Genomic DNA, 243,793 nt, shown 5'->3' on the forward strand with positions numbered 1-243,793 from the left:
ATAATATGGATGAAATAATGAGCGGATTGTGACCCCCAATCTGACTGATGGTTCCCTCATTCTGTAGCGATTGCAGGGACAGCAAAACTTCAACATTATCTCCGTCCTGTCTTTATAAAATGTTTAGAGAAACATAAATGTTATTCTACAAACATGATCCAGTCTGGTTATCAGTGGTTAGTTCACATTATACAATACTGTATTCATATATATAGATCTCTTCTAGCATTGGTCTTGTCAGACCATATCATCTGCTTGTACTTGGTCTGAGGTTTTCTCAGAGATACTTTCATTTGAGTTGGAGACTCCACCCTCATCATCATCACCATTTATTTATATAGCGCCACTGATTCCGCAGCGCTGTACAGAGAACTCACTCACATCAGTCCCTGCCCCATTGGAACTTACAGTCTAAATTTCCTAACACACACACACAGACAGACACACAGACTAAGGTCAATTTGTTAGCAGCCAATTAACCTACTAGTATGTTTTTGGATTGTGGGAGGAAACCGGAGCACCCGGAGGAAACCCACGCAAACACGGGGAGAACATACAAACTCCACACAGATAAGGCCATGGTCAGGAATTGAACTCATGACCTCAGTGCTGTGAGGCAGAAGTGCTAACCACTGAGCCACCATGCTGTACCCTCCCATAAAGCGCAGATTTGTGAATTCTCCAGACCACTATTACCCCATGGGCAGCTCCTCTAACAGGTGCACTTCTCACTCGGATGCTCAGTTTCAGTGCACACCCCATTGCAAATTTTCAGTTGTGCCGTATTCTCTCCATTTCCTTTTGATGGGCTCATCAGTGCTCCAGGGGAGTATTAACAGTTTTGTTTTGTTTTTCTCTTGTTCCTTCTCTGTGAATGTTATTTGATCTTCATGATGAAGCTCTTGTTTGGAAATGAACTAATCAATTGTGGGATTTCTAACAGATCGGTGCATTTATTTTTAAATCTGTTGACACATTAATTGTACACAGTTGGATGACAATCAATGAATTATATCGGAAGACGTCTGATTATACCAGGATTTATATAGGTGTATTTTAGCAAAAGGAGTAAATACTTCTGTAATCGATTACACATTTCACTTGCGGATGAACAAGAATAAAATAGAATCTCCAAATGTTCCCTTTGGGGAATAAGAAGACCTCCTGTGACAGATATGTTTGCAGACATCGGATTTAATGATTATTTATGTATCTTTCTGTTTATAACCTTTCCTATACACAGACAAAACAGCCATCTACGTATTGTGCAAATTATTAATTATTCTGACACAAATCAGAGACATAAAGCTGAACTAGATGAACGATCTGACAGATGGCTGGAATTATCCTGTCCCAGCAGAATAAATATCTCATTGAATAAACAAATTGATGCTTTCATCTCCGGAGCATCTTGTGGTCTGTTTATTACTTGATAAGTTTGTGATTACACTGCAATCTGACAATAGTATTGGATATAATAAATATATATATATATATATATATATATATATATATATATATATATATATATATAAGTATTGGGTTTATACTGGATCTCTATAGCTTCCCCCAGTGTCCGTCATCCAGGTCAGAACATTGCACAATATCCATTTTTGTTACATTTATACATTTCGAAAATAAAATGTAACCAAGAATCCGATCTCTTCCTCTTCTAAATTCTCTGCAGTAATCACGGATGATTTGTAACTAAGTCGCAACATTGTAACATACACATTTATGTCAGTGTTTGAAATACGCATTCACTGGGAGTTTAGTTTAAAATCAACTTTCTGTGGGTGGTCTGAGACTGGGAGAAGTGATTGGAGTTTTATGTGGGCATTTCCTTGTATAGTTGGATTTTTATCTCTTCTGCCATCCTGAGTCATTGCCAAGCACTTTACAGACGAAGCTTTCTATGTGTATGTGTAGTCAGTATTGTTCATCTATCGGCACAGTATGGAAGGAGGAAGAAAACATTACTGTGTAACTAAGCGGAGCATTTAAATGCTGTGTGTATAGAGGTCTGTTTGATAATATAGAGAGTGTGTGTATATATATATATATATATATATATATATCTATATTAGTTATGTCCCATCTGTATTTGTACAATTTTCCAGCGCTATGAAATCTGTGGAGCTTTATAAGTAAATTAATAATAATTATATATAATATTTAACGGCGAGTTCTATCCAATGGGGCCTCTAACATTAGTGGACACATTGGAAACGGATACGATTTTTAAGTAATCAGACCAAACAGCCAGATCTATATGGGTGTAGTTCATCTTAATCTATTTTTATACAGATTATTCTATAGGGACAAGGTTTGTAAATTGAGAAAGTTGCGTTATGAAGTATATATATAGACGTGAAACGAGAACCAAGAACAAATAATAATGATATAATGCAGGGTTTCCCAAACCCAGTCCTCAGGGCTCCCCAACAGTGCAGGTTTTCTGGATCACATGTGACATAATTAGGACCACCTGTGCATCTGTTACAATGTGTCAGTCAGTAATGAATACAGCTGTGCTCCAGCAAGGAGATATGGAAATCCTGCCCTGTTGGGGAGCCCTGAGGACTGGGTTTGGGAAACCCTGATATAATGTACAGTTCTGGGTGCTAATCCTCCCACCAGTTCACTGTCATGATTTTGCCGATTCCATTTTTCCTTCTTATATATTGATTATAATGTACCAACCGTGATATTGCAAAGTTCAACCACGGTACTGTAAAATATTACTAAATAACTATTAGACAACATTTCTTAGAAGACATTTTAATTGCATAAATGTTGCAGAAACCATAGTAACTAATGTAATATCACCTAGTTTGTATGAGGTTGGTGAAAGCTATTAAACGACTGGTTCCTTGCACCAAATTATAAAATAATATATATATTTGGCATTTACATGATAAAGGGTTTAAGTTTTCCTAATTTATCAATTCAGTGTTCTTCTGTTCTACTGATTGGGAATGGCTGTTTGCTGGTCCTCGGGAACAGCGGCCGCTCTCACTTACTGATATCAATGATACTTAGATTGTAAGCTCTCGTGGACAGGGTCAGGTTTGGTTTTATAGAATGTGATGTCTGTGCACAGTGCTGGTGCTTTGGGAGTGCGGGGTGCAGTGTGCACTGTGGAAGTGTCACAGAATTAGCAGAATTTGTGGCTCAGAGTCATCAGAGCTTAATATTTGATCTAAATCAAGGCAACCAATCACAAACAGCGTTACATGTCACGAGAATGAAAGCATGAAGTCTGATTGGTTGGTGCTGTATTTGGGAACAAACTGAGTAATAAACAATACTGGGTAATACAGACAGACTGAGAGGTAAGAGGGGCTGCTCACAATCTAGGTCACTGCTCTGCTCCTGAATGTTGCCACTTTATGGTGAGATCATCCGTAATTAATCGAGGAGAAGGATGTTTTTTAAAACATCAAAGATTAATGCCGCCAAAACTGAAATATTCTAAATAATATCTGTTCCCAAAACATTACTTAGCTATAGCCACTTCCCCGATATCTTGCCCGCGCCCGCTGTTCCGTGGCAGTAGGTTGTCGGTGGATATTACGATGCCTGACAGGGTTTTGGGAGCACGGAGAGTGCGTCACATATTGCGCTCTCCTGCGGACCTGGTGTTTTTCCATACTCCGTGCACAAGGCGCTGCCAGCAGGGGGCGTGCAGGAGCGAGGGGGGCAGTGTGGTGAGCTATGGACCTCAGCTAAGTGATCGTCAGAGATGAGGTTTCACTTATAATAATGCATTCAGCACCAGTGTCCGTAATAACAGATTTAGTAGGAAGTTCAAGGGTGGAGCAGTTTGTACCAGGTAGAAGAGGTCATATCATCACCATTTACTTCTATAGCGCCACCAATTCTGTAGCACTGTACACAGAATATTTACCACAGCGCCCGGCAGGACCCACGCAAACACGGGGAGAACATACAAACTCCTCACAGATAAGGCCATGGTCGGGAATTAAACTCATGACCCCGACACTGTGAGGCAGAAGTGCTAACCACTGAGCCACCGTGCTGGCGGACGCTCTGGTGTATGAGCCTGTGTTTGCTGGAACTTGTAGTGCCGTATTAGGTGGAGAACCACAGGCTGCCTCCCTCTAACACTACAAAGTCAGTCTAACATTGTAGACGTACTATTAGTTTGTGCCATATTGGTCACATTAATCACAGTTGAGGGGTCTTCAGACTTACAGTCTCCCTCTTATCATGTACACGCCGTAACCCCAGACATGATTATTGGAGATATAATTACTGTTTGTGTCTGGCTTCGGCTGTGTGTGGCCTGGATGCTCTATGGGTCCTCACTGCAGCCGTCTGCACACCTGGTACTCTGAGTCATCTGCCCCCAGATATAGGGATGTCTGCAGGGTACTGGCTGAGCTACCTGTGTGTCCGGCTCAGGCAGCCCAGAGATATTAATAAGTACAGGAGGGAAGCAGGAAATATGTCATAGGATTATAATCCCGAAATCAGGCCGAGCCCCGTCCTAGTGCAGACTGCAGGCAAAGATCTCAGGAAGTAATTATTTGCTGATAGGGCCGAGTTGTTTAATAAGATGTTGGAGAGAAGATCATGATGGAGACTTATTAGCCAATCAGATCTCTGATAGTGGCCAATAGAGAAGCAGCATTGTGTATTAAATACAAATCTGATTAATATGTGCATTAGTGGATGGACTGAGATCCCAGTTAGCCAACCTGACACTATGAAGACATAAAAGTCTGACATTGTACCTAGTGTACATTAATAGTACTTACAGTGTAATAATACTGTCCTGTAACACAGCCCCCATCTCTGTCTATGGATTAGTTATATAAGACTGGGTGGTGATTAGTGTCCGGCTCTTAAAAAATATTTATATTTATTTGAACCCATTCCTGGCCCATAGTATGATCAGCTGATCCAGTAACTCTTCTAATGGATCCCTATAGTGCTATAACAGAGGCCGTAAAATGGAATTATGGACATGTCATCCATGTGACCCCCCCATGGTGACCGGTATATAATACAGATCCTGTCCTGATGGTAGTTAAATAAAGAAATACCATTTTATGGAGTTAGTATACAATACCCCTGGGGCTATATAATGGGCCCTGGGTTAGAACCAACCCGAATGTCAAATTGTGGACTTACATGATGTAATTCAGGCCAATAAATAAATTGATGAAACCGAGAGCTCACGAACCACCTACGGTCAGACACCAGGGGACCTGGCGTCTCTTCATTCTGTATCCCCCCAACCACACATATATTACCAGGGGCACATATATACCTATAGTGGACTACCTTGGGCTGGGTCACCTGCGTTTTTTCCTTTAAAATAGGCTGCTGAGTTGAGTCTTGCCCCCCCCCCCCCTGTATATTGCCAGCCCTCCCCTGTATATTACGGTTCCTTCACACACAATTCACAGGTTGTGGCCGCAATTCAGAACCACACGACACATTTTACATTTTCTAAACATGTTTTAATATCCTTGTATATTACTGAGTGTTTGTAAAGCAGCTGAAATAAATGTTATTTATAATGAGGAATAAAATAAATACAAAACAACCCAAATTTTACCCAAAGAGCTGACACACCGCGGCTTGGGGATCAACGCTGCGTATAAAACCAGTGATAACTCGCTGTTGAAAGATGGAACGGGAGATATATACCAAATTATCTGCCCGCAAAACCCCTTAATTGTGATGTCTGCAAGCTGACATTACTGATGATTAAAGCATCACCTGTGTTAAAATAAAAAGAGGTGGGACTTAGCTGTAGAGGCGGGGCCTAGGGGAAGAGGCGGGACTGAAGGGTAGAGGGTCATGGTGCTGAGCAATTGCCCTTCTGCATAGCTAGCTCTGAATACCCCGTACGTCTGTGTGATAAATGCAGTAACACAGTTATATCATCCTGGTCCTGCAGACGTCCCAGCAGCTGAATAAAAGGAAATGACTCAATACAAAATAAAATGTGCCGGTTTCCTACGCCCTATGGAGGGAGACATTTTGTGCTTTGCACCAATAATAAGAATTCAGTCTATCAATCCACTAGGAACAGGTGATGTCACTGTGGCATTGGGTCCAAAGTGGGGTCTCTGGTTCCTAATGAGCTGATTGGCTGCATTCGCAGACATTTTGCTATAGCCCACACTATGGATGCCTCCACCGTGTACTTTACAGATTTCCAGGGGCCAAAATAAAATAAATCTGGACACATGTGGTATAAACCATTTCTCAGTGTCTGGCTCCCTCTGCTGGTGAGACGCTGCATGTACATATACACGCAGCTCACAGGAAGAATTACATGGAAATGTTTTCCATATGTGACGTTTATACTCCAAACAGGAGGAGACTTAACCTGGGGAAAGTCTCAGAGGCCGAATCCATAAAGACAATAACAAATGTTCTTACAAGTTGATGTTTCAAAGGGTCATTTTTCCATCCATGATTTATTACAAATAATTAACCAATCAGGATAATTACAGATCCGGACACTTGGTTGCCATCGATCTGCGACGAATCTCCCCAAAAACGTGCAGGACCAAATATCCGGCCGTTAGGTGATCGCAAAAGTAAACGCTCTTAAAGTTAAAGCTGCGCTAAGCTGATGACCCCACATGGATTCCTATCAGACTTTATCATGACCGTTGATTATACACAGAAAACAACGTCATGTGGTAGAATTACACAGAATAGACAGTGATCCAAGGTCTCATCAGTCGGTGACAGAACGGATCTGACGCTATCGCTGCACGTTTCTGGATATCGTTCTACCAAGTACTTAAATATCCCTTAGCCTGGTTACCCACCGCCGTCCAGCAAACACCAGGGACACTGAATGTGAAAGGTGATCAAGTTTACTAGGTTGTAGACAGGGAGGATACAGGACAAAGCCAGTAATAGATCAGGCAGCGTCCAAAAAAAGAGCCGCTACCGCGCTCCCGACCACAAGTGCGAATATGAGGTCACTGGAAACAATTGGCGCCATTCTCAGACCGGTTTCCAGGCCTTTACAGGAGATTTTGGCACCAGTGGGTTTCATGTTATTGAGCCAACTAAAGAATGAATCATTCCGGACCTATAATCCGCTATATCGCTGGCTCCATCTTCTGGGCGCGGTTACTGACCCCGTCTGGTCTCTCTGGGTCTGAGCGGCAGCGTGCTGCCAACATTATAATCATTGTAGAGGGGGTACAGTGACTATGGGGGGCCGTATTACTAGTATGATCCTCATATCTATATGTGATATACTGATCATATATATATTAATAACCAGTAAGCTGCAGCAGCGATGTCCGGATTGATGAAACGGGGGGGTGCCGAGAACTGTAGGTCGGTGGGGAGACCAACCTGCGAGCCCCCCGCGGCTGCCACCCATCATTCAGTCAGTAAATACCTCCACCACAAGCCGCTATATACAGTTCTTCTATTTCAAGTATTGGAGCCACATAAAATCATAATAACATTAACCGTCTATACAGCAAACGTGATGCAGACTCTGGTCTTCCTGCGCTGGACGCAGCGTTCATAGAGGAGGCCGCAAAATAATGATTCAGGGTGAAAGATCCTCATTCCTCCCAGGGACTCATGTCTGTGTCTATGGCCACGCAGTTGTACGCAGCGTAGCGCAGCTTCTCCTCGCAGATCTTGGCGCTAGAAGACAGAATACCAATCACATGGCAGCGGGATTAATAAACACGAGCAGATGATAGAGTCATGCGGGGGCGTCGGAGACACTTACCTGGGGTAGTTTGGCAGGTACAAGGTGCTAGAGCAGGTTGATGACTCCGGGAGGGAATCTGTGGTGTCGGAGCTGCAGACAAGAAGAAATGTTATTGGGGGAAGGGAGACGGGATCCCGGGACACACAGATACCGGAGCCGCTCTGGGATTATAGAGCTCATCACTCACCACAGCTGGTTCAACAAGGATTGTGCTACATTATTAATACAATATAACGTGACCCCGTTCCAAGGCGTGTACTCACCCCGATTTATCTGGATAGATGCAGATCGGCGCTGGGAGACGACTGCGCCCTGTGACAAATCTCAGGAAGCGGCTGCGATCCTCTGCAGGGTGAGACGTGTTATTAGTGAGACCCTAAGTGTGACCCCCCCCCCCCGCCTGCTCCCCACCCCCCATATCCCCCTGACCTCCCCCCCATATCCCCCTGACCTCCCCCCCTCCCCCCATATCCCCCTGATCTCCCCCCCCGCCTGCTCCCCACCCCCCATATCCCCCTGATCTCCCCGCCCCCCCCGCTCCCCACCCCCCTGATCCCCCCGCCGCCTGCTCCCCACCCCCCATATCCCCCTGATCTCCCCACCCCCCATATCCCCCCGCCCCCCATATCCCCCTGATCTCCCCGCCCCTCCGAACAGGATCAATATCTCCTGTAGATGTAACATAATGAATCACAGCCGAGGGTAAAATTATATGATTTATATCAGCTGAGAAAAACATTTATTACATCACATTGTACCAGTCAGTGACGGTGAGTATAACCCATAGATCTGTCCTGTAGTACAGGGAACGTGTGTGTACTGTGTGTACTGTGTGTACTGTGTGTACTGTGTGTACTGTGACCGAGGCAAACATAGATGTCATAATAAATAAGTAAATTTATATATATATACATACACACACACACAAATACACACACACACACACATATATATATATATATATAAACCACACACACACACACACACACACACATATATACACATATATACACATACATACATATATATACACATACATACATATATATATATATATATATATATATATATATATATATATATATATATATACATATATATATATATATATATATACACACATACACACACACACACATATATATATATATACACACATACACACATACACACACACATACATACACACACACACACACACACACATATATATATATATATATATACACACACACACACACACACACACACATATATATACACATACATACATATATATATATATATATACACACATACACACATACACACACACATACATACACACACACACACACACACACACACATACACACACGGAGGCCGCTCACCATTTGTGAAGTTGTTCAGGGCCTCCCAGAAATATTGAACTCGGACGTCCGTTGCTTCCAAATCCTCGAACCTGGCTGTAGAGGAAATGCCGCCCGTTAGAGGGGGAGGAGCAGGGTGAGGGGTGTCAGGATTGGGGAGGAGCAGGTAGAACAGAATATATACATGAATTTGTGGCTGTAGAAGAAATATTAATATATATATTACTGATAACGCCTCCTTGTACTTACTGAGTTTTTTCAGGGCTGCCACAGAGATCTCGGGGTCCCCAGACACCCTCTTCTCCAGCTCCTGCCAGGTGAGAAGATCCAGCACGGCCTGAGGGATAACCTTCAGCAGCCCAGCCTGGATCGCTTCCACCTGAGAGACAAACCAAGATGGGCGCCCGTGAGATGGGGAGAGGTGGAGCCACAGTAAGGTGAGGAGAGGCGGAGCCAAGGTGAGGTGGGGAGAGGCGGAGCCAAAGTGGGGAGAGGCGGAGCCAAAGTGGGGAGAGGCGGAGCCAAAGTGAGGTGTGGGAAGAGGCGGAGCCAAGGTAAGGTGGGGAGAGGCAGGACCAATATTACACAATACAATTCATACATTCGATCCTCTTTCAGTATTTCCCCCGTGAGGACCCCTGTCCCTGTCTGTGGTTGCAACATAACCTCACAGGTTTGTTACCATGCAATTTTGTAGAACTACAAGTCTCAGCAGGCTGGAATAACATGCTGGGATCTGTAGTTCCATAATATCCTTAGAGGGAAGTCTACCAATATCTTATATAGTGTATACATAAAGCTACATACTCCCAGCGTCCCACCTGCTCCTTGCTCTCCTCCAGACGCGCTTTCTGCACCATGCGGATGAATTCCAGCCGCTCCTCGTAGCGCACAGAGATCGCGCTGCCGCCCGGCACCAGCTCCACCATCCGCTGGTCGCTCAGCACCGTCGTGTACGTCAGCTCTTCGCCAAACTTAAACTGAAACGTGTCCTTATCCATCAGCTCCATCATCTCCAACAGCTTCACCTGGTGATAGAGACAGAGCGGCGTCAGCAGGACAGGGACTGGGGAGATCCCTGTCTGAGCTCACACAACAGGGAGATCCGGAAATATAGATGGGGATTTATACACAACACTACATGGAAGACACATAATATATATACACAATGTACACACGACACGCACAATATATACACAATGTACACACGACACGCACAATATATACACAATGTACACAAGACACACACAATATATACACAATGTACACAAGACACACACAATATATACACAAGACTTGCACCTAGTTATACTCAGAATAAAACAGGGAACTCACTAGCAGAGAATCTACAGCCAGGAAATCTTTACTCCAACTGATTTCCTCTCCGGTCAGCTGTTTCCACACCAGGCCGGGTAACGCCAGGACCTGCGGGCACAGTGGGGTCAGTATAGATGGCGGCAGCGAGAGGAGACAGACGCTGCCCACTGGGGGCGAGATGTGGTTGTTTATCTTACATTTAGAATTTAAGTCATGTCAGTCAGGAGTGAGTAAGGGACTGAGTAGAGAGTAAGGGGCGAGTGGGGAGTGAGTAAGGGACTGAGTAGAGAGTAAGGGGCGAGTGGGGAGTGAGTAAGGGACTGAGTAGAGAGTAAGGGGCGAGTGAGGAGTGAGTAAGGGACTGAGTAGAGAGTAAGGGGCGAGTGAGGAGTGAGTAAGGGACTGAGTAGAGAGTAAGGGGCGAGTGAGGAGTGAGTAAGGGACTGAGTAGAGAGTAAGGGGCGAGTGAGGAGTGAGTAAGGGACTGAGTAGAGAGTAAGGGGCGAGTGAGGAGTGAGTAAGGGACTGAGTAGAGAGTAAGGGGCGAGTGGGGAGTGAGTAAGGGACTGAGTAGAGAGTAAGGGGCGAGTGAGGAGTGAGTAAGGGACTGAGTAGAGAGTAAGGGGCGAGTGGGGAGTGAGTAGAGTAGATGAGGTGAGGGCAGGAGGCCGCCTTAGATCAGGACAGATCTACAGTAAGTGAATAAAGTGATGAGACAACAGAGATTAATACCAGGAACTCCTTCCCCCTCAGCGCTGCGCCCATCAGCTGCCCGATCCACTCGTACTTGGCCAGGTCCCTGCAGGACGGGTTTGGGACGTACATATCTCGCGCTTCTCCGGTGCCGTTTCCCTGTAGCAGAGAGAGAGAGAGAAACACATTCACACCTGGACCGGTGAGAAAGGCGACATTTACTGGTCTATTCGGTATCACCATTATTAGTACATAGAGGCCTCTCACACCTCTTCTAATGAGCAACGTTACTTATTATCTGTGGCCTGATCTCTGCTGCACAGAGCGCTGCAACATTGTATCACCGCTAGAACAGACCTGGACTCATATATAAGGGATATGTGTGGAACAGGGATAGGAGGGCAACACAAGAGACCACTATCTCTTCAAACTCACTTCATTCATGTCATATTAATTCTCCAGCTCACATGTAGATAGGTTATAAACAACTTTAACATCTGCTTGTTTTTCTACCAGATGGCAGCAGTTAGTAACAATCATTTGCAAATCTTATTATCAACAGGGAAAACATATTTTATTTTATTTATAGGCATTTTGTTTGAACATAGTGCTGGAAAGTACGGACTCACCTGGTTGGATGTGCGCACAAAGAATGGTAGCGGCACGGGAGTGTCAGCCGAACTTGGGCACAGCTCCTCCGACATATCGGCCAGACTCTCTCGGAAACCTCCGCCTAAGCGCAAGAATCACGCAAAGCGTTGAAAGAGAGAAAGAATGGTAAATCCCGGTCATTATAACGCGGACTGCGCTGTTCCCGCTAATCGCTCCCAGCTCCGGGGAAAACAGCCAGATAACCTGGAGAATGGATCTATCCGACCGCTGATCGCTCTGTGTACTGTACATTACACATAGAAAGATTTCCATGTACCTTGATCAATGATTCCCTCAGCGATGAATTTACACTCCCACCACTGGTCGTATCGTACCGGCCACCTAGGAAGTCAAACGTCAACACAACCAGGTTACAAAACACGACAAAGAATAGTCATAATCCTCTAATTAGCAGATTTACGAGACAAGATATTTATAACACTCCGTACCCCCCGGATACAACTTTATTACAGCATGGACATTAAACTGTCGTTTCCCAGAATCCCTAGCTGCAGAAGCGTATGATGTCATATTAAATCATGTCTGTGAATGTAATCACGTATGTTTTCGCCGTGTTTTTTACACTTTCCTGGACTAAGAACATCATTTAGACCCACCTGTAGTCCAGGGGCTTCTCTGCTTTATCGGTGGGTTTCAGACCTTCGTACACCTAAAGGCAGAGAACAAAGACATCAACCGTTTACTGACAAACATTATTGTTGCTGCCGAGCGCTTGTGAGGACAATGGGGGACATTAGGATAAAAGGGGGTTTTGTCTTCATGAGAATATTAAAGCAGATATCTGATTGGCTGCTAGAAGTAAACACAACCCTTTTCTTTTTGTGCCAATTTTCATAAATGTCCCCCAATGTATTATGCAGAATATAGACAGCAGCGGCTGTAGTGTAATATTAATTATATGGAACTCAGATATATAGAACTGTCACTTATACATCTCACTAGTAACTTTGTTACAAATATTTTTAGACTGCTTGAAACAACCAATCAGATATAGGCTTTCATTAATCTAATTTGCATACATCAATAAGAGTTTTACGGGATTGGCAGCTAATGGTTGAGTGATTTGCATCTTGTTATACAACAAACTTTATTACTTCTATACGTTAACGCTTCGCTGACGGCATCTGCTGCTCTGTGTACGATATTTTCCTGTATTAACTGCCCCAGTCGGGGGTCTCCCAGGTACCTGGCTGAAGACGGTCTTCTTGTAGGTAGGGTCTAGAGTCGGGTTGTCCCGATGCTCCACAGCCAGACGCCGGTTAATGTACAGACGGGGCATGAAGTTGGGTTTAATGGTCTCCGAGTCCTTCAGACACTGAGTGATGAGTGGAGAGCGACGTTTGGACAACAGCAGGAACTGTTTAATGTACTATAAAGGGCGACAAACTCCCGAACATTAATATCAATTATAATATACTATATCGGACCTGTACATTATCTGATGAAGCCACCCGGGCACCAATCTCTCACCTTAAGTTGGTTGAACGTACCAACGCTGTGGTCCCAGGCTGGAACCAGGTGATGGAGGGTGCTATCTAGCAGCTTGACAAATCTGTAAGTAAGAGGACGATTGTCAAACACGGCGGCCGCACGAAAACAGAACCCCAGACAGAGGATTGTATAAAACGCTTCATCTTCCACTTCCAAGGAAAACATCTGAGCAACAATTACAGAGGATGAAACGATTCTGCTTTGGTTATTTATGACCACCTGATCGCCTCCATCTGTCAGGAGACGGGAAGGCGTGTCCTAGCTAAAGGGACAGAGGCACACAGGCCACAAATTTATATCATATTACCCCCAACCAGATTCGGTGATTGGAGTCTTGGGGGCATGCGGTGGTTACTGACCTCTGGATCACCATAGCTCTCCGGTAAAGGACGTCTGGATCGATAGCTTCTAGACGCGGATATCGAACCAGGTTGGGGGGATGAAACATTTCTGCTGTGAGCCCCAAATCTCTCTCCCTGGAGGATTTAATCTTTATCCCCCGTATTCTGACATCGATTCCTTCATCTACAGGAGCAGGGAGGGAAGCACAAGTTAGTGGAGGTGCTTAGGACACAAAGCCGCATCCTGACGCTGAAATGAGGAATTAAATCCGTACTGAGATATTGGAGAAGCAATTTGTCCTTTTGCATTAAATTTATGGAAACCATTATAGAACAACAGACACAGACTCCACATTACAACATGATACCACGGAGAGTCCACTATTACAGAATTATTACTTTGATGCTCCTCCCTGTGTCTTTCAGTAACATTAAACAGTGGCGACAGGACATATAGCTATGAAATAAATAGCCCTTAATAACGAGGGTACTCCCAAAAAACAGCAGTACCACTGATTCTCTCAGTGAACAACAAAAAAAAGTTTTTTAAAAAAGCAAAGAAAAAAAAACAATATTCTCATTCTTGGGTATAAGAACAGACACAATGTATCTGGTGTCAAAGTTAAATGGTCACTGGACATGAAAACTATTTTTTACAATTATATAAATCTGTGAAAATCTTTTTGCTGAAAAAAACAATTTGAATTCCAGAATCTGAGAGATGTGATTGTATCTTTCAACAATTGTTTCTGACAATTTGGTCGCTAGGTGGCGCTATTTAGTGAACTATATGAACTCGCTTATACAAACGTTGAATTGTTACTTGATTTTCACATTCTAGAGGCTGTTTGGATACATCCAGTGAGGGGACTGGATGGACTCATATCCCCCCTCCCCCCCACCTCCTCCAATCTAGTCCTCAGATTCAGCTAACTATGGAGGAGAGGTGACATTGTCCGGCCACTCACCAAAACACTCTGTGATCCGGATCTCGATGAGCGGATGGGGAGAGGTCATATCTTCCAGGACACAAACGTCTCCGATCAGATTACTGCCGGGAGGAGAGGACGGATCACAATCATCTGTATTATTATTATGGTAACGCTCAGACATGGAGGAGAAACATTCTCACAGTCTGTGGTATAAGTGATCCACATACAGGGATGGGATTGTTTTTGATTTAATATAAGATAGTTAGCGAGACATTAAATTGTTATGTTACTTTTATGGTGCTCTCCAACTGCGCAACGATCCTCACTCCCCCGCTGCCATCCTCACTCCCTGACCCCCACACTCACTCCCCCGCCCCCCATACTCCCCCCACTGCGCTGCCATACTTACTCCTCCGCCACTACCCATACTCACTCCCCCTCCCCCCCACTGCGCTGCCATACTCACTCCCCCATACTCACTCCTCTATGAGGACATCGTTAAGTTTCTTCAGGTTGTCTCTTTCGCCCCCGTACACCATGACCCTCTTGGGCATGTAGTTCTCGTCTGTAGAGTCCACTGTCAATAGCAGCTTCCTGTGGGCACCAGGGGAGACGGAGAGCTTACACTCTAAAGGTATCATAATCTACATTGTAACATCTAATATCACAAACCAACACAGCTCAGTCCGACAGTAATGAAATTGTCTGTGGAACTACAGAGCCCAACATGCCCCGTCAGCATGCTGGGATTTGTAGTTACACAGACAATGGAGATCCCTCCCTCTAGTCTGTAATTTCCAGTGATAATCTATCTCAGCTGGGAGCAGAGAGGGGATAATCTGGGGGGCGACTGTCTAATAATAAAAGTGATGGGACAATGAGGTCAGTATCGGGGACTGAAGGTCACAGTGTGGACTGTACCACTGGCTGTCAGTGAGGGGAGGAACAGATAGACTGATCACAGGGATCCCCTACTTGACGATGGTGCCTTCCTTCATGTGCAGCTGGATCCAGTGCTGTCCGTGGGACCCGTCGCTCTCCCAGTAAGTGTCATGGTAGCCGTCAGTCAGACAGGAGAGGTTATTTTCTTCCTGTGATGACAAAATGCATCATTCAGCCTCTGATCCAACCAATAAAACTCACAAACCGTTTTATTTACAGCAACGGACGTGCAAAATCTAACTCGCCCCCCCCTACCCTCCAGACACACAATGGTGCAAGATGGTGGCATTAGCGGAGAGGTCGGCACATAGGCGCAAGCGCAATACGATCAATGTAACAAAAAGCTTATCGCTTAACTAATAAGTGTTTAAAGTAATGAAAGGGAGCTGCTAAAGTTGTAGGAAGGTGGAATTCTCTCCACACACCTGGGGGAAACTTCCACCCGACAATCCCAGCACTGACTGTATGACGCTGAGGTCCCACTGCACCCACAGTAAATGCAATCTATTGAAATTTGTGCATTTTATTTGTTTTGTTTAGATTTCGATTTTGTGACTACAACATTAAACATTGTCACACAGGCCGTTCTATGGGTCATTACGGAGGCGTCGGAGCTACAAGCGATCTGTAAAGAACCAGATGCATCTAAACACGTTTGTCCATCTTTCTTTCGCTATGCTACGTGGGAGCACTGACAGCTCATACAAACACACTTAACCGATAATAAGATTAAGTTCCACAAAGCCTAAAAACGTTATTAATGGACTGTTCTTTCAGACTGTTTCTATAATTACAGCCATCACTATCAGATGTGGTTTCCTGGGAATAATTCTGGATATATCACATGTAGGGAGCAGCTCCAGACTGTTAAATTAAATCCACACGACTCGGTTTTTCCCGCTGTTCGCTACATGTGGACGGTTTAGTTTGGATAATCTGTTTTTGGGATATAATTGGGAGATTTCCCAGCAGAGATACAATATAGTGAGAGACAAAGGTCAATTCATGGTCTCCCATGTAACCCAACAGTTCATAGAGCAATAATAACTTATAAAGTGCAGCTTATATGCGACACGTTGACGATCAGATTAACACCCCCGTTCCATCCCACGTCATACCGTGGCCGAGGACACATTAATACTCTCCACAAACTGCTTCATGTTCCCCAAACTCTCGTCCTCTTTCCCCAGGTGTTCATACAGGAAGTGAACCAAATCTTCGTCGCACTCGTAGGTCCAGGCGGGAGGGACAAACCTGCGGACAGGGAAACAGCTTTATCACGTGCCCTGGGATCCGTCTGCAGTATTGTGGTTATAACGATATCTCCTAATATACAGGGTGTCATTCAGGAGAAACTGGGGGGTACCAGTATTCTCTATAGTGGGTCATATATCTGGCTATTATTCTGGAAGAACTATAGAGGTAAAATGTAAAGTAAAGCTATTGTCCCATTCAGAGCGGAGATACATGGAAAGTGAGCATACAGGTGGCTACGACAAAATGGAGGATGTCAGAAAGGTGGGTGTCCCTAACTGAAGGTGTCTCTTTATAAAAAGAAGAGCAACGGGTATTTCTTATTCAGCATTAAGTGCTCCTCGGGTGGGGGCGATTGGCGTCCATAACCACAGGTCAAAGGTCACTGAATTATTACCGTAGTTTCTGTACAGCCTCCGCGTCCGGAACGGTACTTCTGGGTTTCCTGCCCAAACGCATGGAGTACGTGGCGTCCACAACCTCCTCCCACCTGCAGGCGGTAAGTGAAAGTCAGCAGCAGCTCAGTAATTGTCTGTGTGATAAAAGTGCTCTTCCCAGGGATGTGCAGACGGCTGGGGATAATGGTTTACTCCTCCCAGGCCCCCTGTCGTCATCACGGATAACAAATACCTGCTGACTGGCTTGTAATCAACCCCAAATAACTGCTGTTGTCTGGTGGTCTTATCGGGGGACTCCACAGGAACCAGCTTGTCACCCCCCTCTTCTTGTCTGCAGAGTAGTACCCATCCCTCCGCCAGGTCACAGCTGCTTCTGTATTCATCCATCTGCTCCTGCGTAGAAGACAATCACACAGAACATGGCGGCAGCTTAGAAATTATTTAATTACAACGTTATTATTCTGCAGAAGAGCCGTCCAGCTGGAGGCCCCTGGGCCGGGTAAACCTGTCACACTACAGAATGACATAATATTTAAAGTTTACCTGTCACATTAATAGTACAAAATGTTATTAACACAGACACATCATTCTGGAGAATATCAGTCATATACCTGCCTCTCCATATCACTTTCACACTTCCTGCACAGTATTTAAATGAGTGTGTAGTGTGGGCTATCCTGTGGGCTGAATATCTCATGTGATCAGTCGGAGACAATCTGCTGCAAGCTCTTAGACTTCCTATAACATGATGGTAAAGGGGACTGATGGAGGGGCTGCAAAGGAGCAACGTGCAGAGAAATGGGAACAAGGTTCAGGTCCCAAGGAGCAATTCCAGTGTGAGCAGGAGACCAAACACGGCCCCAACGTCTGCATCAAGAGGGTAGAAATACATTGAGCTTAAGGCCAGTCCTGACCCCATCCCTGGAGGACTCGGATCTGACAAGGTCGACAAACTTTCTGTTATCTAGGTTCTTCTAAACCCCCTGTGGGGGTGCGTGGTCTGGATCCCCAGGTCACCTGTCTGACACATTATATAAACAAATGTCTGTACTTAGTACATGTTGCTGGAGGGCAGGTTCAAGGCACCTAAATCATTAATAAAGGATAATCCCTTGAAAACATACAAGCGCCATTAGTCAGATACCTCTAGATCCTGGTGGTGACAACGGTCCAACACAACAATCTTCCCCAGTACGCCCCTACCTCATAAACTTCCCATTCATGTTAATGGTGTGTGGGGGAGGGGCACCTGCTCGACAAGAACACCCGCAGGGGGGGTGTTTTCGCTCTATCTCCTGTAAGTGCAAGTTGTCATCAGTTCTCACCTTACTCAGCTTCACCCAGAGGCCGTTGGCGTTTCCGTACTCCTCCCCCGTCGCCCTGATACAGCTTCCTTTTCGGACTTCGACAGTGGCGCGGGAAAGCTTTTTAAGGTTCTGTTTCGAGTACCCTGGGGCCTCCCACACGGTCAGGAGGGAGCGGGGGGAGGACGAGGAGCTGAGGTCCTTGCAGATCTTGTACTGCACTTCTCCGGGAACATAACACAGCGCTTCAGGGAGCGGCTGAGCGCGGCGCAAGCAGTCAATAGACTCCAGAACGCAGCGGATCTGGCCCAGGAGCCGGCGCGGGTTACTGGGGTCTTGCATTTCGGGGGTCGGCATCGGGGTTGAGGCAGGGGGCTCCGAATCCTTCACTGAAATGACTGGAGACAATAATACAGTTATTATAAAACAACTCTGTATATACCAATGTAATGTCAGATATTTACCTTCTAGTGTGGTAGAAATCACACAGTAACTATTACTGGACTGCAGGAGGCTGAGAGTACAGCACCGTGATCTGATGAGCTAGCGGGAGCCCCCTTATAACCTGACCTATAGGCTACATGTACATTAACGTGGAGCCTGATGATGGTGTTTGCAGCATGTTTTACCCTCCGTGGCTGCGCGATACTCTGCGGCACACAGGACAGAGCATCAATGTGAACACAGTATAGGTGTACAGCTATTGTAGGGGTGATTTACTGACATGATGCAATGTGCAGTAACCCATGGCAACCAGCCAGCACTAAGCGTCCATCAGCCTGAAGGAGGACTAATATAAGCAAAGCTCTGATTGGCTGTTGTGGTTACAGCGCACTGTGAACGTTCAGCACCGATTACACCATAGAACAATCTGATAAAACTAGTGACTCATATAATCATTTATTGATATATCACCAGCGAGGATGAATCATGGATCAGACAGTTATGTGATACGTGGACATCGCGCTGCGCACGTTGCCGGCAGGTAGATGGGAATCTGCTCATTCTGCCTCGTGCCCTGAGTGGAGTTTTCTGTCAAATCTCCGCCGTGAGGCGTCTCGTGGATGTTCCGGAGACGTCTAATCTCCCCAATAGTCTGTATATGTCTGTGTATTGTAATTATATACAGTATCTATGGGCTGTCCTTATATAAGCAGTACATATAGAGGCAGTAGGTGTGTACACTGTACATATATCTATAGGGATCTGTCAGTGTACACATACTGCATACATCTATACAGGTTGTCAGTGTATATAATACATACATATCTATAGGGGCTTACACTGTATACACAAAGTACATCTGTATCTATATAGGGGGCTGTGAATGTGTATACAGTGTGTGTATATATATATATATATATATATATATATATATATATATATATATATATAATCTGTGTATATATGGGACATATAGATATATAGGGGGCAGTGCATGTATATATACAGTACGTCTATCTCTATACAGGGGCTGTCAGTACCCACATTATATATACAGTTATACAATATAGGTCATAATATCAGTGTATAGACTGTACACACACACACACACATATATATATATATATATATATATATATATATATATATATATATATATATATATATCTCTATCTCTATATAAGGGTTGTCATGTACACACATTGTTATATACTGTATGGGGGCAGTGTGTGTATGTGGAGATATATATATATATATGGCTGTCAGTGCACACAAATTATTATATACAGATTGGGGGGGAGGGCAGTGTATACACTGGGAGAGGTAGAGAGAGAGAGGGAGAGAAAAAAATACAGGAGCTGTCACTATATACACAGTATATATAATGATATATACATGGGCGGGGGGGGGCAGTGTGTGTATGTGGAGGGTGAGGGATATATATATATATATATATATATATATATATATATATATATATATATACAGAGCTGTCAGTGTACACACATTATTATATACAGTACGGGGGGGGCGGTGTATGTCTGTCAGTGTATACACAGTATATATATATAATGATATATACATGGGGGGGTCAGTGTGTGTATGTGGAGGGAGAGGGAGAGGGATAAATATATATATAAATATATATATATATATATATATATATATATATATATACACAGAGCTGTCAGTGTATACACAGTGTATATATATATAATGATATATACATGGGGGGGTCAGTGTGTGTATGTGGAGGGAGAGGGATTATTATTATATACTGTATGGGGGCAGTGTGTGTATGTGGAGATATATATATATATATATACAGAGCTGTCAGTGTATACACAGTGTATATATATATATATATATATATATATATATATATATATGATATACACATGAACGGGCAGTTACCTGCTGGGGTGATCCGGGCACCGGGCTCTGGCTCCTCCTCCCGGGGTCTCCGGACATTACGGTGCAGACGGAAGACTCAGCAGTGATCCCGGAACTCCGAGTACCGTATGTATCTGTGTAGCCGCGCAGCTCCAGGCTCCCCGGGTACCGTATGTCGCTGTGTAGCAGAGACCATGGATGAGCTGAGTCATTCCTGGGGCTGATGACATTATTACACTATAATACACAGTAATATAACACTGATGAGTCATTATCAGTTCATGTAACACTCTGGCTGTAAAGTGATCTCCACCTTCAGGTAACTTTGCTGTCTGGTGTATATTCTCCTCCAAGTTTTTCTAAATACATTGATCTTTCCAGACTCTGTGCTTCTTATCCCGGTATTTATATCACCAGGGCTGTTTATCATTGTTTCCATGGATATAGCACAAAGCTGCGCTCTGGATACAATTCATCGGCAGCATCTCTGGGACAGTCCGCGGAGACTCATCGGGGCGATGTTCAGGCTGAAATCTCTGATCATTTTTCGTTGTACCCCATAGAGGTGCGAAACTTAGGGGCATATTCAATTAGGGTTCCGGTCCGCGGTAATGCACGTTACCCTGAAAACTGCGATGTATTGACAGTAATATGTATCGAAATAACGTGGACTACGATGTGCGCACAAAAATTCACTTTATTACGGTACTGTGAATTGCTTTTGCGGCCTGTTCCAACACATTATCACGGACCGGAAACCTAATTGAATATGGCCCTGAGCATTAATTTTTACTGTACTACCAGTAAAAAATGCACGGCCGCGATGATCTGAGGAACATAACAGTCAACTGAATCTGTGCACTATTACCGTTATTACAACGCCAGCTTTTTGCTTGCTGGCTCCCTGAGCAGAAAGTCGGTTTAACTTTTCCGTAATAACAGTAGTACATTTATCGGGGTGCTATTCTGGGGGGGATTGAATCATCAACTATTTATATAGCGCCACTAATTCCGCTGCGCTGTACAGAGAACTCACTCACATCAGTCCCTGCCCCATTGGAGCTTACAGTCTAAATTCCCTAACATTCCCTGCAATGTAACATCGCAGTACTTTCGTAACAGTGCTGGAAGCACTCCACAGCTAATTGAATATACCCCATAATATATACAGACATATAGGGGCATATTCAATTGTTAGTTTTCCGCGCCGCGGAAAAACTAGTACAGTTAATACGGTAATATGTAGCTGGATTTCAGCTCGCGGCTCAGGGAGCTGCAAGCTCAAATCCAGCGAGTAAATTACCGTATTAACTGTTTTTCCGCGCACGATTACCGTAATGATGGTAATCGACCGCAAGATTTTTGGCGTTTCCGCCGAGAATTGCATATGCCCCATAATATACATACTATGTAAATACAGACATTATGTAATATATATAGACATAATATATAGACATATACAGTCACATACTATATAAATACAGACATTATGCAATATATAAACATAATATATACATATACTATATAGACATATACTATATACAGAGATTATAATATAAACATAATATATACAGACATAATATACAGTATAATATATAGATAGACATATACTATATAAATAGACATTATAATATAAACATATAATATATACAGACATAATATATAGAGACAGACATTATATAATATAAGCAGAAATATAATATATAGATAGATAGATACAGACATTATATAATATATACTGAGCAGCACAGTGACAGCTGCGCGCATACTACACGCAGTACGGTAAGGTCACTGACAGCCGCGCGACTCCTTCCTGGTCGTTGTTACTCAGCAACGCCGGAAGTGTTCTTCGATTCTGGTTGGTTAGGTGAGAGACCACTGACCAATGGATGGAGTAATGAGCTGTGACGTCACAGCCCCGCCTTTCCCCAGACCACATTGGAGTAGAGCGGAGGGGCGTGGCTATGGAGTAGGTTAGAGGACCCGGTGCAGGGACTGGTTACTGACACTTTACTGACACACAGCAGCATGGAGCAGTCACTGTGAGTATACAGCACAGGGTGCAGGGACTGGTTACTGACACACAGCAGCATGGAGCAGCCACTGTGAGTATACAGCACAGGGTGCAGGGACTGGTTACTAACACTTTACTGACACTCAGCAGCATGGATCAGACACTGTGAGTATACAGCACATGGTGCAGGGACTGGTTACTGACACTTTACTGACACACAGCAGCATGGAGCAGACACTGAGTATACAGCACAGGGTGCAGGGACTGGTTACTGACACTTTACTGACACACAGCAGCATGGAGCAGACACTGAGTATACAGCACAGGGTGCAGGGACTGGTTACTGACACTTTACTGACACACAGCAGCATGGAGCAGTCACTGTGAGTATACAGCACAGGGTGCAGGGACTGGTTACTGACACTTACTGACATGGAGCAGACACTGAGTATACAGCACATGGTGCAGGGACTGGTTACTGACACTTTACTGACACACAGCAGCATGGAGCAGTCACTGTGAGTATACAGCACATGGTGCAGGGACTGGTTACTGACACTTTACTGACACACAGCAGCATGGAGCAGTCACTGTGAGTATACAGCACAGGGGTGCAGGGACTGGTTACTGACACTTTACTGACACACAGCAGCATGGATCAGACACTGTGAGTATACAGCACAGGGTGCAGGGACTGGTTACTGACACTTACTGACATGGAGCAGACACTGAGTATACAGCACATGGTGCAGGGACTGGTTACTGACACTTTACTGACACACAGCAGCATGGAGCAGTCACTGTGAGTATACAGCACATGGTGCAGGGACTGGTTACTGACACTTTACTGACACACAGCAGCATGGAGCAGTCACTGTGAGTATACAGCACAGGGGTGCAGGGACTGGTTACTGACACTTACTGACATGGAGCAGACACTGAGTATACAGCACAGGGTGCAGGGACTGGTTACTGACATGGAGCAGCCACTGTGAGTATACAGCACAGGGGTGCAGGGACTGGTTACTGACACTTACTGACATGGAGCAGACACTGAGTATACAGCACAGGGTGCAGGGACTGGTTACTGACATGGAGCAGACACTGTGAGTATACAGCACAGGGGTGCAGGGACTGGTTACTGACACTTACTGACATGGAGCATACACTGTGAGTATACAGCACAGGGGTGCAGGGACTGGTTACTGACACTTACTGACATGGAGCAGACACTGTGAGTATACAGCACAGGGTGCAGGGACTGGTTACTGACATGGATCAGACACTGTGAGTATACAGCACAGGGGTGCAGGGACTGGTTACTGACACTTACTGACATGGAGCAGACACTGTGAGTATACAGCACAGGGGTGCAGGGACTGGTTACTGACATGGAGCAGACACTGAGTATACAGCACAGGGTGCAGGGACTGGTTACTGACATGGATCAGACACTGTGAGTATACAGCACAGGGGTGCAGGGACTGGTTACTGACACTTACTGACATGGAGCAGACACTGTGAGTATACAGCACAGGGTGCAGGGACTGGTTACTGACATGGAGCAGACACTGTGAGTATACAGCACAGGGGTGCAGGGACTGGTTACTGACACTTACTGACATGGAGCAGACACTGTGAGTATACAGCACAGGGTGCAGGGACCGGTTCCAGCTCCTGTCTCCAGTCATGTGATGTATGAGACCCGTTGTATAATCCGCTGCCGCGTGGATTACTATACAGAGAGTCAGGGTCTTATCGGGAAAGCAGAATTAGATAGTAACTGCCAGTCTAGATGGTGCTATTATTCTAGATGTCTGTAGATTATGATGAGGAAAGTAATATAGTCCCAATCATCCTATATATAATTATAAGTGGCATACCCCAAAGCTACACCACCTGTACTACTGTAGTGAATTTAATAGCACTGCCTTCCTATCATTAGGTAGTCCTTTTCTCTCAGCTATTGTAGAACTACAAGTCCCAGGAAGTTCAGATGTACTTTTAGGGCAGCTGGGGGGCCCACAGATCACACACACACTGAGAGGGCCGCTGTGTCAGATGATTACGAGTCCAATCTGTCAGCATCTTGTCAGGGTGGGGTGTCTGCTCCCCACCCTCTGTACATCCACTTTGAAGGCTCTATCTGCAGACTCCAGATATGGGATCTGTCCTGAAACTTGCAGACATGACACTTGTGGGGGAGCAGTTGTGGTTTCTGCGCTGGAGACAACGTGCAGGAATAATTATAGAGCATTTCAGGGCTGCTGGGCTCCAAGTGGCAATTAAAAGCTCTAGAATTCTGACTGTTCAGACTTCCTGGAGATTTCCTGACTGGGGGATTGGAGTGGGCACATTTACGGTTAAGTTGGGCGTCCTCTATCTTCAGTTGCAGCATTTATCTTTCTTTTTTAAACCACAAGAATGGATGCTGAATCTGCTTCCTCCGTGTTATAATGCCAGGGTTATTAGTGAGGTATGTAGAGATTAATAACAACTCGATAACATGATGCAGCTCAAACATCACATTCATTATGGTCACTAAAACGTCCATCAAAAATAGCTTCAAAATAAACCAGACTAGACCCAGGATACAGGAGACAGATGACCACAGAACTCGGAGGTCTGGTGACCGGACGATTACTTGATACTAAGTAACCCTACAGAACACTATATACATCGGAAGGTTACATGAATGTATTGTATCGTCTAGTGGGAGCTGCCATGTTTGCTGTACAATTTTATAAACCACAAAGGGTTTTCAAGCACCATGACGGTTGTTTGCACTTTGTATATGTTTCAAATGTGAAGATATTTCATTGTACCTGTCATCTACACACACTGGAGGCAGCCATTATGAGATCTGAACCATTAGGTCTATACGTTTGGCAGGATCCAGTGATATCGCTCAGCCGGTGAACTATAGTACATGCTTATTACATGTACTATATCTGTGGGGTGGAGGTTCCTCTATACTGTACACAGCTGATTTCCTGGCTTTAGTAAAGGACACTGCAGCTGGCTGATAACAGAGAGCAGAAGCTCACACATACAGCAGTTCCTGTTCTGCCTCCATATTGGACCTCTTACACGTGGGTGTCTCAGGGTCAGTCTGACTCGTAAAGCTTCATATCAGTTTATTGTAATAGTGACTGTTACAGAAAATGAGGGTAGAGGCTTATAATTGTTTCTCTCTCCGCAGCCCTGAGGGTTTCCCGGCTCTGCAGAATGACACGTTCCTGCGCGCTGCTCGCGGGGAGGAGTGCCGCCATGTTCCCGTGTGGTGTATGAGACAGGCGGGCAGATATCTGCCAGGTGCGTGGCCTCCAGGACAGATGTAATATGGGGATTATAACCTGTCATCTAGGACGTCACAATGCAGTTTATTCTTTATGTAGAATTGTCACCTACACAGAGGAGGCAGAAATTATGTGGGATCAGTAAGCATACAACCCATCACCTTATTAGGAACCAGTGACAGCAACGAGGCATGAGGCACTTTGTATATATCCTGCCAGTGTCTAGTATAGCGGTAGGGGGCAGGTTCAGTAGTATTTCTGCAATAAACTTGCTCTGTCCCGTCTTCTACACACAGTCATTTGGACAAATGATTACAGTGTTACAACTCCAGGATTATCGTAGAGTTGTCCCAGTTGTCTGATTAGATACTTTGTGCAGTTCTTTGGAAGGAGACATTGACTTCTGCCTCTGACAAGGTGTCGTGTGATCCTGGCACCGGATTCGATGACCATTATTATTATTAATTTTTATTTGTAAGACGCCACAAAGTGTCCGCAGCTCCGCACAGAAACAAAGAGTAGGACAGTGCAGGGTAAACATTACGGTACAATAAACAAGTAGCACTTCTACTCAGGTAGTTCAGCGCTCAGCTAATAAGAAAGGGTGGGGGGAGTCAGCATGACACCTACGTTTCTTCTCCAAAACCAGTTGATATGCTCAATCATCCCGAGAGCTGCGTAATGCTACATGGGAAGGGGTGAGGATAATACCTATATAGGAGTTTATTCTGAATTGCAAACCCTCTAGTAACTCCCTAATCCCCCCTATTCTGTCATATGCAACGCTGCCCTCTTGTGGCTAGACTTTGAAATACATTTCTTGCAGAGTTTCGGGAGACCCGCGCTGGCCAGGATTTCTTTGCTTCGTGTCGCAGTCCTGAAATATGCTGTGAGCTCACCTTGCAGGTAATGCCGGGGGGGAGGTAATATCACAGATACTTTGTTACCATATTTACAGGAGTATCAGGTGCCTTCAATATGGGATTACTAATGTACCTGAAAACTCTATTTGTGTATATATTTTGTGGGTTTACAGGTAGTCTGATGCATACAGGATTTATTTACAAGCAGGAGAATATACACAAATGCTTCATGGTGCTGGGGAGGGAACTATCACTTCAATATTATAGAGCTGACACATTGTTTCTCCGCTCACAGCCGCTGCGGAGGTTTCCTTTGGATGCTGCCATCATCTTTTCTGACATCCTCGTTATACCGCAGGTAAGTTCTGTGTAACTATATATAACTGCTATTACATTCCAGCCCCGAGTTCAGGAAATCTTATCCCACAATAAAGAACTGTAGGCAGCTTTCGGAAGGAACAATTTAACAGCATTAATTACTTGATTTAAAATAGGTTAACCAGGATCTCTGCAATCAGCCAGGTACTGAAACCTCTCCTAATAACTGGAGCTTAATTACATTTATGTAGCTTATAGTAAATCTTATTGACAACCACCTCCCCTCAGCTAGTAGATATTGGGGATCCCATGCTGTGGACTCCCCCCAGCCCTACATCACCTGTCCATTGTGACAACCTGGGAGATTTGTCATTGATACGGTGACATGTCGCTTTCTAACACTGGTGCTGATTGGATTAATGGCTCTGAGTGTACATCCCTATCACACTGTTACTGACATGGAGACCAGATGCAGATCTCCTGGACTGTGGGAGGGTCCCTGACAGTCACTCTATTTGGGGGAAGGGGTGGATTAGAGTCTACTATTTGACTGGAACTATCCTTTTATCTATGAAGGAAGTGGCTCCTAACAGTACTAAGTACATAGATAAATAATTGCAACTAAGGTTGATACTGTATTGTGTGTTGAATTTTTTGTGTTTTTAAATATTGTAATGTCCATTTTTGTAGGAAGATACTGGGTGTGTTATACATGTATAGGGTGATATTGCCAATAGCTCATACAGAAATATTATCATTTATTTATAAGGTGCCACAGGATTTCCGCAGCACTGTATGTAATACAAACAATAGACCATAGAGTGAAACCGTACAGACCATTAAACTAGTAATACCATGGATTCAGAGGCTCCAGGCAAAGCAATTCTAGTGAAGTTGGAGCAGTAGAGTCGGTAGAGAGACAGGAGGGAAGAGGGCCCTGCTCATAAGAGCTTACATCCTAAATGGTATGACTTAACTTGTCCGCTAGATGGTGCCAGTCCCCTACAGACTAAATGCAAGGAAGGCATAACAGTAATGTATCTGAATCAGAGCCTGATTAAGACCCCATGGGGCCCCTATGTAAGATAATGGTTTGGGCTACTGTTTCTTGCTCATCCAGAGATGTAACCCATCCGCCGCTGCACACTTACAGTACGACACCAGTCACTGACTCCTGTACATCGGCTGCTGGGATAGATAAACCTTGTAAGAAACACGCAGAAGGTTTGATACATGAGACGTTGAGCGTAATGTGAATCCTGATCAGTTATGTACTGAACGCAGAGAAGTATCCTCTCATTCCTGGACTGTCTGCAGTCATGTCCTCCTCTGATTAACAGTAAATTAATAAACCATATACTAAATATATAACAGTTTGCATTTCTGAATATGATGGACAAAACCTATATAATGTGAAGACCTGGTGATCTTATTGCTCCGGAGTTTATGATTGTGGTGTTGTATTGCGGTAGATTCTATCCCACTAAAGTCTGTTATAATTTCCCTATAATACCCCTACTGTGCCCGTTCACCCCTTTGCAGATAGTCTTCATACTTGGGGGGGGGGGGGAGGAGCTTCTAACATATCGGGCACTGTGTGACTGATGGCTTGGAAGACTTGCTGTGTGGATTGGTTGATACTTACTCAGGGGTGGGGCCGTTGATGTCATATTGGGGGGGGGGTGATGCTTTCTCACAGAGCTGCAGTGACCTATCATTGCATAATGTATTTTACTTCCCGGGTTGATATCTTAAAATGAGAGTCTTGGAACTGAACTAGCAGCTGACTGGTCTACACACAAATCATTACATTGTTGTTCCCAGGCGTTGGGAATGGAGATCGTTATGGAGCCAGGAAGAGGACCTGTGTTCCCCAATCCTCTCCAGAGTCCGGAGGATCTACAGAAGCTGAAACCTGCAGTGGACGTTTCCCAGGATCTGGGCTATGTGTTCCAGGCCATCACCCTGACTCGTCATAAAATAGCCGGCAAAGTTCCCCTAATCGGATTCACGGGCGCTCCGGTGAGTGGGAGGGGCATTGGTGCCCAGGGGACGGGTCATACGACAATCTACATGTTCTGTGACCTCTGTATCTTCTGACTCTTACAGTGGACCTTGATGACCTATATGATAGAAGGTGGAGGTTCTGCAACAATGTCCAAGGCAAAGCGCTGGCTCTATCAGCACCCAGCTGCCAGCCACCAGCTACTGCAGCAGCTGACGGATGTCATCGTGGACTATCTGGTGGGACAGGTGGCAGCCGGAGCCCAGGTACGATGGAAGAGATTGTTCCCCAGCACTGAGACAACAATCCGGGTTCTCATTCTCCCGTACACCGCTGTGTATTTGTGTTCCAGGCTCTGCAGGTGTTTGAGTCTCACGCCGGATGCCTCGGCCCCCAGCAGTTTGCAGACTTCTCTCTGCCGTATCTCCGGGACATCTCGCGCAGAGTGAAAGAGAAGCTAAAGACTGAAGGACGGGAAGAAGTGCCGATGGTGAGTTCATGTTTGTGCGGGAAAGGTGATCATCCTTTGAGATGTAACATCTAACTCCTGCCGGCGCTGCAGAGCGCGGTGGTGCCTTACGGATAAAGGATGTTCGCATGGATAGTTATTTTACATTCACTACTAGATGGAGATGAATAATGAGCTCTCTTGTAGATCGTCTTTGCGAAGGACGCTCACTACGCACTGGAGGATCTCTCCCATTCCGGGTACGAGGTCGTTGGGTTGGACTGGACAATTCGACCGCAGGAAGCCAGGTGAGAAGTGGTCGCTCTGGTCAATGGACAGGATTCCTTGGTAAAAGCCAAAGGTGTTAACTAATGGGGCACATCCCATGTGGGTATATGACACGTATCTCCAGATGCGCTCAATAAAGTTGCACCTTCCTCAATAAATTAGTAAATCTTATTTTTCCTGCCTTCGGGAAGGCCGGGATGTCATAGGCAACAAATGTTGCAGAGGATTCTATACTACATTATGGCATTTTATCCAATAAAATATGTTTCCCAATAGTCCGGTGCTTCTCATCAGACCACCTGGTTCTGTCCTACTGACGGTTAGAGCCAATCCACTATCGTCTCAAGATCCAGATCCCAGCGTTTGTATTATAACATAAGATTCATCCATCCGTTTCCTCCTGTAACTTGGACGAGATCAAACCATTGTCATACACAGACCTGGATGTATTATCCAATAGTTTCTTTTATTGTTTAGTCTAATACTCCCCATCATGTACCTCAATTCTACAATACAGACCTCGCTCTCTAATACACAGACCGGGGCACTTGTGACACTGAACATTTTACACTAATTTGAATCTTTCTTTCAGGGAGAAAACGGGGCGGAGGGTGACCCTGCAGGGTAACATGGATCCGTGCGCTCTGTACTCCAGTAAGGTGCGTCCTACAAACACGATGATCTGCTGATGTTTTCAGTAGCTGAGAATTAGTTTGTTACATGTTTGGATTTTTCATAATGCTGTTGAAGCAGAAATTGGGTGAATATAATCAGAATTTAGCTCACGTGAGTAACATAGACCATGGTCTATCAGTGAGGAACCCCCAGTAAGGATTGAAAATTTCTGATTTTAGGAAACACTGTGGCAGCCTGTGACATGTTTTATATAGAGACCGGTTTCTCAAATCTCTTTAAAAAAGGCCATGTCAGTCTTTCCCTACTTGTAATTATAGGTTGATTTCTCTAATTACTGCGTCTTGTATAAACATAATCCTGAAAACCTGGCCGGGCCGGGCACTACTTGGGGAAACGCTGATGTAGATAATGGTGATATATGGTACAGGGAGCTATAGGGTTGTACGTGATCCTCGCTTCAATCTCGGCCCTTTCCTGCAGGAGAACATTGAGCAAGTGGTGAAGAATATGCTGGACGCCTTCGGCCGTAAGGCGTATATCGCTAACCTGGGCCACGGCTTGTATCCAGACATGGACCCGGAGCACGTGGGAGCCTTCATCGCTGCTGTACACAAATATTCATAGGACCAAGAGCGGAGCCTCTATTTCCGGAGTTACTGTACAATGGATTATAGCAGAACTGACTTGGTCATATCTGGACTTGCAGAAACCGACTAAGAAATCTGATTTATATCTGTGTAAAAATCCTTTTGAAGATCAGTAGGAAATGTTACATTAGACCCAGTGAATATTTGTTATATATTAAAGACAGGTTTAAAACCATCATGTGAAAGTGACTTCATACCTCAGAAGTAATTACCATGCACAGGTATTACTGAGTCCCAGCTCACACTCACACAATCACTGGAGGGAAATAAAGTTTGTGATCCACAATTTATTCATAAAAAAGCACTGAAATTTTCAACACAATTCATATAAAATGGTTTCAGCAATACATAAATAGGGTTAATTTTCTTATTAATATTAACAAACATTAAGAGGTTGCACGAATATAACAAAAGAGCATAGAAATGAAACCGGTAGAAACGAGACCAATGATACGTCTGTGGCGGGAATACTGAGGGCAGAATGCGCTTACTTTGGGAAGTGTAGAAGCGATACAAAAAGACAGACGCATGTTAGCAGTCAGCGACGATCCACTATCACCCCTGCCCAAGATCTTGCCCGTTCAAAACCCAAAAATGATTGACAGGTAGCAGAAGGCAGATGACGAGGGTACAAATAAATAAGAGGGACAGAAATTGGTGTGAGGGAGAGTTCACAGGATGTTGTTCATTTTGGGTTCACCCCCCTGCTACACCGCGTTTATTGCTAAACCTCAGTCTTTTCTGATCCCCGGCGCTGCCCGCAGAGTGGAATCCACCATCACAAATACACAGTTGCTTCTATACACCCTCGTTTCTCCTACATCCCAATATCTGACACTATTGGGTTTAAAGGGATCACAAAATATCCTCAAGAGCAGGTTAAGGTGTCATTTCCACAGAACTTTATTGCAATATCCACTTTGCAACGGCCTGTACCACTATTCATGTGAATGGGGGGGCGCGCGTCAATGAGCTAAGATTCTTGGCACCGTCTCAATATGTTCTTGTATTACTGTGGGGGGGGGGGAATGACCCCTCTCCCCCCATTATAGCCAAACCTCATTGCACGCTATATGATCCCAAAAACCAACTCCCTCCTCCCACCTGAGAAAGCACTTAAAGCACCACCCGAGCCAAAGCATTCAAGTATACCGTCGCCCTCCGCAGAAGGACAGAACCATCATAAATAATTAGTACTTTACATTTCGTAATCCACATATATTATCATATTTACAGGTAGATAAATGCTTTGTGTAAAGTGTTCCCTGAGTTTGGATTGCAGTCTGTTCAGCGATGAGGGGGAGACACTTCTCATCGGGGGTAGGATGAAGGAGGTAAAAGTGGACGAGATGAGGGCGGTTTATGAAGAGGAAACGGCTTCAGCATGTAGAAATGTCAACATTTGTAGCGTCTTCCAAATGTTTATTTTTGGACTATCAATGAGCTGGAATGGATCTCAGAATAAAATCATATGTTCTAGACTAGTGTAAGTGAACCTGTGAGGTGTAAGAGCAGCCTGAGGGGGGAGAAACAGCGACCGTACAGTCTTGTTGCGTATAGTAAACCTGGAGTTAAACTTCACTGGCTCCAAGTATTAACTAAGTAAAATGTGTATATATATTAGGCCAGATTAAAGCTAAGTCTCTGCATTCCAGCCTGTGCTCGTGCCTGCCTCTAGTGGTCATTGTAATGCACTGCATTCACACAAGCCCTTAGATGCTTTTTACCTAATTCAGCAGTCAATTGGCTGGACACAAAATTATAAAAGAAACGTTCTGGCATCTCTTACAGTCCCCTGGTCAATTCATTTACAAACAAACCATATCCCCCCCACCAGCACTGAAATCAGTGATGTTACTGAACGGCATTAAATCAAGATATCTTTATCTTCTGTCACGCACCTTAATTGCTCAGAATTTGGTCATTTAAAGAGGTTTCTCTCATTTTTAGAACACGTTTTCTTGTTTGTAAGCCTGCAGTGCATTGTGGGAAAGGCTACAGTCTATGCTGTATACAAGAGGTAGGCAAACGGTGGCTCCACAAACTGGCAGGACATGCTGAGACTATTAGTCCCACACTTGGAGAGCCACTGGTTGTTTAATCCTGCTATACACACACACTGCAGGATCTAACTCCTTAGTGGCTGATCAATGCCAGGCGTTAGGAATCCCTGAACTCGTTACATAGGTGACCGAAGCTGCTGGGAGGGGACATTTACCAGCAAACGGCTGTTTCAAGGGGTTTTATTTCTGGTATATAGAGATCAGCATTTCCTCTATACACAGATGTATGGATGCTTTCAGTGACCATTTATCATCTGAGAGCAGCATCAGAGCGTTGCTGTTGAGTAAGCAGTGTTACACATTCTCTGGCAGGGAACGGGACTAGTGATGCAAAATCAGAAGCAGAGCGAGCGTTTGGATCCTCCCGGATCTGGCTGCATTATAAATTCCTGGCTCCGCTGCTTTGCAAGCACCTGGGAATGACAGGAATTTTGCACACAGAGACCCCCTGCAGGATGCTGCTCTGTGTGCATTGCACTGCCCCCTGGTGGAGAGACCTAGACCTACACCCTCATCAATTGCAATACCAAACTTCATTATCACAGCTTGCTCACCCTCACGACAGGTCAGTTACTATCCACATACAGCATGTTCACTTCTAACCGTACGACAGACACAACTGGGTTACTTAACTCCTCCTTGTCGCCCCTAACTGGCTTCACGTATGACAGGAAGATGGTATATTTTGACACGGTGCCTCCCCCCAGAGAAATAATGAAATGTTTGGCAGGTGTGATGAAAGGCTCCTGCTGACACAGTCCTGGATTGGGCCCTGAGATATTAGGGCCCAGATATACAAGGAAGCAGAACAGTTGAGCTCTTCATAACTGTGTGTTAGAAATATGAGCGGCCTCAACCAAACCTCTCCCTCACCAACATCATCAGCTTTTTCTTGCCTTTATAGATCTGTTTTAAATTGTCTATAAATTGGGCAAACTGCAGCAAACCGTCCTGCCCGAGTAGAAACGTCTCCCTGGCTTTGCTAAGGAACTCGATGAACTCGCCGTAGTGTCGAGGGCTGATGTGTGTGAGACGCGAATGGGTGGTGTTAATGTAGGCGCCAACCGCTGCGTCCAGCAACTGGCGAAGAGGTGGTTTGTCTGTTGACATCAGTTTACCAGAGTTCCGCCTGCCAGGAATCCCAGCCAATCCTGGAGCCGTGAGCGTGCATCGTCTAAGGATGTCTGACAATACAGTAGCGCAGTGCACACTTTTCACCACCAGAGGCACTAATGCTGCCAATTCATTTTTACCAAGTGAGTGGCTGAGAGAGCAAGCCCACAGGACGTCATTAATGGCAGGGTGCGTGTCCTGGTTGTAGGCTAGGTTGAGGTGGCTCATTGCTAATGAGCAGAGTTTGAAAGCCCGTAGCGGGTAACCGCGGTGCTCCATGTAGCGGGCGATTGTGAAGAGCTGAGAGTAGGTCATTCCCCCCGATGCGGCATCCACTGCGATCTGATACGCTGTCTCGAAAGCGGTGTGGTCTTTTTCACATAAGGTGAGAGCCGACAGGGCACAGTTCTGAGGGTCCTTCATGGCGCACTGCAAGGCCAAGGTCCGCGCGCAGCTGGCTAGTTCCTCCCGCTGGGCATAGTCCAGGTTGAGTCGCAACACGGTGCTGTGAGACGTGGCTGCGGCGGCCACAATACTGGTGGCTTCTGTAGGGGTGAAGAGCGTGTACCAGCTCTGGAGGATGCTTACAAGGGCGCGGACACCTGGAGGGATAAAGACGGGGGTTTTACATTAGGCAGCACGATACAGCGTATATACATCTACAAACTACGCCTCTGTCGGATCAGCGACACTAATGAGGGGATGACTGAGCCGCTACAATAAGCTGTTGTAAGATACATTCATTTACTACCTATTCTATTAATAATGATCTATTTTTCCCATTAGAATCTTGGGCAACTACTTGAAATACCAATTACATCCTAGAGGGGGCATCACATACAGTGGGAGAATGATCTTATCAGGTGTCGCCTATATTGTTCATACAGTCGCCTCAGCCTCTAACCTCCCTGCAACACGATAAACGCCATCAGTAACACGTACCAACTTCCGTAGCGCATGTGACAAGCCACCGAACCATCTCCCTACGCCGCCAGTTGAGGGTGCTGAGCGTCATTCGCATCACCTAGAGAGAGAAAGAAAAGGGTTAAGCATTTTTCGGGAGTTAGACACTGGATTATGATGGAAGAATATACCAGATTCTCACTTGAAGTCCGAGCTCCAGGGCAACATTGAGCAGGGTGGTGTCAGAGCTGTTGTCGGCCGGGGTGGCGATCTTAAAAGCATCCTGCGCCAGCTTGAAGATGAGCGAGGAGGAATGGATGTTCCGCTGTATGGCTTCCAGCACGGTGCGGAGGCGCAGCATGTCGCCTGTAAACAAAAGGTTACTGCATGGTGGTGGGAAGGGGGCTTACTGTACTTTTTTCAAGATAACTTAATAGTGACAACACCCACAAGTACAATGTATTGGGTATTTATTCAATGACAGTCATTTTATTGACGTAGAAGCATGGGGTAAGTACCAGATCTGGTAACTGTAAATGAACACACACGTATGTAGTACCCAGATTATGCCCATGGATATAGTTGGATACGGGATGTCACAGGTCTTATGGTTTATGAATAGCACAGATACTCGGAAGGTAGAACTGGGAGTTATAACGTAGGTCACATTTTCCACCACTAGGGGCAGCAGAATACACACAGCGGTTACAATGTCCTCACCTTTGGCAGCGGTCAGCATGGTAGAAGCCAGCTCACACTGCTGTGACTCCAAGTGTCCCAGAGTGAACCAACGGGGATAGCGGCTGGGCACCACAGACACAATGTGATGGGGGTGAGACACGTCGCCGGAAGGGATACTGCTCTCCAACACCGGGAGCCTGGGGGCAGAAGTGAGATGGATGGTTTATATGAGGAGGGACCTACCCCCCCACCCCCAGGAGCACCGAACAGCCTTCTCCAATGTGATCTCTAACACAAATTATCTGTATACACAACTTTACACTATAAACACAGATGCCCATCCATCATCCAGAGGTTTCATTGACCCCAATTCAGGTAACACAGTGCTCTCACTTGTAAATGTAGTTAGTAAAGACAAAAAACCCAAACAGGCACCTACTCACATTTCCCATATACACACAGACACACAAAACTACACAAACATTCACGCATCCATTCACCTACACATACCGTGTCACACAGACACACACAACCCATACACACGCACACAACCCGTACACACACTGTCTCACACAGACACACACAACCCATATACACACACACACACACACACACACCCGCGCACACAGTCTCACGTCTACACAGACACACACATCGTCTCTCACACAGACACACACAATCCGTACACACACCGTCTCACACCTACAGACACACAGAACCCGCACACACCTACACACACACACACACACACACACACCTGCACACACAGACACACACACACCGTCTCACACCTACAGACACACAGAACCCGCACACACAGACACACACACACCGTCTCACACAACCTGCACACACCTACGCACCTCATCGCCCGGAGAGACAGTTTATAGGCCAGGTCTGCGTCATGGGGCAGCAATGCAGAGAAGAGGTATTTGGCAAAGGTGTGCATAGGTACACTCTCCCGGTGTATGATCTCCCCAAGACCGCTGAACGGACCTCCTGAAACACACAATTCTGTATTAGGCACAGTGTGTACTGCTCTCCTACCCTCTGTCATAGGGACATACATAATGTGTCTATGGTGGGCTCCTATAGCCCCTAATCCTTTCCCTCAGACACCAGAGGACCAGTGTATGTATATATGTGCACCGTCTACTGCATCACAGCGGGATTCTAATGTGGGAACAGATCCCGTTATACACGGTAATGGGAGAGACATACGTGTGGCCAGTCCTGTTCTCTGTGTAATCTTACTGTTGTCCGACGGTATCAGGATATAAAGACAACATTATCCCCGCTTTTATTTCAGGGATTCCTTGAAAGCATCTTTCAAAGTCCTATTGGCTGAACAGAACTTGAAATTCTCCACTGATTACTGTCCCAGACAACTGTGATTTCAGCCTCCAGTCTGTTTAGTTAGAAAGTGATTTGGTAACAACATGTATGAAACCAATTTACACCTCCCCATGTTTAATATCTGCTTGGATAAAGCATTCTGTTGTCGTGGAAACGGCTTCGCTCTCACTACATTACACTCAATCAGCTAAACGGTTACATAGAGTCTCATGGTGATAAATATTTCATTCCTTCTCTCTAACTGAATGTCCCTATTACTACTGATATATATGTAACAAGTGGTGTAATATGACGAGTAAAGTGGATTGTACAGTGCTCTCTAGTCCCAGCGGGTGGCGCTCTCTCACCTTCCAGCAGCAGGATGCACTGTTTGCGCAGGGTCTGGACAAGCACCGCGTCCAGCTCCAGCTCCTGCAGGCGGGCGATGATCTGCTCCTCGTTGCGACACACTTTGTCCTGTGCGTACAACCCTTCAGGCATCAGTCGCTGCTGCCCCATACCCATCAAAGCCACCTCCAGCGCTAGCGACAGGTAGGATTCCCCGCTATCCAGGGAGCCACTTAACACGCACACGTGTTGGTAGTTCGGGTGCTGAGACTCGCTGCTTTCTGTGAGGGGGAGAGAAGGAACACGCATGTAGCACAAAGTGCAAACCTATGAATCACAAGTCCCTGAGTTCATCTTCTCCAGATATCTGAAGACAAGATCCGTCTCAGCCAATCACATTGTGTGTGGAGAGGATCCTGTCTACGCCTCTCCCCGCTTTGTGGGTGCCCAGCACAATGTGGCGCCTTCTCGCTACAGCTGACAGTGTTGTGACCTCCTACCTGTCCCTTCCATGGCATTCTCCTCGTCCACACGACACGCCTCCGTCAGAGTGGTAAATAAACAACCAATTGGGTCCAGCGGGTGCCCCACCCATCCCTCCAGGTTGGTGATTGTGGTCGTATTTCTCTGAATCAACTCTGCAAGAATGAAAGAAAAAACAAAGTGATTCTTTTACAACCAGTAAAGAGATCAGTAATGCAGACAGTACAAGGCCTGAGGTCACCACCATTCATTGCACTACATGTGACACAGGATCCCGCTACGTGCAGCCCCCAGTGCCCCTCATACACTCCCATAACACAGACGCCTGGCGCGGGACTCTACCTTTCTTCTGCTGCTTGTAGATTTCCAGCTGCCGTTGTTGCTGTAATCGGAGGGTGCTTATGATGGCTACTGCCAGCCGTAATGCTTCTTTGGGGTAACCGTGGGATCGCAGGGCATCCACTCGTGCACATGCTGTGGGAACATGTTCTAAAATACAAAATATTAATATTAGGTAACAGGACACCACAGAGCCCCACTCCGCTTCTTCCATCTGATCCTTAACCTGCAGTCGCCTCTGTTCCACACAAGTATTTTCTTCCTCCTGGCCCAGGATTGTAGTCTTCTAAAGCCCCTGATCTCCCTCCCGCGGTGCTTCCCAGTCTAAACAGCCCTCCACGAAAGTCAGACCTGTAACCTGACACACGGTATGGGAAGCACTGACTACCTCTGCATATCAGCCAAAGGCATGCTGGGAAACCCCACAAATTCTGCAACCAACCCCCCCTCCCCCTGGCTAATCTCTTCTATCCGCATCTCCCTCCCACTCACCCCTTTCATGCCAAGTCACACTGAGGATTCTCAATAGATTATGTGAGACACAAGTGTAACAGGTACAATATGTACTATGAGAACGGTGCACGTTTCCATTTCTCTGCAGGAACTGATCTCTAGGCACTCACCCAGCCACAGCGGTTGTCCCTGGGAGTTGAAGATCAGGCTCTCTCCATCTCTCTGGCAGGATGGGGACAGGTAGAAGTCACTGCTGATTATTCTCTGCAAGTGGCTGTCTTGCCAGTGTAAGTCGCAGCCTTCGATTGCACGGGTGAAAACAGTTCTTCGTGGCCGTACTAAGGAGTCTAACAGCAAAGGGAGGAAAATAAACTTCAGACTGTACATCTCTACTCACAATATAATATTACAGACTCAAATCTGACTTTCCTGGGACCCAGATTGTATCCCACCCTTTACTAACAATACAAAGGTAGGAGAGAGATTTTACCTCCAGATGATTTTACATGTTTAGATCACTCCAGAATGAGGTTCACACTGAACCAACCACAGTTATTAATAACCTGAGTGAAGGGAATCGGGGACACAGAGAGCTGTGAATCATGAGTAGGAGGAAGACTCCATACGGTGCATCTAGTTACATTAACAAGTATTGTCTGAGTGGAAGAGCTGCACAGACAGAAACTCTACAGGGAGGTAAATACGGAGCCTCAATCAACCTCCTGTCCTCCTGGCAAGAGCGTAGCACGCAGGGCAATCAGGACAAGAGCACCTGCAGGAGCCGCAGACTGTGATTTGTGCTGCTCATCAGATGGTCGGGGGACAAGGGGGGGTACATGTTGCTCTGGTCACAGAACGACACTCAGAGAAACGCTCTGTGGGTTTAATGAGCAGCACAAGGGACGTTTAACATTAAGAAAACACATCAGGTGGTCACAAGAAGAGGTTACACTACAAACACTTGGTTCAGGTCACCTATTTTGCCGTGCACAATATTTACTTACATACTTAAAGGAAATCCAGCACCTACCCGCTGTGGGCTGAACCAATATTCAAAGAGAGTATAGCTTTCTCTGCTGAGTGTAGCATGCAGGACCTCGGAAAGCAGATGTAATAACATGGAAGCCATAAGTGGATGTGATTGGCTGTGTACTTACCGTGACCGTTACTTTGAGGAAGGGCGTTGGTGATGTTAGGGAGGTCGTTGCCGTAATTCCCATCCTCCAGCGGACACACGTCCATGTCGCTCCACTTCCTGAGCTGCCGCAGCCAACAGGCTTTTTCCTCCGGCTTGCAGTGGGGGTTCAGCACGATGCAGACCCACAATGCCCCTAGAGAGACCGCCAAACAGACCAATTGCAGCACTTCCAAAATAATAGTTTAAAAATAACGAAATAAGCATGAAAGCGATTTAACAACAATTCATCTTGAGAATTACAGACGTCAGATGGTGGAATTCCCAACCAAGGGGGTCTGGCAGCACCGATTCATGACCAGGAATGGTCTCAAACTATAATTAGTCAATTAAACAACGGTGGTAATTGGTTCTGAGAATTGATCTGATTGACATTAAGGGGCCCGAGGTTATAATGTCAGGTATCCTGCTTGGGGGGGGAGGGGGTTTATCTTCATCACAATTAGAATTTAGAAACCGTTGAGCCTCACTGACCATGTGACATCTATAACCCCCATCACTATACGTTAACCATGGCAGCCCGGGATGAGATCACTGCATCACACACTTACCGAGCTCGTCCCACAGCTGCCTGCACTTATCCGTCATGCCAGTTCCCTGCTGCCTCCAGAGAGCCAGCCGGGGGTCCGCCATGAACTGCTCCGTAATGAGGGTCAGCATGCGGGCGCCATTAGAGTCTCTCATCCGCAGCATCTCTCTCACCTGAGGGGACAAGAGACATAATGTAACAGCCGCTAATAGCGGGTGACCTCGCAGTAGCAGGATGGTAATTATATTCATATAATTACTATGGGCCTTGATTCTTTATTAGTGTGATTAAAGTGATTTAAACTGTAAGCACCAGGACATATACTGTAATGATGGCTGTATCTGCTGGTGAATATTTAAGCATGTGTAGGCAAGTCCGCTGTGTACTATGATTGCTTTCAGGAAGTGTGGTGTGCACAATATAATTGCGTTCTCCTCTTAATGGAGTTGCATACTATAACCTACAACTATAACCAAACTCTAGCCATCAATTTCAGACATAGGCAATCAATGACTTAACATGTGGATGAGCAAATGTAACAGGTAGGTTCCCATTGTTACATGCAATAACCTAATGCACTGAATATAGTTATACCTTGGCAAACATGGAGTTCAACTGCTTTCCAGAGCTGTAATATCCTCCCTGAGACAGGAAGAGCTTCACCTGCTCCCTGACCTGCTCCTCGTCCAAATGCCAGCAGTTCTCATCATTGATGCTGGCTCCAGCGGTGGGATCGGGGGCGCCTGAAAGAAGGGAGAGGTCAACCTGAGAAGAGATTTGGGATTCCAGGACAGGTCAGGGTACAGTAATATAAACTCATTACCATGCACTTGGTTAATTTCAGAATTGGAGGACAAGATCTCGTCAGCCAGCTTCTGCGCGGTGGGAAGCACTTCTGTGTGGTGGGCCGTGATCAGGTACTGGACAAACTTTTGCAGCTGATCTCTGTTCATTTGGAAGAGTGTCTCTGAGATGGGAAGACGCAGTTTGACCTGGTCCGGCTTGCGGATGCGGTAAAGCGAGAGCGCCACTACGTGAGCGCAGTAGAAAATGTCCCTGTTGCCGCAACCACAGGTCACTGAGGTGATCTTGCAGCGGTCGAAGCTTATGGCCACTTTGTAGGTGGCTTCGGTTTCAGACTGTGTAGCCGGTTCCGTCACTGTGCCACTTAAATGGAAACCTATAAGCAGGGAGAAAACAGGAGATTTATTAGCCAGATGCTTCTTTTACAGAATGCGTTCAGAGAATATATAGGACATACCCAGATGAACATTAGCTTCATAGGCAAACCGAGAGGGGGTTTACTAGTGCCTGGAAACCCCCCTCCAAGCCTGAGGCACTGTATAATTGAGGTGTCTGGACCCTGCTCCCGCTTCACACTGCTCTGCTCGAAAAGAGAGAGCTGCGTGCACCTAACAGTACTACACGCAGCATTGCCCATGTATATTATGGGGATAGGAAGAGTTGGAGAGCAGCCAAGCACTGTCTAATTTTATAGCCATGCCCCCATGCATGCTGGTCACGCCTACTGATGGTGTGGTGTGGAAACCCCCCTCTACAAATCCTGCGTTTGCCCCTGAGCTTTTACACAAGTCTTACCATTGAGCTGCCGTGGTCAGTGCAGGAGAGATCAATGCTCAGCTATTGTTAACTAGGTCTGGCCCACAAGTCTCCCCAACATAGGTGGGAGACCCACACACACAATGTAACACAACACCTCTTTATATCAGTGACATCCTGCGAGGTCATCCAATCATCAGTCATCCTGCAGGGTGAATGTAGCCAGAAATATGTTCCATTACGGAGATAGGAGGGGGCGGAGGACCATGGCTTAAACCTGAGGGACTCCAAACGGAAACTGGGAGAGGTGGGAAACTCAGCTTAGCTATATATGTTAATCAGTCGACCATGAATTTGCAGTGAGACCTTGGTTTACAGATGATCGCAGGTCGGTACATAACATGTGCAGGATACAGGGATAGCAGACTGGTATAGATGGGTATTAGGATATCTAGGGAGAGGCGACTTGTGTGAAAGCAAAGAAAATAAAACACTTTAATATTTGTTGACACTGCTTGGAAGCATTTGTTGAAATCAATTAAGATGGTCACATTTTGCGGCATTAGCAGCAATATCACCCCCAATACTGCAGTGCTTGTGGTCCCTAAACAGGCCCAGGGCCTAATAATAGTCAGATTGAAACTGATAAGAAATTTATCAGTGATTTTCCAACAGGCATCAGTGAAACTAGAAGAGATCTAGTCTGTGCACAGAACCGTATCACTATATAACCAAACTGAATGCAGATCTGGTGCAAGCAAAAGTACTGACCAGCATTAAGCTTTTTTGGGGATAATTAGAGATCATCTGTTTGAGACAGGGGCATCTCCATTTTGTTTCATCACTAAATACTTGTTATTCGTTCCCTGCATGTGTAAATATTTATCTCCATTACGTGTACAGACATTCCTAAAATGGCGGTTTAGTGACCTTCCCGTTTCACGGTCCGGCAGCAGGATAAACACGTTCTTGCCAACTGTATTATTATATGGAATTCTTTAATTCAGACAAGGTGACAAGTAAAACAGAGGCCCTATACACATGATGTACAGGAGGAGCTCATTGCAGATAACACTCCAGGGTCCGGGGAAAAAACAATCGTACAGACGGTACAGGAGCCCCCGAAAGAGGTACAATAATGTGTACACGGCTTCTTTCCAGTTCATTTAGAGTTTTTTGGAATGACAGGGCATGTAAACCGGCTGCGGTGGTGATTGAGGAGTTTACAAGGGTTATATTTAGAAGCTGCCTAGAGGCTTAATCCTGCCACAAATTTCTATACACAACTCCTAAATGTATAAATACGTCTCCAAGATGCTAAAGTTGGTTATTAACTCCTCGGCAATCTGTGGCCATTAGTTTAGCCCCGTGGTGAGGAGTTCTCTAGCTGTATAAAGTTACACTGTCCTCGTGGAATGTAATTGCATCGTTTCCACATAGAAAACATGTAGGACTTCTAAGTCGATGAGCCTGGATTTCAGCTGGACTCTGGCTAATAAGTTAGCTACAGATTGAACGTAGATAAAAAAACCTGTTTCTATCCTTTATCAACACAGCACAAAGCTATCCCTCAGTACATAGCATCAGAACATTACATTTACATACCCAGGGGAGTGAAATATATATTTTATTCACCATGAAAGATGATGATAAACCAGGTACAAAAGGTGCACTGAGTACAGGATAGGACAATGCAGGTGAAACTCAGATTAAGCAGAGAGAAGAGAGTCACATAACTGGAGTCATCGCCTGATGCCTATTTGGTTTGTCGTCCTGGTGGATTCACAAATTATAAAGACAAATACTTGTAGGAGGTCTCAGCACCAGAAACTCCAATGAGAGATTAATGAACTCATAAGATTTAGGGTAGGATGGCTCTAGGGATATTTAAACATCCCCTGCACAGTTCTGACACTTCTAAATTGTCATGTTCATGTCTGTGATTCTACTTTCTCTAATATATTGACAGTATGTATCAGTATCAATCAACCTGGAGAAGGGACAAAACTCCACTCACTCCACCCACCTTCACCTACACTCCCCAATCCACCCTTAATTCATTCTCTCCAGTAACTGAAGATGAATTATCTGCACTCATCTTATCATCTCACCCTACAACCTGTCCACTCAACCCTATTCCCTCCCAACGTCTCCGCTCCCTCTCCTCCACTGATGCCTCCCGCTAACTCTCCTCTTCAACCTGTCTCTCCCTCCACTGGATCATTTCTATCCTCTTTTAAACATCTCACCTATTCTAAAGAATCTATCTCTCGATCCAGCCTCGCTCTCCAACTACCGTCCTATTTCTCTCCTCCCCTTTGACTCAAAACTACTTGAGCAATTAGTGTACAAACACCTGTCTCACTTTCTCTCCTCTCGTTCCATTCTCGACTCTCTACAATCAGACTTCTGCCCCCTACATTCCACTGAAACTGCTCTCACAAAAGTGACCAATGATCTACTTACTGCAAAATCTAATGGTAATTTCTCCATATTGATTCTCCTGGACCTCTCTGCTGCTTTTGATCACCCTCTTCTTCTACACACGCTTCACTCCATTGGCGTTTGTGACACAGTTCTTTCCTGGTTCACTTCCTATCGAATCGCTCCTTTAGTGTTTCTACCTCTGGCACATCCTTCCCTCCACTCCCACCATCTGTTGGGGTCCCACAAAGCTCTGTTTTGGCCCTTGACTTTTTTCACTGTACGCCTCTTCTCTTGGGCCACTAATTCGCTCATTCGGTCTCCAATACCACCTTTACGCTGATGACACCCAAATCTATATCTCATCTCCTGACCTCACTCCTTAAGTACTATCTCATATAACCAACTGTCTTTCTGCTATCTCCACATGGATGTCCCAATGCTACCTAAAGCTCAACATGTCCAAAACAGAGCTTATTATCTTCCCTCCTGCCAGAGTCACCACCTGCCCTCAAATCTCCCTCACTGTCAATAAAACCATAATTTCCTCAGTCTCCCAAACCCGCTGCCTTGGTGTCACACTTGACTTCGCCCTCTGCTTTATTCCTCACATCCAAACTCTCTCCCAATCCTGTTGACTCCACCTTAAAAACATTACCAGAATACGCCCTTTTCTTACTCAACATACTAACAAAACTCTTATCCATTCTCTCATCATCTCCCATCTTGACTATTGCAACCTCCTGCTATCTGGCATTCCTGACACCCATATATCCACACTTCAATCCATCCTAAATGCTGCTGCAAGACTGATCTTCCTCTCTCACCGCTCCACATCTGCTGCACCACTTTGCAAATCTCTACACTGGCTCCCTGTGTCTTCCAGAATCAAAGTCAAATTACTCACCCTTACCTACAAAGCCCTCAACAACACTATCCCTGCATACATCTCAAATCTCATATCAAAATACTCTCCCTCCCGTCCTCTTAAATCTACCACTGACCTGCGCCTTGTCTCATCTCTGGTAACCACCTCTCACTCCCGCCTACCAGACTTCTCCAGTGCTGCTCCCCACTTATGGAATTCCCTACCACGCTCAATCAGACTTTTCCATATCCTTCAAATCTTTAGATGCTCTTTGAAAACCCATCTCGAGGATAAGAAGTGACCTTATCCCTGATAACACTACTCACACTAATGCACTCTCACAACTATCCCAATCTCTACTCTGAAACACATTTACTTCTCTTGTTTCAGCTGTGACCTCTTCCACTTAGATTGTTAGCTCCCTAATGAGTAGGGTCCTCCATACCCTGTTTTCATGTCTGTATTTATTTTGTCTACCTTGTATGTCCCTGTTTTATGTATGTCCTGTTTTCCCTTCTGTACGGCGCTCCGGAGCACTGTGGCGCCTTACAGATCTACGATAATAATAATACAGACCCTGTATGTATAATGTATATGTGATGGCTTGAGGGGCTACACACACACACACAGCCTACCATACTGATTAGATATACACGCTCAGTTCACATTGCGGTCACTGCCTAATTAACTGTGTTTAAACAAGCACTAGGAAAACATATTAGTTTCTGAACTTTTGGAGAGTCATGTGAACAATGGGGCTGGGTTTGTTCCAATAATCTCCCTCTGCGGGGTGAAGAATTCACCCTTTCAGTTCCATCTAGCTGCACAATGCAGGGTCTCTCTTCTGAGTGAGGGGGAGACGGGTCCTGGAGAACGTTCTCTGTGACATTTGCTAAACAGTTTGGAATGGTCAATAATTAATTCAGAAAATAGGATAATTAGAAGAGAATATGAGGAATGATCAAATGTGACTGGAATGTGCATGGAAATTAATCTATGGATGAGGGGAAATAGATTGTGGTGGAAAGGGGGGAGGTTGGAAACCCAATAAAACAGGAAATTATTTAATCAGCTAAGACATGTTATATTGTACAGGAAACAATTTGGGTTCTGTATTAATTCTGCTCAAAAGATGCAAATCCGCACTTCAAGCTCAGCAGCCAATCAGATGGCACGACAGCCAGTTGCTGATTGGTTACTGTGGTTGTAGTGCATATCTCTACCTATCTCTACCTTTGAATAATGTCAGTAGATAATTATCTATTATTGTTAATACTGATAGGAGAAGAGTAAGACTTTCATCAGGAAGATGAACACATATCTGCATCTGTCGCCTACAAACAGGGAGTAACCACTTTGTGGGTTAATCAATAGACCTGAGAATTCAGAAGCAGAAGAATTTCACAAGGAACCAGCGACATCTCTGAGTCAATGACCACTTACTGGTGTCACTAGTTCCTACTGTATCGATGGGCAGGATATTGGCACAGCCCATAAAATGGCTGCTACCACAGTGGGCAGATGACGTTTTCACTTTAAGGGTGGGAGCTGGTTCACAGCGTCGTTGGTTATATGCCAGTGGGCCAGACTTTAAAATTCTTCCATTTGAAATGAATGAATAATTAATGAAACTTGATAAATCTAAAATCCCCCAAGACACCGAGCCCTTGAAAGGCTGCAATTTGCCTTCTTGCCTTCGGGCAAGCTCAGACAGAACTGTTCTGTGCCGTAGCTGGAGTGGCTGCTGATAAATCAATCTATCCCATTCAGTCCTCTCTCAGCAGCTCAGCATTACCTTGCATGGATCTCATTACGTTTACACCCATGAATCTATGTATTTTCCTCTGTGAGCAATGCCTGCTGACAGAGCTAGGAAATAGCTAGGTCAAAGGTTATAGATGTGGGTCTCCCGGAGGTCAGATCTCAGCACAGTCCCCGTTTCTGCAGATAGGATTTAGGGGTATCGGACTTCTACAGGATTGGTTTCAGAGACGCTCCGGAACAAACACAAATAGTTGATGGTGTTTTTCTGTAGGAGGCATAATAAGAATAGATTTGACATTATGTTCTGATGTACAGGAGAGCCAGAGCCACTGCTGAGTGGATGGAAAGCACAGTATAAATAGGGCAGGGGGCCTATGAGCGTATACTGGGACAGGATTCAGAACGCATGCATGATCTTTTGCATTAAATCCACAAGATGTTTGTGGAATTGTTTATGCCGGAGGTGGCCTCTAAGCTTCCCTGAGCAGCTGAGTAAGCTGGAGAGACGCTTCTCCTCACCATCTGCTCCTCGCCCGGGACATCTCATGCACAAGGCAGGGGCTCCTTTCCAGTCCTGTTAACCTCTAATCAGCCATGAGGGCCCCTGTCCAGCTCTTAATCCCATGCAGCTAGGGCCCTTCACTTCCCATCTGTTCTGGCAGAGGTAGAGTTAAGGAACAATACATCCTTTTATCCCCTCCTGTGCTATGCAGATGCCATGGCATGCTGCATGCAGACTCCTGCTGCCAGCTCCCTGGTGCCCTCTACGTTGGACAATCTACTCACCTTAAACAGCCTCATCTCTAGATCCATATTCTCAGTTGTAGATTTTCTGCTTTTATTGTATGGAGTTATTTATAGATGAGAACAATAAAAGGAGTGAAATATCCGCAGCTCGTGTGGTGTCACCGAGTGTTTGGGATTAATGGAAATATGGGGTCCCCTAACATCTCCCCATGCCTGGGACTAAGCAGAGCATCACAGTTGAAGCAGACAATTAACTAGGCTACAAAAATCAGGACATAAAGCCCAATACAACCCAAACAGATTTCAGAAACCCAGGAGAAAATTTTACAAGTTTGTGCGTATATCAGAATTCTTACAGTTCATGGTTAGAACATATTCCAGCAACTGTTATAGAACGTTTCTATTTGTCACAGAGACCTTTAAGCTGCGAACAAAATGAGCACAAACTACTCCATTTACAAATCACTTTGGTTTTACAACTAAATGTTCCGTCCAGGTCACACCTACCCTCCGCTCACAGGAAACACCTCTGCAAAGTACAAGCGCAGATAAATCTATGGAGGTGGCTGTACAGAAGTGGAAATGTCACATGAAAATCCACCCTCCTACAACTTTACATCCACTCCTTAAATTAGATAAAACATTTCTATTCTCTCCTAAACTACTGCTCGGTCTTGTTTATCGTATTGATTGATATTTTGATAATACATGAATCCATGTAGCTGTACACGTGATACATGGTGTCTGTCTGCAGAGGGAGGGGGGTATTTACATATCCTGTAGGTACATAAAGTTCTGCTTGAAGGGGAGCAGCCATTTGTGTAGTTATATTTTTTGCTCCCGTTGTAGCTGATGTATTAGTTCTGTAGTTTCGCTTTGAAGCATCATGGTTTGCAGAATGACCGTTCCCCCCATAAACTACTCTCTTTCTGTATAGAGAAATGAGCGCTGGGAGTGTGATCCTGTTAGCCACCCATAGCCCCCACATTCCATCCACACTCTTTTGTTGTATTGCTGTGCTAGAAAAGATTAAATGCCCTCGAATAATAGACCGATTTGGTGTCTGAGTGTTGAAGATAAAATATAGAATAAGATCAATGTATAATAGCAGAAGCTTCACATTTAAATGTGACATTAAAGGGAGCACATGGAGGTGGTATCAGCACTGGTCGGGAGGCCCAAAACAAGCTGCAGGTGACCCTTACGCGCTTGGTCAGTACCATTAATAGACCCTTGTGTGATCCGAAGGGATCTGTCCAGTGTGGCCACATTAAAAACAGATCCTGTAGGGCTCACATATGTCCAAAATAAGCCACACAAGGGACACATTATAAACTGTCACATGTTCCAAATTCCATTTAGTTGCAGTAACTAAAGCAATGTGTGAAACATGTTCCCGCAGCTGAGAGTGGGACTACTTGTGCCCCTATTAGCAGCAGGTGGCAGGAATGTGTCATTATTAGGATATCTTTATGCCCAGGCACCTAAAATCTCACCAATAACTGTGCCTGGAGCAGGACATGTGCTGGACACACTGAGAATACAGCAGGGAGAACCACACACAGGACATGTGCTGGACACACTTAGGATACAGCAGGGAGAACCACACACAGGACATGTGCTGGACACACTGAGAATACAGCAGGGAGAACCACACACAGGACATGTGCTGGACACACTTAGGATGTAGCAGGGAGAACCACACACAGGACATGTGCTGGACACACTTAGGATGTAGCAGGGAGAACCACAAACAGGACATGTGCTGGACACCCTGTGGATACAGCAGGGAGAACCACACACAGGACATGTGCTGGACACACTGAGAATACAGCAGGGAGAACCACACACAGGACATGTGCTGGACACACTTAGGATGTAGCAGGGAGAACCACAAACAGGACATGTGCTGGACACCCTGTGGATACAGCAGGGAGAACCACACACAGGACATGTGCTGGACACACTGAGGATACAGCAGGGAGAACCATGCACAGGACATGTGCTGGACACACTGAGGATACAGCAGGGAGAACCACGCACAGGACATGTGCTGGACACCCTGTGGATACAGCAGGGAGAACCACACACAGGACATGTGCTGGACACACTTAGGATGTAGCAGGGAGAACCACAAACAGGACATGTGCTGGACACCCTGAGGATACAGCATGGAGAACCACGCACAGGACATGTGCTGGACACTCTGAGGATACAGCATGGAGAACCACGCACAGGACATGTGCTGGACACTCTGAGGATACAGCATGGAGAACCACGCACAGGACATGTGCTGGACACACTGAGGATACAGCATGGAGAACCATGCACAGGACATGTGCTGGACACACTGAGGATACAGCATGGAGAACCACACACAGGACATGTGCTGGACACCCTGTGGATACAGCAGGGAGAACCACACACAGGACATGTGCTGGACACCCTGTGGATACAGCATGGAGAACCACGCACAGGACATGTGCTGGACACACTGAGGATACAGCAGGGAGAACCATGCACAGGACATGTGCTGGACACACTGAGGATACAGCAGGGAGAACCACACACAGGACATGTGCTGGACACACTGAGGATACAGCAGGGAGAACCACACACAGGACATGTGCTGGACACCCTGTGGATACAGCAGGGAGAACCACACACAGGACATGTGCTGGACACCCTGTGGATACAGCAGGGAGAACCACACACAGGACATGTGCTGGACACTCTGAGGATACAGCAGGGAGAACCACACACAGGACATGTGCTGGACACACTGTAGATACAGCAGGAAGAACCACGCACAGGACATGTGCTGGACACACTGAGGATGTAGCAGGGAGAACCACACACAGCACATGTGCTGGACACTCTAAGGATACAGCAGGGAGAACCACACACAGGACATGTGCTGGACACCCTGTGGATACAGCAGGGAGAACCACACACAGGACATGTGCTGGACACCCTGAGGATACAGCAGGGAGAACCACACACAGGACATGTGCTGGACACCCTGTGGATACAGCAGGGAGAACCACACACAGGACATGTGCTGGACACCCTGTGGATACAGCAGGGAAACCACACACAGGACATGTGCTGGACACACTGAGGATACAGCAGGGAGAACCACGCACAGGACATGTGCTGGACACCCTGTGGATACAGCATGGAGAACCACACACAGGACATGTGCTGGACACCCTGAGGATACAGCAGGGAGAACCACGCACAGGACATGTGCTGGACACCCTGAGGATACAGCATGGAGAACCACGCACAGGACATGTGCTGGACACCCTGTGGATACAGCAGGGAAACCACACACAGGACATGTGCTGGACACTCTGAGGATACAGCAGGGAGAACCACACACAGGACATGTGCTGGACACTCTGAGGATACAGCATGGAGAACCACACACAGGACATGTGCTGGACACCCTGTGGATACAGCAGGGAGAACCACACACAGGACATGTGCTGGACACCCTGTGGATACAGCAGGGAGAACCACACACAGGACATGTGCTGGACACTCTGAGGATACAGCATGGAGAACCACACACAGGACATGTGCTGGACACCCTGAGGATACAGCAGGGAGAACCACGCACAGGACATGTGCTGGACACCCTGAGGATACAGCATGGAGAACCACGCACAGGACATGTGCTGGACACCCTGTGGATACAGCAGGGAGAACCACCACAGGACATTTGGCTCCTGTCATCTGGCTGACATTATCTATTTCCATTTCTTGCATCAGCTCAGCAGAAACCAATCAGGGTGGAAGGCTCTGAGCGATGCAGCGCTGATTCCGCTGGGGCTGATATTCTGAGTCCCAACGCTCATTGTCACATCGCCCACAACAGTAAGTTAGGCAATTAGAATGGCCTCTTAGAACCTCCTCCTTCACGTAATGTTAATTAAACAGTAGGAATACACTGCAGACTGGCAGTTCCCAACCGAACCACCGGGGATAAACACACAGAAATCAGTGGGGAGTTAAATCACTTTACCATCGGTAGCTTCACGTTAACTCGTTATTGTGTAACCAGAGGAGGAATACCTGAAGGTAGAAAGATTTACTGCCCCGTATTATCATTTATTTATATAGCGCCAACAATTCCGCAGCGCTGTGTCACTCACATCAGTCCCTGCCCCATCGGAGCTTACAGTCTAAATTCCCCAACACATCCACAGACTAGTGTTAATTTTGTTAGAAGCCAATACCTACTAGTATATTTTTGGAGTGTGGGAAGAAACCAGTGCACCCAGAGGAAACCCACGCAAACACGGGGATAACATACAAACTCCACACAGATAGGCCCCTGTTCAGGAATCGCACTCATGACCCCAGTGCTGTGAGGCAGAAGAGTCTTTTATGTGTAGGCATCTTCTTCTGCACTGTAGGGGTGCCCATAAAGAGAGGAGGGTCTGTCTTCGAGCAGATCCTATGTCAGACTCACCACCCCAATCTGTGTCGCAGACACGCTTGTGTTAAGGACAAAACACATGAAATTGGCCACAGACAATGTCCTGTATTTGCAATTGGCAGCTGGAAATGCCACCTTTACATTTGGGGAGGTGGTGAAACAGCTCCTCAAAACAGGGGCTACAAACACCTCTCCATGTAGGTAAAAGGCGCTGTGTGCAGACTCTATGGCGGATGTTTGCGGATTGCTCTGTATGGCATCATGATACTTATACCCATGAAAACAAGAACATAGACTTGTATCAGACTTTACGGAAACGCTACTATTATCAAAGTAAAACACAGCAGTGATTAGCTGCTATCTTTCTAGTGCACGTTAGACAATGACAGTAAGAGTCTGACTGGTTGCAACTTTCAGCGATGTCAGTAAACGACCCTCACTGTGTTTTGAGTTGAAAACCACAAGATCGTCATTATTACATTTAGCAGTATTACTGTGCGGAGTATCCGACCTTGCTGCACCTCTGAGTACAGTCATATGTGAGTGTACATAACTTGTGTACTCATCCTGATGACAAACAAGTCCCATCTTATAACCATAGAGATACACAGTAACACTGGGACATTAAAATCCCCAAATGTGCTGCAAAATACTCCGAGCAGGAAAGCACAGGCAGGTCTGGAACTTGTCTGGGACATATGTATTTAGGAAGGGGGCAATAGGAGACATTCATTCTACAGTACAGAGTAATGAAGCCATAATTCAGTGTTTAAATGTAAACCCCCCAATCTCCAGCAAACACGCGTCTCTTACAATGACACCCCAGGACTTCGGCTGCAGCGATCTGCCCCATAGGAATGCTGGATGTACATTCCTCGCTCTCTGGACAGATATTCCCATGGCAACAACAGGGCCCCCGGCAAGGAAGTGAATGACAGGCTTTCTGCCAAATCCCTGCACGGCTACATAATCTGCGCTGGTCGTCTGGCTGTCACGTAAACGGATATTGAAGAGGAGACATCGGCCTCCGATATTACATGACCCCCACATGAAATCACTCACGTACCAGTCACATTATATAGGTCATAAGAAAAAAACAACAGTACCACGTAGGAGAGATTTGATTCCAAGTGTCACAGAATTTAGTAATAATTTGGCCACTAGGAGGCAGTCACATTCCAATAAAGCGTGTAATATGGCAGCTTCTGCTCATGTCAATAGAAACTTAAAAAGAAATACATAAAACCTTATTTACATGGGTGAATTTAAGGAAATGTTTTAGTAGATGGGGATAAAACTCCATTTAATATGATATACATCCCACTCCATGCACACGGATGAGGTCTAGATCTACTATATTCCACAGACCATATCTCCAGTAGATGATGGTCACATGCAAACCACGGCCTGCACTATCCGCACAGAGCGTTGGACCGACAAACGCTGATATGTCCGCAGTGTATATTTAATGCACTCTCGGCTCTACTGACCTTGAAAGAAGGAAGGAATTAGTGACCCGTTCAGTTGCCATGCAAACAAGCATTCAACCTGGAGAAATATGTCAAATCCATACAAGCAGATGGATAGTAAATTGTCCTGTAGAGGACGGATTACGCTCTGGTGTAGTGACATGGCAACATTACATTACAGGGACTCCTCCGCTCATAGTAACAGCAGGTAATCAGGCTCCTGAACTGGGGATCAGTGCCGTGCCCTCAATCCCTTTGATGGGAATAAACCGAATGACGAGTTACATTATGACAGGAACTCAATGTATCAACCTAGCAAATTCATACATCCTCCTTAGTGTGTTTGCTTTGTTGCTTATAATAACAAGTTGCAGATCTCACTAGGGTTCTGCAGAGCATCACCCAGCTCCAAGTATTTCTTGATTGATAACTGTTGATTTATTCAGCAGAACATCTTATACTAGGAGTAGCCCAAAAACGTTGTTTGTTTTTATTCAATCTGCAGCTTATAAGTAAAGTCTCTTGTTTCATATAATTCCTAATGGGGACAGTGATTATAGTCCCTCAGCCTGTAAGGTTTAGCCAACAGGAAACTAAAAACCATATGAAATCATCATCATTTAATTATATAGCGCCAGCATGTTCCGTAGCGCTTTACAATTCGGGACAAACATAGTAATAGACAATACTGGGTAATACAGACAGACAGAGAGGTAAGAGGACCTTGCTCACAAGCTTACAATCTATGGGCCAATAGGTGTCAGACACACGAGGTTAAGTCTACATACCGCATTTAGGTCCATCTAGATTACAAAGGTAAAAAGAATGAACGACATCTACCTACAATACCAGAGGAAAAACTGTGGCCCTGTTTTTATACATATGGACTGGGGAGCATTGATCTCACTTCATATAAAGTACAGAGATTGTCCGATAGAAAACGCCAGCGTGTCCTTACTGTAGTTTCCTTTCATAAACATAGCAATGGAGACATCACTTCTTTAACTGACAGGTTAATTTCAGACTTAAATAGATAAACAAAAATGAGAAGTAAAATATCTAGGACCATAAATTAGCTCATTATAATATACCAATGACATCTCATGGTCTCATTAAACGCTTTAATGAAATCTATGCACATAACTTAGCACGTAACAAATTAGCATGACAAAAATAAAGAAATGATGGACAGATCCTATATCACTGCAATAAATATCACCATTCACAATGTGATCTTACAATAAAGCAATAATATAATATATTATGTAAATCTAGGCGGTGTACAGCTGCAGACGCTTCAGAGACGAGAGCAGTGAGGTGCAAGTGTGTAACTAATATAATAGATCATATACGTCTAAAGGCATCTATGTTGGGTTATTGATTATTTATACTCTTCTCCTCTCCTTTATGTGCCGCTTACTAATAAAGGAATTGAAGCGTCCATCTAGATGAACTTCCATGTTGCTCCTAAATTGTAAATATCCGTGAAAGCCCATTGAGAAAGACTGAAAAAACATTGTGTGTTGAATTGACACATTGCCATTTTGCAATAAGTTGGTGTATACCAGCTTGAAAGTTCCCCCCATGTGTGATGAAAGTCTAAGTAGGGGGTCACTATCTTTATTAGGGAATACTTATGTCTAATGTTATCCATACACACTGTGATATCACAAAACTGATGTCTGATTAAATCGGACATTACAGGAATCTTGGTTCATGCAGTCCGAAGGTGACCACAGATGACCACTATATGAGATTATCTTCTGGCCGGACAGACACATCGGAAGAGATCTATCTGAATGGCCGGCGTTAGGTGATATTTAGCTGCCCGGATTTCTCCAGGCTGCGGTCGGCTTTATCTGTATAAAAGCTGTAAAATAAAACTTTGCGATGCAGAGTAAGACGCCTGATAGTCTGACAGGCAGCTACGCTAAGCAGACACCTTACCTTCACAAACACCCACAAGAGAAGGCTCATCTATCTTAATTGGAAGATGCTTCATTAATACTGCAACCTAAGGAGTCTTTCACTAGGAATATAAATAGCCCAAACTGATGCAACAAATGTACGTGTATTGAGACTGTATTCCTGAGTTCAGGGCTGATCTAGAAGCATCAATACACCAGGAACGGCCAGTATCTCAGATCTCCTTCTGTCCTGAGGTTTACAGCTGGTAATATGGAAGTGATGAGTTGATAACAGATAAAGCTGAACGATCACATCACACATACACAGACTATAACACCAGACTGATACAACATATCTATGAAGGCTTTCTACACAGGCCCCAGTTACACAACGAGGTAACACATGAAAATAATACCAGCATCTCTGTAAGGTAATCACTGTATGACCTGTGCAGGGGTCCAGTGAATACATCACACTGTCCCACATTTGGAATATGATGAAAGCTGAACATTGAGCCTCTTTCTACACACATTGCTCAGCAGACCTATATAACTAGTAACAAGTATCCTGTACTAAGGAATGTATATGCTTTACTGTGTGACGATGTTACAGGTCGGTCGGTGTATTGTCAGGCGGTAATAATAGTGGGTTTCAAGTTATCAATTATTCAAAGGAAATTTTTAAAAACATTGCGTAACTCATAATTACTGTTGCTTAGTAACCACTGACATGTAATAACATATAAAATATCTTTATATGTGAAAAGATGGGTTATGGACTCAGCACAGGCCAATGTATGTTTGTAAGTCCCCCCCCCATGATCAGTATAACGTTCCACTTCAATGAGCGTCTTTACATCAATGATGGAACGGGACGACGAGCCCTTGATGTGTAGCACAGGTGGACGCAGAGTTAATGGGGAGTCTGCTCACTGCTCACAACAGCTTTTTTACATTAGCAATCCCTGGAAAATTGCAACTTGATTCCCCATGACTGCACTCCGCACACATCCCATGGCTGCTCTTCCGAGACCTACTGGCAAGCATTAATAAAGGCTGCCCGCATGTCACAGGCTGTAACCCAAGAAGAGCCACCCGAAAAGGCAGCAGCGCTAAAAGGATAAAAGGAAAAAGAAAGAAAACACCATGAAATCTTATATGTGGCTTCTGGTCGGATGGGGAGACCAGTTGGATTTCACTCATTCAGCATCTGGAGGTTTGTGTGTGAGCAATTATCTTAATAAAGATCGCAATGCATATGGAAAGCAGAGGTAGCGGAGAGACGCTTCTAACCGTTGGATACACGCCTGTGTCCTGTATCCAACTCAGTCACAATCCAACTGGATTTTCTTCCATTTCCACAAAATATCCACTAACAAAACATTCAAATCAGATTTAAAATTCCATCTAGGAAGAGGATTGTGGATGTGAAACTGTGTAACAAGAAGGAGATATAGTCAATTTAGCCTTCGCTATAGTCAGCTGTACTAGGGAGCATTTATCAAGCAACAGAATATAAATGAACACAGCCCATGTTAAGAAGAGTCCGGGAAATATTTATCAATGGAAATACTGTCCTTATACATGGGATTAGTATCTGTTTTATATTGTCGTAAGAGAAGGATGCAGACATGCATAATATTTTGTTTGTTTATTATTTTATTGTAATCTAAAATAAATACAGACTAAAAACAATACAACAAAGAAGTTAGTCCAGTATAGCACATAGCAAATCCTTGAACAGCTTGACCAGGGTTTTATTAAATTGCTCACCTAGATCTCTTCTGTGGAGCTGCCTGGAATGCCCCCAAGTGCAATTCACGTAAAAGAAATAAGTGTATTCAACCGGTAATTAAAGAGGATCATGAGGACAACTAATATGCCTGGAGACACAGGCTTCTTCACCCCCAGCAGTACAGATGCAAATATAATAAAATAAAGGCTGGCATCTCTACAATTCTGCTGTTGTAGGCCGAGGCCTAGCTATCTAGCATGCAAATCTAACGGACTAAGGTGAAATTACCCAGCAGACATCAGAGAGGCAGCAGAGGAGCACACACACCCCTGGATTAAACCATGGAACCCTGGCCCAGAGCCCAAATCTCTATGGGACACATCCCGTTAATGTGATGTATTAACACAGTATCAGGAGACGCCAGGGGACCTCCTGCATTAAGGGGGAGCTGACGGACCACAATCATAGGAAACATATACACAAGGAGAGCAGGTACCGGGACCTCATTATCAGCCAGTCCATCGGGGAGAGCTTCCTGTATTGAGGTCACTGTACAAGCTCTTCCATCACCGGCTGATAGTAATGAAAAAGGAACAGACCTACGGCTAAGTGAACATTTCCAGAACTGGGTTAATGCTGTTTCATTAGAAATATACATGACACAGTACACTGTCCTCCCTGTTAACAAGCAGAAAACAGCTAAAGATCATATGAATGTAGAAAAAGACTGAAGCACAAATAATTTAGATGCATGTACTGAGATAAACCTGGATTTCTCCATCTCTGTCCTACAAAACACCTAAAAAATGGTACAATACTCAGGATAATATCACCCTTTTTTAAGGGGATGAACTGCACAAGTGTGATACAACCCTGAAATTACTAAATTCTATGACCCAAAAGCACAATAAACATATCTGATATACAGGAATTATCTATATGGTCACACCCTGTGGTCGTACTGGACATTTAGAAGTGCCAGTATGGATAATGTAAGTGAGTGGACTGTGATAATGTTACAGTTTGAGAAGTGGCGATATGACATACCCTGTATGCCTCCTGTTGCAATTTTAAAGAAACCTATGTCAGTCCCAGTTGGCACTGGCAGACCAGAGGCGCAGAGTCTAACGAGTTCCCTGGATTTCACCAAGAACCGCCGCAGGACAAGATTTGCTCTGCTGCAGAGTACTCACAAGTTGTGGCCCCATGAACTGTCCTAGGATGTAACAGGCTCAAAAATAAGAGAGAAGTACCTTGGAGGTGCTGTGAAAACGAGCACACAGTAGCCATAGCGGAATGGTAAACAGGCCAGGATGTGGTGCACGGAGAATCAGACGGAGGATCGTCAGACAGGCTAGGATCTGGTACACGGTAAGTCAGGCAAGGAATAGTCAGACAGGCAGAGTTCGGTATACAGGAGATCAGTAGATAGGAACACTGACAGCTCAGAGGTCAGCAGCACGGACAACAAGCTGCACTGACACTGTGCAAGTGGCGGTGTGTCATGCCCCCATATACCCCCCCCCTCCCACTTCCCCTACTGGTCACACCTGATATCCTGTCCGGTAGGGGGTTTACTCAGGGTAAGACTGATAAGAGCTACATGGACAGATGATAACATACAATCATGAATATTTACTATATAACATCCACTGAGGGCTATATGAGGCCATATGATTGGGCGGTGCGATTGTCACATTGTTGCAACTTTTCAGTGACAAAAACCTCTTGACATCACACAGTTATTTGCAACAGATAAACTAGGATCATATAATGCCCGGTGGACGTAGAATTCGCCTTCCTCAGTTCACTCTCTTATGAAACCACCGAGTACCAGATGGATAAAACCTGCGCTTTTGTTTGCAAAGTTTCTTTTTCCCTTCTGCATTATACAGATGAGTGAGCTATCTGCCAGGCTAGAAGTGTAACTCTCATTAAACTGATCCGTCCTTGACATAACTGAGCAGTATGAATTCCTGCGGGCCCAGCAACATTGTAGTCACGCAGATGTCACTCTCACACCTACCAGCATTGTGCTATCTGCTGAGAAAGTCTTTGTTGAGAAAAAAAAAAACCCCTATGTGCTTTCTACCCAGACTGCAAAGTGCTGTTGTCAGCTAAAGGGTTACCTGGCCGCGCAGCCAGCCTAATACTCCTCCTTCCTCGGCATTCATCAGTACTCACATGGAAAGCTTCCAATCTGCACAATTGTTCTTCAAGTGGTCTGAGCAGGCAGAAACAAGGGGACAAATCAGAGAAACATAATGCACAGGGGGACGGATGGAGGGGGACAGTGTGATGAATGAGGCCCCCAACCTTGTGCACACAAGCAGAAACCACAACAAACACTTAGGCGCCTCTCGTGCATGTAAATGCCACTGATGAACGAGACTGCAGTCTTTTCACATGACAAGTAGGACAGGAAAATGGGGACATGGAAACTAAATGAGAGGGGGGGGGAGAGAGAGAGAGAGAGAGAGAGAGAGAGAGAGAGAGAGAGAGAGAGAGAGAGAGAGAGAGAGAGAGACAGAGAGACAGAAAGAGAGCGCACACTTCTCCATCCAAGCTTGGGGTAACTTACCACCAGGTATTGGAGGAGCTGTCACCCTACACAGTCACTGATCTCTATTTGTCATTTCAATGTGTTCCAGGCTTTTAGCAGCATCAGACGGAATTCAAAGAGGGGTAAAACAAATGATTGATGATCTAGGTAGACTAGAGGAATGGTCAAGAGCGTGGAAACCATTACGCCTTGATAGACAACTGCCAATCCGTGACAAGTATTGTACACTTTTACCTGAACATGACCATAGTGGCAAACAGAATATGTGCCCTGATAAGAGTAACCATAATTGACATTTATATTTGCAGCCTACTGTTCTCCATTCATCCATTCAAGACTTGTGGCAATGCCTGTCAATGGTCCAGCAGGAAGTCTGCTGTGCAGACATTAAACTGTTCCCCATGGTCACACTCAAATAGCTTCAGTTCTCATTAGCTCCCAAATATTTTACACACACACACTTTATATATATTTTATAAATAAATTGTGTGTGTAGGTTATTAATAGCTATTTTGCTTAAAGTAACATCCATTTCCAGAGATTTGAAAGGGAAAATAAACCCCAGTGTTTATTTAACTGTATTCTTTTATACATTTAATAAAATCTTTGTGGCGAGCTCAGTGGGAAAGTGGTTAGCATTGCAATCTCACAGTGTGGAGTTTGTAGATTCTCCCCATGTTTGCGGTTCCCTCAGTCCAAAAACATACAGAAGGCTATTTAGCTTCTGACAAAAATGGACCCTATTGTGTATGTGTGTGTGTATGGGAGGTAATTTAGATGGTTAGCTCCAATGGGGCAGGTACTGATGTGAATGATTCAACATTCTCTGTACAGCGATTTGTAATATGATTGGCACTATATAAATGAATAATAATAAATTGGGTACCACGGAGATCAGTGATGGGCACCAGACGGCCCTCTGAGCCTCCATGTGTGGCCCCCGGCCCCTCCCTGCTTTATTGTCAGATTTGCTTCTTACCTTGTAACCCTTGAATAATATGCCTGCTGATATATTATTACAGATAGGTGTCTCTTTCTTTGATTAAATGTATTGTTTTACCTTATTACTGAGATTAAGGATAATGTGAGGCTCTTTTGAAGGTTAGAGGGTCACACCATGGGGTCCCCGAAGTGTCTCTGGTTTCCCATCATTGACCTAGATGGCCAACAGCATATAAAAAGCAAGCTCAAGTTTATAAACCGTTTTAAGAGAAGGTAGAAGTAGCCTTATACCCTAGTGGCTGGAAACAGCCAATAGCGGGTCACCAGTACAGTTATTAACACAAACAAAGAGTTAGTGCAAAGTGTAATAGCTTGTACCAGCCTTTTAGCAATTAACAATGATCGATCAACTGCAAGTTAGACAATAAAAGGAATGTTTGTCTGGTTGCTCCCTGTTATCGCTCTCACACATTAGAGTTTATTTACTAAAAGTGCAAAATCTCTTAACTACTTATGTTGGACCATCCAGCCTGCTGAAATATCTTGCAGTGCTATCTACAGAACAAAAGGTAGAGGACGTGATAATGAAAAGTATACAGTACACAGGAATAGCAGTGATAAACAGCAGGAAGTGTCTGAGCCATGAACACAGCACAAGGCCTGAGGAATGTGACCAGATGACTGAGCTGCTTATGTGATATGTATTTGCATTGGGAGGCTGCGGAAAGTGTGAGAAGTGGGCAGGAAAAGCTGAGAGAAGTGAGATAAAAATGTGTAAAGAAAGACTAACAAAAGTCTAATGGTAAGAAAATGAAGCAATCATTCATGAAAGAAGATCAGGGAGAGGAGCAGCCTCTGACCAAAGGTTGGGGGGGTGGAGACAAAATCAAGCCTAGAGTTTAAACAAACACAGAATGTAATGAAACTAAGAGAAGCGGAAAGGGGAGGGGAAAGAGATTGTAATCAAATGGAATTATTCCGGACCTCTTCAATCATTCAGGGGGAGAGCAGCCTGTCATTTCATACAAATTACAGCCAAAGTCATTTATGAATATTCACTTGAGTTGTAATTACGTTAATTAGCAGGAGAAAGAGGATTTGCAGAGCCATGATGGGGCTGGTGTTCTTTGTTCTCAGACTCTGGGAACCAGTCAATGGCTGAAGCCGCATGTATCCGATATATAGGTAGAGGGACACTGGATAAACCGGCAACGCCAACGGTGTCTTTATGGGAGAACTGGGAAATTTGTAGACAAAACCAAGATCTGAAAGTTAGATATTGCCCCTTTATGCCACTAACTGCTGAACGTTTATAATAAATAAAAGCCGGTTTATAATACATAGATATCCTGTACTCCTGCGGCAGCGAGTCGGGGATTTAACAAGTGAGGTCGGTGACTTAGTTCCAGTGCTCACAATGGTTTCCATCCACAGCTGAAGGTAGATATGAGAACAATGTAGACTTTCTTTTGATCTTTGGGAACATTATCAAGAAAGAAAGAGGGTTTAGGACCCATGCTGTTCTATCCTATTTAAGAAAATCATCTTTACTGGTTTGTTCACCTCGGAGGTGCCAGGGGCACCAGGCGAATCACATGCCCGGGACATGTTCAACCAGACAGTAAACAAGTCTGAATGGATCACAGTATAATGCTAATGAAGGCGATGTGTGTGAATCACTCTGATGATTGGGGATGCGTTAACCCTAATATGCTGGGGCCCACAAAAGCTTTTTCAGATACTGAAGAGAGAGATCCTCTCGGGATTTGTCTGACACTCATTGCCTCACAATGGCCGTCTCTCATTTCCAAGGCCGGCAGATATTGTTCTCACTGTAATGCAGAATATCCAAGCTCTCATCTTCCCATTCACAGCTCATAGGAGGTGTAATACCCAGATGAGATCAGCACAGAGAGAACACTCCAGCACTGAGCTTTCTACAGGAACAGGGGCAGACGGGTGAATATACCAGCTCATTGTCCATGCTAGTTGACCTATAAACAGTCCTTTAACAATAAAGGCCACAAACTTCTCAGGAAAGCCTCCTTGTGCCATATCCTTCCTATATGAGGTCTCGTCAGCCAGAGATCAATGCCATTCCTTACTAATTTACCCCCAAAAAATCGGTACACCACAGGCAAGCAACGTATATATGCAAACCAATATTCAGACAAGACGTATATACTATATAGTGTAACATAAGACGCAAGCACTGTATACAACGTGCAGCCCATCGGGGATAGTACATACGGCCTTAGGTCTGGATCTTCCCGTATTGTAGATAACACTGTCTGGGAAATTGCCAGAACTAATGAAAACAGACAGGAATTCTTATCCTGTCCTCAGTGCTGGCTCCCCAGGGCACTCGTCCTTCTTCATCTGCCTCAAACAACCCCCAACCATCCTGACTGATTGGAAAAACAGTTTATTACAAATCTCTATCAGCAAACCACCATTTCTCTGTCTCCGACAGTTGCTGCTACTGGGCCAGAAAATTCAACATATAAATTGAGTCAACATGAAAGGGCATCTTAAGTTGTCTGAAAATAAAATTCTTATCATTACATCTACTACACTGCAAGCTATTGTCCACTGTTATCAGTCATTTCAGGCTCAGAGGGGCTACTGCCGTGTTACCAGCAGCAAAATAGCTTCCCCAGTGACTTACACTCAAATTGAAGTTTCCCCCCTATCACCGAGCAGAATGGGGGTCTGAATGGGTCGCCTTGGCCTAATATCCTGCTGCTCTCAGCTCCGGCCTCCGTGCTTACAAGTGTGTCCATCTTACCCTGACATTACCCCAGTGTGGTTTAGGAATGGGGTATCTCCCTACACTCCCTCCCGTTACCTGCGATTGGCCAATGACCGTCGCCTCTCCTCCACTAAGATCACCACATCCCACTCCCAAATACAACATTTCTCCCGGGCTGCTCCCTCGTTCTATCTGACTGTCCTCTAGTTTGTGCACCTTTAAACGGGTACTTATAACTCACCTGTTCTTTAAAGCCTATCAGCCATCCACCTAACCATCTCTCTATGCTTGATCTCCTCACCTCTCTCTTCCCCCGTCCCTCATACGGACTCCTCTTGCCATAGACCCCTCCACTGTCGCCCTTATGTGCCTGCTGTCTGTTTGCCCTCCCTGTAAGATGTAAGTTCTTACAAGCAGAGCTCTCTTCCCTCCTGTCTCTATACCTATTCTTCTGCTCCAGCTACACTGTACCATGCTTGGAGCTATTGGAGTCTTGGTATTACTTGTTTATTGTTCTGAACCGTTATACCCTGTATGGTCTATGATTTGTACTCTGTACGGCGCTGCGGAAATCTTGTGGCGCCATATAAATAAAGGATAATAATAATAATATAATAATACCTGGAGAATGGCTCACATTTCCAGAGGAAAGAAACCCCATTGATAAATTATTTGTGTTTCCTTTAGGTACAGAAGAAATGGACAGAATGAAAGAGATAAAAGAATGAATGTAGTATGACAGGACCTGACATGTATCTCTGTCACACTGATCTATGCCCCCCCCCCCCTCATTCCCCTCCTGTGGTACAATGCTTAGAGTGTACACAGTTTTGCCAAATTTCCAGAAGAAAAGTTCATTCTCTTCACAAAGTTTGCATGTTAGAATACATTTTCCATGATGGATGTCATAGGGAATTGTTTGTGTAACTTTCTGCAAACACAATGGATCCCGCCACACTGGAAGCGCTCAATAAATCAGATTGCAATGTTTGTAAAAGTACAATTTTCCATTATTTTCTTAGCAGGTTGAAGTCTTTGTAGCTGAGTGGTTTGTATGTGAGAAGAGATGCTAAAAATGGCAACATTTAAAACCACTCTTCACGCAGCTCGCTCACGCTGCTCACGCAGCTCGCTCACGCTACTCACGCAGCTCGCTCACTCAGCTCGCTCACGCTGCTCACGCAGCTCGCTCACGCTACTCACGCAGCTCGCTCACGCTACTCACGCAGCTTGCTCACGCTACTCACGCAGCTTGCTCACGCTACTCACGCAGCTTGCTCACACAGCTCGCTCACGCTACTCACGCAGCTCGCTCACGCTACTCACGCAGCTCGCTCACTCAGCTCGCTCACGCTGCTCACGCAGCTCGCTCACGCTGCTCGCTCTCACGCTACTCACGCTGCTCGCTCTCACGCTACTCACGCAGCTCGCTCACGCTGCTCGCTCTCACGCTACTCACGCAGCTCGCTCACGCTGCTCGCTCTCACGCTACTCACGCAGCTCGCTCTCACGCTACTCACGCAGCTCGCTCTCACGCTACTCACGCAGCTCGCTCTCACGCTACTCACGCAGCTCGCTCTCACGCTACTCACGCAGCTCGCTTTCACGCTACTCACGCAGCTCGCTCTCACGCTACTCACGCAGCTCGCTCACACAGCTCGCTGACGCTGCTCACGCAGCTCGCTCACGCTGCTCACGCAGCTCGCTCTCACGCTACTCACGCAGCTCGCTCTCACGCTACTCACGCAGCTCGCTCTCACGCTACTCACGCAGCTCGCTCACACAGCTCGCTGACGCTGCTCACGCAGCTCGCTCACGCAGCTCGCTCACGCAGCTCGCTCACGCTACTCACGCAGCTCGCTCACGCTACTCACGCAGCTCGCTCACACTGCTCACGCAGCTCGCTCAAGCAGCTCACACAGCTCGCTCAAGCAGCTCACACAGCTCACTCAAGCAGCTCACTCATGCATTATCTCACCTATTCCGATTATTAAATTATAAAATGAGGCAATGATCGCCCACCTTCCATTTGAGAACACATTTATTTATACCTAGACTCAGAATACAATGTGTAGAACTCATGACTATCCTGTTCATCCCCTCACGGTGGGACAATCACACCCTCATCGTGCTCGGGTTATCTCTGGGCACATTGTACTTGTATGAGCTGCCACATAAACCAGTCACACTGCTGTACAAATTCTCAGGAATGTTTTGTACACACAGAAGAGGCAGCCATATTGTGGGCTGAACTACCATTCAACCAATCAGTTCACTAGGAACTAAAGACATCACAAAGCGCCTCATGTCACAGTGATAACACTGGTTCCTGCTGACTATAGGGGCCGCTACCTCAGGAATATTGGTTCAGCCCATGAAACGGCTGCCTCCACGGTGTGCAGGTGACAGGAGACTCTGATGCTCTGGAGCATTGATCCCATACAAAGAGAATTAACCTAAAGAAAGCGTATTACACAAAGCCACAACCCATAGGTACCCTGATACAGTACAGCGAGTCCCTAAAGCGCACTGGACAGATCTGCAATTAAGGTTGTCCAAGCAGAACAAAATGTGATTATTTCACTCTATGCATCATGATCATTTGTGATGAGAGTCATTATCCCCCGCAGAGGACATACACAATACACCAGGCTTCCTGATATATCCTACCTCTGCAGGTGGTGAGCACACAGAACATACGGAAATCACACACGCTTACACATGAAATTCTGCATGTGGGCATCCATCTGTTCTACCTTCACTGGCTGCAGACAGCAGACGTCCGCCATTTAAACATACAATATCAGGAGCCTTAGTCCCAAAACTCTTTATTTATGTATGTGGCTGTCATGTGCTTAGAATGTAGGCCTGGCTGAGTTCATACATGATCTCTGCTTAATGTACCAAATAGCTGGGCAGCCTCCGATATAGAAGTGTTAGGGAAGTGGGTCAGAGGGGCTACTCTCCCCCACAGCTCTCACTGGCTGTTGCCATGACACATTAGGATAGGTATGAGAGTAGAGTGAAGGAGAAGGGTCCTAGGGGGGAATGGAAAGGTCTGCACTCTTTACCAGGGGGTAGATAGGAACCAGCATTCATTAGTGACAGCGATTGCACCCATCCTCCCTGCTTAACGTACATTCACAAACACTTCCATCAAGGAAACACATTTGCTGCCCGATATCAGACTGACAACTTCATTCCAATCTTTTCAATTTCATTTCACAGAACAGCAAATAAGAGAATCTGCAAGTAGAGAAACTGTGTTTACTCCGAAAAAGAATAATAATCAATCCTCTGTCTCCATCTCTCAAAGCCGAAGACTGTTGGTATTTTCTAAACAAGACACAAGAAAACCATAACAGTACAGTCATCATATTCCTAATGCGAGACACAGCTGGAAAGTATAAAGATATAAAGATGACAGACAGCTCCCGTACTGACAAATACTACAGTTCTCATGAAAGCGAATATAAATTTATGTTTATAAACGGCGTTCAGAGAACCACGAGGAAGGATTCCGGGGATAAAACAACAAAAATCAGGACAAACTGGCTCTCAGCAATTCCGGCTATGGCCAGACACCACTTAAACCGGTAAAGACAGTTAATGCTTCAGATTAAAGATCTGTTCCAGCCACTTCATTCCATTCCAACCGTCTGAGACTGTAGTATCCCAAAGTTCATCCATATTCATAATCTCTGGCCGTTTAATTAAATCCAACATCACACTTTCTTCCTCACATCCCCCCCCCTGAGTCCATTCCCTAAACACTGGTAATCCATCTTTCATAGATAAGGAGAGACACAAATTATTCCTTACGCTCAAGATAACAGCAATTTTCTGTGATTAGGTTCACCGATTAATTACCAGCTACCCATGAACAGAGGCTGTCGGTGGACACACACATTTTAATCACCGACACATCAATACTTTGTCAACTAGTAAACAGGTCTTGAGGCAATGACATCTGTTACTTGCTATTACATTGTATATCTTTAAAGTAAAAAAAGAGATCGTAAAATCATATCTAAATATTTTGTCTTTTTGTATTTCTGGTAAAAAAAAAAACCTGAAGAAATTCAGACGATACCAACTTAAAGCCTCACCACAACATCCAGCCCCAGCCAACACACAGGGGAGGGCGGGGGGAGTTCTCTTGATTGTGGCTTGTGATTGGTTCTCCTGCTTACATCACCCTCTGCTGCCATTTAAAGTTGGTGTCCTAAATTGATATGTCAATATTACATGGAGAAATGGCTGCTTCTAGTAGCCTCGGGTCTCTAGCTAGGGACATGGGTACATTAGTAAAATCATTTACCTAGGGGTTAGTGCAGCTTTAATTGATTGGTTCTGAGAAAATTGCCCTGATGTTGAAGCAACCCCAACACACGGGATTTTAATATGTGTTCCTGAGGTCAATCTTCTCTAGTGACACCTACGGTGCCCATATGGAATTACAAACCTGTGAAAGAAGGATAGAAAACCTTTGCAACAAAATATCATGCTGAAAAAAATACTGTGGCCCGTACAATTGTACACAGGTCTGTTATATTCCAGGGCCCCAGGTATCACTTTCCAGGTAACTGCTAATATTCTTAAAGTATACACCTACAGCATAATCATCAACTAACCAGGCATGGTGCACACTTTAAGTTAAATCTATATACACTTTACTGGCACATCACAGCTCTGTGCTGCTCCTTCCACTGTCTGTCAGTCAGTTGCATTCTGCTTGCTTCCATACCACCCCCTCACATACCTGACCTCACTAGACTTAATCATCAAGGTCACTGCCATCTACAAGATCAGTAAATGTATTTACTCTGAACGTTGCCACGATCTGATTGGCTACATGTTGTTCTATTCTGGCTCAATTTAAAACATAAACATTTTGAATTTCTAATAGATAATGAAGAGACACAAGTCATTTTAAATTGATGAATCTTATTTTCATGTGGTAGCGTAAGATGCACTGTCTGACTCTCCACGCCAGAAAAACATTCATTAGTTGCTGTGTTTTTATAATTCTGTCCCACACTCACAGTCCTCTAATTTGAGTAAATACAGAACGTGTGGTAACACAGGCTCCCGTCCTCATTACAAGGCAGTTTCTATTTTCAATAAACAATCAGAAAAGAATCTGCCCACAGAAGTGGATCATCATAGCAGTTCTGAGTCAGCAAAGTTTGACATTGACCGGCTGATATAAGTCAGAATATAATTATATTACTGGTTTCCAGCACGAATGTGCATTGTACATTCCTACTGCGGATAACTTCACGTCCCTGGCAGAATGTGGACAAATATGTGGAAAACATATAAAATAATGATAAGATAGACAGATAGACATCTCTGGCCTGAGTCATTAGTGATAGTACGGAGTAAATGTTCTCCAGGACAAACCATGTAACAGTGCAAGGGGTGCAAATTAGTTTATTATTTTGCACATAAGCTAAATACTGGCAGTTTTTTTCATGTTGGACACAAATACTTTGCTCTCCCCTTAATGACTCAGGCCCCTGTTGTCTATATCTCATATCTATCTATCTGGTGCCCTCTCAGATCTGTATCCATGTATTATTAAAAATTATCTAGTCTTCACGCCTCCTAAAATTAGAAAACTGTGATCCCTTGTGACATATAACCCAAAACAGATTTTACTCTGTCATTATTTATTTACAAAAATAAGCCAACATGAAAAAACTTTGTGAGAAAAAGTAAGTACGCCCCATGACTCAGTAGACTACAGAAGTATCTTTAGCGGTCATTATTTTCTGTGTTCGCTAACAGTCCCGTAACATTGTATGTGAGGGGTTCTGGCTCCTTCCCACACTGCTTCAGTCCTGCCATATTGTATGCAACGCCCTCTTAAGGTCCCGCTACCTCAATGGGGTTGAGGTCTGGATTTTGGCTTGGTCATTCAAAAACTTTGGTTATCAATATCTCAGTAATTCATTTGTGGATCTGCCAGTGTCTCTGTATCTTATATCTCTCTGTTTATCGCGTATCTAGTTTTAGGACATGGTGACAACAAGATGGTTGTAAACACTGTCCTGAGATGTAACAGGCAGATATAAGAAAGGATGTACAGCGCAGATCTCTCAGCGCTGGGTCAATAAATTGTATTCCGACCAGCTATTATTATCACTGTTTGTATAGCGCCACCACATCAAGTGGCGTTTTCCAGAGAACATTGAATCATTCAGTATCTACAGTCTAAATTCCCTGATAGACAAACACACACTAAGGTCTATTTTATCAGAACAATTTGACCAAACAGTATGGTTTTTTAACTGTAGAGAGGAAACTCCCACAGACACGGGGAGAACATACAAATTCCACACAGATAGTGCCCTGGTTGAACCCACGGCCTAAGTGCTCAGCAATGCTAACCTCCGTGCCACCATACTGCCTAAAAACCTTAAAATTCCACCTGGGTGATATCCTAAATGCTAAGTTCCCCCAGTGTTTGCATGGGTTTCCTTCTACAGACAAAAAAAACCCAAAACATACCATAAGCGTAAGGTCTGCTAGGACAGAGAATGTAAATGATTAAACAATCGTCTTTGTAAAAAGATTTGCAACATGTTGGCGCTAAAAAATAAAGAAGCATCATTCAATACAAATTAGCAGGAGAGCAGCGATTATCCTGGCAATCTAGTGTTCTGTACTGAAAAATATGGCACCAGCTAGTCTGGTTGTGGGAGGGAGACAGACTCTTCTATATATAAGTGCATATCAGTGAGTGCTACAGTAGTAACCAGCACAGAATGGAAATTAAGGTTTAACAATGCATTAAGGTGCAACCAACCAGCAATTAGCTTCCATCTGTCTGGAACAAGTTAGACACTGAAAGCAAATATCGGATTGGTTTATCTGGTTTAGTGTAAAATTATTAACACTCATTGGGTACTGGCTGCTTATAGAGAAAAGTCACATCCTGCAAACCAGCAGTTTGGGTAACAACCCGCAGATTAAATACTTGTAACAAACCTGCTGTGTTGTGTATATTGCAGAATCTGTGAGACACACACTGACGGGACATAGGAAGGAATATCACTGAGTGACTACTGTGCAAGGCTCTTGTAGAGGTGCTGCTGTTACAACTCAATAGAGGAGAGAGAACTAGAACTTGGGGAGTATTGTTACTAAGCAGTAATTCTCTGCAGTTTGACGTTATTTTCTTAAAACAGCAATTTTATTTTAAGACAAAACCCAAAGGCCTTTGTTGGTAATAAAATTGCCATTTTAGATATGACGACAAACCGCCGAGAATCACCTCTTAGTAAATATACCATGAATTGTAAGCTTGTGAGCAGGGCCCTCTTACCTCTCTGTCTGTCTCTATCACCCAGTATTGTTTTATTAATGTCTGTTCCCAATTGTAAAGCGGAATTTGCTGGCGCTATATAAATAAATGTTGTTGATGATGTTGAAATGTACTCCTTGATGTTTTGAGGACATTTATAAAACCTCTATACATAACATAATTCTGCTCTTACTTTGTAAACTATAAACACTCTTCTACAGGTATCTGGGGGTGGCTGCAATGGGCAATTTCATGTAGAAGACTTTTCACTAATGTCTTTATATTTTTTCATGTATTAGATGTGAATTCATGCAACACAAAAACATTTTTTAAAAGACGCAAATGCTGTTTTATGTGAGGTAACTGGTTCATGTGTCAGGTTTAGCATCATGTGAGCTTTATAAAGAGAACTCTAACAATTCAGCCTGATAATCCAATCTATACACAGGCCCTCTGTGCAGTAATAGATTATAACATTACAATGGCCAGTGATTGCTGCGTATCCAGCCTGATGTGTGTCTGTGCCATCTACCAGCAGCTCTTGGGGAGGAAATCAATTGGTTTTTCTGGCTTTGGATATTCTGGTTGTCTTTCCTGTGGGTGGTTTGTATTAAAGTCATTTAATACACTAAATGTATCTATCTCTCATCTCTCTCTTATAGCTATATATACAGTGTTCTCCCCAGCCCCTAGTTCCCAGTTAGTCCACCCGGCTGTTGGAGCCCAACAGAGTCCTATAATAATAGAATAAACCATTGTTTCTTCTATTATAACATGCACTATGTGAACACTACAGATAGGTGTTAGACCACTCACCACCAGTCTGACCAGTCCTAGCAGCTGTGGGCAATAATCTCCAACATTTTTCATTATTATTACAAAGAATTACAATGGCTCCCACTGGCTGCTTCTTAATGCCACCCGGCTGGCAACGTTTTCTGGGGAGAGCACTGATATAACTTATCAACCTAGCTACTATCTATCACATATTCATCATCATCAGCAGCAGCAGCTATTTATATAGCGCCATTAATTCCGCAGCGCTGTACAGAGAACTCGCTCACATCAGTCCCTGGCCCAGTGGAGCTTACGGCCTAAATTCCCTAATACACACACACACACACACACACACACACACACACACACACACACACTAGGGTCAGTTTAATAGCAGCCAATTAACCTACCAGAATGTTTTTGGAGTGTGGGAGGAAACCGGAGCACCCAGAGGAAACCCACGCAAGCACAGGGAGAACATACATACATATTTATCTGTCTATCCAATATCTAATATCTATCTCATATCTAACAATCTCTATCTCTTATATCTCTCTCTATCTCACATCTATACATAACATATCAACCTATCTATTACATATTTATCCGATATCTAATATCTACCTCATATCTAGCTATCTCATATTTATCTATCTATATCATCATCACCATTTATTTATATAGCACCACTGATTCCACAGCGCTGTACAGAGAACTCATTGACATCAGTCCCTGCCCCATTGGAGCTTACAGTCTAAATTCCCTAACACACACACACACACACACACAAACACGGGGAGAACATACAAACTCCACACAGATAAGGCCATGGTCGGGAATTGAACTCGTGACCCCAGCACTGTGAGGCAGAAGTGCTAACAACTTAGCCACCGTGCTGCTATATATATAATATAGATCTCACATCTCATATCTCTCTCATTAACTTTTATTTCTATAGTGCAAACATATTACATGTGAAAGTTTAATAATTCACATCAATCCCCGTTGAGTGTACAGTCTAAATTCTCTATCACACACTAACATTAAGCTGCCAGTATGTTTATTTTTGGTCTCAGAGGAAACCAGAGCAAACACAGGGAGAACAAACTCCACCTGTGCACTGGTCGGAATAGAACCAGCAATGCTGACTGTGGTGCCACTGATGCTTGCATTACAAAGGGCCTCCAGCTTAACTGGAGAAACAGATAACAAACTTGTGTTGACAGGTCCGCTGTAAAAGCAGAACGATGCCGTATAACATCCTGGATCTGGACACTGCGAGTATAAAGAAGAGTCGTCGGAGGGCAGCATTGCTGGTTCCGCACAGTCAGGGTAAGCCGTACATCTGCTACATGGCATTACTCCACCACAATCAGGATGTCTAATCATCCATGCAGATAAAAAGGACATCTTGCCAAACGGATGCTGCATGAAAGGGGTTAATCTCCTAATAGAAGCGGCTCACAAACTAATTAGTTCAAAAGGAATTACTAAACACATTAAATTAACAAAAATAATTGTTTGGGTGCATTTGGAGTCAGACTTTTAATGCCCTAATTGGGCGCTTAAACTCATTTTGTGCTGATGTCGATTCATGTGAAAAGAAACAAAAATCTGTACCCCGGCCCTCTACCAGCAACCAAAGCACTGACAGATACCAGTGTAGGAGTGCGGGATCTCTTACTGAACGCTTCAACCGTACAAGCTGTGGGACCAGGTCTGTTTCAGGAATGCCCCAGGGGAGCCTCTGTATATACCATTCATGTAACCTCTGCGTCACAATCTTCCACTTCTAATAGGAGGTGATACCAGTTTCATAACGTCTGACTCAGCTGAGACATTCCGCCATCGCACTGCTGGTTGTGATCAGACTATACAAAGATGACTAGTGCAATCTGCCAGGTCCTCCTACTACTGTGATATGATGCATTATTTGTCATTTCCAATTCTATTATACTACAAAATGAACTCAGGGGTGAGCTTTTTTTAACTAAAGTTTGCTGACTACGTAAACGTGTATATTCAGACACTAACGTATGCCGTGGGCCGCTACTGATGTCCGGGACAAGTTTGCAAATTCTGTGGCTACTTTGAAGATTTGCAGTTAAACGTGGGCTGGCCACATAGACCATGTTCAAAGCTTGTTCCACACACTGTAATGCTTTGTACACACACATATCTTAGTGACATGTCTGCCAGTGTGCTCTGTACAATATCTGCCCGGAGGAATCTGGCTTATTCTCTACAGTGACCTTCTACCACAGAACCTTATGCAGATTCCCCAGGGTCAAAACACTGCCAAATCTAAGTGGTACTTTCTGAGAAACCAGTCACAGCAAGCGGAATATTAATTCTTGTCTTTATTCTTTCATTCCACTCCTCAAAGTCACAAAGAAACAAATAGTAAGACTGCTGAATGTGTCTCATCTCTCTGCATAGTGTGACACTGTCATTAGGGGACTCAAATAAAGTAAATTATAAAATAACTAGTGTGTGCTGCAATACTAAATGAGAAACTGTTCATTCACTGCAATAAATAGAAATAAAAAGAATTTTAAATGTCGATCATCTGAGAAGCAGCCGGAACCATCAATTCACTAGGAGCAAGTAAACCCACTGAGGCGTGAGGCACGGTGACACGGTGAGAGGTTGGCCATTTTTAGGAAGCTGCATTGATTTAACACACATATAAATCTATGTTCCGGTTTGTAGAATTCTGCAGGGACAGTAACAAGCTGTCAGTTCTTCCTCTAATAACATACACGCCGGAGTTACTATTTACACAGAGGCTCTGAAATACCAGGGGTGGTCTAATAACAATCCCTGTGCAGCGCTGAGATTGGCTCAGATGTTACACATTACAATTAGATGCAATATCCAACAATGTGGAAACCAAGATATAAAATGTGTTTCTTATTTTAGACCACAAAGAAATATGAAAGAACCACTCCTAATCCTGAGCCATGTGCAGCAATTAAACTCCTACTTATGAGATAAAGGTGAATATTTTGGATACAAAGTAATAAGAAACTATGTTTATTCTGTTCTAGCAGATTCCTTCAACACAAAACTCTGTGTGTGAAACTCTAAACCTGGGAGAGCGAGAGAAGAAGAGCGAGAGGGGAGGAGCGAGAGAGAGAGAGGGGAGGAGCGAGAGAGAGAGAGGGGAGGAGCGAGAGAGAGAGGGAAGGAGCGAGCGAGAGAGGGGAGGAGCGAGCGAGAGTGGGGAGGAGCGAGCGAGAGAGGGGGGAGGGGAGGAGCAAGAGAGAGAGAGGGGAGGAGCGAGAGAGAGAGAGGGGAGGAGCGAGAGAGAGAGGGAAGGAGCGAGCGAGAGAGGGGAGGAGCGAGTGAGAGTGGGGAGGAGCGAGTGAGAGTGGGGAGGAGCGAGAGAGAGAGAGGGGGGAGGAGCAAGAGAGAGAGAGGGGGGGAGCGAGAGAGAGAGAGGGGGGGAGGGGAGGAGTGAGAGAGAGAGAGAGGGGAGGAGCGAGAGAGAGAGAGAGAAGGGAGGAGCGAGAGAGAGAGAGAGAGAGAGAGGGGAGGAGCGAGAGAGAGAGAGAGAGAGAGAGAGGGGAGGAGCGAGAGAGAGAGAGAGGGGAGGAGAGAGAGAGAGGGGAGGAGCGAGAGAGAGAGGGGAGGAGCGAGAGAGAGAGGGGAGGAGCGAGAGAGAGAGGGGAGGAGCGAGAGAGAGAGGGGAGGAGCGAGAGAGAGAGAGAGGGGAGGAGCGAGAGAGAGAGAGAGGGGAGGAGCGAGAGAGAGAGAGAGGGGAGGAGCGAGAGAGAGAGAGGGGGGAAGAATGGGAGGGGAGATAGAGAACGAGAGAGGAGGAGGAGTGAGAGGACAGAAAGAAGGGAGATAGAAAGCGAGAGAGAGATGAGGAGCGAGATCGGAGAGAGAGGGGAGATAGAGAGCAAGCAAGAGATAGGAGGGAGAAAGAGCGAGAGAGGAGGGAGACTGGAGAGAGGAGACAGAAAGAGAGAGAGAAGGTAAATGGAAAGGGAGGGGAAGAGAGAGAGAGAAAGGATATAGGGCGAAGGAGAGAAAGGAGGGAGAGAAGGGGGCTGGAAAGAGAGAGTGCAGAAAGAGAGAAAGGAAGGAGAAGAGAGACTGAGAAGTGCGGAGAGGAGAAAGAGAAAAGAAGAGAGAGAGATCAGCCCAAACTATGCAACTTACACAAAGTGTGGGGAACAGTTCATTAGCCTCCCTCTCTCACTCAGCTTGGGACAGCATAGGGGTTAAGTTATGAAAAGTATGCTCTACAAGCATGTTCTAGCAGCTTAAACAAACAACGTGTGTCCTCCTTTAGAGCAGAGGTGAGAAGCTACAGTCCCTAGGGGCTTGTCACAACCACATTTTAAAGGGATCCTTCCATCGAAGTGTGCGTGTTCATAAGTGCATATCTCATGAAAGGAAAATATATACTCATTTTAAAATATATTTACACATAAGCAATAGCATATTAGTTCCATTGGAAGAACAATAACAGATCACCTGTGCTGCTTTCTGTCCAGACCTCCATCTAGTACAAGGTGTGACATCGAGCACTCCCCTGCTAAATTAACATTCTGTTCACAAAACAAGTAACTCTTCCACATGTGGCAATTTCATCTGCCTATTTGGTCTTCATAGACCAGATTGACACAAGATTACCATGTTATTGCCAATTACCAATTTTTGATTGCTCAGTGGGAAAATTCTGGCAGCAGGGCCACCAAACAGCCACGGTGCTTAGTGGTTCGCACTTACGCCTCTGAGCGCTGGGTTTACAAATTTGATTCCCAACGAAGGCCTTTATCTGTGCGGAGTTTGTATGGTCTCCTTGTGTTTGAGTGGGTTTCCTCCCACATACTGGTAGGTTAGTTGTTTGCTATAGAATTGACTCTAGTCTTTGTATGCTAGGGAATTTAGACTGTAAGCTCTAACGGGGCAGGGACTGATGTGAGTGACAAATATTCTCTGTACAGCGCTGCAGAATTAGTGGCGCTATATAAATGATGATGATCTTTGGCAATAACATTTACTAATCACTGATATTATGTAAAACAAAAATAAAGCTGTAAACAAACATTGAGAGATGTGTTTTTTACGTAAAATCCCAAAAATATATTTGACAACAGAATGTTGGGTATATTATTACTCTCATTTTGAAATGGGTTCAGTTCAGTTTTGACAACTACCCAACACCCCACCCAGGGGGGGATCTCCAAGATGCCTGGGAGGAGAAAAGAGTATTTGTGTATTCTGTCCAGACAATTTCATTGGCCAACACTGGTATAGAGGGGTCACATTAATGTATATACAGGCACCCCTTATGCCTCACAAAACTCTGGCACTCCCCCAAATCAGTCTCATGTATCATTGTAAGCATGAGACTGATCAACTCAACTGTGTGAGAAAAAAATAACATTAAAAACGGTGCTCCGGAGCTGCGTTTCTAAGGTCACTAATGGAAGCTACGAGAAGAGCATGACTGTGACTCTCTGATGCACAGCCGCTGACATCTACTGCCGATTCCAGGTTAGGGGATGGCTCTGGAAAAATGCTACCGGCTGTGAGGCTGACAAGTGACAATACTCTGTGACAGTAATGAAGGCAGGGTACTAGTGCCCCAACTTACGGAGGCCGAGTACAAAAATTTTATACATCTGGGGACACTAAGACGCAGCAATAGGGGCATGTTTTGGCTACAGGGTGCTACATAAAATGGGAGACAAACAAGCCTGCAAAAAATAAAACGATCATGGTGTTGCGCAATTTGTGGGGGCAAGAGTGCGCTGTATTCCTGATACACTATTATGTTCAATTACCCATACAGGCTTCATTTACAGCTAGGAGTAAATACAGATGGCAAGTGCAATTTTGCACCTTGGCAACACCATGTTACGCTGCAGGGGAGGGGGGGGGGGGGGGGGACAAGTTTGTGCGGACAGATTTATAGTTGGGAAGAAGACGCATCCGAGTTCAACTCTAAATTACAGTGTAAAAATAAACCAGTATTTGTGAGATACATGCAAAAGCAGCCACTATTTTCCTTGCATGCAAACAAAAAAATGGTCTTTACACCATTTGGGTAGCATGGTGGCGTAGTGGTTAGCACATCTGCCTTACAGCACTGGGGTCATGAGTTTAATTCCCGACCATGGCCTTATCTGTGAGGAGTTTGTATGTTCTCCCCGTGTTTGCGTGGGTTTCCTCCGGGTGCTCCAGTTTCCTCCCACACTCCAAAAACATACTGGTAGGTTAATTGGCTGCTAACAAAATTGACCCTAGTCTGTGTCTGTCTGTCTATTTCTGTCTGTCTCTGTCAGTGTGTGTGTGTTAGGGAATTTAGACTGTAAGCCCCAATGGGGCAGGGACTGATGTGAGTGAGTTCTCTGTACAGCGCTGCGGAATTAGTGGCGCTTTATAAATAAATGATGATGATGATGATGATGGGTCACCTTGTTGTTTGTCTACGTACAAATTTGCATCCTTTAGCTGCATTTGCTCATAAAACTAAGAAATGTGCATAACGTCCTCTGTTAATAAAAATAACCCCTAAAGATGTTAAGAGGAGTCACTTTACCTATAGAACAAAATGTAGTGCGACTACTGGGTATCATAATTCAACCTGTTATTCCGTTATATCCAGTTAAATATGAAATTCAAAATCACAAGTCATATAGTTTGGTAAAAAAAAAACAAAAACAATTGAACAGGTTAAAAATAAAAATAAAACAATAATAATAATTCTAATAATAATAATAATAATAATAATATCCTAGCTTGAATGACACCTGTCTATGTAAATGTGGTGGGTTTCTGGCATATATTTCTCACCATGGAACCTGTTTTGTGTGCAATCTGCGTTCACTAGGGTTTAATCACAAGTTGTCTCACACAGGTGCAATCCAGTGTGTCATAAATGGAAACATCTTTGCAGAGGTACGTCCGGGTATGGTATGACCTAGAAATATCTAGTCATACTAAGCAGAAATTAGGAACTGCTCATACTGATCGCATGGGCTGCAACATTACAACTAGAAGAAATCGAGAATATCAGTGCCGCTGGTTTCTTGGAGCAATAGCCTTTGATGTACTATGACAACATACTACCAGAACACCAATTAGCAAAATCATGCAGGCGCTGATGCTTCCAAGGAGAAATTCAATAAGGAATTAAAAGACCTTCTGCCGATTCACTGTGTTTGACGAATGACCGCTCAGGCTGCTGGTTCTGACCAATCAAATCTGATCATTATTTATTTGAATAGATATGATCCATGTGTGACCCTCATGTGTCCAAAACAACCACATTGGTCGACCATATCAGCATGTGTGTGGCCAGCGTTTAAAAGTCAACCCCCCAGAAGGTGAACGGGTGGATGCTTTTACAATTTCAGACACCATTTACAGAAAAATAACTGGTGACACAAGCAGAGGGAAAACGCATGCCCTGCACACTACAAACGCTGATGGCCTCTTTCTGAGCGGCTTTGTTCTTTTTTTTCCCGAAATGCCTAATTAAATCCCTTTGAATTTAGTACTGGGAATTAAAAAAAAGCCTCTTTGAGGGATGAAAGAAACTGCATTTAAAAGTTTTCAGCAGCTGGAGGAAGGCTTCGGAGTCTTTCTATCCCACCTCCCCCCTTGGAAACTTGCATGCCAAATGTTGTATTTTAGGGGCTTTTGGGTTGTGGAAGAAGTTAACTTAATTCCATCACCCTGGAAAAAATATCCTGTTTTACAAAGAGTGCCTGCTTATAAACAAGCGATCCTTTCATGACTGCTGGGGTGTCCGGAATCACACGAGTGGAAACTTAGAGGGGGTGTCCTGCCCATGACAAGTGGAATATATTGTCTATCAGATATTAACACAAAGGTTCTCTGAAAGCAGGACCTCACTGTGCATCACAATGAAGAACACCTCACACATTGTACTACAAAGTACAAGAGCAGGAGTGAAATGTCCTAATGATTCAGATGGAATTGCACTGTAAATGCAACTTGTTTACTTCTATTATTAGTCAAATTAAGTGCTTAATTATCTTGTAGGCCCCCACATCAAGGTAAACCAAATGCAAACTTGATAGATATTGGTGATAATCTCAGATCCAAGAGTTGAGCCCAGCCCTGAAGACACCAAACATTGTCCTGTATCCTAATCTTACACTTTATACACCAAACTGCCATATAATGACTGGAGTCACTGGATGAATTATGCACCATTTCTGACCTTTTCCCTACTAGTACATTTAGGACAGGAGCTGACAAACGAAGCTACAGAAATGTTCACCGACGTTAGCTGATATATTATCATATTATACTACTGTACTCACTAACCTATCTGCATCGTTCAGCTTTTTGACCCATGATTTAAGATCAGATGCACAAATTTCATGGAGCAATCAGCTTGGTGGATGGATTTGCTGCATAACATAAAATAACCCAGAAATGCTGCATTGTGAAGAGATAAATAGTTTCTATCCATCAGTGAAAAACAATAACACCAGTTAAATTAGATTTTTGCACCCCCGCCCCCCAGGAAAAGGGCTAGATAGAAATACCTTGCCCTCTGACACTGCAGGAAGGGCAGGCACTGCTTTCAGGCTGACAGCCTTCTGATTGTCTGGCCTAAGGATTTCACCCTACAAAGCCTGTTATACTCAATCCACTGCTGATAAGAGGATGGGTGGGTGTATAATCTGCCCCCCCCCCCCCCCCCCCCCTCTCTCTTGTCTGGGGAATGTCACTTATTAGTAAAGCTTCCTTGGAAACAAAAATAATTACAAAATGCTCAGAGGCTTACTATCTACTTACTCTGTAGTTAAGGAACGATTTTTAGTTTCCAGCAGATTAACCAGCAGTACATGTTCAAACTCTATACTCACATAAATATCAAATACTGCACACAATGGAAAATAAATGCCAGAACTGGGGGCTACTGAGTCACGACTAATGAATATGCTGTGATCCATAGTAGACCTTTCTGGGATAGAAGAGATTTCTACAACCTCACACACAATACACTGAAAGGAACAAGACAGCAATAATGGTTCACTGATGCTGTCATCTATGGATCAGCAACAGAACCCATTAGTGTAAAGTAATTGTTCTGATCCTTTTCTAACAAACAGGGACATTATAGTAAAGGTCTTACTGAGGAATGTGGAAAACTATATCTGCAAAGGTCAGAGTATCTTGAAGTAATGACATTATCAAAATAAACACAAAACTGCAAAATATAGAAAATAATATAGAAAACGCAATGTCACAGCTCATATAAGGAGCTTACACAGGAGGTTTGATGACAGTGGTCTCATAGGAAACATGCTGTGTTTATGATAGTAAGCGATAACAGAGACCCAGTCACCAGCCTAAGTTCCATAACTCATTCATGGAAATGACTTGTAAACTGGTAACACTAGAATCCATTCTTCAACCCTTGTCTCATAACTTATCCATGGTCTAAATGTTTAATCGCTCCCTTATGTCATTTGTCTGAGTATTATCACTGCACCATCATCCTAAATTGGTCCATCACTCAGTATCTAAATCTGCTGCTCTACTCATACATGTTCCTGATCTGGTCCCGTCCTCACTCATTCAAAGTCTTAATCTGGTCCAGTCATCACTCAGTCCAGAGTGCCGACCTGGTCCCATCACTCGACCATGGCCCTGATGTGGTCCCATCACTCGACCATGGCCCTGATGTGGTCCCATCACTCGACCATGGCCCTGATGTGGTCCCATCACTCGACCAAGGCCCTGATGTGGTCCCATCACTCGACCAAGGCCCTGATGTGGTCCCATCACTCGACCATGGTCCTGATGTGGTCCCATCACTCAATAATGGTCCTGATGTGGTCCCATCACTCGATAATGGTCCTGATGTGGTCCCATCACTCGACCATGGTCCTGATGTATTCCCATCATTCATCCATGGTCCTGATGTATTCCCATCATTCATCCATGGTCCTGGTCCGATCCCATTAGGACTGGGAGCACTCACCCCATCACTCATCCCATGTTTGTCCCCATCACTTACCCCATGTCCGTTCCCACTCAGTTCCTGTCTCCATCACTCATCCATGGTCCCATCACCACTCACCCCTGGACCGGTGCCATCACTCACCCCTGCTCCTGTCCCACTCGGTCCCTGTCTCCATCACTCACCCCTGGACCGGTGCCATCACTCACCCCTGGACCGGTCCCACTCGGTCCCTGTCTCCATCACTCACCCCTGGACCGGTGCCATCACTCACCCCTGGACCGGTCCCACTTGGTCTGCCTCCATCACTCACCCCTGGACCGGTGCCATCACTCACCCCTGGACCGGTCCCACTTGGTCCCTGTCTCCATCACTCGGACCCCGCTGGCCCCCAGCAGAGGGGCCCCCACCCCGCACAGTCCCAGGGTCACTCACCGACTTGCAGGACGTTCTCCACACAGCCGCTCTCCAGGAGCCGTATGCCCCGGCGGAAGGGCAGCCCCTCTCCTCCTCCTGTCCCCGGGGCCCCTGGCCCACCGATGCCGGGGAGGGCAGTACTCTGACCGGGCCCCAGCGCTCCCCCTATGGAGACCCCGGCAGGGGCCCCGGGCTCCTCGTTGCGGTACTGGAAGGACGAGTACATGCAGATCTCCCGCTCGTTGCGAGGGAAGGACCAGTAGACGATGCGGCGCTGGACGGGCTCCGGGATCCGCTCGAACCGTTCTTCCACCCGCTCAAAGGCCCATTTCTCCGCCACCGCTTTGGCGGCGCAGTCCAGCAGGGACTCAGGCTGGTGCTGGGAGCGGGCGCAGGGTCCTCGCTGCTGGGGACATTGCTGTGAGGGAGGAGGGGGCCGGGAACACAGCCGCTTGGCCGGAGGGAGCGGGAGCGGCGGCGGCGGAGATCTCTCACCCTCCGCCATGTCCGCTCTGCGCTCTCTGACTGACTGACTGGGCTGCGGGACCGCGCCGCGCGTCCGCGCCGCTGCCCGCACTACTGCCGCTGATTGGCCGGTGCCCGAGTGCGCGCAAGGGAGAAGGACTCTGATTGGCCGCAACACGGGTGCGCGCAAGAGAGTAGGCCGCTGATTGGACGGTGACAAGAAAGGCCAGGAAGCGAGGAGGAATGTGAGACTCAGCAGCTGTCAAACCCCACAGATCAGTGTACAGTATAGAGATGTACAGCTCAGAGTATACTATGGGTATATACAGATCAGTGTACAGTATAGAGATGTACAGCTCAGAGTATACTATGGGTATATACAGATCAGTGTACAGTATAGAGATGTACAGCTCAGAGTATACTATGGGTATATACAGATCAGTGTACAGTATAGAGATGTACAGCTCAGAGTATACTATGGGTATATACAGATCAGTGTACAGTATAGAGATGTACAGCTCAGAGTATACTATGGGTATATACAGATCAGTGTACAGTACAGAGATGTACAGCTCAGAGTATACTATGGGTATATACAGATCAGTGTACAGTATAGAGATGTACAGCTCAGAGTATACTATGGGTATATACAGATCAGTGTACAGTATAGAGATGTACAGCTCAGAGTATACTATGGGTATATACAGATCAGTGTACAGTACAGAGATGTACAGCTCAGAGTATACTATGGGTATATACAGATCAGTGTACAGTATAGAGATGTACAGCTCAGAGTATACTATGGGTATATACAGATCAGTGTACAGTATAGAGATGTACAGCTCAGAGTATACTATGGGTATATACAGATCAGTGTACACTATGTGTATATACAGATCAGTGTACAGTATAGAGATGTACAGCTCAGAGTATACTATGGGTATATACAGATCAGTGTACAGTATAGAGATGTACAGCTCAGAGTATACTATGGGTATATACAGATCAGTGTACAGTATAGAGATGTACAGCTCAGAGTATACTATGTGTATATACAGACAGGCCCGGCGCTCCCATTAGGCAAGGTTAGGCACTTGCCTAGGGCGCCGGGCTCTGGAGGGCGCCACAGTATTCTAAAATACTTTAAAACTGTGCGGCGACCGCTGACCATACCTGTCATGGCCGCCACACAGCATTCAGATGGACGGGGAGGGGGGGAAGAGGCTATTTTGTCACCACCGCCGCCTCTCTGCTCCATCTCCTCCCCTCCACCTACTAGTGTCAGTGAGTGGAGGGGAGGAGACGGAGCAGAGAGGCGGCGGTGGTGAGACAAGGTAAGGAGAGGAGGGAGGAGTGAGGAGGGCGGCGATTTTTGCGGGGGGGGGGGCGGCGATTTTTGCGGGGGGGGGGGGCGCTTTTTTAAAAATGCCTAGGGAGCCGTGGACCCTAGCACCGGCCCTGTATACAGATCAGTGTACACTATGGGTATATACAGATCAGTGTACACTATGGGTATATACAGATCAGTGTACAGTATAGAGATGTACAGCTCAGAGTATACTATGGGTATTTACAGATCAGTGTACACTATGGGTATATACAGATCAGTGTACAGTATAGAGATGTACAGCTCAGTGTACACTATGGGTATATACAGATCAGTGTACAGTATAGAGATGTACAGCTCAGAGTATACTATGGGTATATACAGATCAGTGTACACTATGGGTACATACAGCTCAGTGTACACTATGGGTATATACAGATCAGTGTAGACTATGGGTATATACAGATCAGTGTACAGTATGGGTATATACAGATCAGTGTACACTATGGGTATATACAGATCAGTGTAGACTATGGGTATATACAGATCAGTGTACAGTATAGAGATGTACAGCTCAGTGTACACTATGGGTATATACAGATCAGTGTACAGTATGGAGATGTACAGCTAAGTGTACACTATGGGTATATACTGATCAGTGTACAGTATGGAGATGTACAGCTCAGTGTACACTATGGGTATATACAGATCAGTGTACAGTATAGAGATGTACAGCTCAGTGTACACTATAGGTATATACAGATCAGTGTACAGTATGGAGATGTACAGCTCAGTGTACACTATGGGTATATAGTGATCAGTGTACAGTATGGAGATGTACAGCTCAGTGTACACTATGGGTATATACTGATCAGTGTACAGTATGGAGATGTACAGCTAAGTGTACACTATGGGTATATACTGATCATTGTACAGTATGGGTATATACTGATCTGTGTACACTATGGGTATATACAGATCAGTGTACAGTATGGAGATGTACAGCTCAGTGTACACTATTGGTATATACTGATCTGTGTACACTATGGGTATATACTGCTCAGTGTAGACTATGGGTATATACAGATCAGTGTACAGTATGGGTATATACAGATCAGTGTACAGTATGGAGATGTGCAGCTCAGTGTACACTATGGGTATATACAAATCGGTGTACAGTATGGAGATGTACAGCTCAGTGTACACTATTGGTATATACTGATCTGTGTACACTATGGGTATATACTGCTCAGTGTACACTATGGGTATATACAGATCAGTGTACAGTATGGGTATATACAGATCAGTGTACAGTATGGAGATGTACAGCTCAGTGTACACTATGGGTATATACTGATCTTTGTACAGTATGGGTATATACTGATCTGTGTACACTATGGGTATATACTGATCTGTGTACACTATGGGTATATACAGTTCAGTGTATAGTATGGAGATGTACAGCTCAGTGTACACTATGGGTATATACAGATCAGTGTACAGTATGGATATGTACAGATCAGTGTACAGTATGGAGATGTACAGCTCAGTATACACTATTGGTATATACTGATCTGTGTACACTATGGGTATATACTGCTCAGTGTAGACTATGGGTATATACAGATCAGTGTACAGTATGGGTATATACAGATCAGTGTACAGTATGGAGATGTACAGCTCAGTGTACACTATTGGTATATACTGATCTGTGTACACTATGGGTATATACTGCTCAGTGTAGACTATGGGTATATACAGATCAGTGTACAGTATGGGTATATACAAATCGGTGTACAGTATGGAGATGTACAGCTCAGTGTACACTATTGGTATATACTGATCTGTGTACACTATGGGTATATACTGCTCAGTGTACACTATGGGTATATACATATCAGTGTACAGTATGGGTATATACAGATCAGTGTACAGTATGGAGATGTACAGCTCAGTGTACACTATTGGTATATACTGCTCAGTGTACACTATGGGTATATACAAATCGGTGTACAGTATGGAGATGTACATCTCAGTGTACACTATTGGTATATACTGATCTGTGTACACTATGGGTATATACTGCTCAGTGTACACTATGGGTATATACATATCAGTGTACAGTATGGGTATATACAGATCAGTGTACAGTATGGAGATGTACAGCTCAGTGTACACTATTGGTATATACTGCTCAGTGTACACTATGGGTATATACAAATCGGTCTACAGCATGGAGATGTACAGCTCAGTGTACACTATTGGTATATACTGATCTGTGTACACTATGGGTATATACAGATCAGTGTACAGTATGGAGATGTACAGCTCAGTGAACACTATTGGTATATACTGATCTGTGTACACTATGGGTATATACTGCTCAGTGTACACTATTGGTATATACTGATCAGTGTACGCTATGGGTATATACAAATCAGTGTACACTATGGGTATATACAAATCAGTGTATAGTATGGAGATGTACAGCTCAGTGCACACTATAGGTATATACAAATCAGTGTACAGTATGGAGATGTACAGCTCAGTGTACACTATGGGTATATACTGATCAGTGTACGCTATGGGTATATACAGATCAGTGTACAGTATGGAGATGTACAGCTCAATGTACACTATGGGTATATACTGGTCAGTGTACGCTATGGGTATATACAGATCAGTGTACAGTATGGAGATGTACAGCTCAGTGCACACTATAGGTGTATAGGGATCAGTGTACGCTATGGGTATATACAGATCAGTGTACAGTATGGAGATGTACAGCTCAGTGTACACTATTGGTATGTACTGATCTGTGTACACGATGGGTACATACAGCTCAGAGTACACTATGGGTGTACATAGATCAGTTATGTGATAACTCTATGCAGAGAGAGGCTCCCGGCAGCTGTGATGTAATAACGCTGTATACAGAGGCCCTTGGCACCCGGGCCCCTCTCTCTCTCTGCACACAGCAGTCACATCTGAGAACAGGTGCTGTCAGGGCTGTAATGTCTGCAGCTTCTAACTGCACCAGCAGCTTCTAACTGCACCGGCTGTGCCTGATCCTGGATATGAGCTGCCCCCTGCCACCCCCTTAATCTGTGTCTGCTTGTAACTCACCAAGAACTGACACTGTCACTGTCATGGATGCATCTTGGCCACAGTATTTATTGATTACATGAATGGAGGAAACAGATAGAAACACATATATCAACAAGTATATATCTGTGTAACCATAACGCTAATTTCCATAACCCATTTTATCTAATTCTTTCCTGACTTAAGTATTTCCCTCACATCACTAACTTCCCCAAGTGTGTGCAAGTCCTGGAGGTCTGTCTGTCATGAACAGTGGCCTGTCCGTTCTCACTCCGGACATCCCGCACCTCACCTGTTAGGGCGAGTCACTTCTTATGGCTAGACCACCAATGCATCTCTCAGCATCTCCAATGGACCCAGCCTGGGTTGCCTAGCAACATCTTCTAGCGTCCTACGCAGGTGCAGATCCCCCAAATTCTACGTGGAAACCGTTGATATCAAACAGTTGTGGTTCTATAAAAGGGACTGATCGTCATTACAGCAATTGTCAGGTGATTGTGTGAACTTTATCCAGCTCCTTGAACCCTGTGCTTGGATACTGGCCACTACCCTCTGTGTACTGACCTGGCTTTGACCACTGGACCAGAGCCATAACTAGGGCTGTGTGACGCGCGGACCGCCCAGGGCGCAACGCTGAAGGGGAGTGCAATTTAGGGATATTTTAGGTTAATTTGGTTAAAATTGAGGGTTAGGGGGGCGGCATTTGTCTTTTTCGCCCCAGGCGCTAGAATTCTAAGTTACGGCTCTGCACTGGACTTGTCACTGCTTAATCCTTGGAGCCCTGCTTGTACCATATTGCTGCTCTGTGTACTGCCCCGGCTTCACTTGTGGATTACGTTGCTCTATAATCCTTGAAACTTTGTTACAATTCTTTGTCTTCCGGTGCATTATACTCGGCTTGATCAAGGACCACGTTTTTGTACCTCCTTAAAACAACACCCACAGCAGTATCACCTTGGTACAACGCCTGGTCCGACATCTGGTCTTCCTGCCGTGGTGTCTGGTGAAGGTCAAGCTCCATCCTGCTACCAGCCACTGGGATCCAGTAACTAAGTTACTGTGACACTGTCTTTACCAACCACTGCCAACTGCTGCCACCTGATAGACAGGACGGGGCGCTGCTTTAAATTAATGAAATGTGTACAAGTCAATAAAATCATTTGAAAAAGTGCAGCCCATCCATGGGTGTTCTGGGTGGGTCATGGGTGGGGTTTTGGTGAATCAAGGGCGGGACTTATTTTGCCCCAATTTAGCAAGTATAAATGTTGGCACGTATGGAGTAGTACATGTTAAAACAGGGAATTAACTTAGAATTCTAGCGCCCGGGACGAGAAAGACAAATGCCGCCCCCCCTAGCCCTCAATTTTAACCAAATTAACCTAAAATATTCCTAAATTGCGCCCCCCTTCAGGATTGCGCCCTGGGCGGCCGACCCTGTCGCACAGCTCTAGTTACGGCGCTGTCCTAAAACAATGATGTAATTGAATTTATACTGATGTCACCAATCTGTACAGAAAAGACGGGGATGTGGTCTGTGTCTGCTGTCCGTGTCCTCTCTCTATGTTCCTCCTTGTGTGGATTCCAGTACCACGTGCTCCGTTACATATGAAGAACACGCGTCTCACAGCTTGGTGCAATGTCTGGGCACATTATGTAGTGGAAAATTGTTTTCTTCTGTGTCTGTGAAGTTTAGGCTGCTCCCTAACAGATCTCCAACAAGTGTTGTACAGTCATGTTCAGAAATGGTTCCGGTGACATCTAAGACGTCTAAGACGTTTGTCTGAACTATGGTTACAGTCAGCCATGCTGGGAATCTATATCATACATGCCAACTCTCCCGGAATGTCTGGGAGACTCCCGAATTCCGGGTAGGTCTCCCGGGAATCCCGGGAGAGCTGGCCATTCTCCCGCATCTGCCGGAATGGAGGGGTGAATGGGCGGAAGGGGGGCGATTTGCACCATTTTGGCCCTAACCGCAGAGACATAATGCCTGCTGTGGGTCTTTTTACCACTGTAAAAAGACCCCAGACAGGCATACATCACTGGGGGCGGGGGCAAAATGGCGCAAATCGAGAAGCCCCACCCCCTTCCAACCTCCCTTCACACCCCTCTTCAGAGAGACGGTCAAAAGTAGGTAAGTATGATCTATAGCGAACGTAGAATCCAGCGCTTCCCCCTTGAAATGTTTCTAAACTAATGTTACCAGATCGGCCATGTGAAACCAGACACATATCATTATCATCATCAACATTTATTTATATACCGCCAGCAAATTCCGTAGCGCTTAATGAGACACATGTCTGCTTTCATTACTATACAAAACTACCACATCGACTGCTTCACAACCTTGCAGCATCTTAAAAATCAATGAAAATAATAATAATAATAATAATAATAATAATAATGATTTTAATAAGTATTGGTGAGTCTTTCAAAGTTAAATTTCCACCTCAGCTGTGAGCTCTGCCCCATTAGCTGACACTTTCCTGTGGGTAAAATATAACAGGAGGCCAGTCACTAATTACTCATAATGACGATAGACCTGGAGGCATCAGTTGATTCATAATATTGAGTTAGATCAAGAACCAAATTATCCAATAGGCTGACAAGGCTGCATCCTAGGGCGTAAGGCTTTTGGAGGGGCACTAAAAAATGTATGGGGCTGCAGAATTGTGACAGAGAGAGGTATAAACTGAACTTCATTTAAATATAAGAGAATTGTTCTCCAAAGTTAAAATGAAACCTGACAGAAATAGGTAGTAAGGTTTTAATCTTGATGTATTCCCATGGTAGAGGCTGAAGTCATGTCTTGACTTATATGGGTAATGGCTTATATTTCTTTATATCATGAACTGAGTTTACAGTCCATGCAGAGCGCTTATATTTCTTGCTGAACTGCTGAGCACACGGGTCCGGGGTAGAGTCAGTGCCAGCGCTGAAAAGAAAGACGGGAAAACAGGATAAACTGGAAGAGAGACTGTGTCAGCCTGGAGGACCCACTTCCTGCTCAACTAAATAGTCCATTGTCTGAAGAGATCACATCCAAATATCCGAAGTGTACAGAGGACTGATACATAACAATGGTCCTGATGATTGCACCTCTCAGGCTACAGCCATACCACGTTACTATAACAACCAGCTGTCCGTCAAGTGTCACTTACATTCATTTACCTGTCTGCAGGTGGATTTATTGTTCCTAGATGTTGGCAGCTTTGCCACAGGCTAAGGCGGGCACCCGAGCCGCCGTCTTGCATTCCGATGCCGCCTGAGCCGCTCTACAGAATATGTCACTTTATAAACAAAGGCAGAATGACTGTCTTTTATTGCAACTGTCACCACGAATTAAGTCATTTGTTTAAAAAATTACTGACTTGTCTGGTCATTTCATCTGTTTGCTTCATCTCTTTTTGCCTCTGGCATTATATGGAAATGAGACGGAGAAGCCAGATTCTGTAGATAGGCGACCTTTGGCCAGTCAGTTTGTGCCCCATTAAACCAGGCACCAGAATCAGAATGTAAGAATTGCTGGGCAAGGAAACTACTTATTATTATGATCTATTTCTTATAGTTTATTTAGCCCCAATCATACTGTACAGCCCTGCATAAATTTGTATACAGCATTTAAAAACACATATGTCATCATCATCATTTATTTATATAGCGCCACTATTTCCGCAGCGCTGTACAGAGAACGTTCTCACATCAGTCTCTGCCCCAATTAAGCTTGTAGTCTAAATTCCTTAACACACACACATAGACAAGGGTCAATTTGATAGTAGCCAATGAACCTTCTAGTATGCTTTGGAGTGTGGGAGGAAACTGGAGCCCATAGAACATACAAACTCCACACAGATAAGGCCATGGTCAGGAATTGAACTCATGACCCCAGTTCTGTGAGGCAGAAGTACTAACCACTGAGCCACCGTGCTGTCCAATCATTTGATTCTATTCTCGAACTTTGATAAGAAAAATGTCACGTTCCGTTGAAAACCAAATACACATTTTTTGGGGTGATTTAGAGTTGGGCAGAAGTGCATTTACCGTCATAAGTTTGTAAACTTTAGCGCGCTGCACGTGCATCCAATTTACACCGTTATGTTCAGTTACATGTTTCTACCACTAGGGCTGCCAAGAGAAATTCAGGGCCCCGATACAACAACTTAATGGGGGCCCCTTTATAGTTGAGCATGTAAAAAAAATACAGCTCTAAGGGGGGCCCCATGAAGGGGCCTGTGGTAGCGCAAAAGTTGATGTGGGTCTGGTAATACTATTTGGGGCGTGGCTATGCATCATTGGGGCGTGGCTAGCAGGTGAAAAGTGCTAGGCCACCGTCCTACACAAAAAAAAACCCCTGCATTGTTGTGTAAACCCCTGACACAAGGGTGCAGTGCCCTCTTGCTGGAGCGTGACATATGTCCCAGCACTCCTGACTTTCAGGACATCTAGCACCATAGTGTAGTATAGAAAGAATGCAGTGTGTACAGAAAGAGTTCACAGTCTTGACCTGTCCCTTAGATTGGGCAGAACAGTCACCAGAAATCGGGATTGTCTCACTAGAATCATTTGACAGACTGTCCTACCTGTTCTTCTCACTTTCACCACCTGTGGCTGCTGCTTTCTTTAGTTGCGGCTTGTCTGGATCCTGGAATGTTGGGGGCCCTATTTAGAAAACAAAATGGGTACATTTAGAAAATTACAACCAGCCCTGTTGTTAAATCAATAGCACCCACAAGTAATAATTAGGCCTTCGTCCAGCCCCATTAAAATAATAGTATTCCCATTTAATAAATAAACCTATTTCCCTCCCTGCAAACAGCCCCAGCAATACCTATTTCCAGCAGCCATCACTGACATTAAATAATTCATACTCACATTTAATAAAGAGACCTCATTCTCCGCAAACTCACCCCCACATTCAATAGCCCACCCTTCTTTATCACTCTGTGCCTCTCTCTCCCCCCCTTCTTTATCACTCTGTGCCTCTCTCTCCCCCCCTTCTTTATCACTCTGTGCCTCTCTCCCCCCCCCCTTCTTTATCACCCTGTGCCTCTCTCCCCCTTCTTTATCACTCTGTGCCTCTCTCCCCCCCCCTTATTTATCACTCTGTGCCTCTCTCCCCCCTTCTTTATCACCCTGTCCCTCCCCCCCCCTTCTTTATCACCCTGTGCCTCTCTCCCCCTTCTTTATCACTCTGTGCCTCTCTCCCCCTTCTTTATCACTCTGTGCCTCTCTCCCCCCTCTCTTTATCACTCTGTGCCTCTCTCTCCCCTTCTTTATCACTCTGTGCCTCTCTCTCCCCCCCCCTTCTTTATCACTCTGTGCCTCTCTCTTCCCCCCTTCTTTATCACTCTATGCCTCTCTCTCCCACTTCTTTATCACCCTGTGCCTCTCTCTCCCCCCCTTCTTTATCACTCTGTGCCTCTCTCTCCCCCCATTCTTTATCACTCTGTGCCTCTCTCTCCCCCCCTTCTTTATCACTCTGTGCCTCTCTCCCCCCCTTCTTTATCACCCTGTGCCTCTCTCCCCCTTCTTTATCACTCTGTGCCTCTCTCTCCCCCCCCTTATTTATCACTCTGTGCCTCTCTCCCCCCTTCTTTATCACCCTGTGCCTCTCTCCCCCCCTTCTTTATCACCCTGTGCCTCTCCCCCCCTTCTTTATCACTCTGTGCCTCTCTCCCCCCTTCTTTATCACTCTGTGCCTCTCTCCCCCCTCTTTATCACTCTGTGCCTCTCTCTCCCCTTCTTTATCACTCTGTGCCTCTCTCTCCCCCCCTTCTTTATCACTATGTGCCTCTCTCTCCCCCCCTTCTTTATCACTCTATGCCTCTCTCTCCCCCTTCTTTATCACCCTGTGCCTCTCTCTCCCCCCCTTCTTTATCACTCTGTGCCTCTCTCCCCCCCCTTCTTTATCACTCTGTGCCTCTCTCTCCCCCCTTCTTTATCACTCTGTGCCTCTCTCCCCCCCTTCTTTATCACTCTGTGCCTCTCTCTCCCCCCCTTCTTTATCACTCTGTGCCTCTCTCTCCCCTTCTTTATCACTCTGTGCCTCTCTCTCCCCCCTTCTTTATCACCCTGTGCCTCTCTCTCCCCCCCTTCTTTATCACCCTGTGCCTCTCTCCCCCTTCTTTATCACTCTGTGCCTCTCTCCCCCCCTTCTCTATCACTCTGTGCCTCTCTCCCCCCTTCTTTATCACTCTGTGCCTCTCTCTCCCCCCCTTCTTTATCACCCTGTGCCTCTCTCTCCCCCCTTCTTTATCACCCTGTGCCTCTCTCCCCCTTCTTTATCACCATGTGCCTCTCTCCCCTTCTCTATCACTCTGTGCCTCTCCCCCCCTTTCTTTATAACTCTGTGCCTCTCTCCCCCCCTTCTTTATCACTCTGTTTCTCTCTCTCTCCCCCTTCTTTATCACTCTGTGCCTCTCCCCCCCTTTCTTTATCACTCTGTGCCTCTCCCCCCCTTCTTTATCACTCTGTGCCTCTCCCCCCCTTCTTTATCACTCTGTGCCTCTCTCCCCCCTTCTTTATCACTCTGTGCCTCTCTCCCCCCCTTCTTTATCACTCTGTGCCTCTCTCTCCCCCCCTTCTTTATCACTCTGTGCCTCTCTCCCCCCCTTCTTTATCACTCTGTGCCTCTCTCTCCCCCCCTTCTTTATCACTCTGTGCCTCTCCCCCCCCTTTCTTTATCACTCTGTGCCTCTCTCCCCCCCTTCTTTATCACTCTGTGCCTCTCTCTCCCCCCCTTTCTTTATCACTCTGTGCCTCTCCCCCCCTTCTTTATCACTCTCTACCTCTCCCACTCTCTCTTTATCACTCTGTGCCTCTCTCCCACTCTCTCTTTATCACTCTGTGCCTCACTTCCCCTTCTTTATCACCCTGTGCCTCTCTCTCCCCCCCTTCTTTATCACTCTGTACCTCTCTCCCCCCTTCTTTATCACTCTGTCCCTCTCTCCCCCCTTCTTTATCACTCTGTGCCTCTCTCCCTCCCTTTCTTTATCACTCTCTACCTCTCTCCCCCCTTCTTTATCACTCTGTCCCTCTCTGCTCTTCTCCTCTTGCCTCTCCGCTCATTTACTTACGGTAGTGGCTAAATCTCCTTCAGTTTAGGTACCTTCACACGTCACTGTGACATCACAGGGTCATGTGACCGCAGCGGCACATGGTACACAGCGCAGGCTGATGGAATTCCATGGTATTCAGTGCAGGAGCCGCAGCATTTCTGTCTGTTCCTGGAGTCAGTGGTGTAGAAAAAAGTAAGAGGAAGAGGTACTGTGACGGGGAGCTAGTGGGTGTGAGATTGAAGCTGCAGTGCAAGAGGGGGCATGTGTGAAGGTGTTGGGCAGAGAGGGGGCATGTGTGAAGGTGTTGGGCAGAGAGGGGGCATGTGTGAAGGTGCTGGGCAGAGAGGGGGCATGTGTGAAGGTGCTGGGCAGAGAGGGGGGCATGTGTGAAGGTGCTGGGCAGAGAGGGGACATGTGTGAAGGTGTTGGGCAGAGAGGGGGGCATGTGTGAAGGTGCTGGGCAGAGAGGGGGGCATGTGTGAAGATGTTGGGCAGAGAGGGGGGCATGTGTGAAGGTGTTGGGCAGAGAGGGGGGCATGTGTGAAGGTGCTGGGCAGAGAGGGGGGCATGTGTGAAGGTGTTGGGCAGAGTGGGGGGCATGTGTGAAGGTGCTGGGCAGAGAGGGGGCATGTGTGAAGGTGCTGGGCAGAGAGGGGGGCATGTGTGAAGGTGTTGGGCAGAGATGGGGCCATGTGTGAAGGTGCTGGGCAGAGAGGGGGGCATGTGTGAAGGTGCTGGGCAGAGAGGGGGGCATGTGTGAAGGTGTTGGGCAGAGTGGGGGGCATGTGTGAAGGTGCTGGGCAGAGAGGGGGCATGTGTGAAGGTGCTGGGCAGAGAGGGGGGCATGTGTGAAGGTGTTGGGCAGAGAGGGGGCCATGTGTGAAGGTGTTGGGCAGAGAGGGGGCCATGTGTGAAGGTGCTGGGCAGAGAGGGGGCCATGTGTGAAGGTGCTGGGCAGAAAGGGGGGCATGTGTGAAGGTGCTGGGCAAAGGGGCATGTGTGAAGGTGCTGGGCAGAGAGGGGGCATGTGTGAAGGTGTTGGGCAGAGAGGGGGCATGTGTGAAGGTGTTGGGCAGAGAGGGGGCCATGTGTGAAGGTGCTGGGCAGAAAGGGGGGCATGTGTGAAGGTGCTGGGCAAAGGGGCATGTGTGAAGGTGTTGGGCAGAGAGGGGGCATGTGTGAAGGTGCTGGGAAGAGGGGGGCATGTGTGAAGGTGTTGGGCACAGAGAGGGGCCATGTGTGAAGGTGCTGGGAAGAGGGGGGCATGTGTGAAGGTGCTGGGCAGAGAGGGGGGCATGTGTGAAGGTGTTGGGCACAGAGAGGGGCCATGTGTGAAGATGCTGGGAAGAGGGGGGCATGTGTGAAGGTGTTGGGCAGAGAGGGGGACATGTGTTAAGGTGTTGGGCAGAGAGGGGGCATGTGTGAAGGTGCTGTGCAGAGAGGGGCCATGTGTGAAGGTGCTGGGTAGAGAGGGGGGCATGTGTGAAGGTGTTGGGCACAGAGAGGGGCCATGTGTGAAGGTGCTGGGAAGAGGGGGGCATGTGTGAAGGTGTTGGGCAGAGAGGGGGACATGTGTTAAGGTGTTGGGCAGAGAGGGGGCATGTGTGAAGGTGCTGTGCAGAGAGGGGCCATGTGTGAAGGTGCTGGGTAGAGAGGGGGGCATGTGTGAAGGTGCTGTGCAGAGAGGGGGCATGTGTGAAGGTGCTGTGCAGAGAGGGGCCATGTGTGAAGGTGTTGGGCAGAGAGGGGGCATGTGTTAAGGTGCTGGGCAGAGGGGGGGCCATGTGTGAAGGTGCTGGGCAGAGAGGGGCCATGTGTGAAGGTGTTGGGCAGAGAGGGGCCATGTGTGAAGGTGCTGTGCAGAGAGGGGCCATGTGTGAAGGTGTTGGGCAGAGAGGGGGCATGTGTGAAGGTGTTGGGCAGAGAGGGGCCATGTGTGAAGGTGCTGTGCAGAGAGGGGCCATGTGTGAAGGTGTTGGGCAGAGAGGGGGCATGTGTTAAGGTGCTGGGCAGAGGGGGGCATGTGTGAAGGTGCTGGGCAGAGGGGGGCATGTGTGAAGGTGCTGGGCAGAGGGGGCATGTGTGAAGGTGTTGGGCAGAGAGGGGGCATGTGTTAAGGTGCTGGGCAGAGGGGGGCATGTGTTAAGGTGCTGGGCAGAGGGGGGCATGTGTTAAGGTGCTGGGAAGAGGGGGGCATGTGTGAAGGTGTTGGGCAGAGGGGGGCATGTGTGAAGGTGTTGGGCAGAGAGGGGGCATGTGTGAAGGTGCTGGGAAGAGGGGGGCATGTGTGAAGGTGTTGGGCAGAGGGGGGCATGTGTGAAGGTGCTGGGAAGAGGGGGGCATGTGTGAGTAAAGGATGTGGGCAGAAGGGGCATGTGAGGGCCTCACATGGCCATTCCTCAACCAATAATACCCTGACAATACTCGACAGCTTTTCTCTGATATTCCCCATGACAGGTGCTCATTATCTTTTCCCTCACAGACCTCCTGCCCACAATCGTGTCTCACTGCCACCCACTAGGGTTTCCCTCACGTGACCCGCTGCCTCAATCCCGACACCTCTTACTTCAAAATGAAATGAGGCACCTTTCATTAGAAAGAGGAGCAGAGCCTTACCAGCAAATTCGATAATAATATAGAGACCGTTATTACCATAGATGTTGTGGTTTTGTTTTTTAAAAATACTGTATGTAGTCACAATATACTCAGATGATATTATCATTACAGCCCATGAGTATAATTGGTTTTGTCACAACACCGTACATAAAAGATTATCTCACAAAAATAACAACACATACAGTTTTCTACGCACTTTTTTTAGGTGTCGTACTTCTATCTTCTCACTTATTCATAACTTTTACATTTTAATATTTTTCAGGCAGTCATTGCGGGACACCAGGAACCATTGGAGGATAGTGCTGGGACCAGGCGAAAGGGCAATTTAAGATATCCTAGAAGTTCACTAACACTCCTCCTGCTCTGTACCCCTCTCCTGTTAGGCCTTCAGTTTAGTTTAATTGCCCAGCTTGGCAGGTGATATTTTTTATTACTGGGATATTCTTCAGGACGGCAGGAGTGACTGTTAACCTTTCCCACCGCAGTGCTGGAAGATAGGTTTAGCAGGTTGCTGTGGGCCACAAGAATGGGTACCTCTTGGTGTTTGGTCAGGCTTCATGTTTCCTTAAGGGGCCTGGGTCAGATGGGGTTACTGGGTATATGCTAGCCATTACTAGGCACTGGACGGGTGGAGGGTGCGTGCTTTTGAACAGCTACCAATGCATTTTTGGAGGGGGGGTTTCTTTCCTTTCCCTGCACTCTCTCTCCGGTGGTCTATCACTCCACGTCTGCAGTCACTAGAACAGCAGCCTTCTTGGATCACCAGAACTACTTTTCTCTGTTCCTCTTAAGGTAATATTTTTTTGGGTTTTACTAAATGGTTAGTGACAAAGATTTATTGGGCTCTAGGGCTGCCTTGCAGGCTCACTTGTTTTGTGATTCTGTCTGTTCTTGTATTTTTTCTTCTATCTGTGCTCATGTCAGATTGGGGGTTGATCCTCGAGGGCTATGGCTGGGGTAACTTATATGACGACGTTTACCTGTTCCAGCTGAAGATCTAAATGCCTGGGATAGGTCAGTAGCCAACTCTATGGCTTAGATTGTTCAGCTAGTCAGTTCCCTTGGGCTCATCAGGTAGTCTGGCTTGTTCGGTGTCTGTATTGTTGGGCCAATGTCCTGTGGGTCCTGTGGCGCAGCCTGGTTTTGGTTTCCTCCATTTTGGAGATGATGTTGGAATCCGCTAAGTGTAAGTGCAGGAGGGTGGTGACACCCCAACCTGAGAATGAGCCAGACTCTGACTGTTCTCCCCATAGGGAGGGCAAAGTGCTAGATATGTAGGACTCCTGCTTTGGGCAGGAAGACACCACGTACCTTCAGGGGGTAGAGGAGCTGACTCATGCAGCCATGCTGAAGGATGGTGCGAACCATAAAGTTGAGGTAACCTTAAGTTCTTTTTTGGGGACAGAAGCAGCCTCCTTAAGGTCCTCTGCTTGGGTGACCAATGTTGTAAATTGCTGGTCCGAGCAGCTTATTGAGGGCTTCTTAGCTGGCAATCCGTGGTCTGAATTGCTGTTGGTGGATCAGATCTCGACAGCTACAGAGTATTTTGGAGAGGTGGTCCTGGACAATGGATTATGTCACCCTAGCCCTCTCTCATTATAACTGTGATGTGTTCACTTTCCAGGTATCCTACAAAGCACAATGTACACCTGTGTACACCGGCACCTAGTGAATGCAGGATCACAGCAGACGTACCTCTGTGCACACTACCGAGTTGTGGTTTATCACCAGCATTTGGGTTTGTCCAGAGGATCATTACAAAGCGACCAGCCGCAGAGTGAGTCTGTGTCCCGGAGTGTTGGGAATTGAAGGGCTGTTAGTGCTCTGCCTTCAGTAAACCAAGGCTTTGTTTGTGAACCCGTCATTTATATTGACACAGCAGATCAGTGATCCATTAGGAAATACGTGGAAAGAAAACAAGGTGGTGGTGTGTGTGTGTGGGGGGGGGGGGGGGTCATTTATTTTTCATTGCTCTTTCCCTGGGGGTGGGAAACTTGTTGGATAAAATAAAAAAAATCTGTGAGGATTGGGAATCAATGAGATCTTAGATACCGTAACTTTGTAATTAGAGGGGGATAGCGCCCACTAATGGCAGAGCCTCAGCACTGCAGTGGCCCGAGGAAGAGTATAATGAGGTGTACAGGCGGAGTATTAATAGAATAAGCAAATATTTTACTTTCCCTGACCTTTATAAGCATGGCTAAGCAACATGTGGTTCAGCAGCTGCTGTGGAACTACAAGTCCCAGCATGTCTTTTCAGCCACTGTCTGTTCACCTCTAGAGCCATCGGTTACATATCACTCTTTATAAGGTGAGTGTTCACTCCCCTAAATTAGGCTTTAAGTAAAATTCCACAAAAAAAACACAAAAATCTAGTTTTAGAAAACTATTTGTTTGGAGTTTGTTTTTTCTCATCAAACTCCGCCCAAAGCTTTTCTGTTGTGTGGAGTTATTTTGTTTAACTTTTAGGGTGAGATATTTTGCTGCAGAAACACAAATAATGGTAACTTACTGCAAACATAGGCAGGAGCGCAGCACATATAGTTTTGTGCAAATGTGCCTATTTGTATTATTCAGACAAAATATGAATACAAATACAAAATAAGGCTCATTTACATATCTTAACAATTAGTCTGGGTGCTTTTACTGGGGTAGGGGGGGATTGGTGCGTTTGTGATTTCCTGAACTAAATGATTTACTAACAATATGAAGGACAATCACATTTAAACAACACAGTGGAAAAATACATTGATCCTCACCTGAGGCCAGGGGGAGGCCAAGTGGTAAGTGTGGGTGGTGGGTGTCTAGCGGGATGGCAACAGGGGAATTATCAGGACTGCATCATCGTATCGTCATGGGGTGGTCTGCTCTCCGTGGAGTGTGAGCAAAAACCACCAATGCGGGACCTCACACTGGATTTAATTCCCCTTATTCTTATTCTTAAATCTTTATTCTTATTTTCTTTTTGAGAGACTGCAGAGCAAATTTAGAACAGCAATGTGTCTAAGAGCAAGTTTTGCACTTAAAGCCATTGTCATTTTAAATGTCAGGGGCGCACGGAGGATTGTTAGGGGGGGTTCCCCCCCAACAAAAAATAACCTCCCCCCCCCCAAAAAAAAAAGTGAGAGAGCTCCGTTTCGGCAGCACTGTACTATACAGCGGCCGTGGTGCTGTCAAAGAAGCGTCCGCGGTGGTGCTGTATACAATACAGCACCGCCGCGGACCAGGGCCATCTTAACATCATTATGGGCCCCCGGGCAAAGCCGTGCACTGGGGCCCCTATAAACATATATATATATATATATATATTATAGATAGATAGATAGATATATAGATAAATGTACTTGCTCAGTGACCCTTGAAGGTTTTTTTGCAGGTTTTTTCTTTGCAGGATTATTTATTCTAATTAAGAGCCCTGCCTATGGGGCCCCCTTGCCCGTGGGGCCCTCGGCACCTGCCTATCGTGCCCAATGGAAAAGATGGCCCTGCCGCGGACGCATCTTTGACAGCGCCGCGGCTGCTGTATAGTACAGTGCCGTATGTATGAGCACTTTGTTAGTGGATGGGGAGGGGGTTTTCTGGAGACCCAGAAACCCCCCTGAATGCGCCACTGAATGTAGCTGCCAAAGTCGCCAATATCCGTGAGTTGCAGAAAGCGCAGCCAAATACATTTACCCCTTAAACTTCTTTCGTATCCTCATTCCTTAATGGTGCAGCCCCTGATACCTGGGTGAACCGTAGATGGTTTATATCACGGGTTTAGAATTTGTCCCCTCTTTATAGGAGCAGTGCCTCCGCATGAAACGCTCTCTCTCTCTCTTCCGGATTGTAGCTATCAGCGATGTTAGGGGATGACTGAAAGGAAATGACTGGCGATGACTCACACACTGGACCAGACTCTAGACACGTTTATTAATAGGCCTGGACACTGTAAAACCAGAAAATGAAGGGATAACAATAGAAAAAGATGGTTGCGATAGAATAGAAAGTTGGATACAAAATGACAATAAGAAGAATTTGGTACCGTCACAGATTCACTGGGAAAAATGGACGTTTACCGGCTAGTAGTTGCCACTACTGTGCAAAGAGGTGCAGAGTCTAACACCCCCCGCCGAGGAGGTTTGGTTTAGCTGCGTGGGACTTGATGGTTGAGGCTCTCAAAGTCAGTCACTAGCGAGGTACCTGGAATCACTAGTAGAACATAGTGGACAAACCGGGTGAGAACCAGAACAGAAAATGGAAGAGCCGAGGGAAGAATCAGAAGAGTATTCGGAGCAGCAGAAGTGAGAACCAGGAAGTCCAAACAGAACCAAAACCAGAGGCAGAAGGAAAGTCAGGAGTAGGCAAGAATGCCAAAAGGCAAACAGAACCACAGAACAGCGGAGCTGAAATCACACTGGAAGAAGAACCACACCGCTGTAGGGTGTAGCAATAATATGGCATCGGATTGGTGCCAGAGTCTGACCGCCGATATGTGACTAAAACCTGCCATGGGACATGCCCAGTCTGGTCGGTAGAGCATCCGAAAGTCGGGTTCCAAGGTGATGGGCGTGCACTGGCGGGATCAGACGGCATCCGTCCTCGTGGCAGAGGAAGAGAGCGGGGGCGGCGTCTGACTGGTACAAAGAGGTGCACGAATATGAGGCACAATGACATACCAAGCGGCAATGATATAGGTCAATGATCGTCATAAACGTAGACGATGATAATATCACAGCTCACAATAACAAATGATAACAAGAGTTTAGCATAGAGCAATAATGAATACTGTAATAAAAGCCCCACACTTAGCATGATATAACCTGGGGGAGTTGGCCTAACGCTGGCACTATTCACAATTAGATCTACGTGCGCACAACATCAGTGCTCACATCATATAATGAAACGCGTCAGGTGAAAGTATATAGGGGAGATGAAAGAAGACCAGACTCTATGCTGTTGTGCTACCTGGGGCAGATCTAACACCATCTGGACACTTGGACCAGATCTAACTCCCTCTTGACACTGAGGCCAGATTTGCACTCCGTCCGGGCCCCTGGGCCAGTTATGGATTCCCTCTGTACACTGAACTGGATTTGGAGTCACTCTGGACTCCTGGATCATACCCGGCAGCTGTGTAATAAATACAGTCTCAATGTCATCTTACGCTCATGGTTTTGACGAACAACTAGGGGCTCTTACACAAGAACAGACGCGGTCGTGTCCACATTTTATTACGATTGGTAAACGAGCCTCAATATTACAACATTTGCCTGGGGTATGTCTCCCTCTGCTGGTGATTTTATATACTGAGTATCTTCAGCCTGCTAACGGCATTTTGTAATAAAGTTTATATTGAATACACAGAATACAGAATTCGATCCACCTTAAATATTGTATTCCCTCCCACTCAGGTAGATCCGTTACATCACCAGCCATGAATCCTGCACTCTGAGCTTTGTGGTTGGGATTGTCTGGTGCAGAACATGGATTACAGAGAGCAGTGGAAATATAACGATGAGCAGGCGGACATGTCCCCCGCCCTCCCCCCAATACACCGTATGTCCTATCCTGCACTATGGGGGGACCACACACAAAACGTACAGTAGACACATATGGGGCATTGTTATCCACCCTTGTACCCCTACAAACATGCAGATGGGACCCCTAAGTAAGCTGCATGATGCAGGACATACCTCCTGTTCCCTGAAGTTGGAACAAAGTCTGAGGGACAGTGCAACGTTGCACTTATTATTATGATGAAGATGATGATGATGATGATGATGATGAAGAAGAAGAAGAATGTTTTGAACGTGGTATATAATCGTTTTTAATAATATTTATATAATATTTTATTTTATTATATAATATTTTATTTTATTATAATAATTTGCACAATTTACTAGGTAGGACATTATCCTGAATAGGCTAAACCCACAACATTAACAAACAATTTAGAGGTTGTCAATACATTTTGTAATAGTACAAATTATAGCTAATTGAAGTTATTGTCATTAGCTCCTTGTAAGGCTGGGTACACACTGACCCGATGATTGCAGGGAAAACCTCCAATCAGCCAACATCCAACCGTTCAGTCAGATATCCTGTGAGTGTGTAGTGACACGACGATCTAAAGTTGCCCCAAAGTGCCGATAATCGTTTAATTTGGTTGGTCGTACTGTTTCATATTTTCCGACCAATCACCGTAGTGTGATCATGTAGATCATGCAGTGAGTATGCACTCATGCTCACGATCCCCATAGAGTTTACAGAGTCATGTCCTTTTCAGCCGATGCTAGTGATGAATGTCCTGGTGAATAAATGTAGAGAGCGCTGTAGATGGAATAATTCATTTGTTCGTTCTGAGACAGAATGTTTAGTTTCAGAGTCACAGAAGCTAACGAAATTCGTTAGGACATGTGGAAAGCTATAACAAGGCGGTTTTAATCAGTGTGACAATGTGACAGTAGTGAATGAATGAATATTGTGCTGTCATTCTCTGAAGACCAGAGGACCAGATGAAGAGCACAGATCTGAAGGTAAATGGTGTCAGTGTGTATGGATGAATCGTCAGACTGATCGGATCTTTAGTCGTAGGTACAATCCTTTGAGATAACAGGTCAGTCGGAAAATTCTTCAGTGTGTACCTAGACTAAATGAATGGAGCTATCGGTAATCTTGTTTTTACAGTTATTTTAGGCTGATGTTTTGCACATCTGTTGTGTCACGTGTCTATGTTTGGGCATTGGCTGCAATTATTGTCAATCCCCACTTATAGCTGAATGGCAGGTCTGTGACATTCAATCGTCAGCTCTCCGACACAAAGCTTCACATCCTGTTACTGACCCCTGACCTTCACTTCCTTGATATAAAGATTACATACCTTAAACTGACCAAACTCCATTATCTGCCTGAGCCACATACATGGTGACCAGAGGACAGACCCAGGAAATGGACTTTATCCAAACAGGAAGCAGCAAGGAGAGGAATCTGGGGTAGTAAATATAACTTGTAGAGGATTCACAGGGATAAACCGTGACCAGCGAATTTGGCGTTATGAGCCCATCTTAGGAGTTTAATGCTTAGATGTTCCTGTACAAAAGAACGACCAGGAGGAGGAGTCTTAGATGAAGAATTGGTCAAGGCTAGAATCGTGGAGGGGTTGAGGATGGGTTTAGCAAGCATGGGTGACGAGACATCAGAGGAATCAAAAGATCTGGACAGTGCGTCAGCACGCAAATTCTTGGTACCGGGCCGGAAGGTCAATATCAGCTGGAATCTGTGAAAGAATAGCTACCAGCGGGCCTGGCGAGGGTTCAGGCATTGTGCAGACTGTAAGTAGGTGAGATTTTTAGGATCCGTGCCCCCTCCAACAGATAGCGCCATTCCTCTAAGGCGGTCTTGATGGCGAGAAGTTCTTTGTCACCAATCCCATAGTTGGCCTCACTGGCGGAGAACTTTTTGGACAGGAAACCACAAGGAATGGGAAGATCTGCAGAATTCTTTTGAGACAGCACCGCTCCAATCCCAACAGAGGATGTGTCGACCTCCAGGAAGAACGGTTTGTTTTGATCGGGTTGGGATAAGACGGGTGCAAGCATAAAGGCCTTCTTAATGGCTAGGAAAGCTTGTACTGCCTCTGGTGGCCAGGATTTAGATTGTCCACCCTTCCGAGTAAAAAGATTAATGGGAGAGATTAGCGTGGAAAATCCCTTGATGAATTGGCGATAGTAATTCGTAAAACCAATAAAACGCTGGGTAGCTTTGAGACCGGAAGGCTGAGGCCAATTGTGAATAGCTTCCAATGTGCTGGGATCCATCCGAAGGCCAGAACCCGAAACTATATACCCCAGGAAGGGAACTTGAGAGCAATTGAAGAGACACTTCTCTAATTTGCAGAACAAGTGATTAGAACGTAAATGAGAAAGAACTTCTTTGACATGCAGAATGTGAGTAAACAGCTCTTGTGAAAAAATTAGGATGTCATCCAAATATATAACCACTGACTGATAGAGTAAATCTCTGAATATCTCATTAACAAAGTCTTGAAAGACGGCTGGGGCATTACAGAGCCCAAAAGGCATCACCAGGTATTCATAGTGGCCGTCTCTGGTATTAAATGCGGTTTTCCACTCATCTCTGCGAATTCTGATCAGGTTGTAGGCCCCTCTGAGGTCCAACTTACTAAAAATTTGTGCCCCTCAAATACGGTCAAATAGTTCCAAAATTAAAGGAAGGGGGTAACGATTTTTAATCGTGATGGCATTTAGTCTCCTGTAATCAATGCACGGTCTGAGAGAGCCTTCCTTCTTCTTTACAAAAAAGAAGCTTGCCCCTGCTGGAGAAGATGACTTCCTGATGAATCCCCTCTTGAGGTTCTCGGCAACATACTCAGACATAGCTTGTGTCTCGGGTAAAGACAGAGGATATACCCTGCCTCTAGGAATACTTTTTCCAGGGATAAGGTCGATAGGGCAATCCCAAGGCCGATGGGGAGGAAGGAGTTCAGAAGCGGTTTTAGAAAATACATCAGAAAACCCAGAGTAAGCTTCAGGAAGACCAACCAGGGAAGATGTGCAGAGGCATTGTATAGAGGTTACAAGAATGCTCACTGTATTGTATATTGGACATTATAATTCTCTGTATTGTATATTGGTCACTAGAATGCTCTGTATTGTATATTGGTCACTAGAATGCTCTGTATTATATATTGGTCACTATAATGCTCTGTATTGTATAGAGGTCACTAGAATGCTACCTGTATTGTATATTGGTCACTAGAATGCTTCCTGTATTGTATATTGGTCACTAGAATGCTCTGTATTGTATATTGGTCACTAGAATGCTCTGTATTATATATTGGTCACTATAATGCTCTGTATTGTATAGAGGTCATTAGAATGCTGCATGTGTTGTATAGAGGTAAATAGAATACTCACTGTATTGTATATTGGCCATTAGAATGCTCTGTATTATATATTGGTCACTAGAATGGTCTGTATTATATCTTTTGATCACTAGAATGCTCTGTATTGTATATTGGTCACTAGAATGCTCTCAATATTCTGTACAGGTCACTCGAATAGACTCTGCTTTGAATATTAGGCAGATGGAGCTGTGTCGTATATGATTATACCTCTTTCACATAACTTTTCCAATATTTAATTGGCTATACACCACGTCCACATTAGACATGTTTCTTTTGTCCCTCCCATTTCTCCATTGCGGAGCGCTGGTAGAAAAGCCAGACGAGCCCTGGAATTAACCCATTCATGTGCAAACATAATATTTACTGCAAGCAAATACTTCCCTTTACAAAACATCGCTCCTCTGCGTACACCGTTCATATATGATCTATGTTACAACAAGTTTCACATACATACGTTTCAACTTATATTCACTAGTAATGGATATATAATTTCAGTATAATGTTTTTGGTGTCTTCTATATGATTTATGCTGTTTTTACTCATTATCTCTGTTCCAGTTAATTGGATGATGAGGGCTATGGTCCGTTACTGTTTGGATGATGACGGTTATGGTCCATTAATGCTTGGATGATGACAATCATGGTCCGTTACTGTTTGGATGATGACGGTTGTGGTCCGTTACTGTTTGAATGGGGAGGTTTGTTACTGTTGGTTGGACGATGATTTTCCTGATTGTCTCCCTTCCTGTTGATTGGATGATGAGGTTTACGTCCATGTTCTTCGTGGCTCTCTCTGCGATCATTGTGTTTATGATTCTCTCCAGAGTTCTGGGCAACGTGTTTGTCCTTTTTGTGATCCAAAATCTTAGTTTCTAAGTGTTGTTCACTTTTAACACCAGTGGTATTATCGACAGAGGATTTATTCTGTTAAGAGACATAAGTCACAAGTCTAAAACACTTAAATAACACAATGTGCAATGGAACTGGTTATATAATTATATATATGTGTGTGGTCACTGACACTGCACCATCTCTGTGATGGCCCTGACAATGTAACAACCTGCATTATCTTTATGTATCATGAGATATAATGTTAACAGCTCCCCCCAGTGGCTAAATGATCATGAAAATGTGTAGATCATAGTGTAATGACTAATAAACACGTCACTATAATTCTGTATAACCAACTACAAACTCTCCAAGTATATTTATTTGCACTAATGCACTATGCACCACAACAGACTGAGAATGATACAAATGTAAGTTTGATAAAAGGTTCTATTGATTTCCCGTATCTTACGGTGTATTCACAATTGTGGATCAACAAACAAGAGAGAGAATAAATATTTGGAGCAGGTTTCCTGCAGGGATTACGTGTTGGAAGACGTCTCCGAATATCTTTCCAATAGAAACTGTTGGGTTCAGGAAGGAAGGGATGAAATGAATCGAGTTTTGTAAATATTCCAGGAATAATATACTTTATATAATATTGATTTATATTGTAACTGTTGCTTTAGAAGAAAGGACCTTAATGTGCATAGTGGAGGCTGTCATATGGTATTCATGGGCTTGGTAATTTGAGTGATGTCACTGGGTTCTAGTGAACTGATTGGCTAGAATGTCATGAATATTAATTCAGCCCACAAAATGTCTGCCCCCATTGTGTGTACGCGACAGGTAGACTTTAATGCGCCAATTTAGGTAGATGGTTGGTGATCATATTCAACAGTAAAGATTTGTATCAAATCAAACGCCACACGCGCGATTGTAATAACCTGGTATGTCGGGTGTATACCTCAATCATTACTAGAAATTCTTTATCCCTAAGGGGCATATATCAGAAGCATGGTGATATAAAGTTATAGATCAGTGGCGACCCCTCTGAGCCTTCTCCTGCGGCCCCTCAGAGTCTTCCCCCGCGGCCCCTCCAAGCCTTCCACCGCGGCCCCTCCGATCCTTTTCCTGCAGCCATCCAAGCCTTCCCCTGTGGCCCTCCGAGCCTTCCCCTGTGGCCCCTCAGAGCCTTCCCCTGCGGACCCTCCGATCCTTCCTCTGCAGACCCTCCAATCCTTCCCCTGCGGCCCCTCAGAGCCTTCCCCTGGGGACCCTCCGATCCTTCCCCTGTGGCCCCTGGCTCCTTCCTGCTTTATTGTTAGATGTGTTACTTACAGTGTGTAACACTTGTGTAAAATGCTGCTGATATGTTGTTACAGATCGGGGTCTCTTTATTGAGTAAATGTATTGTCTTATTATTATTATTACCGAGTATAAGGGTAATGTGCGGCCCTATTAAAGGGTAGAGGGCCGCCAATGCAGCCCCTGAAGTGCATCAGGTTGCTTATCACTGTTATAGAATCTCTGGATAACTAGGATATATAGTTTTCATTAGACATGATTTTTATTTTTTTTACTTTCTATCATCAGCATTTATCAAGAAAAATATTAACGCCCGGCAAAACCGGTTGGGGGTTAATTTACCCCTTCGCCAGATTTGGGCTTTAATTCCCCTAATTGTGGAAAAAAAGTTTTTTTTAAAAAAGTCTAATTTATTAGAAAATGTAATAAGTAATTTTACTTGGTATTGGAATCTAGGACTAAAACTTTTTAATATCCTTTGGTCTGTTATCGGTTTGTTAAATACATGCAAATGGGATGTAATGAGATAACAATATTATGACTGAAGTTAACGCATTTGATGGATAGGACTAAGTGACAACAAACCCTTATTCACCAGCTCTTCACCCTTTGATAAATACGTCACATGGAGAACAAAGCTTCTGTTCTGTTTGTTTCCGGCTGTGAACCCCTTTTCCCCGGCAGCAATAAACTGGTCATGTCAATATAGACATATATTATGATATAATTACAGGGTGATTCTTGCTGGCTCCCCATCTGCAGCGCAACAAAAGATACAATGTATCTCTACAATGTTAGAGGGGAACTCTACCCTCACATAGTTCTGTTTTCCAGGCAGAAAATAGATTATTTGTGCAGCCCTTGGATACAACAGTTAAGCTCAGATCTGTGCATTAGATACAAAAGTATCTACATTGTATCTACATAGGATATATTGTATCTAAGGGCAAGGAAAAGAAATCTCCCTGGATAATAACATTGTGAGACATGGGGCTTCCTGTTAACCCTTCTCCTGCTGGGTACTTAGTGAGTATACAGCCCCGAGCAATTTCCTGCCTGGTTGTAAGATTTATGTTTAGTATCAAATCGATTTTTTCCCATTAATATAATCTGTTGATCTCACCTGGAGTCTGTGTGTTGCAGTATCATATTATATTATATTTTTATAACGTTACCGTTGCAGTATAGGTAATGTTCGCGTAAAAGCTGCAATTCTGACAAAAGTCTTCATAATAAGTGGCGTTGATGGCGGCGTAGACGTACGGGAAGTGGAGGAAACTGTGGGGCAGTCGGATATGAAAGGTGAGACGTCCACACCTGTGATAACGAAATACAGAAATAAAATACACATTCGTACATTCAGGGGATTGCGTTACCGACAGGTTACGTACAGCGACTGTCAAACAGAAGGTAAATGTGGCGCTGACCAAGTGAGCTTACAATCTAGGAACCTTTTTTACAGTCTACAGGTCTACTGACAAGTGGAATTAGATTAAAAATAGTGTTTCAGGGGAGGATTGGGGAATATGGACCCCTAGAATTAGGAGTGGCTCCTCTTTACTACTAAATTACCTTTATTGTGTCTGTATAATTGATGCTAATTATGTGACTGATGTGTATAGAGGTGTATGGAGTCACAGTCCAGTATAGAAATAAATAAATATATATATATATATTTGCTTTTCGTTGTATTTTATCGGTGACTGAACATCAAAAACGCACAAATACGCTGATGTGGGGGCTACCTATAGACACCATATTGGGGTATATGGTTAGCCATAGAGCCGGTGACACTTGGGATTGCCTACAGCCCACTGTCCACCATAGGGATCATATATGTGTATATAGAGACAGTTACATATTGTAATATCTACCTATCATAGATCAGAAAGTCATCCTTGTTTCCATTAAGAATGTTCCATACATCATCCTGGGCCGACGCTTGCTGGTACACGGGGACCCCCGGCGGGGCCCTTCTCTTCAACTCTCTGTACATCAACTTTGACAACGAGCTCTGGTCGTTTACAATCATATAGCTGATGTTTGTGAGTCCCTGGCCGGTCAGCTTGTCCCGCAGCGGCCCCATACTGAAAGACAAAGGATTGTTTTACAGTTCTGCTACTGATGTATTAAATGCTCTGTAATGTGCCCTGTGTGGTGCCTCTGTATTATCCTGATGCTCACTGATATAAAGGGTCATCGCTGTCCCCCGATCTCAATGAAAGACACACCGCTAAATATTATAAAGTGTCAGGTCAGCAGGAAAACTGTGATTTATCTTTTTTCATTTTTTAGGACTATGAATAAATGTCTATTATATTTAAAAAGTAACTTGTACTAAGTAATAGCTGAAAACAGTGGTCGAAGTGGACATTTAGAAGTGGCGGTATGAAATATGTAATGAGAATGTAAGTGAATGGAATTTGATAGTATTACAATGTAGCAGTAGGAGAAGTGGTGGTATGACATACCCCCCATTTCCACCAATATATATATATATAATGTAGCTGACTGGAATGTGATAGTGATACAATGTATCAGTAGGAGGAGTGGCAGTATGACATATCACTGTATACCCCCCATTTCCACCACTGTATACAAAGAGGCGTCTATTAACCCCAAGAAACCTCCTAAGTCTCTGCATTGTCATATCTAAACATTGGAGAAATACATCAATTAGACTTAAGAATTAATCGAAATGCGCCCAGCAATTTTCATTCACAATTTTGATTAATTCACTGGCACACATTTTATTTCATTCATATTTCGCTGCTAGATTTTACCGAATAAGTTTTAAGGTATAATTAATAAAAGTTAATTTTTAAATATAATTGACATTTATTCATAAGCCTAAAAAATAAAAAAATAAACAACTGGGTACTCCCTTAAAAAGGTCTTTGTTTCCTACCGCAATTGAACCTAGTTTGAACCCCAAATTCAAAAAATGGCCATTACCTACAAAACTGGAATAAGAGTATTTTAGAATCTGTCAATTCTCAACAATTGTTGCAATAGAAAAATCTTTCTTTTCCTATTTAAACGATGTCTGAGTAATGAAAGTAGGTTTCCCATAACGTTAGCATGATAATCTGTCTGCCTGATGTAACACATTGGGCTATTCCATACTGACGCCAGCAGACTTCAAGCGCACTCGTTGCTCAGCGCAAAACACTTTACGTTTGCACCCAATGCGTCTGAATGGTCCCTATCCAGGAGCTCCTACTCTTTACTCTCCAGACATACCTACGATAGCTTGAAATGAGCATATTAACCTCTGATATATTCAAGTCACTGCTATTCGGCGAGTTTGCAGTGAAAATTTAAAGCGGAAATGCCTTTAAAGCCATCGCCGCTTTACATTTTCAGTGCAAACTCGACGAACAGCGGTGACTTGAACAAATCGGAGGGTAATACATTTACCCCCTAGGTGTGCGAAAGGGTAGAAATAATCTGAAGAGACGCAGTGCGCAAAAAGTGTAAAAGTCATATTAAAAGGAATAGCCCTAAAAATGCACCTTCTCAACCCTTTTCTCATTTCAATAATTGTGCTCTGCAAATTTAAATCTCCTATTTGTCCAGCTCTGCAAATCTAGTTGTATCAGTGTACATGCTCCTGTACTTCGCAAGGAAGGCTCCCACTCCACCCAACCCCATCGCTGGTACAACCTTATGTATCACCACCTGGACAAAATCTCCCTCTACTTTCCCAAGTGAAGGAACACGGCAGCTCCAAAGACTCCATATGTTACCACTGAAGTCTGCAGCCAATAAAGGAATGTTGCTGCCCCCTTGTGGTCTTAGTACAGTATGTCCTAAATCCTAGATGACAGTGATAAGACAGAATAAAGCTGGGTGCATACTGATGCAATTATTGTGCAAATCACACGATAAACAACTGTTAGGTGAGATATTGCATCAGTGTGTGCGCTCCCACCATCATGTTTTATCATACATTATAAACTTATCATATAAACTCATGATCAGCGAGGGAACGATGTCGGGCAAATGTGGCAGTGTGTACGCACTAACCACCAGCAGTGTAGGCAGATATCTGAAGAGTTTACAGAGTCATGGGGGTAAATGAATTAAGGTACGATTTCTGCAAATTGCTGATATTCGGCAATTTTGCAGGCAAAATTTAAAACTCCAATGTGTTTAGAGGCAGACAGCAGACACATGGAAAAGGCTATTTAACAAGAATTGCGGCGGTACATGTTCTGTCCTTGCATTTCTTCAAAGTTTAAAGGTATTTAAATATAATTTAAAAAATCATCTTTATTTACGCATTTTGCTAAATAAGCCCAACATCTGTATTATTCAGGATAGGTCATTAAGTCTGGCTTATTCTCTCCTTTAGTTGTCAACTATTACATACATAACTGCTACATCTTTGTCTTCCATCTTTAATCCTTTTTGACTTAATGTATTTTTTCCCTTGTAGCCATACTTGGCCACTCTCCTGAAATGTCCAGGAGACTCCCGAATTCCCAGTAGGTCTCCCGGAAGAGCAGCTCAGTCTTCCGCATCCTGCGTACTTCCTAGTGAAGTGGGCAGGATGGGAAACTTTGCGGTGAATTGCGTCATTTTGGCCCCGCCCCCCACTGCAAACTGACTCTTTTTGCATCATTGTGTCTGGGCCAAAATGAGGTAATTTGCATCTCTCTGCCCCTTTCAGCCCTCACGCAAACGTAGTACGTTAGTACATAAGCTCTTAGCACCTCTGGAGATAATAATTAGTCATTTATTAATTAAACCCCTAAAATAGTCCATAAAGATGGACTTTCCCTTTAAGTAGCCTGTGTGAACGGTCCGTCCATCTGACCTCCATCCACTGGACACACCATCCATGTGTGCATAACTCCGTACTAGTCTCTTACAGGGTTACCTGGCCTGGAGCGGGTGGCAAATACGACCTTTGTCCTGTTAATATTTGATCTGTAATTGTAGCAGGAACAGACAGAGTATTCAGCCCAGTTTCTCTGTCCCTCTGGGGCCACATTGTGGCTCAGCTGTTGTTTCACTGAGCTGATCTGTAGCGATCTGACAGGTGCAAAACTAATTGCTGACAATTGTCCCTGTTTTACTTTTCAGACCTGTAACCATTCTGGCAACGTAAGAATATTTCCTGTGGACACTGTCATTAGAATTGACATTTCCTACAGTCATTACCCCCGGGGCAGGTCCTCAGGAATCTTACCCCATTCGGGTGTCTGTAGATGTCATCCTAGAGGAATGATCTCAGGTATATACAGTATTCTGCTTGATCCTGCTCTCCCCACACCCAACTACCACTACAGGGAATGGGAGAGAGACCCCCTCCCCTCCCCAGACAAGGAGGCTTGGGGGGCCATGAGATTTGGAATTACTAAACATTATATTGCAGGTGGCATTACCACCCGGCCAGACTTAGATGTTCCCTGGTGCCTCGCCTGATTGTTGGAGAAACTGCAACCGCAGGGGTCTCCTATGTTATCCCCCCCAAAACAAAACCCAAAAAGAATCTTAATAAATATTCTAGGAACGGGTCATATATTCAAGAAGTGGAAAGATCCTTTCTTGTCTGGCAAATATCAGCGCCCGTTATCTACATGATAGAGGCTATGTATTCGGACAGGTTTGGACCCGCTGGCTATTCCCTGAATACAGGTCTAAGCCCTTGTCCTCTACTCCTCTTATCCCCTTTGGCCATGAGCGATAGGAAAACCTCAAATGTTTCCCCCAGACCTAAGTGTATCTCTTCCTGACCCTCTTCTTAAACATTCCACCTTGTCAGACACCCCTCCCTCCTCTTTGTATATAGGAAGATAACCCGACAGTACCCCAACAACTAGTCCTGTACCCCCTCTCTCACCTTCTCTAAGTCATACCCCCACCTCAAAATGAGTTGTATTAATGAACATGTCCATTTTTAATGCCACCGCTTTGACTAATTGCTCTGCATTGTATCAGAACCTTTCACCTGTTTCTGATCTGTATTATTTTCTGTTGACCAATCAAAATAAAGAATTATAACAAAAAGAAAAGTTATACCCAGCAAAACTGAGTCATTGTGAAATCTCCGGATATTACTGAGCCTGTGAGTGAGAGTGATGGGATTTTACCTCCTTAGATCAGAACTTCCGACCTGTTACAACGTTTCTGCTGTTTCATAACCATAAGGTCAGGAGACGACTTACCCGGCGGCCTGGACGAGGCAGAAGCCGCAGCTCGCCTGCAGAAGCGCCACGACTGTGACTCGGCCGTTAGTCGCCGCCATGGGCACCTCATCCCCGATGCTCCAGTCCGGTGGCGGCTTACAGATCGACGTATCATTCTGTTCTGCGGCAACCAGAGCCAGAACCCACAGCAGGGTGGTGATAAAAGGAGCTGGACCCCTCATTGTAAAGCCTGGACCCACAATGTATCTGAAAAGAGAACACAGTCAGCATCACCTCTCTAAGCATCTCTCTACATCTGCCAATGAGGATAATACCACAAACTTACACTATTGCATTATGTATAGTGACATTTTTAAGTGATCTCCCTGCCATAGGTGCCAACGGTCCCCAATTCTCAGGGACAGTCTCAGGGTTTAAAGATTAGTCCCTGGAAATGTCCCTATTTTTCAGTTCCTTCATTTTCTACTTCATTATAGTCCCACATTACAGTCTATGTGATACAGAGACACTTAAATGATGCAGTAGAGGAAGCTATAGTTTTACAGGTCACACAGAGGACTATTTGAAAGGGAACGGGGAGATTTGGGTGGGATATGTCCTTGTGGAACGTCTAGGCAGACAGCTGAACATATATATATATATATATATATATATACCATCGCCCACCCCCCTGTAATATTACCCCCCTCCCCACTTACATTATCCTCCTCTCTCCTCCAACAGGTGTGACTGTAGCTGTCCAGGGTTCCTGCAATTTATCCCGGCCCCCCTCCCTGGGGGCGAGGCAGAGTGAGTCTGGCTCCCTCCCTCCTTGAGTAATCGGGGACATTGGACCCCCTGTCAGATCTTGTACTCCAGGCCAGTGACAAGGGAACATTAACTCCTGCACGGTTTTCATGTCTCTCAGAATTGTAGTTTTTGGTTTGTTTTTATCTATTTTGTGAATGGTCTGCACAAAGCCAACTTATTATATTGTCTATAAGTGCACGGACACTGATGGTCGAGCCTTGTACCAGCTGGGCAGGAAGGCTGGGCCATGCCATCCTGTGCCATAATGCCAACATAAGAAGATCTATAGCGCTGGAATCAGATGATCTTTAAACGTTATCATGTCTATGGCTCAGCTGGGATCAGCAACCACAGACTCCAATAAAACGGCCCCAAAATTACCATGGAGAATTGTATAATACTTAGTTTACCAATTACTTCTGAACAAACAGTAAATGTATCCCTAATATACTTTCTATATATTCTTCATATATTCAATACATGTTCTATATATACTCAGCGTTACAGAATTTATACCCTGTAATGTAGGATAAAAGATGTAGCATATTTCTAATGTAAAATTTATATACTCTGCTTTGCAACTTCTTCTCCGGTGCGGGATGTTTTTTTAAATCTTTCATTCTGAGATTATTGTAGAATTCTTCTATAAGACAGCATGGTGGCACAGTGGTTAGCATTGCTGTCTCACAGTGTTGGATTACGACCAGGGCCCTAAGTGTGTGTTTATATGTTCTCCCCATGATTGCGTGTGTTTAATCTCCGGTTTCCTCCCACACTCCAAAAACATATTAGTAGGTTAACTGGCTGTTGACCCAAATGGACCTTTGTACGTGTGTGGTAGGTAATTTAGACTGTAGGCTCTAATGGTACAGGCACTGAATGGTTACTTATTCTATGTACAGCGCTACGTAATATGGTGGTGCTATGTAAATAAACAATAATAAATAAGAATGGCAGTGTGATAAAGAAATATGTGGGATTCTGTGTAAAAGACGACAAACATAGAACTAATGTACTGAGTATTTGGGACAGTTTAGAGTCTTCTTTTCTGCGGACGGAGATTATTAACCTGTGTTGGGGGAATGTTGGACGGTCTGGGATTTATGTGACTCTCAAATATTTAAGCAGGTTATCAGCAGTACTCTTTGCTCCACTGACATCTCCCTCTGTGGCGCGGGGTCGGGGTTGGGGGGCGGGTTGTTGATCATTTAACAAAACCCTAAATATAAACTACAAATTGCCTTATACAGGACATTGGAATATTTTTATTAACATGTCCCTGAGGCAGAAATATGGGGGGCTGTGGCTGATAACGCTGTGCTCCAATGTAACAATCAAGATATATAGCAGGAGCCGGGGTTGTCTCCTGACTTCCCCAAACAACCCCACCCTCCCATTTAGTCACCCTCCTAACACCCCCCCCTTCCCAACTTAAACTAATGCAAATTTCACAGTTTATGTATCATTGCTTGAAGAATGTTCAGTATCAATGTGACAGCAGGTTCCATAACCCTAACTCTGTATCTGCCGATATTAAATAGATAATGATTGTATAATAAATGCTGGGTGATTATAGTATATTAAATACCTGTTTTGTGTATTTAGCCATTTAGAAGATATTTATAAACAACAGTTTGAGATGTGTTCTAAGTGATTTATGTCTAACATTGACTCTTGAATAGTTATGAACAGTTAATATAGAACTGTACTGTGATCAGTCACCTCTACTAGAGAATAAATTGTGTGTTATTGCTGCAGTTACACTGTGGTTCTATCACATTACTCTGAAGAATCCTTCCATTGTATTACCTACTGCACCGAAGTCACCACAACCCCTTTCTCCATTAAACACACCAAAGTTGTCTTTTCCCCCTTTTATATGTGTTCTGGGCGAGTCAGCCCCTGGTAGGAGGACTGGGAACCTATAACCAGGACCTGGTTATCCAGTACGCTGACTGGGCGAGGCTTTTTTGGGGTGCAAAACTGTGACAGGGAGAGGTATAAACTGAAATTCATTTAAATATAAGAGAATTGTTGTTCTGCAAAGTTAAAATGAAACCTGAAATAAATAGGTAGTAACGTTGATCTTGGCGTATTCCCATGGTAGAGGCTGAAGACAATGAGTCATCTTGGGGCGGGCGCTGGATGATGAACGAGCAGGAGACACAAGGACGGTCAAAGGAGCAGATATGACAGCTCTGATTTTTAAGAAAATGAAATGAGTGACAGAGATTGCCGTGAGCCTCTTGTAAAGCCCAGTGGACCCAGGTTTAGAAAACACGGGAACATAAACATTGGTGGGGAGGTGAAGGAAGCCAGATATTTACACACATCAGCCAGGCGTGGAATGCCAGGGGGGCGCCACGAGTCAGGTCCTATTACCTGTAAACAGACAGCTGCCTCAATACAGGTGAGTAATAATCTATTACTATATATTACTATATATTGTACAGGTCTCCCTGGGGGCTACGAAACATTTTCATGTATAAACACTTTAACTTTTGTAATTTAAAATACTTCCCTGATGCGCTAAAACAAAGTAATGCAATCTGTAAGAACAGCTGTTCCTTTGGGTGTGTGGTAAATATTTTGTAGGCATTTTATATCAAATCTGGGTATCAGAATAAGAGTTGTTGGTAGTATTGTGGTGTGAACACTCAGCATTGTATCCTGTGTGAAGCAGCTGGTGGGTTAGTTGGCATTTGTATAAAGTGGCCCTGGGGCTTGTGCATTTGTGTATCTATTATAAGAAGTATTACAATGAGCCCAACTCATTATAATATCCTGTATAATATAATACCCTAGTTGCCAACTTTCCATTGTTGCTCCCCCGGGCGGGGTGTATCGTGTCATTTAGGCTACTGACGGGAAGGTTGTGGGAGAATTGCCTGCTCTTCCGGGAGACCTACCCGAAAGTCAGGAGTATGTATAATACCCAGTATACCTGGTGATTAACCCTTCACCTGGTAAGTGATGTCACACCAGGATATTCAGGGAACATGTGAGGTCCACCCTAGAATCACAAAGGTAGGTGACCCGATATGTGAGGTAATATAGGGAGAGGTAATAAGGGGGTATGTGGTGCAATAAGTGACAAGTTATAATATATAATATGAGGATGATAAGAACATGAGATAATCACTGCGGCTCTGTAACCACATTAGAGACCTGATTACATTATTCTTCCGGTGACGCGCAGTTCAGTCTTATAACTGTATCCAAAATCTGGGACCGTCCCGGAAACCTGAGCTCCCCCAGGACAGGCTGCACACCGAGCAGCACATATAGATTGTAAGCTTGTGAGCAGGGCACTCTTACCTCTCTGTATGTGTGTATTACCCAGTATTATTTTATCAATGTTTGTTCCCAATTGTAAAGCGCTACGGAATTTGCTGGCACTATATAAATAAATGTTCATGATGATACATACCATATACATACATATCATACACATACCATATACATACATATACACATCACATACAGACATATCACATACATACACAAATATCACATACCATATACATACATATACACATCACATACCATATACATACATCACATACAGACATATCATATACACATCACATACCATATACATATCACATATACACATCACATACAGACATATCATATACATATCACATACCATATACACATCACATACCATATACATACATCACATATTTATCATACACATCAATACAAATATCATATACATCACATACACAATGATTCCTGGCATGCTGATACTTGTGGTTCCACAACAGTTGTTGGGTAACAGGTTGCATACGCCAGAATAATAACCACGTGTAGGATGAGGGGCCCCAGCTGCTCTGTGGCCCCTAAGTGACACAACCCGGCAGCTGCACAACAATGACACAGGCGGGAGGTTCCATCATCCAGTCCCGGGTGGGGGGGGGGGGAGAGAGTAATCATATAATAACATCCCCTCAGTGTGTGAGCTCTAGTTACATGCCGGAAGATAACACAATGATTCTACTATATTACCTACATCAGCCACAATTACACCTGGGTTCCCGAGTCCACATTTCTGCCCTATCCCCCCCCCCCTGTCAGTGACATGGTACATCCCAAACACCGGAGCTGCTGGGAGATCCCAGGGAATGAATGAAGACTCCACATGTGATCAGCAAGGTGAGGGGGTCACAGGCTGTGTCATACATGTACACACATCACATGCATACATACTTACATACATACATACATACATACATACATACAGGGTGAGGGGGTCACAGGCTGTGTCATACATGTACACACATCACATGCATACATACTTACATACATACATACAGGGTGAGGGGGGTCACAGGCTGTGTCATACATGTACACACATCACATGCATACATACTTACATACATACATACATACATACAGGGTGAGTGGGTCACAGGCTGTGTCCTACATGTACATACCTAGTCACATGTGTATCACATACATACATACATACATACATACATACATACAGGGTGAGTGGGTCACAGGCTGTGTCCTACATGTACATAGCTAGTCACATGTGTATCACATACATACATACATACATACATACATACATACAGGGTGAGGGGTCACAGGCTGTGTCCTACATGTACATACCTAGTCACATGTGTATCACATACATACATACATACATACATACATACAGGTTGAGGGGGTCACAGGCTGTGTCCTACATGTACATAGCTAGTCACATGTGTATCACATACATACATACATACATACATACATACAGGGTGAGGCGGTCAAAGGCTGTGTCCTACATGTACATACCTAGTCACATGTGTATCACATACATACATACATACATACATACAGGGTGAGGGGGTCACAGGCTGTGTCCTACATGTACATAGCTAGTCACATGTGTATCACATACATACATACATACATACATACAGGGTGAGGGGGTCACAGGCTGTGTCCTACATGTACATACCTAGTTACATGTGTATCACATACATGCATACATACATACATACAGGGTGAGGGGGTCACAGGCTGTGTCCTACATGTACATACCTAGTCACATGTGTATCACATACATACATACATACATACATACATACAGGGTGAGGGGGTCACAGGCTGTGTCCTACATGTACATACCTAGTCACATATGTATCACATACATACATACATACATACAGGGTGAGGGGATCACAGGCTGTGTCCTACATGTACATAGCTAGTCACATGTGTATCACATACATACATACATACATACATACAGGGTGAGGGGGTCACAGGCTGTGTCCTACATGTACATACCTAGTCACATGTGTATCACATAAATACATACATACATACTTACATACATACATACATACAGGGTGAGGGGGTCACAGGCTGTGTCCTACATGTACATACCTAGTCACATGTGTATCACATACATACATACATACATACATACATACATACAGGGTGAGGGGATCAAAGGCTGTGTCCTACATGTACATACCTAGTCACATGTGTATCACATACATACATACATACATACATACAGGGTGAGGGGGTCACAGGCTGTGTCCTACATGTACATACCTAGTCACATGTGTATCACATACATACATACATACATACATACATACATACATACAGGGTGAGGGGGTCACAGGCTGTGTCCTACATGTACATACCTAGTCACATGTGTATCACATACATACATACATACATACATACAGGGTGAGTGGGTCACAGGCTGTGTCCTACATGTACATACCTAGTCACATGTGTATCACATACATACATACATACAGGGTGAGGGGATCAAAGGCTGTGTCCTACATGTACATACCTAGTCACATGTGTATCACATGCATACATACATACAGGGTGAGGGGGTCACAGGCTGTGTCCTACATGTACATAGCTAGTCACATGTGTATCACATACATACATACATACATACAGAGTGAGGGGGTCACAGGCTGTGTCCTACATGTACATACCTAGTCACATGTGTATCACATACATACATACATACATACATACATACAAACACATACAGGGTGAGGGGGTCACAGGCTGTGTCCTACATGTACATACCTAGTCACGTGTGTATCACATACATACATACATACATACATACATACATACAGGGTGAGGGGGTCAAAGGCTGTGTCCTACATGTACATATCTAGTCACATGTGTATCACATACATACATACATACATACAGGGTAAGGGGGGTCACAGGCTGTGTCCTACATGTACATACCTAGTCACATGTGTATCACATTGTGACAAAACGAGTGTGATATGTGAATTATAGCAAATACTTTTTATAGCCCTTCTTTTGTTTCCCCAGCTCATCAGACTACAACTGCATTGTCCAATTACATGTGGTTAAGGGGACATTGTAATTCAATGTAAATATGTATATTGTGTATTATATATTGATGACTTGAAGTAATGTTATTCATTGTCCTTAAACTGAAGCCCGGAGGGTTATGGGTAAAGATCAGGTGGTGTCCAGGATACAGGTGAGGGGGCTGAAGCAGCATCATTCTCCCCCCTCCTTCCTCTACAGGAAGCATGGGACAGCTGGGGACCCTGTGACATCACAAAGTAGTGTAAGGGGTTAATTTTAGGAGGGGCTCACTGCTACCTTATCCTTGGAAGTAGGGGAAGCCAATTAGCATCAATTGTTCTCCTTAGGCCTAGTCCAGACATTCTGTCTGCATCCCAGCAGGGGGCTTCTGTGGAAGGGCATCTCATCTTCACTGCCCTGTCCAAACCCCCTAGTCCTGCACTGACCAATGGTTAAGAAGAATAGACCCAGGGGTTTGCCCAGGGAGGGGAAAGACTGTGGAAATTAGACCTGGGATATAAGGAACAACTCGAGAGGGGGAAGGGGGTCAGAGTGGGATTTCATTCATGAAGGTGCATCTAGTTTTGGATTGTCGTTTTCAAACTAGTCTCTATATATGCAGCTGAGAGAAATCCATGGGTCGTGAAGTCTGGACAGCAGGTGACTATATCTCCTTAAATTATTGGGGTAAGGGACAGATAATGTGGTAAATCTGCCTGTCATTTATTTACTGTGTGTATATAATATTCTAGTGTTGTTTGTATGACAATAAATATACTGTTGTATGTTTATAACTGCATATTGCCTGAGTGACCATACGAATCCTAGAAGGTACTGGGTAGCACTGGGCCAGATAAACCCGGTATCTTCACACTCATACATACATACATACATACAGGGTGAGGGGGTCACAGGCTGTGTCCTACATGTACATACCTAGTCACATGTGTATCACATACATACATACATACATACATACAGGTTGAGGGGGTCACAGGCTGTGTCCTACATGTACATACCTAGTCACATGTGTATCACATACATACATACATACATACATACAGGGTGAGGGGGTCAAAGGCTGTGTCCTACATGTACATACCTAGTCACATGTGTATCACATACATACATACAGGTTGAGGGGGTCACAGGCTGTGTCCTACATGTACATACCTAGTCACATGTGTATCACATACATACATACATACATACAGGGTGAGGGGGTCACAGGCTGTGTCCTACATGTACATACCTAGTCACATATGTATCACATACATACATACATACATACATACAGGGTGAGGGGGTCAAAGGCTGTGTCCTACATGTACATACCTAGTCACATGTGTATCACATACATACATACATACAGGGTGAGGGGGTCACAGGCTGTGTCCTACATGTACATAGCTAGTCACATGTGTATCACATACATACATACATACATACATACATACAGGGTGAGGGGGTCACAGGCTGTCATACATGTACATACCTAGTCACATGTGTATCACATACATACATACATACAGGGTGAGGGGGTCACAGGCTGTGTCCTACATGTACATACCTAGTCACATGTGTATCACATACATACATATATACATACAGGGTGAGGGGGTCACAGGCTGTCATACATGTACATACCTAGTCACATGTGTATCACATACATACATACATACATACAGGGTGAGGGGGTCACAGGCTGTGTCCTACATGTACATACCTAGTCACATGTGTATCACATACATACATATATACATACAGGGTGAGGGGGTCACAGGCTGTGTCCTACATGTACATAGCTAGTCACATGTGTATCACATACATACATACATACATACAGGGTGAGGGGGTCACAGGCTGTCATACATGTACATACCTAGTTACATGTGTATCACATACATATATACATACATACAGGGTGAGGGGGTCACAGGCTGTCATACATGTACATGTCTAGTCACATGTGTATCACACAGACCTACATATCATGTACACACATCACATACCTATATACAAAAATATCACATAAATATATGCATATATACACTTACACATACATATATATATATATATATAACCCGTGCATGATACTCATGCATTCTAGTCAAATCAAGCTACTTAAGGTGTTAAAAAGGTTCTTGTCATGCATTTGGGCCATAGCCCAGGCCTCAACCACCAACCACTCCCCACTGTCACCCCTGGCAACCACCAACCACTCCCAACTGTCACTTCTCCTTCAAGAAATATATATATATTTTTTTTAAATCTTTATAAACCCTTTTAACAATTAACAAATTAAATTAACAAATTAAAAACATATTAGTATACCAATTTTCAGCCCTTTCTGATTTTTTTTTTCCACACACACTAAGAATTTAGTAGGTCAGTGTATAACTCCGCCCAGCAGGTGGCGCTGCAGCTTGGTTTTATTTTTTCCCCACACAGACAGACTAACACACGCCACTAGGCTTTTATATTATAGATGCTCATCACACACACTATTTATAGCTGGGGCCTGGGGGTATGTTCATCATGTTTTCCATTGATACTATGTATTTTGTCAGTGTCTGGTAATGAACATGTTGTCGTACAATGTTCTCTGACCATGTGATGACGTCTAGTGGAGCTATCATTCTCTTCTGAGGATGTGGGTGGTACTCCTATTCCTGGGGGCAATTAGTCCCCTGTTGTATTATATGATCCCCAGCGCTCTAAGTCTGTGGACAAAAAATATTACGTGTATAACCACTTGTAAATGAGCAATGTTTGTTGGCTATATATAGCTGGTATGTACCCATACAGCAGGGCTCTCCCATTTGTGGCACTTCATTCGTTATTACTTTGATTCCTGGTTGGAAATGTAAAATACACACTATATATATATATATATATATATATATATATGAGAGAGAACTACATACGGGAAACTAGTTTGTGTATAAGTATGACCTATGACTGATAGTTACATTATACCAATCCATTAACACAATGGGCCTGATTCATTAAGGAACCTAAATGCTGATACGTGATGTATTTTGTATAGAATTGCACAGAAGAGGACTACGAAAATAAACACAAGTACATCCAATTCATCTTTGAACGCAAAGGACACTTACAATCGCCTATGATTACAAGAGCAGAAAGGAGAAGTGAAGGGGCGCATACACGTAGTCAGTGTACAGTAAGGGCGCGCCAAGCTCCAGCGAACGCAGCGTCTGATTCAAACTTTGGGCGTCTCTAAGGTACGTGTTTTTCTGTCGTATCACTGGCACCAGCTACAGGTCAGGTGTAAGTGCTGATTACTAGTGATGACGGCTGTGTATACAGCTAGAACATGTGTCTGCAATCAGGAGCAGCTGTAACAATGTATTTTGTGTACAGTAATCATTAGTAACATCCTGATAAATATATTTTATGAAAGAAAATATATATATATTTTTTTACTGATTTTAATAGATATGTTAATTTATTTCAGAACATTGTTTTTCCTGTGTGTTATGCTGGTACTTTATATTCCACATATGTATTATACATATCCTGCAGTGTATTGTGTCTCAATACGGCAAGTGCCATAAATGCAGAGTGCACGTACATCTGTATTCAACGAGAGACATTTCTTCAGTTGAATACTGATGTGCCTGATTTACGTGTGCTTTTAAAAAAACGCTCATTATGTTAATTTTGCCTTAATAAATCAGACCAATGTGCTCTTTTCTATCCGCAGAACTAAAACCCGCACAATGGTTTCCCCACTGATCCGGCTGAGTCACATTTCTCTGCAGGTTTCCAATGCCCAGAAAACCATCACAGATCTGGTGACCAAGTACCGATTCCGACCATTCGCTGCTCGTGGTTTGGACGGAGGATCACCGCGTCAAGTGGCTTTAAGGAACGGGGGAGTTGTGTTCATAGTTAATGAAAACAGTCAGCTGACTCCCAAGAGCTCCACCCTGCTCTACGATTTTCCGGTCCCACTACCATCTCCAGACACCGCCTGCAATGTCAGCTACGAGGTGGAGGATGTTCCAGGCTTGTGCCGTCGATTGACCAACGAGGGCTGCCACCTGCTGCTGCCACCAACTGAGCTCCACGATGACGCTGGCTCTGTGTCGTACTGCGTAGTGAAGTCTGTATTTGGGAACGTGAGTCACACTCTTATAGACCGCACACGTTATGCCGCTCCTTTTCTCCCAGGCTTCCAGCCCCTAGAAAGTGAAAGTGATCCAGTTTCTACAGGAGACGTGTCATGCGTGGACCATATAACGTATAGCTGTCCTCGTGGCACCATGCCACGTGCCTACGACTGGTATAGACGCTGTTTTGGGTTCCAACACTTCCCTCTCCGTCAAGGAGAAGACCCCGAACGTGGATTTGAAATCAGTGGCCCACAGATAGGCATTCGTTTACTCTCTGTAGAGTGCCCGGGGCAGACCGAGGTGGGCAAGATTGTGTTGACTGAATCTTTGCCACAGAAAGGAGTGAACCAGATAGAGCAATTTCTGCAGCATCACAAAGAAGGTGGTATCCAGCACATCGGTCTCTCTACGCCGGACATCTTCAGCGCGGTGGAAGCGTTGACAGAGCGAGGGGTCACCTTCGCCGTACAGCCAGCATCATACTATACGGACCCCCAGAAGAAGGCGGAGATCCTCCGTGCAGGGTTAACACCCCAGCAGCTCTCTCCATTTGGGATCTTGCTGGATTCTTCTACTGAAAACGTGGAGTGGATGGCAACAAACAAAAATATCCTTTTGCAAGTTTTTGCCGAACCCCTGTTTGCCAAAGACTCAGTCTTCCTGGAGTTGATTGAGCGCAGGGGGGCGCAAGGATTTGGGGAGGGAAATATTCGCGCTCTCTGGCGCTCCATGCAGGATCTGATGGAAGACTTGAGATGTAAAGATTCGGAGGAGGCAATGATTCAGTGACACTTAGCTTGTAACCAGTGCTTTAGCCTGTGTGGGGTTTATAGGGGAAATACAGCCAGTTTCTAAGGATATATATTTATATAAATATACATATATTTGCCTTAATTTTCTATAATTGTTCAGATCAAACTGCAGCTTTTTTTCCAGCTACATCAATTATTTTTTTGCATTTTCTTAGTCTATTGTGTTGCTGTCACACTGCTGGTGTGTACAGACCTATACTTTTATCATGGCTCAAAACGTAATTGAAATAAAAAAAAAACCGCAATCTGCCTCCCCTTTCATTTTTAGGGGTCTGGCCTCATGGCAAACTATATTTAATATTATACATTGTTGTCGGCACCAATTTGATTACAATCCTTAAAAGTACAAATCATAATGTTATGCATATAGTCAATTCCGTAATGTGTTATTTTTTTCATAATAAAACCTGACTTCACCTCTACTAGGATGTTCCCTCAATTTCTGATAGTCACACTCTCCTCCATATCCCCTCAAAATATTTCTATCACTATTTACAGATATTCCACTACCATAGCTCGCCTCTCCTCCCGCTCTCTCACCACCTCCGAGAACCTTTGTCTACAGTTTACCTCTACAAAAGGTCTAATTTCTACAATATATCACACACTTGTCCCGTCCACTTCGGGCCTTAGGGAATCCCACAAACCTGCTTGGGAGGAGACCTTGGTGAGACTTTACTACACGAAGAATGGTCTAAAATTTATGAACACGCAGCCCCCGGTTCGATTTGTGTCAACATAAAAGAAAAGGTTTACAAGCTGATGTACCAGTGGTTACTATGTGCCCTCACGTCTCCATAAGGTCCTGCCGGACTCTTCTGATTGGTGCTGGCCGGGTTCCTCCATATCTGGTGGGGGGGGCCCAAAGCTTACTCGCCATTGGACTGAGGTTAAGCAATTGATCCAGTCGATCCTTCAGATTGATATCCATCTGGAGCCCAAATGTTTTCTTCAAACCTTGGGAGCACCCTCGGCCACCCGTCATCAGAACAAGTTATCTCAGCAGCTACCTGCAAATCACAGGCCCCCCCACCCCTCCAGGCCTTTATTAAGAGAGTATGGCAGACCCAACGCATGGAATATAAAACCAGCGTTATTTACAATTCTTCGAGAGTCTTCACCAAGGTGTGGGACCCATGGCTCTTCTTTCCATGCCTGCTCCCCTTATATTGAGACCTCACCTGATTCTGCACTCTCCCTATTCCTTCCTCATACTCCCATTTACCGATTGCTACCACGAACATTAGCCACTCTTCTTCTCCTCCTTCCCCCCCCATCTATCCTTTTTTCTTCTCTATCTTTCTGTTCTTTAATATAAAATCCTTGGTCGACCTTTTTCTTAAATATTGCTGTCACTGCATCGAGTGATCTTGTGACTACGCTGGTTGTAGTTACTGTATGATTACTATGCCTAGATCTTCACGCTCTCAATGTTGGTTGTACTTTGTTGTTTGACCATTTCAAAATAAAACTTAAAAAAAATAATCTGAAAACCTATTGGCTTATACCACACTTGTGTATCCTGTGAACATAATTAGGGGTAACAGATAGGACATTTAGGGGTAAATGTATCAAGCTGCAATTTTCCGGCAGGTTTGAAACTATAGCAACCAATCAGATTCTAGTAATCATTGATTTAGTACATTCTACAAAATGACAGCTAGAATCTGATTGGCTGCTACAGGCAACATCTCCACTTTTCAAACCCGCTGGAAACTCGCAGCTTGATACATTTACCCCTTGGAGTCTGTTGTCCCCGGAACACAATATTACGTCACATGGTTCGTTATGACACGTTCCTGAAACTATTACTTGCCAATAAAACTTTCTTTTTGTGAACGAGGAAGAAAAACAAGGTAAACATTCTGTAATACTGGAAAACTAAGATCTATGAATTATAAGTACAGACATATAAATGACAATAATCTCGTACATGAGATTCCTGCTGCACAGACCACCACTCGAATATAGTTTTGTTTTTACATTTTCTGGTCTCATTAGTTGTTATTTTGCTATTCTGGATACTATTCATCTACTGTTATCTCTTTAAATAAACCAACTTGTATTTTAGTGCAATTTATCTATAAGCTTAATGCTCCTCTCCAGAGATTGTCAGAGGTACCAGTCAGGTCCTACGATAAGGAATTGTAACTTTCATACACAATGTTCAGATATGAACAAATCATTAGGAAATACATAGTTACAAAAGCAACATTTTATTGGATACAAAAATAAGTAACAAACCCTCCCATATAATCTTTACAATAGGTAATAAAAACATCTACTCTCTTTCAAATTGTGTGATGTCATGGAGATAAGCAGAGCCTAATCAAGTACATACAGACAGATCATGTGTGATGTCATGGAGGTAGGCGGGGTCTGATCATCAAGTACATACAGACAGATCATGTGTGATGTCATGGAGGTAGGCGGGGTCTGATCATCAAGTACATACAGACAGATCATGTGTGATGTCATGGAGGTAGGCGGGGTCTGATCATCAAGTACATACAGACTTACAGACAGATCAGCAGTGTATAATTCTGTATTCTGCTTCCTTAATACAGGTGATTATTCATATAGTCGTCTATACAATGTGCAGATATTACTGTGTTTTATAATCACTATTTACATAACATTCCTCTAAGGCTGCATCTTTCTCGTGTTGCGTTTATAACTTGTTCTTGTAACGATTACAGGTCATAGAGAGGATTTAGTCAGTGACTGAAATCTCAATATTGTTAAACATAAGTATTTACAATGTAAAATCCAGATGTATTCATTTAAAATGAGACATAACAGATTAGACAAAATATATATAAAACATAAGTGACACATAACATGTGTTCAGTCTCTTTGTGTATTTTCAGTACATAATAACACAGATTTATGGACAGGGACCAATGTTGTCTTCACATCATTATTCTGTATAAAAATCTATAAAAATTCAGGCACCTTAAGGTCTCTTGTCTACACTTAGGGAAGGGAAGATATAACGTTGATGTAACCACTTGTGAAGCGAATTAATTCAGATGCAGGAGAGGAGTTTGGTCAGATCTGACTAATACCAGCCATGACCGTCCCCGTTACGCTGCCGCTAGACAATAAAATATCACAACGAAGGATTCTGTCCCGGCAGATTCGCCAGAGCTGCGTCCGTTGTCCTCGGTTATTGGTCATTTCTTGGTGGTGGGTTTGAAGAAACTCTGTATCGACCTCTGTTTCTCCTCCATCTTCACTTTCCTGGCGGATGGTTGGAGGCCAGTTATGTCCCTTTTCCTTTTCTTCGTCTGAGAAACAAAGAGAAGAAACCTGACACAAGAGTCCCTGCGTAAAACAAGACGACACAGAATATAGAGGTGTGGGACAATCGCTCACCGTATCTGTGCAGTCGCTCAGCAAGTTCTTACTTTCACACAACTTCATAATCTGAAAGAGCAGAAAGAACAGAACAAGGAGTTAAACTCCCAGGGCAGATAATGACTAAACGTCCTCACAGGCAGAAGGACCAGGGGGATATTATATATAAATAAATCAGATCTAACAGATCTCTAAAAGATCCCAACATTCTCCATGATTTTGATAGGCCAGAAGCTTTTCACCGACATCGCTCCTGGGCCACTTTCTGTCCCTTTGGCTACACTGAGGTGTAGAGAAGACAACGAGCACAAGGAGCTACAAGTGAGGGCGGTAAGTTCACCTTTTTCATGGCGGTGGAGACAGCAGAATCTAGAAACAGTTCCCTGGTGACCCAGCGGTACATCGGATGCTCAGTGTCCTCCCCCTTTATACAGGCGCTTTCTGGGTGGTTCAGAGACAGGAAGTAGACCAGATACGTCTGGTTAATGTGGGAAAAGATATGGACGACCTATGGAGAGAAGATCATACGTCAGTGGGAAACCATCTTATTAGCATTTATTACATCACTGTCCATATTTAACCACAATCTGAATTTCTGTAATATATAAAACGTGTTCACTGCATTTCTTAAGAAACTGCTAACGAGATCCAGCTGTTTTCTCAGATTGGATTTTACATCGAAATACCTGATATTAAAATAGTAGAAACACTCAGAGATTTACTTCTGAATATGTTTTGAACCATTAATCTGGATACACATCTATGTAATCTTACTTCAGATGCAATTTCTGTAACGATTTCACCAACGACTGACAGTCCCGATGATCATGTAGATTCCTGTGTACACACCTACACGATTCACCTTCAGATCTGTGATCTTTATCTCTCATAACCATCTGCTGAGAAGATCCTGACTCTGTACCCTGTACAGATATCTGCCTATGCTGCTGGTGGTGCCACATTTACACGACATCGTTCCATTGTTGAACGTGATTTTTAGGAAGTTTAGAAAACCAAATAAACAGATGCGATGTGTTTTGGTACGTTAAACATGATCATGGGAACGTACACACTTTTGTAATATCTGACCAAACGGTCGTGAATTTTGTGATCTGCAGGATAACTGCTTAAGATATGTACCCAGCTTTAGACTTTCTGCCTGTATACATTGCTCTACTGTCTTGGAGATCAAGCTAGTTATCTTCAAGGATAACCGACTTCTGATTACTTGGTTGACTAACACTCTTGCAGTCCTGGACTCCTTGTAATCCCCGTTACTAACCTCCCTGCCTCTGGGAGGGATTCCCACTCAAGACATGGGGGAGGATCTTACTTTCTGCTTTAACTTATGACATTAATATTATAATTATACTGAATAGACTTTGTACCCCTGGGCTGCTGTTCTTTATCCTGCTCCTATATCCTCAATATTCTACTTACTATGAACATCCGCTGTGTTTGCTGCACGTGACTGATCTGCTGCAACCAGTGTTTTTATAACATGGCCCCGTCTTATGTTTCCCGTGTCTCTTTAAGGGTGTCTTACCTCCCCTGCAAACCTCAGCTCTTCCACCGGGACCTGCCGACCGGTCACGTCCTGGAGACGGCTGCGTACAATACACCCCCGTTCCTCCACTGTGTGGTCCTTCTCCAAGAGCATGCTGGGAAACTCCCACATCCCAGCCAGGAGCCCTGCATGACAGAACCGTATGAGGATAAAAGGACAGTTACGTCTCTGTGTTCACTGATACATTGTATAAGTGTCCTGCTGGTGATATACCTGTCTGGGGTCTCTGTACTAGTAAATACTCCATCTCCCCCACGGATCCACGTCTCTCCCACACACAGGTCACGGTTTGCTCTACTCGTGATGGTTTCTTTGCAGATTTGCGGGGGAAGTTGGCCACACCCAGGCTGGGGTCCCACGGGGCACTTGATGGGATACACAGTGTACATGACATGGCCGCTGTTGAGAAACACCGCGTTATAATCTATCTTCCATGCACCAAATGTCTTCAATTTCTGTTTATTTAAGGAAACATAATCTAGTCCCAAAGGCTTACACTCAAACATACTCTCCATGGGGAACGATGGTACTCCTGCAGCTCAATCTCTACCGTAAGAGCACATTATAAAGGGTGCAGGATCTTATATAGTAAAGCCGGTACTTCCACACAGACAAGTAAATGTCTATTATACTATGAACAGAAATCGGAAGACCGCACTATAGGTGGGACCATAACATCTACTTCTTTAAGACAGTTCACATAATAAAATATTTCCTCTATCAAACAGTCGGTCTTTGTTTAACAATATTAATCGGTATCTATTGTATATTTCCAAAATTTATAGCTGTGACCTTGTACAAACTACACATCTGCAAGGACCAGACAAAATCACATACAACTGTCCAAACACCAGAACAAGTTATCACCTGGTTGTGATATATTAAAGAGGAACCTCTCCTTTCATCAGTCTATTGTCCTGGTGGATTTATATGTCTGTTGCCCTTGTACACAACAGCAGATTTGCTGCGTAGATACAATTAAACACCATACACAGACCTGAGCTCTGTAGATGTATCCAAAGAGAACACAATAGAAACCTGTGCAGACGGAGCTCCCCTTTAAAATAAATCTTGATGTAAATTCTACTCCTCTTTAGTCTGTATTTATAACTAGAACTGCTGTATATGGAGCCAGTTAGAGACCAGAAACAGTCAAAGACCGGAGCAGATTTTATAACTGAGTTTTTAGTATATAGTATAATATATATATATAACACATCTAAATATATTTTATCAAACAAAATAGAAAAAAGGTGTACAATGAAATGTTTTTGGTAATAGATATGGACTCTAATAAACATTAGACAGAGAGATGAGGGGTTTGGAGGAGAACAATGGAAATAGCAGAAACATTTGGAGGACAATGAAAACATAACACTGAATATCACCAAAACTATGTCCCTCTATTGAAACAAATCACAATGTTCATTTATAACAAACTGAAAAAAAACATTAAACTAAACTAATTAACACAATATAAATGAAAGAAAGTACTTTATTGTTGGATACATAGTAACCTCTGTCTCTTCCCCGCCACACTCACCACACTCCTCGATGTCAGAGATAATCCCTGGACGACTGTCAGCTCTTCTGTAAACATATTTACTGAGTGCGGACGTGGACTCCAGCTCCACCTACAAAAGGGAGAACTTCTAGGATTCATCAAACAGTTTAAATTCAAGCTCACATTATTAGTATTATTATTATTGGGGCTATTCGCTCTTGGACAAACAAGTCACCTTCTTGTAAGCTCGGCACAGGCTCTGCAGCGGGCACTCGGGGCACATGGGTTTTTTTGGGGTACAAACCGTTGCCCCCAGTTCCATCATGGCCTGGTTGAAATCTCCTGGTCGAGCTGGGTCAACAAGGGCATTTGCCAGATTCCTGTGTGGAATGAAAAATCCGGTGAGAACCCAGAGAGTGTTTATGGCATCTGCCCTCAACAGACACAAGTCACCAACCAGTTCCACGTTCATCATACTCGGCCATAATATGTTCTCCGCATCATAACTCACCAGAGAGCGTCAGTGACTGCCGGGGAGCTGAAATCGGCTCCAATGCATCGCAACCGACACAAAACCCTAATCATATTCCCATCCACGACACCCGTTACCTGGTGGCGAGAGAAGGGAAAGACAAAGCTTAAAACGCCAGCAATTTCCTTCAGGGGGGCGGGGGAAGGCCGGCCTACCCTACGCCATGTTTCGTCTTAGATTTACCTGCCCATAGGAGATAGAGGCCACCGCTCCAGCTGTGTATCGCCCCACTCCTGGCAAGAGTCTCTGTAAGTCGTCCGCGGTGCGAGGTATCCGACCTCCCATCTCTAGCACCACCTGGCGACAGAGGATATGGTATTATACCACACAGATATAAGTAATTGCTATAAAATCATGAAAACAATATTACTGACTTAGAATGGACACAGAATAGGCTAAAATATATATATTGAAATTTTGTATAATAAATCACATATTATCTATCACAATTCAGCTGGTGTTCACTTGTAGCAACGTGAATTATTCAGACTAAACCCTGCAACAAAAAAAAACAAAGTTGTTCCTAAAAGTTCTAAGATAAATATATATTCTGGCTGGAAATATGAATAAAAATATATATATATATATATATATATATATATATATATATATATATATATATATACACAGACGTCTCTCATATATAGTAATAGAAGCAGATGAGCATTTATAGAAAGTTCTTCATGCAAATTGACTGATGTCTTTATCTTACTGACAGTTCTAGAAAAAATTAGATAAAAATACATCCGACTTATCAACAGGGAATAACTTCATTCACAAGGACATTCAGCCTCACTAGATAGATGACCATTGTCTCTAAATGTTTTTGCTTTTTAACATTTAATACTTAATTGTATTCATTAACACCCGGTATAAGCAGTAATAAGGTAACTGAGCTTCTTCTGTGACATTTTTGTGCTCCTTCGTGCAGCCGTCTGCCCCGGGAATAATACCCCAGACCGGACCACTTCTCATTAACCTCCTGGGGGGCACAGGAAAATAACTGATCACTGCAGCACAGAAACGGTTAATAGGAAAAACAGTCACTTGAAATATGAAAATACAAATAATTTAAAAGGCTACTCAGCAAGGGAAAAGCATGGAACCAGAGACACCCTATCAATGTACAGTGTCATTACTAGGTCACACCAGCTCAGTGACAATCACTTCTTATGAAATTCGAAATATGCTTAATTACAGGAAACTCCATAGTGTATTATAGTCCCAGGGCACATCAATATAATGCACTATATACAATTCTGGTGCATTATGGAAGATTCAGGATCATAAGTGCCAGAGATACATCAATCAACATGGGAGGTGGGAGATGTGTTACATCATATAACATGGGAGGTGGGAGATGTGTTACATCATATAACATGGGGGTAGGATGGGAGATGTGTTACATCATATAACATGGGGGAGAATGGGAGATGTGTTACATCATATAACATGGGGGAGAATGGGAGATGTGTTACATCATATAACATGGGGGGGAATGGGAGATGTGTTACATCATATAACATGGGAGGTGGGAGATGTGTTACATCATATAACATGGGGGGAGGGAGATGTGTTACATCATAGAACATGGGGGGGGTGGGAGATGTGTTACATCATAGAACATGGGGGGGGTGGGAGATGTGTTACATCATAGAACATGGGGGGGGTGGGAGATGTGTTACATCATATAACATGGGGGGGATGGGAGATATGTTACATCATATAACATGGGGGGGGGGATGGGAGATGTGTTACATCATATAACATGGGGGGGGGATGGGAGATGTGTTACATCATATAACATGGGAGGTGGGAGATGTGTTACATCATATAACATGGGAGGTGGGAGATGTGTTACATCATATAACATGGGAGGTGGGAGATGTGTTACATCATATAACATGGGAGGTGGGAGATGTGTTACATCATATAACATGGGGGTGGGTGGGAGATGTGTTACATCATATAACATGGGGGGATGGGAGATGTGTTACATCATAGAACATGGGGGGGGTGGGAGATGTGTTACATCATAGAACATGGGGGGGGGGGGGGTGGGAGATGTGTTACATCATAGAACATGGGGGGGGGGGGGTGGGAGATGTGTTACATCATAGAACATGGGGGGAGGGAGATGTGTTACATCATATAACATGGGGGGGATGGGAGATATGTTACATCATATAACATGGGGGGGGGGGATGGGAGATGTGTTACATCATATAACATGGGGGGGGGATGGGAGATGTGTTACATCATATAACATGGGAGGTGGGAGATGTGTTACATCATATAACATGGGAGGTGGGAGATGTGTTACATCATATAACATGGGAGGTGGGAGATGTGTTACATCATATAACATGGGAGGTGGCAGATGTGTTACATCATATAACATGGGAGGTGGGAGATGTGTTACATCATATAACATGGGAGGTGGGAGATGTGTTACATCATATAACATGGGAGGATGGGAGATGTGTTACATCATAGAACATGGGGGGGTGGGAGATGTGTTACATCATAGAACATGGGGGGGTGGGAGATGTGTTAGTTACATCATATAACATGGGGGGAGGGAGATGTGTTACAGCATATAACATGGGAGATGTGTTACAGCATATAACATGGCTATACATACAGGCTATACATATAAGGAATATGCAGGGAATGTACTAGGTTTTGATATATTATTGTTCCGCTGTTACCTCCAGTGACGCCGCAGCGAGATCATGAACCGTCGGCCATTTCTATAGAACGGAAGAAGAGGAATTAAAATCACTACAAGAAATGACCAGACCCCCCCCCCCCTCCCCTCACCCGCTATGGTCACATCACCTTCATCCACTTGTTGTAGTAGTCAATGACCGAGGCCACCTGAGTCTGCTGCAGCATTACCTCCGATACCCAGACTGTGAGAGGGAGACACAGGTAGTATCAGCTCTATAATAACCTTTATATCACAGGTAGTATCAGCTCTATAATAACCTTTATATCACAGGTAGTATAAGTTCTGTAATAACCTTTTAACCTTTATAACACAGGTAGTATCAGCTCTATAATAACCTTTATATCACAAGTAGTATAAGCTCTATAATAACCTTTATATCACAGGTAGTATCAGCTGTATAATAACCTTTATATCACAAGTAGTATAAGTTCTATAATAACCTTTTAACCTTTATAACACAGGTAGTATCAGCTATATAATAACCTTTATATCACACATATCATAATGCCTAGTCACAGGCAGGTCCACTCTTTCAATCTAATTCGTAAGACTCAGTGAAGAATGAAATACTGATAGTGTTGTTAAATATGTTGGGAGAAAAAGTAGTTCTATGATAAACAGAATTCACAGGCACCTCAGTAATATATCAGAGAGTAACTGAATACTGGGTGACCCCCAGTGGGTGCTGTGTTCACTTTCATACACTGATGTATCGGAATGAAACACAATTATTTCATAGACGGAAATCTCCCACCTGAATACGCTCTGCGGTCCAAGTCAGACTCTGTATTGGCCTGAAATAAAGATATTGCAGCTATTAGCTAGTATTATACACAGAGGGAAATACCAATGTATGGTAATTCCCAATTAAATCATTATTTAACATTTACCAACTATCACAGATTCATCTCCTTTTTATACTCAGAATAAATCATATAGACACTATTTTTAGCCATTGTTAAAAACTAATCATAGAAGTCAGTTGTGTCGAATTTCACCAGTGCTCAGTACGAGATTTGTGTAATAGATATTATAGGTGCGATAATACTGGTACAAGGAAGCCACAAAATGTGTAGTGGAGACAACACAGTCTGTGGCCATGTTGGTGATGTGTCATGGAGGGAGAAGATAGTGCTGTGCGGAGGGTTATCAATAAAATACCATCAATATAACATACCAGCCTCCTCCATGGCAGGTCTCTTTTACATCGGTCATACCAAGCCAGCAGGCTCTTCCTCAGATGTTCAGTCTCCAGCAAGGCGAACGAGTGATATGGAGAGAGTTGGGGAGGAGGATCTGCAACAAACAGGGTACAATGAAGGACCTGCCTCAGCTGAGGTCTGCTGTCATACAAAATGGCAGCGTTCAATAAATATCACAAGTATTGTAACCTTCCAAATGAACCATAGCAGACAGGGCCGTGATGAAATTAACACAATTAATATATAATAATTTCTATGTTGCTGTGGTCATACCCTTACTGGGCCTAGTGGTGGATTCAGCAGATATATCTAAATATAGGACAAGATTTTATTGTTGTGTAATTGACATTGCTACTTCTGTGACATTCAGACATTCATCACTGCAGGCCCCAATTCCCCGACCACAGCCAGACCCCTCTTCCCCTCACCCAGTTGCTCATGCTGGTTATTCGGGGAGACTGGATCCTTATTTTTGAGTCTTCTTGTTCCATGTTTTACTGCTGACCGGCCCATTCTGGTGGAAGAAAAAACAAATGAGGACACTTCAGGACGGTGTCACACGGAGGACGCCAACAGTAATACATGAAGACTAAGCCCTACCTCCGATCCGACCACATTTGGGCAAAGCTCCACCCATATTCGTGTAAGGCTGCTCTTTTCGAGACCCTCGATTTGGGACTTTCACAACAACATGGGGACAGTTGGGAGTGTACTGCTGCATTGTTTCCCCTAGCACTAAACTTTATAAATGAATGGGTTTTGTGTATAGAGGTCACACATAGCTGCATGCTCATATCACAAATGCAATATCAGAGATGATATTATACCTATTAACTATCCGGATTTTATCGGTAAAGTATTGCGTTGATGGGACTATCTTGCTCTCATCACCATTGTATGTAATAGGAGATATTATATTATCACATACCTCCGAACATTTGAGTACCTGACATGGAATGCAGGAATGAGAGGTGGTGATCAGATGGAAGGTAAGACGACGGTCGTTGGATGACCGCAGTGGGCGAGAAGGAGTGTGAGTGCAGATGAGGTTGGAGAGATATGGAGCAGTGGAATTAGAGAGGGCTTTATAAGTGAGGGTGAAGAGTTTGAAGAGGATTCTGAAGCGGAGGGGGAGCCAGTGAAAGGATTGACAGAGAGGGGAGGTAGATGAAGACCAGCAGGAGAGGTAAATAAGTCGGGCGGCAGCATTGAGTATGGACTGAAGAGGAGCAAGATGGGAGAAGGGGAGATCAGTAAGAACAAGGCTGCAGTAATCCAGGCAGGAGATGATCAGAGAGTGGATGAGGGTTTTGGTGGCCTCGGAGGAGAGGAACGGTCTGATCCAGGCTATGTTGCAGAGATGAAAGCGTCAGGATTGGGCAAGGGATTGAATGTGAGGGGTGAAGGAGAGGGAGGAGACAAGGGTGACCCCCAGGCATCGAACTTGGGGAGAAGTCAAGAGATGATGGTAGAACCAATAATATATGATATTAAAGTGATCAGTAAGTTACACTATTATAGCATATTATCATGTACAGACACTAGAGAGCCTGATGTATGTGTAATATTAGATATATTATTGTGCTATGCAGACATAGGTGAGACTGATGTGATAACATAATATATGATATTACAGAAATAAGGATGTTACACTATGATATAATGATCACACAGAGGATTCTGGGTAATGGAACCTCTGCCCTCTCAGGTGTCGTGACGTCACATGGTGAGGTCAGAGGTCACTAATAATAAGACGCTATAATAAAGATTCTATCACTCACCGCTCTCCGCAATGTCCGCTGTGCCAGGCCCCGCCCCTCACTGTGCTTCTCGCAGCTGATTGGCTCTTGGTGGAAAGAAGGCAGCGTCACACGTGACAGACGTTTCACTAGTCCAATAAAACGTCTCCCCAGCGTCTCACGCCGCAAGTATAAACCGTGCTCTGACGTCATTGGTGCGCGCCGGAAGTGGTGCTGTGTGCCCGGAGCTGAAAGCAGCAGCCCTCATGTGATTATTATAACCAGTGATATATTGTATTATTATATGTTACAGTGTAATATATATTGTACCATCACGTGACTGCACCTGGTATATTCCGTATTATTGTTATACAGTGCTGTCACGTGACTGCTCCTCTTACATTGTGTTATTATTATTATCATCATGTAATATGCCTCCCCTATCGCTGTGTCCACGGGCAGCTGTATAGTATGTGTGAGATGTTGTCTCCCTCTACCTGTCCCACACACCCCACCTTCTGTTTCTCTCACCTGCCTATGATATGTTTGGGGCACAGTGTCTGGTTCATCTCCATGTTTATTTGGCTGTAACTTTCGTTTTCCTCCTTGACCAGGTGATCATGTCGTGTCTGAAGGTCCCAGTGATCGATGTCCACAATGACAATTTCGGGAATATCTGGCCGTCCATGTTACTGGCGATGAAGACGTCCACATTCATTGCTGTTGATACTGTACGTGAGTCATCAATGTAATAATATCTGATTTACTCCACTACATTATCATCATTACAAGTAGTCGTATGTGTGCTGTAGCTCCCCCCAGAGAGCACCCCCTCCTCCCACTGTTAATAAAATACAGGAAAAAACTTCTTAAAATAACATTCATGTAAAATGTCTCTATATCTATCATAGCACCAAAATGAAAAAACAAACATCAAAATACGCTATAATCTTCACTGATAGAAATAGTCGGAGGTGATATTGTTATTTATTTGTAAGGTGCCACAGATTCCGTAGCGCCGGATACAGAGGCAGGTAACAAATAGATGAGGTAATACACACAAATAGCACAGTTGAGTGTGAGTAATTCTATGGGGACGTAAAAGGAGACAGACATGGAACGATAGGTAGAGAGGACCCTGCTAGCGAGAGCTTACAATCTAGAGGGAAGGGTGGTGAGAGACAATAGGACCAAATAAGAAAAGATGGAGATGGCAGGGGAGGAAGATGAGGTGATGGATAGAATGGTTTGCAGGTGGTAGGATAGCCAAGCTTGAAAAGGGGAGTTTTGAGGGAGCATTTGAAGTTTGGAGGAGAGTAGTGAGGTGGGGTAAGGAGTTCCAGCACGGCAGAAGTCTTGGAGGCAAGCATGGGAGGAGGTAATGAGGGGTGAATTGAGGCGGAGGTCAGAGGCAGAGCAGAGTGGCCGTGTAGGTATGTACCTCAAAACAAGGTCAGACATGTAAGGGGGAGAAGTGTTAGTTGTGATTTTGAAAGTGAGGGTAAAGAGCTTGGACTGAATTCCGAAACGGATAGGGAGCCAATGAAGGGATCTACACAGAGGAGTAGTGGGAGAGGAAGATGAGTGAATGGACCAGGACTTTGGTTGCTTCCAGAGAGAAGAAGGGACGGATTTTCGTGATGTTACGGAGGAGGAAGTGGCAGGATTTGGTGAGGGACAATGGTAAAGCTGAGCGTAGAGTCGAGGGTGACTCCAAGACAGCAGGCTTGGGTGACGAGAGAGAGTTATGTTGTCAACCAAGAGGGAGTGATAGCAACATTGGGGAGGAAAGATAAGCTAGGATTTGGACATGTTGAGTTTAAGGAAGCGAGGTAGTTGCAGCCGATAGAAAACTAGATACTTTTGTTAAGAAGGCGGGAGAGAGGTCAGGGGAGGAGAGATAGATCTGCGTGTCATCAGCATAGAGGTGGTATTGGAGGCCAAATCATTGAATAAGTTCACCGAGAGAAGTGGTGTAGAGAGAGAAGAGCAGAGGGCCAAGGACAGAGCCTTGGGGGACTCCCAATAGGAAGGGGGGGGGGGTCGGAAAGAGAGGTAGGAGATAAGCCAGGAGAGCACTGTTTCGCAAAGACCTAGGGAGTGAAGGGTGGTGAAGAGAATGATCAACAGTGTCAAAAACAGCAGAGGGTCGAGGAGTACGATAAAGGAGAAGTGACCTATGGACTTAGCTGAGAGTAAGTTGTTTGATACTTTAGCGAGGGCAGTTTCAGGTGAGTGAAGGGGAAGGAAGCCAGACTGAAAATGGTCAAGAGGAGAGTGGGAAGAGAGAAAGTGAGACAGACTATTGAAGTTGTTCGAGAATTTTAGAAGCGAACGAAAACAGAGATACTGGGCAATCTTTGGAGACGGAGAATGGGTCAAGGCAAGGTTTCTTAAGAATAGGGGAGATGAGAGCATGCTTGAAGGCTGAGGTGAAGATACCAGTGGAGAGAGGGGTTAATGAGGTGATCAAGGTGAGGATAGGCAGTGGGAGGAACTTGGAGGGAACAGGGTCAAGAGGGCAATTTATAGGAGAGAAGAGTGAGGATCTCAGACACAGTTACAGGATGATAGGAGCCAAGGGTGGCAGACTGAGCGATAGAGAGGATAGGTGGTGGGAGGCGAGTCTGGGGAGAACAGATATTATTGCAGATAGAGTCAATCTTCTCTTTGAAGTAGGTGGCAATATCAAAAACAGTGATGGAGGACACATTAAAGAATTAATGGTAACAAAGTGGCGTCAGTATTTATTGGACAGGGTGGAGATGAGGGATGTGAAATAGATTTGTTTGGCAAGAGAGGGCAGAATAGTAGGAGGAATGGATGAATTGAAAGTGGATGAAGTCAGCGATGGAGCGGGACATCAGCGTTCAGAGGAGCAGGAACACTGCTGGAGGAGACGATTAAGAGGGAAGTGCCGGGGTTGGGATTTAGATTGGTGGAAACGGAGCGGGGGGACTGGGGCTGCAGTATCAAGGGCAACAGACTGAGGAGTTGTAAAGAGTGACAGCGGCATTGGGGCGCGATAGATAAGAAATGAGAGCGAGGAGGAGATTGAAGGAGGACGAAAATATCATGTGGTCAATGCTGTTGACGGGACGCTGCATGCGAGCGACTTGAGGTGGAGGGGCAAGGGGTACAGGAAAGGAGATTGTGGTCAGAGGATGGGAAGGTAGAATTGGAAAAGTTGGAGATATCCCAGAGATGGGAGAAAACTAGGTCCAGAGAGTGACCATCATGGTGGGTGGCAGAAGTGGGGTTGTGCAAATAACTATATATATATATATATATATATATATATATATATATATATATATATATATATATATATATATATATATATATATATATATATATATATATATATATATGTATGGTGATCTTTCTTTATTGAGGTGATAACATGCAAATGTAACCATTACATTAAGACAGTCTGTGACAAAAATGATTAACAATCAACCTCACAATTTTCCTTATACGAGTGAAAAAAGAAGAGGGGAGGCAGAGAAAGTGGGATGGAAGGGGAGGATGAGGGGTCTTCAGGTCTTCCCAAGATTAGCTAGATGCTCCCTGATTGTGAAGTGGGGAATTTCCATCCTGCCTTCCAAACCCAGTGAGAATGGCCCTGGAGAATAAGCCAAAATTAAGTATGTGTCATCACTGTACTTGAGGTGCCTTATGGCCGTGAACTCAGTAAATCTCTTTGGGCTCGAAATCAAGATATCATCCATAGCCTCGTAAAGGTCAAGTCGCCAAATAGCAATTTTTATACGTGATTTAAATTTGCATCTTGAGAGTCTGAGTTTATGGTTCAGAGCATCCAATAGAAGCTGTACATGAAGACTGGCCCCCTAAAAGCTGCATGGTAGAACATTTTCTAGACCAGGGGGTAAATGTATCAATATGCGGGTTCTTCAACACCCGCGTGTTCAGCCTCTTCCGCGATTAAATTTCAAGCGGCGCTGCATTGTAAAGGGAAGTTAACCCTTTACAATGCAGCGCCGCTTGAAATTTAATCGCGGAAGAGGCTGAACACGCGGGTGTTGAAGAACCCGCATATTGATACATTTACCCCCAGATGGCTGCAAACGATCCTCTGCAGGGGGGACCTGAGATGAGTTGATCCTTTCATAAAGAAGTCATCAGAGACGGTCATGATAGATACAAGGATAGATAGGCACAAGTGCAGCAGCTGTTTGACATTGGACAGGCCCGTCTCCCTCTCGCACACATGGATGTGGAGGATCATAGGAGAAGTGGCTCTATGAAAGCCGGACGCTCCTTGTGCACGCTCTTCCTTCTTCCCAGCTAGGGAGCATACGGATGGACAAATATTTGGGGACTGTGTACAGAAATATGGGAGCATTATATTGGCTTTAACACTTGGAGAGTTGTGATGTGCATAGGGCTGTATGATAGTGATATGCGGACTGTGATTTATATGGAGGACATAGGGTGTGATGCATATGGATAATATAGGACAATTGTCAACATGTATATGGCGCATATATCTAGTGTTTAATACTAGATACTGGTTTTTGTAGCTACTAGGATTATGATATTACTATTTCGCTGTGCTATATGAGAGTGCTGAACTAAATCTGCTGGCATGGGAATTATAGTGTAATCTGTGACACAGATACATACATGAGGATGGTGCTTCTACATATTCAAGAGTCATAAAATGATGTAAGTAGTAGAAGTTTATGTACCCAAACAGATATATTTTATCAATTGTTGAACTGTTATATGCTGGGTGTGTAAGATTGTGGTGTGACATTATTGTATTAGTAAAGATAGTATCATACATATATATCTGCACTGGGATTATGACATGTATCGCTCTGATACAATAACTCTTATATAGAGAACTCTGAGGGTTTCAGGTCCTACTTTAAATATAAAGTGACGGAAAGGTCTGGAGTGGGCGTGGCTTCTAAGGATGAGCGTGTTTACTGGACACATAGTAACGTATTTAATAGATGATTCACACAACATTCTCTACAAGTAAAAACGGTTTCTCCCTGTTCCCAGTTGTGGTTCAGCTTTAGGAACAAGTAACTAATATTTGCATGATATTTGCATCTATTCTTTATTTGCAAATTAATCTATATAAGTGTGTGTCTGCTCCCCCATTTATGTCCGAGTCTCTCCACCCCTCATTTTCTATTTTTCTGCACCATATTTTACTTGTGGTGTCTTTAATAAGAACTAATGATAAGATAATGTCTGTGTTTTATGTTCTTGCAGGAACTGAGCGGACTGGGATCCAGAAAGAGTTTACTGAACCAGTAAGTGACTGAGACAATATTTATTTGGGGACATTTCAGGATTTAAGACCTGGTAACCTATATATCATATATAGCTGTCAGCTGTCTTGTTTTCCCCACATACGTCAAGACATCAATATTTTATGTCTAAATTCCTGTCGAAGGATAGGGGAAGATGTTGTTGTTTCCCCATCAATAATAACGTAATATATAATGTAGTAAATACTTTGTATCATTTATTTATTGAAGAACACCCCCCATGATATATGTAGGTGGTTAGTTTGTAACTTAATATAAGCATATGTTGTTTTTGTTTTTCTTCTCAGCTTGGATCTGTATTGAGATGTTATTGTCACTAGCATTGAATGTCCCACCGTGATCTGTAGCAGCATTTTTGTACATTTTGTATTATTGTAATCTTAACTGTTGTACACACAATCTTAGGACATTGAGTCTGATTCCTCAGGTCGTCCGTCTGTCATAAACTTAGAAATATAAAAAAAATTTTTTTAATTATGAGACTAAACTAATAGCTGAATTGCAAAATTATATTTAGAAATTGTGGTTATTGACTCAGTCCGTTCTGTGCAGTGATGGAGTAATGGCTGTTGTATTGCAGATGCGTGGAGGAGCGGTATAAGGCCATATGTCATGCTGCACGGACGCGATCCATTCTGTCCCTGGGTATCGCCTGCTTCAAGGAGCTCCCTGAAAAGGTTTGTGTGGGGGCCTCCCAGGTCTGCATGAAGACCCCTCCTCTATATGTTGTGACTGTGAGACTTTCACTGCTGGGTGCAAGTAATGGATTTAGGATCTTGATGTCTGTGAAATTTTGACAACAATTGTGACCGGTCTGATTCATAATCTACAAATCATATTAAAGTAGGAACCGTTAAAGTTAAAGAAACCCCCAAAATCAACACTTGAGTAGTAATAATACATACTAAGATATGACAGCTCTGCAGAATTTGATTGCTCCCAATATGAGCAACATGATCACTTTTATATGTTAAGGAAAACAAGTTATTAGTTTGCTATATAAACAGATCTGTCCTGACAACAGTCTGTGCAGTTCACCTTGTAAAGTAAGTTATGGTGAGGGGTTCCCCAAAGGTGGGGGGGAGTCCTTTTTATAATCAATGGTTTTGAGGGTGCCAGATTCATGCTTGGAAGCATCGACTGCCGGAAATCCATATGTAGCTTTAAATATTATTTATTCGTATTCTGTTCTCTGTAAAATGATGTACACTCAGTTTGGGGGGCAGTTGACTGTGGTGTCGGCACCTTATTGCATTCATTCTTCATCTGTTGTTCGTCCTAAGTTTTAAAGTGGACAGGGATAGAACAACTTGTAGCCAATCAGATCATCAGAATGTTCACAGCAGCACAGAATACTTCAGCAGATATATGTGCTGTTCTTGAAGGGGCTGTGACCTCTCCATTCATCTTATTGTTACTGAGTAGAGGGTTGCAGAGGACAGGGGCAGTTGTGCAAAGAGGGAAACTGCTGTAAACTAGAAACCATAATATAAGCGTTATATAGTGGAAGGAGCAGAGTCCCCAGCAGCACAGAGTATATCAGGAGATGAGTGATGTGTTAGTGAGGACAGGGCTGCATGTGACAGGGGCAGTGACATGATGTGAGGAAGGGGAAGGGGAATGGAGGCAGCAGGAAGCCACATACTGAGAGTTATATAGTGGAAGGAGCAGGGTCCTCCAGCAGCACAGAGTAGTGTTGTGAGACTCCAATCATACTGAAGCAGAATGATTATAATGTGAAATGCTCCTCTGTATAAAGCTTTTGGAATCTCATACTTTTAAATGTTCATTAATCAGAAAAATGAATTTGAAACAATGTGATTTGCAAACATTGATATTTTTTCCTTCTGTCTTTATGTTAATAAAACAATAAAACCCCCAGAATTGTCAGCTTTTTGTAGCACTATTCTGCAGACTGTCAGTGTAGTCTTATTATGGTGAATAGAGCAGGATGAGGGATGTGATATCTCCATGGCAAACAGATGCCTTATAATCTGCTTAGATATATAATATATACTTGGTTTCCTACCAGAGGGCAGTAGAAGAGAGTAAAATGATCTGCACATTCTTGTCATTATCGGTTGGAGGATCTTTGTCTGACTTCCTGTTTTAAGTTGCAGTAATTTGTGGTAACGATATGAACCACTTTGAAGCCTAGAAGGAAATGGTCAGGATATTGCAGTTATGTCAGTTTCTCAAATAATTTCCACTTGTCATAGTAGTCGTGCTGTAGACTGTGTTGGCTCTTTACAACCAGTGCTACAATCATTTAATAAACTGCTCCTTTCCATTATGTTTTTTTGAGGGGAGTTAAGTTACTCTTTTTGTTTTTTCCAGTAACTTTAGGGAAAGAAAACACATTTTCCAGCAACTGTGAGAATGTTTATAGCTATACAGCCGGCCATGGATAGTAGAGGGCATTTAAATTAGCTCTAATTACCGTGGGGGTGGTCCCTGTTATAAGTACCGCCCTGTGGGAGTGGCCTATGTCAGTCATGGCTGCCGATCGCTTTCTCTGGAGACTGAGTTGTCGCCAGCGGAGTAGGCTGTATAGAGTTAATTCCCAAGTTCACCTCCCTATATGATTTGTGGCTCAGCAGATTTGGCACATGGGACTCAGGAGTGAGGAGTCAATAAATTGAGTTTTGCTGTTGTTTTGTGTAGGGTGATCACTAATGCAAAATTTAGTGTTGTCCATTCCTAAAGGATAATATGTACATGAGCTGATCCAGGACGCACAGCAGAGTGAGGAGCGTGTTGGCTCTGTAGTAGCAGAGAAACCTGGGCACCGGTTTGGGTAGATTTTGTATATATCAAGTTGTGTTCTTCAGATTGGGGTTCTAGGGTAAGAGCTTTACCTGTCTGTTTGGGAGAGTAGGTGACCTTCAGTGTGATCCATTTGGGGGATGTCCCTCTGCTGAAATCTATGTTATGGTAAGTAGTAGATTGTCACTTCCTGGCAGAGAATAACAAAACCTGGTAGAAGATACCTGTAAATAACATCTGCTGGTTCTCACGTTTTGGGAATAAATTCTACTGCGGTCAATGGATGCTCATCCTCCCTGGTTAAGGCCTTGCTGACTCCTGACCACAGTCCCCTGTCTGTCCCTGGGTTACTCATCATCATCATCATTTATTTATATAGCGCCAACATATTCCGTAGCGCTTTACAATTGGGGACAAACACAGTAAAGTAATAAATAAACTGGTTAGAACAGACAGAGGTGAGAAGGCTGCTGCTCGCAAGCTTACAGTCTATGGGACAATGGGAGATTGATACATGAGGTTAAGTCTACATTTTGCATTTTGGCCCAGCCAGACTGCAAAGGTAGAAAACATTAATGTACTCTGTACAATAAATCCACTCTGGAACCATTGTCTGAAACGGTACTGTCAGATAGCCCTGGTGGATTCTCACCTGTCGAAACCAATCGTAGATGTGATCCATCTTATAACCATTATATTAGGGGTGGGTGCTGTGACTATTATATTTGATGGGGTGCTGTGGGTAAGGGCTCATATCTGCCCTTTGTACTGTGCAGTAAAACAAGAATCTTTTTCTATAGAATTGTGATAATGATTGGGCTGTCTCAGAAGAATTTCCTAGTCATTTCAAAGCCTGTGAATCGTTATATGAATTGTTTAGGGGGGGGGGGGGGGCATTGTATCGGTAGTGATACTATTGTTTTCATGTATGTCTCTGCAGGGGGAGAATGTCTACCTGTCGCAGATCTACAATCTGACCCTGCTGTGTATGGAGGATTACACCATCGAGCCGCAGTCTGTTAAGTTCCTTGTCCAGCACGGCTTTGACTTTAATAAACAGTATTCGCTGGGAATCCCGTACTACAAGGGTAATGACAAGGTAACGCTTTGTGATAACAGGAAGTGACTCTGCGGCTGGGGTGATCCTGAATACCTGGCATGTAATGTGGTTCCGGCATCACCAGTTACTCCGTTACTGCCAGTGGTTGATTGTGTGGCTCGACATTCCGGATGTTGCCAGCAATTTGTTTGTGACTCCACCAAATCAATCTGCTTCCACTGTGTACGTAATTGGATAGATCACACCAGGTCATATTATTGTGGTCAGCAAATGACGTACAAATGCGCAGATGGTGGAATCGCCAAAAATAATTCAAACAGCGTTAAGACATTGCAGCTGTCTTAGAGCCACACAAGAAGCCATAAACATCCCGTATTGTGATTTTTACTTGTGTTACAAAGCTGAACAGATTCTATCTTTCTATAGGAAGACATGTTGTCTTTTGCTTTTGAAAGTGGAATAGTGTTCTGTAATCATTGTAGCAAAAATAAGTTCTAAAATATTTCAGTCAGTCGCTCACTTGTTACCTCGTTCACTCCAGGCGTCTGCTGAAGCCTCTGAGTTATGGACAATCGCTTAATCTGTCATAAAACCACTACAGTTCCCAGACAAGGCATTGAGACAGGTTACAGGGATTATAACTGCAGCTTTACCAAAAGAATAGTTCAAATATAATCTTCTGTAACAATTTATTTTTAGAAATACAGTAAAGCAAATCTCCCAAAAGTTATAATTACATGTTAAATAGGAGCTGTACATATGTTGGTGATGGTGTAGTTATTTATGACCTGTCTGTAGGGGGACGAGAGACACTTGCAGAGTGTCCGCACTCTCTTCCTTGAACTGCTGCTGGCCCGCAAGCCGTTAATCCTGCACAACGGGCTGATCGATTTGGCCTTTCTGTACCAGTGCTTCTACGCGCATCTCCCAGACAAGATGGTGAACTTCATCGCCGACCTCTCAGAAATGTTCCCAGCAGGCATCTATGACACAAAGTACGCCTCTGAGTTCGAGACTCGGTTTACAGCTTCTTATCTGGAGTACGCTTACAAGAAATGGTGAGGGAGAGAGCGCGCAGAGTATCTGTATGTAGATGGTGTGTGTTATGTTTGTGCATTTCATGTTACAGCGGGGCACAGGTATCCCGTGTGAGACACCTAATCCTCCCACTCCCGGTCACATCCCAATGTCCTCTCATTACTGTTTAAATACTCTGACCTCAAGATTTTTTTTATTTTTTTTTCCCCTTTCTATAATTGGATTTTACACAGGGTGTAACAATTTATCTATTTTCAGCAGCTGACTGCCTCTTTGTATAGCGGAGATCCATAGGGGTAGGCTTGTACTAATATATTGGTCTTTTTAAGCAAAAGCTACAGACTTTAGGATAATACAATGAGCATCCGCCTTCTATAATAAGGTTCCAAACTGTCCATGTTTTTGGCTGCTTAATTTTACTGAAATGCCCATTTCTCAGTACAAGAAATTCATTCTGAAATATCTTAATTGTGCCACAAAGGCTGTGATGCCGTTTCACTGTAGGTCATCAATGCGCCGTTCATAAAGGAATGGTTTGCAAGATTGGACTTTTACATGTCCATGGACGATCTTATCGTCTGCGAACAAGTTCTGTGAATATTGCACTCTATGGTTCGATTGGATGGAATTCAAAGACAACCTTTTGTTTGCTCTTTGGAACAATGGAGTTCTGGTCCTTACCCACCTGGCTCATCTGTCATTCGGTTAGAGGCACATACCTCACGATCTATCGAAAAAGTGCAAATTATGTCCAGGTTCCCTCATTCTCTAGCTTTACTCCCTCCCTATCCCACTATACAGTATAAGTGTTTTCTTTCTATCTGCAAGGCCTGCATTCCGCTAACGTGTTATAATAATAAGCAGATTTAAGATAGATCATTATCATCGTTTATTTATATAGCGCCAGTAAATTCCATAGTGCTTTATAGAGATAGATGTACGATAACAATTTTTTGCTCAGGGATGTTTGTCCGAGCCCCTGTATAATCTTGTTTGTAAGTTTCCAATAAACACTGATTATACAACACATAAAAATGTGAATGTTTCTGGTGCTAAACAGTGGAGACAAAGCTCCTCTGATCTAGGATCTGCGTCTCTTGTCTTACAGCAAACGTGACAACTGCCGCCTGTTAGACGTGAGCGGCAAACACTTGGCCATCGAGTTCACCGACTATCCGGCCAGTATGTCTGTGTATGTGGATTATCGTCTCTGCTCCCTGTCTGACCCCGAGACCCCCGTCTCCGACTCGGCCCCTCCGCACATCTGTCAGAGGTTTTCAGTGAGTATAGTGCGTGGATGCTGTAATTCCACTGTTTGTTCTGCTGATTAATCTGTATCTCCATTGGTGACTTGAAAAAGGATTCCAGTGTAGTTAATATTTGCCTCCATGACCTTTTTGATGCTCTATTTCATGTTACTTCTCTCTATAGTGGAACTAAACACATTAATGAAACCAGTTTTCTACAGAAACAAATGTCCATATGTATAAACCCAGGAAGATAAAATTGTCCAATTCACTTTAATGGCCAAACTGTGCAGGTGGAGGCTGAAATTGTATATTGTCAGTGTTTACTTTTGCTCAGTGTCTGTTTGGGTTTAAAGCTCATGATTTGTCCACTAATTGTCAGATGTGTTTTATTTGCGAGAATCACATGTAACTAGTAATACATAATCTCCGTACGGATAATCTCTTCCGCACAGGCATATGGCTGGTGTCCCAATGGCGTTAACTGCACAAATTCACACAATATCGACCTGATCATCACAGAGGACGAGAAGGGTGCGGAGGACAAGCGGAGAAAGAGACGGAAACGGAAGAAGGGGGCTTCCCAGCAGGGAACGGAGATCAACGTGGAGGTAAATGGGGAGCCCCTTAGTAAACAGGCCAATATCAGTGGTGCAGAATTAGGAGAGATGACTGGGGGGACACCCCAGGGTGATGCCACACTCCCACCAGAGACTGAATCGTCTGAGCTGACTCACCCAGCTGGTGAAGCCGTGCAGACGGAGCCTTCGGTACAGGATTTTCCTACTAACAAAGACTCAACGGCAACGTCCAACATACCGGCAGCAGGAAACATCTCCCGGTCAGCTGAGGGTGGAACCCACAGAGCCGGCTTTGATGCCTTCATGACTGGGTATATCATGGGCTATGTGTGGATGCTAAAGAAAGGAACCAGCTCGGACTCATCCACCTCCCACTGCCTCCCGGACTGTCACAATAAGGTCTATCTGAGCGGTAAGAACGTCCCATTGCAGATTGTGAAAAGCATCTTCTCTAAGTCCACCCGAGCACACCTCCAGAAGATGAAGCTGATCTCAGGTGACGATTCCTAGTTGAGAAACATTGGGCCGTTTGTTTTTTTTTTTTTGTTTTTTTTAATCCCTTCCTCCAGCGGTTTCCCAATTATTGGGCAGGTGACACTGTTCTAGAGAACATGCCTGTGTTCTGTATATACAGTATGTAGTGTATTCCCAAACCGCGGAGTACCACTGTTCCACACAGTGCTGACACTAGAGGTTTCAGTAATACAGTAACTAATCTCAGAGTGGGGGCTCTTTATTTGCAGTGTGTATATGCAAATCTCTACTACAGCAACCAATCAGACATTGTCTTGTACATGCTGGACAATGAAAGAAAGAGCCTGAGTGGTTGCTGTGAATTTGCACCTTATGTGATGTTGGTAAATTGCCCTGAATCTCAGGAGTTGGGGGTACTGGTTGTATTTCAGGTTACTGTTGCCACAATGAGTTGTTCTCCATAACTTTGGCACCATACTGTATTTAATCTGATATTTCATTGCGAATGGTTCTTATATAAATTTGTTTATTACAGAATGTAGAAACTTAAGGATCTGCTCCCATTGTTCATGTACATAATAGAAAAGCAGCCTTCTAAACCAAACCTTCTGGGATTTAATATCTTTAGGTGCTGACCCTTAAATGGGGTTGCAGTACTTATGAAATTGTCTCCAGCTGTCAGGTGATTCCGCTCTGGATAAATGCTGCAGCGACCTAGGAACAAGGTCGGGGATGGTTAAGGTGTCACAATACTCTCCAATTAGTGCAGTAATAATAAGCTGGATCCTTGGTTTTGTACAAACACTTTATTTTACTCTAAAAAAAGCTTTATGAAGGGTAATGGCAATGGGCCCGAGCTGCCATCTGTCAGTAAAACATGGACTCACATCAGGCTCTTCCCTGTAAGCTGGAGGGAAGACATGGACAGGGTCAGGCCAATGCTCCATGGACCAGGCAGTATATACTGCACACATGGCCATCACTTACACACCATGCAGGCAGCCAGGTTCTGGGAATCAGCCCTTTGTGAATGAATTGGCTCTATCCTCTGGATATTGATTTATCCCACATGATGACTGGCTCCAGCATAGGTGATGCATCTGCTGTTACCATTTACACTGCACCAGCTCAAGCTTTGTCCTTCGTAAAGCAAATAAAGTTTATTTATATCACAAGAGCACTTCTCCGTCATCTGCTCTGTTACCAATGAGAACAGCTACTTGGACTGTGTTGTTGGTTCTACCAGTTCTTATATTGCTTGTGCCTCCACACCAGCATATCAATCACCCATCCACGCTGGCTCCTCGTGCCAACCAATCCCCCCCTAGTTTCCTTTCCAGTTCATCGGCATACAGAGTAACGGGCCTTGCAGAAGCTGGCTGACAACTTACTACGTCCTCTCCCATTGCCTTATAGCTGGCCATGGACTGTGCAATAGAGTTATTAAAAAGAAACGTCCACTTTTTAATAACACAAATACTGTTTATATTAATGTGAAAAGGCATCATCTACCTCCTATATCAACCACTGGAGAATAGGCCCTGCCCTGACTTGTAATGTTAGATACGCTTTACTACAGTGTATCTTACCAATGGTGAAATAGAAGCAGAATGCAGCTATTATGTGGCAGACTGTATAGAACAGATTGTGGGGTGTAATACACACACCATTCTCTCCCCCCCCCTTGATACTAGACAATCTTTCAAGCCTGTCTAATGAAGATACAAAACAGGAAGTTGTGGCCAATTACCAAACTGTTGGAGCAGCATAACCCGTTACAGAGACATTTCCACACGTCCGTCTGTTAGATTTCTAGCGCTCAGGAACTGTAATGAGCGGATGAAGAAGGGATTACAGATATCAGACAGTAAACGGTTCAGTAGAGAAGGAGGCACCACCAGCCACTGCTAGACATCTTTTAATCTGAACTAAAATGAGAAATTACAACTACAAAAATAAAAAATACAATCTAAAATGATTAATCCAATTTCTCTTTGGTTTCTCATTACAGAAATCATATATACACAGCTCATTGGCAGAACATTGAAGCAATAACCATTTGATAGATCCATAAATATACATAGAAAAATTAGGAGAGAAAACAATACAGAGATCTGAGATTAAACTCGCCGGCAGTGTTATTCTTCTAGTCATGATTAATTACAGCTCCGTTAGTTACAAAACCATCCGTTTTAAGACTTAAAATGCTTATAAATATGAAAATTAACAAACTTTCAAAAGAGGCTCAGAACCAGGTCTGACTGCCAAAAAACTGGATTATTATTTTTGCATAGAAATGTATTGACAGCAAAATATCAGCAATAAGTGCAAAACCGAAGAATTCAAGTGTCTTTTACTATAAGACTGGTTCATGTAAAAAACAGATCGATCCACAAAACCCGACCTGGATCTGCCTTCCAGCTCGCAGGACTGTGAACCTATTGATAATACCTTATACAAAAATAATATTTACTACTTTTCTCATTCATGAACAATTACATGCTTGGAAAAAAAAAAGTATTTAAAAACAAAAGACAATTGTAGTGATTAATTTAAAGTACTGTACATCTCTCCTACTTGGTTCTGGAGTGATCAGCGGCATTAGGGCCCAGGAAATAATATACAACATAAATATCCATCCTGTGCATTACCAGTTATCTGCAGGGGAGTTGGTGTGCCCCCACCCCATACATACAATGGAAGCGGCCACTGTGTGATCTGAATATTCAGCCAATGAAATCACTAGGAATCGGTGACATCACTGTAACCTCAGTAACGTCACCAGTTCCTAATGAAACGATAGGCTGCATTCTCAATTGGTTCAACCCACAATTTGGCCAACTCCATGGCAGATGGTTGTTGGCTCCACAATAATCTAATTATCACCCGCGTGCAAACAAACAGCTTGCAGCGGATTTGTTCCTTCTTTAATTAAGACTATTTTGTCACAGTAACCATTAAGCAGTCATGTAACATAGCGGATGTTGATAACAGAGAACACATTACTGAGGGTCTTACAGTGGGCAGTAGCTGGTGTTGACCCAATTCCTGGAAGTGACTTTACACGCTGGTGCTCACAAGAATCCTTCTCCAATTAGTAAATTTAGCCAATCTACGAGAGAAACTGACCTGTCCGCAACTGCATTAATGTGGATGAACTGTAGGACAGGTAACGTTACAGCTTCCTCTGTGCAGTGTAATCACATTTAGGGAGGAAAAGGAGGCCATCCCGAGATACGACTTCCTCTTACCGTACACAATATACAATTGTTCTGTTTTCTGCACATATCAACGCTTAAAATAGGAAACAAATATATTGCTATAAACAGTCTAGCTGCCATGAATTGATGGGAAATATGGTCATTCTCTGCTAATTGTACACATCTCTGAGTAACATAACGGACAGGTTCAATTAGCTGCAGAACAGTCCGCTGAGACATCACGTCACTGTTTACTAAAACCTCCGCTCATCTTCCCTGGCATCCCCTAGAGATTTCTGTACCGTATGAGCCGGACAGACTGCACCTCGCCGCTAACTGAATCTGCCCCATAATGTTCTATAATACCCTGAGCGCTAGCGCTCTGCAACATCCATATATCTGAAAAGAAGATGTTTTGATGCAAGAAGGAAATTAGTTTTGGGTCAGTAGATTTAAAGGGGGAAAAAAAAAAAAAAAAAAGTGTGTTCACAAATTAAAACTTTTTCTCTAAAAATGCTGCTTGGATAATACCCCTCTTACAGAAACAGACATAGCCCTGAGCGTGGAACAACCCCCCCACTGATTGACTTATCTCACCAGCTCTCCTGCCTGGGGACAAGCGCTTGTAATCTCACGTCCTGTACAAATAACACTTTGAGTTATGTGGTATTAGCCATTGGCATTGCTGGTCCGGAGCCAAATTACATCACCCCCTTCCCCCCACAGCTGAGCCGACCACAGATAAAATAAAAGTGTCAACCAGTCACACAGACATCTCAAATGCACTTAAAACTCTCCGGTTATCCCAGGTAGGCACGTGGAGACTATAACAGACCGGTACTATGTTCACATTACTCAGATCAAGGTTTGTTTAATGACTGAGGCTCAGTGTACAAGCTGCTGCCCTGGCACCGAACAGGATAAGGCATCACAAAATGACATTTAGCCCTTAAAGGCTCATTTAGTAAGATCGCGCCAACAAAACAGGTTTCATTAGTATAACCTAGAATGCGGCTGGGCAAAGCTCATATCTGACTGGACGCCGTCACGTGACAGTGTTAATGTCACGTCATTCTAATGCACCATGAATATTATGAAGCAGAGTGCTGCCGGCCAAAGCTTCACCATAAAATCTACTCTGGTTGCTACGGTTTACAACATTTTTTGTTTTCCTGTGTTCACCAGATTTCATGAATGATTTCCAATAAGTTTGTGCAATTCAGGTTTTATATCTCTTTTGTGCTTGAACCTTAATCAGATTTAGACGTGACACATTCTTACCAACAACAGATGACATGCAGCGCTAAATGACATGTTCTGTAACAGTCCCGTCACCCAGGACCAGACCTTTCTACCAGTAGATGAGTGTAGGGGTAAAAATCTCAGGAAAAGCAGGTATAACGGCTCATTAGGAAACCACACTGGATGGGGGGAGAGATTCCATAATGAAACCTATTCTGTACTATAATCCCATTCAATGAACCGCAGGCAACATAAACCCAGTGTCACATCTTCACCACTCCCTGCACGATCCGCCGGCCAGACACAGAGTCACACAGACAGTCTTTGTTGTCTGTATTGTCACCTGGCAGTAGCGAGAGACCCCCAGACACGGGCGGGGAGCTGACCGACTCAGACTGGTTCTCATTCAGTTCATCCTCTATTTCCATGGCCTCAGAGCTGGGGGATAACGCAGAGGGGTCATCCTCGGGGACGCAGGGAACGGGGATCTGAGAACACTGGGTGGGCTTCTTGTTGCTGACCAGCAGCGGGTTACAATACTCATCTACCTTGTTCGCCTCCATTGTTGGGGAACAAAATCTGCTTTCTTCCAGGGCACCAGTCCCATCGGTGCAGTCCATGTCCTCCTCATTAATCGGCACAGAGTCCGGGGACCGGAGTTTATATGCTGGAATTTCTGCTACTCCGTATTTGATGTTGCAGAGGAGTTTTGCCCTCACCTCGCCGCTGACCTGCGCAGGGTCAAACTTCCCCACCGTGGATGAGAGCGCTGGAGAGGGCGAGCAGTCTCTTTTTAGAAGCTCCGGAGAGACTGGCAGAGACCTGCTCCGTCTTCTGGGAATACAGCTGTTGTCCACAGTGTCCTGGCTGAACAGCTGGCGCAAAGGTCCCGTCGCCGGACCCCCGTCCAGCTTGGGGGAGTGTAAGTCAAAGACGTGCGAAATGACCGATTTGCTGGGCATGTCAAAGAATTTAATCTTTCCTCCCTTCAAGTCCTCCCGGGCACTAAAGGGGTTCACCTTGCGCAGCGCCCCCTTGCTGGGAGTATAAAAGGGGTCTTGCACGTTGATCTTCCGCATAGGTTTCCGTGCGAAAACATCCGACTGGCTCCGGGAAAGAGTGATGTTACGTCTCGGACGTGGAGACTTCTGCGGGATTTTATCATCTTGTGGCATAGCGATAAGACGCTTGATCCCTTGGCTCTTTTCGTTGGCCCCTGGAAAAGAACAAAACAAACTCAATCGTAACGAACAACAGACTCAATCGTAACGAGCACTCACCGCCTTTAAGTGTAGGCTGTCATGCACTAAGGACCTCTGCCTCAACTTCAGTCATGGGGGGTGGGGGGAGGACTGGGGTAATACTAGTTACATATGCTGTAAACCACTAATTATCTCCGTTGTGCTCAATAAGGAACCAGCTGAAATTTGCGCTGTGGGTGTGAGCTCTACAAAGGCACAATCCACAGCAACTCACCTTTAGTAAGAGGTTTAGTCTCTGTGACGTCCGGGCTATTGGCCCTTCGCTCGTTCTCTACCTCTTCTTTTTTCAAACGATTTAAAATGTCCTCCAACTGCTTAACAATGTCCACGAAGGACGGACGGAGCTTTGGGTCCATCTGACAAGAAAAGTGGGTGAAGAGAAGACATCAGTGCACACACGTTACTGGTATAACGTTTCGGTGGTCTTCACAATGAACTCAAATTCAATTCATATTTAAATTGGAAGCAAGTTATTTTTTAATTCACGTTCCCCAACTGATTAGATGATTTGCAGATTCTTATAATCTTTTCTTCTTGCTTTTGGTAGCAAAATATAAAGGTAATTGTAACCCATCTTGAATTTTAGCCGATCTATATAAATTCAGGATGAAGAGACATTAGTTTCCGCTCTCACAAAGGGCAGTGAGGACCGTGGGCAACGCAACATATCCCTCTTAGTGCTGCAGATACGGTATCCAGCCAGAAGGGATAAGAATTTGGGGGTACTCACATTGCAGCAGTTAAACGTCAGCTGAAGAAAGTCCGGAGGACAGTCGCCCACCATGTGCTGGAAGGCATCATAGTCCAAGCCAAAGTTCTGTGTAACGGGAAAAAGAAAAATGGCCGGTTTATGATCATGTAATCTCGGCGCAAACAGCAGAAAAAACATGGATATTATAATGTAAACGGCTAATTTTCTAATTAAGTGAAATGTTCTGTCCTCTTGCAGTCTGTAGGGGGCAGTGTTGCTGTAGCTATCCAGTAAGTAGTTTTACAGGGCTAGCAGAATACGGATCGTTCTTTCCCTATGATGAAATAAAACACTTTAATGTCACTTTACACAAGATGGAAAGAGAAGTATCTTCCAGACATTTATTGGTGTTCGTGTGATTGTATATTTCTCCTTTAATCTTTGTACCCCAGCAGTTCTAATCCCAGCGCGTTTGTAATCATCAGTATTTTGTTACCATGGATATAACGTGTGATAAAGACTTCAGACATTTCCCTGCCACATTCATTGGGAGGCCATAAAGAGACATGAGTCAAACAGTTTAGCGGCAGAGCGGTTCTGTAATTCCATCTCCTGGTGTTTAGCTTTATGTAGATGGATAATAGATTAATAGATTTGGTAACAGAGAGCCACGACGTGTAGGAAATCAAAGTTCTGCAGTGAACGTATCCGACCACTGAATGCTCCCCCCCCCACAGAAACATGCAGCTTACCTCTGTGCGGGGCAGATAATCGGGGTCTGCCTGTATTCGAGCGATGATCTCGCACAAGATGATTCCGTAGGAGAAAACATCGGCCTGGAGGTGGGAGGAGAGGAACGTCAGCATGAAATGAGCCTTATAGCCCCTCGTCATATCCAAGTATTCAGCTCACATAAGGGCCACACATTATTCTGGGCATTATGGGGAGCAAAACCTTGCTAATACCTGCTCACGTCTCTGTTTCACTGTCATAATGCCCCGCAGGGCAGCGAAGAGCCATTGCTAGGGATTGAATACCCCCCTATGATGGTACAATAGTTGCTGGACAGAGCTTGTGTCCTTACATATAACTTCTTGCTAATTGTGCAGTTACAAAATGGACTGAAATCACTGCCAGGAAAAGGTTTGCGATTAGTTGTTTTATCCAGATGACTGAGCAGTCAGTGACTTATACGGAGATTCTCTCCGACATCTAACCCTGGGGTGTTCTTACGCAACAAAGGGGCTCAAACTTCCTTCTGCAATTTGAAAGTGATCAGAGGTGTGAGAAATAGTAAAAGTTAAAAGGAAATTCCAGAATTGTTTACACAGCACAGTCCCCTTTTTCTTTTTACAAGCCAGAAGATAAGTATCTGAGCCCTAATTAATCATTAACTACCAGTCAATGTACATCCACTATAGACCGTGTTTATTCATCCGCAGGAATTCCAGGTATTTCTGACAACACAGAGAAACCTATTGACTCATGAAAGGTCAATGCTGGTAACAAAGGCTGTATCACCACACCTCCGCCCAAGCTACTGCGCCCCCCGCCACCTCCGCCCAAGCTACTGTGCCCCCCGCCACCTCCGCCCAATCTACTGCGCCCACCCTCCCCTACGCCCAAGCTACTGCGCCCCCCCCCCCCCCCCAAGCCACGGCGCCCCCGTCCCCTCCACCCACGCTACTGCGCCCCCGCCACCCAAGCTACGGCGCCACCTCCACCCAAGCTACTGTGCCCCCCGCCACCTCCGCCCAAGCTACTGCTCCCACCCCCAAGCCACGGCGCCCCCGTCCCCTCCACCCACGCTACTGCGCCCCCGCCACCCAAGCTACGGCGCCACCTCCACCCAAGCTACTGTGCCCCCCACCACCTCCGCCCAAGCTACTGCGCCCACCCTCCCCTACGCCCAAGCTACTATGCCCCCCCCAAGCCACGGCGCCCCCGTCCCCTCCACCCACGCTACTGCGCCCCCCGCCACCCAAGCTACGGCGCCACCTCCGCCCAAGCTACTGTGCCCCCCGCCACCTCCGCCAAGCTACTGCGCCCACCCTCCCCTACGCCCAAGCTACTACGCCCACCCTCCCCTCCACCCACGCTACTGCGCCCCCGCCACCCAAGCTACTGCGCCCACCCTCCCCTACGCCCAAGCTACTACGCCCACCCTCCCCTACGCCCAAGCTACTATGCCCCCGTCACCCCCCCCCCCCAAGCCACGGCGTCCCCGTCCCCTCCACCCACGCTACTGTGCCCCCGCCACCTCCGCCCAAGCTACTGCGCCCCCGCCACCTCCGCCCAAGCTACTGCGCCCCCGCCACCTCCGCCCAAGCTACTGCGCCCCCATCACCCTGTAATGCTCTAGATTGTAAACTCTTATGGGGAGCGTACTCCAAAATACTTATTCATATTTGAATCCATTGTCCCCTTCACGTGCATGAAACAATACATAAAAGGGTTTTTCACCGATCAACCTTATTTAATATCCCTGAGATTTATAGCTGATCCACCGGAATACACCGATCATGGCAGAGGCTCACCAGTGGAGGGCGCCAGTAAGTACAGGGACTCCTAAGGAGGAACCAGTATAAGGAAGGCTGGAAACCCCTTTAAATGTAATAACCAGTCAGAATGTACTTCTAGAAAAGGACCCATTAACGGAGATACCTACAGGTAACGCTGTGGAGGGAATGACCCAGATGAACAGAGTTTAATTTACAATTACAGTTTTATGTTAGCAAATTTTATACATCAAAATAAATATATTGTCAATTCCTGAAAACAACAGAGGCCTGTACAGTGGAAGCACTGAGCGCACAGTGGAAGGAGACGTGTAAAGGCAGCTGTCATTTATAGCCCACGGTCTGGACCCACCTTCTCGTTATAAGGTTCATCTCGCAGGACCTCAGGAGCCATCCAGTACGGTGACCCTACCACAGCCAGCTTCTCGTTCCCCTGACTGAAAGACACAGAAACTGAATGATGGCACACATGGACACATGGACCTGTATAAGACATACGTGTGTGATTATCTCAGGCACCTGCCTCATGCACTCAAAAAACAGGCCCCGCCCACTTGTGACAGCTCATTATGTGATAATGATGTAATGTGTAATGGTCAGTGAGGACAAACACTTGGATATAGTGCGCTAACCCCCCAAACAAAAATTATTCTGCTTGTCTAAAGTGCATCTGTCGCCCACACACCGTGGAGTCAGCCATCTTGTGGGCTGGACCAACATTTATGAGAGTGACATCACCGAGGCATTAAGTCAATCAGGAAATGGCTGCCTCCACCGTAGGCGCTGTTTCAGTTGTGAGTGCGTGCCTTGGGATAGACTTTCCTTGAAATATGGCAACTACAGTATTACTTCAGGGCTGGTATATTCTAGTGATCTCTTGTAGGAGCAGCTCTGGCTTCGGAGGTCTGTAGTGACGCATTGGGGTGACGGTGTGCAGGGCCGTAACTAGGGCTGTGCGACAGGGGCAGTCGTCCAGGGCGCAACACAGGAATATTTTAGGTTGATTTGGTTAAAATTGAAGGCTAAGGGGGCGGGATTTGTCTTTCTCGCCCCAGGCGCTAGAATTCTAAGTTACGGCTCTGAGGGTGTGTACAGCGGAGATGAGGATACAAGACAGGTTCTGACTCGTACTGAACAGGCTCACACAGGACATAGAATTACCACCATCCAGGTAAAGATCATTTATTCTGAAGCATCTCTGTCCGCAGACAGACATTCCTCCCGGCTGCAGGGGAGGCAACACCGCAGCGATCCTCACCAGATATTACACAACATGTATGATATCACAGACCACATGGCATCCACCGCTCTTAGCGTCATCTCCTCACCCTGCAGACACTGCAGGGCAGTAATAGTGTACGGTTATATGTGGTCCTCCAGCCTGGAGGACTGAAAAGAAATTATAGGAGGTCTTTGGTGCATAAATGAAACCGTTCTAGGGAAGGGACATTCACTTTACAGGTTTCCCTGTGAGATGAGGGGGACGTATATCTGGAAGCGGGGGTGACCAACAGCAGCCAACCCCTCCCCCATAGCACCCAATCCACACGTAGCTTCATCTCCTGCGAGTCAGACAACGACTGACTGGTATTAAGTTAATAAACTTATTGTCTGTACGATCAGCAGATATCAGAGGCGGCTGCGGTCTATGGAGTCCATCATCATCATCAGTCAGCTCAGGAGAAAAGTTCTCCCCCACAAAGCATCATGTCTGATCAGCGGCAGGAAATCAAGGGGCTATAAACTCTAATAATTAAACTGTAAATTGTTTTATGGTTCAAATTCAGACTGAGAATAGCAGCTGCTCTGTCATGTGGAATCCATCATTTCCATAAACATCGGTTCTCATTGTAATTTAACACAGGGACATGCAAGAAGAACTTGTGGATAGGAAACAGATACTGACGTTTGCAGCTGTATTAGAAAAACAGCAGCTGAAATCTGATTGGTTGCTGCAGGATACAGCACCTCTTCTTGTTGTGCACCAATCATCTGACCAGTCCTCACACGGCGTCCTGGAACAATATCAGAGCAGCCAGGAAACAGAGGACACAATCCACTAATAAGCTCATACTTAATCCTCCTGTTACATTAAGCGGAGACCAGCAGCAACCAGAGTGTTACACATAACAGGATTATTCACCCACTTACAGAGTAAGGTGAGCACAGCTGCTGCAGAACCGCTCAGGACACAGAGCTGTCAATCATAGACCTGAGGCAGCGGCTGCAGACACACGGACTAACGTTTTCCGTTCTGCAACTGAACCCCGAAAGTCTTTATCTCCCGATAAAACAAGATCAGTCCCAACAGCCGCAGCTTCCTGTGTAGTCTCCAAAACCTTTCTGTAACTCAACGGGAGAGCACAGGAAGTCTGTAACCCCCGTTCTACCAATATCACATTATCCGCCTGAGCAGGACCATGTACAATACGGATAGAACATAAAACAGATGGATTACAGATTAATACCACATTACACAACTACTGACATCATAGAGTTCTATGACGGAGCGGTGGAAGAACCAGCATGGCCGCACACACATCTCACATATAGTCATTAACCATTTTCATCTCTCCAAACAGCAGTTTCCTTAGTGCTTATCTTTATAATGGACACATGAGAGCACCATCACAGTGCTACCATCAGTTATACTGTATATTACGCAGCGTCCGCACCCTAAAGGGACACTAAACCAAAAATTCAAATTAACAACATTTCCACAAAAAATAAAAGCATGTTTACAATGCAGGTCGCCGCATCCGCCAGGGCCCCTGGAAGGCTGTAACTGTCCCTGGCTGCACTACTCTACGACGGCTGCTTGTACACGGGCTGAGTGGGTGCCAATGCTCCTCCCCCGCAGAGCCGATACAGCCCTCAGGGACCCGGCGAGTAGCCCCGTTCAGGAAGGGATGCTTTCCTTTTCGATTTTAGATCCATCTCCATGCAAAACTAAAAATGATCCTTTAACATATTCAACATAAACGTATTATCAATCTCAATGAAAGCTATTATACTCTTATCAACCTCTAGTCTCAGAGAGGCCTCATAGAACTGAGAATGGTATTTGTAGCTTATTTCAGGCCTGAGCTCTGCCTGTCCTGTATCCACAACTCCGCTGCTCCTTCTGTAACATGACATTAGTAAGCGGCATCGCGGAACAGGAGCCGCAGAATTTAAAGTGTAATCACTGGTACAGAGGGGAATTATTAAACAGAGCTCATCCTCTAACGAGTCTTAAAGGGACAGTGCTAAGGACACTTATCTCTGCTTCTCCAGCCCATGGGAGTACCGATGTTACACTACAAAGCAATAGTCTGTACGATGGTATATAACGTTCTCTGACATAAACCAAGGAGCTGTCTCAGAATAGGCGATTGTGTACTGAACATTTATACATTAAAATAATGTGAATTATTTCTTAATAAAACCGTTTGTACTCCGACAGTGAGTCAGACACACGGACGCTCAGGCGGAGACACCGCACGATAGAAGACAGGGGTTTCCTCCGCTCTGTGCTCTGGGATTTCTCTCGTTACACGGCAGCCGCTGAACTCTCCATCTGGTTTATAGGTTAGTTCTCCACACGTGGCAGGAATAGACATTACTGATCCTCCAGCGACCAGGAACACATCGCAGGTACGAGCTCTGGCTAGGATCCCGACACTTCATGTGGTGGTAATCACTGCCAGCTGTATCCCCCCCGAACGCCACATTAATGAGGTGCAACCCAGGAACTCACTCTTCTTGCTCTGACTTTGTGTAAGAAAACATTAGGAAACACTTCCACATTACAGAGACAGTGCCCCGTACAACTCCCAGCAACGGCGGTACCTCCGTTACCGTTACTTACAACGTGAAACCATCAGACTGCTAAATGGACAGAATTACATCCAACTTGTGCTCTATTAGGACTTTATTTGCATTGTAAGGTGCTTCACTGGTGTGTGAACCCCTTTTCGTTATCACACTTTCAATGCGTCCAGGTGTCCTCAAAATAGGCAAAGAAAGAATACCCTGCAGCCAATAATATTATCAGAGTGACTGCAGCAGCACAGAGTGTATCAGGAGATGAGTGATGTGTTAGTGAGGACAGGGCTGCATGTGACAGGGGCAGTGACATGATGGGAGGAGGGGAATGGAGGCAGCAGGAAGCCACAGACTGAGAGTTATATAGTGGAAGGAGCAGGGTCCTCCAGCAGCACAGAGTATATCAGGAGATGAGTGATGTGTTAGTGAGGACAGGGCTGCATGTGACAGGGGCAGTGACATGATGGGAGGAGGGGAATGGAGGCAGCAGGAAGCCACAGACTGAGAGTTATATAGTGGAAGGAGCAGGCCCCCAGCAGCACAGAGTATATCAGGAGATGAGTGATGTGTTAGTGAGGACAGGGCTGCATGTGACAGGGACAGTGACATGATGTGAGGAGGGGACTGGAGGCAGCAGGAAGTCACAGACTGAGAGTTATATAGTGGAAGGAGCAGGGTCCCCCAGCAGCACAGAGTATATCAGGAGATGAGTGATGTGTTAGTGAGGACAGGGCTGCATGTGACAGGGGCAGTGACATGATGTGAGGAGGGGAATGGAGGCAGCAGGAAGTCACAGACTGATAGTTATATAGTGGAAGGAGCAGGGTCCCCCAGCAGCACAGAGTATATCAGGAGATGAGTGATGTGTTAGTGAGGACAGGGCTGCATGTGACAGGGGCAGTGACATGATGTGAGGAGGGGAATGGAGGCAGCAGGAAGCCACAGACTGAGAGTTATATAGTGGAAGGAGCAGGGTCCTCCAGCAGCACAGAGTATATCAGGAGATGAGTGATGTGTTAGTGAGGACAGGGCTGCATGTGACAGGGGCAGTGACATGATGGGAGGAGGGGAATGGAGGCAGCAGGAAGCCACAGACTGTACTGCTGGATACCTTGCTCCTTCCACTATATAACTCTCAGAGTATATCAGGAGATGAGTGTTGTGAGGCTCCTGTCACACTGACAAGAAGATTGTGGTGTAAAACTCACCACTATATAAATCATATACACATTGAGTTGTGTAACTTTCTGTTTGTGCTATGAGAGTTATTTTAATGTTTCAGAAAATCTGCTGAGACTTGCTGGTGTATAGTATGTACTCATAATTACAGGTGTCGATTTACATTAATGACGGGTGGCAGCGTGGAGCGTACACTGGGGGGGGGGCATATGTCACATGACTCACTCACTCAGAAGCTGTTTGTCTAGGTCAGAGGGGGACATTATGTGTATTCTGTATATAGCGGATATGGGGGTCACATATCTCTGCAGCACATACACCGTACAGCTCACATGTGCTAAATGAACACAGAATATTTTACATGTACTGATCTTGGCTTCTCCGCCCAGGACAAAGTTTCGGTGCAATAAATGAGAAGTGTTTTCGATGGGATTTATTTACCTGTAATCTGGAATTTTTTCAGCAAGTCCAAAATCTGCCACCACGGCAGAGTACCCGCTCTCGTCACTTTTAATGAGACAGTTCTATAAACAGAAGAGACCATGATTAGCTGCGCTCGTTAGAAATACACATTACTACTTATCGGGGGTCATTCCATTACTAAAGGGTTAATTGTGCTGGAGAGTCTGGTGCAGCGGGGACCATGCAGATCTACACCCAACTAACCCAGTCAGCAGCTTCCTTCCAAGGCTGCTGAGGCAGCAAAGACGCGACAAACCCTGAAAGACCAAGACGGCAAAACCCTGGTGAGGCTCTCGCAACATTTCCACTAGTGCCCCCCGCGGGCTCCTCTGTAATGTACAACATCCCCACTAGTGCCAGCCTACACCCCTCCCCCCCTTCCCCCGCGGGCTCCTCTGTAATGTACAACATCCCCACTAGTGCCCCCCGCGGGCTCCTCTGTAATGTACAACATCCCAACTAGTGCCCCCCGCGGGCTCCTCTGTAATGTACAACATCCCCACTAGTGCCCCCCGCGGGCTCCTCTGTAATGTACAACATCCCCACTAGTGCCAGCCTACACCCCCCCCCCCCGCCCCCACGGGCTCCTCTGTAATGTACAACATCCCCACTAGTGCCCCCCGCGGGCTCCTCTGTAATGTACATCATCCCCACTAGTGCCCCCCCTGTAATGTACAACATCCCCACTAGTGCCCCCCGCGGGCTCCTCTGTAATGTACAACATCCCCACTAGTGCCCCCCGCGGGCTCCTCTGTAATGTACAACATCCCAACTAGTGCCAGCCTACACCCCTCCCCCCCCTTCCCCCGCGGGCTCCTCTGTAATGTACAACATCCCCACTAGTGCCCCCCCTGTAATGTACAACATCCCCACTAGTGCCCCCCGCGGGCTCCTCTGTAATGTACAACATCCCCACTAGTGCCCCCCGCGGGCTCCTCTGTAATGTACAACATCCCCACTAGTGCCCCCCGCGGGCTCCTCTGTAATATACAACATCCCCACTAGTGCCAGCCTACACCCCCCCTCGGGCTCCTCTGTAATGTACAACATTTACACTAGTGACAGCCTGTCCAGACGTTCATAATTATGTATAGAATCGGCTGAACTATTAGAATGACACTAAAACAGACTTTGAAAAAGCCAGAAAATAAGTCAAACATATCCTATTATCTGACCACTAGGTGGCGCTATTCTGTCATTTCACCTCACAAGAGCAACAAGATGGCCGTGTTTGATACTGATAAAAGAAAAGATGCAGAGATAGAATTACTTGATTTTTTTTACCGATATATAATTTTATAAAATAAGATTAGCCACGAGTCCTGCTTATAGAGGTTATTGATTTGTAAACATATCAATTGACCGTTTTCCACTAACACGTTACATGTTAGAAATGCAGCCAGATCAATGTTGTCTTTGTACGGCTCTGCGGGTTACGTTCCACATGATGCAGAAACACAGACCCTCTTGTGTAAGACACGGCCTGGAAACATCTGTTTCCCACCTTCCAAACGCAGTACAAAAATATCACTTCTAATAAACTTTGTAGGATCTGTTTATTGAGCTGCTAAACACAGGAAGGGGAGCACAGGAGTGTGCGATTCGCAGGAATACTTTGTTACTGAAGGACTGTGGGCAGAATTATAAATCAATAGGCGACACCAGCTATATCTCCTGGCAGAGACCTGACAGCTGAGTTCTAACTACTGTCCTTAAATAGCGCCAACATATACCGCAGAGATGTATAATAACAGATCATGATATAAATACAGGAATCATGCAGAGAAACCTCACAACATAGATCTGTAATAAGTTCTGTATCAGACCCAACCCCAGGAATCAGATCTCTATACCGGTATCCTGCCACATGATAATAAGGTTATAACGTCATGGAACCTACCTTTGACGTGAGGTCTCGGTGGAAGATGCCCTTGGAGTGGAGATAGGCCAGACCCCGCGCCATGTCCAGCGCCAGCTTCTCCCGCACCGTCCAGGGCAGATGCTGGTTGCTGTCTAGGAGCTGCTCCAGATTCCCACTATTAATGTACTGTAAAACAAGCAGATCGAGGCTCAGTACATAGCTCAGCTGTACAATCAGAGATGGACGCAGGGACCATTATACTGTGTGATGCGGGTGATTGGGAGAAACAGAATAGGAGGAGGGGGGGGGGGGGGGTGTAGATAAACACAGACATATATACAGGACATTGGTGGGTCCAGCAGACAGTTTTATAGTGGTCTCACCCCCCCCCTCACTACACCATATGGTCAAACCCCCAACATAGAGATTGAGCAACGAGTGGAGACCTTTACAGACTAACACAAGAACACTAGGTCTATTGAAGGGTACGGAGCCCTTTCTATTTAATGCATAGACATAAACTCCCCCCATAATCACCAAGTGCTCTCCTGTATCTTGAAACACATATTTATGCTATATAAGATTTGAGAATCCCAACGGCGTATACAACAGAACAAATGTTGGCTATTTCTATAATTTATCTGCACCAGTCTGTAGTAAAGTTCAGGATTCCCAGCTGACCACAGGAGACACCAATATGTAATGACGACAGCGGACGGTCGCCATGATTCCAGAGTCTAGTGATGTAACAATACGGATACAAGTTAGCGTAGATCTCTCTACATCAAAGCACACGGGCAAATTTGAATTCTGCTTCCTTTACATTCCTTAATCCTTATTTAATACGCAATAACTTATCTGCAAGTGCAAACTCAGCGGAAGCTGCCACTACAGCAGCAGATCTACGATGGGTAAAATCAGGGGCAACTGTGCAAAATTAGGCAAGTGGTGTGGCCAAGAATCGCATTTATAGAGGAGAAGCACTTTATGTACGGGCATAGAGGAGCGTTTTCATTGGCAAAGAAGGACAAGAATTATTTTTTTTTTAAAATAATTGAACAGTATTTGTGGAAAAATTTGATTTCTTGTTATAATTATATTAATCTTCACATGAGCGATGCAGAGAAGCATCCTGTATCCTTTAGCCAGAGCTGTCCAGCACACTGCACGTTACATACAACACAAATTACACATGGCCAGATTAGCACCTTCACAACAACTTGGTTTAAATCCACTTCTGCGAGATAACATTTACAAGCTGCGCCATTTCAGTACGGCGCAGTCTGTGTACACGGTCCGTGTTTATAGCGATGCGTCAAGAATAAAACGTGCCCTTTTATTAGCATTTTATTCTGTGTTCGGGACAGTGAAGAAACCATCCAGAAATTACAAACTGCTGGTTCTATAATAACGTTCAATTGTGATTGAGAACCGTACTTAGCAGTTGTGAATCAGCCTCTATGATCAGCTCTGTGGTCGTGTATATGAATAACAGTTATCAGTCCCCGGGGGTGGGGGGTGGGGGCCTATCATCAAATGCTGCTACAAGATAAACAGTGAGTGTGGTTGGGAGATTCCCCGGCATGTGGGAACACACTGTATGAATGGGACGTCTGCTCTGTATCAAGCCTGTAAGGCTGGTTTTCCTGTGCTGGTAATTACACACATTGACAGCTGACTAATGAGCGTTGTCAAAGCGATTGCAAGTTACACAAATACCAGAACTTAATCCAGGAAAAACCCGCTGCACAATGTTCTGTGCACTGTATTAGCAGGCCAGGGGGTCTGTATTCCTCAGGTGTAGCACAGATGCCAGTGTATGGTACAGATAGACAGGACACAGGTGAGCCACACGCTCAGGGAATCCAGATCAGAGGAAGAGCAGGAACACGGCCTGTACACGCAACCAGACAGACGTGTGCAAGGCCACATTATAGGAAAGAATAATATCTCCTGGCTTCAATGCCCAACAATCACATTTCATTGGATATAAATGCTTTCATTTGGCAATAAACCAACACACAGTGTGTAATCTCCGATCGCCACCAGATTTAATAACCGCGGCGGCGGCGCACAATAAGGGATTGTGCAGCCTGAGAACGAGAGCCTGTGGTTATTGGGTGTTGTGTTTTCATCATCAGCGGCTGAAATTAAAAAACCGCTGCACGGTGTGAATGTATTAATGTCTAACTCCAACATAATGGAGACATTCAAGACATCCACAACCTGCTCTAGAGATGATTGGCTCATTCTGACTCCGGCGCTGGCGATAATCAGCTCCACCTCACAGGGTTTGTCTGTCAAAGATTTCAGGGAATTGGGAAACAAGTAAATGTTTGAGGAGATTACGCTCAGGCTGTACAGCTGAAGTTGCATAGAACAGGGAGATGTTTGCGTCAAAGACGAACTAGCCGGCCGGTCACATTGCGGTCACGCAGCAGCCGGTGGGTCACTGACAGACTGAAGGGCGCTTGTTCATACACATACTGGATGTAGGTTCATTAAATATTTCTGGTTACATTGTCACTATTCTTCGCTAGAACATCTTATATCCTCACAAAGTCAAAGCTAAAAGCTTAAATCCTGAAGATTTATCAATTTCTGACACCAACCTCTTACCCTCCCCTCGGCCATTCTACCCAATCACCCCCTCTATAAAGTCTCCAAACTCATTTTTAATATTTATGTTATATTCAAACAACCCTGTGATCCCCAAACCAACGTTGCTGAATGACTGGATTATACAGCCAGCTATGCACTTCTTATCCACAGCAATCCAGCTGCACCAACGTGTAGCACTTACCCTTGTATATCAAATTCTTCTTGTCCTATAGATTGTAAGCTAGTGACCAGCGCCCTCTCACCGTTTTGACTAATAACCAGTCTCAATTTATTGCTATGTTTGTTCTCATTTGTCAAGCGTTGCAGTGTATGCAGACGTCGGCAAATCACCGACCCCGAATTATACATTTTCTGCATTTACGCTTAACTTATGGAAACCCACCAAACATTAAATTTAAAAGAGAATATTGAAGTAGTGGATCACAGGCCAAATCTGGCCATTTATGGAGCTTTCGGGGGAGCCAGGAGACCGATAGTGCAGGATTCAGCCTGTGAACAAGCAGTTCTAGCAGAAATGTGGCTGAATGCACCGAATATGACACTAGTTTAAAAAGAAACTTCAGCAAAACCAGACTTTTTGCTTGGGACGGATATATTAATTCTTTTAAAATGTATTAATTTCATGAGAGACTTTGCAGCAGCTGAATACAAAGAAACCAACTGTAGAAATATCACAAACGCCAAATCTGGTCTCATTGTGAGAGAGCAGTAAGCGCACGAGAGGCTCCATTGTTCTTCGGACGGGAGCTTGTCTTACAAATTAATACTTTACAGCAATCACCTGACCCCATCAAAACAGGGAGGGGGGAGACCATCCACCCTGAAAATCAATCATCCGCAAGTGGAATGTTACAAGCAACACTGTAAATATAATCTTCACAGATTATTATCCGTCTTCAAGTGAACAAGCAGAATAATTCTGTAATAGTCCGGTGATTACACCTTTCAGCACAGGAATAAGGTAATGACCACTAGTGCTGTATACCCTGTATGTGGTCTCTGGCCTCCACTCTATCAGTCCGTGTGGTTTCCCCACTGGTGGATATAACCGGCCTCAAATTAAATTGATCCCAGTGGGTGTTTTTCCCCCGGGTCAGAGACTGACGGGAAGGTATAAACATTCCCTGCAAAGTAATATATTAATATTATATAGAAGGGTGATAAGAGATGAATACATTATAGTCATGTCCAGGATCACTAAATGTAAATAGAAGACATTCAGAAACATATGTAAGTTTCCATATCCAATCTCTACCTTGTGGCTATTGGACGCGTCCTTCAATAAGGACAGACAGGAATTATACACTTCAAATGTTTCCAGTTACATGTTCTTTACATAATGATACAAGGTAACTTGCAGTGATTAATGTGGACATATACAATGTTTATATACACAATTTGTGTGACATAACAGCGGACATCCCCACCATATATCACTCAGTAGTAACGTCATCCACACCTATAACTCCCTACTAGACCCTCTTCAACCTCATTTCCACCCAACACAATCCACAGAAACCGTAGCAGCGATGACCCTGCAGCCAAGTAAAAATGGTGACTCTCCTACTCCTTCCCGATTCCTCCTTCCCCACCTTCATCCTTATGGTTACACCCCCCCCCTCCCCCCCAAACATTCTCCTCGATCTCCACTCCCCCCCCCTTCCCCACACACACTCTCTCCTTTGGGATTTATTTTCTACATTAGATTAAAGGGTAATTATCAAACCCACCAAGTTAGAGTAGAAAGTCCAACCACGATACAAGTGGGATCTGTACAATCAGAGCTCAGAGGAACAGGAGTTATGGTCAATAGACTGTTGCAGAGATGAAGTATATTATTAATAATATTATTATTATTAAGTGTCAGCAGTGTACGCAGCACTGTACAGTTATGACAGAGTGTGAGCTCTGCTGTCGAGAGAGAAGGGGAGAAAGTATGGGTAGTGTGAGGGACGGCTGGTCCTATCCCAATCACGTGACGGTAACCTCCCCCCCCCCCCCGAGATCCCAGGGCACAGAGAGGAGAGTTCAGCAGACACTTTGCCTCTGGTCGGAAGTACACGCAGTGGTGAAATAACATGTTCTGCAATAGTGTTGCTGCAAACCTGTAATTTATTGCACTAATATCCGACAGACACAAGACTGAACTCGTCCGTCTGCCAAGACGCTGGACTACACTTCATCACACATCACTGTAACGCAGCTGGTAGAGACAGGTGGACGTTTAATAAGGGATGTATAACATCCGCCCTGCAGGCTGATTCTAGCAGTGGTTTATGTAGCTTCACGAGACAAACCCAACACTACAAACAAGACTGACAGGTTAGGTGATGCCTCTGACATAACTAAACTCCTGTAATAAAAGGTCAATACAGCACTGACACTAACATCAGTCACGAGGAACGAGGATACAGAACCAATCTTCTGAACATCACTTTATTTTAGATTTTTTTTTTAATAATTACCAATCCAAAAATTAAGCATTTTTACAATGTCACGGATGAGCTATACAAGGAGAAGTGTCCTTATTCATCTGTGTGCAGCCCACAACCCCAACTGCTCTGGAAGGACTACAATGTAGTTACTACAATGTTTATTTTCTTGGGTGAAAGGTAGAAAAACTATTTTTGCAACAATGAAGTTGAGCTGAATACAGTCTGGACCGTCCTGTGTGGTCCCCAGCGTTAGAAGGGTAAGAAACAGAAAATAATAAAAAACAAACAAACATTAATATATCCACTGCTAATGTGGAAATGTACAAGTGTCCGCGACCATTCATGTGTATGATGTCAAAATCACTGATTATTAGGTGCAATTCCCACAAACTCAAATCTCAAACCCACCCCGTGGCTGCAATGCATTATGGGAGATGGATCCTAACGGTAACATATAGAGGGGATTTCACAAGTGGCTGCTGCAGATACAGTAACCCAGGACAATTGCTGCAATCGCTGAATTTCCCGTATTACAGAAGAACATGATTATGTCAGAGGTTAGGGACAGATCAGTTCTTACCTCTGTGAGTGCGTGAAGCTGCCCCTGGTGAACGCACACCCCCATGAACCTAGGAGAGAGGAGACAATGTGAGATTGTGTTACAGGAATGACACACATGAACAAACCATTACAAAGGCAGAAATAGTAACATTGTAAGTCAGAAAAAGACCACTATCCCCTAGCTCTTCACACATTTATACCAGTGCGTCCCCCCTTACACCCCATTACAGACCACATGAGTGTAAATACTAAAAAGGGATATAAACATTAAGCTATTGGACAAGATCCCCATAGAACAGAGATTTAGTTCCAGCCTAGAAACTAAGAAGAGTTTGGCTGAGGAAGGACGTCCAATCGATGCTTCATAACCTGTAAGAGGTCCAATCAGGACATTGCCCTAAACATGTGGGAGGGACTTCCCCTGTCTAATGTGGGCGGAGCTAATCCTTTCTAATCAGGCTGGAGTGGACCGTAAGGGTGACACTGAACAGCAGATTTTGCCTTCTTCATATCTAGAAAGGTTTTGTGGTGCTCTTTAAAGTCACCCTAATCTGGATTGAGCTTCCACAGTATGGAGGCAGCCATGTTTAAACTGCCTCTTCCCAGCTCACACAATAAAATAGAGTTCTGTTCATAGATCGCAGGAGTGCTGGGAGGATAAAAGTACTTCCCGTTCTGATGGAGAACCTGCGTCTGACAATATAACAATAAGCGTCAGCCACTTGTACTCTACAATATATCCAGATATTCTTTCATGACTCCATTAGAGAATCGTAAAACCTCTGTTAAAGTTTCAAAATACAGAGCTGTGACTGTATCAACCAAACGCACAATAAAATCTGTAATTACTACATTTATATAGCAACAAAAAAAACAAAAGGAGATGAATGTAACAGGGAACCACGATCATATCTATCATCAGAGTGAGGAGAAATCAAACCTCTCTCCGCTTTTAAAAGTCAAACTTATTAACTGGTAATAAAATACACGTCCCTCGTCCTGGGGGAAAGTGTCCAAACAGTAAAAGCTCTGACATTATCACATTACTCATCAGATGGTTATTGCACGTGTGCGTTATATAAAAGGAGAAGTTACAGAGTTACAATGAGAGAGTCAGGTTCTCGCTGGTTCCTAAACCGAACGTTGGGAGAGCGGATGTAAGAGAGGCTGCCAGCGTGTGACCAAAACCAGGATCCCGCTTCTCCTTTAAAGTGACCCCATCAGAACAGACACTAAGGGGCTGGTCGTGGCGTAACGACAACCAGAAATTAAAATTAAGTTAAAAACTGCCACCGTTTCCTGAGACTATTAATGTTCCTCACTGAGGCTCATTCACAAACAGCAATAAGCGCAGAGCCGCAGCCATTATTTAGGAGGATATTTGTCCCCCTATCGGCCACCTCCTTGGAACTGCCACGAAAAATTAATCTGTTCCGACCTTACAGGTAGTGGCAGAAATAGAAACAGTCACTTCAGTTTAGGACCACTCGTTTTATATCTTAAAATTAATCATGATAGTTTTGGGGAATCGCCGCTGCCTTTATGATCTATTACATAGAAATGAACTGCAGAAACCTACTGGAAGGTACGAGATACCCCCCATTACACTGTAAGGACAAGACCGGACCCCCAGCCGCGAGGAGTCCTGCTGCAAAGAGAAAGTGTGCGCTCTCTCCCCATTTCTTTACCACTTATATAATCTCAGTGTTCTCCCAGCACCTATTCCCCAGGTGCTCCACTCGGCTTGTTTTACTTGCCATCCTGCTCTTGGAGCCCAAATGAGTCCTATTATAAAAGAATAAACCATTGTGTCTCCTAGTATAACAGGCACTACAGCCAGCAGTGTGTGTTACACCACTGACCACCGGTCTCACCAGTCCTGGTGTGGGCAATAACCTCCAACTGTGTTTAATATTATTGCATTAAGTATTACAACTGCCGCCACCCGGCTACTTCTTAATGCCACCCGGCTGGCAACATTCTGGGGAGATCACTGAATCTTAACCCCCAAAATGAAGTTGGGTTTTGCATCGATCAGCTGCACGTTCTGTCACCCCCCTACCCCTTCCACCGTACAGACGAAGAGCATCTGAATTGCGGATCATCACTTCTGCACCTTAGGAGCATTACAGTTTGGATAAAATGATTGTATGGTGGCGGGAATCATATCGCAGGCATGGAAATACCATCCTACAAGATAAAACACAAATTTGATGGGTCTCCTGGTTTTTTACACCAGGAAGTACCCAGATATGCCCCCGAAGAATGATCTCTACCCCTGAGCCTGAAATATAATCCCCCCCACCCTCATCGTATCCTGAGAAACTGCCCCCCCCCCACCCCAGGATCCCAGAACTTCAATCATAGTATCTAAGACAAAGATCTCTCTCTATTCTAAGAGCCAAGAGATCCCCTTCAGACCCAAGTTATAAAGGTCACACACATATTGCTCCTCGCCCCCTTTCCCCTCATATCCACTACTAGAAGCACTATATAAATATAACCTGGAGATGTGTTACAGTGTTATATTATACAAGACTGTTTTGTATTTTATTTGTATCATTTCTTAAACAAACTTTCATTAAAAAAAATGTCTTTTTTAAAAGAAAATTGAGACGCTGTCACAGAAACCTCTGAGCCCGTTTATACTTTATAAGAAGCGAATAATGGAGGGCGACCCTGACAGGGGCAAGAAACTTACTGTGAACAGCTTAGAAAATGCTCTGCTGAGTCTGAGGAATAAAACAGTAATTAGAGGACTAAGATCAGCCTTTTAACATCAATCCCACGTCCTCCCATGTGCATATGGCAGGAAACCTAACGATGCAAATAATTATCTCGATTCCCTTACGTTTAATTAATATTTATTTTTTTAATAAAGTATAAATATTGAGATTCCGTTTTCAGATCTAAAAAACGACGAGAAGTAAATCTTCAGACTCCTGTGATTTGTATACAGATCCCTTCCCGTATTATCCATCCTCCCACCTTCCCCTATAAAAGGCCAATAAACCTTCATTATATATATAAAAGCACAACTAAAACACACAAAAGGTAAAAGTTTACAAAGTAATTAAAAGATTAAGATAATTATTGGAAAGATTTTTTTCCTATACACAGGTGACTTCCTGTCAGTAATCCTCACTGACTGATAACAGAGAGCAATACCTACTATTCAGCAACTAACAATGAATGGGGATTATTACATGTGTGAGGCTCAGTAGATGAATTTAAGATTAAAATGAGGCATTCACACTGCAAGTTTTATTTTACAGACGGACCCCAAAACCCTAACTAGCAAAACCCCATTTCCAGGACCCTTCACGTCGCCGAGAACTCCAGCAGTAAGTGACACACCCTGGTCCCGGGGGTCCTGGAAAGGAGTCTTCTTGAAAAGATCACTGAAAGGGATTTTATATTTTATTTATATACAAACACTAATATTTACACACGACATTACCTTTGCAGACATGCGTTGCCTTTTCATACAAAACATAAACAAGTGTGTTGATTTTACACCAGAAATAATCAGTTTATAAATTCCTCACTTCCCGGGAAGCAGCGTTCACAACATCCCTACATGCAGAAAACCAATCACTGTATCTCATAGCAAAGCGACAAGTTCTAGACAAGGCAATAAATCCAGATAATCACGTTCCGCACTTGTCAATGTGCTCGTTTAATTGACAAATATATCTGCAGCTAAACCCAATATCACAGCGTCCATAAACCTGACTCACTGACCATCACTCTGCAGAATTATTACCCTGCAGAGCAGTAATTATAAGTCAGCGACAGGAGCGGTTTGTAGAACACATTTGATGTTACCAAATACAGAGACCCGTAACATTAAACCATGTACAGAAAGTTTCCACCATGAGGGAAGGAACGAGGATGGGGGGGGGGGGGGGTTGATATTTTGAGTTAGTGGAAATGTGTCAAACTTTAATAAAAAGATTTATTCCACAAAAACTGTGTTGCAGGAGCAGATTCAGTCTCCAGAGTATGAGCTCACTCTGCAAACATTTTACTTGCTAAAAATACCTGGTAACGAGCCCTGCAGGGTAACTGCAGCACAAGCAGGAGAAAGTCATCAAATACGAGGAGATCGCTCAATATAAATAGAAATGTCTGAAAGCTGCCAAAACGCTCACAATCCCCAACCACGGAGGCACAGCGCCATTAACCCGTTCAGTGCGGTGTGACATGCTGGCGGTGGGAAGGGGTTAATGGAGCCATCGCCTCAGAGGGTCACACCCACTGAGAGAGGCGGAAACTCACCCAGTTACAATTGCACAATCTCTGTTTGTATCCATTATATCAACAAGGGATTTGCTTCTGTTTATTTTAATACATCCTATTGTACTCTAGATCCACTCAGAGAAATAACAGGGTCAGAGGTGACCCGCCGCAGGCCGTAACATGGTGCAGATAGTATCTGTATTAGGACTTGTGCTATCTTTACCTACCATAAATACAGCCCAATATCCCAGCCTGGTGCTACTTACCACCCGGCACACTGACCTCAGGCAAAAATGAAAATAAAGTCAGTAATAACTTATTTACAACAACAGCATAAAACCATATAATACACAGCAGGACATTTACAGAAGCCGGCGAGTCCCTCGGGGGAGCTTTACTAAGCCCCGTAACACCAAACAGGGACCCTTCTCTCACATACAGACAGTGATCGTACCTCAGTATATTGGGGTGAGACAGGCGGTTCATGAGCTGCACCTCCTTCAGCATGTTGGCTCGGTTACTGTGCATCATGTTCATCTTCAGCGCCATCACCTGGTCGGACGTTCTGTGCCGCACCTGAGAGAGCGATGTGACAGTAAGTACATACACTGAGCCCCAGCATACAGCAAGGGTCTAGAACTACTCCTAATACAGATGTATGTGGATGTATACTGGTAGGTGCTGTTCTCTATCACTACTTCCACTCCCATCAGTTAGCCGCCAGGTTCCATATAGCATCCAGCGTTCTCTTTCCGAGTGATGTTTCGGCAATGATCTACCCTCACTTACCTGCTTATACCTCATGGGTGTGTGAGCAAAAATGAGCAATGTTTTCATTCCCTTAATTGGTGTTTAGTGGGCACATGAGCAGAAGACATGAACGGCCCCCATGTGTCAGGACACAGGAGGATACGTGTTGTGGGGTCTACAGCAGATAATCGTTTTAAATGAACATGTTGTGAAACTTCCATCATTCGGTACAAGAAAAAGAGAAATCAGAAAGATCTGGTATCTTGTGTTATATTACAGGATCTGGTGATCTCCTACATTGTACATTCACATACGGTTCTCTCTCATTATACAGATATTGGAGATCAGGTACTTCTGTGCCCATGTATAGGGGGTAAGTAGTCACAGGACCCATCGCTCGAGCGGGGGGGGGGGGGGCTTCAAATATCCCCATAAATCACATAATAGCCCAGTGGTAAGAACGTGACATCACGTCCGTATCATCTACAACTAGAGATGGGCGGGTCCGGTTCTCCGAGAACCGAACCCACCCGAACTTTGGGTATCCGAGTACCGAGCTGAGCAGCTCGGTACTCTCCCGCCCATTCCGAATCCAAATCGAGGCCGAACGTCATTGTGACGTCGTCGGATCTCGGGACTCGGTTCTCGCGATACTTCAACTTTATAAATACACGCCTCCACAGCAATCCATCGCCATTTGACAGAGGGAGAGAGCAGGGTGTAGTCATAGGCTAATTAGAGCAGGGACAGAGAATACCATATTGTTCTTGCAATTGCTCTAACCAAAATCGCTAGTGCAGAGAGGAGGATAGAGGTTTATTATTTTTTCTTCATATTTGGCACTCCCCAGCGCTTTTGGGGTGTCCCCCATAATTGTGCATTAATATTTCTGGCTGTCAAAAGTCATATCTGTCAGCAGTATCTACTCAATAATTTGTAGCACACCTCAGTGTTTTTGGGGTGTCCCCCATAATTGTGCATTAATATTTCTGGCTGTCAAAAGTCATATCTGTCAGCAGTATCTACTCAATAATTTTTAGCACTCCTCAGTGTTTTTGGGGTGTCCTCCCTAATTGTGCATTAATATTTCTGGCTGTCAAAAGTCATATCTGTCAGCAGTATCTACTCAATAATTTTTAGCACTCCTCAGTGTTTTTGGGGTGTCCTCCCTAATTGTGCATTAATATTTCTGGCTGTCAAAAGTCATATCTGTCAGCAGTATCTACTCAATAATTTGTAGCACACCTCAGTGTTTTTGGGGTGTCCCCCATAATTGTGCATTAATATTTCTGGCTGTCAAAAGTCATATCTGTCAGCAGTATCTACTCAATAATTTTTAGCACTCCTCAGTGTTTTTGGGGTGTCCTCCCTAATTGTGCATTAATATTTCTGGCTGTCAAAAGTCATATCTGTCAGCAGTATCTACTCAATAATTTTTAGCACTCCTCAGTGTTTTTGGGGTGTCCTCCCTAATTGTGCATTAATATTTCTGGCTGTCAAAAGTCATATCTGTCAGCAGTATCTACTCAATAATTTTTAGCACTCCTCAGTGTTTTTGGGGTGTCCTCCCTAATTGTGCATTAATATTTCTGGCTGTCAAAAGTCATATCTGTCAGCAGTATCTACTCAATAATTTGTAGCACACCTCAGTGTTTTTGGGGTGTCCCCCATAATTGTGCATTAATATTTCTGGCTGTCAAAAGTCATATCTGTCAGCAGTATCTACTCAATAATTTTTAGCACTCCTCAGTGTTTTTGGGGTGTCCTCCCTAATTGTGCATTAATATTTCTGGCTGTCAAAAGTCATATCTGTCAGCAGTATCTACTCAATAATTTTTAGCACTCCTCAGTGTTTTTGGGGTGTCCTCCCTAATTGTGCATTAATATTTCTGGCTGTCAAAAGTCATATCTGTCAGCAGTATCTACTCAATAATTTTTAGCACTCCCCAGTGGTTTGCGCTCAGAATGGATTCAAAGCAGTCCACATATGATCTAAATGAGCAACCAGGTTCTGTCACCAGTCCTGATGTTAGTGTTCCCAGTACGTCATCTGGCCAAGGCGATGTCAAACAACAGAGTGTTTTCAAATTAGTGCAAAAAACAAAAACCCAAAAAAATTTTACTGTATTGAAGCGAAAAAGAAGTGTAACTGAGCAAAAGTTAAGTGACGATAAAAAAAAAATTGCAAGCATGCCATTCTACACACGCAGTGGCAAAGAGAGAATGAGGCCTTCACCTTTGGCTATTAGTGGCAGATCCCAAAAAGTTACCCAGCCTACAATTGGTGCACAACTACTGTTACGCGTCAAAGCCGAGCTGCAAGATAACAGTGAGGCATTACAGGAGAATATTTGCTCTGATTCACAAATGACAACAATCCCTGTGGAGAGTCCATCCAACAGTGGGATGTCTAATCGTGACCATTCTGTTAGTCTACCCATAAAGAAGGGCCCTTTCAGCAGTTCTGCTGATGTGTGCCTGAACAGCCCGAGTGTAGCCGGTGATACACCAAGTGAGGATGACACTTTGTCTTTAGAAGAGGATGTGGGGGAGATTTGGGTATCCGACGATGAGGATGCGGTTGATTGTGTAAGTCCTGCAGCAGTGTGGCACCAGTGGGAGCAGTTCTGGCATGTGAGGTTCTGGCACCAATATGCACTTTCCAAACACAAGCAGGGATGACGCAGGGGGCAGACCACAACAGTTTGACATCTGGGCTGGTTTGAAGGATTTGTCAAAAAAATGTGTGACCTTGACCATAATTCCAACCAATCCTACTATTAACATGCAAAGGATGGTGGAGGGCCTATCAGGGATTAAACTGTATTTTTCATAATTTTCACTAATAATGTTTGGGTGTAATATACACCCAAAGACGAGTGCTCAATTGCTAAGAGTCATTGATGGAGAGGAAGACAAGCAGGCTTGTCTGTAGAATTTGCAGGCAAATTGTGCTGCGTTATATAGGTAACACCCAAAGAGAAGAGCTCCATTGCTCCATTGCTAATTGTAATTGCTGAAATAGAAATAATAGGGCTGACAGTCTTGGTCTAAATCTGCAGTTACATTTTATTGTACCATAGCTCATTGCGAAACTGGAGAGGTGGCAGGGTTTAGTGATAATCTTCCTCCAACAATACTAATTCATCCCAATATCCCAATATCATAGAAGTCTGTGTAGTATGATGTAATTGCTGATAATGGCCTTCCAAAGGGAATGACTAGTTGATTTTAGGGCAGAGCTGTCACGGTTTTTGGGCAATTCTTTTACAGCACAGCAAATATCAAAATGTTTAGCGGACTCATCTGCATCATCACTGGGTGTCTTGGGAAAGCAATTTCTTTTATTACAAGCAGTTGCCAGAGAAACTGAAGGAGAAGACGTCCCAACAAGATGTTGATAAGTCTGGGATCCTTGCAAAGAAAATTAAGTATTTCATCTACAATTAAAATATAGTTAGCACATTTACTTTGTTTTATTGCACACTATAATTTTATGTAGCACCTTTTCAAAATCTATTATTAAGGCAATCACTAGACTCAAGCTAACTGTGTCTGCACTTTCTTCACAGGTAACTACTTCGCTGGACTAAAGTATATTCCCCTCAAATGCTAGTCTTCTTGCAGCTGCTGTATTCTCCTACATGCTGTTGCAGAAACCACAAATTGACCCTAAATGTTTATGGACACAAACAGCATCTCCTGCATGTCATTTTTCAAAAGTTCTGTAACACCAAGTTGATAGTGTGTGCAAAACAGGAAATGTGATGGAATTCAGCCCCGCTGTAATGCTGGACCAATATTGGGGTCGTAATCAGAAATGACATATCCTCAGGATAGTCCAAGCAGGATTAGCCATCTTTCAATGACATCCCTTAGTTTTTGGAACAGTTTGTCAGCTGTATGCCTCTTAGTGAAGCTGCTGATACACAGAGTAGCCTACTTCTCAAAAATGTGATGCACCTGGGTACATGCTGCTGCTGTCCATGCTGGGGAAGGCGAAAGACCAACCCAGTGGGCTTTCACAGTCATATAATCTTTTGTTTGCCCAGTTCCGCTTGTACACATATCTGTGGTTAAGTGTACAGTGGGTAGAATACCATTTTGTCACCCAATAATGACATTTTTAGGAACTTTCCGGTACAGGAGAGAATAAGCTTTTCTAGTAAAATGGTATAGTGATGACATTTGCTAACAGGGACATAACACCTCAATTAAATGTCTTAAACCAACTGTATTAATAGTGGACATTGGACACAGATCTAACGCTAGCATAGTACCCAGGGCGTCTGTGATCCGCTTTGCGACTGGGTGACAGGTTTCATTCTTGCTTCCTCTTGCAGAGGATTGTTTACTTGCCAATTGTTGGGGGGGAAGATTGCAGGTGCTGGGATGTAGATGAGAGAAGGGAGGTAGATTATGCTGGAATGCTTGTTGTTAATTTTTTTTTAACCAAAGTTTCTGATTTTCCCAACAGTTTGCCAATAACTCGCTGAAAAATGACGAAACATGGATGAGGATCCCAGATGGTTAAGGTCCCTACCTCTACTGAGTGTGGCTTTCAAAATGTTACAAATGGATAGACAACTCTTGCCAGGATTCGTGTAAAAATAATTCCACACTTAAGAGGTGGATTTTTGGTCTTATGCCCAGGCATGACAATGGCCTTTTTGTTATCACTGGCAAGAACTGCAGCAATTTTTCTTTTCAAGTGTATGAAAATCATATTGTGACATAGGAGGTGTTCAAAATTGAATAAAAAATGACTGGAAATTAGTGTTACTGAGGTTAATAATAATGTAGCTACAAAATAATACCTAAATTATGTTATTTTAGCACCAATAAATGTAATTTTTATAACAAATTGCAAAACAAAACCAAACAAAACCAAAACCAAAACCAAAACACGCAATGGCGGTTTTGCAAAACCAAAACCAAAACCAAAACACGACGGTAATCCAGATCCAAAACCGAATCCAAAACCAAAACACGGGGGTCAGTGACCATCTCTATCTACAACAGACTGTAATACGAGCAGTCCGTGTATTACTGAAGACACAGACGTGAATCTCACAGAACAGTACGTGGGGTGGGGGGGGGGGGGGGGGGGTGTTATCTGCATCTACTGTACCAGAAAGTGTTATAGGAATTACACTATTGTAGCCATAAACCATCAATGGAGAGTTTCAGGATTACTCCTGACACAAGCTGCGACTTTTAAACACTTACAAAGACGTGTTTGTGAGAAGAAAGGGCATTAACATTATATAAAGGAGCATTAAACCGTGAATGTAATAAAATAATAATAAGTAGAGAAGCAGCGAGTCCGCTGAAGGCACTTTATAGATCTCCCGGATTATGCTACAGTAAAAAGCTTCGATCCCAGCGCTGCGATGAACCAGCCGCACTCGTTATGTCTTTTTATGGATTGAAGCATAAATGCTTGAAATTGACTTTACTGTGGAGAAAGGGGGCAATTTGGGTCTGTATTACAGCAAGTCTTGTAGGAGAAACCAGATTCCACCCGGCTGTAAGGAAAGTCTGTGAGTAATATATAGTGACAAATCCAGACACGAACTTTCCACATTTATTGACCTAATCATTTTATTGAACTATTGAAATCTGAGGCGGAACAGAATTTGGATGACACCGTTGTTGTCATTGTACACACAGGACAATTCTGTATCTATTGCATCACGTGATGTTAGCGCAGTCCTTTGTTTTGTGGCGTTTTCTATGCAAAAAATAAATAAATAAAAAGCGCCAAATTGAATTAAAAACTGCCGGACAGTTAATCATGTGCCGGGTCCTTCTTCCCCGGTAGACAGGAGGAGGAAGCGCCGGTGACATCGGCCGGCCCACTGGGAAGTAGTAGGTGCCGTCAGCGCCCACCGCCTTTGTTACATAACACAAACAGGACTATGTGAAGGACACTGCAGTGTTCTAGGAAGAAGACTGCGCTTTCTTATAGGGATCACTGATCCCTACAGCAGCAGAATCTCTGTTCTGTCTACTAGAAGAAAAACCGGAAGCAGAACAGGCAGAATAAAATTACAGTTTGTGCACAAATCACACAGGTGATATTTAACCACCATGAAAGCAACAGAAAGATGTTTCTGTGTGTTCCATATAATCACTGTGGAAAAGAAACAAAACGACGTAATAACTGGATGTATTCATGTTACGGTTTCTTCCGCTTTATGAAATAAGGGAAACTTATCATATATATACATTGTGCATAACTGTATAGAGGACTCCTCTAGCCAGATGCAGAGGTCGCACGTTCTGTAGTGTTCTGCCTGGGAACATTAATTATAAGACGTTAAAAAACCAACATTCAAGCAAAGAGCAGAACGCCACAATAATCACACATCAGCCTCATTTAATGGGCGACTGTGGAAAAGACAAAGGAAAAGGTTTGTGAATAACGGATTTATTACAGTATACAGTTACCGGAGGAGTGAGAGCGCGATACTGAGATACCAGAAATGGACATTATGTGACAACGCAGAATTATATAGAGCTGAACAGTTAACGTCGGCTAAATGACTCCTCCATTCACGTGATATCACGAGATCGCGGCTAAAGGGCAACAAACAGCTGGGACATGAAGTTTTATTTCTATTCCTTTTTCTTTTCTTAAACACACTAAGACACCGTCATCTGCTGGGCCCTATTCTTACTGACTGGTCTCTGTGACTCAATATATGACATTATGGACCCTAATAGGGCGTTTACACCCATTCTTCACAATCAGAATTCAAACGCTCCCATTAAACTAGACCAGTAGAATATAGTGGAGGGGGAAATGTTATATCCCAAATCATCCAATAATACACTGGATCCTAGTGCCTCAACCCCTAGTGAACGGATAAACCATTCCCATGAACACTGGTCCAACCTACAACATGGCGGCCTCCACGTAGGAGACAGGTCAGTTTTATGGAGCACAAAGTCAAGTCCCCACTTGTTCACATGTTTGCACGTTATGTTTGAACTGTGGAAGCTTTATGTGGCGACGATCTGTATGAACGCGGCTTTCAAGTGCTGGATTCCCATTTTAAAAAGTTCACTTTCTGAAAATCGATGAACAGATTTGACCAAGCAGGAGATGAAAGGTTTACAGACTTCTGTCCTATGAAGATCAGTCCATTAGTCAAGAATGCAACATTCTGCGTATTTCTTACTGAGCAATCACAGGGGGTATATAAATACAAACAAGATGTTTTTGGTAATATTTATGCTGCACAAAATTAGAAATAAAATTGTCAAGGCTCTGTAAAATATACAGTAAATTTACTGACAGCCAACATGCAATGTGGAGACAATAATCTACTACAAGAGCAGCTGTAATATGGAAACCTTAATGGATAATCATCCACTCCACAGAAATTGACATCATAGTTTAGGGCAGTAATTGAATTTGTGCAGGATTAGACCTATGCACGTACTACATACATCAGATTAGGTGACCTGTAGAACATTAAGTTCTCAGTCAGGAATAAGGCAGCGAGTTCACAGCACACGGACAAGTGGAGCCTGTCCCAACAGGCAGGGGGTGGATGGGAACGGAGGTTTGGTAATTACAGGCTGCGTACCAATCACAGATACCCTTAAATAAAGACCATCTCTGGGCTGCATTTAATAGTAAATCTCAGCTGCAGTTTAAATAACTTGGAAAACAGAAGATCAAAGTTGAGTTGTGCAGTTCAGAAAACCGCATCCCAAACGTCACCACAATTTATTACAGACAAAAAAAAATAACCTGCCCTTGGAAACCCGTCTCAGACAGGAGAAGCCTTAAATTTCTGCCCACCGGAAGTGAAATTTAGGATCATATTTGGAACATGCACAGAAACTTGCAGCAGCACCTGGTCCTGGAATATTTACCTAACGCGCTTTGCAGCCCTGCCAAGTATTACCCAGACTCAGCCTCGGGTTTCATTGTAAACAAATCGAGAGCAGCCGCACTTCATCTACAGGTTGTCAGTCATCACCTCCCAGCAGACGGTCAGTGGTCGAGACGCATGTGCTATCTATCTATACACACATACATACATATATACATAAATATACACACACACACACACACACATATATATATATATATATTTGCTCATCTCTGCAATGTCTTTCATGTTTGAAGAAGATAAATTGCTTTCTAGTTCATTCGCTAAGTGTCACGGCACCTACTGCATTCATTTTTCAAAACTCGTTAAAAGACAGCCGTGACAGCGCAGAGTGTTTCAGCTCAGCGGACTCCTGCGCGGCGCTACGCATAGGAACGTCTATAACTAGACCAACATGTAGCCTCATCTGGGCCTCTTATAATGAACAGCAACACATAGCCGTGTGCCAGTGCCACTAGTACGGGTAGATTGTGGGGACAGACGTACTTCTAAACGGTATAATCAGTCACCATGGGAACTGAACCGTAACCAGCTGTCAAAATCTACAATATGTAAAACGCTTTACAGCCACAAATATCTGCTTCAGTATTTAAAATAGAATAACATTTTTAATCAATTGTAATTATTTGAATAATTGTTCCACGTTGGTGTATATACGAGGCTTAGTGCTGCTTTCCATGAGGGACAGCATTCTTTAAACAAAAAGATATAGATATATAATATCCCATGAAATTAAGAAACATACACAAGATTCAGCAGTCAGATCCGTTTGCACCAGACACAGGAGCAGCGACCACCGAACCCACACTCAGGAGAACACGCTGTGCCGGGAAGGAGGCGACGTACAGGCAGAGTATCCGCTGTTACCACTGCAGCTCTTGTAATGAATAGAGAATCATGGAGTATTTCCTACCCCCTCCATAACAAACAGCAAACAATGCACCCTATAAATTACAGCCAGTTGGACACAACATAACGTGCAGCTTACACTACAAATAACCATCTGCTTCTATGCACAATCCTCCCCCTTATACAATATATCTCCCAGTATTAATCATGTCAGCTGCCTGAAGGTCCAATAACTGAGCTGCAGTTACAGAGACGCTACGGAGCAGACACGAGCTGGACAGATTTACTGACATATAACACTGCATGGGCAAGAAGCACGGAGGTCATGTGATGTCTAACCACCAATCACACCTGAGCTTGTTTTATGATGGATCAGAAAGAGTTAAGAGGTCAATAACCCTAGAATAGATATATTCAGATACAATGCCTGATGGTAAACTACACTCCTCAGTGTTATCTGACATTCTACTGCAGCTCTCTGTTATAGAGTAATGTAACCCCCCCATTACAGACCGCTGAAGCTCCTCCCACAGCGTTAGAACAGTGTCCTGATGGGATATGATACAGGTCAATAAGGAGAGGCTGCAGTTATTCGGGTAAAGCAGGGCTGCCAGGCTGTCAGTCACTCTTGTCTGATGTTAGAGAAGCTGCTCCCTCCTAGCACGGCGACCTGAGAGCAAGCAGTAATTCGTACAGCGCTGCGTAATACGCGCTATATAAACAATAAATGAACAGGATATGGCCACATACAGAAAATGATGTGACTATGTACACAAGACCTTCCTCATTATACTAGAACTATGTAGACACAATGTGCATTAGGACTTCTATAATCGCCAAAGTTAATTCATAATATTTGAAACATTTTTACATAGATTTTATTACGGCTAAAAGGTATAAAAAAATAAATAAATACTCTGTGGTTAGTTAACTCCCGGAAGTCAGGGAAATGCAAATCAGACTAATAAAAAAAGAAACCCAAACAATGCGCGTCTTGTTTTAATTGGATGCAAACACAATCATTCCAACAATATTCAGATGTCTGATTACTCATCTGCAAACAAAACAAGTCGGATGCATGAACTTTGTTCCATACAGAGGTGTGTTTAACCCTACAAACCTCCCAAATCAGTGTGACAGGAGCCTCACAGCAACACTCTGTGCTGCTGGGGTCCCTGCTCCTTCCACTATATAACGCTCAGTCTGTGGCCCCTGTCACATGCAGCCCTGTCCTCACTAACACATCACTCATCTCCTGATATACTCTGTTCTGCTGAGGACCCTGCTCCTCCCACTATATAACTCTCAGTCTGTGACTTCCTGCTGCCTCCAATAATAGACACATTAAACACTAGCGACCCCTTCCTAGAGCAATGAGGAGAATATAATCAGGGCTCCGTTTCCCAAACATCTCTTCAGAATCTCTTCCGCTTCCTCACGTACAGGGCTGAGTGTCTTTCTAAATGTGTCACAGTAACGGCTCGCACTCCCGGTGTTCCGGGTCTAAGATCCACGGCTGTGCGGCACAGTAGGGACGTCTGGGTCATATCTAAGACATGGAGCCCAGCAAATACACACAGTAATCTATCTTCAGAATACGCTGTACTAATGTCCACCCTCTCCATTAGAGGAGCCTGTAATTACAGAATCTGAAATGCAGATTGTTAAACTTATTTTTATATGTGAGTCACAGAGTATTTCAGCTCTGTAAGTCTCACTGGATACAACAGTCGTATAAGGGACACAAAGTGACAACTGTCAGCCGATGCAGTGATTCTAATCAGCACATGACATCATCAGCAGCAAATCATGAATTTACAACAGAGAATGATTCGGGCCCCATGTCTAAATGGCGGATTACTTTCTTAAGCTTTATATAAAAAAAATCTGGTAACGATCCAGCAAGTGCCAGAGGCTCTGCAGGATGCTGTCAGAATAATTAAGCAGTTACCTTAAAAACTTCAGAGAAGAAGCCGGAGCCAATCTTCTCACAGGTGAAGTCATCGAGCCGCGTGAGCCTGGAGAAAGCGCTGATGAGGGCGTTGTAGGAGGACGAGTACACCTTCCCCAGCTGCGCGATCCCACCGTCCCCCCCTAGGCTGTCATCGATCCGTTCCAAGCGAGGGGGGAATCCGGCAATCGAGTTTCGTTTATTCCGATCCATTGTTCCCTGAGTAGTCTGGCTGGGAATGTAGCAGAGTTTCGCTCACATCTTAGGGTCACCAGGAATCACGATTTTGGGGGGGGAGTTTACGAAATGCTGAAAATCAATGAAAAATGGATGCGATATACATTAGTAAATTATCCTACAGAATACTGACATGTGCACACTTTACTCTGAGATTCTGTGTACCCAGAACTCGTATAAAGCTTAAATCTGCAGGAAGCCATGCACCAGCTAATAAAGTGATCCAACGTGTACAGACACTTTCATTTCTCTCTTGTATAATGCAGCCCACAATCATAATACACTTAGACACACAAATAAAGACATTAAGAATTAATAACAGTAGGTCTCTGTTTACAACACGAAGAAACATCACTAGTAGAATAAAGCAACACTGTCCACAGAAAGCAAAACAGCCGATCTCAGAACGTGTACATCAAAATCTACCCCAGTGTCCGACCGTCCTGCACAGAGTAACCTGTACACAGACACTTTACGGAAATCACACAACTAAAATTCATTTTCTATAGAATTCTGACCAATAAAAACCACCTGGCCTATTTCTCAAAGTATATTTTGGTTGAGAGCAGTACACACGTCCCCCCAAGAGTGACAGACTGATATTACACTAACTTCCTACATCAATGATGCCACATCCAGTACAGTGTGTGTAACCTGCTCCGGGAAATAGACTATACAGAGTACAATATGGTGTTTATACCACCAACCATCACAGGAAACATGCAAATATCTGACTGTAGTTACCTATATACAGGAGTATGTCTTATTGTCTAAACATGTAAATACCGTGGCTTATTCTTTTACTATAATGACCTTAGTGGTGCTAAGATCTACATCTCCATACAATACGATCCCCCTGCCCTCGTGCCAGCCAGGAAGAGACCTCCGTTACAGCATTAATAAAAGCAGAAGTTTAGTTACATTAAAGCGATGTGTGATCCATCTACCGGGCAGCAACAATGTGCCTACAAATCACAGCAATGAGACGACTGTTGGTACTCTCAGTGATCAGGGTTAGGACCGTCCTATTAGTATCACTTTGTAAGTGCTGGATATTTACACATGTAAGTAACTAAGACGTCTCCTTTTATTATTAGTTTAGAGGTAGGTTTTAGGGTCTTCTTTGCTGGCTGACTGATGAGCACACTGTGGTCCAGCTCCTGTCTGTATTGACCTTCTACTTAATTGTACCTTTGGATAAGTATAAACTGAACAATTTGCCTTTTTGTCTTTTTAAAGTACATGTTTGTCTAAATACTGTTTGAGAAAGGGGTGGATCACTTTACATGGCAACAGGTCACTTGGAGCAGATCCAACACAGGAAACATTATTACTAGTGTGAGAGATAACAGGACACATTAAAGCGTTCAGGCCGCCATTCTGCCGGACGCAGACTTTTAATTCACAAAGAACCAGTGAAATCCCTTAATGCTCAGTGATATCACCAGCTGCTAGAGAGTCCATAACCCACAACACGGATGATGTATAAGCGATATCCACCAGCAATAACGCTGCTACCAAATACCCAGGAACTTTATGACCAGGGATCAGGTTTATGTTCCTGGCTGGAGGACAAGCGATTAACGTCCTACATCTCTGCTGAACATACTCTGCTTTATATTTCTATATGTCCAATAGTGATGGCCCAATTCTACAGCGTCTGCGTTCGTTCATAGTGATCTCTATAAACCACGTGAATGTGTCTATTAGGGACATTTACATATCAGTGATTCCATTCTGAAAATATAGTATAAAAACATCTCAATATAACCACATCCAGTGAGGACTTCTTCTATAAAGGCACATAACATGCAGATGTGATGACCCTGTAATCAGCACCGTAGCAGGACTCTCTGCACGTAACCCACATGCATTATATTATAGTGTTACCATCTGCCACAGCGCTGTACAACACAAAACAATATGACACCATTATATTACACAGCACTGCGCTTTACATAGTACCAGCATAAAACACTGGGTGCAATGTCCCATACAAGACCATCATCAGCTATTTATATAGCGCCACTATTTCCGCAGCGCTGTACAGAAAACTCACTCACATCAGTCCCTGTACCATTGGAGTTTACAATCTAAATTCTGTGCAATGTCCCATATAACACTGTGCAATGTCCCATCTAACACCAGCATATAACACTGTGCAATGTCCCATCTAACACCAGCATATAACACTGTGCAATGTCCCATCTAACACCAGCATATAACACTGTGCAATGTCCCATCTAACACCAGCATATAACACTGTGCAATGTCCCATCTAACACCAGCATATAACACTGTGCAATGTCCCATCTAACACCAGCTTATAACACTGTGCAATGTCCCATCTAACACCAGCATATAACACTGTGCAATGTCCCATCTAACACCAGCTTATAACACTGTGCAATGTCCCATATAACACTGTGCAATGTCCCATCTAACACCAGCATATAACACTGTGCAATGTCCCATCTAACACCAGCATATAACACTGTGCAATGTCCCATATAACACCAGCATATAACACTGTGCAATGTCCCATATAACACCAGCATATAACACTGTGCAATGTCCCATCTAACACCAGCATATAACACTGTGCAATGTCCCATATAACACCAGCATAGAGCAGAGCGCAGTACAAGGTCCAGGGCAGGGATCAGGGTTTGTTGATAAGATGAGGCTGGGGGAGGAGCTGCAGCCACTGCTGAGAGGGGGCTGGGAGGACTGTGGCCCCTGCTGGGGGGAGGGAGCACTGTGGCCCCTGCTGGGGGAGGACTCACCGTCCGTGGGCTCCTGCTGTGCAGGGCAGGCGGGGAGCTGGGAGTCCCAGCAGCGTCACCCCCCGGCCGCCATGTCCGCTCGTCCCGAGCGCTGAGCAGCGAGTCAGCTGTGACCCAGCGCAGCCCCTGGACGAGGCGGGACCCTCAGCAGCGCCACGCCCACCCCAGCCAATAGCATCATCATAGTGTTTAACTGACAGGACAACCTCTCGTCCAATAGCAAGTCACAGCTCTCGGGCAAACCGCTACACCCAGTCCCCCTCAAACAAGCTGCTAGCTCATTCGTCACTTTCTAATGAATGACATCCCCATCCGCGAATAGAAAATGGACAGTATGGAGGCGGTCTCGTTTATTAGCCACCAATAGGAGAGGGGGGGGGCGCATGTCGCAGCTCAAAGTTGGTAAATAGTTTTATGGGAAGGTTGTTGCTGTTCAACGATTGGTCCGCAGTTGCTGTGACGACGAGCTTTAGGCGGTAACATTGGACTAACTGCAAAGTTGCAGCGATGATTGGCAGAGAGTTTGACCAACTGACAGCGACGTCTGGTAAATTGCAGGGGGCCGCTGTGTTGTTGACAGTGGTACTGGTTTCTCGGCTGCCTCATTATATTACTATGGCGATACCAGCAGCTGCCGATAGGGGGGCTCGTCCCTCTGATACTACTTCTACTAACTCGCTCCTCTACTTCTACCAGGATGTGTCGGCAGGTGGCGCTCGTCCCTCCGATACTACTTCTACTAACAGCTGCTGCCGGCAGGTGGCGCTCGCTCCTCTATTTCTACCAGCATCTGCCGGCAGGTGGCGCTCGCTCCTCTGCTTCTACCAGGATGTGCCGGCAGGTGGCGCTCGTCCCTCCGATACTACTTCTACTAACAGCTGCTGCCGGCAGGTGGCGCTCGCTCCTCTATTTCTACCAGCATCTGCCGGCAGGTGGCGCTCGCTCCTCTGCTTCTATCAGCATCTGCCGGCAGGTGGCGCTCGCTCCTCTGCTTCTATCAGTATCTGCCGGCAGGTGGCGCTCGCTCCTCTGCTTCTACCAGCATCTGCCTGCAGGTGGCGCTCGCTCCTCTGCTTCTATCAGCATCTGCCTGCAGGTGGCGCTCGCTCCTCTGCTTCTACCAGCATCTGCCTGCAGGTGGCGCTCGCTCCTCTGCTTCTACCAGCATCTGCCTGCAGGTGGCGCTCGCTCCTCTGCTTCTATCAGCATCTGCCTGCAGGTGGCGCTCGCTCCTCTGTTTCTACCAGCATCTGCCTGCAGGTGGCGCTCGCTCCTCTGCTTCTACCAGCATCAGCCGTCAGGTGGCGCTCGCTCCTCTGCTTCTACCAGCATCTGCCTGCAGGTGGCGCTCGCTCCTCTGCTTCCACCAGGATGTGCCTGCAGGTGGCGCTCGCTCCTCTGTTTCTACCAGCATCTGCCTGCAGGTGGCGCTCGCTCCTCTGCTTCTACCAGCATCAGCCGTCAGGTGGCGCTCGCTCCTCTGCTTCTACCAGCATCTGCCTGCAGGTGGCGCTCGCTCCTCTGTTTCTACCAGCATCTGCCGGCAGGTGGCGCTCGCTCCTCTGCTTCTACCAGCATCTGCCGGCAGGTGGCGCTCGCTCCTCTGCTTCTACCAGCATCTGCCTGCAGGTGGCGCTCGCTCCTCTGTTTCTACCAGCATCTGCCTGCAGGTGGCGCTCGCTCCTCTGCTTCTACCAGCATCTGCCGGCAGGTGGCGCTCGCTCCTCTGCTTCTACCAGCATCTGCCTGCAGGTGGCGCTCGCTCCTCTGCTTCTACCAGCATCTGCCTGCAGGTGGCGCTCGCTCCTCTGCTTCTATCAGCATCTGCCTGCAGGTGGCGCTCGCTCCTCTGCTTCTACCAGCATCTGCCTGCAGGTGGCGCTCGCTCCTCTGCTTCTATCAGCATCTGCCTGCAGGTGGCGCTCGCTCCTCTGCTTCTACCAGCATCTGCCTGCAGGTGGCGCTCGCTCCTCTGCTTCTACCAGCATCTGCCTGCAGGTGGCGCTACCTTGTGCCGCTGACAGCAACTTTACCAACTGTCTGTAAAGTGTCAGTAAATTTACTAACAGTCCAAACAGAGGCAAATCTTTACCCATCAGTAAGGAAAATATACAGATCTGTATAATTATAATGTTGTGTTGAAGTCAATTCTCTTATTTGAAATAGGGTTATAGATCTTTATTTTCTGCCCCTGGTTCTCTAGTTTCCTTTTCTGACACATTTGAAACTAATATGTCAGTAAAATACATTTGACTATCTGTAAACGTTGGAGTTGGCATCAGTTTATACTGCCCAATAGCAGCGGCCAATTTCTCCACAGATGGGAGGTGAGTTGTACAGACCCAGAGGTGCCCGGCGGCCCCTGGGCCGGTGTATGGGCGAGGGCTGGGTACACATACTATTTTTCCAGCAAAGACATCATCTTGAACCCACAACATGTTGCTGCCAAAAATAATATGCTGCCGCTATAGAAATAAATGTTAATGAATAATTGATGCTCAGTCTGTGCGGTGTAGATATAAATAGTATAAAATAACCAGGTGGTTGGAGGTCTTCGGAACAGCTGCTATCCCAGGATTTAATGTGAATGCTGGGTAGGTATGCTGGAATTTGTAGTTCCACAACACCTGGAGAGCCACAGGCTGCCTACCCCCGCCCCATGTCATTACCCCTGCCCTGGATTGTCCATAACATTATATTATGAGGGTTGCACAAACAGCAGATTCTGCACTATGACACCAATTTGTGGACAGCAGTTACTGGTTCTGGATTTGTTTATGTTTTGCTGACCCCTAGTGGAAGTTCTTGGTATTATAGTTTTCTTCTCTATATCTGGCTATTTCATCATTGGGGTTGCGGATTACAGTAAAGGGGGTAATTTATCAAACAATGAGTGTAATTTTTTTTATAAAGGTTAAAATAAAAGCTTTTATTTATAAAAAAATAAAAGTAGATATAATATTTAAGTTGTATTTCAGCCCCCAGAAAATAGCCCTGATTATTTGAAATCTACCCGTACTGCAAAAAAAATAATGTATTTAATCAGTGAATTATTCTGTCAGTTCTCTTTGGCTGATGATCCCACCGGGAGATGGAGCCGGTTATTCCAATGGTCTTGCTGAGCCTGTTACATGTAGGTGAAGCCCCCTCCTCGATTTCATTCTCCCATATGATGCTATGGCCGCCCTCATGCAGCGTTATCCGTATACCCTTGTCCTGTAGGTCTGTAATTGAGTTATGGATTTTGCACCTGATCATTCTTTTCTCTTTGGGGGGCGAGTGGGGATTTTTAATAATTTAAGTAGCATTCCTGGCGTTGTGTCGGTTTTTGCTGCCCCTAAATGCACCAAAGAACAACATTGCAATAGGTGCTGTATACAAGATGGTGCAGGTTGGGCACTCGTCTGGCGTCTCACTGCCGGGCAACTGACCGCTGTACCCAGTTGCATCATCTGGAGCAGGTCTTCGAAGAGGGTGGGGGGGGGGGGGGGCTCGGGTGCCAGTTGATAAACCAGGAAGGGGCCACTTCTCAGGTGTTCACCTGTGGCCCCTAACCTTTTCCATATTGTGGCCAATCTGATGACCTTGTCAATAATTTTGTGTAGGTTTCAGAGCATTTTTTCCTGACCTGGGCACACAGGGTCAAGCGGGACACAAAGTGGGCGGAGTTAGCGCAACCTGTAGCGTATTGGAATGTTAAGAGCAGCACAGAGTATGTTCAGCCAGCATGTTAGCGTCCCGCACCAGTGTGAGCGGAGCATCGTCTTATTTAGATGTCCGGATTGGCTATGTTCAGGGTCTGATTACCCAACAGGCTGACTAGTATGCAGCCTAGGGTGCCTATGTTTTTTGAGGGGGTGCAGCATTTTTGGGGGTACAAAATTGTGACGGAGAGGTATTAAGGTTTTAATCTTGACGTATTCCTGTGGTTAAGGCTGAAGACAATGAGTCATCCTTGGGCCGGCATTGGGGATAAGCGAGTAGGAGAGACAGGGATGACGAAAGGCGTAGGCAGGCCCGGCGCTCCCATTAGGCAAGGTTAGGCACTTGCCTAGGGCGCCGGGCTCTGGAGGGCGCCCTCCAGAATGAAAATTACTTTAAAACTGTGCGGCGACCGCTGACCATACCTGTCACGGCCGCCACACAGCATTCAGATGCACGGGGGAGGGGGGGAAGAGGCTATTGCTCACCACCGCCGCCTCTCTGCTCCGTCTCCTCCCCTCCACTCACTAGTGTCAGTGAGTGGAGGGGAGGAGACGGAGCAGAGAGGCGGCGGTGGTGAGGTAAGGAAAGACGGGGTGAGGAGGGAGCAGGGCGCCGATTGTTGCGGGGGGGGGGGGGGGGGGGCTGGGGCGCCGATTTTGTAAAAATGCCTAGGGCGCCATGGAGGCTAGCACCGGCCCTGGGCGTAGGGGTGACAGCGCCCTCCACATGTTCACCTTCAGCAGCACTCGTTCATGCCTGCGTTCTGTTATACAGTTATGATTTAAATGTTAGCAAAATGAATGACAATGATCGGTGTGAACCTTTTAAAAATCCAAGTGGAGCTAAGTCTCAAAAACACGGGAACATTGGATGGAGGGTGAAGGAAACCAAATTTTAAAGTAAGGACTTATTGTTTTAACCTACTGTATTTAGCCTGCCATGGATGGTAGGGGGCGCTATAAGCGTAGTAACCTACGGTGCCCTGAACCCTTAATTAGACTCTGGCTCTGTTCATAGAGGCCCTCCCACTTTAAATCCTCCGATTGGCTACATACCGGTCTAGCTCCTCCCACTCGTGTGTCTATATGTAGACATGTTCGATGTGATGACGTGAACAATTGTAGTATCAAATGATCCTCTATAGGACACTGACCTCATACATCCAACTTACTTAAGTACATACACACGGGAGTATATTATTAATTACCGCTGCATTATTTTATAGACAGCCACAAAGTAAAAATTCACAGACCTCATGGTTTAAACAGGATAAGAACCTGCAATATAGATAAAGGTTTGGGCATCCGTTATGAACTGTATTATGGTGCTGAGTCCACTAGGTGGCGCCAATATACAACCACAACCAACCAAATAATTAGGTCATGTGTTTTCAAAAGGTAATTTATCTATATGGCAAATTAACAATTATCCCTTAATTAATGGAGTCAGTAATGTCATCTATTATGTATTAGTGTTGTACTTGTTTACTTGTTCAATTACATTAACCAGAAAGAACATTCTTCATTTAGGTAAAATGAGAAATAGTGATGGTATTTCTGGGTCTTGCCATAGACAGAGCTGCGGAGACTGAGAGAAAGGTCACAGTGACCTTCACAACAAACCTACGTCAGATATGAAAATCCTCCAATCATTTGTCAGTTTAATATCTCAGCGTTTCCGTCTGCCTCATGGTTACATAATACTCCATAAATCATATTGATCTCTCTGTTACCGTCCTTCCACTCTACAGACAACCGAACATTATTAATAATACAACCAGGTCAATTCCTCTCACCGGGCCGCACATCCCGGCTGATGCCCCTTGCGCCAGCTCCCTACGAAAAGGGTTAACTTACCCATTTATGGGCCAGTCTCAGGGAATACGCGTAACCAGTTATCGCGTGCGCAGCGAAACTGAAAGACCAGACTAGCACAAAAAAAGTTGTAAAAACAATAGATTAAAAGTATAAAAAATAAAAATAATGTTTAAAAGCATTTCAATATTGAAAAAATGCTTTAGTCAGATAATAAAGCCTTTTTTCAATGATTTTCTTCTGTTATCGCCATTCCTGAGATAGCGACGAGGAGAACAAGTATTGCGGAGGTAGATAAATAGGCATTGAGGAAACTATTGCCAAAGTCAGCGCAAATTAGCGCTTGCGTTTGTGGAACCTGTGCTGTTGCTGCCGTCAACCCCTTGATCTATAGGGCAAAGCTCTCTGGATGCCAACAATACACATTTTTCATCGCCCATTGGACTTTTCGCCCTTTGATAAATATAACCGTTCACTCATCATCAATTACTGACCAACAACCACTTATCAGTCACTCATCATCAGTAACCTATCATGCATCACTCATTATTAATTGCTCGTCCATCAGTCACTCATCATCCTGTGCGCACAGATCTGACGTGTGAAAGTTCACATCAGTTGTGTCATTAATTGTAAAGAAGAGACAATTAAAATCAGATATTGATTATCTGTAGTTATGAATAACCATCTTGTCACCTCCATGTTAGATGAATTGTTATTTGTATTTTGTAACTTTTCCAGTAGAATTACACTGCTGCTTGTAATACGTTAACCCTGGTATTACCCGCAGGGTCCATTCCTGATCCCAGACTCTTATACGTCAGCAGCTGGTTCATATGAGGCCAAACTCTCATTTGTTTCCCACAACAAGCTTGTAACTGGGCCAGACCAGGGGGACATAACACAGCAGTGGACACATTCATGTACTGTGAGAAAGGATATTACATTTACACAGCCCTGCTGACATTAGTAATATTATATATATATATTAGTTGTCATATCATGCAAAGCTCTATAATAGCTTCATAATATCTTTTTATTCAATCATTTCTTTACCCATTCATTAGTCCCATAATAATGGATAATTGTCTATACCCACCGACCCAGAGATTCCAGCCCAATCGCTGTAAGACGTACAGCTCCCTGGTCCAGAACTGTGTTTCAATCAGCTTTCCTGAAACACGCATGTGCTTTATGTGATACATTATAGTATAACACACAGCACATTTTCTATGTAGGACAGAGATGATTGCATGGAACAAACGTCTGTAGTCCCTACACATTGTTTTCATGCAGACAGCTCAGCCATGTGACAATCACAAAGATGAAGTTGGTGACACCTACCAGCAGTTGGCGCTACTGAGTACTGAGGCGCGGAGTCTAACACGCCCCTGGTTTTCACCAGGGACCCCCGCAAGGAGGTATGGACTTCGCTGCAAGAGACATGCAGGTCGCGGCCCTCAGTATCAGTCAGCTGCCGAGGTATCAAATGAGGCAGCGGTGATGGAGCACCAGGATGCAGGATGGAAGTCAACACAGCCAGATCAGGAGCAGGAGAACGGTCAGGAAGCCGGGTCAGAACCAAGAATCACTCTAAGCAAAAATCGGGAACCAAAGGAGAAGTCAGGAACAAGTCGGGGTCAGAATCCAAATAGGTAATAACACAGGAACAGATGCTGGAAGAAGGCTGAAGACCAAACACTCTGGCAAGTAAATGGTGTCTGAGTTCTCTTTATATAGAGCAAAGAGATCTCTGATTGGTGCTGCCACAATCGGCGGGAGGAACGCAACCAATCGCCGACTTGCCGCATGCGACGGACCGTGATGTCCTGCGCATGGATCGTACGCGCGCGAATAGAATGGAGAATGTGCGTCGCTATGCAGCGGGACGCAGGCGTCGCATGGAGGCAGAAGCAGGACGGCGCCTGACAAACCATCACTGTAATCACCAGGCAGGTAAGTGGGAATAACCTGTAAGAGGAAAAGTGCTTTAAGAAACTAACAGTTAAACATGTGTTTTCTGTTCACCTGAGACGTGTTCTATAGATCTGTACTTTAACTCCATAGATTTCAGTTTAAAGTTTGATTATCACCATTTATTAATTCCCTCTCTCTCTCTTCCCTCTCTCTTTCTCTTTCTCTCTCTCTCTCTTCCCTCTCCCCCCCTCTCTCTCTCTCTCTCCCCTCTCCCCCCCTCTCTCTCTCTCTCCCCTCTCCCCCCCTCTCTCTCTCCCCTCTCCCCATCTCTCTCTCTCCTCTCCCCCCCTCTCTCTCTCTCTCTCATTCTCTCTCTCCCCTCTCCCTCTCCCTCTCCCTCTCCCTCTCCCCCTCTCTCTCTCTCTCTCTCTCTCTCTCCCCCCCGCTCTCTCTCTCTCTCTCTCTCTCTCTCTCCCCCCCGCTCTCTCTCTCCCCCCCGCTCTCTCTCCCCCCCGCTCTCTCCCCTCTCCCCCGCTCTCTCTCTCCTCTCCCCCCTCTCTCCCCTCTCCCCCTCCCCTCTCTCATTCTCTCTCTCCCCTCCCCCCCCTCTCTCTCTCACCTCTCCCCCCTCTCTCTCTCCCCTCTCCCCCATCTCTCTCTCTCTCCCCTCTCCCCCATCTCTCTCTCTCTCTCTCTTCCCCCCATCTCTCTCTCTCTCCCCCCCCCCCCCCCCCATGCATTGGAGACAAATTTCATTATGACAATTGATCTCCAAGTGGTGAATTAGACTCCGCAGTGTGGGGACATGTTTACCTGCCCACTTTGCCAATATATACATCAAACAAGCATATTAATCCCATTGTCCTCAAACACATTTATTTTTCTTAATAATATATATTTTCAGGTGTGCGGAGCAGTTAAAGAGACCTGAGGGGAAAAAACGCATATTCACAATAACAACGCACCCTGTCCCCAGTTATACAGGGATATCGATGATATAGTAATAATATAGAACAGAGGTGAGGACACATTTGATATTTTGTGACATGGTATTAGCGCTAAAGAGAACAATGTGACATTTACATCTCAGAAAAGAACTGAATTCTTAGGGGGGAATTCAATTCCCCCGGGAATAGCGCTGTGTTAAACGTATTACCGTTAATACAGTAAATTTAACCCAGATTTCTGCTCAGGGAGCTGCAAGCAAAAACCAACATTAAAGATTACCGTAGTAGCAGTAATAATGCCCAGGCCGCGTTACTTTCAGCAGTAACGCGCCAATTGAATTTCCCCCTTAGAGATAGTTTTAGAATATGCTGCTACTCCGCTAATAATAACACACATACAAAGCGGGTCACTAGCAATAGTGATCTGCAATATTCCAGCTGTCAGTTGGACATCAACAAATACACAATTTCCGCAGATAGAAGCGGAACTGTAGAATGAGCCGCTTCCCACCCTTGTGTTCTAAAATGGTGACGCCATGTTTAACATGATGAAGCGTGATCTATTCCCCTGTGTGTTTCCAATATACTATACTGGGTTTGTAAACTCGCAACGCATGAAAAGTGCATTAAAGATGCACCATTAAAGGGAAGTGTGGACAGATGTTTGCCAAATTGGCAGAAATTGGTGAGTGGGTGGCATCAATGATATCATTGCCCTGGACCTACAAATGCCTTAAAACTGCCCTTCCTGACTCCTGGCTAAATTACTAGATGCTAACTCTGCTGCCTGCCCTGTCCCCAGCTATATTACCAAATGCTGAATCCCTGCTGCCTGCCCTGATCCAGCTATGTTACTGGATGCTGACTCACTGCTGCCTGCCCTGATCCCATCTATGTTACTGGATGCTGACTCTCTGCTGCCTGCTCTGACCCTGGATATGTTACTGGATTCTGGCTATCTGCTATCTGCTCTGACTATGCCTATATTGCTGGAAACTTTCTCTCTGCTGCTTGTCCTGACCCCAGCTATGTTACTGGACGCTGACTCTCTGCTGCTTGTCCTGACTTTGGATATATTAGTGGATGCTGAATCCCTGCTGCCTGGCCTGTCCCCAGCTAAGTTACTGTGTGCTGAATCCATGCTGCTTGCCGTGTCCCCAGCTATGTTACTGGATGCTGAATCCCTGCTGCCTGCCCTGACCCCAGCTATGTTACTAGATGCTGATTATCTGCTGCCTGCCCTGACCACATCTGTTACTGGATGCTGAATTCCTGCTGCCTGCCCTGACCCCAGCTATGTTACTAGATGCTGATTCTCTGCCGTCTGCCCTGACTACAACTGTTACTGGATGCTAAATCCCTGCTGCCTGCCCTGACCCCGGCTATGTTACTGGATGCTGAATCCCTTCTGCCTGCCCGGACTCCGGCTATGTTACTAGATGCTGACTCACTGCTGCCTGCCCTGATCCCATCTATGTTACTGGATGCTGAATCCCTGCTGCCTGCCCTGATTTCATCTATGTTACTGGATGCTGAATCCCTGCTGCCTGCCCTGACCCCTCCTATGTTACTGGATGCTGAATCCCTGCTGCCTGCCCTGACCCTGGCTATGTTACTGGATGCTGACTCTCTGCTGCCTGCCCTGACCCCGGCTAGGTTATTGGATGCTAAATCCCTGCTGCCTGCCTTGACCCTGGACATGTTACTGGATGCTGAATCCCTGCTGCCTGCCCTGACCCCAGCTATACTGGACTCGTATTTGCTGTCAGCTTTGACACTAGTATAAGTTTAAAGCAATGAAAAGTACAATATATACTAAAATAATGTATTTAATAAGATGTTATTTTATGTTGATATTATATAATGATACACACACACACACACACACACACACACACACACACACACACACACACACACACACACACACACACAGTTCGGGAATTGAGATCAGCTTGTGCATTCTTGGAATATCTGGAAATACAGCAGTCGTACCTGGAGAATTTACAGTTAAGCCTCAAAATCCAGAGTTTGATTCACTTCCTGGCTGGCACCAAACACAGCAAGAAAAAGTAGCCAGTAACACAAAGGTAAAACAACGATACACAGATCTAAGAGAACCGGCGAAAAACAGTGTTAGAGAAGGATACAAATCTCATAAATTAGTCAGAAAAATATTTCTCTAGATGAAACTTTAATGTTTTACATTTTTTTTATTAAACTTTTTTTTCAGTCATTTAATAATTTTTAATTTAATCATTTTTGGACAACTAAGTCTGTTCATTTTTCCCTAATCCAAATATTTATTGCGGAAAGGAACTTGGAGAAAAAGATTATGGATATAAATCAGCATAAAGTGATATAAAGTCATAAACTAGAAATATTTGTAAACTTCAAATATTGTCATTAAATAAACCACAATATTATACAGTTAGTAAATGATTTCCAATACTGAACAACGAGCAATAAGAATATTTCAAACATTTTCCCTTTATAAAGAAATGAAAGGAACAGTTGTCTCAATATGAATATCTTGTAATTATAGGAAACGATACCGTGTTTTATCTCTGTGATTCTATATTGGATACAGATAATTCACAGCTTCAGGACAAAAGAGCAATAATGTGTTACACTGAGAGATCTATTTATTTATGTGATAATTACCAGCAATGTCTGTAGCTGCTCCTACAAGTCAGTAATCTCATGTGAAATTAGAAGTATTGTACAATGTTAATGGACAAGGACAATTCCAGGGACAAATCTTTAAAACCCGGCACTGTCCCTGGAAAGTAGGGACAATTGTATCAAGGGTCACATGGACAATAACTTGGCGAGAGATCTGCCCAAAGCCTGGGCTCATTTAGGACTTTCCAACGTGGATGCTGCACTGCGTTATCTCTAACGCGTGGAGAGCGCGGCTAGAAGAGCGCGGTTATGGAAAACACACAGCGAACTTGCCAACTTTAGAGATCTCCCCTCTGGAGTGACAGCTCCACGCGCATCATTTTGACCACACTCCTGCAGTGACATCACATGATGACATCATTGCGCCATTGAATCTCGCCATGACGGCCCCCTTCTCGCCAGCATCACTAGGAAGTGGGCAGTATCTGGGAGAAAGGTCCCTGATTATCACAAACCACAACCATGTTTACAAAGCCTCACTCCTTGTGGGTGCTGAGAAGCCCAGGACAGATGTCCAAAAACATACTGGTAGGTTAATTGGCTGCAATCAAAAATTGACCTTAGTCTCTCTCTCTCAGTCTCTCTGTCTGTGTGTGTGTCTATATTAGGGAATTTAGACTGTAAGCTCCAATGGGGCAGGGACTGATGTGAGTGAGTTCTCTGTACAGCGCTGCGGAATTAGTGGCGCTATATAAATAAATGATGATGATGTCATTTATGATGGGGTGGACCATGTATAGACCAATGCACTATAACCATAACACAAATCCCAGGTCCAACAAGTTTCTGTGCCCCTCTGCCAGCAATGGGTTAATGGAGATCAGACTGAACGTTACCCCACGTGGGAGGAGATGTCAGACTATCATTGGTGCCAAATGTTGAGATTACGTTTTGTTTCCTGAAATTGGAAGTTTCTGACCCCAGTACCAGTTACAGACAGCAGGGGGCGCCTCCTTATTCACAGACATTACCCCGACTACAGAGCAGTTTCCAATGTCAGCGTCATAAGAAAATACATCAGAACTAGTCTAGTTGTTGGTTAAGTAAATTGCAACATTTTATTATTAAAAATGCTGAACGATGGATTAAATATGTTTTATTTTGTCCTAAATTGTGCTTTGCAGATTTATATTTTAAACCAGTGTTTTCTTACATTCTGTGACATTGATTTAACATCACTTATTATATTATTATATAAGCCCCACTTAGGTGTCCCCCCCCCCAGGATATTTCTGCTGAACCTATCAGGTCTGTCTTTATTTTAATGTTTTATTGTCTGTGAGGTGTATGTAATACTAGTACATGTAACAATATATGTAATATATTATATGTAATACTAGTACATGTAACAATATATGTAATATATTATATGTAATACTAGTACATGTAACAATATATGTAATATATTATATGTAGCAATAGTATATTTAATAATATTACAGTGATGAGCAGTAATGATAATTAGGGTTTAGTATCAGACACCTCAGGGATACCCCAGAGTGTCCCCCTGGAGCCCCCACAAAGCGCCTCCTCTAGTTCCCTAGAATAAACCGACCAATCATCAGCCCAGCTGAAGTAATGGGCGGGGATAACGCTGCGGATCAGCCTATCAGAGCGGCCGTGGGCGGGGCCTGCAGCGGTGTCTTGTTGGTCGCACGAGTGAAGCGATAATAGAGTCGGAGCCGCCGGAGAACGAGTGCGACCGTGACGTCACCACCGTGAGATCTGCCTCAACGTGACGTCACACCCCGAGATCTGCCTCAGTCTGACGCCACACCCTGCTCTGCAGCCTGCCGGGGCCACACTGCGGGGCCCCAATTATACGTATGACATGAGAGTGCACGCGTGACGTCATAGTACAGGAGCTGCCGTGACGTCACAGGAGGCCCCCACCCATAAGGAAGACCCCGCCCGGTCACACGTGGCAGCTCCACTCGGGATTCTCCGCTGTCTGCCCGGGACACCGCTGCTGCCGGGATGGGAGGACGGATCATCGCTGTGCTGGGACTGCTGAGCCTGGTGTCCGGGGCTCTGCTGGCAGGTAGGTGGGGGGGGGGGGGTCACTGACAGCTCTGCCCCTCTCTGGGGTAACTCTGACAGCTCTGCCCCTCTCTGGGTACAGGGGTAACTCTGACAGCTCTGACCCTCTCTGGGGTACAGGGGTAATTCTGACAGCTCTGCCCCTCTCTGGGTACAGGGGTAACTCTGACAGCTCTGCCCCTCTCTGGGGTACAGGGGTAACTGACAGCTCTGCCCCTCTCTGGGGTACAGGGGGGTAACTCTGACAGCTCTGCCCCTCTCTGGGGCACAGGGGTTACTCTGACAGCTCTGCCCCTCTCTGGGTACAGGGGTAATTCTGACAGCTCTGCCCCTCTCTGGGTACAGGGGTAACTCTGACAGATCTGCCCCTCTCTGGGGTACAGGGGTAACTGACAGCTCTGCCCCTCTCTGGGGCACAGGGGTAACTCTGACAGCTCTGCCCCTCTCTGGGGCACAGGGGTAACTCTGACAGCTCTGCCCCTCTCTGGGCTACAGGGGGGTTACTCTGACAGCTCTGCCCCTCTCTGGGTACAGGGGTAACTCTGACAGCTCTGCCCCTCTCTGGGGCACAGGGGTAATTCTGACAGATCTGCCCCTCTCTGGGGCACAGGGGTAATTCTGACAGCTCTGCCTCTGTCTGGGTACAGGGGTAACTCTGACAGCTCTGACCCTCTCTGGGGTACAGGGGTAATTCTGACAGCTCTGCCCCTCTCTGGGTACAGGGGTAACTCTGACAGCTCTGCCCCTCTCTGGGGTACAGGGGTAACTGACAGCTCTGCCCCTCTCTGGGGTACAGGGGGGTAACTCTGACAGCTCTGCCCCTCTCTGGGGCACAGGGGTTACTCTGACAGCTCTGCCCCTCTCTGGGTACAGGGGTAATTCTGACAGCTCTGCCCCTCTCTGGGTACAGGGGTAACTCTGACAGATCTGCCCCTCTCTGGGGTACAGGGGTAACTGACAGCTCTGCCCCTCTCTGGGGCACAGGGGTAACTCTGACAGCTCTGCCCCTCTCTGGGGCACAGGGGTAACTCTGACAGCTCTGCCCCTCTCTGGGTACAGGGGTAACTCTGACAGCTCTGCCCCTCTCTGGGGCACAGGGGTAACTCTGACAGCTCTGCCCCTCTCTGGGGCACAGGGGTAATTCTGACAGCTCTGCCCCTCTCTGGGGTACAGGGGGGTAACTCTGACAGCTCTGCCTCTGTCTGGGGTACAGGGGGGTAACTCTGACAGCTCTGCCTCTGTCTGGGGCACAGAGGGGTCACTGACAGCTCTGCCCCTGTCTGGGGCACAGAGGGGTAACTGACAGCTCTGACCCTCTCTGGGGTACAGGGGGGTAACTCTGACAGCTCTGCCCCTCTCTGGGTACAGGGGTAACTCTGACAGCTCTGCCCCTCTCTGGGGTACAGGGGGGTAACTCTGACAGCTCTGCCTCTGTCTGGGGCACAGAGGGGTAACTGACAGCTCTGCCCCTCTCTGGTTCTATGTGTTTAGTTGTAACGTGACAGAGGAGGGGGTGCAGAAATAAACCTGGGGGGTATTGGGGGACTGATCAGGTCTGGAGAACAGATTCTAATTGAATCTACTGACATAATAAAAAATGTATTATATGATGCTTTATGAGTATAACAATATAATGTACGGTTACTCATGTTATAATACTTGTGTAATATAGATTGATGTCCTGTGATCATTTATAATATGTAATAATATCTAGTATTATTATATGATGTGTGACTGTCTGTAGATCAGTGTCTAGGAGGATAATTGGGGCACTGGTAAAGACTACTCATCCATTACTGTGACAGGATAGTGAGACCCCCATCTGTCACCTCTAAGTGAGAAGATTCTGTGCACTGTACAGATATCTGCCTACACTGCTGGTGGTTAGTGCGTGCACACTGCCACATTTACCTGACATCGATCTATCGTTGATCGTGATGTTTAGAAAACCAAATCCACAGATGTGAACCCAGCTTAACCGTAAGTGCTGTTACGTCTCATGGAACTGAGCTGGACATAGATCAGATCTGGTACTGGGGGGTCTCCTTCAGTCAGTACCAGAGGCTCCGGTGACAGGAACCCCAGATATATCCAGGGTTATAACAAGGTGCAGGAGGGAAACATTCTACAAAGGAAGAGAAGTATTAGAACACGAGGACATGTACTGACACTGGGGGGAAGAGAAGTATTAGAACACGGGGACATGTACCGACACTGGGGGGGAAGGAGGTTCAGAGGAGATGACTACACAGAAAGAGTAGTGGATAAGTGGAATAGCCTCCATCAGGGGTGGTAGAGGATAATACAGTACAGTAATATAAACATACTTGGGATGGACATAAGAATATCCTTACAAAGAACTAAGGATCACATAGGGTTGGAGGTTACCATAGGTTAAACAATGGGCAGACTGGATGGGCCAAGCGGTTCTTATCTGCGTCAAATTCTATGTTTCTATGACTACAGTAAAATGTGTCTGCACTATTGTGATTGGTTGAAGTTGTGACTCTGGGTCCCAGGATTTGCACTATTACTTTGGTGAACATTCTGTATGTTGTGATGTCAGATGCCCCCACGTTTAACCTCTTCACTGCTAGGACAGATTAACTCCTAGAGAAAATGATCAGTCTGTGACCTGACTCCGGCTGCAGGTCAGTGATCTGAGCTATATTTTCACACAACTTGGTGCTTGTATGTAAAAAATATAATAATAATAATAAATAGTTTAGATAAGTTTGTTATTTAAATCAGTTTAATCTTTTTCTGGCAGATACTCCCACATTTCAGAGGCTTTCTATGCAAATAAGCAGGAGGAGACAGATTCAGCATTCATTATAGTAGTATAAAAATAAAGATTGCATTGTTCCTGACCACAATACTGGGCCGCCTGTGTTTACTGATAAGGGAATACATGGAGATCACTTTAAAAATGAGGCCTGAGCAATAGACCCACTTTTGTAAAGGTTTGTGTAGCCCCAATACTGGGTGATGTGACAGATTTTGGGTGATGTTGTAGTCTGTGGGCGCGTGCTCTCACAGCGCTGCTAGTGGTTGACGTGTAATTAGGGTTAGGTTTCTGGTCCGCGGTAACGCGCATTACCATGAAAAGTGCGCAGTATTGATGGTGATATGGTACCGCAATAACGTGGATTTTCCTATGCAACCCTATGGGGTGCGCACCAAAATCCACGTTATTCGGTACCGTGGATTGACTTCATGGCCAGTTCCGGCGCGTTACCACGAACCGGAAACCTAATTAAATATGCCCCTTTATGTTGATAATACCTCACCTACTTTATTTAGGCAACAATGAAGAAACTGTTACCATGTTACTTATTACCATACTCTCCTGGAACGTCCGGGAGACTCCCGAGTTTCGGGAGCGCCCTCTCAGACTCCTGTCAGAGGAGACCCCCCCTCCTGCATCCCGGCCTCTTCCTTAGTGTAGTGGGCGGGGCAGGGGGAGGAATGAGTTGCATCATTACGCCATGTGAGACGTGGCTGCGATGAAGCGAATCACAGCCACGCCTCCCACGCTTGGACCTCCCCTCTGAGTTCTAGGAGGTGGGGGCAAAATTGTGCAAAAATACTGCCCTAACATCCCGCTAGGCTCTGACAGGACTTTGCCAAAATGTAACATGCAATGAAATGAGTAATGTAGCATAGAAAAAATGATATATATATATATATATATATGTGTGTATACAGTGGAAATTTAGAAGTGGCGGTAAAATTGAAGTGCGCAGCCGGGGGCCAGGGGCCCCCTAGAACCCACAAGCTTTACGGAATTTGATCATTGGAAATTGAAAAAATGATTTGTCCTCCATGTATTTCCTGCTGCATTGATCAGAAGAGGCAATGACTAGGAGGGGAAACTAGTATAAGGACGAATGGGGGAGACACCAGGTGGGGGGGGGGGGGGGGCAGGGGCCTTTAATTGCAGCTCCTCATTGCAGAGCACATGGAGAAGTTTCACACCACCTTGTACCAGCCCACTTCCACCACTGTACATAGTATAATAATAACATTTCTGTAACAACCACAAATCATCCTTCTCTACCTCGTGCTAGTTTGTAACTTTCCGCCACAGACGTAATAGTCACTTTGTATTGTTATGAAGTATAATCTGATTAGCAGCTCCCGTGGTCGCTGATTGGGAAATTCAGCAGCCGGACTCTACTGGGAGCATTGAGAAGGAAACTTTCATGTCTGTTTTTCAGTTTTATCCAGCCCCATAACTGAAAGGTCGTCAACCAATATTTAATTTAATTCACTTTCCCCATCTGATAAGCAGGTGATTCACAAACATTATTATCCAGTTTTCTGCTGCCCCATAATTGCCCCCGAAAGACAAGATATATACATAGCAGTTCCACTGCAGCACTAAGGGTTAACTGTTTTGCGGAGCGCTGCAACATTGTTTCCACAAAGTAAACAGTAAAAGTAACAGTAGTGGCCATGGCCTCTGATGTCTCCAGCTCACAAGTAAATAGGTTAGAAGCAACTTTAGTATATGCTGAGCCTGCAGTAAAGTTAAAATAACAAGAACACTCTGCAAATTAAGTTTTGTCTGCAGTTTATAAATGTTTGATAGTTTATATTCAAATAGAGAGGAACCTCCACCCCAAGACTGAATTCTGACCTCCGTACTTATTTATAGTATTATTATATTATTATTCCTATTTATATGACAGCCACAATCACTCAGAAACTTGTGACATCATAGCGTTATGTGTGCTGGGGACCGGCCCATTTCTTTATTGTAGTCATATTAAATGCAGCTGGATCTCTAATAGGGCACATTTATAAATATTGATGCAAGTTTTCCTAACTAGGTGTAACTGATATTTGAGGGACAAGTTTGACTTTTGTCTTTCACAGAATAACCTCCCGCTGTGTCTGTCAATAGCCTGTTGTATGGTGCAGCAGGGGGCTACTATGGGGATTTTAAAGACAGCCAGAAACATAGGAAGAGTTGTATTATGTGATAAGAGACCTGTATTCTGATATTCACCTTGTCACTAACGTTGTATGAGCTGAGCATTCTGGGACATCGCCGGAGAGTTGCTCATTGCGTGTGATTGGATTATTTTTTTGTGGCTGGGATCCTATTCTGTCAGCACTGATAGGTCACAGTGACCCAGCGCCCTGCAGAGGGGATCATACATCTATTTATTCAGCAATTTAACCAATAGGACATTTGCTAAAATACATATTGTTGTGTTTAACAGGGTTTTACACCTTCAGATTACTTTGACTTAATTGGCTTGTACATTCTCTCTTACTACTTATAAAGGGGTATAAATATATTTTGCTCCCTACTGTGGTTTTCAGCCATGACCGCGTACCATCAGGCCAAGGTGTCTAGTTTTGTTGTCTTGTGATACGACACAAAGCTGCTCTCTAGATACAATTGTATCCAATACACAGAGTGCACCAGAGCCGGCTGGGTGCAAAGGAAATTAACACTTCGCCCTGATGATATAAGGACATGGCTGAAAGACAAACAAGTCAACTAGAAAATATAAATATATTTAATAAAAGTTGCAGAAGGGCTTGAACAAGACAATAAATTACAGTCATCTGAATCCCGGCAGATGATGCAACTAATGAGACATCCTCAGGGATAGGAGTAACCTGGGGTGATGCAATGACAGAGATAGGGGCCCCTGTGGTCCCCCTGTAGTAATAAAGAGCTGGAGTCTATGACCTGTCACATGTCAGCATCTTTATTCCCCCTATGAGGGGGGATTAGTGAGTGCAGACACTGCTGGGCACTTTCCAGCGACGTATACCTGCATATAAGGTTTGTGTAAAGTAGGAATCTCAGAATAATGTATAGGGAACGGGCTGAGGAATAGTTGATCCTAAGGTGAGAATGTTAGAAGTAGACAAAGGTAGGGAACCTGCTGCCTCTCCAGTTGTAGAACTACAAGTCCCAGCATGCCCTTCCAGCTGAAGCATTCTTACTGACTGACTAATAAGGACATGTTGGGACTTGGGGCAGACGATATACGTTGTAACTTAGCTTGTTGTTTTATTACAGATTCCTGCTCTGTCATGGGAAGATTACAGCAGTGACGTCAGGTTAGATTAGTGACTTGTACTTACCTGCACCCAGGTGCTGAGCGGGATCACAGCGCTGGTTGCTCAGGAAACCACCAGCCAAGAATAACTAAATCCATCTTCTGACATCAGTAATTCAATATATTCCCTTTAGTTACAGTTTATCAACCTGAATCATTATTTTAAAATGACAAAATAAATGACTGACATATGGAGTATCAGTGAGTGCGGGTTGTCTGGGGCCCAGAGCTTAGGGGCCACAGCTCCCTCCACCATCCACAGAGCATCAATTATACCCTTACAGAAACCTGAATTACTGTGACTTTTCCAGGTACAAATATTCCCAGGGATCTATCTTCAAACCATGAAAACTTGACAACTATGGATGTGGGACAGACTTACGCAGAAACATGGCAGCATGCTGTGAGCAACGTCTGATTTTATACAGAGCCTTAACCAACATCAAAACAAATGTATGGTAGCATAAATATTGTTGCTAGGATGAAGTGGATTTATATTGGAAACACGTTCTGGCTGCGGGCAGAATATACTTCACTTTCATCCTATTATAAACCTGCTGACTATACACTGTAATAAGGTGATAATGCATAATGTATGAATGGTGTCATGCGGTCATTGTTCCGTGTCCCTGCCCCCGGCTCTGTCTCATCTTTATTCTGTAAAGATATATGACCTAACTTATGGAATGACAGAGCTATAGAATATCATCTCTTTCATGTGGTAACTACAGCTTTGTAACATTACCCTGAAGTGGGTTTTGTATTACGCCCCCTGCAGACCATACATTGTACCCGTGTGTGTGTGTGTGGGGGGGTAGATGCTGCTACATCTCTCCCTAAATTAAAGTGAAACCTCACTAAAAGAACCTTACAGGACAGTGCCCCTAGTGGCTGCATTGTAAAATACTGACTTGAATTGTTTGGGAGCTTTGCACTAAAGCTGGGTCCGCACTACAGAAATTTCCACCAACTTTTTATGCCGAGCGATTTTACATGCGACCGATGGTCCGATCGCTCGGTCCATGGACTGCATACACACAGCCTTGTTTAGGACTATAAAGGGAAGAGCGGACGTCCCTTTAGCGACTTTTTACAGCCATGTTGTCGTGAGCAATGACTGTAATTTCGTACTCACTGTTGTGGAACGGTCGGAAGTTTATACACACTACACAGCGGAAACGAGATTGGATCGAAAATATTAAACGGTACGACCAACCAAATGAGGCGATAATCGTCCATTTGGGCAGACTTTCCACCATCGTGTCACTGCACACACTGACCCGACTTTTGAACGAGTGGTCGTATGTCGGCTGTTTCAGCCGATTATTGGACGAAAACTGTGTAGTGTGTACCCAGCTTTAGCCTCTGTTAGACATGGGTACACCCCTGATTTAGTTAGCTGCCTGTATACAATATCTTATATAATCAGCTGATAAGATGTCACAGAAATATTTATAGTAAGACAACAGTTCTATACAATATCTGCAGTTATGACCAGTTCCTCTATCTATTACCAGAGTATCTGTTGATGTCTTTTTACAACGGGGTGGATGGAAAATTGCATTATGGGTACTTGGCATTAAAACGGGGGTTGGGGGCTCGGTTGCTGCTGATACATTAGTTTCAGGTGGACGTTCTCCTGCTGTGGTGTGAAAATACATCACAGATCAGACCACGTGGGGGGGGGGTCCGGTGTTTATGGTCTATAGACTGTGAAAGGCAAATAATCCCTGGAAGAGATACTGGATTTAGTGACTCTGTTGTCAGATAAAAGGAAGAAATGGAGCAATAGACAGATGTGAGGGGTCACAATGACATGTAATATCTCCAGAAAGGGCCTCATTCACTGAGTCTAGAACCAGATGTCAGATAACACAATCCAGTATTACAGGAAACTCCAACAGTCGCCGTTCCTCAGTGTAGTCACTTTATAGTTATACCGAGTGTATCTCACATCCCATCACCGCTAGTTATATTGGTCACATATTTGAACCTATAATCACCCTTCTCAGACAGCCATTAAATTACCAATTTCATATTCAGATGAGCACAAAATAAAACTTCTGACTTATCTCGCTCGACTCATTGTTCCAGAAGCGTCTTCTCTGGCTGCTATTTTGTATGTTGAATGTACATAACACAGACCTGTAGTTATATGTGTGGATGACAGATACAGGAGTTAGGCCGGGTACACGTTACAGGGTGTTCGGACAATTATTGGGCCAATCACCCGATAAACGACCGTTCGGCCCGATATCACATTAGTGTGTACACTCCAATGATGAACAACTGCAAAGCTCATCGTATCGTTTCATTTGATTTTTAAACTCCACTAAAAATCTCGTGGTTTCAATCCTGCAGTGTGTAAGCATTCACCGCCGGCAGTGTCCATAGACCTCTGTGGAGTGTGCAGAGTCAGGATCTTTTCATCCGATGGTTATGACAGATAAAGATCACAGATCTGGGGGTAAAACTTGTAACGCGTGTAACACGTGTATAGTGTGTGCACAGGAATCAGCTGCTGATTGGGACTTTCAGTCATTTGTAAAATCGTTAAAGATGTTGCAGTGTTGTGTACCCCTATCATTGCGTGTCTCCCGACAGCGGGTGTGCGGGCTGCGCTGCTCCTAACATAATCCACTCGTGATAACACTTTTAAAATTCCAGGTTTTCAATAGCAGATTCTGGACACTAACTTCCAGGTGTCAGGGAGCTTCATCTAATAATTATACAGCCCCAAGCTGTTCCCCAATAATTATAATTATCCCTTCATAAACCTGGTACATCTCTGGCAGGACATATATATATATATATATATAATCTCCTGATGTTGTCTGATTTCCCGCTCACAATCCAGCATTCCTGTAACGTGTGATCCCGGAGCCTCAACCTGCCCAGTAATTGTTCCTTCCCAGCCTCCGGGCGCACAGCCGGCGTGTTGCCACAGGGAAGCGAATCTTCCTGCTCTCACGCCCATCTCCCCGGGACACTGATCCCCAGCACTGCAGCCTGGTGTGAGATCTCCACTCACACAACAGTGTGAAGTCAGGAAGAAGTGTTGTCTCTTTGAGGTGAAGCTATTTGGAGTCTTATTGAGACCCTGAGAAATCTATTTTGGGCGGGTGGAGGAAACAGAATGTTTGAGGTGCTAAACAACTGGTCACTTGTGACACTGATGTGACCCACTGTTATATCACCCCATAAAGTACACCCTGTACTTCCTCTAGGTCCTAAATAAGGTGAAACCGTTCTAGGAATCTAATCCCACTTTCCTAGTTCATCTGGCTGCATCAGGAGATGGGGAAATAAGAATTAACAGTTAACAATTTTTAGGAATATAAATAAACATAAAAACCGTCAGACCTGGGGATACCATGGTACGTGGTAATCATAGACTTGTACACGGGGTTACAGACCGGGCCGTGGCCTGCGCTTCTACGCAGAGCTCCGCGGTAAAACAGCGTCTGGATGTTTAGCCGTCTGAGATCGTCCTTTTTGCTGATCCCTATACTTGTGCCACGTAGGGATTCCTCATTTGACAATTAAAAAAAATAAGAAGGTCCAGGAGTTTCTTTTGGGCTTTAACGGTAAATTTATTTAGTAGCTGTTTGGTACAGAGGTGGAACAGAGATCCTAAAATGATTTATTGTTCAAAGCAGAGTTCATGCCAGGAAGCTGATTGTGCGAGTTCAGGAAATAAGCCAGTAGATTGCAAGCTTCTGTGGACGGCTAATGTCTGCTTTTTGTTTTTTTCCGTTATCAGTTATGTAAAGTTATGTGCACTCAGTGGCCTAAATAAGCTGCAAATCAGTATATATTCTGCATTGAAGCACAATATACCATAGTGTAAATAATGTACATTATTCAGAATATTAGAATTTGTTACATTGGGAGTTTTTGTAGATAGAATTCCTCACATCGCTCTTATGTTTGTTTATATATGTTTAATAAGTCTACACCCCAACCCCCGAAAAACCCCCGTCCCCACCACAGTCATACGGTGCATGTGTTAGACCCCTGTGATTTGGGAGATACTTACCCCCACGTGCACCTGTTTGATGATCCTCCAGGTATGATGTCGGATTGTCAGATAGAAGATACAGATTGGCAGCGTCTGTCCCATATATGTCCTGTCTAAGTGTTGGGACAGAGGAACCTGGTAACCTGGGAAGAAACGTTTTCCCCACTGACACATCCCTAGGCCACATATGGACAGATCACGCTGTGAACCGTGGCCGCGCTCGGCAGGTGCCCACACACAAGCTGACCATAGGCAAACCGAGGGGGGGTTCCTAGTGCCTGGAAACCCCCTCCAAGCCTGGGGCACTGTATAATTGAGGTGGCTGGACCCTGCCCCGCTTCACACAGCTCTGCTTGAAAAGGGAGAGCTGCGTGCACCTAACAGTAGTACACGCAGCATTGCCCATGTATATTATGGGGATAGGAAGAGTTGGAGAGCAGCCAAGCACTGTCTAATATTATAGCCACGCCCCAATGCATGCTGGTCACGCCCACTGGCGGCGCGGTGTGGAAACCCCCCTCTACAAATCCTGCGTTTTCTCCTGACTGACAGTTGTCACCAGACAATCTAATTCTCGGGGACCCCAGTAAATGACTAGTTTGATTTTCATCTGATCTGCTGGTAGCTTATGGGCCTTGAACGCGGAAATATCAGGTCGATATCGGTGCTAATATCCCTGTTTTATCTCCCTTATCAGAGTCCTCACCGGACCCTTAAATATGTCGTCCCCCCCCCCCCCCCCTTATAAAATCTCTGGAGTAATGTTCTCAGTGATTTCAGGAAGCTCATAGACACCCGCTACCCCTGACAAATCTACCGTGAAATGCTGTAACTCTGCGCAGGCGTTAAGCACCTCCCCTGCGCCCACTGTCCGCCTGGACTATTCTCAGATTTATGATGACGACCTATAGGAAACAGCGGCTCCCGAGATTATCTCAGACACAAACAAATCTCTGTAGGCAAAGAAAGTATCACAGTGACCGTCTGTGCCCCGGCTGCTGCCGGTATCGCTCCTCTGTGTACACAGAAACAATGAGCAAATATTACTGATTACGGATCAATAAGAACGTCATTGAAAAATCACACTAGAGGCGAATGTTTCAATAATGTTAATCAAATAGAAATGTAACATAAATTTGTTAAACAGATGAACAGCAGGTTTTGTGAAAATATTATTTTTTTATGAATATTTTAAGGCTACTTTCCACCTTCAGATAACTTCAGCTCATTGACTTGTAAATGCTCTACTGCAAGTTGTAGGAAATAAATAGCATTTTCCGTCAATCTCTTATTGTCTCCAGCCATGTATATATATCATCAGTTGGAGTTTGTTCTGTTACCAGGGGATACAACACAAAGATGCTCCCTGGATACAAATGTAACCAGTGCAGAAGTGGTATCTGGGGAAACAAGAATAACAGTTCTACCTGATGATACAAATATAACATAAGAAAGATAATGTAATGTGCTCAGTAAATGAAGGCTTTTTATGCCAATAAGTTAAAGTCATCTGTAGGTGGAAACCTTTCTACATGTCAGAAAATGACTGTCAGAGACAAATCATACGACACAAACAGATTTCAATAATGGATCCAAGAAAAGCAGCGTCAATATCCAATTAGCCGTCTCCATTCAAGAAATAAATCTATATATAAAATGTATTCATCATTTATGCTATACAAACGCATTACTATTTGTAAATAAATTCTATGTCATATAGATTTCCTAATACCAAATAAAATTAGTGTACTTCTATGTCAATATTATTTTAAAGTTTTCATGATTATTTGGCCACTGGGAGGCGCTGTTCCAATGTAGTTTAGGGCTGGTGAGAAGCAGTAAGTTTGGCAGCCCCTCATTTATGCTGAGTTTTAATTTTCTACTTTTAAACCTGCAGAGATATTTAGTTTATTTGTGCAGAGTAAGATACATCCTTGTGGTTACTGACTATTCACTGATACCATATAAAACGTATCCTGCCCATAACTAGGTCTCAGAGATCGCCCCCAGATTGTGGACTTGTGTTTTCCTGGGCTGATATTTTATTCATTAGCTGACGTGAGACGGACACATTGGAAGTGACAGTCGGTGCAGCAGGAAACCAGTTTGTGGCCCCAGGGACACTCAGTGTCCACTTAATTATCTGTACAATCTGCTCTGTGTCTCCCAGATGCTCAGCTCACCCTCTAAAGCTGGTAACACACAGGACCCAGGAACAATACATTACAATCCCATGTAATCTCTGTTTCTGATGAAATATTCTATTAATAATACACTTAGAATCTTATCTGCCGTCATGTTCTATGTTTCTAAGTGTCTTATTAATAGAATATTTCATCAGATATTGGGATTTCATTCTTTTTTAGTAATTTCTTTACCAGTACAATTCACCATGGATCAATGACTAATGTTCATATCCTGATCAGCCATTGACTTATTTCCTCCCCCTACAAATACAGCGTCTCTCGGAGTCGACCTCTATCTATTGTTAAACAGGGATTACTTGTTCCTGTAGGGGATGTATGATGGATACTTTGTATCATTCACATGATCTGTCATTGTCCTGTGGGGTCTTCGTTATTGTCTGTACCCCCAGAGGCTGCTCTAGAGACCGGTGCAGGTGAAGAGGGTTCGGTCTGAGGAGTAGTATGGATGGGGGGTTTGTTCTGCCTAAATGGGGACAGTTAGGAGTTATGTATTTATAACAAATGCTTCTGTGTGATGTCACAAACCCGCTTTACACAAGTGCGCACAATGTCACAGAGATCTGTCTGAGGGGTAACGTGACCTAGTTTACAGGGGGTTGAAGTTTGCACTTTCTGGAGGGATGTGTGCAGTGGATCAGACGGTTCCCTGCTGAGGACGGATTAGGTGCATGAATGGAGTAATGTGATTTGGTTACGTTGGAGCTGGCAGGAGGGGAGAGGGCTCCTAGTGAGATGGTCCCAGCTCTATGGGGGCCAAACAGCATTTTTGTCCCTACAGAAAGAGAGGAGACAGCGACAACCAGACCTCATCCTTTACTTTCTACAGGACACATTATGCTGCGTGTAACAGTACATTTCTTATAGTCAATAGCTTCAAATACACAAAATTGACGTCTTGTGGATGATTTAAGACTTGACTTAAGATTTAAGATTGAATGAGTAGTTTAGGAGAAAAACAGAGATGTTAAAAATGAAGGTGGAGATGTAAAAGTGGTCAGAGGTTGAACTTTAAAGTGAGGTTTTTACTGTTCCCAGAGCATCTGTAAATGTTGACATATCCCCTTTTATGGGGTGTTGAGTATGAACTTTGAAATGAGCTTGGTGAAAAAAAAAAAACAAACAAACTGATTCTTTCCATTTGCATTTTATGTTTTTAGCTGCCAAATTGTCAGTTTTGTTTGTTGACAATTCTCCCTTCATTGTGGTAACTGCAGCACCACCTAGTCTGTCATAACTGTGAAAAACACAACTCCTACACGTGTTACATGAAAGTTACTTTCCTGAGCTATATAAAGAACAGATTTTGTTGCTGATGCCATCGGTGCCTCCAGCTGTTGTGGAACAACATGTCACAGACTTCCCTGCCAGCCAGAGGCAGTGCTGAGACTTGTAGTTCTACACCAGCTGGAGGCACACACCTTTTATATGCTATAAAGCTGTCAGCGGCTGTGTATAATGATTGCACGGTGTTGGCTCAGCCGGAGGGTTGTTCCCTCCTCTCCCAGGTGGCCTCAGCCCTATAATAACATCGGTGCAGAGACGCTGACAATGTGCGCACTGTGCGCTGGATCCGCTGCACACAGACCGGAGCCGGAGGATGAGGCCCGGACTCTGGAGGAACAATGTTATTCTGTTCAGGAAATAAGAGCCCATTAAGGACGTCTGTTTATCTTACATCCTGGTAGAGGGGACTGTGCTGGAACTGGTGCTTAGATGAAGATGAGGATTAGTTTGGCTGTAACGGCTCTTTCTGTACTGAGTTATACATACGTGTTATATGCGGATCGTTCCCTCTAATATTTGTATTATATGATTTATATGGTTTTATGTTGTGAATAAACACAATGAATGATATGTCTGCCGGCTAGAGCAGGACGTTCTCCTGCATTCCTGCCCACCTCCTAGTGAAGTGGGCGTGATGGGGTCTTCTATGACCTGATTCGTCGCTTCATTTCAGCCCCATAATCATCATCATCAGTTTATATAGCGCCACTAATTCTGCAGCGCTGTACAGATAACTCATTCACATCAGTCCCTGCCCTATTGGAGCTTACAGTCTAATTCTTTAACATAGACAGACAGAGAGAGACAGACTAGGGTCAGTTTGTTGGCAGCCAATTAACCTACCAGTATGTTTTTGGAGTGTGGGAGGAAACCAGAGCACCCAGAGGAAACCCACACAAACACGGGAAGAACATACAAACTCCACACAGATAAGGCCATGGTTGGGAATTGAACTCATGACCCCAGCGGTTGTGAGGCAGAAGTGCTAATCACTGAGCCACTAAGCAATCTAGCAGTGACTACCCGGGTGCGGTCCCATAGTCGGCTACCATGGCCTGGATCACAATGCATTTTTTTTCCTTTAAAATATTCCTAATAGCATACATGCCTACTGTTAGGCACTGAAGTCCGGGAGTTCCCGCAGGCAGCGTGACTAGAGGGAGCGGGTGGGGCACGGTCAATCGTGTCATATTGGCCCCTCCCCCATGTAAAAATTATGTTTCGGTGCGGGGCCAAAATAACGCGATTCACTACAAATCGCTTTATTTTGGCCAGGTATTTGTTGGATGTGGGAGACTTGATTTCGGGAGTCTCCCGGACATTCCGGAAGAGTTGGCAAGTATGCCTAATAGGCTGCTGGGTTGAGTCTTCCTCCCTTGACTAAAATTTGCCAGCCCTTCCCTGGTATTTATACAGTGATACATTGTATCAGAAATTGTTGAGGTAAAGAATATTTGCATCCTAAACTAAAAGTATAATAACTCTGTTCCCCAGTCCTCTCATTGGGATGATTCAGAACCTCACAGGGGCGGTGTCTGAGGACGTTGCTAGAAATGTAAGAACTGTCTGCGTAGATCGGGCGAGAGGGTCTCCTGCTTGGGCCATTACATGAGGACCCTTCACAATGCAGCATCGGATCAATCCAAACATCAGAGTTCAGTACAAATATCAAATAGTACAAATAGTTTTGGGTGGAGTTCTCCTTTTAAAGAGTAATTAATTCACTTTGAAGCACAATATTTAGATAATAAATAACATGTTTGTTTCTACCTGGAGTCATACAATGAGAAATCTCTGCTGCGGATACTGGATTCTGTTTTTAAATGTTATTTTCTTAATAAACTGTTTGCACAAATCCAGAATAGTGAAGGGGAGAAAATGATCAGTGAATTATAACTGTATAATTAAGGGTCCCCTCCCCAGCAACACATGAGGTCTCCTGGGGGCTGCAGTACAGGATTTTAGGTGGTGGGATGGGCTCATATTTGCTGTGTCTGGTTATATGTGGGTGGGATATCTGCAGATTTAGACTGAGAGCTCTGCAAATATTTATCATATTTTGGGCGTCTGCGTCAGTGCAGAAGCCCAGAATTCTTCCTAATAGGGTCTGTCAGAGCGTCTGTAACACCTCACGTCACAGCCAGCGAGAGCTTGGGGTCTCATCGCTGCCTTCAGCTTCCTCCGCAGTCACACTGTAAACGAGGTGTAAATTATAGAAAGGTTTGTGTGGAAATCTCAGCTCCAAACATTTATTACACGTCATTTATTTCAGCAGAAACCTTTTCACACTTCACAATTTTATAGGCAGTGATGTTTTTTTGGTGCTTCTAATCGACTTGGAGTCTGTTTATTTTAACTTCATATTTGGGATTTGTATTTCTGATTAAATAATCAGGTTGTACAAACTTTCATATCAACACCACAATCTACCTGCACCAGTGTTACAGTCACTACTACTGTGCTGCTGGGGGACCCTGCTCCTTCCACTATATAATGCTGTCTGTTGCTTCCATTCCCCTCCTCACATCATGTCACTGTCCCTGTCACATGCAGCCCTGTCCTCACTAACACATCACTCATCTCCTGCTATACTCTGTGCTGCTGGGGGACCCTGCTCCTTCCACTATATGATGCTGTCTGTTGCTTCCATTCCCCTCCTCACATCATGTCACTGCCCCTATTACACGCAGCCCTGTCCTCACTAATACATCACTCGTCTCCTGATATACTCTGTGCTGCTGGGGAAACTGCTCCTTCCACTATATAACTCTCATTAGGGAGGAGGCGCAGGAGTCAGGACAGAACTGAAAGGGTGTTATGTCTTGTGGTCGGGGGTTGGGATTTGTGGGTTTACTCAGCTTCTCTCTTATGAATGAACCAGTGTGTTTATTATTAACATTGTACCATTTAGTGACCCCCTGAACAGTGCGTTGGGATCGTTCGTACAGAGATCCGCTGAGCGTACATAGTCTGCCCAGTAAGCGTTATTGGGGGAAGGGGAAGGGGGTGTTATAAATCCATGCACAGTGCAAGCCTGTTATTATAAGAACATATAATATTCCTCCCGCCCCTGCTGTATCCACAAACCAGTACATGAGGGGCGGATAACTGGCAGATTCGTTATAAATCCCTTTATATTCCAGGTGTTTGTGAATGTTGGGGCCCCAGACCCCTGTTTTGCTAATAGTGGCGGTGGGCTGAGTGTGAAAGCTTTACAATGGGGGGGGGAGTGTTTCCCAAACCCAGTCCTCATGTACCATTAACAGTGCATGTTTTCCATGTCTCCTTGCTGGAGCACAGGTGTATTCATTACTGATACATTGTAACAGCGACAGGTGGTATAATTATTTCCCTTGTGATCTGGAAAACCTGCCCTGTTTTGCTGGGTACACACCTATACAATTATCATGCCAATCACACGATAAACAACATTTGGTCAGAAATGGTATCAATGTGCACGCTCCCACGATCATGTTTTACCAAAACATATCGTATCTGTTGATTTGGTTTTCTAAACTTCCTAAAAATCACGATCAACGATAGAACGATGTCAGGTAAATGTGGCAGTGTGTAGTGTGTACACACCCACCACCAGCAGCATAGGCAGATATCTGTACAGTGTACAGAGTCAGGATCTTCTCAGCAGATGGTTATGAGAGATGAAGATCACAGATCTGATGGTAAATCTGGTAGGTGTGTACACAGGAATCTGCATGATCATCGGGACTGTCAGTTGTTGGTGAAATCGTTACAGAAATCGCATCTGCAGTAATATTGTATAATGTGCACCCAGCTTTTGGGCTCCCCGAGGACTGGTTTTGGGAAACACTGCATTAGCAGATTACATTATACACAGGATTAGGATTCTCTGCCTCCCAGCAGATTATTGATTATTTATTAGCATCTCATTTGCATAGAGGGAGGTGACCAATGAGGCTGTTTGGACATTTGTCTGTATTTCTCTGATTCTCACTGATACTAAGTGAGGATCTCTCCAATAATCCTCCACTGTTTTACCTGTCACCTTCCAAATACCCCATTCCTCCTCTGTGGCTGGAACTGTGAGGACCCTGGAGAATTAGCAGAAATGGGGGGTTGGGTTATGGAAAACTTTTTAAAAGATACTTTAAGATCCTTGGCATTTTTAAAGTTATATAAGAAAATCTAATTTACATGTTTGTAGAGACTGCAGCCAACCCCAGACAGATCGTTTCTGCAACTGTACCTCGTATATATTTTGGAGTCACTGGCCAACCAGATCTTCTGTCCAATCTGATCAGTCAGATTTTGGTTGATCAGTATTGTGGACACTCGTTAAGTGCAGCCTTAGTTCTATTAACTATTTTAATATCTATAGGTATATAAATGTTATTTTTTATGTAATATAAAGACATTTATTTGCATTTTAGAGTTGAAATGATAACTATAGATTTAAAGTGAAAGCGTTTAAGTTCATTGAGCGCCCTCTGGTGTATATAGATGGAACTTCTCCAGAGGTGACAGTAGTTGCAGAATGTAGAGTGAAAGTTTAACAACTTTATTGAGGCTTAAAGCCATTTTTTTGTTACCTGTCTTAGTACTCGAGGGGTAGGAGGAGCTCTGATTTTAATTAACCCGTTTTTTTTACGCTGTAACTTCCAGAGTGATCAGCTGAGAGGGAGCTCTGGTTTGAAACCGACACAAATCTCTTTAGTAGTTGGGGTGATGTTGTCAGTGGCAGCAGATTTAAAGAGCATTGTAGGTGGAAGCCGTGGAACCAAGTCTAGAGAGAGAATTGCCTGCTCTGCCCCTCACCAGTTATTATACCTGATGTGTTTTCTTCTCTTCTAGGAGAGGATCAGGAAGAGACAACCAGTCAGAGCAACAATCTTGAGAGCTCCGTGGCCACCACTAGTCTATCCTTTGTGAATTCAGCAGATTTTCATGACGTGAGCGTAGGCTCCAACCTCTCTGAGTTTGTGGAAGCCACATCTGGATCTCAAGGTACTGAGACCACCCTAAAGACAGAGCGACCGGTGTCTGAGGTGTTGTCCACGGCCACGGAGCTGGAATCTGCTACCGTTACTGGAGCTCCAGAAGAAGTCACCACTGAGAGTGATAGGGCTGCGTCCAGTCCCCGCAGAACATTTCCCACTCCAGACACCAGCGACGTTGTGACCAGCGCAGACCTCACTCCACCCACCCCGACCTCCCGTCCGGCTGCCACCGCTGTTGTAGAGGAAGGAACGACGGGTAAGTGACCTTCTCTGGTCTCCACCGTATAGAAACTTTGGATTAGACTTGAGTAGCGCTTGTGGCCCACAGCACTTGCAGAAGTCGGCACCTATAGCGTATTTTATAAATAGATATTAATAGCAACAAACAAAATGTCCATATTGTATATTTATGATGTATCTGATTTTTGTTACCTAAAATGTGGTTTTCAAATCTGCTTTTTGAAACTGTTCTGACTTTGTGAAGACATCTTGCAGTTCTTTCAAATCAGATGTAGAAGAAAATGCTGAAATGACAAAACATGATGTGAGATAGAGAAGCTCCACTTCCATATCAGGTGTATTATTTAGCTTAGTAATGCTTAGGCTGTGATACATATTTATACCCAATATTGGCCCAAACTTGTTCTATAAGTTATAGAACAGACCTAACACAAACGAGTTGTCCTGCACTTGTATAGATAGAGACTGTGCCACCAGTACGATCTGACGGGTTAACTCATCTTGTCTATCGCTAGAGACCTCAGACAATGAAACGGAGAGACCGTCGCTGGTCAGCACACTCAGGACATCAGCAGCCCAGACGAAGACCAGTATGGAGTCACCAGTAGACCCCACTGAACCCGCCACAACATCCCACCGCACCTGGATGTCCACCATCACCACCAGCCTCTTCATAACAACCACAGTGACCAGCGCAGATCCTACCAGCCCGGCCACACAGAGCACCACCACCTCTCGTACAACCAGGGCGGAGGTGCAGAAGGGGTCGTCTGTGCTGGAAGTTGGAGATGATAAAGGTGAGTCCTGGGTATGATCCTGAAGCTTCACATTCATAGATCTCAAAAATGTAAGAGCGGCTTTTTAACCAGACAACTGATTAGCGCTGTCTATGTAGTGGCGTTATCTACATCATTCAGTGATATGATGGTTACAAACCGTAAAGAGTATGTTCTCCCCTCCCTCCATCAACGTTGAAGCCACCATGATGTAGTCAGGACCTGGGGATCTCTTGGGACCCTCACCAGAGAGTTGAGGCTGCTCCCTCTAGTTGGAGGACTAGACATAAACCTCTGGATGATTGCAGCCATGGTGACCGATTTAAACGGTCAGGGGAGGCGTGTAGTGAAGGCATCATCTGATTGGATGACAGCAGGAACTAATCTGGTGCTAGTTTCTTGCATCCCATGTGCTCCAGGCTTCTCTCTCTGACATCATGGGAGTGGGGGGTGCTATAAATGGATCGAGGTAGACATCCTCTTTCAGGGATGAACACACCAGGTGAATTAAGGACATAATACTGATAACAATGTATTTGACAGAGCTTTAACTTTCTAAATGAAATAAGCGCACTCCCATCCCTGAGGATTTGGCCCCTGAAGGCCTTGCTCCAGGGTATAGATTAGCTGCTCCGTGCAGACATAGAGGAGGAGCACCGGCCAACCAGCCAATGATGGAGCCAGACAAGGGATGTTGGGTATCTGAGTTTATTTCATTCTTCTTTTTCCCTCTCACAGAGCTGCCAAGTTACCACTCCATAACCCGCTCCAACCCTCTGTTTGTCATGATTGTCTCCATCTTTACCGTCATGGTGGTCATGATCGTGGTGGTAGTGGGCTTCCATCGATACAAGAAAAGGAGCAGTCGTACAGAGTTCAGACGTCTGCAGGACCTCCCCATGGTGAGAAAACTGAGGATGACCAGCGCTTAGATTCTGTGTTTGTTAAGTCGGCTTTGGCCGGTCGTTTTAGGATTAATTCTTGGTGAATAATTTGGTCACTTCACCTCAATGCCTTTAATAGAGAGAGGATTTTTGTGGACCCGCTGTGCATCTGTTCGGAACCATGAATATTTGGCCATGAAGTATTTGAATGACATCACTGAATCCTAGTAAATTGATTGGCCGCAGTCTCATGACTATAGGAACCGCCCATAAAATGGCTGCCTCCAGGTTTTCTAAGTGACTGATGCACTTTTAACCACCAAGTGATTGCTGTAATGATCTTTTAGCTGCTTTCAGTGACCATCTGTCTATTTATACTACTACACTCTCCTTCCCCTCGTTTACATAAATTGTCACTGGTATCAGTATCAGAGCGCGGACAAATAAGACAATAATTATAGAGGTAGATTTTATTTAGCTGTTGATTTGCATTCATGGTGTCTCTTTGTTCCGCAGGATGACATGATGGAAGACACCCCGTTGTCTCTGTACAGCTACTAGATCCCACATCGTCTCGAGCTTTCGGCCTTATTTTGCACAAGACTTTAAATCGATCTTTATGGTGAGCTCCAGTTATGTCGGGATGGGACAGATTCTCTCGTCTCCTCGGTCCCCACTGTGCCTTCGATCAGTGCGGTGTCAGCCGAGGGCTTTGGCGATTTTTGGGGTATTTTGGTCATTGCCCAGTTGTGCGCAGGATTTACTACTGAAAGAACCGTCTCCTTGCCAAGGTATCAGTCTGAACCGTCATAGTTTGGACCCTCTGTTGTTAGAGGCACCTACAGAGCGACAATGATAGTTCCTCAGACAGTGACCAGTCTTATTCCTCATTGTGTTGTTATTCTGCCTTCAGTTTTGTACAGTTCTATTGTTTCAGCCACTTTGTGCTTTGCCAAATGATTTTGTGAACATTTATCTTCAGACCCTATGTACCAACCTCACTTATACCCCTACCCCCCCCCCCCCCCCCCCCCCCCTTTCCCCAACACGTGTGCCTGACGTCCAGACATTTCCTTGGATGATGGGAAATAAATTTGTAAATACGGAATCCCAAGAAGTCGGGATTCTCACAGGTCCTGGAACCTTGGATCTCTTACAGCAATAAGACTTTTCTGGGTGTTTCCATGTATGTATCGCACTACGAGGGATTGTACCGGTTGGATATTTAGTTTCCAGAGAAAGAAGTGCCACCAAAATCTCCGGATTTGAGGCCTAGAGAAACAAGGCCCTTATTAAACAGAGATCAGGAGAGCACGTAGGATATTGTCCGACTGATGGCGAAATCCTACCGGTATGTTCATGCAATAGCTTCAATGGAGTAATCTATAAACATGGACTTAATACCATTTCATCCTAAGTATACTTTAACAATTAGCTGTTTATAATGTTCCCATAACCAAGATTATAGGATGAAAGGAACCGAGCAACGTTCTGATCTCTATATAAAGCTTCCTCTACGGGGACAGTATTGATGTTTCACGGAACACCCCCCCCAGTTACCAAAACGCAACAGTGTCTACAACAACCGTCTGGACTTGTTTAGTCTAGAAACTTTCACTTAAATGTTTGTGAATGTTACAGCTATTTAATATAACATTAATTTATATTTTACACCCAGCGGTCCTTTCACTTTTCTCGGTACCAGACAGAGAAGATAACAGGTCGTCCTTCAGCTGAGAATGATGAACACTAGTGCACAAATAACAAACGTTTGTTACTCTACGTAACCAATCAGGATCCTGCATTCACTTCTTAAACTGCACTAGAATAAGCAGCAGTGGTCGCTATAGGTTACACCTCCCCTCCCCCAATTAGTTGGTGGATCGGTTTTCAGAAACGTCTGTCGCTGTGTTTTGCATTATGTGAAGATTGATAGGTTTTGAAAAGTTAAAAATGTTTGGGAGCAGATTATTATTTTTAACATCAATGACGTAAAGGAAACCAGGCGTAATATTTAATATCTGAGTGTAACATTGCGATTTCCGTTAACGCTGCCTGGACGTAGATTGTCAGACCCGAGGCCACCACTCAGGATTTGCGCAGACCGCTGCCGCTATCACGTAGGTCACTGCCAACGTCGACATTTTGCTTTTCTTTTGTCAGATTAGAGAATACAGGAATTGTCACATATCCGCACCTCTGTCTTAATTACTCGTAGACGTTGTACTGAAATTATTTTCTCTAGTTTTATTACTTGTTGAAATAAAATTTATTTTTCCCCAGTTGTGTCTCCATTTTATAGGTAACATCTCACATGATATCCTAGTGCCGGCATTTTATAACCTAGATACACAGCGGCTGCAAGCTGATAACAGAGAGGCAGCTCTACGTCTGAGATATATTATATGTAGTTTACCCCATAGGACAGGATGCTTCACCAGTCATTAGTCCCACTGGGGTTGTGCAGTGATATGAACAGAAAATAAACCATTGCTGCCATTTAGCGCAGAGAAAATACAGGTGGTTCCAGCTGGAAGAGAAAACGCTAATTCTAAACTCCATAAAACAGACATCGAGATATAAATATGATAAATTGGTATTTTATCAGAAATATGGCAAAAAAATATTCTGATATTTGAAGGGAATATAAAACTGCAGATAACATGGGGTCCGTCTACCTCGTACCATATCGGTTAGTTCTATCCTAATTCCAAATATATTATGAATTTGCACAAAGCTCATTGTTGCACTGTATGTAGATCACTTGTTTCTAACATGTATCACGTTTATCAGTTACAGTTTGCAGAACACTTTACATCCTGGAACATTAATAAAAGTTACAGATAACACAACTCCCTCGCTGCAGAGATGTCAGCACACGCGGCTGGCGCTGTCCGTCCCTCATGTGACCCAGAACGTGGACGTAGCAGACACCACGCCCCGTGCCCGTACCATTTACCCTACAGACTGCCAAATAAAACATTAACCTTCTAAAAGGGTTTATTGTCCCATTGATATAAAAGTTCCATTATCCAGGAAATAAAAATATATTTGCTATAAAATCTATGGGCACAAAATACAAAGCAGCAGTTCATCCAGTCGTCTCTTCCGGATCAATGATTGGACGGTAGTTATTTATATAGCAGCAGAGGACGGTTCACCCTCTGGGGGACTTGTGAGAGAAACCCGATACCCCGAAACAATGATTACTGAGCGAGTTCCTGTGAGTCAACGACGATCCTTCAGTACCAAGTTGAAGTCATTATAGAGAACTGAAGAATAATGTTTCCAGCAAGACTTAAAAAGAACCATCAAATAAAAATAAAAAATAAAAACAACAACACGTCTTCCGGGTGATGTTCTGGATCAGAAATGTTGATCATGAAATAAAGGGAATTAATTAGTAATCTGCAGTTGGAGCCGGAGGTGGCTGAGCCCCACCCCGGGAGCGATTTAGATGCTCCTGTTCTTTGGGTTCTTGGTGCACGTTTCTGGACTATAATTAATCCATCGTAGAGGTCACAAGTCAGAGGTCACTGAAGTTAAGCTCTGGAGGGCTGTCTGAAAGTCCTTCCAGGTCATCGCTGAGGTCGCTTAGACTGCTCCTGGTCTTCCTGTCTCTGCCGGATGTCGCTCTAGATCCTGCGGGTGACAAATGATGGGAACGGGATCAGTTCTGCAGTGACAGCAGCACAGAGCTCAGGCCGGGTATTGATGCCGGCTGCATACACTGAAGCTACGGGCTAGATAAACCTATACTGATTTAATGATCTTATATTCATCATCTGACAACCAAGGGAAGAGCAGCATTTCACACCATCTATAACACAATAAAAGTGACGGTTTGGTGTCAGCTTCTGATGGTCATTACTTAAATAGTCACCCTGACCAGATCAGAGTAATTACCTTTCAGGGTACAATCACCATAGATTTTCTTTAATGGTTTTATTAGTATCTTAATAAATAATATTTTATCTATTCAAAACCCCAAAAATAAAGAGTCATAAGAGACAGACAGAAGATTGTGCCGACAGTAACTACCAGTCTGTGAGACTTCTGCAGAATAACACAGGAAGGGGCGGGGGGAGGGGGTCGGGTCAGCGGATACCTCCAGAGACATCGGGGACCCCGAGACTGTAAGACGTGTCCTCAGAGCTGATGTCACCTAAACTGATCTGCGACCGCGTGTCCTCCGAGGATGAGGATTTGCTGATCTTGTGTCTTCTCGCAGATCGTCTCTGTTCTGTACATTAATACATAGAAGCGGTTTTCTCAATATAATATACACAGTCATATAACGTGACACCCGAGTATCACTAATACTGCAATCATGTCACTTATACAACTATAAGAATATGCTGTCGGCCTAGTACCGAGATATCATGATCTAGTCATTAGGGACTATTACTGGGGGATTATAGAATTACCACCATATTACTGTAGAGAATACATGGATGTACTTTGTGTGACCATAATTCCTTTATAATTTATAGTACTCAGTGTTATGGCAGAAGGAGCAGTTACCATGGCTCAGACTTAGATACATAGCAGAATATTACATATTTTAGTGACATAAGAGCTCAGTGTTTATATGGATATAATGTACAGGAATACTGTGCTGTAATATAAGTATATTAGACCTCACCAAGAAGCTCCGAGACGCTATGACCTGTACACAAAGCGACATCTGTCCTTCATCCCCATGACGGCACGTGTGTAATATGACAGTTATTATACCCCCCAGAGCATCGGGGTCTCACCAGATCTGTCGCTCTTCACTTTGTGGGCAGAAACTTTCCCCTCCACAATTCTCACGTCTTCCTTCAGGTCACTAATTGCGGATCTGCGGAGAAGGTAAAGAATCCCACAAACATCATTATACAACGCTTAGTGGTAAAGTAATAACCAAACACTGACAGAACATCAAACAATCAGAGATCGCTGAGGATTTCCACATGAGCCGCCGCTACAAGGTGATCTCAGCTACGGCGGAGTTACCGGGGAAGGTGATCTGAAAGATGTCACACAGGAATCTGACCGATAACAGAACACACCGGTCATGTATGATACACGGAATCAGTACCTGATCTGCAATAGATCTCGCTGGACCCCATGTGTGTTTAATGTGACCCTGTCCAGCTCCTGCGTGTGCGTCTGGTGGCTGCACAGTAATCGCTCCACCGCCTACAGAAACACAGATACGTCATACACTTCACATTACAGACGTTCCGAAGTAATCTCCAATAACCGCTGTCTAACTCCTAATCTACAGAGACACCAGCAAATCCTTAATACGTGGAGTGAATATCACCAAAGGCTACAAGTAACGTACAAAATTATCTACATATATTATATAATACAATATTATTTATAGCATTATTATACAAAGGTCACCCCACACCCAATATCAGGGAAGCAGAACTGTCTATGAGAGACGCTACTCATGTCAATGAAAGTCTGTGGAAGCCTGGGTGTAAAGTGAGGTAGGTGGGTGTAAGAGAGGGGGAAGGAGAGGTAGGTGGGTGAAAGAGGATGGGGAAGGGGAGGAGAGGCAGGTGGGTGTAAGTGTAAGGGGGAGGAGAGATAGGTGGGTGTAAGGTAAGGAGGAGGAGAGGTAGGTGGGTGTAGGGCGGGACAGGTGGGTGTAAGGGGAGGAGGTAGGTGGGTGTAAAGGGAGGAGAGGAGAGGTAGGTGGGTGTACACGCACCATTGCATTTTTTTCTTGTGCCCGTTTCAGCTCCTGTCCTTCTGAGATTTGGTGCAGTAAGTCGTCCTCTTGCCGACCTGCAGGAAGACAGATATCACTGACCACGGTCTGTGCAAGTTGTCCTTAGAGATCAGAGACAGATGAATGTGGCGCCTACACAAGTGATGACCCCTGAATGTTGCTCAGATAACACTCACGTAATCTTTGGTGCAGGTAGTCAGTATCTCTCCGCAGGCTCTCGTACTCTTTCCAGATCAGCCTTTTGCTGCAAATCACAAACATGTTACGGTGACAGAGACAGGGAAAAACAACGTAAAACACAGGTAAGAAGTGGTGTTATACAGAGGGGGTTAATACGTTGCTTGCAGTGGTGTGACTAAGCAGAGACAAATAGTTCCAGAAAGAAATTATGAGCAGAATCGGCGTTCCTCTAAGCACTGCAGATATACAGGATATAGATACAGATTACACCAAGTAAACGATACATCATTCTATCAGGTGTAGCTGCAGGGATTATGTCCAGAAAATCTCTAAAGTAACAGAAGATCTACACATAGGAGATGTCTCGCCAAACAGCGAGCAAACTGCGCTCAGATCAGAGGAACATTGTATGATACCAACATAAGAAATTACAAACCACATTTCCCAAAATGTTTCTAAAAAACAAAACATCCAAATCTTCCCTAATCAACGTGTCCAACGTACACTGTATGTGCCCCAGTCCACTAGATCAGCCCTGTATTGGGGGGAGGAGAGAGGCCGAATCACTTACTTCTCATTCACCTCCTGTAGGATACTGGCCGTAGAGCGCAATGACGGACTCGATACTCTCACCGGAGAGTCTTTAACTCGGTCCTGTAGGTGCCGCAAATCACTGGACAACTCCTGTCTCAGACCGTTAACCTTTCTCTCCAGCAGAGACTCGGACACGTCCCCCCGCGCAGCCCCCATCCGGCGCACCTCATCTGTAGCACACGTCAGTAAGAGTTATATTAACCTGCTGACTGATCCGCTATATGGTCCAGGTTATGAGCACAAAGGAGAGATAAAAATCATACTAAAGAATTTACACAAAACATTCAGAACATGAACTATAGAGGATCATATAGATCAGGCCTGTCCAACCTGCGGCCCTCCAGGTGTTGTGAAACTTCAAGCCCCAGCATGCTTTGCTAGTAGACAACCTGTTGATAGCTGGAAGGGCATGCTGGGACTTGTAGTTTCACAACATCTGGAGGGCCGCAGGTTGGACAGGCCTGATATAGATCATCTGGTAACCAATGGTGGCAGATGATGCTGATAGACCAGGGTTGTATCAATCACATGGTGAGTAAAGCTGGGTACACACTACAGAAATTTCGACCAACTTTTTATGCCGATCGATTTTACATGCGGCCGATGGTCCGATCGCTCGGTCCATGGACTGCATACACACAGCCTTGTTTAGGACGATAAAGGGAAAAGCGGACGTCCCTTTAGCGACTTTTTACAGCCATGTTGTCGTGAGCAATGACTGTAATTTCGTACTCACTGTTGTGGATCGGTCGGAAGTTTATACACACTACACAGCGGAAACGAGATTGGAACGAAAATATTAAACGGTACGACCAACCAAATGAGGCGACAATCGTCCATTTGGGCAGACTTTCCACCATCGTGTCACTGTACACACTGACCCGACTTTTGAACGAGCCGTCGTATGTCGGCTGATTTAGCCGATTATTGGATGTAAACAGTGTAGTGTGTACCCAGCTTTAGTGTCCTAACACGAGATATGTGGATGAGACGCAGGGAAGCCAGAGCTGCTCTCGTACCTTCCAGATTTTGGATTCTCTGGAGATGAAGATCCCGATCTCGTTCCAGACGCCCAATGGCCTGGTGCAGGGAGGTAATCATCTGGGGAAAGAGATTAACCCATTAACAGCAAAGATGATAAATGTTATGTCTGCAAAGGGACAAGTCACGTTAGGGAGAGGTTATCCCCTATAGAGAGCCTGAGGTGTCAGTCACTGGCATGATGCAACGCTGAGCGATGTACTGCAACGCGCTGTCACCCCAGAGAGAATTATTCTGTAGCGTCACTTCGGCATTAGAAGAAATCACTGTTTTCCAAACGAAACTTTACAGATTAGAATTTTACCCATTTAAAAGTAATAAATAAATGCAATATTGTGAATTATTTTTGTTCCCTGGTTGATGGAAAAATACAACACAGCTGTAATCATTATTGTTCTGCACCTCCTTGGGGGCCACAAAAACAGCTGTTTTGTAATGTAATCTCCTGGGGGCCAATCACCTCTCGGACCCATCAACTAAAGGGGTTCTCTGCAAGAGCATAAAAATGTAACTACGTCCTGCCCATGGGTACGTCAATAGTACTCTCCTACGGCTGCTAGGAGGCCGCTGCACGGACAGTAAATAGTCCATTGTAAACTGAAAATTACAATAATTTCTAATATTACCAACGGCCTATACAGTGCTGCCATCACCCACACAGACGTTTTGTGGGCTGAACCGGTAGAACACATTTTTCTATAATAATTTGCTGCTAAAAGCAGATTGACACATACGTGGAAGACTGCGGAGAACGCACCGTACCTTGGCCTGAGAAAGCAGTTGACTGCTGAGATTCACCAGGTCTTCAGAAGAGACCGGCTGCGGCGCGGCGTAGGGGGTCGGTGTATAAGGAGAAGCAGGTTTAGGGGGTACATCTTCATACCGAGTTTTTCTTACTTGCGCTAAATCGAAGCGATAATCTCCTGGAAATAGATCAAATAAAGGTGATAATTCCTAAACCCAAATATAACTCCACCGTAAAAAACGAAATATATAATATACACATTTATCTAAAAAGCTTACAACCAAAGAATCATTTGTATGAAAAAAATAAATACAAATTAACAATGTTTAGATACCCTCTTTTGGAGTGTATCTAACACACATGGTTTGCGCTGCTCTCTATGGGAAAACATATGAAATACAGGTGAATGTGAACACAAGACCCATCCCACCATGCATATTCCTCCCAACAACCCCAAAATTGTACTATATACTACACAAGTGGTCGCTGTTCATTTTGTCCTAGAGATCCACGTTTTGGACACTACCGAGGAAATACTGTGCTCTAATTATTCCAGTATCAGCTGTTTTATGCAAGTAGTCTTTAGAGCACACTAACAAATAATATTTACCTTTGGAGACCTCTCCTATGCTGTACAGCCTCTCCTACAAAGCACAGAAAACAAACAAAGTATCAGAATTGGGGAAAAAAAAAAAAAAGATTTCATGAAGGCAAAGAAAATATAAATAAAAATAACAGGAAGTTAAGTGTGCATATAAAAACTGTTTCCCTTACCAAACAATGCTGAGTATGATTTTGACCTGGGTTATTTTCTCCACTCATAATGTATCCACTATATTTATCCACTATATTTGTCCTTATACACATTGATACAATGGGAATAATATGCCAGCTATACCATATTCCCACTTTATTTTTATACTTATTTTTATTTTCATTTTTATAATTATTTTTATTTATTTTTTTAATTTTTTTTATATATTTTTTTTTATATTATTTTTTATATATATATATTTTTTTTTATTATTATTATTTTTATATATTTTTTTTTATTATTTTATTTTTGTTCATTTCATATATATACCATGTACATCACCCATTAATATTTATGCAACCAGATCTATTTATATATATTTTTCTATATATGTTCAAACATGCTCTTTTTTGTTTTGCAACTAGTGCACTATTGTTTTCTTTTGTATTTTTCCATCATGCCTGTTGGATTGTTGTGCAATCACCAGTACTCAGATTTATTCACTAATTACTTAATTACTCCATTGCCTCTTGGTTGATTGGCACATCCGGATCTCTTTAAAAACTGGCTAGGAAGACCAGTTGGACATTACTATCCCTGAGGAAGCCCACTGGCCATTGCCACCGGGCGAAACGCGTTGGGGACTGTCCCTCAACTCAGTTTTATTCAACTTACTAGCATGCTAGCATCTTACATTACCATATACAGACATCCACATCGGAGACCAGCCTGTAGCGTGTATGCGCTCATCCGCAGCGGCACTACCGCTTCCCCTGTTTAGCCTCAACTTTATGAGAAAGAGAGAGACTACGTTTGGGGATTAGGAGGACTACATCCACATCGGAGACCAGCCTGTAGCGTGTATGCGCTCATCCGCAGCGGCACTACCGCTTCCCCTGTTTAGCCTCAACTTTATGAGAAAGAGAGAGACTACGTTGGGGATTAGGAGGACTACATTTGGATCATCACCACCTATATTCTGCTGGGTACCTGTCCATTATTGGAGGCATTTTGATATCCATACATTTAATCTCAACACGGAGATATCCCGCAGCGTGCACACGCTATTTGAGCGGGATCATTTTTTCTTTCAACAAGGAGAGGATTTCCTTTTAGGAACTAGAAGAACTTTCTTCCTCATTCTTGTTTTAATAATTGGCATTCTGCTGGGTGCTTTTTATCATTGAAATCAACGTAATATCTAACCTCATCAGCTACTGGGACCGCTACTAAGTGCCTGTCTGCATTATAGACAGCCAGACATCCCTGCTTCATGTGAGTAACGGCTACCAATTTCATTTTTGCTTGCATTTTTCATCATCACCAACATTTTTATTTTACAACTCTGGACATTATATTTCCTTACATTTTCTTTTTGCGGTTCATATCAATTGTCATTTCATATTTTAGTAGCTTGCAAGTGCACTCTAACCATATTTGCAATCACACTGGGTTTGTAGTGTTTTTTTACCATTATCATTGTTTTCGGCAGTGTCAATTGATGCATGTTAATTGTTTAACACATCTAAGCTGTCTCGTTCCGGCCGGAGCGTATTGTGGACCTATCCATATTAAATTGATATATCTTTGCTTTACAAGCGCCCAGAACCTGACTATTTTTATACGTATCTAATGCTGAGTATGAACCTTCCCAGCATTATCCAAAGGATCTTTATTTTTTATAAACTTATAACTTATTTTGCTTGTTATATACAGATTATATATAATATGCATGTAGTTATTGTAGTATTTGCACAATCTCTCACCTTGATCTTTGCCATGTTATTGTCCGTGGTGGTCAGACTAGTGTCCAGCTGACTGTCCCAGTTCATGGCGGTGTCTGTTCTTCACCGACAAGATATGGAAATCCCTGAACAAGTAAACAAATTATAATATATATATATATATATATATATATATATATATATATATATATATATATATATATTATAGGGCGTGAAGATAACCTGAATATATCATATGTCAGAGATATATTATGTACAATCCCACATCACAACCACATCTCATCTCCATCAGGTAATTCTGGGGCTTTTCTGTAGGAGCCCAATATAAATAGGAACCAGGGACAGTAATTAATAACAACCACGTATAATAATAATAATAATATTATTATTATTATTATTATTAATAGAGCCAGACTGACTGCCCTGCTGCTGGGACCTCAGAAAAGAATAATTATACAATATTTCCCCCCTCTCTCTCTCATTTCACCCCCACTCCTTGTCAGCCTCTCACCTGGTCTCCCCTCTTATTGCCCTCTCTCAGCCCCCCTGGTCTCCCTTATTGCCCCCTCTCTCTCCCCCTTATTGTCCCCTCTCTCTCTCTACCCTTATTGCCCCCTCTCTCCCTCCTTATTGTCCCCTCTCTCTCCTTATTGCCCCCTTAATACCCCTGATCTCCCCCTTATTGATTACCTCCTGCCCCCTGGTCTCTCCCCTTATTGCCCCCTCTCTCATCCCAACCCCTGGTCTCCCCCTTATTGCCCCCTCTTTCATCCCAACCCCTGGTCTCCCCTTTATTGCCCCCTCTCCCCCTGGTCTCCCCCTTATTACCCCCTCTCCCCCCTGGTCCCACCCTTATTACCACCTCTGCCTCCTGGTCTCCCCCTTATTGCCCCCTCTCCCCCCTGGTCCCACCCTTATTACCACCTCTGCCCCCTGGTCTCCCCCTTATTGCCCCCTGGTCTCCCCCTTATTACCCTCTCTGCCCCCGGGTTTCCCCCTTATTGCCCCCTCTCTCCCCTTGTCTCCCCCTTATTGCCCTCTCTCCCCCTTATTGCCCCCTCTGCCCCCTGGTCTCCCCCTTATTGCCCCCTCTCTCACCTCCTCTTAACGTTGATTATTCAAACCGTCTCCCAGGTATCCGCGTCCAGCGCTCAGTAACGGCAGAGCGTAAGGGATGCTGGGAGATGTAGTCCTTACACCAGTCCCCGGCACTGTACACAGCGAGCGCGTAAACTACATCTCCCAGAGTGCACATCGGTGCCGTGTTATAGACGTCTCGGACCTTATACCCGCCCAGTACTACAATTCCCATGATGCAGCGCGGTGTGCTACAGGGACAGTCGGGGGTCAGGCAGGTGGAATGGGCACCCACGTGGAGATCCAGGGGCAACTACAGGGGGCGCTGCAACCATATGGGTTCGAGATATACCCCTTCCAGGTATGTGCAAGGCCTCTGTCATTGTGTGATACCCCAGTGTCTGTACAGCCTGGGTGACAGCTGGCTCAGTGAGTGATACCCCAGTGTCTGTACAGCCTGGGTGACAGCTGGCTCAGTGAGTGAGACCAGGTAACTGGAATAATAGCCATATGGGTAACTGGCTCAGTGAGTAGCATACTGGACCACATGGGTGACAGAAGAACTGACTCAGTGATTAAGATATTGGTTAATATCTGGTAGATGTGATGGCTCATTGAGTAAGAGACATGGTTGCTTTTATCACAGCTGGCTCAGTGAATGAGAGACCAGGTACCATGAATGGTAGATGTATGTGTAACTGGCTCAGTGAGTAACAAGATTAATGACAGTATGGTCAGATGGCTCAGTGAGTGAGACCAGGTAACCTGAATAATAGCCATATGGGTAACTGGCATACACTATCACATGAGTGACAGAAGAACTGACTCAGTGATTAAGAGATTGGTTAACATGCATATCTGGTAGATGATGTGAGTAAGAAGCCATACAGCTTCTGTGACAGATGGGGGTGTGATGGCTGATGGCTCAGTGAGTAAGAGGCATGGATGCTTGTATCACAGTTGGCTCAGTGAGTACGGGACTTTATAGGAGCCTTAGGATACTGCTTCATCTAAAGCTTTTATGGAGTTGCTTTGCAGTGATTGGCTGGGAAATGTTATCCCTGGGGGTGAGACTTGGCTCAGTAGTCTATTAGGAACATTTTAAATGGGAAAAGAATGCAGGTAGCCCAATGACGGGGGGCAGATGCCCCCATCGCCCCCCAGCACCTATCGTCTGCCAGCTAGAGGTTGAGATACTGCTAATAACAGAAGCTGACATGCCATGCTGAGACTTGTTGTTCAACAGCAGCTGAAGCATCACAGGTCATCTACTTCTGATTCCCTGTATCCCATTTACTATGTCCTTCTATGCAAACCTTATTGAGCAGGTAAATAACTTCATAACAGTCTTTAGACCTGTCCCTCTCGTTATTGTCCGATGTGATGAACTCTAACTTTGTGTTTTATGTTACGTTTGTTTTGGGGGGTTTTCCTAATTTTTTTATGTCCGTCCATCCCGTGTATTGATGGTATCTGCTTTATTTACAGGTCGGTTGGTACAATGGGGTCCTGGATCCTGTATTTCATCTCCCCTACCCTGGGGACAGCCTGGCCTTCGTCGTGCTGAGCGCCCCCTCAATGTTTGAGAAAGCATTTCAACCTTTTCTTACACAGCAGAAGCTTCAGAGTCTCCGAGACCCCGTTGACCAGTGCGTCTCGCATCACATGGCGCTGGCGAAGGAGGTGGGTCTGTTCTGGGGATTAAACGGGAGAAACGTTGTCAGACCTCATTACAAAGCTCCGCTCGTCTGTAGCTGGGGTATTAGTTCTGAATCAGAGTTATAATGTGACCCTGACATCCCCCCAGATGTGAGTGATTGTATACTGTGCCCCCCTATGCCCTCCCCCAAAACTGAGTTATTGTATAATGTCTGATCACCCCAGGAGTAACATCTGACTGTTCTCCGCAGCGGTTCCCCTCTCTCAAAGTGGATGTGATCTACGACTATGAGCTTCATCCCAACCGGCGGCCCAAGGTTCTAATGCAGACAGCGGCGCACGTGTCCGGAGCCGCTTATTACTATCAGCGGAAGGATGTACCGGAAGATCCCTGGGGGCAGAGGGTGAGCATCAGTTAGGACGTTGGGGGCGCCTGGGATCTGATGGCCGCTGTGAGATCATTTATACAGTGGAAATTCTGTAAAAAGTTCCAGTAAAGCAAACAGATGGCGGTTACTGAGCCGCAGAGAAGAGCTGTCTGCGCTGGCGGAAGTTGTAGAACGTTACAGATATTTGTCACGTTGCGACCACAGTGTTCTATTTCTAAGCACAATTTGCACTATTGTTGTTTTGAATATCGTAAGACAATCTTTGTGTTAGACGAGGTTCAGCTACAACTTCTACAGTTTATTAGTTTACTTACTGCTGTACACTACACTCTCACTGAGCGTTAATCCATTGTTTGGGTGCAAAGTCCGCTGGAGACTTTCTCTCCCTAATCTCACTGGGCGATGTTTATAAAGTGCCTCTTTAATCTGCAGGTTATCGCACACGCGGTACCCGTCCCTTTTGGATACTTGAGTTAATGCGTTTAGTAGAGAAGTATTTTATTTCCTTCTGATATGAGAACTTTGACACAGTTGGGAGTGTTGCAAAATGTGGTCCTATTAACCCTGTAATGGAACATTCTAGCTCAAATAAAAATGACTTCTGTACGAGCTCTGTAACATTATGAAGCAAATACATGTTAAAGTTTCAAGAACTTGTCAGAACTGAAGATGATTGTTGAAGATTTGAACACAGGAGTAAGTTACCCAGAGGTGATGGAGTTCTCCAGAGGACGCACAGTGATGTGGTTTGAAATATATTGACAAGGAAGTTACCTCAATTATTTAGACTTTGGAGAAAATCTAGTTTAAGGGAGCAAGTTTGCCCCTGGACAAATCATGTTGTGATGCAAAGAGTTCAAGTGCTATTGTTTTGCCCCCCTGCGGTGCAACATGATTTTTCCAAGGTGCAAAAGTGCTGGATCTACTCTCAGCTCTATATAAGGCTGATAATGTTATTTCTTCCTCATCATATTAGAAGACAAACATGACTTTATGTCACCATCTCTTACTAGTTAGGAAATGAATGTAAATAGCAGAATATTCCCCCCATGCTTCATTTTTCGTCAGAGATGAAGAACATTTTGTGATTGGTTTTTGTTGCGTTCTTGTTCCAGAAGATGTTCGGAGTCTGCGTTCACCCCCGCTTCGGAGGATGGTTCGCCATCCGCGCTGTGTTGGTGTTTCCCGGGGTCCTGGTCCCTGGGTTGGAGCAGGTTCAGCCCCTGGACTGTCTGCCCGGCAGGGAGGACCGAATTCGCCTACTGGAGAATTTCAACTTTAACTGGCGGGACGGGAAGTACCGGGATGTGCTGCCGGCGGAGGAGAAGTACTCCGCGGATCAGACCCTCTACTTCGCTACTCCTCCTGCGGAGAGGCGGAAGCTGCTGGAACAGTGGGGTCAGGAGCAGCCGATCCCACCCTGCTGAAACTGGGCCCGGCCTATGCCCATCACAGTGAGGGTTCATGGGGTCTCTTATATCGCAAGAGTACCACCTGCTGTATACATAATAATCCTCAGGCTCACAGGGGGCTCCAGTCTTAGGGGCTGATTAATCAGTGGGCGGAGTCCCATTGCTGGAATTTTCACCAGTGATCAGGATCTGGGATAGGATTCGCCAGCGATGGCGTCCCCCTACCTGGGGAGACCGATTTAACAAGTATCATTACTTATACTGCCTCCATCCCTCTTCTGTTACCACAGCTGCTATTTTTGGGGTAAATTGTCAATAAGTGATTTATTATTATTTTTTTCGGCAATATAAAATCCTGAGGGTTCATGTATTAAACCTTGTAAGGAAAAGTGGAGCCCTTGCCCATAGCAACCAATCAGATTCTAGCTATAATTTTTTAGAATGTACTAGATAAATGATAGCTAGAATCTGATTGGTTGCAATGGGCGACGTCTCCACCCCCTAGTGTACGATGGAGTAAGGGGCTCATTGATAATGACGGGCAGTCCTGACCACCACAAAGTAACAACATAGGTGCTTTTATTTGCTGGTTTGGCCCTGAGTTTACAGGGGCCAAATGGCTTTTCTGAAGCGGTTCAGCTGTCTGCATCATGCAGATGATTTTATATTTATTTAGTTTTAATCTGACATGTGATACATGATCATCATACTATTTATACGGTGTACGGATATATAATGTCTGAGCGCGGTGGTGTTAAAAGGTGCTGGGTCCAATTAACCACCTGCTAATTATCAACCTTTGTTTATGTAGTAATGGAGATAATTTCGGGAGGTTGGTGATCTGCGTTGACGCGCCCCGTGATGCATCTTATTTAAGTCGACATTTAATTCATAAAGCTTTTGGGGGCTTAAATTATTTTGTGGGTTTCAACTTATTTATTAGGTGGTTGGAAATGTCTTTTTTTTTTATACACTATACCAATATTTTATTTTATTATAAAAGGTGAATATTTTTCTGATTCAATGTTAATAAAACCACCTGAATATCTGGATAAATCCATTCTTTGGAATCTGTGCATGTGTTTTTTTTTCCAATTTTATTTTAGATAACAAAGGCTTTTTAAATTGAAAACTATACTTTATGTTTAAGTAGTTCCTTCCTGAATGTTTATTTTACGTTGGTTCCAGTGACCACAGATGAATCTACTAAGCGTTGACAATGTAGACGGTACTCACCGCTGGCAGCGGCCGGGGGCAGGAAGAAACGGCTGCTGATTTGTGGTCCACATTATCCTTGTGTGCCCGAGCCTTGATGTGCCCCAAAGCACCTGCCTGGTCGGCCCCCGACCTGATCACTGAGATTACCTGGGGTCTCTGTGCTCCATTCAGTTCCTTCTCTGAGCTTTTAAATGTGCTCAGAGGCAAACAATGTATCCTGCAGGGGGGTCCTGCATCAAAATCCACAGATTTGGGGGGGGGGGGGGGGGGGGAATTCAATTGGCTGCCAGTAAAAGTAACACTGCCTGTGCGTTATTACGGTACTTTCAACGGTGTCTTGTTGCTTGCAGCTCCCTGAGCCGGGTTAAAACGACAGTAATAACGGCTATAGTTCTAATGCCGCACTAATTCAGGGGGAATTAAAAACCCCCCCTTGGGGTCTTGTCAACTGTATGATTTTGTTGCCCAAGTTACATTAACCGGGTCCCTCCGGCAGACTCAGACATAGGAATATACCACATTTACCAGCTACTGTCAGCCTAGGAAAACAAAAAGTTACAATTTAATGTAATATTTCTATCAGGTCATTTTCAGCTGCTTAAAATTTTCCCAGAATTAAGCTGCAACTTTTTGCCAATCCCTGGGTGACGGAATAGGAGCCAAATCTCATTCAGGTGTGACGGGAACTGTCTGGCTCTATCATTTAACGTGTCTAAAATATGACTGGATATCACAGAATATGTGATGATCAGATAACTTTGGGGAGGGGGGGGGGGGTTAGTTATTAAGCTAAGTTACAATACAAAAGCTCACTTACGTGCACACTGTTGATGCCCCTTTTTTAGTATTTCCCTCTGAGTATAATGTAGTTGAGCAGTTCCTCTTTTCTTTACTCGTTGGGGGCACAGGTAAGATTTTGTATGTAAATAATCCTACATCACTGTTTGGGGACAATAGTCTTTCAGTTTCACAATGTTATCTTCTAATGATGCAACATGTATGATCCCTGGTTATATGTTAGCGACATATTTCCAGTCGTTTACTGGTACAGAGATATAATTGCTTTTCTTGTGATCACTGACCAATGTTTTACACATCCAGTATCTCCTATATAAAGCAAATTACATGCCCCATTCATCGTTTATGGTGATGGCAAAAACAGAGAAAGATTACAGAATAAAATTTAATTGTTAAATCTTAGACGTGTTTCCACTGCTGGTATCACAAACTCTGCTGGATACAGTTGAAAAGTTGGGTGATAACACCAGATATCTGTATGTGTGGAACTTGTTTTCCTAGTAGTGCAAATGGTGGAATACCCTAGTGGTAATATTACTATATGGTCAAATCTGCTGGAAGCAATGAGTGAGCGTGTGTAATAAGATTGAGGTGCGGCGATATAACAGAGATATAAGTGAGATATTATTCGTATATCCTTCATATTGTATTACTCTGCATCTGGGTACACACTGATGCAATTATCGTGCAGATCACACGATTCACGACCATTTGGTCAGATATTATCAGTGTGTACGCTCCCACTATCATGATTTATCGGACAACACACATCGCATCTGTCGATTTGGTTTTCTAAACTTCCTAAAAATCACCATCAACGATGGAACGATGTCAGGTAAATGTGGCAGTGTGTACACACTCACCACCAGCAGTGTAGGCAGATACGTGTAGAGTCAGGATCTTCTCAGCAGATGGTTATGAAAAAACTGAACTATTCAAGAAGATGGACTATTGAACGCAGCATATGG

The 243,793-nt window shown here is 44.5% G+C and overlaps 11 protein-coding genes across 22 annotated transcripts; 5 read left to right on the forward strand and 6 right to left on the reverse strand.

Moving 5' to 3' along the window:
* Positions 1–5,477: 5,477 nt before the first annotated feature.
* On the reverse strand, positions 5,478–20,903 carry HECTD3 (HECT domain E3 ubiquitin protein ligase 3). Of its 2 annotated transcripts, none has more exons than XM_075181623.1 (22): positions 20,787–20,903; positions 18,450–18,826; positions 17,357–17,511; positions 17,124–17,216; positions 16,591–16,726; positions 15,506–15,621; positions 15,011–15,124; positions 14,567–14,649; positions 13,617–13,782; positions 13,237–13,318; positions 12,953–13,135; positions 12,363–12,415; positions 12,023–12,087; positions 11,724–11,827; positions 11,134–11,253; positions 10,420–10,509; positions 9,906–10,112; positions 9,334–9,463; positions 9,106–9,180; positions 7,999–8,080; positions 7,754–7,825; positions 5,478–7,665 (listed from the first exon to the last, which is right to left on the reverse strand). In XM_075181623.1, exons 2-22 carry the CDS (start codon positions 18,783–18,785, stop codon positions 7,581–7,583), a joined length of 2,547 nt encoding a protein of 848 aa, XP_075037724.1. In that variant the 5' UTR covers positions 18,786–18,826; positions 20,787–20,903; the 3' UTR covers positions 5,478–7,580. The 2 variants fall into 2 exon arrangements, with proteins under 2 accessions (XP_075037724.1, XP_075037723.1); XM_075181622.1 differs by having other exon boundaries at positions 17,357–17,517.
* Positions 20,904–22,686: 1,783 nt separating this feature from the next.
* UROD (uroporphyrinogen decarboxylase) lies at positions 22,687–31,458 on the forward strand. 3 transcript variants are annotated; one of them, XM_075181626.1, is made up of 10 exons: positions 22,687–22,807; positions 25,982–26,094; positions 26,905–26,984; positions 27,237–27,299; positions 29,084–29,281; positions 29,369–29,530; positions 29,617–29,754; positions 29,920–30,020; positions 30,593–30,659; positions 31,117–31,458. In XM_075181626.1, exons 1-10 carry the CDS (start codon positions 22,794–22,796, stop codon positions 31,258–31,260), a joined length of 1,080 nt encoding a protein of 359 aa, XP_075037727.1. In that variant the 5' UTR covers positions 22,687–22,793; the 3' UTR covers positions 31,261–31,458. The 3 variants fall into 3 exon arrangements, with proteins under 3 accessions (XP_075037727.1, XP_075037726.1, XP_075037725.1); XM_075181625.1 differs by having other exon boundaries at positions 22,798–22,870; XM_075181624.1 differs by lacking the exon at positions 22,687–22,807 and adding an exon at positions 23,568–23,655.
* Positions 31,459–31,555: 97 nt separating this feature from the next.
* On the reverse strand, positions 31,556–82,921 carry ZSWIM5 (zinc finger SWIM-type containing 5). The gene is made up of 14 exons (XM_075181621.1): positions 82,395–82,921; positions 41,549–41,905; positions 41,320–41,468; positions 40,748–40,898; positions 40,159–40,332; positions 39,172–39,348; positions 38,552–38,698; positions 38,227–38,364; positions 37,747–38,007; positions 36,907–37,042; positions 36,083–36,240; positions 35,565–35,728; positions 35,402–35,483; positions 31,556–35,061 (listed from the first exon to the last, which is right to left on the reverse strand). Exons 1-14 carry the CDS (start codon positions 82,879–82,881, stop codon positions 34,199–34,201), a joined length of 3,444 nt encoding a protein of 1,147 aa, XP_075037722.1. The 5' UTR covers positions 82,882–82,921; the 3' UTR covers positions 31,556–34,198.
* A 23,274-nt stretch (positions 82,922–106,195) lies between these two features.
* Positions 106,196–114,890, reverse strand: LOC142098826 (selenoprotein Pb-like). The gene is made up of 5 exons (XM_075181627.1): positions 114,847–114,890; positions 114,167–114,394; positions 109,865–110,077; positions 109,166–109,307; positions 106,196–106,778 (listed from the first exon to the last, which is right to left on the reverse strand). Exons 2-5 carry the CDS (start codon positions 114,367–114,369, stop codon positions 106,503–106,505), a joined length of 834 nt encoding a protein of 277 aa, XP_075037728.1. The 5' UTR covers positions 114,370–114,394; positions 114,847–114,890; the 3' UTR covers positions 106,196–106,502.
* A 2,233-nt stretch (positions 114,891–117,123) lies between these two features.
* On the forward strand, positions 117,124–126,647 carry HPDL (4-hydroxyphenylpyruvate dioxygenase like). Of its 8 annotated transcripts, none has more exons than XM_075181632.1 (3): positions 117,124–117,347; positions 124,320–124,557; positions 125,001–126,647. In XM_075181632.1, the coding sequence occupies exon 3, from the start codon at positions 125,017–125,019 to the stop codon at positions 126,199–126,201; it is 1,185 nt and encodes a 394-aa protein (XP_075037733.1). In that variant the 5' UTR covers positions 117,124–117,347; positions 124,320–124,557; positions 125,001–125,016; the 3' UTR covers positions 126,202–126,647. The 8 variants fall into 8 exon arrangements, with proteins under 8 accessions (XP_075037733.1, XP_075037736.1, XP_075037729.1 ...); XM_075181629.1 differs by lacking the exon at positions 117,124–117,347 and adding an exon at positions 119,040–119,095; XM_075181633.1 differs by lacking the exon at positions 117,124–117,347 and adding an exon at positions 119,040–119,095 and having other exon boundaries at positions 124,320–124,518.
* Positions 126,648–129,066: 2,419 nt separating this feature from the next.
* Positions 129,067–138,992, reverse strand: MUTYH (mutY DNA glycosylase). Its single transcript, XM_075181639.1, has 16 exons — positions 138,905–138,992; positions 137,552–137,637; positions 137,099–137,217; positions 136,676–136,715; positions 136,029–136,102; positions 135,899–135,940; positions 134,080–134,169; positions 133,371–133,484; positions 133,167–133,264; positions 132,891–133,035; positions 132,695–132,785; positions 131,365–131,550; positions 131,131–131,276; positions 129,925–130,092; positions 129,603–129,653; positions 129,067–129,514 (listed from the first exon to the last, which is right to left on the reverse strand). The coding sequence occupies exons 2-16, from the start codon at positions 137,634–137,636 to the stop codon at positions 129,401–129,403; spliced, it is 1,563 nt and encodes a 520-aa protein (XP_075037740.1). The 5' UTR covers position 137,637; positions 138,905–138,992; the 3' UTR covers positions 129,067–129,400.
* Positions 138,993–139,057: 65 nt separating this feature from the next.
* On the forward strand, positions 139,058–152,514 carry TOE1 (target of EGR1, exonuclease). Its single transcript, XM_075181637.1, has 8 exons — positions 139,058–139,130; positions 139,477–139,593; positions 144,113–144,153; positions 144,752–144,848; positions 147,878–148,036; positions 148,796–149,055; positions 150,144–150,315; positions 150,738–152,514. Exons 2-8 carry the CDS (start codon positions 139,483–139,485, stop codon positions 151,371–151,373), a joined length of 1,476 nt encoding a protein of 491 aa, XP_075037738.1. The 5' UTR covers positions 139,058–139,130; positions 139,477–139,482; the 3' UTR covers positions 151,374–152,514.
* Positions 152,515–153,239: 725 nt separating this feature from the next.
* Positions 153,240–192,052, reverse strand: TESK2 (testis associated actin remodelling kinase 2). The gene is made up of 11 exons (XM_075181636.1): positions 191,904–192,052; positions 188,881–189,189; positions 177,875–177,996; positions 173,198–173,246; positions 167,600–167,746; positions 165,679–165,761; positions 160,604–160,688; positions 158,485–158,568; positions 157,772–157,858; positions 157,256–157,397; positions 153,240–156,995 (listed from the first exon to the last, which is right to left on the reverse strand). Exons 2-11 carry the CDS (start codon positions 189,091–189,093, stop codon positions 156,043–156,045), a joined length of 1,965 nt encoding a protein of 654 aa, XP_075037737.1. The 5' UTR covers positions 189,094–189,189; positions 191,904–192,052; the 3' UTR covers positions 153,240–156,042.
* A 12,569-nt stretch (positions 192,053–204,621) lies between these two features.
* LOC142098834 (uncharacterized) lies at positions 204,622–226,511 on the forward strand. The gene is made up of 5 exons (XM_075181641.1): positions 204,622–205,012; positions 223,440–223,841; positions 224,341–224,622; positions 225,340–225,503; positions 226,002–226,511. Exons 1-5 carry the CDS (start codon positions 204,949–204,951, stop codon positions 226,044–226,046), a joined length of 957 nt encoding a protein of 318 aa, XP_075037742.1. The 5' UTR covers positions 204,622–204,948; the 3' UTR covers positions 226,047–226,511.
* A 1,554-nt stretch (positions 226,512–228,065) lies between these two features.
* Positions 228,066–237,463, reverse strand: CCDC159 (coiled-coil domain containing 159). Its single transcript, XM_075181640.1, has 12 exons — positions 237,371–237,463; positions 236,294–236,397; positions 234,384–234,417; positions 233,791–233,951; positions 233,007–233,088; positions 231,965–232,157; positions 231,390–231,457; positions 231,193–231,269; positions 230,569–230,669; positions 230,246–230,328; positions 229,594–229,728; positions 228,066–229,127 (listed from the first exon to the last, which is right to left on the reverse strand). Exons 2-12 carry the CDS (start codon positions 236,357–236,359, stop codon positions 229,012–229,014), a joined length of 1,116 nt encoding a protein of 371 aa, XP_075037741.1. The 5' UTR covers positions 236,360–236,397; positions 237,371–237,463; the 3' UTR covers positions 228,066–229,011.
* A 131-nt stretch (positions 237,464–237,594) lies between these two features.
* MMACHC (metabolism of cobalamin associated C) lies at positions 237,595–241,854 on the forward strand. 2 transcript variants are annotated; one of them, XM_075183998.1, is made up of 5 exons: positions 237,644–237,710; positions 238,596–238,677; positions 238,838–239,032; positions 239,260–239,412; positions 240,513–241,854. In XM_075183998.1, the coding sequence occupies exons 2-5, from the start codon at positions 238,648–238,650 to the stop codon at positions 240,822–240,824; spliced, it is 690 nt and encodes a 229-aa protein (XP_075040099.1). In that variant the 5' UTR covers positions 237,644–237,710; positions 238,596–238,647; the 3' UTR covers positions 240,825–241,854. The 2 variants fall into 2 exon arrangements, with proteins under 2 accessions (XP_075040098.1, XP_075040099.1); XM_075183997.1 differs by lacking the exon at positions 238,596–238,677 and having other exon boundaries at positions 237,595–237,710.
* The last annotated feature ends 1,939 nt before the right edge of the window (positions 241,855–243,793 follow it).

Source organism: Mixophyes fleayi, chromosome 8 (genome assembly GCF_038048845.1).
Source record: "Mixophyes fleayi isolate aMixFle1 chromosome 8, aMixFle1.hap1, whole genome shotgun sequence".
NCBI classification, from domain to species: domain Eukaryota; kingdom Metazoa; phylum Chordata; class Amphibia; order Anura; family Limnodynastidae; genus Mixophyes; species Mixophyes fleayi.

Excerpts from the sequence above, each read along its gene's own strand:
- HECTD3 (XM_075181622.1), bottom strand. The coding sequence starts at position 18,785 with ATGCCGACCCCCGAAATGCAAGACCCCAGTAACCCGCGCCGGCTCCTG. Across the intron at positions 13,783-14,566 it reads CCGGATCACAGAGTGTTTTG|ATGAAGGAATCGATGTCAGA; the intron begins GTGAGTGGCCGG and ends CTGCTCCTGTAG. Across the intron at positions 11,828-12,022 it reads TGAGGGAATCATTGATCAAG|GCGGAGGTTTCCGAGAGAGT; the intron begins GTACATGGAAAT and ends TCTTGCGCTTAG.
- UROD (XM_075181624.1), top strand. The coding sequence starts at position 23,597 with ATGGTGCAGGGACTGGTTACTGACACTTTACTGACACACAGCAGCATG. Across the intron at positions 23,656-25,981 it reads AGCAGCATGGAGCAGTCACT|CCCTGAGGGTTTCCCGGCTC; the intron begins GTGAGTATACAG and ends CTCTCTCCGCAG. Across the intron at positions 30,021-30,592 it reads ATTCGACCGCAGGAAGCCAG|GGAGAAAACGGGGCGGAGGG; the intron begins GTGAGAAGTGGT and ends TCTTTCTTTCAG.
- ZSWIM5 (XM_075181621.1), bottom strand. The coding sequence starts at position 82,881 with ATGGCGGAGGGTGAGAGATCTCCGCCGCCGCCGCTCCCGCTCCCTCCG. Across the intron at positions 41,906-82,394 it reads GGAGAACGTCCTGCAAGTCG|GTTTCCATTTAAGTGGCACA; the intron begins GTGAGTGACCCT and ends CCCTGCTTATAG. Across the intron at positions 35,484-35,564 it reads CCCTGGAGCTCGGACTTCAA|GTGATGCGAATGACGCTCAG; the intron begins GTGAGAATCTGG and ends TTCTCTCTCTAG.
- LOC142098826 (XM_075181627.1), bottom strand. The coding sequence starts at position 114,369 with ATGAGGGGTCCAGCTCCTTTTATCACCACCCTGCTGTGGGTTCTGGCT. Across the intron at positions 109,308-109,864 it reads GACTTTCTGATCTATGATAG|GTGTGGACGTCTCACCTTTC; the intron begins GTAGATATTACA and ends TCGTTATCACAG. Across the intron at positions 106,779-109,165 it reads ACATTACCTATACTGCAACG|AATAAATCCTCTGTCGATAA; the intron begins GTAACGTTATAA and ends GTCTCTTAACAG.
- HPDL (XM_075181632.1), top strand. The coding sequence starts at position 125,017 with ATGGTTTCCCCACTGATCCGGCTGAGTCACATTTCTCTGCAGGTTTCC.
- MUTYH (XM_075181639.1), bottom strand. The coding sequence starts at position 137,636 with ATGGGCCGGTCAGCAGTAAAACATGGAACAAGAAGACTCAAAAATAAG. Across the intron at positions 136,103-136,675 it reads GGACCGCAGAGCGTATTCAG|TCTGGGTATCGGAGGTAATG; the intron begins GTGGGAGATTTC and ends TCCCTCTCACAG. Across the intron at positions 133,265-133,370 it reads CCTCTATCTCCTATGGGCAG|GTAACGGGTGTCGTGGATGG; the intron begins GTAAATCTAAGA and ends TCTCGCCACCAG.
- TOE1 (XM_075181637.1), top strand. The coding sequence starts at position 139,483 with ATGTCGTGTCTGAAGGTCCCAGTGATCGATGTCCACAATGACAATTTC. Across the intron at positions 139,594-144,112 it reads CATTCATTGCTGTTGATACT|GAACTGAGCGGACTGGGATC; the intron begins GTACGTGAGTCA and ends ATGTTCTTGCAG. Across the intron at positions 144,849-147,877 it reads TCAAGGAGCTCCCTGAAAAG|GGGGAGAATGTCTACCTGTC; the intron begins GTTTGTGTGGGG and ends ATGTCTCTGCAG.
- TESK2 (XM_075181636.1), bottom strand. The coding sequence starts at position 189,093 with ATGGATCGGAATAAACGAAACTCGATTGCCGGATTCCCCCCTCGCTTG. Across the intron at positions 165,762-167,599 it reads ACCGAGACCTCACGTCAAAG|AACTGTCTCATTAAAAGTGA; the intron begins GTAGGTTCCATG and ends TTCTGTTTATAG. Across the intron at positions 158,569-160,603 it reads ATGAACCTTATAACGAGAAG|GCCGATGTTTTCTCCTACGG; the intron begins GTGGGTCCAGAC and ends TCCCACCTCCAG.
- LOC142098834 (XM_075181641.1), top strand. The coding sequence starts at position 204,949 with ATGGGAGGACGGATCATCGCTGTGCTGGGACTGCTGAGCCTGGTGTCC. Across the intron at positions 205,013-223,439 it reads GTCCGGGGCTCTGCTGGCAG|GAGAGGATCAGGAAGAGACA; the intron begins GTAGGTGGGGGG and ends CTTCTCTTCTAG. Across the intron at positions 224,623-225,339 it reads GGAAGTTGGAGATGATAAAG|AGCTGCCAAGTTACCACTCC; the intron begins GTGAGTCCTGGG and ends TCCCTCTCACAG.
- CCDC159 (XM_075181640.1), bottom strand. The coding sequence starts at position 236,359 with ATGAACTGGGACAGTCAGCTGGACACTAGTCTGACCACCACGGACAAT. Across the intron at positions 232,158-233,006 it reads GAGAATCCAAAATCTGGAAG|ATGAGGTGCGCCGGATGGGG; the intron begins GTACGAGAGCAG and ends CGTGTGCTACAG. Across the intron at positions 229,128-229,593 it reads GGTCCCCGATGTCTCTGGAG|GATCTAGAGCGACATCCGGC; the intron begins GTATCCGCTGAC and ends TGTCACCCGCAG.
- MMACHC (XM_075183997.1), top strand. The coding sequence starts at position 237,633 with ATGGGCACCCACGTGGAGATCCAGGGGCAACTACAGGGGGCGCTGCAA. Across the intron at positions 239,033-239,259 it reads ACATGGCGCTGGCGAAGGAG|CGGTTCCCCTCTCTCAAAGT; the intron begins GTGGGTCTGTTC and ends TGTTCTCCGCAG. Across the intron at positions 239,413-240,512 it reads AAGATCCCTGGGGGCAGAGG|AAGATGTTCGGAGTCTGCGT; the intron begins GTGAGCATCAGT and ends TTCTTGTTCCAG.